The sequence below is a fragment of the Ischnura elegans genome, chromosome 5 (genome assembly GCF_921293095.1).
Source record: "Ischnura elegans chromosome 5, ioIscEleg1.1, whole genome shotgun sequence".
NCBI classification, from domain to species: domain Eukaryota; kingdom Metazoa; phylum Arthropoda; class Insecta; order Odonata; family Coenagrionidae; genus Ischnura; species Ischnura elegans.
The window spans coordinates 41826117-42114474 of NC_060250.1; the positions used below are offsets into that span (position 1 = coordinate 41826117).

Below are 288358 nucleotides of genomic sequence, written 5' to 3' on the forward strand. Positions count from 1 at the left end.
TTAAATTTACAACCGCATATAGAACTCCTTCATTCAATAAAAGAGAATTTTAAAACTAAACACAAGACAACACTGAGCAAGGGATCAGGGGATTTCAAACTAATGGAGTTTTGAGAGTACAGCACTAACACATTTGCTGCAGACTAGCCTGCTGATAGGTTAAACTGACCTCTGCCATGAGCAATGGCAAAACTATTATTCCTCACTTTGAAATTTCAGTATGCAGTAAAATGAGACTTAAAACTCTGCGTGTTCATTCTACAGATTGTTGCCCTTGTTGGGAAGAATCATTTTGCTGAAGAGCAGAGTGTGGCCCTGCAGCTAAGTCACACTCACTCTGATTGGATGGCATCTGACAAAATGGTAGATCATTCATCATTCACCCCACCCCTATTGATTGGAGCACATAATAGTATGCTATTATTTAAACTAAGCTAACATTCAGTATACCAAATAATGCCACTTGCTCAGACACTTAAAAATGGAGCTTGACAGATAAACATGAAAATAAATAGGATTATCACCACCTGACACATCCCAGGTGGCTCCTGGCATTGATTTCTGTCTGATGTCAAGGGGGTGACGAATCTGAGACAACTCTGTATTCCTTAGCTTCCCCTCTAACCACAACTTTTGATAGAAGGCTACAGGGCATGCATCTGCCTCTAGGAAGTGGTGAAAGGATAAGCCAAGAGATGACCCAACAGGGAATCACACAATGTAAGAAGTTAGCCTGTAATCCCAAGGGTGTACCCAGGATCATAACTAGGAGGGGGGGGGGGGCAAGCCATGGTTTAGGGGGAAAGGCAAGCCATTGTCTGGGGAGGTAAGCCGTGAGATTTATGAGATTATTTCATTGAAAAAATAGTTTAATTTAGTTACATATCTTATACTAATATATATCATTTTTCGTTGGTTAAAAGAAAATTTGTTGAATACTTTCGTTTCAATTCAGTACATATTTTCCTTAAAGAGTTTTGCAATTTTTGCTTCTAGGGGGGGCAGCTGCTCCCCACTGCCCCTCGCTGGGTATGCCCATGTGTAGCCCACCACTGGGTCCCATTACAGTGGAAATGAGACACTAGGGCAGGCTTGCGGGGTTACACTCCTGCAGCAGGGTTTGTAAGCTCTCGTTTTTCACCTCTGCACCACGGAAGGGGGAGAACAAGGAAGGAGAAAGGAAGGAGGCGATAGGAGCCCGATGGCACCTCCTAGGAGTGGATAGGAATGGAAGGGATTAGGAATTCTGCACCATCACAAAGGCGGGCAGGTCCTACTCCTAGCAAAACCATGATCTAATGTTTCTACAGAAAGGAAAAAATTCCCTATGAGGAAGGAAATTTCTATGATTTTCCACAGATTGTGTCCCATTACGGTGTGAATCAGGGAAAGCAGTTTCAGCTCCACAGAAAATGCAACAGATTAACCTCACCATTTCATGACAATTTCTATAGTAGTGGCCTTACTGGACTCAAACTTTTTGTCAGCAAGTAAGTAGTCGGTAGACTGACCAGGAGGAGGCATGTAGCTAGAAATTTGCTTTAAGGGATGCTTGGGTGGTAAGAGGGCTGCATAAATTTGTAATTTACTGTCAAATGTGAGGAGGATTAGGTTATTTCCACAACACAAACGCAGTATTTGGAAAACAATAAGAGTGTAAGAAAACCAAACATTGGAAAGAGTTGACAACAAACTCCTGGTGGCCTATAGTCAATTTGATAGAGTTACTCCAATAAAAGGTGCCTAACAGGATCTGAAATAGCTGCTTCATAAAAAGTAAAGAAAGTGATGAATTCCTATCAAGCTCTGCGCTGAATAAAGGAGTTGAAGAGGACCGTTGTTACAACAACACAGTAGTTCATCATCTTGAAGTCGTGCCTTGATCACCCTGCACAGGGACACGCCAAATGGGTCAGTTAAGTAAATCTCAGCTAGGTATCTATCTATATGACATGGCCATCAAAAATATTGATGACTTACCACAGGAATAATACCACTTCAAATGGATGATTGGTGCTTATGACCAGGGGCGGATGCAGGATTTCTTCCTGGGAGGGCACAAGCAAGGCTGTATCCAGGATTTTGCTCTAGGGGGGCACAACAATACCTCAATCGCAAAAATGCTCAACAATCGCCCACTGAATCAAATCCGCTCATCTCCTATACTCTAAGCTTGGAGGTGAGCATTTATGCTCCGGACACTGCCAGCTGAGCGGATTCGTATTGTTGGGCTACTAGTTGAGCGGGCGTTTGTTGAGCATTTTTGCAGTGGAGATATCGACAAGGATACCTCATAATACAAAACGAACGCAATGATAATGGGACCATATTAAAAATCTTGCATATTTTTCAAGGGCCTAGGGGGGGAACGTGCCCCCGTGCCCCCCCCCCCCTAGATCTGCCTATGCTTATGACTTTAACATAATTGACCCACAGATGTCCTCAATTTGGTAAGAGGGGGCACGAAGCTAGCGAGTCTTGTCATATTTACCTGCATTCCTCCATTCAAAAAATAAATATAATTATGTACATGACGGAAGCCATTGTTATTCACAACACAAAAAATGTCTCTGAACCAAAATTACGACAGAAATAATTTGCATTCACAAGTGAAGTGAAACTATTTCCAGCATGTAAAAATGAATTGTTCAAGGCTTTGGAGGACAAATCTTGGATTATCGCCAGTCCTCAACGTCAACCGTGAGACAAAACCGAGACACTTCAACATCTGATTGTCTCACCCAGGAGATAGATGCTAGAGATAGTCTAACAGGCTAAATGGTGGACAGAACTGAACACTTCTTATTGTGTCACTTTAGTGAAGGGACCAAAAATTATAATAAGACAGTAGTGTGAGTAGCAATAGTGTACAAACACTGCAGCCGAACGAACGCTTCATTACTGAATTATTAATGTAGTATATATTACGAAAACCTAAATTACATAGCATAACTGGTCATCGGTGTCACTAAGAACAATTCTGCTGGGTCTGTATAGGTACCCAATCCTCCCTGAACTCGCTTGATGCGGCAAATCTATCCAGAGCATATACTACATCTCACCCACTGAACATATATCAGGGCAATTTATGGATGAAACTTTTTAAATTTACTTACAGATGCTGCAAGGGGAACTGAAGCTCTAAAAACAATCTACACCCGACATCCCGGCGAGTTGTCCTACTCCTTCGCGTTCTGCTGTTGCTCCTTCGTAATGTCACTGGTGTTCTTGGGAAACAATGGCTACCTACCAAACAGTCCAAAAATTCGTTTCGAGGAAATAAGCAGTTCATACGGTACGATATTTTATAATAAACACAATCAAAAGCCTACGCACACGTAAATCGCTCCGTATCTCCCGTGTGAACAAACGTTTCGATACATTGACGAATGGTGGCGCTACCTTCGTAAACCCAGCAGTCCGTGGGAGGATTTATAAGCTCCAAAAGTTTTCATCCAAGCGAACAGCCCGGGATTAGAAGTGATTAATTATCCCGAACACATTTAAAATGTAAATAAAAAGGTTATTTTTAAACATTCATCCCGATGACAATTCACTCCAGGCGACACTAGCGCTCCCATCACAAAACCAAGGGGACTGTAAAGAGAACGGCCAATTCAATCCCATTAAATGCTGATTTCTGTTCCCACTTCGGTCGCATTTTAATCGGTTTTCAAAAATGTCCGCAACGCGATGATGAGTGCAATGTGATCCACTTTTTTCCAATATTTTGCAGAATGTTTTTATGTTTTAAATTGCCAGGAACAGCATTGAAAAGGTATGAATTGAATTTATCACATCATTGTGCATGTAAATATCGGATAGCAACCTTAATTATACCTTATTTCTCCGTGAAACTCGGATCATTTTGTCCGTCAGCGACGCGAGTCGTGACTTTTGTAAACCCATTTAAATGCGCGGTGGATGACAGCTCGTTTAGAGGCCGACTAGAGGATACTCCTTTGTAACTCCTCAAAACAGTGCGCAAAGAATTACTACATAAATTCCACATTTACGATAGGGCATTGCGAGGAGATGACAGTACTGAGGAATTGAATGGAAATGTGAGGTGGCCTATTTGACTCTGCGGGGGAAAGTCATGACGTTGAGACTTTTTAAAGTCACCATCAGGTCAGTTACTATTATCAAGAAATTTATTTAATTTTATTGTACTAGGGATCGTGACGTGAACTTATAAATTAAATAGAATTTCATACAAGTTTTCATACTCATACAACTCATAGAGAAGCATGCAGAGTAACGCAAATAGAAAATAAGACATTTTAGCTCGCAGGAGAAAATCGATACAAAAAACTTCAACGGACTAAAATTAATTAATAAGTATCTTCAAGTTATCCATTGATGTCTCGTTTAAAATTCAGATTTAAAAATTTAATTCTACAAACCCATATTTTGTGTATTCCCCTGGTCGTGGATGAATTCTCAGGCCACTTCATATAGGATTCATTAATCCGACCACAGTCCTTTGTTTTATGGGATATAAACGGATACCATAAACTATTTACAATTCGCCAGACAAAAATAAAAGCAAGGTTGGCTCCAACGTGAACTATATCACAACTCTCGGGCCCGCATTTTCATGCACTGTTGTCAACCGCAGAATATTTCCTCGTCACGATCGATATGGGAGCTGTGACGATGATTCGATAGCCGTGAATTTCCGATCCTTTTCCGATGCTCTTTCATTCTTTTTTCCAGATTCTCTTTTATTTATTTACATTGATGTTTCCAGGAAACCGAAGGAGAGAGGATGTTAAACGCCATTTCAACTCTTACAAAGTTTTCGAAATTCATTGCTTCCAGCGATCATGTGGCACAGAATAAATGCGATTCAAATAAAATGAGCTGTCTTGTTACCACAAAATCAAAATTTATTTACATTTCCTGCATCCATTTGTAGAATTTTTATATGTTTATTCAAGTAAGACCGAGTACAATTTACCACTTAATTTATTTTATCCAAATATCAGCAAATTTAGTACTACATAATGCAGCCTCAAATGTAATTTTAAGGACGCCAACTGAAATACAAGCCTTCTAGAGAAGCATTAAAAGTAACGCAAATAGAAAATTAAACATTTTAGCTCGCAGGATAAAATCGATAGAAAAAACTTCAATGGACTAAAATTAATTAATATCTTTATGTTATCTATTGATGTCTCGTGTAAAATTCACATAAAAATTCACTAAATCTTAAATTCACCCTATATCCGCCTATGCTTATGACTTTAACATAATTGACCCACAGATGTCCTCAATTTGGTAAGAGGGGCACGGATAGCGAGTATTGTCAAATTTACCTGCATTCCTCCATTTAAAAAATAAATCAAAATATAATTATGTCCATGACGGAGGCCATTGCTCTTTTATTTATTTTGCCAGATGCTCTTTTATTAATTTACATTGATATTGATAAAATTATGATATATTTAATCCAGGAAAACTTAAAATTCACATCTTCGGATCAAATGTAGCACATTTAGTATTATAATTTATAGATTCAGTAAGATTGATGAAATACAAGTTAACATTATCACAATAGGAGCTAGACTTATTTTTCTGCACCTTACATGCAAATTCAGCGCATTCGATACGCTGTAGCACCTGGATTAGCGTCACAGTCAGAAAAAAGAAGTTTCAAATGAGTTCACTGTTCATCAATCTCAGGTAATCATGTGAATTGCAAGAGAATGGATAGGTAGGACACAACTGTGGCACATATCTGAAAAAAATAGAACGATATTTATTTATTTTAGGTTCTCCCAGTATATTACGGGAAAAGATTTTTATACAATATATATATAAATTATAATTGGCCAGATAACACAAGTAACAAATCTGTTACGGTCCACTTATTCATTTTGGTAGTAAATTAACTTAACAGAATGGCATGAATCGCGAAGTTTACAGTTGACTTACAACTCACTTAACAGTTCCATAAAAATATACAACTTGCACATAATTCGCTTATTTTCTTTCACATTTACTTTGGTAAGATATTTTTATGAGTTCTTACATTCACATTTGCTGTAAGACTACATTTAATTATTTAAAAATCCAAATGCTCACACGAATCAGACTTATTTTTTTATACATTCGAGGTGTAGGGAAAATTGCGGCAGTATTATTTCTTTATAAACGTATGGAAGAAGGCTTTTGTGCGTCTTTTGTTTATTATAACTGTTTATATTAACTGTATCTTACTAAATTATTTTTTTAAGTGTGATAAAAATTTAAAATAACGTTTTCTTACCGTGGTGAAGATAGAGTACTCGAGATCAAAAAATCCTTTGGCAGAGAAGAAGAATGTTGGTTGGTCAATTTGACTCACGATTACCCGAAACTGGAAATGAAAACGGATACAATTATGCGAATTTATTTGGAATCAATGGTCGAGTTAATGTTTTCACTTACCTCTTTTCGAAGTCCATAATCACTAAGCTCAGATATGATCAATTGAAATGAGTCATAAGCCGATTCTGCCTGAAATAAACAGTATTCGATTTAAAAAACAAAAAAGTATTGCTCTTGTTTCAACGCCGTTTTCGCCTGAAATAAATATTACAGGATTAAAACGAAAATACCACAGCTGTGCACTTGTTTCCATAGGGAAAGATTCCATAAAACAATATCATCTTCATACAAACAGCACAGAAGTGTAGCATCCGTTATTATGACCTCACCAACGATTAGTTGTGATTAATGGGCAACTTTAAAACAAATATGCTGTTTAAATATGAAGTGCAGTCTATGATCTATGACAGAAAGTGACCTACATATTTAAAGCTCCACTCTAGAAGTATTTTATCAGCTCAAGTCCATAATCATCCAATAGTGTCCATAGCACCACTGGTCGAATTCAAATATGAGGTGAATCAATACTCTGTCCCCCGAGGTGTACTAAAATTCATCATTGGCATGGCCGCAACCGGAAGTATTTTTCGGGGGGTTTTGGAGGGGGAATGAATTTCGGGGCATTGTACGGAGTTGGGAAACCTTTATTAAAAAGATTATGATATTCCCAAAATTTCGGGGGGGGGGAGGTTGGAACCCTTTGACCTCCCCCCCGGCCCACTCGATACGACCTTTATCTATACAAACTTCCTGTACAATATTTTATGAAAATTGAAGTTGATTGCCGTCATTCAAGTTTAATGAATAAATTGACCATTATTCTGATGGAATATGCCCACTCAGATATTTGAACGATGCACAACTTAAGGAAAAAACAAAACGTTTTGCATACATTTACGTGACAACAAGACTAATTCTTAAGGATATTTTACTCCAGGGATTGTCAGGTACACTTAAGCTTAAGTGCCAAGCAGGAATAAAAATAGAGCCAACGAAATTGGCAAACTTTGAGAAACAATGCACCGATGTATGTGAACATAAATTAGCCGCAGCCCTCAGCCACGCAGGAAGTGCCAAGGCTAGATACGCCTGAGTAAATATTTAACTCGCAAGAGTAAAACACCTTTGAGGTACACAGAAATTCAACAGGACCCGAAAGCGCAATTCATGGAAAGAATTCGTAAGATGGAATGGAACGGTAAGTCACGACGCCAAAAAATCACTATCGCGATCACTTTTCCCGTCGCGAAAAGTGATCGCTCTAGTGTTCATTTATCTGAATAACACGATCCCTCCCGCCGTCGCTTATCGCATCATTTCCGATATCACAGCTCGTTGTCATGGGACCCGCATCACGAAAATATGTAGCGTGTTTGTTTCTCTATGTCCTTCCCACAATTGTCAAACGCTGCGCAGCAATCACACCATACGGGAATGCCTTCTGATTGGCTGATATGGAGTTTTAGGGACGGTTTTAGCGACGGAAATAGCGACGAGTGATGAAAAATAGCGATGGGAATCCTCATCGCGATCGTGAACGCGAAAAACAATTGCCGGCGACGATCATTTTGCGAGTGATCACTCTAGTGATCGCGATAATGATCACTTTCGCGACAAAAAAAATGATCGTGTGATCCAGGCTTTAGATTTTTTTAAAGCGTCTAGGGTAAATCGCTCATTGAGGAAAGGAATCACTCGTGAAAATTTAAACAGCAAGGAACAACGCGTGGACGACGTACGAGGTGGATGAATAGCGGGCGAGCGATTACCTGCTCTTAAGTATTTCGCGACGTCATCAACTTATCTCAGCAAGGGTCGTGGCCGTTGAATTTTTTCCGCGAAAATTTCGAGAAGTAGGCGGCGGATCGCATAACAGATGATACGGGTGAATTTATTTCTCAAACTATCATCACAATCATCGGTATAAGGGTTTTGAGAACGATCCCATTACAGAATATTATCACGATTCTACGGAAACAAGTTTAAAGTCACGATGCTGATTACGGTGATATAACTCACCATAGTTTTTGTATCCACGCAGGCTTTGACTGTCAGAATCATTGTCACCACGGCGGGAAAAACCCACAGAACGTATGAACCCCAATGGCGGTAAATATCCCCCCAACCTCCATTGTAGGAAAAAGTAGCAGCTATCATATAGGCGTGGACTGCTATCTCAGCGGTACCTCCGGCAAACAAAGATAAGATGATGTAGCCATACAATTCGTTCATTTCCCTGCAAATATCTGTAGCTGCAGTGTAACACAGGGCCATGCGGCGGAACTGATATAGCATAGACAACGTAGATACCGTCGAGTGACCGAAGCCTCTACGAGAAAAGTTTCCTCGTCTCATTCTCAACTTGCAATGCAGTCTTTTTTTAAAAGCGCGGTCTCCAGGCCCGGGTGACAGGAATTCTCTCATCTTTATGTCGATCCAGGAAATCCTGGAGCGAAGGACGTACAACAAGTCGATGAATTGTAGCACTGCCGTGATTTTTGCGACCGACGCAAAACCTGATAGGAGAAAATCGTGGAGGTCCGTGATCTGGCTCAGTGAGAGGATTGAGTACACCAATAAGATACCACCCAGGCAACCGAATATCCAGACAGTCTGCACAACACACATCTTCCAGACCGGACTGAAGATCACAGTAGTTTTGAAGCCTAGGGCTTCGTCCAATCTGTATACCCTGAGAACTGTCTCCTCCAGTTCCAACCGGCCGATGACGATGACAACGTACGTCAGCACGAAAGTCGCGTCGTCGAAGAGATTCACGTGACAGTGCACTATCAAGGATAGATCCCTCGTCGAGTATCTTTCCAGGAGGTATTGCGGCAATCTTAAGACGATCAGCGTCAGCCCAATGACTAGGATTGTGAGGGTGTACACTATCAGTCCGCGCTGGCTCCTGTCTCCTCGTTGAAGGTTTGAGATGTTGTAAGGGGCCAAACCTAGTATTCTACTAGCCCACAGTAGGGGTCTCATTTCTCTCAGGATGCCGCCCGTCATTTCATCGGAAATGGTCTCAGAGCCACCTGATTACAATTAGTGATAGCCTTACGAGTTACATTTTCACAGAAGTGCACGGGACAGCGCGTTATCACAGATATATCCTTGGTCAAGTATTTTTTTAATCCTCTAATTTTGAAGTTTTCCGTCTTGAATACTCGTTCTAGATATGAAATTATTCATTTTGAAAGCATTTCCAAACATACGAACTACGACAAAAATCCGACCCTCACGAAAGGAAAGCCTTTAACACTTGAGTAAAAAAAATATTTCACTTTTGAAGCAAAGTAAGTGTTTCAAATCTTGCCGTCAGGCGTATGATTAATACGTTTTCCTCCGGTGAAGTGACTGAAGGTTATGGGTTTCTCGACGAAATGTTCCCATTCATTGTTTTCGCGCTTCGGATTATATTTTCGAAGGCATGTACATTTTTTCGGAAATCGTTGGGGACTAGTTATAAGTGATGGAGTACATAACAAAATCTATAGTACCTTGCCATCTAACTATTCTAAATAGAGTTATTTCTCAAAAACCAGCCAACTTTATCAGTTTACGACAATGACGAGCTACATACGACAAAAAAAGTACACGAATTTACTGTGCAGATCACAAGGTTATTCATTTGTCTGTTTAAATCTCATTTTTTCAATGCGAGCACAAATTATAAAATACAAAACCTTTCTATTACCAATATAATAGTAATATCCCATCACTATCTACCCCATTTTTCACCCTACGCATTGGAAATAGTCCGAGGAAGGAAGAAATAACTGACAGCATCATGCACGAATGAGTTTACACAAATAACAATTCTATGGAAACGCGACATGTCACTCGAATTGACTCCATGAATGAAAATCTAAATTACTACTTCAAATAAGAAATGAATAAACTTTCAGTCGATTTTCAGTAAAGTAATTAGCCGTGGTATGAGTTGTATATAATTTTTACGTAATTTTACGTAACTCTAACACCTAGAATATGAACTCCAGTTTTTCTCCACGGAAATAGACGATCGCGTGGCGAAACCTGTACATCCAAATCCGAACTCACAACTGTGAAGACAAGCCCACAAGGAACGCTTACGAGAGAATCGAGCTCTTTATAAATACCTAATAAAATTGCAAGGCGGAGAAATATTTAATACATCTCGATTTTTTTTCTGAAGCGAGTTATAATGGAACACTAGAGCTTCGCCTGACGCATTTACTTTTTCCTAAATGATTGGCCGAAATTCGTCAATACCATTGAATTCCTCTGTAGAATTCAGAAGAGGAAATATTTTTTCCATCGAAAAGCCGCTGCCCTTTCCTACGGATGAGATAGGAGATTTTCGTTTATCATAGGGTAACAAAACGTTTCACTGAAAAGTCTCCAGTTTTTCAATGAAGCATAGTTTATGAAGATATACAAACGTGTATCATTATACCGGTTTTTTTAGGAGGAATCTACCACCAGTAGGTGGTTGGATAGACAGTTTTTAGGATTTTTTTGTCCATAAACATGGGGTCGCAACTTCTTAGTTACTAAGCTATGACAACGCAAACATTTTTTTGGATGCACTTTGCAGTTACCATGAAAGCAGTTTTAGTCTCAAGCCTTTCCGACATTTTATCCAATACACTGGATTTTTAAGGACAGTAAATAATTAAGGTTGGACGAAAATTCGCGAATATACTGGTCACAAACAATTTACCTTTGAGCTTAATTAAACGAGAACTTTGAGAGAGAATCATCATTGAATATTTCTTGATTAAATAAAGAGCCGGCATCGGTGGCGGTGGGGTAAAGTCCTCACCTGCCAAACCGTAGGTCGCGGGTTCGAATCCCGCCTGGGTAGGTGGTCCCTATCCAGGGCATGGATGTTTGTATCTTGTGTTGTAAATTCCGCCTTTGGAAAGGCCTCGATGTGCTGTTTACGGAGAAGTTGAAAATAAATAAAATAAAAGCGTTCGCGGCTCATGGTGATTAAAGAGAAACATATGGGTGTGCCGTGTTATCAATCGGATATTGCCCCGACGTTTCGCAACCGACTGCTGGCCACTTCTTCAAGGGAATAGTAATCAAACTCCAGCTCCTCTTTAACCCTTTCTAACCCAGAGCTGCTTCTGGGAGAAATTAAGTTTCAAGACTTCATTTTAAAAAGGTGAAAATTTTCTTCTCAATCATAAATATTTTGACAGCTACGTATTTCGTCATTAAACTCTACAGCACAAAAGAACGCGTAGTTTGAATATTTCATCAATTGAACTGAAAATGTATGCATGTTTGATGTTACTTAGAAGCAACATCGGGTTATAATGGGTTAATAACCATCAACACGATTGCGCAATCTCACTCATTTTGAGATCGATTGTTTCAGACAATATTATAATCGCAAATTTTCGTTCAACCTAAATTATTTAAAGTCCTTAAGAATTCAGAGTATTTAATAAGATTTAGCAATCGCTGGATACTCAAGAAAAACCGTTTTCATGGCACTGCTGAGTTCACAAATAAATTTTTGCGTTGCCTAATCTCAGTAAATAAGGAGTTGCGAACTCATGTTTATGGCCAAAAAAGTCTCAAAATTGTCTCTCTCGCCAACTTCTTAAGTAGTGTAGATTCCTCACGAAACACCCGGTATAATGAGGTAAATGGTTCATTCATTTGAGTTGGTTGTGTCGGAGGAAATTGCCCATTGGGCTAGTTCATATCTTTCATTTTAATCTCCATCACTTAGTGCCGTTCATTTTAATCTTCATCACAAGTATAGAAAAATAAAGAGATCCACCGTCTACTTCTTGATATATTTCCGACGAAAAAGGCCTTTGTCCTATTGCAAATATTTCCATGACTTCATGAGCTCATGCCGAGCGGGTTGTCGCTTCTCCACTACTTCTCTGCTTTGTGCATGGACCTCGCAACGGTTGTCGTTTACACTCTCGTGAGTGATTCTTTCTCTCAGTGACAGGTTCTCCGCGATCAAGTGTATTGAAAAAATTTCAAATTACGTCACTAACTCGTAAAAAGTGGGCGACAACTTTAGCGTTTCTTTTTTTCTAAATTTAGGAGATAATGGCTCAATGGCGAAGATTTTTTTCAAAGTGACTTAAGACTTACGTTTTTCGGATATGAGTGAACGATCTTATTGGGTTGGATCATAATTTTAGAAACATGTAACATCTCCCCAGTAATAAAACAAATTATCAAAACAGCCATAAAATGCCGGTTAGTTAGCCTAATTATTCACCAAAAATACCTATAAGTAAGAAAAAACCTAAAGGAAAAAAAACTGAAATATATATATACACTTCACAATAGAATTAAAATGACTTCTTCAATAATTTTTTTGCTTAAGAGCAAATCAATCCCTAAAATGCGGGCCCATTACCTTTATAATTAATTAAATGAAAAAATTATATCGATGTAATATTTACTTACTCTCCACAAAATAAAAATCAGTTAAGAGAGCTTTAAGCACTAGGGCCTCCTTCAAAGTAGGCATGTGTGAAGTGAATTTCTTCCAGTAAATGAATATAAAAAGGAGCCAAAAATTCACCTGATATTACACAAGTGACATTTCTTTATATTTTTCAGCACAAGTATTCGAAAACGAATACAAACAGTTTCGAAAATCTTGACACGAAAAAAGTTGACACCAATAACTTATGAAAATAGAACAAATTTGGAGGTAATACCTACTTCTTAATGATGACATTATTTCACTTAAAACTATAAATTAGACTTATACCAATTCCGTGCGCATATTAAATATTGCGGCATATTAGCAAATTTTTATTTTAAGTACCTACCCATTTAAATTGCTTCGGCCATTTATCCGTCATGGATTCACCAGCCTAATATGCTACAATTTCTGTCTCTTCGTAGATATTTCAGAAACTGGGAGAGCAAAACTGTAGATATGTGACCGAGAATCGATTTTTTCGTCAATATCCTCATAGGTATCCCATATGCGAAGGCAAAATACAAAATGTCTCGGAAAACGTTGCATCCCGGTCGAGGGTAATTCTTTCCTGAAAATATTTTCCCTGGCGTTTTGCCCCCTTGTCACCTCTTCAATGCGACCCATGAATGATTAATCTGAGCTCAAAAGCAAAACCAGCTGTCCTCTCTCGTTCTCTCGAACGATTTTCGAGGGTGAACGTTTGAAAGTTGTCCAAAGCCATTCGCAAATTCACGTATTGAGAACCGGAATTATTGAGCCTTTGACCCTGAGGATTCAAAAACACGAAGGGGTTTCGTACGTTTTCTATGCTCGACTCCTGCTGGCAGCCAAAATAAAACCTCACAAGAGAAATTTATACACAATCAATCCGTAGCATTTACATAAATGCCTAATTTTCAACATATTCTGCTTCATAATAGACTCGTTTATTAACGTTTTATTATAAATTAGGCTGGTGGAGTTAGAAAAAATTAATGGACCCTTATTTTTCCGTTTCTCGATCCATCGCCTGCTTCTCGACGATAAATCGACCGCCTTGACCCTCTCGTAATTAATTTGATGACGTCACGAGTTTATGACAAGCGGTTCTCCGATTCCCACCTACTATTTTCCATCTCATAATGGCCTCGCGTAGTTTGCTGTTGTTTAAACAATTATGAGCAAGTCTCTCAATAAAAGATTCATCCTTAGAAATTAAATAAGTCCAAACTCAGTCGACATCAGGGGCGCAGCTAGGAATTGAGGCTGGGGGGGGGGGGGGTTTGTGCAGGGTGTGTGGGGGCATGAATACCCGCCAGGATAAGCGGTAGGTGCGAGGTTAATAAATTGCGGAATTTTAAGATAAACGGTTCAAATGGTGAGTTTTACGACTTTCTCAGGGATGTTTTATTAACCCTTACACTTTTTTATTAGTAATATCAATCCATTTAAGTAAAATGGATTAAACTTAAAAATTTCTCTGAGCTCTTAGGGGGGGGGGGGTTTATCCCTCAAAACCCCTCCTCCTCGCTGCGCCACTGGTTGACATCACCAACTATTTAAAAATGGGGTGCTTATTTTAAACTTAAAATGGGAGAGAATTGCTGAATGAGGAGACTTGCTTTGTTTTTTTAGAAACTTAACTATCCCATCCATCTTACGAATTCTTCTAGCAGACGTAGGAAAACTTTAGATTCTTGTAAATTCTTTCAACGAACAGCGATTTTTTGGCCTGAGTGAAAGGTCTCATTAACTTAAATTGACGCACATGCTGCTTTATGAGTGAACGATGTGTTACGTTGGTATGTACCGTGCCGAAGCCACGGAATTGCTTCAACTTCGAACCCCTTAAATTATAAAGTAGACCACATGGTTCTTGAAGGAGCTCTGGAAGTCAGGAGAGAGAAGTATAGCGTAGATCGTAACAGGATAACATCTTCAAATAAAAGTTACCGTTACTTCTGTGACGGATTACTTGAAAAAAATGTAATCATCAACTTACTCATCATTCAAATTCAACATTAATTGAATTTGGAATAAATTCAATTTATTTAACAATAATTGCCTTAAATAAAGTCTAGGCTTTGAAACGTGACCAGAATCTGGAATAAACGGCTGTTGGGTGGAGAGAAACATGGAATATAAGGAACGTAATTTTGGCAAAATATGCATAGGTCGCACAATTATTTTATCACAAAAAAAAAAGGTTTTGGCATGTTTTTCTCGAGGTGAACATCGCTACGCTCATTGGGAAATATTTATGAAAATCTGAAAACCCAAGGGAAAAAGTTCGTTCCATTGAACCCGGAAAGCCCATACATCATTAAGTTATTTATTTAAAAAAATTTCTCGCCTTGGCCAATGAATCATTATGAACCATTATATCTCTAATTTAAATCTAAATAAACAATTAAGACAACAAAGAGTTAGCACCCCAAAGGTGTGATTTATTGCTATACCGGTGAACACAAAACTCACGCCAAACAGCCAATTGACAATAGAACTTTGTTAAATTTTGTGCAAGTGTTTCTCTGTGTTAGTAAAATGTTTCCCTGAAAAAAAGAATCCGTTAAAACATTCATATTTGAATTTAAATATTTAACTATCGATCTAACAAGTTAACTATGTTATCCTGTCTTGCCTTTGGATTTCTGTTACTTTTTAAAAACACTGATTTATCACGAATACCCAAACATGTTGCTCTTTTTAATGTTTGCAATATACAAACGTGTTCTACAATCATTCATTGCCTTTTCAAGTAAAATCAACATCATTGGCCAAGCTTCGTTCAGTCACACTCTTTAAATGAAGGACCTGCGGGAGTAACCCACCATTGATTATCGGTTATACATAAACCTCGGCGTTCAAAGCAATGTTATTGAAGACATCCACGTACCGTAAAAACCTTTAATGCAATGCTTTCCTCGAAAAGATCAATGTGTTTAAACGAGCAGGGTTTTATTTCCCAAACGAATATTTGAGCTCTCTCTCCGAGAGATATAGCCAGGTGTAAAAACGAATTATACTTCTTAAACATATATTGATCAAAGTTTCAAAAAATAAAATCCCCTTCATAAATCGACCAAAGCATTTCACAAATCCAACTTAGGAGACAGTACACTGTGAGATTGACAGCCAAAAACACCGTTCTAAATAACCCGTACTCAGTGAAATTTTAAATTGTTTCGTTCAATTGGGTACAGATTATAAATTATAATTTTTTAGGAGTGCTTGAAGAAATTTATACGCAAAAAATAGACTTGTTATCGGAAATGTAATTATTTACACCTAATTATTGACATTTTGTCACTATTCGCAACATTCCTGAGCCACATTTTGTTTTCAGAAAGACCTCGGCACAAATTTACGTTCTCTACGATAATATTGTCCTCAGTCGTCAATTTTCACCGGTGGGAGATTTTAATTTAGAACCGGAATCCACTACAAAGGACTGTGCGTTAAAATCTTGCTCATCACAACTCCAGACTAATTGTTAAAATATCCTTGATATATGCCTCAGATCCAAATAGTTTGGTATAATTATCTGATATTTCAACCTTAAAATATCAAGAATTTGGAAGACATCTTTGGAAGACAAGAAAAAAATCTTTACTTTCATTTCGCTCATCTATGTGAGATACCTCAGCTAGAAATAACCGGTTACTACCATCAAAATAGAGATCCACTAATATAATTTTCATCTTTAAGAATATATTGCAAGAGATCCTGGAACTACCGAGGAACAGTACGGCGTGATATGATCCAGTCGATATCGTTCATGTACCACTAATGACTCTGAATACTAAAAAGATTCAACTTTTCAGCCGCTTCGTCCGTTTACCAGAGACTTAAGGGTAGAAAGGTGAGGAAGCTATTTTACTAAGTCAGCACTCCTATAGGTTACCAAGGTTCCAATGCCCACACAAATGTTAATTTGATTCTCTGTCAGTGAAATTTTCAAATCTCTCGATGAAGGACCGAGAACCTTTAAACCACCATTCCATACGTATGTGCTGGAGTAAGTACTGAACTGAGGCACACAGCGATCCTTCCTAACATAAGGAATCAGCCAATACCTATCTCTTTAAACCATTCCGTTTGCAAAATTACCCGCACTGGCGTATTAGGCTGCCGAGTACGTGTAGCATATCATTTACTCCAATCGTCACCTATACCGCTGCCAAGTAAAATAACTTTCGACGCCTTTGATAAAAAGTATCTATTCATGATCCAAAGAGCCTACTTTACAATCAAGTCTGGAGAGAGTCATCGCATTGTCAGTTTTTCTGTCGTTGTCCCTTATTTTGTACACATGAGGTTAACCACTCCCTCTCATGCCAAGTAATTGTCATAGTTACATTCTTCATTGGAGTAATGAACCGTGAGTCCTCTTTTGGATATTTATTCATTAATATAGAATAGCATTACTGACAGGCGGTTCCTTGGTTCACATCCGGTTTAGTCGTATACAATCACTTAATCGAAAAAGTTTCAAGGCAGAATTTAAAAATGGAAAATTATTTAGACCATAAAGGTAGCTCGCGGAAAGGGAAAGGCAAAGGTAATTGAAATTTTTGACTTTTATCGCTCCATTTAATGCTATTGTAACCCCAAGATTGTCTTTTATTTCATTCAGCTTACTTTACACCAAACCAATGCCTAGATTTATGAGTTTCGTGTGCGTCGTCGTTAAGTTTAAATTTTAGATTATCACACACAGAGATTATCATAAAGAGATACAACAAGAAGATTCTCATCCATCTAATTTGAACGATACGCAAATTGGTAAAACCTAGCTAATCGTTGAGTGCCGCTAACGTCACTCCGATATCCGTGAATTTAACGGTAGTTAAGCTAAAAATATTAGTTTCTCGCTAATGTAATTTTCACTACATCGACAGAATCAATCGAGTAATTGGAAACCGAGGGGAGATGTTGCAGTGAAATAGATTAGATTTCTAGGCATGCCGGCCAATCCGAAAAGCTTCCTGTGGGCCATTTCACCCATCCTGTTCCTGGGCAGGTTGCTAGGACTGACCCCGACCCCAATGCTGAACAAGAAGAAGGAAGCGAGGGACGCCATGCTCAAGTGCTTCATCGCCCACAGTGGCCTCACGCTGCTACTCTTCAGCGTATTATTCATCTCGGTCGCCTCTCCAAACTTCAAGGTACACAGAAAACTGTTTTCCCCAAGATTTTCTTTTACTTAGCTTACTTTACTCCAAGCCAATGCCTAGATTTATGTGATTCGTATGCGTCGTCGTCAAGGAATAGTAGCAAATGGCAATGCATCTCACGGATACTAACGAGGAGAGTAGATCTACATTAATTTACTTCGAGAACTAGCTGCAAAAACTAACTTTAAAAATTAGCTTTTCCCTGTCGCAGAAGAATAGAAAAATAATAAAGACGTAACTAAAGGTGAACCAACGCTCTTTTGCCATGATATGATCAGTCTGAGACTCCTAAAAAGTAACCCAATACCCGTGGGAAGCAGAAAGATTGACCTCTCCCGAGCTCTCGCAAATATTTTTTTTAATTTAGGCGAAGTCAATGTAGAGGTTTTTCTTTTGCGATGTTGGTATAATGCGATCTTGCCACTTTCAGGAAGTTTTCCGCAAGTATCTTACTTATTTTATCATGAACTTATATTTTCCCGGACATATTTAGATTTATCACAAATGTTTCCTTCTAATGAGCGCCATCTTAACAGCGTCTTGTTACAAACAGGTTCGCTATCTGTAAAATATCTTATTTTTCCATAAGAGCCCCTGTTAAATTATCCCATTTTTTCCGTCAAATATCTCAAAAACGGCATATGGGAAACCCTCTTTCTTCACTTCATTCTGAAACGTACTTTGAGGCCCAGGGGCATGCGGAGGAGTGTAAAGCAGAAACAAAAAGGCACGGTTGAACACGAGTATCAACATTTAATAACAAAAGAAACGGTCGATTTACAAAAAAAAACACCTTTCTGATCTGTGGTGGCCAGGAAACGAACTAAAAAAACTCGGAGAAAAGGCGAGGTTAGAAACAGGGATGGAGGATTGTTACCTTGGCTGTAGGAGGTAGCAGTGGTCGAAAAAAGTGCCTTTGGTCGCCTCCCGTGAGCAGCTCTTCTCACGCCCAAACACTCGAAAAGAGCTTTAGCAAAACAATGCACACCGCTCGCGAACAAACATTCCGTTATATATATTTGGGCCCATTTGCGATCACCAATGTTAGGCCCCCACTGACCGGAGGCCATTTCCTTTGGCGGAGAATTTCACCACCCGCCAAGCTACTCGACCGATAGCGTAGAGTGAGGCACGGCTCAATTCAAAGTGGGTCTTTCAAAGAATATATGACCAAAGTTTCATCAAATATTGCTACTTTTACCGAGGCGCACTAACTACCATTACATAGCTCGCTCCTCTTAACCGTTCTCAGGTGGCCGTCGACGAGGATTCGAAACAGAGGAAGGTGATAACCATCTCTTGGATCGTGGCGGACACGCTCATCTTCACCGCCTTCTTCCCTAGCATCGCTTTCCGCCAGAGGGCGATCCACGACATCCTCCATCGCTTCGACTCGGAGGCCCTGGCCTACCACCTGCTGCCCAACGCCCACTACGGTCGTCTCCGGAGACAGTGCTTCGCGGCCGTCTCGCTTCTAGTCCTCTTCGTCATATCCTACATCATTTCGCAAGAAATCATCGACGACAACGTCAGCTTGCTGATGAAGTCCTCGATGCTCTACCGAAACATCACGATGATGGTCGGCGAGCTGTTTTACGCGGTAGTGCTGGTGTCGATTCGAATGAGGCTCGCAGAGTTGAATGGCGTGGTCCAGGAGTTTGCAAATGAGTCCGGTACGATTTCCAACCAATCTCAAGAGTAAAAAAAAATTCTCCGCTGGATTTTGATATAACCTAGTAGGTTCTAGCGATTTGATCGACGGATTTTTCTTCCTATTAGGAAAATCCTCTAAAATCGCTGGCACATTAATGGCTTCGCCTGCTTTCGCTATTTAGTTGGGCCCTCTTCGCTTCTATAGCGTTGAGGTGTTTTTGCCGGTCCCACCCCTTCCGAGCCTGTCCTACCCCAAAGGCGTCGACGGGCTCCTATGGCGGCGGCGCCTCTTTCCTTTTTCCTTCCTCTCCAGCCCCTCCCCGGGTGATCGGGCGTATAAGTCTCTGACTTGGTTTCCGGCCCCGGTGTGTTGTATCATCGAAGGGCTCCCCTGAGCCCTTAATCCATGGGTAAATGTAGTGCATTACCTACTGATAAAAAATAACTGGGCCAAATTAAAGTTACTTCCTACATAAAGTAATCAATTGCAAGAACAAATTACTGATTTTAAAAAGTAATCAGTAAGAAATGTAGTAACAATTACAATCACTTCATGAATGATCAGTGGCGTAGCGAGGAGGTTGACCAGGGGGTCCAGAACCCCCGAAATATAAAAATACATTTACTTTCCTTAATACAAGAATACAAGATATTGGAACATCATGATGATGGAATAATTTCTTAGAAAAATGAAGTTTTTTCGATTATGAAAAGTAGTAAAATTAGTTTAAAACCCTCTACTTAGTACCCGGTTTTTTTTTTAATCCCCCTGTTTTATGAAATTCCTGGCTACGCCACTATGTATGATTGTCCTTTTTAGAGACCACCGAGCAAATTTCGATCATTGCAGAAAAAGTGAGTAATAATGGAGTCATAAAAATTGCTAATTGCAATTTCACAAGCGACACATAGAATTATAACTGGCGTAACAACACAACGGGTATCGTATTTTGTACCCATCATAAGTAGGTTAGAACATGCGAGTGGCTAAATCAGTAAAGTAATCGTCGATTACGAGCAACAAACGATTTTCGTCGAAAGCAACGATTCCTCTTTCACCTTGAGGAGTAAATTACGAATAAAAATTACATTTTGTAAAAATAAATCGTTACGAGTAATCAGATTACTTTTACTCGATTACTCAGCAACACTGCTTGTGAGCTAGGGTGCTCATCCAAGTGTTCCGGGTTCAAACTCACGGTAGGAGCCTTCGATTACACCCACAATCGAAATTAGAGACCGGATAAGTCGTTCTTTTCCAAGATTCAATCTTTATGGATCAAGTCACTTGAGTGGTTCAATAAATCGAGTCAATTACTTCCTTCCTGTGATTCTCAATCAAATGAACGAATCGGAGACTCATCTATCCACGAGAACGACTTACTCAGCCGATAAAGGAATAAGCTCTTTTAGCAGCATGTGAGTTCCCCAAAAAATAAATGCCAGAAGAAATCTGAGGATGAAGTGATGCAAAATAAACCATTTCTAAAGTATCAAATGAAACGATAGGAAACAACCTCCTGATCATGTATGTACCCACGTAAATTTTATTGATCCATATCTACTTCCAAAAAAATCACTAAATAATCCTTATCATTTCGAGTGTTATTTAAATAAATTTTTTCCCCGATAATTTTCCTGTGATATGCATTTGTTTACTCTATTGCTCATTTTCATTGTTAAATTGCCAATTTATTTATTACCAGGGGCGGATGCAGGATTTTTCTGTGGGGGGTACAAGGGCCTGACAGGCAAACGATCTCCTCATCACTGAGATTAAAAACAAGATATAACAATTACTGGACGAAATATTGTCTTAATTTTAATATCAAAGTTATTGGTAAGGAATCAAATGATTGAGACTCCGTAATAGGCAAAACAAAGCGATCGTAATGATAACCGTACTAAAAAATTTGCCTATTATTTAAGCAACTGGGGAAGTACGTGCCCCCGTGTCCCCCACTAAATCAGCCTATGTTTATTACCATTTATATATTTGGTCATTGCAAATTAGTGCCTTCGTGATATGTGGCTATTCTTCATAAAATATAAACACAAAATGTGATTTAATTAAATTCTGAAATTTTCAGAAGCTTCGAACAGCAGACCTTTGAAGAATATGAGCTCATGCTACGACGAGGGTGATACACTAAACCGCAGCTTGATCAAGTCAAACAAGTGGAACTTTCCTGGAGGCATGCAGGAACAGAGGCATGGTTGCGAGCAAGTCTTCAGAGGACGTCGAGAGAAGGAGCACGTGCTCGTGAGGAAGCTGGCCTGGCACTACCTTTCCATTTGTCGGACTGCGCGACGCATGGACGCCATCTTTGGCCTCCCTTCCTTCCTGTACGCCGTCGGGGCCTTCGTGGGCGCCGCCTTCCAGAGCTTCTTCGTTATAATCTACTTGCTCGAAGTGTACGCGAACGTTAAAGCCGGCGTCGTGGTCCTCTTCCCGATCCCTTGGAAAGTGGCCGTCATGATCGTCTTGGCCATCTTGGTGTACTGCAGTCAGTCTGCGCAGGACGAAGTGAGTTTATCGCAAATGAGGGAGGGGTTTAAAGCATGGGCATTGCGTAGTTCGGCCCTTATTTTTCATAATTTGTAAAAGCCATGTTTTCCTAGTCTTAAAATTATCAAAATGAAGTTTATATTCGCATGCTAAAAGTTGGTTACTTTAAAATATGGGGAAACCGCGCTTCAAGGGCCCCAAGAACTTAAGATCCAAAATTAGTAACCTGGGGCGAAAAATTCTACCTCACAAGTGAAAGTAAAGTTCAATAGGGACAAATTTTTGTACGTTTTGACGATCAGTTTGACAATCAGTCTGCGCAGGACGAAGTGTTTTCCCCTTTATTTAACCCAGGTCAAGCGAGGGAGGGGATTACAACAAGGGCAATGTGTAATTAGGCCTTTTTTTTCAGAATTCGGAAACGTTATGTTTTCTTGGTCTTGAACTGATCAAGGTGAAGTTAATATTCATGTTGTAAAAGTTGGTAATTGAAAACTTTCGGGAACCCGCGTCCCAAGGGCTCCGAGCACTAAGGTCTCAAAACTGTTTTTTTTTTCGAAAAAAAAACTATCTAAAAGTGAAAGCACTGCTAATTGGGGAAAATTTTTCGTTTATTTTGACTATTAGTTGACAGTCAGTCTGCGCAGGACGAAGTGAGTTTTCACATCTATTAGACCCACGTCAAGCGATGGAGGAGGCTATAGGAAGGGCAATGCCTGAGAAAAATAAGTTATTTTTCAGAATTTGAAAAGTTCTGTTTTGCTAGCTTAAAAATAACCAAAGTGAAGTTTATAGTCAGGTGCTAAAAGTAGGTAACTTTAAAATAGCGGGAGACCCAAGTACCTACTTTTTAACAAAAACGAAAAAATCTCCATCTCAAGGAAAAAAGGGGATATGATATCTTTAGGGGCCAAATTTCTTTTAATTTGACGATGACAGGTTTTTTTATCAGTCCCAAAATCGCAATTCATGAAATAATTTGATGAATGGAATATAAATATTAATTTTGACGAAAAAACTATCTTCCTCATTCAGCCAGCTACTCGTATTATTAGAAATAAAAATGTTTTCATTCCAAAGTAGAAATTTCAGGAGAACATAATTAAAAAGTAACATTACCTATAAATTGACCACGTTCACCGTACTGCATAGTCTCAATAATGTCCATTAGCTTGACCGAGTTCCATATTTCAAACACTAATTCAAAATAAATGAATCAGGAGCACCTATTCTGGTGATATTTCAGGTTTTACAGTGCTATGATCCTCGTTACTGGAACTGTATTGAGGGTTGAATTTCCCTTCCCGAATCCAAAGTTTTTGCCATTATGTTACTATTTTGTCCTTGCCACTATTCGTATGCATTGATTTTGCCTTATGAGTAAATTATACCAATAGTCCTTTAATCTCTACATTCTATGGCTTTCTACCGTTTCGGTTGTGGAAGCAGAACTGTATTCATGAATTCATTTATCATTTATTCTATGGACGAAAGTGTCTCCTCTCAACTTTCCCATAGTTCTTCAAAAGCTCAAATGAGTTGCGGGGATCGGGTTGGTGTTGTGGCTAGAGTGTTGGCTTCCCATGTTGTGGGCTCGGGTTCAACTCCCAGCAGTGGCAGAGAGTTTTCAGAGACTGCCCGATCCTTGAATGTTGTGTGGAGGACATTTCAAGGCCAACACTCCGTGCGCCGTGGTCCCCGTTCCGTTAAGAGCAGGCTAATGCCGACGCCGAGTTTCTCTCCACCCTTACTTACCTACCCTTCCCTCACGGCACAAATGACCTCAGCTGTCGATCGCCTCATTCAAATACCATACCATCAAATGGGTTGCTGTCTGTGTCCACTCTTTCAGTGTAGACTGGACTCGTACCACCCATCATTGAGAATAAAACGAAATTTTTCATTAGTTGGAATTTTTAAGGCATGGTTTAAATTAAAATTATTATTTCTGTTGCATGTCCGGCTGATATGAAGTACCAGAGGACCCGAGAAAAAGTATCACACTATCTCCTGATGACGAGAAGACGACGAGTCAAACAAGAAGTAGGTGCCAATTGACCTACCATTAAAGCACTTTGAGCTCTTTCTTCTAATTCACATATTTTAACGAGCCCACCCGTTTTGTCACTGATCATTCTGAATTAATTACAGCTCCAGATCTTTGCTATGCAACTGGCCCATAGTAGAATTAAATTTTCCGCTTTCGGATTTTTTGATTTGAAAACAAGTCTGTTCACCTCGGTAAGTAAGTAAAATTAGGATACCAGAGTGGAATACGGCATATAGTAGACCCTGTCTTCGCGAGATATTTATAATAATAAACATATTGTACGAACTGTATTTTTCAAAAGATAACCGTCGATTTTTTCGATTACTCGATATTTCAATTCAAATGTCCATTTTTTGTGAAATGTCGAGCTTTTCAATTCGGTTTAAAACCGCTTATGACCGATATTTTTCCATTACTTGATGCCAGAAAGCTTAGGAAAATGCTGCAATGGGATTCCAGTTCTTCTTTGAAAATTAAGACTTAGAATTGGTTAATTAATAACATTCCGCGATCTGAAAGAAAATCGGGGCATCTTGAAAGTTAAAATAGTGTGTGCAAAACCAGCTCAGATCGTACGGCGAATCTATCGTTACTCGATCCCATTGTAAACATGGGGTCTACTCTCTAGGCTTAATTCTTTTCGATACTTCATTGGTTTCCCAACATAAATTTTCAATCCACTCAAAATGTATGTTTAACTTTCAACCCCTCTCTTTTCTGCAGATATCTTCAGCACTACTGATGAATCTGGTGATTTTGGTTCAGTTTCATCTCTCCAACTTTTAAATCACTACTGCATTCTGTTTTCTATCAAAAAAGACTAATGGGATATTAAACAAGCAATACATTAAATAGGTTTCGTGTTCATCTTTTCCCTCAACTGGTTCCAATTCCTATTTCTAATCTTTCCACCGTCGAAAGATTTATAAATATAACATCCCACATATCAAATTCAAAACCTATTTAATAAAACACCAAAAGTTTCTCAAATGGTAAGCCAAAGGATCACAAAATTTATTGCCGAAAAGATAATGGATAAAAGGTTACACAATTCAGAATAGCTTTCATAACAGCATCTCATACTCACACTATGTGATGAAGAACTGCATGCATATAAAAATGTGTTTTTTTTGTGAACGGCGATAAGGATCTCATGCCGATACTTATAGGAGGTAAGTCCTTGGTAATTGACGCTGTTACACCCATTAGATTGATTATTACACTGCCACAAACCAATCATCTTTTTCATCATACACATTGTTAATTTCTTATTTTGGTCTTAAAGTCGTGCCATAATAAATTATATTTGATCCTATGCAAAGTATTTATAATTGGTGTCCCTTCAATCCCATTAAATATTTATGACTCGATGCCGAATTAAAGTAGCTTGAAAAAATACCAAATAGATCTTTATTATGTGATGGCTGTTAGAGGTACAGACATCTCAGTATGACAGAGTAGTAGGTATTCTGCCTGGATAGGCAATAAATACAGAGACAAGTGTACTTGTACCTACTCAATAATTCATCTGTATACTTGACAAAAGAGGAAAAACACATAAAGCTTCTCAAATGGTGAGCCGAAAGAGCACAAAATTTATTTCAAAAAGCTAATGAGTAAAAGGTAAGTTCAGAATACTCTCACTCTGTGATGAAGAACTCCATGCATTTGAGGCTACGATTTATTTTGTGAACGACGATAAGGATACTGGAGAAAATAGGAAAACGGATCGTTAAGTAACGATATTCACCATTGGACCTCTAACGATCGTTGAGCTAATGAAACGAGTATGTAAGCAAACAAGAATTTGGTTCAGGAAGAAACGTATCTGTTTACTTGTCTGGATATTCACGTATTCGTCTGGCTACCCCAGTACTCAGGCAAATAACTGGGTACTCAAGTGTCATCTGGGAACACGAATGCATGTAAAATGGAATACGCCTGGCCTACCCCTATAGTGACGCCACTTTCTGGGATGAAACACGACAGAACCTTAATATTATGTACCGAGTATTTTTTAATTGGTAATAGCCCTAAATTGAAAAAAACAACTTTGTCGACACATCTTGAATCTTAACAAATTCCCGCACTTCAACGCCTCCCCTAGAACAGATATGCTGGATCATACTGCGCAATATTCATTCATAGAAATAAACAGAACCTATATATTACCCCTAAAGAAAATAAAAAAGCTCAGTCCAAATTCCTCCCAAGTGGAACATTTTAACTACAACTATTTTTCCAACAAAAATTTGAAAAACTTCACTACTCACCACCACTAACTGCAATTTCCTCGTCCGCGTGTTTGAAGCCACTGTGACGATTGTCTCCAACTATGCTGCTATTGACAGTACCTTGTTTGATACGCGAGAAACATCGTGAATATATTGACGACGAAGACTAATTTTGGACAAGGACCCTCTTCATGTGATGATAATCTACCTTGAATTCGAGAGCTCAACAGCTTTACGTCGCAGCGCACAATGGACAACTAAGGTTACTTCATTCGCAAGCCTCCGACTTCCTCCACTACATGAATAGGGATAACCACATTGAGTCACCACGAAAATCTAGCCAAGAATTTTCCTGCTCGTGTCTTCGTGTCAAATGGGCGCGATGAAATTAATATTTGACCTTTACGGGATCACAACAGGATGTAAACTTAACACTTTTTAGCGTCTTACGGCTGTTTAATTCGCCCGACTGGTTCAACATATATGCACCATTATCCCCTCATCATGTCGCATTGCGAATTAGAACATGCAGCAAAGCTGTCATCTAAATGTACAGAATGGAGATGAAATGACTAGGAGGCGTCAGGGAAAAGAATGGATGGGAAATTGAGCAAACGTAAAGCAGTGAGATCAAATTATTGTTTGAGTTACGAATTACGTAGGTATCGTATTGGACAATATTCGTATTGGAATCGTACTGGAACTCCTAGTGAAGAATAGAGCAGATACTTGGCCGAAGTTTTACCGCCTCCCCTCCGATAGATCTATCATAGAAGGGACAATCCAGCCTACACAACTTACCGCCGTGATTATACGAGTATCTGAGGGGCATTCGTATCAATTGAATTAAGAGACGTAACAAAGTGTGTACAAATTTGACTCACAACTTACCTTAAAAAACGGAATTAACGACAGTGGGGTCAGACGGGGTCAGCTTACCATGTCAATGCATCAGAAGGAGACTAAGCTGCTAGTACACTATTGTACCATTAGGGAGGGTCATTTCCGCAGTGTAACCCTGTTTGATTTGCACTTGAGTTTATTGGAACTTTCCCTGACTCAGTTATGTGATATAGTGATATTTTCCGGTTATCAGTCAACCGAATATTTTTAGGTGACTTAACATTGCATCTATTTACCCAAGCCATGAATTTCCTAGTGATTTTCTCTAATTTTTCATCACATGACCAACGATAAGCCCATTCCCCAGGTCAACAGTGGAAAATCAATGCTATAGACGTTACCTCGTTCCGATAATAACGCTTTCAATTCTAAACCGGAATAAGCTACTAAAATATCTAATGATATTACCGTATTAAGCAAGTCGTAATATCAACTATGACGAAGAATAATTATTCATTTGTGTAAAAAAATTGACTCGATTGGAAACGATATTTCATATTTTTGTAAAAAAATACTGATAAACCACGAGTGTTCATTAAAAAAAAACACACCTGATGGTTCCAATGTGAACCCCGGATCAGTCATACGGTCTAGGAAATAAATTATTAGGCAAGAGAAAGGAAAAACACTTCACCAAAACCACACTCAAGAATTGCTAATCAATTACAGTTCATGGAAAGAATGGTAAGCGACGATTTATTCTCACAGTTCTCACAGTCCTACATTCCTTTGCAGAGCAAGTAAAAATAGTTATAGATAATTACCCTTCTTCTGCGAGTAGGCCTCTTGACTAGAACTCGCGACATCATATCAGGTTCTTGAAAACAATAATTCACAATAGATGAAAGTATAATGAGCACAAGAGATTAAGCACGGGGTAGCTGCACGTGATGTCAAGTCATACTTTACACAAAATGTTCTTCACTCCCCTTCGACGTTTTGCGAAAGATGAAACTGGACGAGTATGACCAAATTAGTCATGACAGCAGAAATTATCTGAAAGAGATTTAATATCATTTTGACTACTGTGAATGAAGAAAAGGGAAATAATTAGTCATGCTCAGGTTAAAATCTTTGATAAAATGGATAAAAAGGGGACTTGATACCTAAGTTAAAGTTAACCAACAATTTACATTCGTACGTTCATCAATTTGTAAAGCTGCGAAATTACGAGGCCAAATGAACAACCCCTACAAGCTCTTTATTTTAGCCTTTTTAGGTCATTAGCCTCAATTCGGTCATCGATGAAAAATCTAAAAAAAATCACCAAATATCAGACCATGAGGACTATGTTATTGAAAGACATTGTTTTAGCAAATGATTTACAAAAAAACTTTATTTCAGCAACTACCTTATTTTAAATCCTCCAATTTTTTGTCGGAAATGTAATTATTAATCAACAAAACTCAATCTGAAATTAAAACAATTTTTAATCAAGCCTCCGTAATAATTTTTAATCGTTTTTCATCAGTTCGATTTGAAATATTCTGAAAGCTGTTAAATCTCACTTGAATAAATAGTCAGAGGCTGCTCATGTAGGAGAAACTTACCGAAAGTAATAGCCTAAAGTCAATGGAAAAGAAGCTGCTCGCAGAAAATTCAAGTTGCATGTGTCTCAATTGATCCGAGAAAGTGGACAACTGCAAGAAGGAAGGAATCATTATGCGTAAAGATATTTATAGCACATATACGACAGCAATACCAAAAAAAGTAGACATGAAAGTCTCCCTCACCCATTTCCTAACGGCATTATTCTCGGATAAGTAATAAAACTCCGTCACCAAACTGAGAGCCAAGTTCGCCTGAAAAATGAAAGAAATGGGAAAATCAAGAGTCAATTTTAAAACAGAACATAAACGTCAGAAGAAAACAGGAAGCAAAATAAATTTTTTTAATTGAAATTTAATTATAGCATAAACTTATTCTTGTGTACCCTATTAAAGGTAAACCTTCAAGAGTACAAGTACAATTTTTGGAAATAGGTGTAGATAGAAATTCCATTAGTGGAGGCGAGGTTTCTTAAAACATTGAATGGCGGCAAAAAATACCTGGAACAGTATCAATTTGATTATGTCATAAGAATGGTAAACTTTGGTACCAAAAAATGTTCAATATTTATTGGAAAATACAGCCCTTTTTGCGAGTTACAGCTGCTTTTTAATAGAAAATACATTAATTCCAAAAATTTATACCCAAGTTCTTTGAAGACCTTTTTACACAATACACGATCTTTCGCAACAGGGGCATACATTTCCCTTAAAATCGATGTCTCCACTGCCACCTGGCCTTATATTTTTAATGAGAAAAAAGAATTTTTTTAAGATCGATTTTTTAGAATAAACCATCAGCTAATTCTGAAAAAGTTGGCCCCCACATCCCCGAACGAGAAAGATTGGTGTACCAGGTTTCCGAGTCTGTCTACATATCGAAACCCAAGTCTTATTGCCTCTCATGTTATCTTTACCCTCGAACCAATTGGTGTCAAGATCGAGTTTCCTATGTGCCCTAAAGAATAATTTAAAAGATCTATTTTGGCCATTAGTGACTCACCCCGCCTTTTGATACGATATAGGTTCATACAAGGTTTGCGAGCTACTGAAAATAATAAAATCCATTGGTTCTATTAACACTCTCAAATGATTGATATCGAAACCAGGTTATCGACTTTGAAGGTGGTGGTCACGCGGAAAATGAACGGTGTTCATACCAGATTTCCGAGGCATAGTAAATAACAACCAACCGTTTCGCCAACGCCAAACTAAAAGCAATAAAAATATAGAAATCAATAATTAACCTTTTTTGAGTCTGTATTATTGCTAATTCATGAAAATATTTTGAAATTTTAAGTTATTAACATGCTAGGAATTTAATGGGTTAAAGTGCCAGGTAATTATCACCAGTAACAGTAAAACCAAGTTATTGACCTCGAAGCTGGTGGTCTCCTAAAAAAACTTATAGTACCTATGCCATGTTTCCGAGCCACTGTGCATGGCTACAAAACGAGCTAGTTTTGCCTCACTTGGCTCCATTGACACGTTCAAGGTATGACTGATGAAACCAGGTTTCCAACCTCGTGGCTGGTGGCCTCGCAGGTTGCCAGGACGGCCACGAAGACGGCAACGTACGGCAGGGTCCAGGAGACGCCGGTGACGGCACGGAGCCAGAGGTCGGCCCCTCGGTGGATACCGACGATGAAGTTGAACAGCTGGAAGGCCAACTCGACGAGCGTCATGGCGGAGTGGACGACGAGCGAGGGTCCGTAGATTCGACTCAGCTCGACGGCCACGTTGTGGATGCGAAAGTGCATTTCGGCCATCATTCGGACGCGCTCCGTCGTCGGCACGTCCCGGGGATCGAACAGGCTATGACTGCTGCCTGGGCTGACTCCGTACCCCACGGTGCAGGTCCAGTGGGAGCGAACCCCTTCGAAACTGGGAGACTGGGACATCATGAGGGCTAGCAAACGGGAAAGACAGGGTAATAGGGTAGTTTCCTTCATCAAAGAAAACGAAATGCATTGATTTCTATTCGTTACCCACTATTAGGGTTTTCATAACATACAAATTATTTGGTTTTAGAAATCCCAGTTTAGACGAATGGCAATGGTCAATTTTAACCTCATTTGAAAAAGGACAGATTGGCGCCCATGCGATTCCACTCCACGTGACGTCACAGGGACCTAGTTTCTATACGAGTAGATAGGAGTTTTACATTGTCTGAGATTACCAATGCATGCATGAGGAACAGAGCTCAGGGAAACATGCCTTAATAATCACCCATTAAAATTGCCTAAGTTCGGAAAGTTTCCTTCGTTTGAAAGGGTATTAATAATCCTTATTTAAGCCAAGCGCTACCTGCTAGCATGGTACTCAGCTACATGCTAGCAGCCTGCGTCGTATCAGCGCTCAAGCCTCGCCTCAAGGTCACCTCACAGGGCGGCAGCGGGAACCAGAAATGCGTCACACGGACTTTTCCCATCATTCCTACTTACAGTTAGCCGTCGCGTTTTCGCGCGCTTGAAATTTTTCACTTTTCGTTTAATCGCGAAAAATAGATATCGTCATTCGAAAATCTAAGAGCGTGAAATGCGAACTCCAGGAGTAATAATCTTTCCATTTAGGCAATAAAAAAATAATAGAAAACCACCCTATTATCACGATGAAACTTTTTGTTATGCCACAACGGGCTCTTCCACTTACAAGTAAATTCCCTCAAGTACCACCATCAGATCTCGTTTTAATTTTGCTAGGTGATAGAAAATGGATACTCGTGAGGTGCAGTTTTAGTTTTAGCCGCCAACGCTCAATCGTTTCCCTGATATTAACGCAGGAAAGAACCAAGAAAACCCCTATTTATGCAACCAATGGCCTCTATACTTCGTTGCTAGGACAACGAGCACTGACAGTGTATATCAGTGCTGTGTGTTGCATAGATTTAGGCGTTTCCCTGATATTTTTCCGTCGTTAATATCTCGAAAACTATCGAGCGTTGGCGGCTGAGACAAAAATTACACCTCGTGAGTATTAATTTCCTATCACCTAGCGAAATGTGAACGAGATCTGTCGGTGACACTTGAGGTACAACCAGAACCGAAAATCGAAATTCAGAAAAACAGGAATGTAAAATAATTCGGTACATGTAAGGGAACATAATACAACATTTTCCTTTCAGTCATCCGCTCGTACGTGTAAAAAACGGAAAACGCGAAAGTTGCCGCCCTCTTTTTGTGAGTTGATATCGTCATTAAAGGGTAGCTCCTACACCCATTTATAGAGAACCTTCCTTCATTGAGAAAAGGAAAAGTCCACTAAAGTTTAAAATGGATACCCGTTAGGTCTAGTTTTTGTTTTAGCCGCCGACGGCCCATGCACAAGGCAGAAAAGAAGCGGCAAAGTAGCTACACGATGTGAAGGAGTTCGTGACGCCATCAACTCACCCACGAGAGGGTCAATGCCGTCGATTTTTCGTCAAAAATACCTCCAGAAGCAGGTAACGGATCTAAAAACGGAAAAATACCGGCCTCTTTCTTTTACAGACAGTCAAAATCGATGATAAAATAAAATTGACGCATTCTCCGATTTTATTTTTAAAGCACTAAAACTGTTTGAGCCTCCGTAGGCTAAGCCTAAGATTAAAGTTATGCTCATGGAAATGTTCTGAAGGGATAGATACTGAATCATTTAAGAATAGAACTCAGAAGTCAGACCATGCATTTGAACGAAGCTGAAATTCCAAAATACAACAAAAAGAGGCTGCATTAAGCACGAAAAATCAATTTGAAAAAATTTTCACCCCCCCCTGACCAATCCGAAAAACTTGATTAGGCGGAGTACTTGGGGACGAAACCTACAAGAGGACTCACACGTTAGTTTCTATATATATATATATATACATATAAATGGTACTCCATGAATCCACATGACTTTACTTTTTAAAATATCAGTGACTTATTTTCCCAAATCAGTTAATAAGAAAAATAATATGTGAGGTTTTCGAGAAAATGACGGGAATTTTAATTATTTTACGAATTCGAAGTGTCCGATTGCCACTTTTTTATTATATTGGTATACATGCCCCTGTATTATTATAAAATTTTCAACTGCATGCATCGCTAACTTTCTCTGTGGCAGCGGCTAAGGTTAGACGCGTTTTTATGAGGTCGGCGATTTTCGGCTCACACGAATTTTTGGCCAAAAACCCCAGCCTCCGTATTTGCCAGACTCCGTGTACCTTTTTCCTATTTCCAAAAATAAAGGGGACCTTAAAAGGTTTAACAAGCATAGGTGCAGTGATGTCATGGCAAAATTAGCAGAGTCCTTATTTTTTTTAGAATTGAAATATTACTCTGTGTGCTTTTATTAGAAGTTATTATTTACATTCTATTACAAAATGTTTAAGTTACGATGGTTAAGATATTAGAAATTTTGTGCCAACAAAATTGAAAAAATGTTATTTGACTATTATGTCTTTTATTAACCAGTGCCTGAACAGCATTCCGGCGCGTTCTAGCACCATTGCACCACTGCATAGATGGAATTGAAAGAAATCGCTGACATAACTAAAGACTGTCCCAAAAAAACGAGTTTGAGAAGTTTTTCGACGATTGGAAGAAGCTCAGGTACAAGTGCGTAATATCTAATGGCGACCGCATATTTGGCAACATAAATATAGACGAATAAATTTATTTCGGAAAAATATAATTCCCGTTTTTTCCGAACATACCTCGTACACTTAGAACATAGTTTTACTCACCTAGAGAGCGATTGATCATCACCAATTTCCGGCGCAACACCAGAAGCAAATTGATGAACTGCACGTCCAGCAGAATAGTTACGAAGAAAGCATAGAGCGGGAGGGAGAGGTCAAACACTGCCCGGTCGAAGTCGTAGCCGTACATCTCAAAGTGTGAGTAAGTGGCTCCGATCATCACCCCAAACACGAGTATAACCTACATGAGGAAAAGGTTTCGTCAGCCAAATTCATAGATCACAGTTGACGATCACGGCTGAATTTGAGGAAATGAAATATGTTTATTTATGCTCTTTTAGATGGAATTGGCTATGAATGCAGTCACTGAGAAGAACAATGATCGCTGTACCATGAGTACAATTCAACTCTTAACAAAGGAATACCTTCTCCCCGAATGAAGCATGAAATTGTGCATCTGACCATCTTGAGAATGACCGACTATTGCACTCCTCACTTGGAAAATGTCGCAACTTTGAAATGCATTCCTCAGCTCACATAATTCAGATAAAACTGTTACAATTAAAAAATATTATACAAATACCGAGGTCCCGTACAATAGTTGTAGCAATCAAAAGGCAATAACCTCACATGGTTATTGTACACTTTGTATTATTGCCTGAAATTATTAATTAAGGCCAACACACTCCCATTAGAAGATATAAGTTAGTTCACTTAATGTCAGATAAAAGTTATGACTTAGTTTTTATTGTTTCATTCCTCTTTTTCGCGAACGTCTATCACTACTTAGTCACCACCGATGAGTTGATTTCATCCAACTCTTTTAGTTTGCTCTTCCAAAGGGATTGTACGGTAGCACAGCCTAGTCTATACAGAATTCAAGCATTTGTGCAGCCAAGATCCTAAAAATTTACTTCCTCCCTGGACATAATTTGGGAAGATACTTTATTGAGATATGGATTCTCCACCACTCGTATTTTGAGTACTTATATCATTAAATGCCAGGCATCTCTCGAAAATCAATATATGTCAAGCCGAATAATCATAGCTTAAAACAATAATTTCCCTTACTCTACACAACGTTTTTTCCCATTTTTTTACAACTCAGATTTCTTTGGCATTTAAAAATCATTGCATCGAAGTTAGTGATGAGTCATTCAACTTCTTATTAAAAACAAAGGTTTATTATTCTAGGTATTGTTTCATCAGTCCTAAGGCGCCCATGTGTATTTTGCCACCGCACTAAATATCTTTCATGCAACACATAAAACTATAGCAAACAAGTACAAGATTCTAATACTTGCTTCTCGGAATACTTTTACGTCGAATTTCATTTAACCTCTTCCTTTACCAACCGATCTCAGATGGGACTAGCTAACTCGGTCTGGGATGGTAAATCGATACTTCCACTGTACAAACGCTCAACAATCGCCAACCGAATCAAGTCCGCTCATCTGGTACTACTAGAAATATACTACTATCTAACTACTATCTACTAATATGTACTATGGAAATAGAGCGGTCTGACTAGACCGGTTTTCGATCGGGCCGAGTGATCTTTCTTCGAAATCAGACTGAAGCCTCGGATCGGGTTGAGCGGGGCCGATATTGAATGTTGACCACATCAAGCTGATTCAGCTCAGCTGCGCATATCAATTTAGGACCCTATAAGCCGATGGGTACAAGTGCAATTTAATAATTTTGGAGATAAGTGAAGGGGTGCACAATATAGCTGTGGCAAAGGAGTGCAAGTGAATCACTGATAAGTATATAGTTATAATTATATGAGCAGATTCAGGGATTCACTTGTGTCCCTTTACCACAACAATATTGTGTACCCCACCAACCATTATCTGCACTCACTCTCCAAAATTGTACAATTACATCTAAGCTTCTTGGTGTCTGAAGTCCTCATATCTTATTTGCCGTTCGGCGAACAAATAGGCACTGCTATTTTGTGCTAAATCGTCCATGGCACACATTTTTGCTCTAAAATGAGGCAGATACGTTGAAAGGTGGCTTTGATCATTCGAAACTTATTAATCCAAACATTTTCATTGAAATGGCGAAGTTCAATTGGTACCGCTCGGTGACAGTGGGGTAGCGAGGGGGGAAGTTAGGGGGATCCAAATCCCCCCCACCTCCGAAGTAGAAAAACACAATTACTCTGCTTCATAAAAGAAAACAAAATATTGAAAAATCATTAATTTACAAAAGATTACTTTGAAATATGAAGTTTATTCGATTGTGAAAAGGGTCAGTGGCGCAGCGAGGGGGGGTTTTGGGGGTTAAACCCCCCCCCCCCAGACTCATAGAAATAAGTTTAATCCATATTACTCAATAAGATTGATTTTACTAATAGGAAAGTGTAAGGATTAATAAAATATCCCTCAGAAAGCAGTAAAACTCTCCATTTTGAACCATTTATCTTAAAATTCCGCAATTTATTAATCTCGAACCTAACTCTTATCCTGGTGGGTATTCCATATCTCCACACACCCCGGTGTTTGTTACACCTAAACCCCCCCCCCAAGCCTTAATTCCTAGCTGCAACCCTAACTAGGGCCACAACTTACTTTAAAACCCTCTACTTAGTACCCTGTTTGTTTTAAACCCCCCCCCCCCGGGTTGCCGACATAAGGCCCAGCGCAGAATCCCCGGCGACCAAACCCCCTCCGGCATAAGGCCCGACGACAAAACCCCTTGACGACATAAGGCCCGGTGACAAAATCGCCACAAAATCTGCGACATAATCGCCACTGGGATTTAGTCTCGGGCGTTTTGTCGCCGCGGGGATTTTGTTCCGGGCGTTTTGTATCGGGCCTTTTGTCGCCGGGGATTTTAGGAGCGGGCCTTTTGACTACGACCCTTCCTCCCCGGGTTTTGAAGCCCCCCCCCCCCAGAACAAAATTCCTGGCTACCCCACTGTTCGGCAAAATCGATTAATACATTGACTATTATTTAAGAAATTTCCAATGACTCTTACCTGTAGGAAAAAGGAATACCAAGGTGTCTTAAAGACTCTGTCGCGCTTCCACGGTTGCGGCATCGCGTGGATGTCATCCAGCTCGACGAGGGCGTCTCTCAGCCGGCCGCGACGGGACACGTACGTCACCATGACGACGGCGGCGAACAAACAAGGCACGAAGGTCCAGAGCAGCGAGATGAGCACGTTCATCCGCTCGGAGGCGGAGAAGGCCGAGGACATGCGATGAACGCTGAAGAATGGAAAGCCGACGACCAGAGGGCCCGCGAAGACCACGACCACCGCGATGCTGTAGACCAAAGCGAGGGTCCCGAGTGGGCCGCGGAGGGCCCGGCGGGACCAGAAGGGAAATGGGGCCAGGCCCATGACCCTGCTTACCGCGAAGATGGGTCTGAGTTCTTCCAAAGGGCCTTGGCGATCCATCGGCGAACGTGAGTCCTCCAAGTCCTCACAGTGGTTCCATGGTGATGCAATCGTGTTATACCGATGGCGCGGAACGAAGTTAGAAAAGAATGATAGATACCACGTTTTGCTCATATTTTCGGGAGCTCAATTTGGAGGGGAAAAAAAGTATCCATTTACACCGAAAATTCAACGCATGCACTCATTCGTTCGATGTCGAATAAATAGTAGAAAGGTCCATCTCTAAAAGGCGCTCCACACGTTCCGACCAAACCACCCAACTGTTGGGACCAACTACGATGGCGTCGACGGTTGGATGGTGTGTAGTCCTGTCGCCGGACGAAAACAGTCGGACATGACGGTCGGGCGGTTGATCCTGTCAGACCATCCAACCGCCGACCGCCCTACCCCGATTTCTGTGGCGTCGCTACGCCTGTACCGTTATCGACTATTTTTTTCTATAAATTTGAGTTTTTGATCTTGCCAAGCAAATCCATGAAACACACTTCGTCCATCCTCAAATAATTTCGGATATCATTTCCATCCTATTATCGAAGTAAATTCACGTGGGTGAAACATCAAGCGCAAAACGGAGCGTATGTAGCGCCTTTTAAGCAGCAAAGCGACAAATTGGTCACTACAGCTTTTACTACGGAGGAATAAGAATCGCTTTGAAGGAAAAAAACATCTATTTACACCGAAAATTCAACGTATTCACACATTCGTTGGGTGCCGAATGTATATAGTAGAAGTGGACGATTTAGCGACGACTAGGCAACACACCTTTTACAACGGAGGAAGCAATTCCTTTACGAAGCAGCATTTCTCCTCGTATAATTCGTGAAGTAATTCTGCGTACAGAAGCCAAATCCCATCACCATCTACTTGGAATAATTAAGATTTTAAGGAATAATACGCATAATAAAGTTAATTGCTTTCCTGTCGGTGAAGAAGTATGACGCGGAACAAAATAAAAAGACTTGCGTTTGCACAATGAAGCGGATTTTTTGTATAAAATCTCAAATCAACATTATGGTAATAGGTAAACAGACGAAAAGCCAATATTGTGCTTGAATTTGAGAGTCATGACAACACGGAGGAGGTATCATTGTAGTTACAACGATGAATAAACTTAAAATGACTTGCAGAAATTTCCTGAGATCCTTCCACCAACTTCTTGGTGTCCCAAGTGAAAGAAAAAGAACTAGATTTACCGATGGCAATCTTTTGCTAGGCGAGAATGGGCAAGAAATGATTAATGACTGCGACCATCGAGCAGCAAGGGACATAGGCAATATCAGGCGCGTTGGTTTTCACATTTGTCCCGCATTCTTCGATTGGAAGGCATTTTGATTCCCACGGTCCCCATATTCGTAAATAACCTACTTTTAGAAGAAACGGGTCCAGTGGTATCACATATTGTACGTTCAAAAGAGCTGAGCCGTTCGCCGGAGGCGAAACCGCGAGGAATTTTCAGATTCCCACCCAGCCGAAAGGACTTTCGGACTAAATACTCCGATTAATTAATGCATTCAACTCCAAAGTATATATTTAACGCCATCTAGCTTGGAATAAAGAAAAAAAGAAGCAGAAAAATAAATCGAAATATTGTATCCATTCACTACAATCCCCACAGATTAGTTGCATTTCATACTCTGGAATATTCTCCAACGATGTCTTGAAGAATAAGTTTGCTATCCTACCAAATTTTCAATTTTTTACCCAAATGTTAAAATTCAATGATAACTTATAGCCTTTTTACGAAGAAACTACATCGTTACATGAACGTGTAAATAACCAAATATCAGTTACTTCTACGAGCAACTCCAATACTAACCAAAAACCACGTCATGACATATGACATATCATAACGAAATTTCTTGAATTATAAGAGGAATAAAAGCAAGTTTTACGTAACCATATTACCCAGTTAAAAATAACATGACAATCCTGACTACCAACTAAACTACCACAGACCTCAGAAAAATTCTCCCGAAAGCAATAAAATTCCAATAATGGATTAAATATCCATTCTGGTTATTTTAAATAGATAAGAGATTAAACTTCAATTTTGTACGATCCATTAACATAAGGCAAATAATTATTCGGTTTTCCGGTTTGGGGTAGGAGAAATCAATGTAAATGGATTTTTTTATGGGAAAGGATACCTTTATATGGATATTAACACAAAGATTACCTCTTCCTAAGCTTCTTAAGTCCACTGGAAAGTAAAGCGCACTTTCTCCTACCCGGAATATCACAGAATGCCCCCCTTAGCAGTTCATCAACAGGAAAACAACAGCCATTTTCGGTCGATTTCCAATACTTGAATAGCTTCACATGGTAACAACATCTTGATCCAATCCGTTCTATGAGAAAAAAAAAACTTAGTCATCAAAAGGAGAAATAAACTTTTAGAGAACAGCCGTTGTCCCATGGACGGACAAGGTTAAAATAATCATCGAAAATTTCTACGAAGTTTTCTTCTCCTACCAGCAGCGAAGTTTCCTCAGCCATTCGCTATTTAGCAGGGTTCTTGAAGGCTCAGGAATAAGTTGAATCCCTAAGTTTTGAAGTGGGCGTTACACCTTTCCAACGCACGTCATTAATAAAACGTTAGGTGCGAACTTTACCATTTTCTCGATAGCCAAAATTACGACATCCGGCACAAGTTCACGCGAGAAAATAAAAGTCGCAAATTTGACGATAAATCACTGGAAAAGGATCGATGTGAAACAATTTGCAATATAAAATTCATCCATCCTAATGAGACGCGTTACCTAATTTCTGTCTCACATAATCGTTGAAGTGCATGCATCTGTTTACATCGTAAAAAAATCTTCGTCACCAGTATTATCATTGCTTACACCCATTCCATTTTTTTCAAATTCTATTGAACCACCTAATTATCCTTAAAAAAAATTTCTGAGAAGTAAATAGAATAATGCAGAAAGAGAAGGTGGAAAAACAATAGAGGCTCTTTCTTAAATGTTTATATAGACCTTTACTCTTTCATACGTATTTTTTTCAATTTGTAATTCAATAAAGCTAATTTTTCCACGAATAACCAAACGATAGTGATTTTTACGTCTAATTTGCTAATTTTTCACTAATAAAAATTTAATGCTATACAGAATAATTTTTAGCAGCTAGACGAGCAAAGAAACAATCTTTTAGGACAGAGACTACTTTTGAGGTCTTAAATTCAGTTGCCAGCATTTCCCTAGTCCACCATCCACTAGCGGATCCTACACTCTTCCCGCACTCGCCAGTTCCGCATTACATTAACAAAAATATACCAATGCATACTTAAAGATTCCCCGGCTATTGGTGCAATATCTTCACACACAACTTTAAAGTTGTATCCGAGAAACAATATATGTTTTTCGAAGTACTCAAATTTACACCACGGTAACTAAGTAGAAAAATCGAAATTCTAGAATCCCAACCCCGAGGTCGATAAGCTTTGAAAACAGTACCTAACAATGAGATCAGTGACCCATCAAATTATTTCCGAGATTTACAGTTCGCATTCTTAAAGATGAGTCGCTAGCCACGCTAACGAGTTCTTCACAACGCTTCCTAGGTTTCCAGGAGCTAAGCGATGAGCACGTCTTTATTACGGAAAAATAACACTTAATCCTTAGCCATGTCAGCACCTGCAAAAATATTGGGATTAGAAACCCTCATCATAAATTTTCAGGCCAGAGCGAGTGACACTTTCTGAGAAAACTATTTCGAAGGTTCCTCGATTTTTAATGGGAGGGTTATAATAAGAAGGGGTGAGGGTCCGTAACAGATGTTTTGACCACTAAAGCTCCAGTTCTATTCATGGAGAGAGGGGGAAGTATACGACAACATAGAGAACAATACGACGTACGAGATGGGATGAGATATCACGATTCATGAGACGGAATAAGATACCACGATATAGAAGCCGAGCCTTAGCAAAAGCTTCCGATGGGCAAAATGGAGAACCAATGCTATATCCTACGAGCGCGTAATTACTAATAGGTCATATCAGTGGCGCCAACTCCATGGGGCCTGAGGAGGCCAGAGCCCCCTCAAAAATTCGTTATAGGGGTGAGGAAAAAATGTGTCTTGTCGATTAACCCCGGAGTATCCAGTTATGGAGAGTCGGGTTTTAGCGATCTAATGTTGATCTAATGAATCTTCTTAACTTTAAAACTCACTATTTATAAAATTTCCCGGGGCAAGACCATCGGTATGGGCCCCCCAATATTTTTTATAACTCGGCATCCCTGGGTCATATCATTCATGAAAAAACTTATGACCTGGATTTCTAAATCCATCATTACTGGATTCAACCGGCAAAATTCATTCACGTTTTCCTTCGGAGAGCGATACCACACCAAGTGTTACATGGATAACTAGAGCCCTCATCGTTAAATTCCGAATAAACTTCATTTGTACTTTTCAAACCTCATGATAACCAGGGATCGATTGCAACACCGAGCAGAGTCAAGTTTTACTATTCAAGACTAATACCGTCTCTCAGTAAGTAGTATTTCCCGACTAGGAGGCCACGATGATCACACTGTGCTAAGATCCCTTCTTTGATCTACGATGGTCTTTTTTTTAGCACGAAGCGCTGGTTTTGCAATAGGAGCTGCAAACCTGTCGGAAACTTAACTGAAATGCCACTGGGTTTCACTGGTTTCCAACCAATTCAAAATCTCTATCCGCTCTGAGGCTGATTGTAAATTAGGCGCCAGTTTGAAAGAAGCAGTAGCACGATTGAATTCGGCCGATAGAATTCAATTTCTCGATACAAAATTGGCTGCATCTTACCCCGCAATAATTCAAATTCGTGCGATATTCGCACATTTCAGGGTAGAAGGCCAGTCCCTTTCCCCGGGCGAAGACGGACTGCGATGATTTTACCTTCGGGTTGTCGTACTGCTTCATCAACAATCGAACCCGGGACGCATACTAGCATCTAGTTCAACGCTCTAACCACTAAGTCTCCATGCTCCCTTTGCTTTTAATGCCGACGCACAGAAATTATTCCAATGTACTGACTAAGTCAGAGCTTGAAAATGTCTTTATTCCCATGCAATATGTGATTGAAGCAGTTTTGTAACCTGCTAACCCAGTTGCACGCAAACAGTTTCAAACAGATTTCAAATCGATTTTGTTTCAGTCCATCCATATGCATATACCCGTTTATACGAGCACTATTATGCTCGAATATCCACAAGTTAAGTGAAAAAAAATTACAAACTCGAATGATTTTCAACTCAAATTCCAAAAAAAAATTCACGACGTGTTTTATGAGGGGCTATTTTTTTATTACATCATTAGAGCCTTTTTTGGCGACAACAGGAGCTTTATTAATCATCTCGCTCGGCTCTCGAATACCCAGTAGTTCAGCAGAGCAGCAGCAGACTAGGATTTCAATAAACGAGGGGTCTCCGGTTCGTGCGCGGAGGTGGACCTCTGGCTACCATCTGTTGCGCCATAAAGGGACTCAGCGCTCTCTCACGTTGCCTCTTCAAACGCTTCCCCAGTTTCCTGGCTCTCCTCCTGGGCTCAGCTGCCGCTTTATCTCCGTCAGAGCTTCCCTTCCCGCGACCAGAGAACCACATCTTCCAGGCGAAGTAGTAGACGAGCTCTACGGCGCTCAGGAGGCTCGCGCCGACGAATAGGCTGCACGTTCCGCCGAGGGCCACTGAGGACCAGAGATGGGTAATTTACCAAAAAAAAATAGTTGTGCTTATGATCTTTTTCAAATACCTTTGCGACTGGTCCATTCGTGCAAGCTCGGAATTCTTCGGGCGGCGTCGCGGCAGGAGATGGGAACTGCGACACAATTATAGGGATGTAGGATGGGAAGAGATAGAGAGGCAGGCGTTGCCATGTTTTCTCCAAAGACTTAGAAGGCAAGTCCTTTAAGTGTCACCATCAGATCTCGTTCAAATTTTGTTTGGTGATAGGGAATGGATATACATAAGGGGCAGTTTTTGTTTAAACCGCCAACGCTAAATATTTTTCGAGATATTTACGGCTTAAGTAACAGTAAACGCCTAAATATATGCAACTCATAGCACAACAATAGCCCCCAAGGCCGTTTTACACGGGGCATGTCATTGTGCAGGTTAGCGCTGAAAACATTTTACGCCATGTTACGCCAACCACCATCGCATTTATCATGAGCGCCAGCAACGCTGTAAAGGCAAGCATTTATGATAGTTGTAATTGCCAGATGATGATACGCTGTATCGAAACCGGTCGAAAATATATTTTATTTTGTGAAACAGCTAAGTCTTTTCTTAACCTTTGTGCATCATGAAGGAGTTTCACCATGTTACGCCAACCACCATCGCATTTATCATGAGCGCCAGCAACGCTGTAAAGGCAAGCATTTATGATACTTGTAATTGCCAGATGATGATACGCTGTATCGAAACCGGTCGCAAATATATTTTATTTTGTGAAACAGCTAAGTCTTTTCTTAACCTTTGTGCAACACTGGCGGTGTATTGTTGTGATGTGGGTAGCATAAATCTGGTTGTTTTTCTGGTACTTTACGTCGCAAATATCTCGAAAAATATGAGCGTCAGCGGCTGAAACGAAAACTGAACCTCATGGTTATCCATTTCCTACCACCAGGCAAAATTTGAACGAGATCTGGCGGTGACACTTGAGGGAATGACCTTGTTAGACATCGAATGGAAACGAAGGACTAGGATCCTAGGAGGCTAGGATCCGCCTATCGCATTTTGATTAGTTTTTCAGGAAGTCAGTTTCAGTTTTTAAAAGTAATAATAATAATAAATAATAATTTTATTACTCCACACACAAATTACATGACAATAGCAAAATTGAGTAATTTTAGGTAGCCGCGAAGGATAACCTGTTTGAGGCTACCATCCAAAATAATAATAAATGATGCTTTACAAATAGTGTTGCTCATTTTGTGTTACCTTGATAATCTATAATATCAAAGCTTAAGTGCGTACATGAAAAAAACAACTAAAGTAGTATTTATAATTCATTTACATCAATATTTTATTACAATATTTGTTCTACACTTTTAAAAAAGTGCCCCCTAGCCTTCAAGAAATTTAAAAAAAACTTGGCCCTGCCTCAAAGTCGCAAAGATATTTGAAATAAACCCTGGTATGGAAAAATTAGGTTGAGGTACTTATTGGGCAAAGAGAATAAGTCCGAAGATAGAAAATCCAGTCCTTCAGACCAGTCAAGTCCAGTAGCTTTAAGTGGAGAGAAGTTAGTCTATCTTGCGTATAAATTGAGTAGATATTTAGATTTCCTAGCTTTGAACATATGCCCTTAGTATTGGTTACCTTATAACACTTGTAATTATATGCAAACCCCAGTCACAAACAAATAAGAACGATGTAGCGGGCAAAGAAAAAAATCATTTTATGAGGATGGATAGCATGATATTTGGATAGCCCATAACCTCAGAGGAAACACATACAAGTTTGAAAATCGGTTTCTGCAAGCGGAACCAAGAATAAAAATGCTAAGTCCATTACGGAACTGATTGGCTGACTACGGCGATAGCGTTTGATTTCAAGTTGCTTACCTCGATGTGAAACTTCACATGCATAAAATTCAAAGTCCACGATGAAGAAGTAATATCATAAGTTAAAAAATTAAATGTACATATAATGGAAACATGCCAAGTATTTACCTTGGTAACTGTTACCATTTTCCCTTTATAATAGAGAAGTTGAGGCTCTTTCATTGGCATCGCCTTTTGGTTACTGAAACACCGCTCTAGCATACATTTCCTCTGAGCTCAAAACTAGCTTGCTTTTATTTCTAATTCCATGACAACGATATGGTGGACATTCTTCAACATCGATACAGAGTATTGCATAGGTTTGCATTGTTACATTGGGAGCAACTTCTTTTTCCTACTGTCGGCGTCAAAATGATGTGCCGCTGTAATTTGCAAATTTATATCTAGACTTACGTGCATGCTGTAACAATGAATAATACGCCATTATAAAGGAGACTTTATTTGTAGTTCTGATTTAATTTTTGTTTTATGAAAAATCCAAAAATCAAGACACACGAGTGCAATAAATGACTCCGTGCACCATAAAATTAGCCGTTTTGTCAACTTCATGAACTTTGTAACTCAACCCAGGGAAAACTATTGTGTCTACAACATTAATATTCCATAATAAATTGCAAACATTAATTTATATTAATAGAATGCCTTTTGCGTATTTTTATAACGCATATTTTGCTGTAAAATAACGAAAATGTTTAAACACTATCTAGTCCTACAGTTTACCCCGTAAGAGAAAATCGATAGAAACATTTTTAATTTATTTGCCATTTTTCTATGATCCATAATCAATAGATATATTTATGTTTGTGAATGTTAATAATTTCTATTAATGTCATGTTGCCAAACGGGGCTGCGCAGGGCCAGTGCTGGTTAACGGGAAGCAAAGTTTTGCGCGCAAGACGTGGCAACGCAGCATTCGTTCGCTCCTGTGTATTTTTTTATTGCCCATGTATAATGTAAACTACATAACAAGCATGTATTTTCGGATCATAGAAAAATAGCAAATAAATTAGGAAGTGTTTCTATTAACTTTATTTTTTTCTTTCAGGGTAAACTGTAGGTCTATATAGTGTTTAAACATTTTCGTTATTATACTATAAAATATGCGTTCTAAAAATACACAAAAGGCATTTTATTAATCTACATTTTGCAACTTATTGTGGAAGACGAATGTTGTAGACGCAGTAGTTTTACATGGGTTGAGTTACAAATTTCATGAAGTTGACAAAACGGCTAATTTTATGGTACGCGGAGTGCACTCGCATGTCTTGAGTTTTGGATTTTTCATAAAATAAAAAATTAATTAGAATTGAGAATAAATTTCCTTTAAAATGACGTATTATATATTGTTATGGCATGCACTGAAGCCCAGATATAAATTTGCAAAGTACAGCGGCACATCATTTTGACGCCGGCAGTAGATATGGTTAGCTTTGCGTGGAATTAATGAAATTTGTGATAAATTACATAATTGGGGCAAAAAAATCGCATACATAGTAAATTGTAAAGACTTTCGATTCGTGATTATAGCCAATGCACAATTTTGGAGTTTTCACCAGAAAAAGCTACTTTTCGGATTTGTTTCTAATATAAACGTTTATAAATCCTTCATAAACATTTGCTTCCTATGTATCGACCTTCACGAAAATACTGTTACCGGTAAATCTGTGTTGCATTATTTTGAATCCAAAAACTGTCATACATTTATTTGAAAACTACCAATAAGTGTCAGTGTCGATGAAGGATTTGCAAATCCCAAATTTACGACTTCGAAAATGAACTAAGAACCTGCAGTTGCAAATATATTTACTAGTGCACCTTAATATAATAAAATCACAAAAGCACAAGAAGCTATTGCAATATTAGGCAAGTGCAAAGAAAAAACTCACCAACCAAATCCAATTTCCCACGGACAACATGCCTCAAGAATCGCTCACTGGGTAGCCGATCCATTATCATTCTTACATGGCGAGTTCTTCCAGGAGTCCTTAAAATGTAATGAGAAAACATAACTGTGAAAATTAGAACACGGCAAAACAAAGCTCAAAATTTTCTGATATCAAGGGTCAGTAATTCAAGTGGAAAATTCTCATTTACCCATTACATACACCAACTCGATTTTATGAAATAGAAAATAGATAACTGAAGCCATTAAAGCGTGCATTCATGTGCATATAATCTTTGTGCACGTCATACAATCACCAAAAAAGGAAAATTGTACTCTGATGAGAACCAGAAAAATTCCAGATTCCGCGATGAAACTTTTGCTCGAGTGCGTCATCCCATGAGCCACATAAATAAAAAATTAACTCAAAAAAATCTTAGGTACTTGAGTTTATAAGAAAAAATCCACCGCAAAAAAAATTTCTTGGTAATATAAAATTTCGGGCAAGTATTGGCACGACTTAACCCATAAAGTTTACAACTAAGCGAAACTATACCATACTGAAAGGATTTGAGAAATAATTTAAATGGCTCTTCCATTTCACCTCATGTCGGACCCCAATGCCATTTTAAAAAAACTCCCTACGGGCTTACGAGCATAGAACCAATACGATTCCGTGACATTTTGAAATTTTAAAAAAATCGATCCTATATGCAGAATTCAGCATCACTTCACTATCATTGTCAAGGCTAACTCCTTCGAATAGTGTTTCTAGTGCGTGTAGAGTTTAGTAATGCGAAAAACATTCATCAATCTCACACGATACGACCCCGCCCAAGGTCTCATTTCAGCCCTGATTGTAACAAATGGAAACACAAATGTCACTAAAGACATTCTCGAATAGAGTACACAGAGAGGCAAGAACGAAGCCTCTATCTCAATCCAAAATCTTCTAATCGAAGGTTTGACAGTTGTTTGTTTCTTGTCTGACATCGAGCAGGTACTGGGAATGTGAACTAAAGAGAGCGGTCCCAGCATTATGGAAACGAGCAGACGAGGTGTTGACTTAGCAAATTTGGTTTCAGAAAGTGATTAATGAGCGACAATTTCGCAGAAAAGTGAAGTCTTAATCAACCCGAATGTCTACAAACATAGATTACGACAAACTAGGAATATCTGAAGTGAATATCTGAAGGGACAATCAAAGCACATAATATTAGCGCGCAGAGACAACCTTCGAGCCAGATGTGTTTTTGAGCTTTAGTATGGCATTATTCATTCCTACTTAAATCCACACCATCCACTCGCTCTGACGGCCGCCCATTAGAATTCGTTCCCCACAATTCCTATACTCTCATCAATGATTTTTTTTTTAATTTAATTGCATTCCTCAGGCTCAATGTAATCAATCATGACTGCCTTTCAGAGCACCAATAAAACCAAGCAGGATCTTGAATGATCTCCTACAGTTCAATGTCACTGCGATGCTGGAGTATACGTAAGTTGGTTTCCGGGTGCACCAATGGATGCGTTCATTTTGATTTAACTAGGGTCAAAATTGATTTCAGTTAAGGCTCCATCATTCATTAGAGGGGAATGATACTTACCACTCCGTCAGGATAATTCAAATACTAAAATAAGAGACAAATTCGCCGATCTCAATAGGTGATTCATTGGAGATAGTATAAAATATTATTTTATCCCTTATTAATATGAATCATTAAATACATCAATACTAGACACTGTGTTTAAGCACGGAAGTTTATTATAAATATCAATTATTATTGTTATAATTACTTTTATGATTTACAAAGAATTGAATTTCTCTTAAAATTTTAAGTGAGAGAGTTCGGAGAATCGCCGAAGATTGTTTCTAAAGGTTTGGTTACACGGTACATTAACACCTACGAATTAATGTCTAAATGTATGGACACGTGAATGAATACGACAATGCACCGTGTAACCACCCTGTAAAAGACGAAACAAACTTTTGCGAACACATGAACGGAAAATACAACCTGTTCTAATTAGGTTCATTCAATCATACGTTTTACGTTCCGGTCCACCAAAATCGTTCATGCATTCACACATCAACTCGTACGTGTAAATGTTCCGTGTAACCAGGCCTTAAGGCTCCTTAATTAATTTTAGAGGATTGATACCAATCACACTCCGTCAGGATAAGTCGCACACTAAAATAAGAGACACATTCGTCGCATTATAGCGGTTGTTTCCCTTCCGTGAAGAGGAATGAATTGGTCAGGACAGTCCCCATTTTCAGGTTGGTGATAACGACATACGTAACGACATACGTGTTCATAAAATAACGGAAATTTTTTTTTAATATTATTTTTTTCATCTACATTAATGTTGTCCCCGTCCAAACAGTTCACATTGGATGTCATGCACTTTACCTAGAGCTTCCTACATCCCTCAAAACTCTTCTTAAATTCGATCTTTGGGATAGCCTTTAGCTCTGTCAGCGATTTATTTTCATGTCGTCTATGGTTGTAAAACTACGGTCCTTAAATATTTTTTTCATTTTTGGAAATAAAAAAGTCAGACAGAGCCATATCTAGCTATTATGGAGGCTGGGGCATCGTTACAGTATTGTTTTTGGCCAAACATTCACGAAGCATCTATGAAGTGCGAGCAGAAAATCGCCGAGCTCATAAATCGTCGCCGAGTCTTAAATGTCTTAGCGGCTGCCACAGGCAAAGCATGCAATGAAAACGGCTGAATATTTTATAATACTTCAGGGTATGTCATAAATAAATAAAATAATAACAAAATAAAAAACAATAGACAAACGGCCTCTCCAAACTCGCGATAAATATTTAAAAATTTAATTCCTGTTATTTTCTGAACACACCACGTCATGGGCGCAGCTAGGAATTAAGGCCACGGGAGGGGTTTAAGGTGCAGCTAATAGGGTTGGGGGGCATGGAGTATCCGCCAGGGTAAGTAGGTGGTGCGGGGGCCCTCCCCCAGAATTTTTTTTAAGATAAATGGTTCAAAATCATGAATTTTACGGCTTACTGAGGGATATTTTATTAATCCTTACACTATTCTATAATTAATAGCAATCCAATTATGTGAAATGGATTAAACTTAAAAATTTCTCTGAGGTCTGGGGGGGGGGTTTGATCCCCCAAAACTCTACCCCTTGCTGCGCCACTGCACCTCGTTACTATTCCTTTCGAATACTCCTGACGGATGATGGCCTTACTCAAGCCACCGATTGCACCGCCCGACGTTTGTTATCGTCTGTGCGCTCCCACTATTGTTGCAATCTGCCCATTGTTTAGATTCGATGCTGTATCCGAATGCGTTGATACACACCCCATAGTTCTATACACCATGTGAAATTTTCTCCACACCAAAAACATCTTTAAAGCTTGTGATATCCCCAGTATTTCAACTAGGCATGAATTAGGTACATAAAATTTTATAGGTTTGCGTCTTCACCATAAACACTCTCATGGACGCGGCCAATGAATATACTAAGCATGAAACGGGCCTAATATTTCCGTCGCACTCACCTGGTAGCGTATTCTTCGATTGTGTCGATTTCTATCTCATCGCAGCTGGGAAAGCAAGGACAGTAGATTCCATTCCTAGCCTCATTCCATTCAGATTTCAACACTGCCAGTTTTCCTGAAAAATGTGAGAGCCAAATTCGAACACGTCCCATTCTTGCGGAAAGCAATTCAATCTGAAGGTATTTATTCCAATGAACAATAAAATAATTTTTTTTATTAACCACTGATTATTCTCTCTCATAGTACTTCTTCGCTAGGTTAAAAAAAGAAAAAAACAGAATAACGGAGAATTTGGCGAACGATAAATGATTTACCTAATTTTAGAAGAGATTCGAAATATAAAAATGCTGTCGTGCCGGTTGGCTAAAAAAAAAGATTTTGAGGCGATGATGTACGAAGGACGAATAAAAACTCCGAACGACCAATTGGTACAGAATAGATATGAAATTAGGAGTAGGTACTTCAGAGTTCTCCGAAAATTGCCAAACACATCTTACAGAGCTGTTTATGAAATAGAATTTAGAATCCAGAGGATTGAAATAAGATGACTTATAATCATTGGTCGGCAAAAGCCATAAAATCAAATCCGCAAAAACTTTGCCATTAACAATTATCAATAAAATCATATCTCTCATCAAAGGTCCTCGTATTGTTATTTTATGATTTCCCTAATAGCTATTGACTTGGATATTCTTACCGATAACTTTGGTCAGGCAAAGAAGACCGGACATGTTGCACGTACTTTCAGGACCTATGGGAAATAAATTTCGAAAAAAAAAATATTGAGAAAAGTTAAAACTATTTTTCCGTAGATTAAATTAGTTAATTAATTAGAGAAAATGGAAATAAATTTCAAAAATCTGATAATTCAATAATGTATTGTCATCATTAGCAAGCAAGCGTGCAGAATTTCGAGCCGATCCGAGTATGGGAATTTTTCGTAAGTCGGCATCTCTGGGAAGAGACAAATAGACGAAGCAAGTTTAGGAAAAGCGTGCATAAAAAAATCCAGTCTCACCGGCTCCAGGGATGAGCGGTGGGGTGCAGTTGCACTTCTGCAGTTGGTGCCGCACCCGGCAGTGCACCACGCACCCGCCGTACGAGTAGTGGTCGTACGCGGTTTCCACGACCTCCCACGGGAAGCGGCACCTGCGCAGCTCCGCATCCACCCACTCCACGTCCTCTTCGTTGCGTACCTCGCGCACCGCGAAGCGCTTGACGACCTGCGCACCCTCCAAGGCCTGGGTGCCCTCGGGGGAATTCAGGAAGGGCACCTCCTCGGCCGAGTGAAGGTGAACCTAATGGGAGAGGCCGAACAATGTCCTTCATTTCAAGGGCGTACCCAGGATCATAACTAGGGGAGGACGGCAAGCCATGGTCTAGGGGGGACAAACCAAGTTGTGACAATAGTTTATGAGATTATTCCTTGAAAAAATACTTTTATTTAAGCTACATATCTTAAGGCCGTTTTACACGGTATACGGAATTGCGCAATCTGACGTACGTGCGAAGGCGCAATCCAAATTGCGTCGTGTAAAGCGGTGAATTGCTAGAACAAATGCGAGAATGCGTGAATGCGAGACGGCAAAATAGCCCCTGTTCTAATTTCGTTCATGCATTCACGTAATTCCACGCCATTTTAGAAATTAATGCAGCTCTAACCTGCGCAATTCCGTGTCCCGTGTAAAACGGCCTTTATACTAATGCATATAATTTTTCGCGGGTGTACCTACTTTTCACTCGGAAAGCAATCGATTATAATGGAAATTTTATTTTGCTAATCCTCCGACGGGGGAGGCAAACCCCCAAAAGTCTTCAATTCTCTAAAAGTTGGTAACATCGATTTGTTTAACGCCGACGAGGCGCCAAATAAGAGACAAGGCGTCTCATTACGCATCCTTTTTTACCTTCTACCATCTTCCGATTTATATCATCAAAGATGAACGCCCTCCTAGCAGCACACGCGGGATAAATTTAGCTGCATTCGAGGCGTGGGAGGGGGAGAAGCGAGCGGGGAGGGGACGCCTGCTGCTCTTGTATCCGCGACGCTACGTGGGCGTTGGAATATTTTCTTCGCGGGCGCGGACTCAAATTAGGCATTTTGTGGCTAAGCGGTGGCAGATACGTCAAAATGCACGAAAAGTTTGCCCTAGCAGAACACTAACTCGGCAAAATCCATAGGGATTAACCATAAACTATTATATTTTTCGAATTTTGACACTCCCCCCTAAATTGCATCTGAACGAGAGTCAGGAGTACACGTAGAGGTCTCAAAATTTTCAAGCCTTATTTTTGATCGGTCCCACAATTTTTCTGGTCCAGATGGATTTGAAAAAAATCGATTTTTCCGATCCGCCCTAACGTCCATGCTTCATTTTCTCAAGTACATACATACTACCCTGCAAGCCACTTCAAGAGGCGGCGGGGAGGTTTGCCCCGCAATCTCTAGAAAAATTTGAAGGATGGTATTTTTTTACGAGGCTCTCCAATGCTACTTTTTATTTCGACATATCAACAAAAAATTTAAAAAAATAATTGATATGAGTATCTGCGGACCCTGAAAGCCAAAACGGTAAAAGTGTATTGTTTTATATTGGTGATAAGTGGGGATGACGGCTGATGAAGTACACAATATTGTTGTAGCAATTTGAAACCTACATATATGTACTTACCTGTGATTCGCTTGTGTCCCCTAATAATTAATAACGGAGTACCAGATTAATGATTGGTGGGGTATACAATATCGTTGTAACAAAGGAATAAGAGTGCATCGATGAATCAATATTCATGTACTCATCAGTGTTTCTCTTGTATCTCTTGGTCACAACAATATAGTGTATCCTACCGACTATCATCTGCACTTATCCGCGAAATTATAAAAATTGCACTAGTAAGCCTTGGCTTCTAGGGTCCTCATCTCGAAGCCACTTGCGTACGCAATCGAACCAGGTGCTGCCTTCCACCAAGGTGAGAAATGTACCCCGGCTCCCCCAAAACAATTCTTAATTCGCCCCCCCCCCCTGATGTCCACTCTCTGGCCTCGACTTGTTTAGTGTTTCCAGAAATATTACGGTATTGTGTTTGTCGCGTCACGGGGTCGTGGCGTCCCGCCCGAAATGCAAGTCATGCAGGGCCGGAACTTGGCCTTTACGTTTACGACGAAAATAATTAGAAAGAGAAATGAGGGACTGGAAACCAAAGAATTAAATAAAGTGAACGGAAGAAATGACGGGGGTGGAAAAAAAATAAGAATCCCGCCTTACCTTGGCGTCCGTTGATCACTCGCTCCTCGCCCGAGCTTCGGTGAGATAAAAGCCGTCCCCTTCGCCTTTGACATCAGGCGAATGAAGATGCGTCCCTTTCGCCTGGACACAGATGAACGACTCCTGGTGCCAGGCCTGCACGATTCTTCCGGGGCTACTCAAACCCTCTTTAGGCAAAAAAGTACGGCACAAAACAAAAAAACCAAGGCAGGCGGGAAAAAAGAAGAAAGGAGGGAAATTCAAATGAAAGAAAAGAAGACATAAGGCTGTTCCGGCCCGAACAGTGTTGTTTTTATAGAATTAAATAAGCGATAGAGTCTCTGTATATCTTCCTTGCTAAGTTCAAGAGAACTTAATCGTCAATACATGGTTCGACATGTTGGTTGTCACGATGGCCGGACGTTTACCTCTATGACCTTTGACATCTGTATTAACCTTGGAGGTCAACTAGTGAATAATACGGGTATTTGGACCATACCAATGACTTGGGCACCCTATAAAACCCATGGAACGACACCTTTGTTGGTATGCTATTCTTTTTGCTACGCTTATGACCTTGACGGTTACTTTAATGGGTCAACGGATGAATTTTCGTAAATAAAAGTGTTATTTTCGGGTTTCTTGAGTCTGAAAACATAAGAATTGACATCTTGGTCAATGAAATTCAGACTTTTTTCTATTTCGACTTTTTTTAACATTGAAATCCCATAAGGCAAATTCAACATTTTGGTTTGGACCCACATTGTGAGGTCAAAAAGTCATAATTGTAAACTTTTGCTTGCACTCAACAAAACATAAGAAATGAATATTGCTCGATTCAAAGTTACTAAAATTAAAGGTAAAAAATGACACGACCTGTGGGACAGTCTGTATAACAGCAATTTTTATTTATTCATTAGCTTTCTATTCTGCAGTCACTTCTATTTTTGGCCTCATTATTATAACTATGGCATCCATAAATACGTAGAAAGGGATTTAAAGACTCTTCATGAGTAATTTCATTAATAACTTGGATATGTTTTGTAAGCTTTTGGCCTTAATTGATTTCAAAATAATTTTATGAGTAAATGATTTTGATCGTACGGATGAGGTTGGTTTGTGTCTCTCTTTCTTGTAGCCGCTGAATAACATCTGCATCGTGTGACAAAAGTTTGATAATGATGAGTACTCGAATTTAGGTGAACCAAGGATAAAAGTAAGGCACTTTCATTTGTTTCTGTACTGTAACCAACATATCGCTCCAGTCATCTTCCACTGGATAAGTCACAGAGCAGGGATACATATATATTCATCCTCTGTGGAATAGGTGCATAGGAAATGGCAGGCACACACTTTAAAACACTTGGCTGCATTACATCGGCTATGCACGCCTTACGCAAATCGTCACAAGTACTATAGCAAGATAATGGAAGATTACTCACCCTGGAGGGTATTTTTATTTCAAGATCCAAAACTCCGGGACCGGTACTCCTGTTGGACACCATTAAAGGATACAACTCCTTTCCCCTGGAAGAAAAATAATTCGTCACGTCATTCAACCGTGGTGAGACTCAAGGTAAAATTAGAGAAAAATTGAGCAGGTAGAGTTATTAAACTGTTTGGGTAGTACATTAGAGGAAATCAGATACCGCAGTATGGACATCAGGAAGAGAATTGCGTCACCAAGGGAGGCGTTGAACGATAAAAAAAGGTAGCTCAAGATATTTCATGCGATCCCCCCCTGTTGAGTTTTTTTGTATCCGCTACTGGCTTATGGGAGAATCGTTAGGTAAAAGTTTAATGAAGAGATTAATTAAGAGTCTGATATGGAGTGTAGCGCTTTACTGTGCGGAAACATGGGCACTTAGGATGGAGGACGAGAGAAGACTGAGGGCGTTCGAGATGTGGGTATAGAGAAGAATGAAGAAGCTGAAGTCGATTCGAAAAAAAGGAAAAATACGCATTTATTTTTCAAACTCTACTGCAATCGACGATAGTTAAAAAACAATGGTGAAAGAGCCCATTAAGCGGAGAGAAAATTCGTTCACTTCGCCTTAAGAGTCGAACTTCAACCCCTATCATTGACACTGACAATGAGTAATGTAACCAATGGCAATCTCCCAAGGCTAATGAGATCTTCTTCGACTTCGCTGTTTGTTTCTAATTTCATAAAAATCAAACTCACTCACTCAGTTACTCAACCCATCCCCGAAGGTTGTTCTGGATAGGTGAGGGTACAGATCACTCTTGAGAATACGATAGGTGTATGAATATCTCACATTCAGTAGTAAGGGGGGGGGGGACTGCTCATTTTTCTGCGCCAACTCGTACTCGAAGAACTTATTACTTGGGGCCTCACTCGGGATTTGAATCCAAGCGCCATAACCATTAGGTTACCACGCTCCTTAGGGAAATCCAAATGAAGCGCTTACACCTAACATTTTACACATAGCATACCAAAATAAGTTCTGTGCATTTCCAATGCCAAAATAATTTTTAGAAATACAGTGGCTTTCCCGCTATCTTCTTGCAACTTTCCTAATTATTACTCCTATAAGACAAAAGTGTACACGGTAATCGCGTTTCTGTATGCGTGACCGATCAGTAGAAAAAGAATCCGTCACTTCACCCATGGGGATCACAGATAGCCATCGTTAACGATGCATATTTGACAGGGTTTTTACTGAGCAACACTATTGCAGTTCTTTTTTTTGCCTAAATACCACATGCTCACCTCTTAATACGATTTCATTTGCCTGACAGCGTCACACCTAATTTACTGGGCCATATTGTAACAGTAGGTGATATAATGGGCGTTTAGACTTCGGGGTGAGGGTATCGACGTATCTACCGCTTACGGTCCTTAAAAATCGATGGGCTAATTTTTCCCCCTTAATTGTAGGGGTATCCAATAGAAGTCGTGGTTGCCGTTTACTTCAAATATACTTTCAAACGAGAAAGTAAATTTGAGGCAACTATGGTAACGAAAGTGCGGAGATTAAAGAATATAACTTAACCCTTGGAAAGGACCTGGTCAATGCCAGATTTTATATAGGCTGAGGAGGCGTGTAAAATACTCTTTCAATTTTTAAAATAATATCAAGTAATCAAAGCTGAAATGAGCAATTCATTAACCTATCATGCAGGGAGTTGATCGTGTAGCACGTGCCGACTTCGGTGTAAACGGGGATGAACCTCGAACAACAGTTGAAAGCCACCGAATTCCATCTGCAGCTCTCGAAGACGTCCTCGCATGGGCTTCTCACCTGAAAGGAGCGACTCGCGGTCAGCACGAAGTACCATCCAATATCCCCATCAGGTCACTGTACTTAATATACGTCAGACTTATTTTTACATTTTTTAACCCTCCCACTCTTTGCAATAATGGCATCAACATCTTGAGCAATTAAGAACATATTACTTTAACACACAAAGAACATCCACCTTGAAACACACAATGTTTCTATGACCGACAGATAAGAGGAAATAAGATAGATATTTTGCCGTGCGAATATGGGTAGGACATTGTTTTTCCCCCGTACAATAACGGACCTAGATAAATGCTAGTACGAAACTAGGTAGTCAAATGTCTCACAACGATCGCATATTTTTTTATTCTCATAAAGGTTGACGGCTGTTATTATCACACATATTTGCTGCAAGCCTGTTATGGCGCCTTGCAGGGTAGCATTTTTAACCCGGCTCTGTCCGCAATAGTACCGTGGGAGTGCTCCCAATATATTTGTCGGATATGGACATGTTTTTAGTTTATTGAAATATATTTCTTGCTTTCTCTTCTGAAAAAATGAATTGATTGGATTCCAAATACCTACGCTATATTTTCTTAATTTTTAATTGAAAAATCAATATGCAAAATTTATCTTTTTACAAAAATAATAACTAAAAATACAATAAGACAAAAAAATTTCAGCTTTACCAAAAGAAGTATCGTAACGATTTTCTCTAAATCAGCAGATATATTTCTCTATTCAAATTATCAGTGACATGCCTTAATGAAATATTTCTCTTCTTCTTTTCTTTTTTCTTCTCTGGGATGGACGAGGACCTCGTCTGTGTGTTTAGGAGTTCTTATCGGGCTATTCACCAGGGTATTTCAGTCGTTTGACCAACGCGACGTTTCGGAAAATAACTTATCTTCCAATCTCAAGGCCGATCGTCAAGATCCGGCTTTCATCTAAGCAATATTATACGCCGGTGATTAATTGCATAAAAACATAAAAAATCACGTAAATAACTTTATAAGAACAACAGCAAATCGAACGACACCTGGGCCTTATTGTTGTAAACGCCAAACGGTCGGTTCGGTTCAGTGTGAAATTGAACATTCAGGCAGTGACACTCCTTGAGAATGGATGACAAGTCGTTTTCCGAAACGTTGGCCAATACGACTGAATTAACCTGGTGTAGAAGCCGAGAAGAAATCCTGAATATTATTCACCTGGAAAAATTGAAACCGTTTCCTTCTCTGTGTAATCCCTTGATTCTGAACTATTGAAGATATAAATTCCTGCCTTCGCCAGTTTATTTGTAATTGCATGGGAAAGAACGCAGGGCTATTGGCGACCCTTCCACGACGTTCGATCACTGTCGAAGGAGGTCAAGGCACTCCTTTCGTAGGCAAAAGGAAGCGAAGACAGATTCGCACAATACCCTAGACGACAGTCATGCTGAAAGACGTCTCAGACTTCCGTCCTACACTCCACAGTTGAAACTACGAGAGAAAACCCTTTGGGGTTAAAAAGAAAAGACTTTCTCGCAAATGCATAAATAAGCGATCTTAGGATCACTTTTTTTCTGATGTACAGTTGTATCGAGCCAAATACAAGACTACACAGGCCCCACTGGGGAACTTCGATTCAATAGTGCCAAAGGTAACCTTGACCCAGTGGCTCAGCTAGCGAGGGTCCGGGGGGTCTGGACCCCGCCCCCCCCCGCCGAAATATAAAAACACAATTACTTTGCTTCATCATAAAATAAAACAAAATATTGAAAAATCATGAACTCATTACAGAATTCTATGAAGAATGAAGTTTTTTTCGAAATAGTGAAAACTATTAAATTTATTTATTTTTTTTTTTTTTTATTTTTTTTATTGTGTATTAAATTTAGTTTAAAACTCTATACCCTTTGTACTATGTTTTCCAAAAACTTTCCCTCGGATCCCCTTGGATTTGAATCCCCTCTCTCCCCCTCCCGAACGAAATTTCTGATTACGCTACTGCCTTGACTCATGGCGCTTAAAGCCAAAAGAAATACTGGGTGGCGCTGAAAGCAAGGAGTTCCCATATACATGAAAATCATACATCTCTGTAGCTATTGGAAAAGCAGTATTAACTTCTAAAATGTTATGTACAGGAAAGCATATTCACACATTTAACCCACACATGATTTTAAATATAAGCTACCCTTATATACCCAACCCTTAAACTTCCGATATTTTTAAACTTGTAATAAAAGTTACAATGAGGAATCATGTTTTACCAAATATAAAATAAAGATGGCATATTTAAAACTGCCGGCACAACGCCGAATTATTGTCCCTACTTTTCCCTGAGAGGTGTCGAATGCTACTCCGGGCGAAATTAAGCACAGAAAAGCTAAGGCCACATGATCATGCTTCTGCCGTCAAAATTACGACAAAAGTATTGAAAACAAGTACCTGCTCCGGGCTTCGAGAAACTTCTTAAATTCATAGCTGAATAAATTTTGTGATTTTCTCCTGCAAATTATGTAGAAAAGCAATATTTATTCAAATATGGGAGATACTCAAGTCAACTGATAAAATCTGTGTAACTGTTGAAATAATTACATTATCTTCCAAAACGAAATCCGAAATTTAATCTTTATTCGTCATTCTCAATGCCTGCAGCTAATGCACAGCCTCGCTTGATTCACTGATGCACACACTCTTGTGAGCGATTCCTTTCCTCGATGAGTGGTTCTCCCTGAACGAGTCAATGAACCGAAACTCTGACGACGTCACCAATTCATGAAAATTGGTCGGTGCCTTTCGCATTTTTATGAGAGAATGGCAGAATTAGGAAGATTTTTTTTCGTCGTAACTTAAACCCCCTTCCATCTGCCTAGTTATTTCAACGAATTGTGATTTCGGGACTGACAAAAGGGTGGTTTCCTATTATATTTTTATTGCCTAAATCGAAAGATTATTACACCTGGAGTACGTATTTCACGCTTTTACATTTTTTAATGACGATATCTATTTTTCGCGATTAAATGAAAAGTAAAATATTTCAAGCGCGTGAAAACGCGACGGCTAAGTATGAATGCTGGGAAAAGCCAGTGTGAAGTCATTCTGGTTCTAGCTGCCGCCGTGCGAGGCCACCTTGGTGCGAGGCTTTGAGTGCCGCTATGATGTAGGCTACCGACGCCTGCTAGTAGGTAGCAGAGTACCCTGCTAGCATGTAGCGCTTGGCTTAAATAAGGATTATTAATACCTTATCAAACGAAGAAAACTTTGCGACCTTAGGCAGTTTTAATAGGTGATTATTAAGACATGTTTCCCTGAGCTCTGTGCCTCATGCATGCATTGGTAGTCTCAGACGATGTAAAACTCCTATCTACTCGTATAGAAACTAGGTCCCTGTGACGTCACGTGGAGTGGCATCGCTTGGGCGCCAATCTGGCCTTTTTCAAATGAGGATAAAATTGACCGTTGCCATTCGTCTAAACCGGTACTTCTAAAATCAAATAATTTGTGTATTATGAATACAATAATGGTGGGTAACGAATCGCAATCAATGCCTTTCCTTTTCTTTGATGAAGGAAACAACCCTATTGTGAGTGAATGACCCCAAACCAAATAGATGTAACTTCGCTAGACTATGAGAAATGACGCTTACATGAATCACTTCCTTATTATCACGAGGAATCATAAGATTGTGAGTTCGGCAACCGCCTACAATCGCTGCAACATAATCGTCGATGCATGCTTATGAGGTTGAGCACAATATATGCCAAACTCGCAGCAGGATTTTCACACACAGAGTTCCAATATAGGCGCGGTATTTGATTGAAAGAGTGACCCAAATTCAAATATGGTGTCAAAATCAACATTCAGAACTCCCCGGCATTCTTGAGTACAGCAGCGCCTTGGTGAGGTATTCCCTTATTTTCGTTTTACAAAGGCTTTCCTCACGCGAAAAAAATTATTCTTCTTGATCCGTCATTTCTCCGACTGAAAAGAGAACAGCTGAGATGACAAAGCAGTGTTTAGATGGTAGCAGCGTGAACGTTGGGGCGGAAGCGACTAGGAAATGCGAGGACATGGAAGTTAAAAATGGTCGAGTCAAATTCATCGCAACGCTTCCAGATTACTGCATTATAATTCAACGTTTTTTATATTTCAATCACTGCAATGTTTTCAACGCAGTGCAATACCTGTGTCTACTTGTATTGAATTCTTGTAAGTTTCATGGAAAATATATATTCCCCTTCATTCCTTCCGTGCACATTTGGGCGGATCGCAAAAATCGATTTTTTTCAAATCCATCTGGCCCAATGAAAAAAAGTTGTGGGACCGATCAAAAATAAGGCCTGAAAATTTTGAGACCTGTACGTGAACCCCTGACCCTCGCTTAAATGCAATTTAGGGGGGGAGGATCAAAATTCGAAAAATATAATACTTAATGGTCATTCCCTATAGATTTTGCCGAGTTACTGTTCTTCCAGGGAAATATTTCGTGCTTTTTGACGTATCTGCCACCGTTTAGCCACAAAATGCCTAATTTGAGTCCGCGTCCGCGAAGAAAATATTCCAACGCCCACGCAGCGTCGCGGATACCAGAGCCGCAGGCCGATCCCTTCCCCTCCACGATCGCTTCTCCCCCTCCCACGCCTCGAATACTGCAAAATTCATCCCGCGCATGCTGCTAGGAGGTCGTTTATCTTTGATAATAAAAATCAGAAGATGGTAGAAGGTAAAAAACGATGCGTAGTGAGACGACTTGTCCCTTATTTTAGTAACTTTGTTAACTTATAATGCTAATTGTTGATTGAAAATGGAACTTCTACTTATTTTTATGTAATTTCTCTGCATTTAATTTCATGAGCAACTAAACAATGTATTTAACTGCATATATTTACTGTTTGACGAGGGGTTAGATGGAAGATGAGACTTTCTAGTCCCAATCTCGCCCAATAAAGACGTATTATTATTATTATTATTTGGCGCCTCGTCGGCGTTAAACAAATCGATGTTACCAACTTTTGGAGAATTGATGAAATATTTTTAGACCTGCGCACGCAGGAAAGGGAGACTACGGTCTATGAAGATGCCTCTCAAGTGGCTATGAAGGTGTGCGAACTATGGTGACCTCGTGTTTTCTGGATAATCACGTTTAGTATCATAAATATTACGAAAGATTAAATATTCGTCAGATTCATTGATGAGAACAAAAGTGATATTTTTGCTTCTCTCTCCAAAATAACCTGAATTCAATGTATTTAGACAGTTGGAATATTTGTCCACAAACGATATGAGATACTTTTTCCAAAAGATACCAAACAGAATGGAGGAAAAAATCACAATACTTTACTATGAAATAGTTTACTGTTACCATGACTGCTATTTTCTGTAACCCAGTTTGAGGACATGCCATGTTGTCAACGCAGTAATGGTTGATGTAGAAGGTAGTTTCTCGAAAGTAACTGATTTCTTTGATGACATCGTCAAGGTTGTAATCATGCACCTTGCCCAAGAGCCTGAAAATTTGCACACATATAATTTCAATCGGAATTTCATCTGCAAAAAAGATTTTAAACGTATTAATACATCAGGAAAAAGTAATTCATTACTGATCAGCAACCTCGAAGACTCTGCCGTCATTGTTTTCCTCGCAGACAGACACCGCGGGGAATGAAGTATTCCAGCGAAGGTAGTCCGTTTCGATAACGAAACTGATTGGGTTATTTTCATAAACGTTCCATGTTTCAACCAAGAAGAGAGAGCAGAAGTACCAAGACACGCCGCACACCAACAACCAGAACAACCTGAAAACGCCATGATAATGAGAAAAAGCATTGCGTCCTTTTCAATATATTCTAATTATGTCATCTGAATCGTATTTAATAGTATACCAGAGTAGGTAACTCGAGCTTTTAAAAGAAAACTGCGTAATGTACACAAAAACGATCCTATTTCTCCTGTAAACCTATCTTACATTTTTCCCTTTCACGGTGCGTTCGAAATTACTTTCAAGGGATATCCCTCAAGTGCAACCACAAGATCTCGTTCAAATTTTGCTAGGTGATAGAAAATAGATACCCATGAGATGTAGTTTTGTTTTCAGCCGCCAATATTCGATACTTCTCAATATATTGGCGACGGAATGTACCAAGGAAACTCCTAAATGTATACAACCCGTGACTCAAAAAAATAGACTACGTTACTGGGACGAAGAGCACAAACGGTGCGTCGTTATGCAGTGAATTTCATAGATTTAGCGGCATTTCTGGTACTTTCCGTCACTAATATCTTGAAGAATATTCAGCGTTGGTAGCTGAAACAAAAACTGCGCCTAATGGATGTCCACTTCCTATCACCCAGCCATATTTGAACGAGATCTGGTGCACACTCTGGAGGGACTTCCCTTATGAGGCCAAAAAGACTGAGATGCATAACTTACCAAGGCCATAAGCTGTGAATGGTTAGCCCCAAACAAGGCGCTAAAGTGGCACTTCCTACACATTACGTATTTAACATGAGAAGAAGTAGTAAAATTTTATTTCACTTAGAATACTTGACAACTAGCCAGGAATTTCGAACGGTCCAAAACCAGGGGTAAATTTTTTTAACAACAGGATACTAAGTAATGGGTTTTTAACTGATTTTAACAGTTTTCACGATCGAAAAAATTTTATTTCTTAAAGAAATATTTTGTAAATTCATGATTTTTCAATATTTTTATGAAGAAAAATTATAGTTTTATATTTCTGGGGGGTTCCGGACACCCCTTGACTCCTCCCTGGTTACGCCACTGCTTGAGAACGTTACTCAACTACTGCCTGAGATTTTTTTTAATGGACCAATGCGTATGTTTATGCAGCCTGAAGTTTAAGTAACGATGTACTCCGAAACTTCTTTTTTTAAACTCAGCTAGGATCAATATTGTCTTACCTTCAGATGTTAGGTTATGTGATAATAATGAAATGAGCAGCAAACGCTATAATACTGCCAGGTTGACCCACCTTTCCGTCCAATGAAGGTTGTCCCTCACGAAGTACTTAAGACCATGGATCGAAGAGTTAGAAAGATATTCTTTCAATATCATCCAAAATGTCGATACCCGTAATCGACCACGTTTTTTCATCTCGATTTTTCCAGCTTTCACACCTGCACGTCCCTGTTCACTGCACCGAACACCGAGAATTATTCCTAGTCGCCCTTCATAGAACGCGAAGACTCGTGCAAGAAATCATGCTAGACCAGCGGGCTCATCAATTATTTGATTCATTTTATCGTTTTCAAGCACATAGTGATGATCGTACCAACGATTTCATTCGTCAGAAGAAAGGAAAATATGCGAGTGACATCCAGAAAATTGGGCCATTCAGAGGTTTAAATAATGAAGCAGGAAGTTCATCGTTGAGGGACTCTAATCGTCACGCTAGTCCTTGCACGTATGTGAATTAACGATGCATGTTTCACGCTATCCCGGCAAACTCTCTCATTAAGTCCTTCCACAGGGAAATTTGTAACGCTCTAATTGCAACCGAAAACTACTGGGGACTAAACTGCGATGAAAGTGAACCAAGAAATATTTTGGGAAGGACATTGGTTTTTTCTTCAATTATTGAAATAATTTCCCCCATTATTTCTTCGAAAATTGACCTTTACTTTCTTTAAAAAAATGGAAAAAAATTTCTTTCCGAAAGACCTTTCCGCTCAAAAACAATTAAATTGCTTAAAAACAAAATAATTATGAGATAACAAAGACGAATTACAGGAAATGTATTTTTTAATTACCAACCCCGCACCAAGTACTTGATCCAAAGAAATGATTTTCAACAAGGAGAAAGAAGAAAATAGAGAAAAAACACCAAACAGCAAAAATTCAACGTAAAACTCAAGTAGAAACTAATTCCTCGAACGCGTACAAGATTTAATTCTCCTTGTGCTCGACTTAAGACATCAACCTTGTAGTGCTTCCTTCGTCTCGGGGGTCACAACTCGGGGAGGACAACTCAGAAACACAGAAATATTCTTCTCATTCACAAGAAACGAAGGTTTGTTTAAAAAAATAAATTTCCAAGTTCAGTGGCTAAACTTTTATTGCGTAAAAGTACTGATGCCACATACATACAAATATGAATGTATTATTAGCTAGCAGAAAATGTATTTTAACAATTGTAGAATTAATATCACATAACAGTCCACCACCAAGTTCATGACTGATACTTGGTACAATGTGAACCAATATCTCCTTTACATTCCATAGTTTGGCAGGAGATCATCACTACAGCCCTTTTCCCCCGTTGTTTAGCCGGAAGAGGTTACAAGACACTTAAGGAGGAGTAGACTTATTGCTTCCCAGCATTTCTGCGTGTAACGGTTTCCAAACCTCGAATTCCAGACGATTTTCAATAAAACTTAGTCTTGGACCACTGCCCAGCAGCGATAAAGACCGAAACTTAATGAAAGTTGAGCTAATTAATCCTTATTGCCAAATCTAGGGCCGATAAACACGTAGGTGATAACCTTTAATAATTAGCCATGTGATACAGGGCAAATATTGCCTATTATTAACTACGGGCATCAACATGATGCAAATCACTTTGAATATCGAGACGCCATATAGGAATGTGAAAAGTAAATCAATTTGGCGGGGTGTGCCATCAAATATTATGGCCGCATTGGTTATGAATGCAGAGTTATTGGTTACGAGTTTAACTGCTCGTCATTTCATCTTGAAATTCGAGCGATATTTAAAATTACTTATGATACATAACAGGTCACGGTATATCGCCGTAATAGTAATTGATTCCACTCCCTATTACTGAGTGATATATGACAAGTATTCTACAAAAATGAAAATATTACCCTATTCTCGAGCAAAAGTAATATATTCGTAACGTAACGCATATTTTAAATCATTTGAATCCTTTAAACAGTCTGATAGGTGTTGAAGTACTCGTACAGATTTCCAAATGATGATTCAGCCTAACTGAGAAGGGCCTCGGACCATATAAATGGTATAAGAAAAGCTATGAATGCAATCTAACGAGATTTCTCAGTCTGATGGGTGTGGAAACATTCGTATAGTTTCTAATGATGATTAGGCCAAATTGAGAAGAACTTCCCACCATATATTTGGATTGAGAAAAAATAAAAATCGATATTGACGTGAATTTCGGGTTGCAGTCAAAAGACCCGCTCCTAAAATCCCCGGCGACAAAAGGCCCGAGACAAAACGCCTGGGACAAAATCCCTGCGGCGACAAAACGCCCGGGACAAAGTCCCTGCGGCGACAAAACGCGCGAGACAAAATCCCCGCGGCGACAAAACGGCCGAGACTAAATCCCCGTGGCGATTATGTCGCAGATTTTGTGGCGATTTTGTCGAGGGGATTTTGTCGCCGGGCGTTATATCCTAAGGGGATTTTGTCCCCGGGCCTTATGTCCTCATGGGGTTTCGTTGTCGGGCCTTTTGTCGGCGGGGGTTTGGTCGCCGGGGATTCTGAGCCGGGCCTTACGTCGGTAACCCGTGAAAAAATTCTAGGAGGCCAGACAGGAGGTAATCGCAGTCTAGAAACTATCGTGGGAGCAGCACCTAGGGAAAGCAGAACCTAAGCGTCACACCTATGGGTATTCATCCCAGTCAACGGAAAATTTTATACGTAGGTATTAAACGCGATAATCATAGCGCATAATGGAATAAATATTTAGAGGTAACAGCGACAGAAACCCTGCGAGTTGCATTCGTGAGGAGTTTTCAGAGGCTCGAATGTCACCCATGAATATCGTTTTTATTTGAATAAAAGTAAAGACCCTTTGCGGACCAGTGCATAGTCTGATTAACGCAAACACTGAATGGACACGGTACTCATGAATGGGCGAATACCGATTCATAAATAGCGTACTCGAGGGATACCCGATTCATATCGTCTTCCTTTTATCAAAACTTTGTAAATTGCAACAAAATAAAATCTACGAGTCATGACGTAAAAATGGTTTTTTTTTAAATTTTACGAAGAGGTGAATACGCTAGGAAACAAGAAAGCAAATATCTAGTTCCAAAAAGTATCTATTGATCAAAGGTATCGGGATTTAATCGGTAGCAGCTAATGAAAATATGCTTAGCGGGATCCATTACGACCATGCTGCGTGTTTGAGTGAATTGAATTGTCATCTGTGATCGCCACGCGTTGGAGGTGACGTGACATTATAAAATTCTACGAATAATGATTACAATTTTTTATCTTCAAGAGCATGACGAACACATATTTATCTCCGATGAGCATGTTCATTCCAGCTGAAGCTCGTGGTTGCGTCCGGGCTCTTTCGAAGCTTATCGTCATGTCGGATGTTAGATATGCGATACAAAATGAAGTCACGAAAACGTGGTAACGTACATTGAAGAGGAGCGAACTCACATCTGGCGAAGTTTTCCGCATGATGAATAGTCCTAAAAGAACTTTCATTGAATAATATTAGCTAATAAATTGGAAATAAAAATTTCGAATGTATTCTTAGTAACTATTTACCGAATGGAGGAATAGAAGAACGTACAAATTGTGCAGGTGTCAATAACTCGCGACCCATAGCATACACCCAAGCTATACACCCAAGGGGTAACGAATCTAAATTCAACGTATAAAAATATATACTTAATACGATTAATGTCTGATAATTTTTGTTGCTCCAAGTATGTCCACTATTTACTTGGGAATACATTATGTGGAGATTCAAGTGCCTAAGCGGCTATAGAAATTGGGCACGCTGTCCTCATACATGAAAAGGTAACCGACCCCTAACCTACTCATAGCGGAATATGAAAACATAGCCTAGAACACTGCTATTATGATATGAATCACCGAAAAAATTTTCTGTGCCAAAAGCAGAAAAACGTCAACCGCGACAAAGTAATGTCATTATGTTAGGAAGTTCGAGAGACATATAAATAACCATAATGGTGCAGGAAGGCGTAAAATACGAAATTATTACACACGGAAGGAGTACTATAGCGTTTGTAGTGGTGTTTTTTTTAACAACAACACATTTTAATATAAATTTCAACCGAATATTTTCTTCTTTCCACAAATCATTTACGGTATAACAGTGTTTTCTTTGTGGGATTTCGGGAAATATCTCATTAGAACAACAAATTATAATGAGATTTTATTTAATTAATCCATAGGCATGGTAAGGATACATGCCATATCCTTGAAAGTATTTCCTGCATTATTATTGTACGATTATTATTTCATGATAAAAGTCGGTGGTTTCCATGGATACTTTGTGGTATTTGCTGAAAATTTAGAATGAATAACTGAAACTTTGTTTTTCCACGGAATTTTTTACTAAATCACGAAACACAAAATTTTTGAAAAAACAAAGTGTAAATTATTCATTTAAAATGTTCATGGTACTATAAAACGGCCGGGATGGAAGTTTTAAACACAATTTCATCGAAATTTAGGGATTTTCTTTCTTTGGATGATATTATGGATGTTCCACCCCAAAACTAAGAAAGCAAATAAATTTATTCATATAAGGAATGAACGTTAAGAAAACCTCGGGTCGGTGTCCTATTGTCCGAAGTTTTTACCTACCCATCTCATTTTTTCACAAGAAACTTTAAGATGTATGGTCTCAACAGGGAGAACGAATGAATAACGGAATTACTATCGCCGAATCCTAGTATCAATGTTGTTTGCATAGAAAAACTAACTTTAATAAATTTAGTTTTCCACGGAATATGATGGTGGCAAGTTCTAGGGACTTGACCGCCACTGCTTTATCGTGATCTAAATGCGTTAGTTCCATATTTATGGCTCTGAATTAAATTTATCGGGATGAGTCCTCATTAACATTGTGATGGTCCAAAAATCCTTTTATTTTGGACATTTCTTCGATCTCTAGGCATCAAGACATGCAATAACCGAGAACATTAACGGATATTTGAATGAAATATAACTGACTTTAGTAATCGAATGGATACTCAATCTGAAAAGGAAATATCTCAATATTTTACATGCTCTTCGAGTAAAAATAACTAAAAACTAAAGTTACAAGGATCCGAAACATATATTTGTATTTCACAACAGGCATTCTTCATCTTCATCGTCCTGTTTAATGCCAATACGTCTTTCGCTAAAATTATTAGAGCGAAGTTGGAGGGCCAGCTTAAAATTCCATTAGGACACAAAAAAAGAATACCAGTACACTCGATAAAAATTTAATTCCAACCAAATTGAGAAATTCGTTTTTACTGGATAGTAAATTCATGGCTAAGCAAATGGTGGTATTATCCAACGCTTTCAAAAAGAAAACCGGAGATCCATAATGCTGGTTGATTCAAACCATTTTTTTGCGGCAAATTACCAATCGCGCGTCACATTTTTTGGCAAAGCATTGGAGTGAACGAATGATTCGTGTCGCTTGTCAGGAGGCCGTTTAATTTTATTCATGCCCCATTTCATAATAAGGACTGAGGGTGGCTAGTTGTATTCCACCCATTGAAAAACGCTGGAGATTCGGATGCTGCGCGCAAGGCTGAGCGACACGGAGAACATAATATTAGAGCCCCACTTTATTTCCAGGTCCGACAGAAGCGATAAATTAAGAGAGATATTTAGCTGAACGGATGTATGGGAATTCGTTTTTCCCCCGAACCATAAAGGACTTTAATATATGTCAATCGTAATTTCCTTAGACCACTTCCTTCTTATGAGTGAACGGGTGGTGTCCAAACACTCCCTGCCACACGCCTTTTAGGTGGCTTGCGGGGTATTATACAGAAATAGATAATCAAATAATTATAGAAAAAATATTTTTTTCAAATCATTAGTGTGACCGAATTATTCATGTCAATTACTAGGAAACCACTTAATTTGAGCTACTATTCGTGTGCCATTTCGTAATAAGGACTGAAGACGGGTAGTTGTCTTCAACCCACTAAAAAACGCTATAAGTGACCGCTAGGCGACCTTATACTGACCGCTACCCCGACCTCTCCATGACAAGCAAGAGCTGATTACATTGACTGTGCGACTATTGCTCGATGCTCAATTGTTTGATTGCTGCTCCGACTGTCGACTTGTAGCGGCGATTTAATTTATTTTGATTCGGCTCAAAATAATCAAATTTAAAATATACGCATGCGAAAATAGGTAACCTAGAAAATGAAAAGAAGAAAAGTCTGGAAATATTTTTTTCTTTTTTCGCACAAGCGACTGGAACAAAAAAAAACAACAGAAAATGTGCGAAAAATAAATTCATATAAATTCTCATCTTTCTCATCATCATTCTCAATCAAAGACTCTTCAGTGTGGGTGAAATCGCAGCTATCAATGAGATGATATTTAAAATCTAATTCAGAATATAATTACCCATTCTCTCTCGCTCTACCTTGGACTGATATCCACATGATTCACTCGCCGAAAGTTTCAATGAAATGAACAAAGAAATTTCAATGAAAGAAACAATGAAATGCAATATGCCAGACCACAGCTGATAAGTACTTGATGATGAATGCAAGAAGGTCGAAACACTTGTAGTAGAGTTTGTGAAATTAAAATTAAGTAGAGAGTACGATATCGTTGTGAGTCATTGCCAGAGCGAAAAAGAAGCCAGGAGCCGTAGAGTAAAAATCCTCAATTCACAAGGAAGTAGTTTAAAAGAACTTTGTCGGGTAAAATCGTGCTGCACATGATACAAAAGCTCATTAAACTATAGAGGGGGTAGACCATGCTTCGCGCTTTCTGCGGGAGAGACCTGAAATTCTCAATCACTTAAAATTAGGTGATGCTCAACTCTCCCTCTACTGAAATATCTCTGTCGTACTCCTTCGTTCACATTACCACTGCGATGGATTGGTATAGGCGAAAAAATTGAAGCGAAGACGATTAAAAATATTAAAAAATCCTGTGATTCGTGACAAAGGCTTTCCAAACGATTTTGTGATTCGGTAGATTACCGGGTGAGGCCCGAGTCTTATCTCAGCACTGAGGACGACTCTAGGCTTGAGGGTCGACAGCAAGTTCAACAACAATTAGCAACTTAAATCGGCGAAAAAACTGAAACAATTCTTAACTTTAAAATTCATTGGCATCATGAATGCCCAGTGTTTCGAGTTTTTACCGATTGACTAGCAATAGATATCTTGTTCCTGTCATATGGATCCTTAACAAGTTTAGAGCAGAATCAATACAACAGTAAATGCTTAACTCCGATTCTACTAGGAATAATAATTCTAATCTCAACATTAATGTATTCAAATATAAACTTTCGGCGACAAATTCACCGATTTAAGCGCGAAAATAATAAATAATAATAATTAAGTATAACGTGGAAAGTTATGAGGGTGGGTAGGTTGGTAGTTATTTGATGAGTTAAACGTTACACTCGGAAATTAAATTACACGCTCAAATACTGGTGCCAAGAAATAAGATATTCAAAGGCTAATCCACATTAATACTAGAATGATTACGGTATAGCTTAAGCGTACATGGTTCAATTTATACAAACGCTTGGTTTCTCATGATACAAAATGAGGAAATGAGTACAATTTTTTAAAGAAACAATTTTGGAGTGTTACTTCACAAATAAATATTGATTTGCCCTCTAGAACTGTTCTATTACGCGATAAAAACGTCATTAGTGAAAATAATAGAGTTGCTCCTCGATTATCACTTAGAATAATTATACTCACTTATCAGTTCAGGTTCTTAGACCAATTATTTGAGACTTATGAAAATAGCATCCATTTAAGCCTATTAGAGTCACTAAAGGCATGCTAGGTCTTAAAGGGATTTAAAATCCCACACCTATAAAAAAGATTGCTTGCATAACAACCGTATTTCACTGAATCAATATAATAATATCGATCAAAATCAAACACTTCAGCTATGCCTTTCATTTTATGATATGCATCGTGGTTCCACTGTTTCACTGCGATTTTACTGCTGCTTTGCAAGAACAATTTCCAAAATCGGCGCCTCGTAAGTGCACAGTGCGGCAATTTGTTGAATCTAACAGACTCAAAACAAGGCTTGACAGGTGGCGCGCTCTAAGCGGGAAATTCCAGAACAACAACCCGCGGCACGTTTCTGGAGGGGTACACAAAATCCATATTCGCCAGCAAGGGCGGAGCTGGCGATTCGCAGAAATGGTCTACCGAAGATGAGTTGATGAAAAAAAAATGTCCACACGAGGAAAACACGTGATATCTACGTTTAGACACTAACGATGTCGGACACCTGTTTCCACAAAAAAGTAGTAAATAAATGCGCTCAACAATTAATCATCATCGTATACGATGTCAAGTATTGCGATTTTAATTCATTTCCATCAAAGACATCCTCAACGAATGCACATTCCTTTGCACACCGTAACCTTCCTCCCTTGAAATCTATCAAAAACTACAGCGGTAACCATAATAATTCAGATGGGAAAATATAATTACATTTAATCACTTTCATGGCAACCGTCCCTTTATTTAAAACTTAGTTTTGATTCACAATTTACAATCAATTTTTACGGTGACTTCCGGTGATATCCACCGATTACGTTCGAACAAATAGATTCGATAAGAATTTTAAAAGTGAAAAAGCAGTGCATATAATTCATATAATTACTACGTTATGGCAATAACCTAAGATATGATTGAAAAAATAAGAGTCCGATCCCAACCACCATGCCAATCCGTCGAAATCCCTGATACGGATTTATCGACTGCATATTCACCTATCGAAATTCTAACAATAATTAGCACCATATATGAATGAATTATACCTTGTCTCCAAAACTTCATTTTTGTGCAAAAAAAGACAGTAGTAAATACGATGTGCCACTCATAAATAATAAAACCAGGCATGTAACCACAATTATGCTTATCGAGTTAATTGAAGGGGGTAAGAATTCTACGGAGCATAAAATACTGCGGAATTTATGATTCATTTACCCAGACTTATCAATTAACCTCGATCATTTACAATTACGAGTGCTAGGATCTTAGACCAGGGTTCAAATTACATTCGCAAATTAACAACTGGTGTCCAGCCACGAAATTACATCGGATAAGAAAAATAAACCTTCTGCCATTACTGTAAAGCGTCGTATTCTTGAATCAACCTCATTTAATACACTCGCTAATCTTTTATGACGGCATTAGTTTTGTGTTTCTGAACTTAAAATATATGAAACGCCTGCCGAATTCACCTTAATATCACTAACCATAACAGATAAGGGGCACTTCCAGTTCCTCCTTGCTCATGTGTCTCGATTATTGCCACGATAAATAATTAATTTTAAATAGATTTTTAAACGCAAAAAATTTCCTCTGAGGTGATTACATTATGCTCTGGGGGGGGGGGGTTTATCCCCCAAACCCCCCCCCCTCGCTGCGCCACTGCTCCTTGCGACTTTTGTAAATGAATTAGAAAGCGTACACTTTTCTGCATTCAGACTCATGTTTTTATGACACTCTTCAAAAAATAGAGAATTTATTCTCGAATATCAAGCGAATATCACAATCCTAGTCGACCTCAGTTTGAGTATTATACGACAGGGCATTCACCAAAAGGGATGAATGTCAAATATTGCCATCCACCAATCACAACCACGACGCCATTGGCACGATGACTGGCAAATCTAGTCGCATTATTTTCCTGCTAAGAGTGCTCTGCTGACTTCAGCGTATCACGCGACACGTACATGAAATAGTCAACGAAATCAAAGGACGCAAGAGTTAAAGAATAAATATCAAAGGAAGCAACCCCATTCCTTAAAACTTTCATTTTTCAAGATTTTAGGACTGCTATCCTAAGCGGAGGGGTTTTAATCTCGTTAGGTCGTAATTCCACACCTCATTTGACCACGATTTGATATTCTGAACGGAGCTAGGTAATAAAGAACTCGGAAAAATAACCGGGTAATTAATAATGCGCGCTACTTGGAAGCTTCGCCTGATCAGGAATGAAAACCTTTCGGAAGTTTTTGCAGCCAACGAGAAGTTAGGTGAAAGGTACTATCTTTATTCAATGAAATATTTTTTCCCACGAAAGCAACGTATGATTATCTTTTAAAATATTATTAGCACCATTTACACTTTTATATACGATATGTAATAATATAATGGCATCAACCACATTCTATAATCAGATATTCCACAGCAGCCAATGGCAAGCAGTTTTTACTTTTCCTGCTATAACTGTTGACATGGCGAAGGACTTGTACGTGTCATGATAAAAGACTAGTTGTCTATTGTGTATTTTCTAAGGAATTCCGTTGAGTTCCCGTTGTTTATTAAGCGAAATATACATATTCATTCGTTGAAAATTACAAAAGTTGCAACTGCGTAGAGTACATCTTATGAAAGAGTATCGCTATCTCAAATAATGTTTACATGCAACTTGTGTCGCGTACTATGTCAAAATTGCTGTTATCTTTCAACTATGCAGACATAGTTATGAACATCTGAATCCAACAAAAGTGATTCAGGTGAAAGGTACTATCGTTTTAAGTCTTGATTAGTGTATTAATACAACATGAGTACAATATGGTCGCTGTAAATTGTATGACTTTCAACTGTGCCTATAAATTGAATCTTAATTGTGCGAACAATAATTTGCTTGGAGGCATCAATTTTTATTGTCGTCTAAATGATTGATATTGCATTTAGCTGGTGTACATAATGCATAAGTGAGGAAAATTTATAATTATTCGGAGTAATCCTTTGTTTTCAGGAAAGTAAACAATACGACCAGTGCTCATGAAATATTTCTATTAAATTTCAGTTTCGTAAAAAGTAGCGAATCTTGCGAGAAGAATTTTGGGTCTAAGTATGTATTTGTATATAGGTACAGTCGACTTGTGCAGATTAACAGCTGATTATATGAATGTTACTGTTTCTTTTCATTTTAGATAATTACAATTGTTTCATTTGGCGAGATCCTTAGTCTCTCAAGCTTGGAAAAATCCGAACATTGCACTTTGAGGATCGTTTCGTCCCACGTTGAATATTGGAATTAACTTATAAGTGGTAATATAAATGCGTTATGGAAACTTGTCATTATTCGTAGAAATCTATTGCAGTAATCATTTACGTAATTTTAATAAATCCTTAAGTTTGTGGTCCACACATTACGTTCACATGTAAATTTCTACACGATCGCCTATCTTAAAACATTCAGAACGAAAGCTACGAATCTGTGACTGTTAACGCACTGATTTCATTTCATTTTTCAAGAATTTCATTTGATTTGTACCAACTTTGAAAGGCAATTGACCGTCGCTGTGCTTCCGCTTTTACTTGTCTCAACACAGATTTTCCAGTTCTGAGATCGGACAATTAGTTGCAACCCAGCCGGCCGCAATGTATTGCCCGCTGGCCGTTCAGAATATCGAATTTTGACGGCCCTACAAAAATCTTGAGAATTACGGCTTCCGATGGAATTTCATCCAAGATTACTGAGTTCAGAATACCGAATTGGGACTGGGTCGTAATAGTCATGAATATTAAGACTTTTCCCGCGATCTGGGCTAATGATATGGTCGTAATCCCAGAATAACAGCCCAGGTATTGATTATAGGCCTTTCCTCCTTACATGGTATTGGGAATCTATTTTTTCAAGTCAAAATAAATACACATATGTCTGTCCAACGAATTCAACATAAGCGGGATTTGTTGCATATGCGATCATAAAAGAAGTTAGCGTCTTCTAATCCTTTCAACGTTCATATTTTAAACAACAAGTGCAACACGAACGTGAATATGAACAAAGCACACATGAGCCAATTCGTGAATTTCATTGAATAAAACATTTTCGGGAAAGTATCTAGCCAATTCCCATCTGGTGATGGAAAAATAGATTTCGATTAAAATCGGGTTTTAAATGCCAAAGATCGAGGGAAACAAGATCGAGCCATTATCTTCGAGTTTCGAATCAAACTCGATTTCTCAACTTCGATATCAACCACTCGTTTAATCCCAGCAGCGCCTCAATCGGTCTATGATAACGTCATCCGTTCCATGTAAAAAACTTTTCTCTGAGTCCGGTAAAATTGGTAAGCACACCCTCCATCATGAAGTAAACATTGCAATCACGTTATCTTTCTTAAAATTTTTAGTAAAGCAAAATTGTTTCCAGCGGTGATCCCAAAACTTTAATGTATGTGCATTTGTAAACTTTTACCACTAATATTCACGCATGTATCCAAAGTAAATTTTTGGTATTATTTTCTACATCTCAAATTTGTATTTTGAGTGTTTTCCGAATGTGTAATAACCTTGTTTTTGTACAAACAGTATTTTTTAAAGAATCGTCGATTTTTTTCTCTTAATTGATATTACGGTACTTTCGATTTTCGTTGAAATGTCACGCTTTTCGTTTCGATTAAAAATCGATTTCCAAAAAAATCGATTTTGACCGACATTGTTCCATCACTATTTCCAACGTCATTTTGCTTTATGCAGTACTGGATGACCATGCTGATCGGAAAAAATCTGCACGGAAAAAATTACATGGCGAAAGAAACTTATAATGATGGATGAAACCGAAGAAGAATATCTTATGCGGCAAACGAAGAATTATTTACGGAGAAAATTTTTGATGTTTTACTTGAATTCATGTGCGCACTGCAATAGAGGAAAACATAAAAATGTGAATTTTTCGATCAAGCAACAGCAATTGTCACCTGCATTTATAAGGCATTTTCCCCAGAAGTCACACACAGACGTGGTATTGTGTTATGTGCGCATGTTCTTAGATCAGTAACGGCCTGACAGAATCATTCATTTAAAGTGGTAATATGAATGAAATTCTAGATCATGGACAAAGTTATAACATTCTTGGGGGGCGATCCTTTTTAACACTATAAATCGTGTAATTCTCCCATATCAGTTCCAGAGCCTATTACGATATCTGTAGAACATGAAATTGTCATCACACTTTTCAATAATCAATCGGAATAAATATCTAAGTATCACAGGCAAAACCGTTCAAAGTTCATAATCATGACTTTAAATGTATACACGGCAATTTCATTCACTCCTTCGTCAGGTTAGCTCAATGCATGACGACACCCATACCGATGGCCAAGTTCTAACAACACGTAACTCCAAAATAGCAACTTTTCAGGAGAGCAAAAGAAAGGATTTATATTTTTAATTTTACACTTAAATCAAGAACAAAAAATTCACAAAACTGAAAAAGAAGCATAAATTTGCAAACAAAGATTTGTTTTTGCTTGAATTTTATTTTTTAATGTCATTGAAGTTTAAGATACCTGTCTCAAACCGGCCAAATTTTGAGATACGTGTTGTTAGAACTTAGCCATCGATATATTTGATTGAAACAGCAACAGTCGATAGGCGAGTGACAAAGGGAAAGACTTGTTATTGCTGTGATTTTACTATCTCGTGATATAAATAGTAAACAAAACGAGAGAGCAAGGTAAATATTAAGCGCCCATTACCAAGCGTTATCTTGGGCTAAATAAAAATCAATGACGATTTGCGGATGGTGGAGACGTCTCCGGCCCTTGAATAACTTTCAAGACACGGCAGGAGAGCAGTGAATAGCTAGCAGGTGCCATGCCTTAAGAGGACAAAACCCCCCTCCCTTCCCGACCGCTCTTTCTCGGTGACGAATTAGTCACGTAAAACTTACGCTAACGTTTTGAAACTTTCAAGAAAGGTACAATAGACCCTGTTCCACATTTATATTTTCCTGTATCTCAAATGTTAAAAAAAATTACTTTTGAGAAAGTGATTAAAAGTTTAAAGGTTACATTTCCTAATTTTAGACACAGGCTGATGTTGACAACAGTCAAACTTAAAAGCTCTGGAGATCTTTAAATTATACCGTCATTTTTAAGCGAGTAATCCGTCGCCAAAAAAAGACCCATCGAGCATGAAGTATGCGTCCTCTCAAACCCATTACCTAAAAATGTAACTTAAAGAGTCGACGCGAAATTTTTAGGAGAGATAGCTACAATCATTAAATAATGCTGTCGCTACGCACGACAACTCTCCATGAAATACTTACTAAAAGGCTATAATTTGCCCACATAAATTTTAACTGCTCATCCACCCTTTTTAGCTAACCTGGACATGGTCACGAATAGGATCGGCTATTCGAAAACCACGCGACATTTATTCCAGCTAATGCAAAATCAATTACTCTCCATATCTTGAACAAAGTCTTCTACATCGCCTCAGAGAACGTGCGAGATTCACAGAGAACGGCAGTCACGATGCCTACCACTATGCAGAAGTAAAATCTTTCACATAAGATTCAGAAACTCTCCTGTCCTCAACTGAGAAGTAGTAATAATTCATCTTGACCTGGATCCTCGTATAGCTGCTAGGCAAGGTATGACATAAAACTGAGCATTGTGGAGACATGAATGAAATCAATGACTATATAGTGTCCTTATTCCTACCATCGACAATATGAAAGTCTTGATCAATAATTTAGGGTAAAGCTATAAAAATCGATTGAATCATGGATGAAAACGCTATAACTAAAGTTCATCGTTGTCACATCAGCGCACACATTGTAAATTTAAGTAAAAATTCAAACACCTATTCTCAAAACAGAAAAATGTGTGTTAAATAGTGTGATGATAAAATATTTTAATTCAGAGTCGGTACTCACCCCACAGATGATAACAGAAGGCGTGAATAATGATACGAGACGCGGAAATCAACAGTTGACAATCTCTTGCCGCCGTCTCTCCTCAGAAGCCGGCGGAAAATCCTTTTGTTTGAAGATCCACAGTATTCCTGTCAGAAACAACTCAATCTTCCGGACCATTTCAAATTGGACGAATATTTAAATCCGCTGCTCTCTCTCTCACTTCAAACCATATCGTAACTGACTCCGAATCAAGCATAAAGTGTTCACATAAGCCGAAGAAAATGTTCACTTCAGTAAGATGATTTAAATCCTCTGTCACTTCCACTTCCATTCAGGGTAATAATCAATGAAAATTTATTCTTGAAAACCGCCTATTTTATGACTTCATATTATTTGACAAACGGATAGGCAATCAAGACGTAATGAGTGGACATATTACTCCTCATCGACCGGTCTTTCTTCGTGAGAATTATTTACTTCAAAATTAAGCTATCAATCACCTTGGAATTTTCAGGGTTTACAGTGTAGACTATTGTCAAAATTTTCCCGTATCTAAAGAAAATGTCACCTCGTTATTGTTCTCAGGTGTATTTTTTTAAAGCTCTTCATCTACACTTGAAATGCAGGAAAATGTTGACAATTTTCTACTCTGAATACCGTAGGAATTTCAACTGAATGACGTAACTTTTAAAATAGTAATAATCGCGAAAAAGGACAAAATACGACCGGTCGAGAGGATGTGATGTTTACTATTACGTTATGATACCTACAATGATAGGGATTTTCCTGGACTTATAACACATAATCAGTAGAGATATTTCTGGACTTCCAGATGGTTATGAGCGATCCCTATCACTGCGATGAATTTTCCAAATCACAATCAAAGGAAAAAAATAACATTCAAGTAATTGACGAGCCTCAAATTCAGCCCCATTGCGATTCTAGTAGGTGTATCTAGATTTAATAATTCCAAATGCATAAGCAATCGAGATGAGCTTATCAAGAATATTGCAACCAATATCCCTAATAAGAATAAAAGCCCACCCAGTGCACCAAGATTCATACAGTTTTCCCGGATCATGGATGACATATCTATGCACAGTTAGCCATAACTGATACCTTTTGGCCTCAATGCACGTCGTATCTCACTTGCATAAGTTCGATTATACATACCACTTCATGGGTATGACTAAATTCCTTCCAGAACAGTATGGTAACTATCTACCATTTCAAAGCGCTTGAAATTGGAAATACATGACTGCTATTAGATAATGAACAAAGGACCAAAACTATTAAGATTAATAGCATTAATTAATCATAAACAGGCCCAAACAAATTCATAAACAAGTCCAGCAAAATATTCGAGCTGTCTGATTGAGTTTTAGGCCGACCAAAGTCAGTGCTTGTTGTCGCCATCTGTTGCTTAATTGAACAGGCGTGAAACTGTCTAAAATTATACCGATGAAAAATTCCATCCCGTTTAATGCTTTTATGGTGAATAAAGATTTTATTCCTGCAACCCGTCCTCAACTAGACAACTAATGAGCATAAAAATGAATACATGACAAAAGTTGCAATATAAAACTCTGAATTCCTGCGTAACATAATATTGTTCAGACACGAGCCTCTTTCTAAATCACGGAATAAGGTAAAAATTACAATAACTCTATTCATAGACTCGACTACCAATACTAAAGGAGTACTTACACGATGCATTTAGCCGCGCGGGTAGATGCGTTAACACATTCACCATCAAAATTGCACCGCGTGAACACTCAAAATTGCGCCAATTCACGAATACATGTCCAGGGTATGGCTCCTGTTCAATCTCCGTGCATCCGTCCGAGCATTTTTCTATATACATACTTGCACGGTAAAATGCATTGTGTAAACACGGCCTTACACAGGATGGTTTAACTCCTTACACACGAGCAAAATCGCCCTCGCAAACATGCTTCTCTTAGCCACTCGATGATGTGAAGAACCTGACACGAAAACAACTGAACCTTATTCTACGTTAGGAGACTCAAGTCACCGTAAAATTAAAGCGAATCTTACTGGAAAGACAAAGTGAAATTGAAAATTCAATCGGCAGAAAAAAGGTTTAATTTAAATGCTTTATTTAGAGTAACTCTTTGACTTCATATAGAGTTATTGATTTCTATGATGATATACGCTTAACCATTGAGAATAAAACATGAGCATTCTAAGGCATTTTGTGAAACTTGTGTTCATTTTTATCAAAGTCATTTTAAATTTCCTGTCGTAACGATATTAATGAGCGATTTCGTGAAATCTGGGATACGAAACAAGGCCACAAATTGACCTTTGCACGAACCATATTTACTTGGAATTACCTGATAAAAAATAAGTCACCCTTTCCTCTCATCACTCGTCATCCTTGAGAACTTAAGATTACTCGGTGCAAAAAGCAATAACCGATAGAGATGTAAAGAATACACACACTTATCAAAATGCTAGTCTATCATTAAATATCTTTCTCGAGTAAAATATTCAAATAGGTAGCAAAACAATGACCACGTCCACATGTAATCAGCTCGAAATAAGGAATGGATAGGGTTTTCTAGATACCTGACCACCAACAGATGTCCCCTCCAATCAAACTTTCCAAGGCCAATCGACGAACAACTTTTAATTTTATAAATAGTCTTTGATCCTTTAAAGCGTTTTAATTCGTATGTATAAACGCCATTTACAAAAAGGAAATTCATTCTATCGCAACAACAGCCAAAATAAAAAAACATGGACGTCAGTAAATGTGGGGTACTTCAGCAACAATGAAGATCGCTCTCTTTTCCCATGAAAATTTCATTTCTAGTCATGAGAATCCACACCTACAGACTGAAAAACCCATCCACAAGTTCCTCAATATGTGCCACCCGCCATGTGCAAACAATCTTTCTTCCAACTGACAAAAAAAACAAAAACAACTTATATTCAACCTGTCATCCACTCAGACACATGCACACACGTGAAATTTTCGTACCACTCACATCCTACGGGATAATAGTTCAAATCATCAACGCTTGAGAGAAAAAAACGGAACATTATAATTTAAACGGAATGGGGAGGAATGGCAGCGCCATATATTTGGGCGACACCAGCGCCACTATCTGCACGGACGCAAGGAGACGAGAACAATCAACATCTCCCAAAGCTTCTCATCACAAAAATCAGCACCAATGATGGCCATAAACACAATCAATCGAACCTTTTAATTATTTTCCTTCAAACAAGGTATATCTCTCTTCTCGTCTTCCTGATTCTGGTTGGATTCTTCAAAAAGTCGAGTCGTGAATTCGAGGTCCTCAAGGGGTTGATATGCCTTTCGTAGAAATCTTCATTCATTCTTTATTGCCATTCGGATTCGTCTTATTCGTACATTCTGTCTTCGTGAGAGCAGAGGTCGGAGACGGTTCCATGTCGGTGGTCAAACGTCGAGGTGGAGTCTACGGCAGGAGCAACAGGCCCGGACGGTCGCCGGTCTTCAACGCCTCCTGGCGGCGAATCCTTCGTCCGGTTCCCGGGCCTCGACCGCGTCTCCGCCTCTTCCTCCGATGCTATCCTGTTGGGACATCGGACAAGGGTTCAAGTGCGGAGGGAGGAGTTAAATAGGGTGAGGGGAAAGGTTGGGAAGACAAAAAATAGACAATGCGATTAGATCCTTCTAGTATAATGATGACAACCAATTTATAAGATACCAACATTATCACTAACAATGATTGTGCCAATTTCATTGCCGCAAAAAGCAAACACTTAAAGCAAAATTTTGAACAGTGATTCAAATTCATAAAGACTTGCCGAGAGAAAAATTCTCCCGTGTAAGGCTTTAAGGGACAACGATTATAGTGATAGGTACGCTTAGGGATACGAGGAACTCTACATTCAGCTCTTGAGAAACATCAAGTTGGGCAAAGCAAAGCACTGAAGTCAGAAAGAATGAGACACTGCTTGGCTATTGAAGTGACATTTCCAGCTTTTTACAGACCATTACGGTCGATCAAATGTGGTATTTAATATCAGTAAAGTAAACGGAAAAATGAATGGCACTGCAATAGAAACAAGAAAATGTATTTACAACCGTCAACCTTATATCGGTTTATAAAATAACTTTATTTGAGGAATAAATTCGAATATTAACAAATCTTTTAGAACAATTTCACCGAGAATAACAGCGGCTTGTATAAACTCAAAAACGATTGCGTAATTTCATCGAAAATAGCTTCTGATTCAAAGCCATTCAATGAAATATTAAATTAAAGATTGATGCGCATTAACAATATCTCACGGAGATAACATTTTATCATAGACAAATCGAAAAAAATATACAACAAGGATAAAATTCTAGATGAATAAATCATTTTGCTTAGATCTGGGATACGAACCAGGATCACCCAATTGCCGGCCAGGTATGCTACCAGTGTAACTGGTTCGAATCCCGGCTACACCAAATGATTTTTTCATCCTTAGTGTATATAACTTTGCACCCGTGCCCATGACTGCGTACAAAGTTACTTGTTCAATGTGGTACATTGAAAAAAAAGTTCGTTTCACCCGGCTATATCTCACCGAGTGGAAAGATTTACCTACACGGCAAGACTAGCTCATACAATCCCTGCGCGTAACTTCATGTACTCAAGAAACAAGCCCTTTTACGCCAACCACCCAATGACCAGTTCCTTTTTAATTCAAGCCTCGTAAGGTAACGCCAAACCAGGTTTCTAAAAAAGAACGAGGCTAAATGACGGGGCATTTAGCCTCGTTAAATGAACGCGTGAAGTCAGGAAAAGAGTTCATAGAAACTCTTTGGTACTTCTTAAGAGACATTTGGATATCCACATTTCCCAAAAACTTATTAATCACAATTGAAACGTCACTACAGAGGGTTAATTCTCTTGAAATATCATGACGTCAACGTTTTTAAATCTTCTACGATGATGGATCCCTAATCGTAAAAGAAAATCGCTTAAAATAACTCAATGATGCCTTGTTTTGTGATGTCTAATTGTTAAAAGACATATTCTTAATAATCTATACTAAAAATATGCAAGAATCATTAGAATATGATGGAACCGAAACCAGAAATATCGGTCGCACAATTCAATAAGCACTTCGAAGAGTTTTAACAAATTAATTGCAGTAGTCCATTCCATCTCAAAAGAATCTATTCTACTCCTCACCGAATCATTAAGCTAACTAGAACAAAATGTTGCGCGTACTATTTACCAAGCACCTATTAGTCTTTTAAAAATAAATAGATTGACTTCAATCTATCTACTCTATGACGATCACATCACATTTACTGGCACTTAAATCCCTGAGTAGGACTTCAAACGTGAAAGTATACCAGTAATGATCATTTGCATAAATACTTATGTCGGGAAAAACAGACTCGAATTGTACTAAAGAAAAAACGCAAAATATTTAGAATAAATGAAGAGTGAAAGATTGAAGAAATAAATTGCTTCCCTCCCTGACCGACAAGTGAGCTTGAGACGCTTCGGGAATCGTGGACCACACGTGGAGTTACGCGACATGTAAGGAATAACCAGAAAAGGTTGGCAGGCTTTAAAAACTTTATGATAACATAGGATCGTTATCATCTTATTGAAACTGAAGTAGAAACCGTGGCGAAAAGTTCAACGTCTAAATGAGTTCCGCAAAAAAGTTCGCGGAAAATGTCATCAGTATCTAAACGAATTGTTAAATTTCGAATTTATTCGAGAACGGACTAGAGAGGTTATTAAACTCATCTGCAACGAATTTTAACAGTGACACACAAGGCCTTCTATAACGTCTTTATTAGGTCAAGTTGGCATCATATTTTACATTACGACAGAAGCTATAGAAATTGATCGCATTCTTGTTATAGGCATAACGCCACGATTTAACTAACAATAGGTAAACTAGCCGACATTGGATTTTATTTTATATTTGAGTTGGCGATTTTACATCACTGATGACGCTAATACCGGAACTTTAACGTATATGCGCGAACTAAAAGACATCACGGGCGTGGAAACAATCGCTTCTCAGTGTCCGCATATAAGTCTAAAAAGATACGGCTAAATAAAACAAGAACGCGATTTTCTTCAACTGATTTCGGAAGAAACTGCAGATAAGCCAAAGCACCATCAAAAGCTACATTCAGGGTGAACCTGGGCGACGCTTTGCCTTTATCCCGAAATTATCTCAACTGCGTTGTGTTTCAACAATTTCTAGTTAATTTACTTATTTTTCTGGCACAATCGACATTGTCTCAGTCGAAAAATATGAGGCTAAACGCTGAATAAGTTTTAAGTACAGGAAAGTTTCATCGGACAAAATTTGCTAAAATCTCAATAGTCGTCGTAATAATTCCTGGATAGTCTGCAGTCTGTAAGGTAAAATTTTTAGGAAATAATCCCGTTAATTAATATATTATAATAAGGAATTATATTCACATGGTCTTGATTTCATGTTCGCATTTCAAGTTTGACATGACTACAAAAAATACAGTTCATAACATTCCTGACAAATTCATTAAAAAAAACTCGAAAGGCTTGGAGCTAAAAGAATATTGCCGAGAAAAAAGATATTGATACAAACGTTTGCTTCAAAACATTCCTAGCTGGTTTTGACGTTCAGAGATCCAGGGGCGCAGCTAGGAATTAAGGATGGGAGGGTTTAGGTGCAACTAATACCGGGTTGTGTGAAGGTATGGTATACCCTCCAGGATAAACGGTAGGTGCGAGATTAATAAATTGCGGAATTTTAAGATGAACGGTTCAAAATGGTGAGTTTTACGGCTTTCTGAGGGATATTTTATTGATCCTTACACTATTCTATTAGTAATATCAATCCAATTAAGTACAATGGATTAAACTTAAAAATTTCTCTCAGCTCTGGGGGGGGGGGGGGGGTTTAACCCCCAAACCCTCCCGCCCTCGCTGCGCCACTGCAGATGTCACACTAAAAGTATTAGTAAGGGCTACAATGACTTGATAATAAGCCTGAAAGACTGAAGTGGGTGTGGGTTTTTTGATCAATAGTTGCTGAATAAAATAAAGTGTACTTAAAAAAAAAAACTTATAAAAGTGAATGATTACACGGCGATTTCGAAGTTTCACTCGATAATGACCATTACCATTTACTGGTAAAATATTTTCGTATCCTTTCTAATAGGTTCTGTATCAATTACAGAGGTTTCAGCAGCCAAGGACCTGATTGCTAAAAAATTGCAGTCAATTGTGTAATTCTGATAAATATTTGATGACACAGTGAGAAGTATAACTTACTTTAAACGAAGGATATTGGTAATGTTATTTAAAGTAAGTTATAAAATCCTCGTTTAAATAATACAATATACGAACAGGTGTCACAACATATTGTTTTCGTTACCGGTGCATAAGTTGAAAATTTCATTGAACATCTATACAAGCGTAATGCATCTATTGCACCTAATTTTGTTGAATAAAAACGACTGATCAAGACAGTCTTCAAAATATTCCAAGCTGATTTTGACGTTCTCAGGTAACTAAAAATATTAGCACCGGCTGAAATGATTGATAATAAGCCAAAAAAGGCCAAAACGGGTTAATCGCTATCATATTAATTGATTAAACATAATTAATTAAGCTATTTTAATGAAGATTGGATAAATTAAGTATTTAGAAAAGAGGAAAGAATCAAAAAGAAAATTTGAGGCATGAACTATACTTCGCTGGCCAATATGACAACAAAAATTCTTAAATCCTAACTTTGGCAAGATTTCAACTTACTGAAATACTAAATAAGAAAGTTACCGAGGGGTAAATTGTATTTTCGAAGATGATATTTGTTTCATACGCCAAGAGTTTCAAGAACATAAGGGTTCCAAATCGTTCGGATTTTTTTATCTAGGCGTTCCAAGAATACAAAACTTTTGACACTAACGGGTTTCACAGTTTCGCACAATATTTCGATTGTATACAAGGGGCGTTACCCACGCGGACATGTGCCAGTGTGCCAGAGCTACTTCTATTGATCGCGTCTTTCCCCTTAAATTGCTCCCGAGAGAAGTTCATGATTTGCTGCCGAACATTTTTGGAATTCTTCCCATCGCATGGAGAAACAGCCTCTGGCTGGTGATTCTAAAATAATGAAGTAAACCGAATTTTACGTTCCGATTTCATAAAAATTTATGCCGGAGGGGAAATTCTCTCCGAAATAGCAACATTTTCATTAAAAAAAGGCTTGTTCGACAGCCAACGGGTCAAGTGCAATCAACTTAAAGTTATTTTTCAAGTAAAACTTCTTGAAAATTTTGGACCACACAATAATTAATTGGTTATGGACGATACTATTCCATGCCAATCAACACATCACGGAAAACGAAAAAAACATCCATTTAAATCATAATAAATTGTGTTACGTAGTATTTTCAATCGAACAAAATTGGACTTATGCGATTAAATCCTGGCCCTGGATATTAATGGCTTAAGTTTCAATAGACCTGTTCACACGATGCCATGGGCGTACCCCAAGCAGGGGGCATCTGCCCCCCCCCCCTTGAAGCAAAAGTAAATTCAGTTCAAAACGAAATTTTCGAACAAGTTTTTTTTTAATCCTATAAAAGTGAAAATTAATGTAAAAATGTAATTAAGATAAAAATATTTTCTCTGAGAAAATAATTTAAAAACTAATAAAACGCTTTTATAACTTTCTTGAAGCTTTTGTTTCCTAACCTTTTCTGTGTTACAACTTGAACGATCACGTCTTTTTAGGTTGCGACTTTCCACCCTTTTTAGAGTGGCATAGTGATACTCAAAACTACTAATGACTTCACTTTAGGGTAAGTTATGGTCACAATAGAACAGTTCGTAAAAGAGAAGCGCAGAAAACCACGGTATTCAACAGAAGTTATGATACGGAAGAGACGTTATGAAAATTTTTAGAGGTTTTAGCATTATGACACCCTGTTGTATCATGTCCCTGATCTATCATAGCTTCATTACTACCGCAATCTCTTCACTCATTTTTGATTTCCTCCATAAACATAGCTTTTCCTAACTTCAAATAGCTAACAAAATCCCCTGCCGCAAATGGTAGGATGGTAAAAGGAGCATGTAGGTAAGCCTCCAAGTTCTTCGCCTTAATGGAGGATTAATATTAATTATTAGTTTTTTTCTATCCTTGTTATCCGCTCATTTACTTAATTTGAACGCTATACCCACCACTATACCACACTACATCACCCACATAAACCCATCACTCAGTATAGTTGCCCAGAGGAAGGAGTACGGGACATAAGGAAACACATACAAAATTTGCTGGATATCCCCCTTTATCAGGGCCCCCTAAAACTTTCTCAGGGTCGTGTAAGTTAAGGGGACGGATCCTTACGGCTAACATTGCTTCAAGCTCCCTTATGTTTCAGCCGGCCCTACCGCACATATAGTGACAACCGAATCTCAAGGAAGCCGTTAAGACAAAAAGAATGAACATTTTCTGCATCATTAGTCAGCATTGGGTACCAAAAGACCACTCCGATGGGGCGGATCACGCATAAACACCAATTTCGCACGTCATCGACGCGGATGACGACCTGAGCCAACTTGTACGCGCCCACTCTGTAATCGTGTCAATTTCAGTGAAATGATACTGAAGGTGAGACGTCAATCCTCGCTAATTAACCTTAAAATATCAAGACCTACTGATAAAACGAACTCATTTTGTCAACGATGGGCCGAATAATATTAATGCGATTAATGCAATATTACGAATGAAAATAAGGACGCAATGATGATAAATTAAAAAATCTGTACGCTGAAGCAACGGAGATAGAAATTCCATTCAGAAAAGAAGAAATGTTTTTCTCTCCCAAAGAACTGGTGATGCCATAGAATTAATTAACAAACATTATTTATTGAGGAACACCATTCTGCGAAACCCGATTATTAGACAGCCTCTTGCACTAAGTGGGCTATATGTTGGAGACTTAGATGTCATTCAGTCGAGAAAAATTAATTTCACTTTCATGCAGCCCTATATCTCCTCTCTCATCGATACAGCCGTCTGCTCCTTCTTCACCTTGAAAAAAAACTGGGTTCTTGCACCACTCCGTGCAGTTCCAAAGATATCTTGACGTTATATATATATATTTATTTATTTCGCGTTATTATTATACTCCGCGAGGGAAACGCGATAATTACTCAAGCCTAATTTTCTCTCGTAATTTTGGAAGCCCACGTTCACATAATGAGAGACATTTTCACGGACTTTTTTTCAATAAATCATAAAAATACGTCACACATTATGAAAATAATCACGAACCAAAATAGTTAACGAAGGCCGGAGAGTGAAATTATTGCATGTATACCCGATAAAAGAGACATGAATTCCTAACGAAACTGAAAATGGATATTTAAAATTTCTAAATATGCTGCAGACAAAACAATTGGTAGTAGAGATTTAGGGCTTGACTGAGGTTGATTCTCCTCTTTTATCCTGCGTTGTTTCATTTTCCGGACAATATTTTACCATGTTGAATAAAAACCTTTGGGCTACCCAACGTTGGGTCCACCCAAAAATTTACGCGGCGACATATCCCAAAATATTTTATTCAACAATATTTTACCAGTCATTCTTCCGTTTTCTCGAGAAAGCTTTGATTGGAGGAGGCTTACCGAACGGCTGACGAAATATTGCCACAAAGATAGACGGACGCGACAATAAACTGATGAACCTCCAAACAATCATTCTTGTTTCAAAACCATTCGAAATAGCTACATGCCATTATTTGAATCTCGTTATTTACACGATTTCGGTACAACCGATTGCACTCGCTTCGCAGAGCAAAACTGAACTATACTTCGATTGTCAAAAACATGAGTACCTGCGATAAGTTTCACATTATATAACGTGCCTAAAATGAACTGAAACACTTATCATACTCCAGATAAAAAAAAGCCGCTAGCAATTTTTACCCTATTTCAAACGCTATCAAAATAACTTTATCAAATTGTCTTTTCTCCTCTTCACACTTATCAATTTCCAGGGACGCCGACTTACAAAAAATATTGGGGGGGCCCAAACTTGGGGATCTTGCCCCGGGAAATTTTATAAGTAGTGAGCTTTAAGTTTTTTAAGCATTTTAAAAGAGTCATATGATCAACATTATAACTCCGATAACTCGAATCTCGATATCTGGACACTCCGGGGAAAATCGACAAGCCTGGCACATTTTTTCCTCACATCCATAACGAATTTTTGAGGGGGCTCGGGCCCCCTCAGGCCCCATGGAGTCGGCGCCACTGTCAATTTCATAATAATATGACGTAGTTGCTGGAATATAGGCCATTGATTTCATAGCCATTCCGTTCAATATTCGTGGGACGACGATGCCCGAAAACATAACTCTTTCGTAAGTATTTTTGAATGTATACATCAACACATTTTAAAATTCCATAGCTTACGAACCGATATGATGGACTTAACCCCAATGTCATCAACGATTTTGGGTTTATATCACATATCTGAACTAGTCTGACTTTAAGAAACAAATAATACCATGTTACTTTCAGAGGTGATCGTTTCCGATAACTGTCATTCGTTTTATGTCCTTCCCTTACATCACCTTATGACCACTAAGAAACATATAATTACGCTGATTTAGACTTGAGTGATTTCGTAGGGCATAGCTCGGTCAGTAGGCGTACGAAAATACTTGCGTTACTGCCATAAAGGCGCGTTAACTCAACCTTTGCCTATGCAGCACAATGTTTCACTCAGTTTGCCACGATTTAGAGTACATGGAAATGCGATTGAGTTGGCAATTCATTCGTTCTACCAATTTCACAAATAGTAATTAAAATACACGTCGCAGAATGTCAGTTTTTTATTCATTTCGTCGGATTTTTGCTTTCAGTGTTATAATTTGATTTATTAAGTTCAACAGATTCAGGCTTCAATTGGTGGAAGTTAGCCATATTTAAATAAATAAAAGATCGTAGCACTTTTCCACAAGAATTTTTAATGCGTGCAACGCGTTTCGGCTCACGGAGCCACGTAGATACCAGATGACGCGCCACCACATTCGGTCAAATATGGTAGCAATAGATTTCAATGGATTCGTTTACATAATAATAAAAATAAATAATTAGGGAATAAAAACTACACGGTGACACACTAAAAATCGGGTATCAAGAATGCTGAAAAAAATTATATACCAAAAAAATACCAGAGCAATGGGCGGTGGTTCAAGTGATTGTGATGGCCACCGTGGCTGACAACATAGGCTTATCATGTTAAACTAAGAGCCGTGAGTGGTGCATTTGCGCACCTAAAGACTACAAGGAGAAATAACGAGACCCATATCGGGGAATAATAGAGACAAAATTTGAAGCATTACCACCTCAGTGGTGGAACAGTAGGGTGGGTCAAGGGGCAGTTGATTCCCAGCAGAAAGAAAGACGCATATTAAAGGATATCACTCATAACAGCAATACATTGTATTAACATGCGTTCTTACCCTTCGAGATTAGTGTGGTAAACTATCCGCTGCAACAAATATATATTTAATTGCAAATACTACATAACCATTGAGAGGGCGCCAAAATACAAACGAAATTTATCTCGGCACCATCAGATTCTCTCGATGGTGCGCCACGACTGAAGCCATGGTTTTGCCTACAATCTTTCCTCTCGTATTGAAGCGATTCCGTATCCCTTATTTTTAACCCAACTATATATTTTTTCCTTAAGTGTGCCACCTACACGAGCTCGATACTAGGAAAAAAATTACCGCTGACTTGTAATTAGCCAGCACACTTCGGCACGAGTGGGTCTTACAGCAAATTTTCCGAGGACAAATTAGGAATTCCTCCAATATCAAACCATTCAAGAGCTATCAGCTGCATTATTGGTGTCTTTCTCGGCCTTATTCAAGCTTCTCAGGGACCCTCAAACGGTGATATATTGATTATCATTTCCGACACAAGCAATAGGGTAGTTTCCTTCATCAAAGAAAACGAAAGGCATTGATTGCGATTCGTTACCCACCAATAGTGTATTCATAATACACAAATTATTTGGTTTTTGAAATACCGGTTTAGACGAATGGCAAGGGTCAAAATTTATCCTCATTTGAAAAAGGCCAGATTGGCGCCCATGCGATTGCATTCCAGGTGACGTCACAGGGACCTAGTTTCTACACGAGAGGATAGGAGCTATACATCGTCTGAGGTTACCAATGCATGCATGAGGCACAGAGCTCAGGGAAACATGTCTTAATAATCACCTATTAAAACTGGCTTAGGTCGGAAAGTTTTCTTCGTTTGATAAGGTATTAATAAACCTTTTTTAAGCCAAGCGCTACCAGCCAGCAAGGTACTCAGCTACCCGCTAGCAGCCTGCGTCCTATCAGCGCTCAGAGCCTCGATCAAGGTCACTTCAAAAGGCGGGAGGGGGAACCAGAAATGCGTCGCACGGACTTTTTTCCCATCATTCCTACTTACGCGTCGCGTTTTCGCGCACTTAAAAATTTTCACTTTTCATTTAATCGCGAAAAATAGATATCGTCATTTAAAAATCTAAAAGCGTGAAATACGTACTCCAGGAGTAATAATCTTTCGATTTAGGCAATAAAAAAATAATAGGAAACCACCCTATTCTTCATGAATAATAGTTCCCAATTTCCCTCGTCTCCTTCCTAACGACTACTTTCAAATTACCAACCTCCATCAAGAAAAAGATTTAATTCCCCATACAGAAACCATATTCCCACTTCTCATAGTACGGATAGGGGTAACACTAGAGAACTAATTTGGGAAATCTCGCGAAAGAAACGCTGAATGACATGGAAGGGTCCGCAGAATTAAAATGAAACATCCTCACATAAATTCAGAAAATGTTCCACATGGTGCACATCGAAAAAAACTACACCCGCCGTGGCGTGATAATTCAGAACAACCTTAATTTTAATCCCGAAATTTGATTAAAAGTGAGAGAGACAGCCCACAAAATTTTCTTCCAATGTCAATTTTAAACCTTAAAACTTTTTTTACGCCCTGCGGGATATAGTCTCGACACGAACAAAGCTAATGTATTGTGCGAGGAAATATTTACAAATTACCTATTAAGAGAAACGTACATCCTGTTTGTTAACAACCACCATACACAAAGACGACGGAATGAAATTCCCCTCATGTACTTCAAATCAGTTAAATCAAACTTTTTACCTTTAATTATATCACGGACACAAATACTGAAGGAGGAAACGCGTTTTCCGCATCACGACATCCATAAAAACGCACACGATACTCCCCCACCAGTACCCTCTTCCGAGCTATCTGCACGTAGTAGCTGTGACTTTTCAACAGATGGCGCAAGTGATGCCCTACTTCACGTGCGCACCGGCATCCCGGCAACACGTTCTCGTTCATCTGCCCTCAAGTTTCCTTGGAAGAATACGACAAGACTAGAAAGATTGGGTCAAGGTGAAATACTATGGGTCTCACGAAGGCAAATTTCCCCCCTTTTAGTTCAAGTGCTAATGCCACCGAGTTTGTTATGATAGAAGCTGAGTACGAGCAGGAATAGTGCATCTCTTTCCACGTAACATTAACAAAACATAAGAGAACTGAGCACATCTCAAATACGATCCACGGGAAGTACTCGTTTTAGCAGATCACAAATTCTCAAGAGAGGGCGGAAGGAAAAGAATCATACGTATAGTATGACATCGAGAGCCAGCCTTTTTTCTTACGCCTCCCAAAACATTCTGCGGAATCGTTCACATGTTTCGCCGTTTCATAGATAGCGATTTCATACGATAAATTACGATAGTTTCGAATTGATGATCGCATTCTCCCGATTTTCCACCTAAGCGCGATATAATCCCGCGCACTTCCACGCGCGAATTTTAATTCTTAACAAATCTCCATCGTAGGCGAGCCCCATAATAATTACACCCAAGTAGAGGTCACTCTACTCACGATTAACTTCAAAATATATTTGTTCCCATTTTTCATCTTTCAACTACTAATACTACAACTTAACCTCGCGAGGCTAATTTCAGTTTCTTTAATTTTTACATTTATCGTCAAAATTTACATCCCAAACTTCAACACAAAATTCAACAGCACATAATTCAGCTTCACAAATTGAAACCAGCATAAAATATTTTACTTTGATTGCAAATTTTTGAACACCATAAATTCCCCATTTTGCCCCTAATCACTTTGAAATAGCATGCCAAGCATGGAATGAGTCATGAAGCTCCTATTAAAAGAATATCCCCTAATTACACACAAATGACGCTAGTTGGACACTAAATGGCAAAAGTTAAGAGCACATTGATGAACATGCTCCACCACTGGCCACCTAGACCATGTCAACAAGCACACCCTGCAGTCAACTTGTTAAATTCTTTCAGCAACAGCGTTATCCACTCTTAAAATGCAACCGTTGCATTGACCTTACTTCACTGCAGCCCCAGTGAATCCACAAATGATCACCAGGTGTATTTTACTGAGTCACTACTACATACTACTGTTTCTGCTTAATCTAGCAAAGGTAGAAGAAAGGTGGAAAAATGACTGGCATAATGTTGCAATGGTTCACATGAAGTGTGAATACTTTAGGCTATGCATATCATTATTAATAATTATTATCACAAGTTCACAAATAAAAAACACCTGGAAAGGGAAGAAATGGAAGGTGCAATCCCGAGATACATACAAAAAACAAGATTCAACATGGAATACATGCAAGAGCAGAGATAAAAATATTACATACATAGGAAAACTTTTATTTCAATTTTTTTATTTACAACAAAAAATTCAAGGCATAGTATTGAGCCCTGTACCAACATTCCACAAGGACAAGAATTTCTAATGAAATGATGGTCATCCATACCAACAAAATAACCTCATAGTTTTTTCTGTGGCACAAGGCTGAATTTACTAAAGAAGAGTAAACAATAATTAATTATTCTTTTTACAAAGAAAATAACTAGCTAATTATATCCAAAAAGGTCTGAAAATAACCTGAAATTTTCAGGGGCAACTAAACTGAAAAATTATAAAAAATTAAATTGGCAATACTTTCTCAAGTCCAGTTTTAGAAACAAAAAAAGAGTGATTCCAAGCAATATTCCACTCACATTCAAAATACAAGAGGTATTTTTGACTCAGAACTTGCACAACTCATAAGATTTAAAAAAGCTAACTAGTATGGTGGGCCATCAATCTGTATTTTAAACAGATAACAATATAAATTCATTTAAATGCACATTCTACTATGTGCACCAGTGAGACAGTTTGATTTCGGTACCAAATGGGTCAACAGCTACGAATCCTCCTCCTTAATGCTTTTTCTTCCTTCCACACCTCAAGAGCCTCTGGTCAAGACAACTTCTCTAATGTACAAAATTATCAAGGATTTAATGAGAAGACTATTTAACCACTTTCTTGTCCGCCTCTCCCACTTTGTCATATAATTAAGGGATATATTTATTGCACCTCTACCTTGTGGAATGTTGAGGGAAGTTCCAAACATCTTCAGAAGGTGTCGTATACAATGGAACATGATGATGTGCTACATGAAGTGGCTGCTCCATGACGTTCTCCATTGGTGGGCGAGCCAACCTGTGAACTCGTTCCCCTACACCTCTTCCACCTGCTGAAAGCATCATCGAGGAGGCTGGTGCAGCCATCGGAACTGGGCTCCCTGCACTACCCAAACTTGGAAACGAGCCACTATCTTCAGAGATACAATCCAATCCACTACTTACTGGAGCTGCTGCACCAGCCCCCTGATTTTGCGGCAGATCCATTCTCGACAGCACCTCTTCTGATCTTCCCAGGCTGTAACCCTGACTCGCATGAAGAGGATCCATACCACCCGCGACGACGACTTCAGGCCTCAAGCCTTGTCCTGGCCAAGTCTTTTGCCTGCTGCGAGGGGGAGGAGGAAGTGGGGTTCGAGAAAGAGACTTCAATGGCGTACCTGGTTCCAAGCCTGTGGAGGGAAGGCCGTGTCGTGACATCAGGAGGGCCAGGGCACTTTTCACGCCCTCTGTGGCGAGTGGGTTCGGCGCTACCCTCCCCACACCAGGGCCCACACCCTGGCGAGCTGAGCCCAAATCCCCACCAACCCCAGCCAGTGATCCTTGTCCCCCGACTCTTCCCGGTGCTGGATCCCGCATGCGCTCCGTGTTGGTTGCATTGTCACCTGCGTAGACGGCATGAGCATCAAAGCCTTCAGGTCGATTGCTGCACCAACCGCCACTCCCTACTCCAATTAGCAAAAATAAAATTGGAAAGGAAATAGTTTCCAAGCCTTGCGACAGACACCCACAGTCACATCCAACAACCTACCAACAAAGGGGATGGAGCAACATTTGCGAAACACTTAAATTTGTATCTTAGATTTCAATCTGCTCAGAGAGATAGCTGCATTATCAATGTAAAATTTGGTCAAGTTCTTGAACGATAAAGAAAAGAGTCCACAGAAATATAAACTTTAAAATTTAACTTCATAAACTGTCACTAAATGGAAAGAGACCAACAGCTTTCAGATTTTCCTAATCTAAAAAAAATAAAAACTAGTAGATACAAAAAATTATATGAATTATTAATCCCAAGATATACTGACTATCATGAAAAAATTTTTAAGTAGCACCTTTGGTGTTTCTTCTAAGGGCAAATTAAGATACTTCAAACTAGAATTAAGATCTAGTTAATTTTTGTAACTGCTCAGTACGTACTTCATTTCTCCTAATTCCTTCTTCAAGAATTCCTATGAAAATATCTTCATTTATTATTGAATAATCATTACAGGTTTCTCTCAAAACTCATCGACTATGTCATAGCTAGGTGTTGGTCCATCACAGTTAATTGGTCGGTTAGTGGATGTGAATATTTAACACACAGCAGGGAATGCTGGCTAAGCTAACAAACAATTACCCATAACTTAATAGCAAGACTACTAATTATCAACAAAGAGACCTTTGAACTTTTGAGATAGAAAAGCTGGTCACTTATACTAAAATGACTAATTAGGCCACAACAAAGCCTCAGAACATCAAAATGAATCATTTCCATAATTATTGTAGTATTAACAGATTATATGTCACTGAAATTATGAATGAAGTTAAGTGCAGAACTTCATTTTTCACCATGTGAAAAGGATATAAGAAATAATAACAGAGCTGAGAATTATGATTTAAATTAATGACATTTTCAGTGAAGTATAATCGTTCAATATGAGGAAGTATAGTATTTCACTACTAAAGTGAAACATACCTTGGGTGCTAAAAACAGCTTGGTTCATATCCAAAGGAATATTTCCAGTGAGACCAGCAGCCAAATTCATAGCAGCTGCTGCTTTGAGAATCTCTTTGGAAAGATTTTCCACCATCTGGCCGGTCTGCTGATCAATCTGGTAAGAGATAACTCAGCGTAAGTTACTCAATCTTATGCAGTTTCCTCGTAAGTCTTAAGCAGAACATAACAATATTCATCAAATTTGTCTCCACACCCCCTTTCACAGCAACATTCCTTAAAATGGTAGAACATAATAAGAAAAGATTAAAATATCAGAAATGAACTCCTTTAGAATGAGATGATTAAAGCTAAGCATAGAAGAGTAATTCCAGAGAAAAAGTTAGGGGTATTTCTGATGTGATCACGATTGATGCACGGAATAATTCTAAAAATGCATTCATCATTTACCAGATGACTTTTTTTTTTTAAGGTTTCTAACTAGATCTCAAAATATTCCACTCCCCAGCACCAAAATATAACCTTTACTTCAACAAACAGAACCAAACATACTACAACATGCAGAACCAAAACCTGCACAATAGACATTTTACCTTTTTAGTACACCTTAAGAACTATAACTTAATGAATACATCTCATGCATATTTTGATGCTTTAACTGAGAATAAAATGGACAATAAAGTAAATGCAGATGTTTATTTACTAACAAGGAACTCCCTTAATTTAAAGCTTTGTTAGGATCTTCCCAATCTTTCAAAAATGAATGATAGTCAATTGAAAAGCTACATTAAAAGGTTTTATGTTTTAACACATGGCTTCAATAAATCACACAACGTTTCAGTATTCATGAAATTAACTTTGAGACAAACAATTTTAATTTCTCCTGGTGAATAATATTGAGATATTCTTCTCGGGTTCTCAACCAGGTTACTTCAGTCGTTTAGGCTGACGTTTCGGAAGAATTACTCAATGCTTATTTTCCGAAGTATCAATTACGATCAGAGCAACCAAAAACTTAAAAATATTAGTTTCTTATGATTTAGGCAAAAATGAATGTAGCAAAAAACGAATTCCTGAGAAACACTACCTATTTCAAGGTACATTCTGACCTGGATCTTATAATTAGATCTGGCTCATCCAACTTAAAAATAAGATTCCCAAAACAGATACTTTTACTTTGTTAATGCAATACATGCTTTTACTTTGGTAATGCAAGTAGTAAGTTCATCCACCGCATTCATGTTTATAATTTTCCTATTAAATTACGGAAAAATATTATTCAATTTTGTGTTCAAAATACATACACTCGTACATTGAGGGGAAAGTTACCGATGGTATACAGTACCACAGCATTCAAAAAGTAGAATTTGATAGCTAAATTGGCCAAACAAGAGGTAATAGTGGCAGAAGCATACAAATCTGAAAATTACATGAGATAGTATTGGATGGTTTAAATTATGTATTAGATATTATCAGCCCATCCCTAACATTAAAAAAAAGAAGAAAAAAAGGACTATCTTCCACTGGGGAGCTATAAAATATTTTCACATAGGAGCGATTACATCAAGATAGGAGACAATGGGGGTTCAAAAGCCTCCTCCCAAAAATTCCCGGATCATCACTCTGGAGCTCCTCTCACTTCCCTCTCAATATATTTTCTGACAATGACTAGCATTAACGCATTCAATTATCAATTTTCGTTCAAGTCGTCAAAATCGGCCGTAAAAATAAGAAAGAAAAATAGATGGAGGTATCCGTGCCATAATTTCCATTCAAATACTGCTTTTTACAAACGGCGCACACGGTTGAAAAGAGGGAAGCTTGCCTAAGGCCATACACACGATCAGAAGACTCGGAAGTAGACTCACGTACAGAGGGGGAGAAAGGGCTCCTGGCCCGACCAGCAAAGCACGTCAATTGACGTGCTCCATATCACAGCTTAGACGGGACCACATCAATTAATGTGCTCCGCACTGAATGTGTTAAACAGCAAAATCATTCTTTAAGGGCTGATTTCAAAGTGGTAATTAAAAATGAGGTGATTAGCTATTCATTTCCATATGTACTTAGTAGTTGCCACTAGATCCAAATATGTTTTACCCCTTCCATTTACTTCATCCCCCATCCATACATGATACATTTAAACTTGAAGTGTTTATTAATCTATTTTTTTCAACCTTCTATCCTTCCACAATTACCAGCTTCAATGAAACTGATAACACTGACTTCATTGTCACTGAAACGGTTGTTTACTCAAATATGAAGGACCATTGAAGGATAACTTCAATACCGGGTCTTTCAGAAAGGAATTCTATTCCATAAAACCACCCACTAGCTATAATTAACAAGTACACGGTGGGAACCAAAAATTATTTCTCCAATTAGTCATAACCTTTCAACGTGGTAGTCCGTAAAAACAAGATGATTAGCTGCAAGTCAAGAATCACCCTATGTCATGATAACAAGCTATCGCATAGATATCCTAGAGAAATTGATTAGCAAGAAAAGAAAAATTATCCTTTCAAAAATGAAAAACAGCTGATTATCTAAGGTGGTTTAGTTCATTTACTAAGAAAACCACACTAGAATACCTCAAGTTTGAAGATTCAGAGGCAATAGAAGAATAAATGGTACAATTTTGATCATCTAATAAGTGCTGACAAGTGACTCAATTCCCTCATTTCTATCTCATATATACGAATAAAAATATCCTCCTTACCTTAATCACTTGTGATACCAACTCAAGAAAACACAATGATTCCAGAGAAGAGAAGCTTCTCCAAAATAAAAATAAATCTCACTAATAAAGAAGTTAACCTATCTTCAATGACCATAACACAAAAAGGAACTTTTATCCTCAATTATGATTTCTTTGTTATACGAAAAATTCAAAAATTAAGACACGAGAGTGCAATAAATGACTCCACGCACCATAAAATTAGCCATATTGTCAACTTAATGAACTTTGTAACTCAACCTAGAGAAAACTACTACGTCCACAACATTCATCTTCTACATAAGTTGCAAAAATTAATTTATATTAATAAAATGGCTTTTACGTGTTTTAAGAAAAAATACTATCTTGTAAAATGATGAAAATGTTTTAACACTATCTTGTCCTACCGTACAGCTCGAAAGAAAAAATAAAATTAATAGAAACACTCCTTAATTTATTTGCAATTTTTCTATGATCCAAAAATACATGATTTTTATTTAGAACGTACTGAATGGCATAGGCATCCCTGAATGAAAATAGAAGTTCAAAAGACAAAATGGGTATTAAAAAAATCCGCCAGAGCGAATAAATGCTGCGTTGCCACGGCTTACGCGTGAAACTTTGCTACCTTGTAATCTGCAGTGGCCCCGTGCGACCCTGTTTGGCAACATGACATTAATAGAAGTTATAAACATTCACAAATATCAATATTTTTATAGATTATGGATCATAGAAAAATTAAAATTAAATTAGGAAGTTTTTTATCAATTTAATTTTTTCTTTCAGGGTAAACTGTAGGACTAGAGAGTGTTTAAACAAATTTTGTTAATTTACAACAAAATATTCGTTCTAAAAATACGCAAAAGCCATGTTACTAATCTAAATTAATGTTTGTAACTTATTGTCGAAGATGAATGTTGTAGACATAGTAGTTTTTCCTATGTTGAGTTACAATCGGTGGCGGCGGGGTAACGTTCTCGCCTGCCAAACAAGAGGTCGCGGGTTCGAGTCCCGCCTGGGTAGGTTTTCCCCGGTCCAGGGCATGGTCGTTTGTGTACGTTTACTTGTTACATTTGTTGAACACCCCGGTGTAAAATGGCCAATAAGAGCTGTATCCGGTGGTTTGAGAATAAAATAAAATAAAAAAAATAAAAGTTCATGAAGTTGACAAAACAGCTAATTTTATGGTGCACGGAGTCATTCATTGCGCTCTCGTGTCTTGATTTTTGACTTTTTCATAAAACAAAAAATAAATCATAATTGAGAACAAAATTTTCTTTAAAATGATGTATTATTCATCATTATGGCATGCACTGAAGTCCAGATATAAATTTGCAAAGTACAGCAGCACATCTTTTTGACACCGACAATAGGTACTGTTCCACAAAATTTTTTAATGCAGTCAACAACTACAGTTACAACAGCTATAGCATTATTAACGAGACAATGTTTATAGAGAAACCAAGTTTGTCTCAATAATGACACTAAAGCAATAGAAACCAGTCAAAACCACTAAAAAAGTTTTTGGGAAGAGTACTTTGGCTTTTATTCTACCATAGCTAATTCAGGCAATTAACTTTAAAATTCCATGATTAACCAAACGTACCCAATTTAACATCTGCTCTAAATGTAAGTTTATGAAGGCATATTATTCCAGGATTGTATTAAGTTGTCATATTATTTGACAGAAAGTTTTGTTTCAGATAGAATAATCTTGCACTTTGTTTAAAATGTTGAGTGTTGAAATTACACATGGCTTCTCAAAGTTAAAAGGACAGATGATAGTCTACATCATCACTGAACAATACTTTAAGGTTGGCAGGGAAATAAATCATGGCGGAAAAGAGGAACTCCAGCGTCCTGCATTCAAAATTGGATAAACTCGAATCCAGCACCCATAAGCAGAAGTCACATATAGAATTACCATTAACTTTCCATTTTTCATCATGTGATAAAATATTAAGAGAAAAAGGCCTTAAGGTTGCTGGGATATTAATTGACTGAACAGAATTATTTTAAGGTCACATATGCTCATGAGCAATTTAAAGCGCCAATGGCCCCAAAGGACAAAGTAGCCCTTGGATCTGTCGGCTACCCTTATTCTCTCACGAGAGGATCCAAAAATAGAAGAAGTTATTCACATTAAAGTTCCATCAGGCATCCCTGAATGAAAAAAGAAGTTCACAAACTTGAACACAAAGACCACTAGCCCAGTAAGTACTGCAAAGCAAAGTAAGCAACTCTTAAGGTTTTTCAGGGATTACACGTTTTGCTAACCAGATGTATGTAAAGAACCTAATGTAACATGGCTCAGTTAAGCTACATAATAAAATTTGTTTTCAAATACATAGTTACATTACTTTTCGGAATATTTGTTTTCATACCAGAGGCCCTTGCACCACATTTGTCTAAGTTGAGTTTGAACTACTATGATGCTTTTGCAGAAAAGAAGAGAACTAACAAACTTGCTGCCATACAAGTATTCTCCGATTGCCTGGTGAATCACTATAGATACTAGTACTATGAGAGTCAGAATGTTAATATAGACAAGTTTTTACCCAAATTTTGGGGAAGATGTACCTTTCACAAACAATGAAAAAGAACAAAAGAGAGATTCCTTCAAAGTTCATGTCTGAAAAATACTGTGAGGTGTGCAGTACACTCGTTTGCACAGTACAGGCTTTTTGAACTACGAGCCCTAGCAGGGTTCATGCTGAAAAGTGACCATGGCTTTCAGAAATCAATGAGTACATAACAAATGATAGTTCTAAAAACATGTAACGGAAACAATAAAATTAAATGTAATTGCTACTGATACCTCAGTTACTTTAACATAGTTACCCCGTAACTATGCTACTAATTTATAATGAATTTTGTAGGCTTTCAATGGCTAGCGATTAACAGGATAAGTATTTTAAGGGCATACAAACAGCCAAAAATGGAATCTATCATTAAACAAATTAGTGCACTAATAAGTTTTCAGTGGATGACTTCGATTCAAGTACAGATAGCTTGGATGTATATTATCAAAGTAAGACATCTTTAGTTTAAACTAAATAATTGGCATTCTACACCATTGAGATGCAATTTTATTCAGCACATTACTCATCACCTGAATCTTAATTTGCCATTACGTAAAAGATTTTAGACATAATTTAGTGGCCAACTGCAAGATATCTGGTAATGTATTACTAGTAACCATAGTATATTTAACAGATATATACTTTTAAAAAGTGTGACTTTACCCACATCCAATACTGCAACCAGATTGTTTGCCATCAGTCACCAAGGAGTAGAAGACTATGAATTCAAGGACATACACACAAAATAAAGAGAATCTTATGCAAAAACTCCTTTTATTATTTTTTCTCAATAACTCTTAATAATTTCAAATGTACAGGTAATAAATAACATCGCTGTCTCATGGTCTTCACCAGCAATCAAAACGATAGTTCCTCACACCAACTGGAGTATGAGTATACCAAGATCCCCTACTAATTCATACAGAAAAAGTTGCAGCAAAATATTTGCATGCAAAATATATATGTTCAATGCTTAGTAACAAGAGAAATGCCAAATATGTATAAAACACAATGAAAAACTACGCCCCTAGCCCATACCAGAGCCACACGAGCAGCTACAGCGACTAGTTGAAGGTGATATTTAAGCCATACCTTGATTCAATTTTAGCATTTCCAGAGCTATACTTACCTATGCAATATTTTGCATGAGCAAGGCAATTCAGTCAGTGAAATGATTGTAATCATAGGTACAATCCTACCACTCTACTGCAGCAAAAATGACATCACCTACTCCAATTAGAAATTGTTACGAAGTAAATATCCATGAAAATTAAGTAATGAACTGGTAAAAGTCAATACACCTCACTTCAACCATGTTGCATTACTTACTATATTATCAGTACATAGATTACGGCAAATTAACCTGAACTGATTCAATGTATATTTACAGAAAAATAATTAAAGAAGGCTATCATACGGACAACCTAATTTGAAGATATTTAATTGATAATCCTAAGAGAACTCAGATAACTAAGACAAAACATAACTTGGATCTCACAGACTTTCTCAACTTCTCACAAACTTTCTTGAAATGCTAGCAGCAGCGAAACTTAAAATAATTCTCAGAATAGCGCCACACATTCCCCTTACTGATGACCTGATGAAAACTGGCATTTATATTTAAACAGCACCTTAGCATAGCTAATTTGTAAGTAATCCCCCCTATTTTAAGTTGGAGAAGTGTGGAAGTGAGTCAAGGACTACTTGTCATCATTTTAATGCTAGGCATTAAATCTGGAATGATTGATTTGAATATGCACAACCTATTGAGCACAGCAAGTAGAGACTAAGGCATTTGCTGTTTCCCATATTTCCAGAGGCCCAAGGACGACAGGCCAAAAACCCTCCAAAAAACTAACCATGGTAAGCAAAGAAAGAATCAAACTTGGGCAGAAAAACTACAGAGGTGGTAATGATCTAAAATTCATTCAAGGCAAAAATTGAATTAAAGCCCAAGAACTTGAATTGGGCTTGGATCATTTGTATTTCATCATTTTTCACATGATTAATTTCATTGGGTAAATTACTGTGACAGACAAGAGGGCATTGATGCATTATGATATTTTCCTTAAAGGGAATTGTCAGTGTAGTTGTAGCCATCCTAACATGAAAATTTTTCATTAAAATACTTCGTTCAATATCTACAGTCAATGTGAATTATTTCACAAAAAATAAGGCCAAAGTCTTTCCTCAAAAAAGTTATTAACTATCAAATAAAAATGCCCAACAAATGAAGAACGATGAATAGAAATATAAACAAATTTGCATACTTCCAATTAAAAGGAGGCTAAGAGGTTTAAAAATCGCCAGGTAATCATCCCTAAGTAACAAAGCATTTACAATTTATATCCATTTTATTCAAACAGACTGGGATATCCTCTTTGATTTGATCATTTTCATTTTTTCTGACTTCATTCATACCAAGGGGTATAACCCTCTGAAAGTGTGAGATAAATGGCTTATTCCTGTAAAAAATTCCTTTTCATCAACACTATAAAACCTATTTTCTGCCCATTGAAGATAAGCATATCACATGAACAGCTTATACTCTCAACAAAAACTGCCCAATTCTATCCTCTAAATAAATATGAAGTTCAATAAACTTCACAGCAACTGCATTTTCTTCAATGCCTAAAACAAAAATTGGATCACAAAATTCCACAAATGTCAATCACTTATTAGGCACTTGTTTTATTTTGTGTCTAACTTGCACTATTTACGATAGAGAATTTCATGCATTCAAATTTCTTAGCATGTACAAAATAAATAAATCAGTGGAACTCCATAGGCATTATTGATGGTGGAGTTAATAGCAACGATGATAATTAAAGAGCTAGGTTAATGAGGATAACTACTGTTTAATAATTCAACCACAACAGCATAAGGAAAACAATACCTTATTGCCAATACCGTCCCCATAAACTGCAAAAAGCCATTATGAAAACAAGAAAAATCAATACGTCAACACAACCTTGGGAGGTAAAATACACAAACTATATATCCTTTAATAAATAACCTGACCAAGGATGACTCACTCAACAAGTCACTTCATATACATACATACAGTACAATCCAGGTGATTCACGAATTTTATTTTTAGCCAATCCAGAAGGATGTTATGCAAATGAAATTAACGCATTAGGGCAACTCAACCGACCTCCTTCCCGGACTGCTGCAGGGCAAGTAGCTGCTCAACCCTCACTGTCTTGTTATTAGCCAGCAAACGAGAGATGGTAGAAAGCTGGCTCAGCACGCTCCCATCCAGAGAGGATGAGGACGAAGGCGGCGTTGCACTTCCATCCGAGAGGGTCACATTTTGACTGCGGCTCGGATAAGGCTGCTGAATCATGCCTCGTGGTGCTGAAGGTGGGGGAGGCGTGAGGGAATCACCCCCCATCATGTCGACCGATGGACCCGCACGAGAATTCATGCGCCCAGAAGGCTGAGTGATCCCACGATGCATCAGCATTTGATTGGACCGCATAGGAGACAGATTGGGAGAGTTGGAAGAACTAGCCGGTGGGTGCAAACCGTGAAATGGAGCATTGCCACCACTGTAAACATCCTCCCGAGAAAACCCAGCTTCCTTCTTCAAGGCTTTGGAGGAACTGTGAGTGGTGGAGAAAATGAGCAAAAAATTGGTTACAGACGTATTGTCCCAGGGAAGATGATGAAATGAAAGTGAACAGATCATCAATTAAGTTCACACTTCAATAACAATGAAATTTAAAATTTACAGATCAATGATGGTAAACTTTATCACCAAACTACCTGATATATGGATTTAATATATCTTTTAGTTTTTGATATTTCCCTTCACCTCACAGTCCTACGTATGCTTTTAAGTATTCGCACTCTTAATTTCAGCAAGTATATTTCAATGCACATCTCCGGCAACGTATTTGTGCATTTAAATTACAGAAAAATATTATTAATTGGACATAGTACGAGGTTCTCAACTCTTCTCAATACACTCGCAGAGCTAATTTTACAATGAGCAAAAAAGTTTAATTCATTCCTAGGAAATTAGCCCTGGAGTACAGAGCAATCTGAATAACAACTTTATCTAGTGAACATAATTTCCAAACACACAGTTAAAACTCGATTTAGTGAGCATGGTGTAAGTACTAATACTTAAAATAGTAACTCTGAAAAGAAGTGCATGACACTTATTTTGCCAACCAATAAACATCAAAGCTTCATGAATACAATTCATGCAACCACACCAAAATTGCTAGGGACAACTCAATTGAATGATTACTCTACTTGAGGGCACTGAGTCGACAAATGATCCATAGCATTAAGGTGAGCATAACTGAGTATTTGATGACTAAGCCAATGAACTTGTACGTCTCTCAATTGTTACAAATCAATACATAATTTACACAGATACATATTATTCTAGTCTTTCACTCTCTCACAGGCTTCAAATCCCTGGATCTACCCACCTGGGGAAAAACATTTGATGATTGGTCTATAAAGAGCACACGAAAAATCATCTTTCAACATTTACAACTGAAATAATATTTACACGCATATAGCTTTGAGTTGTTTATCTTCAAGGAGGCTCCATTACAAGTTGTAACAATGCCCACTCATTCCCCTACATGTCAATGAAAAATTAAAACAACATAGCCTAAAATGTTGGCATTTCCTAGAAAAATTAAAGAAGTAGATGGAATAAGATAAAAAGATAAAGAATATTTTTGTATTCCTCAAAGGTAGAGTGATTAATATGTTTACCATCAAAGATCTCTGGTTATGGGTGTACAATGGAATTACAACACCTTTAAACAAAAACTACAACCCGCATTCAAGGTGGGCTACTATTTTAAATTCAAACACAGGCATCTAGTGAAAAGAATATATTCACAACTAGAGTATACCAGCAAACCAAGGACGTCAACAACACCATAAACTTGTACACAACAATAGGTAGTCAAATTGCATCAATATTTTTTATCCAATATATTTTATCTTGCATAATTAAAAAAAAACATGCAGACTAAAAATTTGTATTGCATTGTACGTATTACGATGCATATGAAATTTTAAACTTAAGCATGCTTCCTAAATAAACAAAGAACTGATAATGCAGCACATCCATACAGAAAAGTCTTCAAGAGAATATTGACTTGAAAATGTATGAAATTCACTTATGTAAAACACCATAAACTATAAATAAAATTCTAGGGACAGTATCAAAATGAAAGTTGCAAATAAGAAAAGACACAGAAAATACTTTGTTCATGCACAAGAAGTCACAGATGAAACTAGTTCAATAAATTGCATTGTAACACACCAAAAATGTGTACTTTGGATCTGTTGATTAATGCTTCTCACATTTGGAAAGATGTGAAAAATTAAGATCCCAAGTTAACCTGGTTCCCTTATGATAATCTTAAAGTATACACGCTACCACTCGTTAAACCACATATCCTACCGACAAAGATATGTATTATAACATTAATGTAAGTAGCTGTATTCACTGAATTTCATTTTTTTTTAATTCAACCTAATTCACATGGGATATCATATGTCTAATGCATTAATGAATAAGGACTAGTTTTATACTATCTAGAAACTGTAATGGTCACAACCTCTGAGATGACTCAATTAACACACACTTATGATGCATAGCATAGAATATCATTTAATTACCCTTTTAATCACTTTAAATTTTTTATGGAACTTCAGGCCCAGATTCAAAGTTGTCATTATGGGGGTTGATTACGTTTCACATGGCTGGAGGTCGGCTAAGGGTCCCCTTTGATGCACAATTCATTAACTACGGTAGTTACTCACAGCCTTTAGGGAGCAAACTGGTTAATTTGCGGCTTGAAATTCCTCGCATCCTTTCATCTTGCTTGTTGACAGCAACGACTGCTAAACTTTTACGGCCCAATATATTTGGAAATTGACGATTGTTTGATCTGAACCTTGTTGACAATATTGATAAATATTGCATCCTTCATACTAGTTCATGTTTAATGAAATGCACTGACATATTACAACATCCTCATTATCAGCACCTGAGTCATTATAATCCATTAATCATTTTATCACTATTAAATGGAGAAATATGTGCATTACATCAATAGTAAACATACATCTCCAAATGATGGGTAAGTTTTTCAATGAAAACATTATATTTACTTGAAAGTTATCTCTCATTATTTGTGATCCAATACTTTACATAGATGTACACGCAGTCATAGCTCAACTTTTAATTCAATGCATGGACAAATTTCTTTAAAATTCACTGTGATAGAAGTACTATTTGGGGAAGTTTTGGAGGCAATTTCAGTGATTTCAGTAACAAAGAACATTTACGCAAACATTTTTAACAATTACCATCCACTCATTAAAAACTTCACATTCAGAAAATAGAATTTTCTACGCGAAGTCCATAAATGAGATATTATACATTAATAATTCCAAATGTTATAGTGGCGGCCATCTAGAAATTCTGTTAGGGCACCCCTGCCTAACCTTGAAGCCTCGCCCACGAATCCAGTGGCCAGGTGGAGAGTTGGAGGTCAACTGTACCCTTCAACTCAGCTATGAACACAGTATATGAGCATTGGGGGTCATCCAGAGAATGGGGACACCCACATAACGACCATGAACGAATAATCATACAAAATCTAGCCAAACATTGGAACAAAATTGTAACTGTTAATCCTAAGGTATGAATGATATTCTAGTGATAGATGATGGAGATGTTAGATGATGTTTGCAGCAGAGTTTCTCAGGGTACTTACAATAATGAACAACATTCCCAGAGCTGAAGTAAATAAACTTCTGAGGCACCCTGACGATGAAGGTATCTGGAGCAATTTTGATGTTGATGATGCATTTCCTGAATTGCTTGAGCAATGGTTTCTCTCAAGGATGCTTAACTTGTTGGACCAACTGTGACATTTTTTTCCAAGTCCCACTGTCTCCCTTTTAGGAGCCTCAATGCTAGCATTGAAATTTAATCACATGATGTGTATACCAGTGCACAACTCCCGATCATACGAATGGAGCCACATTCTAATAAGGCAAACAGAACTTCACTCATAAAATTAAAAAAAACTCAAATAGGCAGCTAACTGAGCTCAATAATTAACTCGTATGAACTTGAAGATGATAATAAAAGATCCGACTTCACTAAGGCACTCGGTCCCAATCGATTCTTGAGCATGATGGAAGCAACAGAGTATCGATGAAATTTTCACATACACCTCTAAGTTCAATCAAAAGAGACTTGTGAACACAGGCAGATGGACAATGAGGCACTAAGATGGTATCTGGTATGACCTTTGGATGATACAAAATTGACCATTTAAGATGCAGCAGACTGCAATTGCATCTACCATCTATTTCCTTCCACTGACGTCAACTTGATACATTTAAGATGTATGAAGACTCAAAACTTGGCATGTTACAATGTTCTTGAAGAATAAGTGAACAGTATTCTCTGAGGCACTTTTAATGTCACAAGAGCAGATCTCAATGCCAAAATCAGTAACTTCGTAGATAAATGAGAGCTCCACAAGGATAGATTTCTCTTACAATCCAAGACCTATAGTTTATCATTCCATTAATACTAAACGAAAGTCAACAAGAAAACTTTGGCATGACAACTTCAATAGTTACTAAAACATAATATAACAGGACCAGATTAACTTGGGATTCATTCCCCATAGTCGTTAATAATAAATCAGTGCAAGTGTTAGTGAGTTAAAGTTGCTTCCACCGAAATGGTGCAAGGAAGCAATGCAAGATCACTGAACAATACATAAGCATTCTTTACAGAGACAGCTCAGAGTAATTCTCTCGGGTTATTTCAGCAAACAAAGTTTTTCAAGGTAAAAATTCATTAAATTTAAACTTGTTACTTAAATTTGACAGTGAACAACATTTACGTTTCAACAAGCACAATTAACAACAACTTCATGGAAAATAACACTACAGTTTGCCCAATAATATTTTCATGCTTTATGCTTGTGATTACATTGGCAGGAAAGAAGTCAGCTTTTGAAAGTCACAAAACATACTTAAACTCAAGCAGTTAATTCTAAGGTTAGTAGTTAGTTAATGATAGCTGCACCTTTCGGCAGCAAAAGAAATCATGTCATTACCTGTCATATAATGACCTCTTCAATGGGGAGCGGTTAGGGGATCTGGAAGCAATTAGCCAACAGATTCTTATTTCATTACAGTTTACAATGTTATTTAAACAATGAATGTGCAGAATACTAAAAGATGAACTCTTTTAAAAATATTTATATGAACAGAAGCAGACAGTTAAAATGCTCATTTCAATCTCAACTTCAACTTGTGCATCATTCAAAATATAAATGTTTACATTATTACAAATGAACTACATAAAACCTTTTAAATAAAAACGTAGCATTCATTTATAAAAATATATAAATATTGAACATAGACATATCAGTCACATTAACTCTAAAACTTAAAAGCTCATGCAAAATGTAATGAATTTAATAATGAATTTCCATTGATAAACTGCATATAAGAGAAGAAAAAGTTAAAACCTCATTTAATCACATAATTCATTACTTACCCCCCCATTTCCATGCTATCTTCAAAGGGTTTACCAGAGTCCTTTGATGAAGATGGCTTTCCTGGAGGCAAATTCTGCACAGCCTCTTGTTGCTCCCTCATTTGTCTTCTCCGTTTCTTGCTCCAAAGTTCATGGCAATCTTGCCATGTAGGCAATTCAGGTGGTGGCATCCTGCAATGAGAACAGTGATTCCCTTGTTACTGACAGACACTCAATAAATTTCCATTCATAAGAACAAGGAGACTATATAAGAGGGTGACCAGGTCAGTCTCATTGAGGTTTGACTTTTGTTGCCTCTTCATGGACATTTTGATCTGTTAACAAAAATGTCCACACGGCAGTTGCAGAGCAATTCATTTCTTCTATATATTTATAATATAATACTTTGCAATCATGAGGAATACCATAGAAAAATTATGCATTTGATAGACCACATCATCATGAATGTAAATTTTGGTCATTAGCCCAATGTTGTAGCTTATTTTCCAGTGAAATTTGAATTCCTTTCCCTTCCAGGAACATGAGAGGCGACTTTAGTACACCCATTAGAATGCAGGATAGGGACATCACATTCTGAGGTCCATTACAGTATTCTCTGCTGCAATATTTGTGCATTAGAGAAAATAGAAACTCCTTTTCCATTTATTAGATTAAAGTTTAGCCGAGTGACTATGATTCCTATATTCAGATTTCTACAAATATGTAGTAGGACCTTGATTACATGTTCTTCAATTGACCATTCCCTGGATTTTCCTTCGTTTTGCAAAACTGAAATTTGCAAGGCTTGCTTGAATCAAATAGGACATATTGCATAGCATACTTCCCCAATTAAAATTACTATGATGCAAGCAGTGGCGTATCCCAAGAGTGGGGTTTTCTGGGTTACCACCCCCCCAATTTAGCCTTTAAAAGAGGTGCAAAAAACAAGGAAGATGGCCTCAATAAATAAAAAAATTCTTAATTTTTATAAAAGCTCATATAAAATAGGGTGGTTTCCTATTAATTTTTTATTGCTTTAATCGAAAGATTATTACTCCTGGAGTACGTATTTCACGCTTTTAGATTTTTAAATGACAACATCTATTTTTCGCGATTAAATGAAAAGTGAAAAATTTCAAGCGCGCGAAAACGCGACGCTTAAGTATGAATGCCGGGAAATATCTCCGTACGTCGTATTTCTGGTTCCCCCTCCTGCCCGGTGAGGTGACCTTGAGGCGAGGCTTAGCGCTGATACGTCGCAGGATGCTAGCGGATAGCTGAGTACCTTGCTGGATGGTAGCGCTTGGCTTAAAAAAGGTTTATTAATACCTTATCAAACGAAGAAAACTTTCCGACCTTAGCCAGTTTTAATACGTGATTATTAAGACATGTTTCCCTGAGCTCTGTGCCTCATGCATGCATTGGTAACCTCATACGATGTATAACTCCTATCCTCTCGTGTAGAAACTAGGTCCCTGTGACGTCATGCGGAGTGGAATCACATGGGCGCCAATCTGGCCTTTTTCAAATGAGGATAAAATTTGACCCTTGCCATTCGTCTAAACCGGTATTTCAAAAACCAAATAATTTGTGTATTATGAATACACTAATGGTGGGTAACGAATCGCAATCAATGCCTTTCGTTTTCTTTGATGAAGGAAACTACCCTATTGCTGTTTTGAGTCCTAAAAATCACATACCATATTTCTCCGAATATAGTCCCCCACTGAATATAGTCCCCCCCCCCCTAATTTTGAGGCTGCAGTTTCGGGAAAAGTTAAAAAATTGTGTTTGAATATTGTCCCCCGCTTTACTTTTACCTTGGGCATTTTTGGAAAAAAAGGGGGGACTATATTCAGACATATACAGTATTCAATATCAAAAATCCCCAGACCTCCTTTTGCTCTTGGGTGTTTTCCATGCACCCCAGAAGGGGGCCGAAATTCTGGGAAAACCCCTCAATTTCAAAATCCTTGCTACGCCACTGGACGCAAAGGAATACGACATTCCTAGCTACAACTCAAACATGTTAAAAATTGAATTTAATTTACTTATGTGCAGCCATTGTTCTTCCACTGTTGTTTCTTTTCCAATACCTAATTGGAATGGATAATTAAGAGTTTTTTGGGATCGCTGCTAAAAATGGTTAATAAGAAAAATTTAGGGTTTGGGATTTTGTACTACCATAGATGAAAATATATCAAAGTATTTTATTACTGTTGCCCTCAAAAACTCACGCAATTGAGTAATTTAGAGGTGTTACTTGATCTACTCTACTCATACTACAAAGGCATATAGAGCACCTAAAAACCCATGGGAGGTTGACACCAAAGAAATGATGCTACATTTAAAATAATTCAAAGGAGCCTCTACTTATTGAAGATAATTGAGAAACGGACAATTTCTTAGAATTAGAGTAATAGAAATCAATTCATTTGATTATCTTGAATAGGAATATGAGCCACTGGGAGACAACATAGGTTCCTCGCACATTCATTACATCAAATTAACCTTTTCCTTACTGAAGATGAAAATATGCGTCTGGATGTTTCTTGACCCGGGAAACTAAAGCAACAAATTTTCATCACAGGTGAGATTTTCCTACACAGGTGAACGAATGCCAAATATATACATTTCCTAGCCCTCCCCCTTTTATGACAGTCGCGGGTATGCAATGTCTTTGTTTAGGACCCAGACCCCTCGTCTTATATTACCCCGCTTAGCGGTAAAGGACCGCGGTTGTTTATCCAGTCATTTTGCAAAATAAATATTTGTCCCTTTCTCAAAAAATATAAACTGCAAATTGAATTATTTGTCTTTTGAGCAGCAATTACAATTTTCAAACAAAATTCTACCATAAATATAAACTTATATCTCGATTTCAGTATAAACATCAACAAGGAAATTGTTGCTGCATTAAATGCGTTAATATTGACAGTAGAGCTTCATTCAAAATAAGACAGTTCTCAGAATAAAATGAGGAATTCAATTCGAAGTCTACAATTTACGTTCAAGCAACAATTATCCATATAGCTAATTAATACACACAAAAACATGATTGACCTCAAACCTATGCCGCTGCTATGGTTATAAACCCTGAAAGGAGGGAGCCCAACTACCCTCGGAGTCAGAGATAATGCATAGTTCCCACTAGGAAGGGTCAAAAAAGGTTTGTTGCTGAGATTGAGCGATTATCCGAGACACCCTTCTTCATGAATGCCCTGCAAAAATGCTCCGCACGGAGGGGACGGAAGAATCTCTTGGGGCTCAATACAGAGGTCACTCTGGCGAGAACTTCACCTTCTCGAAAGGGTTAAGGATGAGGGAAGTCCCATTTCTTAGTTTTTGTAAGAAAGAAGCATGACGAGTCACTGATCATGATAAAAACAGTGAAAGCATACTCCATTCTATTGATTTTCCTGTGTGCATCAAGAAGTTCTCCATTGAAAAGAAGAATCTCTCAAATATCACAGGGCATGTGAGGGCCATTGTGAAAGTAAGTTGTTTTCCGTTTTTAAATTGAGTTTTCAATGCAAAAAAATTACAGATAATATTCTGGAATAAGAGTACATGTTTTATTTTTCCACATTATCTTCAGTGGCTACCATGTAATTCGTAAACCAAAAAGCAAGCTTTGAAATCCCCTTCCGTAGAAGCATGCTGCCACTCCTAAGTCCATCTGGTGACTCCTTTTTTTACTTCTTTGTCACTTTTGCAAAGTCATGGTTCCCACATTAACTAAATTATAAAATTCACATTTTTTCCAGGTTTACACAGTATTAATGTCATTAAATTCACTATCTGTTGACAAGCCATTTTAGGCAGAAATATTGATCACCTAACAACCACCAGCCGAATATTAACTAAAAATTTTCCAAACGCTGCAGAGGCCGGGAGTGCAAATGCAGCAATGAAAGTATCTGATATGACTAAAGAAGTATCTCTTATGACGTCACCAATGGTTAGCAAAATTCATGGCTGGATAAAGGTTGTGAGCGAGTTAATGGAGGGAGCATGGTGGAAGGGAAGTTAAGAAGTGTATAAATTTTGGGTTAATGAACACTTTGGTTACTGGTCTTCCAGCATTGGTACAAGGTTAAGGTCAATGGGTCATCATGGCACATGGACCAATAATTGCACTTCGAATATTCATGTGCAGATAAATGCGTGGACAGTGTCTATGCGTGATTGGCCTAAAATATGACTGACATATCGATTTTTCTTTTGACCTGTCTATCATAGTTCTACCATCAAGTTTTCAAGGTTTTATGGAGAAATTCACCACTTTTTCTAGGTTTCTTCACAGTAGACGAAATTCATTGCTTATTCATGGTTTTAAGGATTTCACGGTTGAGAGGGATCCTCAAATGTTCTCCGGCTATTCACTCCAACATTTTGGTGGACAGATGAAAGTCTGAAGAAAGCCAAGTCCGGAGAGTTAGGTGGATCAGTCAGACCAGCTCAACAGAACTGATCCAGAATTTCCTTAATGGAAATAGGAACTAGAGGCGTGAGGCCATGCATTGTTGTGGAGAAGGCACTCACCAGAGGTCAATATTCCTTTTCTCTTGTTCTTAATGGCCGAACAAAGATTCTTCAGCGTCTCACAACACCAGGAAGTCATTAAAGGTTTCTCCACAAGGCAAAAATTCAATCAGAAGAATTCCTTTTTGAGTTCCCCATCCTGCCACTGCAAAACTGTCTCTTCCCTAGAAGTCCTCCCACTCTCATCCTCATTAAATGTCTAACTGCTTTGAATTCATGAACCCATCTCCTCACCATTGATTCACTCATTACACCCTCTCCATACAAGGTACACGCTGTTAATGAATTCTAACTAATTTGAAACACGCACGAAGAAACTAAATCAATTTTCGCACAACAACTCAAGATGGAACAGGCATTTAGGTTGCGGGACACTATGTCGTGGCCTCCATTAAGATGACTTTCTGCGGCTGTTATCAACAATACTGAAACCTTTCAAATCAATGTGGAATGCTCCCCTCTTTCATACCATGCAACCACATTCAGCAAAAAGTTATCTCAGACCAAAGACCAAACTGGAGCTTATTTTCTGGATAACTCTCGTAGTATTCAATATCATAGGGACATGCAAAAGGTGGGGTTATTTTATAGTCAAAAGTGGTGATTTTTTTTTACAAAAGTGGCATTATTTTTCCCTGAAAGTGGTGTTATTTTAACGGCAAAATAATTGATGTTGATTGAGTGCCATGCTTTCAGTGGCCCACCTATCCCTAAATTTTGGAAGGTTGCCGTAGTAAGCCGGCTGGCTTTACCCCGGCCACCATCAACAGCACATCGCTGTGCTTTCAAATTGGTCTCTATGGATGTCTTCAAACGAGTCAAATTGCGCCGTTGACGGTCACCACGGCACCCATTTCAATCCAGCATGGTGGTGCGCCGTCTACGACATGATATACATGCAGTGCTGCATTGAGGCTACTTTCAGATGTAACGACTTATTGCTGCCCACAGTTCACGGCACGGCACCATAAAAATTCAGCCTGCTTTCTAACGCGATGACTCTCTGGATTTCATGGTGCCGTGCCGTGAACAGAGGCCGGAGAAAAGTCGCTTCATTAGAAAGAGGCCTTTGATGTTACCTTTCCACAAGAAATGTAGTTTTCAAAAACTCTTCCGCATATTATTTTCGAATGAGTATATTTACGTTCATTATGATTATATTAGATGAGTTACTAGTTTTATATCCTTACTAATGGTTAATACTCCCCAGAAATATTTTAATGCAATGAATTAGAGCCGCATAAAAATTTTATACTAATGGTGAAAACATAACTCCATGATTTCTCATTGATGCCTTATTCACGATCATTGATTCCTTTGGTGCAGTACTGTTATTCAACCACATACAGTAAACTCTTGATTTTACGAAGTCAGTGGGACCGGAAAATTGGCACTTCGTAAAATCGAGTTTCGTAAATTCAAACCTTTTTCATAAGTCATGAAAAAAATGTTCGCTTTTGTTTCTTCCGCTGTTTTTTGTCTTTAGTGGTCTTATTTAAACGTTTTCGGTGGTTATTCTCGGTATAATTCATAGAAAAGGCTTTTTGCTATCGATTTATGATGTGAAAAATCGTTAAATAATTATACCACCATAAAATTCCCATTTCTTGTTCATACTTCAACATCAACGATCGCTTAAGAAATTCCCGACCAGTTTAGAAAACGTAATCAAATAATGAATTGCAATGTTTATTATAAGAATTAACAGTAATAAATTTGTGGTTAGGAGCCAATAGCTACTATTAAGTATGCAAAAGATAGATATTTGTTTCTGACACCCACGGAATTTTAGCGGCAGCCGGCCTAACCGCCATTTATGTCGCCATCTATCGCTCAGTGACGAGAAAAAAAGAAAAACAAGGGTCTTAGCCCGTTTCCAAAATAACCTTCGTAAGTTAAGACCCTTCGAAGTGCTTCGGCGAAAAGTAGTCAAGTAGTCTTCGAAGTATGTTCACAGCAGTGCAAAGGGTTAATTAGGGGTGTACGAAATACTCCGCGCGACCTTCCTGACATGTTAAACTACGAATTATTGTCGATGCTATGTTTACGAACAGGCACGTAAATAGGGGCATAATGTCAGCCGCCATATTTTAACTTAACTCCTACTCCCCCTAAATTCCCACAGTGAGGTTTTTGGCGACCCATTTCTCTCCAAAGTTGCATTATCATTTACAATTTCGCACTTTTGATGGACCACAGTTGGAAGCGCTGATTTTTTAGCTACTTACGCCGGCGTAACTAGTTTTGTTGACAAATTTTTCGCCGTAGTTCGTATAAACGAATGCCATTTGCTCCTAGGGACCGAGCCGAGGTTCGTAAATTCAAAAAATTTCGTATAATCGAAACTTCGTATAATCGAATAGCGCCATGTATTTAGCATAGGCTTTTCACCGGGACCGCAATATCACTTCGTATAATCGAAAACTTCGTAAAATCCTGCTTCGTAAAATCAAGAGTTTACTGTATTATAGAAAATTAGCTAAAAAAGCCATCAAAATCCTCGGTTTATCAGAAAAGTGTAGCATAAATATACGCCTCGAAACTCTTTTGAGGGAGAAGCATGAACAGAAGAAAAAAATGATGAAAATCGCGTTTCAATTCGAGAAAATCGCACTTGAATTGGTGAAAATCACGATTAACACTAAATTCACGTACTTGCAGGAAAACACCAGTATTTGCATAAAAATTTGTGTTATCGCATTAGCGACATTTGCATGTCCCTATCAATCTTCAATATTATTTCTACTGTATAGATACCTTTTTCTCAACTAATACGCAACCAAACTCTACAAATGAGGTACCAAAATGCACCGAATTTATCAGAGAACATGCGACGGCATATCTTACTTCCTAAATATTGCTACTGTTTCCTAAAATTGGTTTTTAAATAATTAAAAAAAAAAACAAAACGGTAAATATTCCTGACGTTAACGGCACACAAACTGATACATTAGTTTATTTGCAACAATATCTCGCATTCTTTAAATAACTTTTATCAAAATGCAGCTGATTCCACATTCAAGTATCCTGTTGATACATCATACGTATGTGTGAGTCATACGTATGAGTCATCATGTGCGTTTAACGGAGGATAGTGTAATTACTTCCAATGTTGTGTTGAAAGAGGTCCTCTGACCTCAATTTGTACATGAACATTACAATTACATTTGTACATAAGACCCTGCCTTTAATTCTACATTTTAAAATTAGAAACGCGCCTATCCCTCTGTGGACCTGCATTGAAAAGAGCGGGGGAAGCCTGCTGGGTGCGGGCGCCGCACGCTCGTATACAATAAATTCAGAAATAATGGCATAAATAAGGCAAAGGTTTTCGAATTTCAGTGTTTCCTCTGAAATTTTCGGAATGATATGTTCCACCACATACAACCCAACACTGTTCAATCTAATACATCACTATTGCTATCATTGCAGCCAAATTACAAATTCCGAAAGGAGTACAACCACATTCATAAATTCCTAAGCATGACAATGGCACTTGTGAGCATAAAACAAACTAAAAAAATCCGGGTTACTATGACAAACTACAACTGATATGGATAAAAAAGATATAAGAAGAGCCCAAATGAGAAGAAGAGATAGAGAGGAAGATAAAAATCCAGACTAGGCCCTTTAAAACAATCTCAACATGGGAAACAATTTATCTTGCATAGAGCTGCTCTTGACATTGTTGTGCAAGGGATATGAAGCTACTTCCTTCGTACCTACATCTCCCTAGTGATATATTTTTTCCATACAGAGGAAAGAACAGGAATACTTACTTTTCTGGATTCACATTTTTCAACCATGAGCTCTTCAATGCATCTTCAGCAGTAATTCGCTTGCTGGGGTCCAGCTCCAGCATTTTATCGAGCAAATCTAATGCTGTGGAAGGCATAAATATGAAATCCTCTCTTATCCTACGCCTGTACGTTTTCTTTGGCTTGACTGTGTGCCACAATGGCAGTTTGATAACACTGGGCCACACAGCAGGAGTAGGGGTGCCACACAGTCTTGAAATCATTTCTAACTGCATTAATTCCACATTTGCCTGTGAAATAAGAATTGTAATTCAGTAATTACATATTATGGACAAATATTATGCAAACTAATGCAGTACATATTTCTAACTAAAGCTAGGTGTGCTGATTAAACTACAAATAAAGTCTATATAAACTATACACAGAGAAAATGTTATGCTCTTTATAGTCTCACACTTACATAATAGGGCAGAAAATTTTAAACAATTATATTCCTATTAGTCACAAGCATTTTACACAGTTTAGAGTTATCACAATAAATTCATTTAAATAACTTGAATGGGGTTACAGGCAACAGGGAAACAACTTAGCACATTCATTGAATTATGTACAGAATGAGATATATGTTCCATCGTTAAGTTTTTGTTAGATTGAAGCATTATGATTCACTGCTCGTAATTAAAACAGTGAAATCATACTCCATTCTATTGATTTTCCTGTGTGCATCAAGAAGTTCTCCATTGAAAAAAGAATCTCTCAAATATCACAGGGTACTTTCATTTTGAGGCAAGTTTACTTAGCTAGAAATGTAAATCAAGCCAAGATTAGAATTTTTCCATTGAACTATCATTAAATAACTTCAAAGGAGAGTTTCCGGATGCCAGCCCCCTCTATGGGTATTAAAAATGTCATTCAATTGCATTCAAATAGGCTAAAACTAAAGGTATCAGGATTGATTGCATGGAAACCAAGGATAACCATACTGGACACACCTACTTAGCAGGAGTTCAAATCCACAAAGTTGGTTAGCTTAATATGCCTAAAACTTTCATCATTTTCATCATTATCTATGTAAATGCAGGAAAATAGATATTGGGTATATACTTATGCATTGCTAGCTACAGTTAATTTAACACTTGGTGGACAAAGCAAAGCTCCAAAACTGCTATTCTCATTAATACGTTCAGGGTGGTAATGGAAAAATTTCTGCTGTCTGGCTTCCATTTAAATTCTATGGTGAAATTACACTACAATCATCATAAGAAAATTTACTAATACTACAATCATCATAAGAATACCACAGGCTTCTACCCTATGCAATTAAAAAAAAACAATTCAAAAATAACCATTACTCCAATGACATGACTACAAGACTTGAGGATTTATAAATGGAAAGCTTACCTGAAACAATGGCTTCTTGCAAAATAATTCACCCAAGATACATCCACAACTCCATACATCAATAGCTGGCCCATATCTTTCTTCTCCAAGCAGAAGCTCAGGTGGGCGATACCAGAGGGTAATCACTTTATTGGTATAAGGCCTTTGTCTATCCTCAGCATTATAAAGTCGAGCCAATCCAAAGTCAGCAAGTTTGACTTCACCCCTACGACAAGCAAGAAGATTTGACCTTTATTACCTTTCCTGTTAAACATGGTAGCTCTCACAAACCAAATGCAATTCAAATTGAGAATTAATACCAGGCTTTGTTTTTGAACAATATATTAGTTCTTATAGATATAGCTTCTTGATCATAGCTCATGAGAAAGAAAGAGTAGCACTTGTGCTGTTAGCATGTGCATGGAGCTACCTTCTTTGCATCAGAGGCCAAAGATTTAATTAAACCTGAAAGACATTTGACAAGGAAACATACAAATTCTGAGAAATGACTTTAGATCCATGTCACTTTTGATAGTAAAAATGTGTGGCACATAAAAAATAAAAATATCTGTCAGTCATGGGTATGATTATAAACAAATACCATCAATCAATCAACAATATACCAACCTATTATTCATAAGTATGTTGCTACACTTGATGTCCCGATGAAGAAAGTTTTTTTTGTGGCAGTAGTTCAGTCCATCTAATAGTTGCTTCATAATGCTTGCATTATGGTGCTCATTGAAATCAACCATACCAGACTCCAACAAACCCATTAAATCGTGGTCCATATATTCAAACACCAGATAGAAAGAGCCCTTGTCCTATGAAAATTAAATTAGAACACATTTAAAACAATGACCATAGCTTGAAGGGTACATTATTAATGAAGGTAATGTATTTACTAATAGCTTACCTTTCGGAAATCCAAAGCATCCTGCTTGTCTGTCACAATTTCCCGTAAATTTACAATATTTTTGTGATTCAACTGCCGTAAAATCTTAATTTCACGGACTGCTGTGATGGGGAAGCCTTCTTTTTCATTCTCCAGTCTTACTTTTTTCAAGGCCACCATATCACCTAATAACGAAAAACCTGATTAATTCAAAACCCAAAATATTTCAAATTAGTTATAAATTTTTAAAGGAGGACCAGTGATTCAATTTTGAACTAATTTCATCTAACTTGAATGACAAATGGGCACTACACAGTGTAGAAAACATAAAATTATCATCATCTCTTAAAATGAGTTTTCTAAATTGCTAATCAGTACCTTACCACCACGTACAGTGAAACCTCGATTTTACATTCCCCCATTTAACATTTTCCCTGATTTTGCACACTTTTTATCATGTCCCAAACAATACAGTCTGTAAACGATGATACTCTATTTTACAATTTCCTCAATTTTGCACTTTTTGTAAGTGGCCCATTCAAAAGTGTAAAATAGAGGTTTCACTGTAGATAAATAATGACCAGAATACCTGAAAATTACTCTGTTCTTCACTCGCAAAAATTTAATTACACCCACACTAATTTAAAATACACCCAAGTACAGGTATGCCATAGCAAGTAATGGTGCCACAATTAGGGTTTTCATTTCATTGTTTAACTCTTCAAAACATAGTTCGAAATAATGAATGAGAGCTTTTTGGCAAGGAAATGAATAAGACAAAGTTTTGAAGATTAACTTCCATTGGAGTATTGCATTGTTATCTGAGCAACAGTTTATGAAGTGGGATTTATGACTGCAAATACATTGGATAGACAGAAGAAAATTAAAAATCAGAATGAAGGAGGATAAAAGAGATTTTGTGAATGGCGACGATAAAGATGGAAGCTGAAACATTTGTGTGACAAAAATTACAAGTGTAATGGTGAAGCAAGAAATTTACATCTTAATAGAGCAAAAATTTGACTTTAAATTTAAACTTGAAGCATGTACGTGGTGGAAGGGCTCCATTTTAATAATGAAAGACACTTTGTTTCTTCTAGAATTTAATAAAAATTTCTATTTTATTACCGGTTTCGGCTATTACACCATTATCAAATTTTTAACACCAGTATTTGATAATGGTGTAATTGCCGAAACCGGTAATAAAATAGAATTTTTTATAAACTTGCGGAAGAAGCAAAGTATCTTTCATTATTTACAAAAACTTAACTTTACCGCACAATTCTAAATCATAATGGCCCCTGTTGATTCTTAACAATGTATGTACTGACGAAATATTCCTCTTTGCTCACCCATCCTTTGAATTAACCAACCACCATGACGGCCATACAATTGCCAAGCCCTCTGATATTTATCCGCCAAGCTACTCCAAATTTTGTGACAAGTAAAAAAATCATACTCCCCAATTCCCCACCTTACATTTTGCTGCATATAATGGAAACAAAACCTTAAAAATGTAGCCGAGGAAGAGACACAGGGTCAAAACCATTGTCGACAGTTTATTTAATTATGTGGAATAGAACCAATTATTATCATTAGTATGAATGATTCTTAATCAATACCTCTTTCACAATATGGGTACTCCAGTGCATATTTCGATAATTGGGCAACAATTTATCATGATTACATCGTAGTACATGAAAACCTATACATCTAGTCTGAAAGCCTAGCACTGAATGGGTGTTTAAGGAGCAAATGAATGCATTACACAGGTGCCACAGCTAGTGGCATAGCCAGGAATTTCATTCAGTGAGGGGGGATATGGGGGGGGGGGCCAAAACCAGGGGTGGAAATTTTTTAATAACAGGGTACTTAGTAGAGAGGGTTTTAAACTAATTTCAACACTTTTCATAATCGAAAAAACTACAAAGAAATCTTTTTCATTTCAATATTTTGTTTTCTTTTATGAAGCAAAGTAATTGCATTCAAACACTCTGGGGGAGGGAAAGGGAGGGGGTTCGGGACCCCCTCACTATGCCACTGGCCACAGCTGCATCAGCCAATCAAGTTAGTTATTGGGGAGTGGTCATGGCCAAGGCAACCATATAGCCTGCCAGCATAGGAATGAACAGCACAACAGCATTGTACAATTGCCTATGTGTAAGTTTTAATTGAATTGCCTCAGCTTTAAAGGCCATAATAGCAAGGGAAATTTCACTCTATTTATTTACATAGTGAGGAAAACACATGTGATAAGCTGCTTGGAATCTGGGATTAGCAGATACACTGGCTAACCAAAAAAACTATTGCTCAACTGAATCACACTACAACTAAGTAAAATCAAGACTGTGGATAAATTGTTCATCCACTATGGTAGCATGGTAGCCAGTTTTTATTTGAGGTGCAGTGTGAGTGCAGGTTAAAATTAATACTATAACAAGGTTCCCATTCAAACTAAATTATAAAATTCACGGTTTTTCCAGGTTTTCACAGTCTAAATGTCACCAAATCCATGGTCTGTAGATAAGACATTTAAGACAGAAATATTGATCACGTAACAATCATCGGCCGCACGTTAATTAAAAATGTAACAAACACAATATAAGCCATAATTTCAAATGCAGAAATGAAAGTACTACCAATTATGACGTCACCTATCGATAGGAAAATTCAGGTGCCAAATGTTATGACAGGGAAAATGGAAGGAACCGGGTGGCAGGGAAGTGAAGAAGTGTCTGATTTTTCGCCAGGGTTAATGAAAACTTTATTGGTTACCGGTCCTCCAATCACAGACTTAAGGTCAATGTGTCGTCATGGCACACGGACCAATAATATCGCTTCGAATACATGTGAGCAGATAAATGCGAGGACAGTATCTGCAAATGACTCGGCCTTGAAACATGATCAAAACATAGACTTTGCTTTTGATCTGTCCATCGTAAATCTACAATCAACTTTGAGAGATTATTAAGGTTATATAATGAAATTCACGGCTATTTCCAAGTTTTTTTTTATGGTAGAAGAAATTCACGGCTTATTCACGGTTTTAAGGTTTTTACGGCTGAGGGGGACACCTGTATGGGGAGTATAATCTACAATGGGAAATTTAGAGATGTGCTATCTATACGTTTTCATGGCAAGTGAATAAATATGATGGTTGGTCTACACTTTTTTATACATAAGATAGTAGCTATTCTCAGAGAATTACAAGATACTACTAAAGAAACTGTGAGAAGCCAAGTTTCTATCCTCCAGCTCGGCAACAGACTATCATCTGCCCAGTATGTTCACACTTGGTAGTTTGCCATGGGCTCTTGAGTCAGACTCAGTTCACTATGAACATGAAAGTAGGTATCTGATTTAGCCAGTAGCCAAATGCAAGTGGGTGAGTATGGACAGTGGCGCAGCCAGGATTTTGAAATGGGAGAGATTACTGGAGATTTCAAGACCCTTCCGGGGTGTATGAATAATACCCCAGTACAAGAGGGGGTCCGGGGATTTTGATGTTGAAAATGTGATTTTTAGGACACAAAAACAATAATTTTTTTGAGCATTCATTAAAATATAGTATTTTTTATTTGTTGAGGCCACCTTTCTCATTTTTGGCACATCTTTTAAAGGCTCAAGGTGGGAGTTGTAATCCGAACACCCCTCCCCCTCTCGTGGCTACGCCACAAAGTATGGAAGCCATTTTGCAGGCTCTAATCCAGACCAAAAAGCTTCTACATGCCAATACGATCTAAGGATGTTAATAATGAAAAAAAAAGATTGCAGAACAGCACCCTACAGATTATTTAACACTTGTTTTGATAGAGAATGACTCCTATACTCAAAAAGCTTAAAATTATGAAGATGCTTATTTCATATTCAAAAGTAATCTGTAAAAATAAAATCACTTAAGCCATTGAGTCAGTAGATTTTGACAATCACTCACCTGATTGTTTATCCCTGGCTTTGTATACCTGACCATATGTGCCTTCACCAATTTGTACAATAACTTCGAACACATCCACACATCTTTCTCCCCAGTCCTTCCCGACAGGACTCACACGATGACTTCGCTTTCGGTTCACTATTTTTGGTCTTTTCACCTTTAACTTAGTTGGTGTTTTCACTTTCTTCTCAATCGCTGGTGGAGGAGTGGTAGCCAAATCTTCATCTGGACTAAGTTCTTCAGTACCAGGCACAACTGTAAAAAATTAAAAATATTATTTCAGAGTTTTAACCTAATACATGTAAAAATATTACATTAATTAGCACAATGGCTTGGACAACTTAAACATGTCAAGAGAGGCAACCTTGAACTTTGACTTTAGTAATTAGAAGTTAGAGAATGACCTGTCACATCTAGATTTGACCTGATACTGATGGTGTGTATTGGCCACTTATCCAATATTTTAAAAGGAAGTATCTACTTAGTCAATATAAAATAATAATTCAAGCATGAGCACCAAAGTACAGTAGACTCTCTTCATTACGAAGTTCACGGGACCGAAAAACCGGAGGTTCGTAATAACGAAGTTCGTATGAACGTTTCTTTTAGGAATCATCGAAAAAAACCGGATGTGATAAACACGATTAAATTACGTGGAAATATATATAAACAGGAAAATTCGTAAGAGTAATCGAGGGTTGATATCCTCCCGAGTACAGTAAGTCCAATTTACAAACTAGATGCATTCCAAGACCTTGTTCCTAAGTTGATAAACCTACGGTCTGGCTGCCGAGAGTCGTCCCATGACAGGCAGAATAGTCTGGGTCGGGGCAGCGTTGCCAGGTAAGAAAGTGAAATGCCTATAAAGGGCTCCGCGAAGAAAGGAGACGGAAAGGACGACGAGCGTGAAGGACCCAGTGGAAGAATCACTTGTTTTGGTGATTCGAAGAAAGGGCACGTTTTAGTGAATCAGGCTTATTTCGCTGCTCTTTATGCATTTGACAACGTTGTATGATTAGGCGATGGTGTGAGGTGCGTTTGGGGGACAGCGATTGGCTGCAAACCGTGCTGGTGAAGGGTTATCCGCACCTCTTATTGTGCCGTCATCAGACAACTCTCGCTGGCCGGACTGTATGCAAGGCATCGAGGAGTACGGTTATCCTGCAGAATGCAACACTTCATAACAATTGTGCGCTAACTCATGATTGTGACGAACTGATCTAGCTGGGCGTGCCATGCAGACGGAGCCGAAAAAAATCGCTCTCCGCTGCAAGGAACAACGGGCAAAATGCTGAATAGTTCCTAGCTTCTCACCGGATTCAATGTTACTTTGTTCAGATTATGCCCACAGTACGATTTCCTCTACGCCGCACCATGTAGCATGGGCCAAATCAAAAGGCACCAAATTCGAAATTTGAAATTTTTGAATGCCGGCATCTCTGAAAGTTCGTAAATCGAATGTGCATATGAAGAGAACTAACTGTGCATCAAATTTACGAGCTGTAACGAGTCTGTCACCATGATTCCCCAGGAATGAAGCTTATTATATGACGTTGCGCGTATGGTGAAGAAAGATCCATAAATGACACAGTACACGAGGAGAACTTAAACGTGGCATGATTATTAAAACTTAGCATAGTGAATATACATCTAAATGCCATTGCTTATGCGTGGAACTTCATAATAAAGTTCACTTTGTAACCGCCGGGACCGGGACGTAAAAACGAAAATTTCGTAATAACGTTTCTTTTCCTATGGCTTGGATAGGCCTTTTCGTCGGGACCAACGATTTGCTTCATAAAAACGAGAACTGTAATAACATTGTTCGTATTAACGAGAGTCTACTATATACAATGCATGCAAGCATACACAAAGAATTTATGTAGTAATCAGGATTTTAATTCTGAAGACTATGACAGATGTATGGAATATCCAGCATGTGGTTTCAACCCTCAATGTGTGCAAGACTTTTTTCGTCAAATTATTCTGAAGAATCGTGTGTATATTAAGAGCTAAGAATTGAATCTTCAGGCTATCTACTACACCTTTGACAACACCTTGCACAACATATTGCAGCAAGAATGAAGAAGAGAATGCTTCAAGCTAAAACAAGAGAGTCCATCTGCTTGTATGTTTCGAATTGTGCTTTGAGTTAAGTTTATCCCAGATGTGAATTTGAACTGAGTATGAACCACACAATACTTTACCTTGAACTAATCACTGATCTAATGGGCAAAAGATTGCAATTACTAAGTGATTCTGAGCAAGAATGCTGGAAAACTTGGATCATCACTAATATCAAGACTGGTGAAAAAGATGTGCTAGGGTGCCCATTATGGACGCAGAACTAGCTAGACTATTGCTCACATTACCTGAAGCGGTCAACTAATCAAGTCATAATATTTATAAAATTTCACAGTAATGAACAATTTTTTCGTTGGAATTTGGTTAGAAGTAACAAGCACTAGTATACCATTCAAACGAGTAGAGGCTCAAGTCACACATGCCAGGCGTTTATTTATACAAAAAAAATTTGCACCGCTTCCTTGCAGCCTTATGGTTCAAACCACAACCTAGTTCAATAATCTGGCCACTATAGTCGATCATATGGCCTTTACCATATATCATAAGGCCATTAACAAGTCAGTCAGTGTCTACATTAGTACGAGCTGAGGGAAGAGAGGTCAGGTCACGGAACTACTTGTTAAAGATGGCAGCTTTTGTTTACATCATGTGATAGTGTCACCATGATTTAGCATTAAGATATTTATTGGGAAAATAAGAAGATTTCATTGATAAGTAGAAGTTAATAGTATTTAATAGTAGTGGACAGCAACTTTGGATCCTTCTGCAACCTTCAAATCACTGCTGTTACATTTTGATCTCATGTTGCCCCTATAATTTATTCAATAAGCTGTAGTTATACCATCAACTAACACAATTTCAGACAAGAATAATCCCAGTGAAGCATATCTCGTGAAACTTCTCTTTGATTTAATTACAATCTTTTTCGTTGTTATCATCACCCAGATTGGGATGCTAAAATTTTCACAAGAAATAGTTTACTAAACAATGGAAGCATTTATCATCTCCATCAAAGGCTAAATTAACTTGGGCTCCAATACAACATTTAACAAAAACATACCCAGAAAAAAAATTAACGTTGAGGTACAGAGCAATGCATGAAGATTTCATGAGACATTGGATGATATCACCTTCCAAGAAAGGTATTCATCAGTGATTTCTACTGCCATTGAAATCAAGACTTCTTTGGTGAAAGTTAATTTCCAGCTAAAGGTATTGCCATTATCCACATAAAATACAGATTGAATCTAAAGGTGTAGATTAAGCTAAGCTTATTAAATAGCCAAGAATCCATATAATTTAACTGATGATCCATTAGGCTTCATTACCTCTATGAGTTGCTTTTTTTGATAGGATAAACTCTCAAGGAAGTGTTTAGATCATCGATTAATATGTCCATCGGCACAATAACTATGACAAGGAAACAAGTTCTCAAAGCTGATCCAAACTAGTTGCCTTTGTAGACAATTTCTAATAACCCAATGAAACAAGCCATTGGCGTGACTTCGAATCATGACAACAATAAACATACATATTTCAAATTATCTTTACCAAAAGTGTATATTGGTCAGTTATCAGGGGCTGCTTAAAACTTAACATGAAGTAATATTTTGAATTCAGGGGGTATGAATAAACTTGGTTTAACTGCAGTCTATAATGTGATAATCAACTCCTAATCATTCATATAAAGCTTGTTTTCTGCATCAAAGCATAAAATTGAGAGAGCTGCAGAATTACATTGTATTATTACAGTAAAACTTCTATCTAGTGAACCTCTTTACATCATAAACCTCCATACATCATACCACCCCAACGGTCCGGTCTGATTTACATGTAAATTTAAAGGCAAACCTCTTTGTAGTGAACCTCTTTATATCATAAAACCTCCACTTATCATACCAAGGAGATACCCCCGAGATGGCCTAACTACCTCCACAAATAGTACCGAGACAACAAGAGGTCATTAATGCAGCCGCGATAACGTTCATGCAATGACATTTTCAGCAATAAATGTTTCATTTTTTTTTTCTTATATACGCTTAAAATGCTGTAATTTTCATGCTGTAATCATTAGTTGTGGCCATTTTGTTCAATATGAGGGCATACCTTACAGTAAATAAGAAAAAAAAATATCCAACAATCCGATTCATTTTAAGAGACTATTTAATTGAGAGAGATCACATCATTTTCTCTCGAATTATGGTAAAAATCATGCAATAGCGCTCGCTTTCTGAAATTATTAAATAATTAATATATGTTCAATGATGCATGCATGTTTGTTAAAACACATAAATATAATGGTTTAAAATACAGTGGTGCCTTTCGTTTCCAAAGAATATGAAAAAATGGTACCTATCACTAAAACCTCTCTATAGTGAACCTCCATACATCAAATTCCCCAAATTTTGGTCCCCTCCATTACGATGTAAAGAGGTTTTACTGTATAACTAAAATACCTGTATAAGCAGAAAGTTGTCCGTCTCAGTACCAACTAATGCAGATAGATAACAAATATTCTGCTTAAGAGGAAGCTATGACTAACTTTATGTTAAATGACAGACATTATGTGCATTCAGGTAATAACTAGTAAGAGGTCCAATAATGCAAGCATAAATAAATTTACTGTACATAGTTGTATGGTTAATAGACCAAGCAAATGGCCAAGAGCAGGACTCATTCCAAGATTGCTAAAACCACAGTTTAATTTCCCTGTGTGCATCAAGAAGTCTTCCATTGAAAGGAAGATCTCTCAAATATCACAGGGTTTTTAATCTTTATTTCAAATAGAATAATAATATGCACTTTATCACAAAATACATTAATTTGTTGGCAAAAAACCTCACATATGAAACAACAAGGAAAGAAGAGGCTATCAGTAAAAGCCAAGGAAGGACTGGAATCACAAAATACACATACAAAATCTTTCTATATTAAATGCACCACGGCATGCAACCCATAGGCTCAGATTTTCATGAAATTTGGTACACATGGTTGGTTTAGATATAAAGAATTACTAGCTTAAATTTCAGCCTTCTATCTTAAGCCGTTCCAAAGCAAGAAAGAGAAACTAGACTGAGATGGGCTGTATTGTTAAAATACATTGCCATTGCGTTTAATTTACCATTGCCACCATTCTAACATTAGCACGTTGATGTAAGTTAACACTTGACACCACAAAGTGAGCAGAGGAGAGGAGTAACCGAGAAGTAGTTGCCCCCCTAGCAAGAGTGCATGAGGTCATTAACTTATCTACTAAATGGTTGAGACCATCCATTTTACACTGAAAATTGCTAGAGAAGTAGGCATTTAATAAAAAAATTAAAGGAAAGGCTCCTGTCATCTTTAGCCTTCCTTCTACGCTGCCGAGACACAAGCACCATACCCAACTGTGTGTGCATAAAACACCATCTGAAGACGCACGCCGCCAAGAAGATTTTTCGCCGAGCCAGCGAAGCCCTTCTGAGAGAGCGGATCCATCACGCACGGCGGAACCTACATCAATGTTCCGTGGAACTTTACAGCACTCACTTGAGGTTGGGTGCCACTCTGTCGGCTGATGGATCAAAGAGAGAGCCAACCAGAGAGAAGCACCCAGTCAGACAGCCAATCACAGTGCAGCTCCCATCCAGCCTACAGTATATAAGCGAGGCAGAAACCAACAGCCGACACCTTCGACCTGAAGACGCTGGCAGGATAGCCAGCGAAACTGTTGTCAACCAACAATCTGACGCGGAAGAAAACCCTGGAGAAATGCAGAGATCAAACCATCGCCGCGGAAACCTACGCTCTAACATTATTCGCCTCTACGGGGAGGAGATTCACAGGGAGATAAGGAAGTTTGAGAAGCTTCGCAAGAAGAAGGAAAGGCTCCTGTCATCTTTAGCCTTCCTTCTACGCTGCCGAGACACAAGCACCATACCCAACTGTGTGTGCATAAAACACCATCTGAAGACGCACGCCGCCAAGAAGATTTTTCGCCGAGCCAGCGAAGCCCTTCTGAGAGAGCGGATCCATCACGCACGGCGGAACCTACATCAATGTTCCGTGGAACTTTACAGCACTCACTTGAGGTTGGGTGCCACTCTGTCGGCTGATGGATCAAAGAGAGAGCCAACCAGAGAGAAGCACCCAGTCAGACAGCCAATCACAGTGCAGCTCCCATCCAGCCTACAGTATATAAGCGAGGCAGAAACCAACAGCCGACACCTTCGACCTGAAGACGCTGGCAGGATAGCCAGCGAAACTGTTGTCAACCAACAATCTGACGCGGAAGAAAACCCTGGAGAAATGCAGAGATCAAACCATCGCCGCGGAAACCTACGCTCTAAAAAAATTAAAATTCATTCTCAATAATAATCAGCAATTTAAAACCATGGGTAAATAAGCCCACTGCTGTACGGACTGCCATACTCTGATACTTAATTATGGATCAACTATTGATGTCTTAAAGGTATTTGGTGGTTAATTAATTGCCTTTAAAATTTATCTTCTCACATAAATGCATTAAAAAGCTAAGGTAAGTCAAAAAGAGGAAGGGAGAGGCAAGCCACATAGCTGAAGCTAAATGCAATCCTCTGTACACCATGTTACCCACAAAGTAACAAATTAAGAGTTTAAAATGACTCCCTTCTTGACCACTAACGTCTTCAATGTCTATTTCAAAATACCTAGTCCATACTGACCCACTAGCAGAGGTCCAATTTTTAGCTTGAGAAAGACAAACGACAAGCGTTTTTAAAGCAGCTAACCATCGCTTTAGTCACCAATGTAGTGATTTCCATTCAGTAAATCACATTCAGGGAATTTTCTATACTGAATTAATCAAAAAATGCACAAAAACGTGAAGCAGAATATCCACAATATGGACATTTAGTGCAAATGTGATGGCAAAATATTCCTTGCGATACTTTGCTTGCAATATTGTCAGCGGTAATGGAGGACAGCTACACAAAACACATTTTGAGTGATAAAAAAATCAAATGTTGGCAAAAATTCTGCCAGTGAAAGTGGAACTTCACAGCTAGCATTTACTCAAAGCTGCTTCAAAAAACCAGGAATAAACATGCCTCTTATGCATTTTCAAAATACAAATCAGAGGTCTTCATCAATGCAAACATTTCACTTCGCATGGGGAATGATCCACAAGTTAAATAATGTTTGAATAAATAGTTGAAGGTTTGTTTTAATAAGGATACATACATTCCCTTTTTTTTATATCAATTAAACACAAGACCTTGTGACTTAAAAAATATACACGGTGCATTCATCCCATACTGCAAGTTTTTTTTGCATAAATTTACCCCAGTTAATGGTATGCAAAACAACACAAGAGCTAGTAGGCCAGTAATTGCATCAAGCTGAAAAATTGCATAGTGTAAAGCTGCTATCTGCAAGGGGTATTCTAGTCCATTGGTTGAAAACATTATATACACATGAGGATTGTGAAATAATTACATAGCACATCATCATAATGATAGTATATCTACTTCTGGGCAGCGGCAAATAGGCATTTGCGCATTCATTCATTCATATCTACTGGAGCCAGACTCTTCAGCCTCCATACATTCAAAGCAAAGTGTAGCATGGAGATTTTTAAGGAAAAATATCATTCCCTGCTCTCTTGGAAACATGAAATTGATTATTTATCTTATTTGTATGCAAAGTTTTTACTGTAATCATTTGGTACACTCAGTTTCTCAGATTACCATGAAGCTTCACTGTTTTTCACAGTTGGAGAGGTTCAGTGGCATTGCTAAACATTCATAAGGGTTATTATTATGCAAGCTTTAACAATTACCAAGCCTGGATATAAGAGTGCCATGAGTGAATTCCTCTCTGGTTTTCCACTGTTTGAGAGTCACAATTACTGAGGATGCTTCAGATATCGATATGATTTCTGAAACCTTGTCAGCATAAATGAGAATCTCAGGTGGGCATTTGAGAAGAATGCACTCAATGCCGACTCACTGAATTGAACAATATATCATCGTGCTACTGTAATAATAACACAGGGAAGAAGTTACTTTCCAAGAGTTCCTAAATTCTATTCTGATTGAATTGCTTGAAATAACTTCGATGTCATTCAAAATATCAAATAGCAGTGAGGAAGGTAGTTCTCTTACATTCTTAAACCCCCGACCCAACATTCATTATTCACTATTTGTTGAGGAGAAAAACAAAAAGCCATTGTAACAATTTCTGCAGCTTATTATAATAGTGGATATTATTTATACACAGCTTGAATAGGGGCTAAATAAATGCATGAAAAATAGAAATATGCTCAGTATTCGTTAATTGTAGCGATGTTAAACTAGAAAGTCTTGGAGATGAATCTTAACAGTCACTTTTAAAAATAAGTGTATCAATGTATCGAAAAATCAATCTAGCACACATTGAAAAGGAAATAAACTCCATAGAAGCGGGCTCCCTCGAGAAGAATTAAGTTTTCTGGCAATCCAATTACCAATGAGGAATCTTGAGGTCGTTGGTAGCTTGACATACTTCAACATCTCATTTTTGCTCAAGCAAATTGGGAATTAGCATTGATTAAGAAACCTAATCCTTGAGAAATAATGCATTAGTAAGTTACTTCCTCTTTTCACTCCTAAATTACTTCCTTCCCGTAAGGCCCTTTTCTGCCTCCAGGGCATATATGTAGTCATGAAACCTCGATGGGCTTAACAACTCTTTTTGACCAGTATGGGAAGAGGACCCTTGCTTGATGCTTGGGAGTGTTTGTTGTTAGCTGTGAAGTCGTGACTCAGCTGCATTGCTAAATTGAAATCAATTCAGGAGTTGAAAAATTTTCACCTCTTAGATTGAAAGATTTTTCTGTTTAGTACTATACAATTGAGATAGTTGATCAGACACAGATATTAATTATCGACTTGATAAAGTACTATGCTATATTTACAATCCTTATCACTGTTCTCATGAAGTATGCACTGAGCATTATTCGTTAATTCAATTAAGCAGAAATTCTTGATAATGAAATGGAGAGTCATTTGAAATCTGAAGTCACTGTCAACCAATACATAGATTTTTCGAAGAAATATAAGAAATGCTGTCTTTGCCAGGGGATATTGTAAAAGCTTCACCAACAAAAAGAGAAAGCCATAGGCTATGGCAGAGGTTCCCAAACTCTTTCTTTCTGAGACCCATTTTAGCCCATATGTTTTGGCCGCGACCCCCTAGAAATAACAATGTGTACATCAAATGATACTTTTTTTTTTTAAAGTACATAAATACAATCTTCACTCGCCCGTTTTGAATAGAGAAACACCTGTACATTCCCAGACCGTATTTTTACCATCAATTCCAGAATTTTGTTGGCTATACAAGGCAAGGCTGAATGGCAAGGTGCAGGTCGGAACTTGCAGTGTGGTGAACAGCGAGGGGTTGAAAGAGCACAGCTGGCTGTATTGCCGATGTTGTTGTCCAAAACTGAGGCGTAGGGGTGGGGAACATCCAGTTTGAGTTGAGCAGTGGCTCGTGCACTTCTTGTTTTTGTTCTCACTCAATCTTGTGTTTTGTTCGCTCACGCATTGTTTGATTTTGTTTTAACTATGGGTAAGTTTTTTAAGTGTGCAGGGCCTTCGACTTCTCAGGATGATCATGAATAGAAGAGGGGAAAGGTGAGAAATTATAGTGAGTTATATTCAGTATGGATTTACGGTGCTCAGAAATCAGCCATAGCACTTTTATTTGCAGCGAGTTGTCATTGGCCGAGAGTATGAGACCTTCCAAGATAATTTGCCATTTAGAAAATAAACCTTCCAGTTTTAAAGATAAGCCAGCAGATTTTTTTGAACGCAAGTTAACTGCTTTAGATTACCAGAAAAAAAGTGGAGCAAAATTGCTTTGCTAGCATCGTATCAAATGGCTTTACAAATAGCAAAGAAAGGAAAATCACACACAATTGCTGAAGAGCTCACTCTACCTGCAGCTCAGGATGGTTTCAAATATGATTAGCCTAGATTCAGCTAAGAAGTTTTCCACCATCCCTCTGTCAAATAATTCAGTGGGAAGGCACATTATCGAGATGGCTCAAGACTTAAAGGATAAGTTGAAAACGAAGTTGCAGGAAAGTGAGTACTTTTCCATTTAAGTTGAAGAGCTTACAGACGTGTCAAGTTTGGTGCAGTTTATGGGCTTTGTTTGCTTTGAGAGTGACGGTAGAGTAGGAGAACACAGTTTATTTTGCAAACCTTTGCCTGACCACGCAACAGGTGAGGAAATGTTTAAAATGTTCACGTCTGCAACCGAATCGCTTCAAATTGACTTGCAAAAGTGTATTTCAATCTGTAGTGCTAGCGCCAAAGAAATGACTGGAGAAGACAGCAGTTTCATGAGACAAATGAAAAATGTCATGCCAAATGCCACCTGGGTTTACTGTTTTCTGCATCGCTAGGCATTAGCTACCAAGGTCATGTCCACTGAGCTAAAAACAGTGTTGAATGAATCTGTAAGTTGGTTAATTTGTAAAAAACTGGCCATTATACTGTCGACTGTTATCACAGTTATGCGAAGAAATGGAGGCGCAGTACAAATGTCCCTTGCTTCACATAGAGGCAAGGTGGCTGTCACATGGGAAGGAGTTTTCTCAAGAGTTCACTTTGAGCTTAAGACATTTCTTCAAGTTGCAAACAAAGACCTCGCTGGTTTTTATAAGTGACAATGAATGCCTGTCAAAACTTGCTTATTTAGAGGACTTATATCATCATCTGAACGATCTCAAAATTTCCTTGCAGGGGAGAGACAAAACCATACTTTATGCACAAGACAAAGTCAATTCGTTTTTACAGAAATTAGCCACTTGGTCAACCAGGTATGAGAGGAATATATTTGAAAACTTTCACCTGACAAATGAGCTCATCATATCCCTTCATCGAAGCGATGAAGATTATCCTGACATTGACAACCTGTCCAAACTGGTTACTACTGACTTGCAAGGTCTACAAGAGCAGGTACTTAGAACATTCCCAAGGATCGACACACCAGTTGGAACTGGGTACTTAGCCCCTTCAACGAGCAAGCTGTGAATAAGGCAGACTTAAACCCACTGATTCATGACAAACTCATTGAGATACCCTGTGACAACACTTTACAACTGTCTTTTAGCTCCTAAGATGTTGACCAGTTCTGGCTACAAAGAAGAGCTGAACATCCAAGCTTAACATCAACAGCTTTGACAATCATCATGCCCTTTGCAACATCATACTTCTGCAAAATTGGATTTTTCACATTGGTCAATATTTAAACCAAGGCAAGAAATCGACTGGACATTGAAGACGATCTCACTGTAGGTGTATCTAAAACTAAGCCAAATTTTAAGAAATTTGTGGATAAAAAACAGGCCCATGTTTCTTGAAGAAGTCTTTTTTCCTCAAAAATGTACAAACCATTAGATATCAAAATTATTAATGATTCAGTTCTCTTTTGTCAAAATCTGTTAAATATAATGGCATTTTGTAAATGTACAAATTTATTCGATTTAAAAATCCTCATGGCCAACTTTCAGTACATAGTTCACTAAATTATTTGTATACATGCATCTAGCGACCCCTCTCCGAACAGCCCACGACCACCCTGGAGGTCATAACCCCCAATCTGGGAACCGCTGGATTATTGCGATGAAGAACAATTAACTTAATATCTCATGCAGCATAAGTATTACTGAGGATTACAAAGTACACTCTCTCGCTATTACAAATTTCACAGGATTGAAAAACCTGAGGTTCATAAAAATGAACTTCGTAAGAACGTTTCTTTGAGGAATCATCACAAAAATACCTTGCCAAAATTTCTCCTCTCCTCTATCTACTGTACTTTAAGTCGCACATCTGAATAGCAGAGTCATGTGTATGATTTATACCATTGAATTGCATACAAATATATAAAAAGAATAAGCATATTTGCTTGATTTTATCAATATAAGGATGCAGCTGATGCTACACGTGGTTGTCATTTCCAAGTGATGAATATGGTGAAGTACAATTAGGAGAAGTTGCGGAACGACGGACACGTATGTAAATAACATCTGAATGGAAGTTGATACGAGAAAATTAAACGGCGAATGGTATAAACATCCTTGAAAGACTGATATGCCACTCTATTGACCTACAATGTAAGTCCATCAGCCTACGATGACCCTGATTGTCATTAATTTCGCCACTTCCTCAACCATTACAAATCATTTGTAAAAAAATTAAATACCATGAAACTTTAACTTAACTGCAGAACAATTGCATCCACCGGGGATAACTCAATGGGAATCAAACTGACAAAGGATGGATATGAAATGACAATAGCTTCTTATCATTTAAACTGAAGTAGGCATTAATGGTGTCTTCTAGATTTTTTTAAACTTTAGACGTAGCACAATGACTATAACTTAGCGTAGTGTGTGCCCACGTCAATACTGTTGCATATCAGTTGAACTTGGTAGTAAAGGTCTTACTTAAACACTGGGTCCAAGACCCATATTCGTAATAACAAAAGTTCGTAATAATGATTCTTTTGAATGACTTTTTTGCCACTGTCTTTTCAGGTCATTTCATCACATATCATGAATTATTGAAGTGTATCATAGACACAAAAGAATAAATAAAAAGTTACTGTTGCATGTCTAAACCAATGGGATGATAGGGTGTACCATGAAGGCTTAGAGAAACACATTGGCACCAACAAATAAATGCATTATGGTACACATATTTATGTTTCTTCCAAAAATTGCTCGATCCCATGAAATAGTTATGCAGAAGGCTCAGCTTGTTTCTGCCATATTTGTACTCTCTCAACACCCTGCTAAGTATAAATGGGTGTAAACTATGACACCTTTCCCAAGAGAGAAGGAATCCAAAATTTTTGCAGCAACTACCACAGAATATTTAACATGAATACTATCAAAGAAGAAAACAGAAAAATATATACCACTAAATAAAATTAGAAAAACAAGATGAAATATGAGGAAGGGAAATGGGAGCAGACTCTTACCAACACATGACATGGAATAGAATACCCACAAAGCAATTTTGAAATTGAAAGAGGTGGACCTTGGAATCAAGAAGACCAAGTAGCTATGTATTTACAAAATAATAGAAGGAAAACAACAAGACTACATTCTTGAAACTGGACTACACATACAAAAATGCAAAGAAAAAAAGAAACAACTCCGTCAGATGGGAGACAATTAGAGATGTGCGAATAGTATCCGCGAATACTCCAATACCTCGAATACTAGAAAGTATTCAATATTCAAGATCTCGAATAATTATGCTTAAAGTACGATCTCAAATACTTTGAATTTCGTGCCATACACTGTCGCATGCACATTGTTCGTAGTTGACTAGAAATAACATCGAGGACTCTAGTTGTTTAGTGCATGCAGCACTATTATAGGCAAGTTGACGAACTATGTACATCAAATTTGCGTATAAGGCCCGTTTCACAAGGACGCAGACAGTCCGCATTCTGTGCTATGCGCGCGGGGGGCGGAGAGCAGTCGCTGTTGCTCACATAGGCACGGATGAACAGATGCAGATGTTGTTCACACAGGCACAATGTCAGCTGTGTGTAGCTTGCCAAGGTAGAAGAACATCACTTAGCCAAGTGCAATTCAAGAAATTGCTGTATACCAGGTTAGAAAAAAAACGGAAGAATTCTGCCCATCAACGTCTCCGTCTTGGGTGCACCCTATTGTGGCGCATAGAACATTAAACCTGCTTTAATGACCATATTTACTGAACTTGTGCTGATGAATATAATTTTTTCAATTATTTTCCCAGTGTCAATTACAATATCCATTGCGAGAATAAGCACTGTTATCTCCAAGCTCGCTCTAATTCCACTGACAAATCTACTGGGTCCACATCAGCCGTCCGCACAAACCTGTGTCAGTGGCCCGTACCTGTGTGGATGATCTGTGGGGCGGAGGGGCCACGTGGATGGCTCCTACACGTGCGGACGGTCCGCACTCATGTGTAAGCTTCCATTAATGTCAGTAGATCCCTATCCAGGCACAAAGTACAGACCGTCCGCGTCCATGTGAGACGGGCCTAGAGTGGTGAATAGATAGATATCGTTCGACGTGGGGGACCTAAAATGATCGGGGAAAACCCCCGAGAAGATACGTTATCTAAACTTGACCAGCCTTTACTCTAAGGAGAATTAGACATTAACTTGTAGCAGTATCTTCTTTGAAGAAATGATACTTTTTAACTTTAAAGTGGAGCTGAGAAAAATATAAGATTAGATTGAAATAATACAACCACATCTTTTAGACCTGAACAGGGTCCATTGAACAGAAAGTGAAAATGAACTAAATAAGCCCAGCCACTTTAACTATTTATTCTAAGTAGTTTACTCCCAGGAGGTAGATATTGTATGCCCTTCGTCTACCACAGTTGCCCTACAACTTTTGCAGTGTGAACATTGTCTTTTTCCAATAAGCTTTGTGGCTAATATTTGTGTCCATCTCTAGAAACCAGGTATGTAAACCTCAAGGAAAATATTTTGACACAATTTGTTTATTCTGTCTCAGTTAAAAATCATTTGTCATTGTCATATTTTGATTCATCATTAGGCTGATGACTTTATGCCAGGTATAAAGAGCTTGGTAACTGTAGTCTAGGAAAACATGAAGTGGTACAGAATGCCATGAAACTAGCTACACACAGTTAGTGAATCTCCTAAAATTTGAAGAATATGTGAATAAGTGTGGGGTGCATAAGTGAATAAGTGCATCAGAAAGACAAATGATTGAACTCAGGAGTGGCTAAAGTTCTGGACTACTATTGAGCATTTGAGAGCACCATAAAACCTTCCTCTTAAAAAAGTATAAGGCATATCAAATCACTTGCTGTGATCCATTTAGATGTCATCGGAGAAAAATTATTATATCACTACGAACAGTAACACCAGCATTTTCATTCAAGATAAAATAGCATACCAGAAATTGTTAAAACAATCCTGAGACAAAAAATATGCAATTCATGTCGAAAAAAGTGGATAAATATGCATACCATATCAAAGAAAACTGTGGCAGTGAAGAGCTTATCCCACTTGTCGGCAGTGATGATAGAATTGTAGATTTGAACAAAGATAAATTGAAAGAAATTCACTGGAGGAAATAAATTCATCATGCACGGAAATGGGCATGTCTCCTTTAAAACTCATGCAGTTGCATCCCACAGCAAATCAATGCATGCTAAAGGGAAAATGAAAGTTGAAACTTCTACTTTGAACAAAAAGGTTTGCAAAGTAATGGATAAATATTTCCTTCCAGAGCATGATTCAGAAGTTCTTGATAAAGTGAGTGATATGGATGTGCTAGTTGGGTTACTAAAAGAAAACCTGGTTACAGCAGGCAATCGGCGACAGATTATTCGGCTATAACACTAATTCCGACTTAGTGGAGTAGGAAAAAAGTAGCCACCCACTTAAATGTCAGTGAATATGCAATTTGACAAGCTAGGAAACTTCTGAGATTGAAAGGCATCATAGCCATACCAGAACCAACGAGGGGAAAAAACTTAGAAAAAACTACAGTGGACTTATTTCAGTCATTTTACCAAAATGATGAGAATAGGGTAGTTTCCTTCATCAAAGAAAACAAAAGGCATTGATGGCGATTCGTTACCCACCATTAGTGTATTCATAATACACAAATTATTTGGTTTTTGAAATACCGGTTTAGACGAATGGCAAGGGTCAAATTCTATCCTCATTTGAAAAAGGCCAGATTGGCGCCCATGCGATTCCACTCCACGTGACGTCACAGGGACCTAGTTTCTACACGAGAGGATAGGAGTTATGCATCGTCAGAGGCTACCAATGCATGCATGAGGCACAGAGCTCAGGGAAACATGTCTTAATAACCACCTATTAAAACTGGCTAAGGTCGGAAAGTTTTCTTCGCTTGATAAGGTATTAATAAACCTTTTTTAAGCCATGCGCTACCAGACAGGAAGGTACTCAGCTACCCGTTAGCATCCTGCGTCCTATCAGCGGTCAGAGCCTCGATCAAGGTCACCTACCAGGCGGGAGGGGGAACCAGAAATGCGTCGCACGGACTTTTTCCCTTCATTCCTACTTACGCGTCGCGTTTTCGCGCGCTTGAAATTTTTCACTTTTCATTTGATCGCGAAAAATAGATATCGTCATTTAAAAATCTAAAAACGTGAAATATGTACTCCAGGAGTAATAATCTTTCGATTTAGGTAATAAAAAAATAATAGGAAACCACCCTATTCCCGCCTCATGCCAGGAATGAAAGATAAGGTGAGTGTGTCCAAAAATGTCCACAAGCAAAAGAGGTTACTTCTGAGTGACCTAAATGAGCTGTATGCAGCTTTTAAATTTGAATACCTACATGTAAAAATTGGGTTTTCAAAATTCTGTCTGTTGCGACCTATATGGAGTGTGTTGGCAGGCTCCTCTGGAACCCATTATGTATGTCTCTGTGCTATCCATGTATAGAGGAGACCTACAACGGCGTAAGATATGAACCATTTTTCTGTAAAGAATGTCATTTGTAACGTGGAAACTCCAACCACACAAGGATCAGGAGGAATGTATTACTTCTCAGAGAAAGACATTAAATGTATTAACCGACCCCTGTTGGTTTTAAAAGGAAAACTTGGAATTAGCACTACTGGAAAGAAATGAAGCTCCAATGTCGCCTGAAATATTAGCTTTCTCAGAGAGTGGCCTCAGTGAAGACTTGGGTACTGTGCTATTTAACCACTAACTGATGGACAGACCAAAGTGACTATATTGTTGTTGTTGATCTATAAGTTGTGCAATATCAATCAAGTAAAACACATTAGTGAAGTTTTTGTCAATACAAAGTGGAGAAAATTAACTAGTATTGAAATGCATCCTCTATTTTGATAAACGAAGCACGCAAAAAGCCATTAATTTTACTTTTTACAGGCGGTGGGTCATACCTTGAGGAATATTATAAAAAATAATTTAGCTTGATTCACATATTGCCTCAGGTCAAAACTTGATCTTTTATAGAATCATGTTTTTGACTCAAAATTTTCTATAATCTTATGAAACATATGAGTTTAGAGAATTTTCAATATCCTTTAGGATCTTTTTCAGTAAGTATTTGGAATCCTCATGACTTCTATAGTAATCCTGCAAATGTTTATAAGAATACGATGAAAAGTATGGCTGAGACAAATTATTTCCCTCTGGAGGTATAAGTGCCTCCAGAGACCGCATTCATTGAAAAATTGCTGTTTCACCCAAAATTCAAATGGTTGTGAAAATAAAACTAGCAGAGATAGCCAAGAAATATTTAACACTTTCATTCCTACATGGAAGGATGAAAATTGCCAAGTTTCATCAAAATCTGAGTCGGAGGGTGTCATACCTGGATGAACTGACATGGAATGATCCCATTGGGACAGTAAGACCATATCCATGTGATGGAAATGAAAAGGCTTTCTGTACAAAATCTCAAAAAAGTTATAAGGGAAAAAAATGAAGAAGGCCAGGGCAGGAGACACGATAAGCCTTATATGGGAGGGGCCACAAGGAGAAAAAATGAAACAAACATGAATAAAAGAAATCAAACAAAATTTTCCCTGACAAAAATCGAGAAAAGTTTGAGGAAAAACCATATAAAGAAAGGAGCATCATAGGCTTTCAAGCAAGATAAATGGCAGAAAGATGAAAAAATTTCCTCAAGAAAGACTCAAATCCTCTGCCAGAGTATCAGGGACCTCAATCACTTGACCACCAACCACTATGGTGATAGGAATTTTAGAAGGGTATTCATTAGAGAAGGAATACCTAGTTAAAATGCCTTTCACGTTTATACTATTGGTTGTATAACACCACAATGGTAATTCATGGACACTATCTGATGGACTGCAGGTCTACCATGTTTAGAAATATTCAGAGACCTGGATTTTGGACACTAGCCGGCATGTTAATTTTAGTGTTGCCACTTTTTCACAACACAGATGGATTTCTAAAACATATGCATTTTATTCACGATTGAATATGTAAACCTTGTAATTTCCACAGATGGAAATCCTTGCTAATTACAAAGTATACTTAATCAATCACAAATCTAATATTTATTCTAATATTTCTACCTAATATTTCCACCATGCTACACCATAAGCTACAAATTAAGTATGCAATGTGAGGTATTGGAGTGGATCTAAAACTTTCAAAAATATAATACTGGCATATATTTTTCCTTTACTAACACAAAGGGATAGCCACAAGCTCAAAGAGTAAGGTTCAAATTCTTGACATATTTCCTTAGAAATTGTAGATTTGCTGGCTGAACATAACAGAAGTTAACACATGTTTCTATTATTATGTAATCGATTATCATAAGGAGGCATAGGGAAAGATTAGCATATACGTAATAATAAAAATCCTACAATACAATTATACTTTGAAAGGTGTGTTTAGGTAGCCTAGATGGCACCTTAGTGCAAATATGGTCTGCTGGTCAAAATAGAACCCCTGATACTTCAATATATGAGTGGGTTGTAAGCCAAGGGGTACAAGTGATTTCTTTTTCTATACAGAGTTAGGTACAGAAATTAGGTATAGAAAACAAATGAGATCAATTAAATACTAAGTAGTGCATTAGATTTTCGACTCGATGTCAGCACAGAACAGAGACTTACTCGTTTCCCTTGGCAACCAGGTTTTTGTGTATTTATTCTAACAATTGACTTTACCTAACTCTGTTGAGAAAAAAATCACTTATACCCCTTGGCTTCCAACCCAATCATTTATAATTGCAATGTTTGTTCTTATACCAAATGTATACACAATGCTGCAAGTTGGTGCAGCATTCATCAGCTGAGATAACAATCAAGTTCAATATTTCAGAATAGTCCATGAGATTAATGATTATCCTCACATAAAGGGATATTACAACAAAATAGAATAGTAAATTTTAATCTTACCTGGTGGCATTGGCAGATCCCTAATTCCTCGTCTCGGCGGAGTTCTAATTAATTCAGGTTCAGGGCTGGCTGACAAACTAGGAGGCGAGTCTATACTTTCAAAATCACTTTGATTAATTCCAGGGGGCATTGGCAATTTTGTGAGGCTCTTCGGTTTTGACATGTTGTCCAACTGGCTTTGAGTAGGAATTTTAGTATCAGCCTTCATCTCTGCTCTTAATTTCTGTTCTAAAGCATTCTTTTTCTCCATCATAATTCGGATGTCCTGCTTTAACCCTGCAATAATACTAGGGTCCATGCCCACTTTGGGAAACACAGAAGTTAATGGATGAATATGCTGAGAACTAATATTTGGTTGAGTAATGGGAAGAGCACCTGAAATCACTGTTGTATTATCAACTGCACCAACAGGAACAGTTGCAGCGTCCACTGCAGCCCTCACTGGTGTGGTAGACTGAACAACAGGAATGGGAAGGGTGACAGGGACTGAAAGAAGTGGGGGAATTACAGGCACCTGAGGAGGAAGTTCTGCTTGACCAGGTATAACAGCAACCGGAGTTGAATACGATGCTACAGGGGTGGTCACTGCAGTTGTGGAAGGTGTTGATGGTCCTGCAGATGGGAATTTTGCTGAAGAGGTTTCACAAGGGATAGGGATACTGTTCACATCCATGACCTGAGAAACTGGAGGATTTGATTGGGGCATTGGTTCTAATGAGGGTTGAGCTGACGCTGGCAAGGATTCTTCAGAAGGTTCTTTGTCCAAGTCAACTATTTCAATTGAATTCTCCTCTTTGGCCTTCTCTTTCTCTTTGAAAGCAGCCAGTCTCTTCATGGCCAATTCACGCATGTTCTTGTCCTTGACAAGTTCCGCAAAGAGGCTAGTCTCACTCATTTTGGCCTGCTCACGCAAGACCTTGGCACTGGGGGTGGCATGCGAATGTCGATGGTGACGATGGTGGTGATGATGGGATGGAGATCTGGGCGATGGACTAGAGGGGGACCTTCGCTTCGAAGAACTACGGGCCGCACTTCCAGAGCTAGTACCCGACCTACGATTCCTAGTGGGAGTACGACTGCGGCTTCGAGACCGTGCTCGCGATCGGCCCCAGCTGGGCGACCGCGACCACCTACGGGACCTGGGTGACCTCGGGCTACGGGGCCGTGGGGATCGAGGGCTCCTTGGCCTGGGAGAACGCGGACTCCTGGGTCGTGGCGACCTTGGACTCCGCGGTCTGGGTGAGCGTGGGCTTCTTGGCCGAGGCGATCTGGGGCTCCTAGGTCTAGGGGACCTTGGGCTCCTTGGCCGAGGAGTACGAGGACCCCCACTTCTCGGAGATCTCGGGCTTCTAGGTCGAGGGGACCGGGGACTTCTGGGCCGGGGCGATCTAGGGCTGCGCGGTCGAGGAGACCTTGGACTCCGGGGTCGAGGAGATCGTGGGCTTCGTGGCCTGGGGGATCTGGGGCTCCGTGGACGTGGGGCTCGAGGACTGCGGGGTCTGGGCGATCGTGGGCTACGTGGCCTTGGACTGCGAGGACTTCTTGGTCGTGGAGATCTGGGGCTGCGAGGACGTGGAGATCTTGGTCTGGGAGAGCGACTTCTTGATCTTGAACGCCTCCATCTTGGCAGGCTGCGGCTTCTGGATCGAGTGATTGACCTACTGAATGCTCTCCTTAGCCTTTAGTAAGAAAAAAAAGAACGATGTCACAACCAGCATAGATGTTAGATAGACAGGACATACAAACCGACAAATTTTCCAGAAGAGTTTTAATAAATGTTTGACAACATTCACAAGGTCATATTTGAACTAAAACGACAGTTTCAAATTTTATTTTAAATAATAAAGTAATTTGAGAGGTGTAAATTAGCCAAGGAAAAATTAATAGCATACGTTTTCACTGATTTTAGGTGTCATAATGTCCAAGGTGAAAGTACAACATTCCAGGACAGGCAGCGAAATGCTGACCAACTGCTGGTAAATGGAAAGTTCCTGATCAAGTGATTTTTCATTGAGGGCATGTTTCATGTTCTTCTGCAGAATCATTAATGACAGTCACCGATTCTCAGTCTACAAGAAATGTATTTTTTACACATTTTACATACAAAACATTTTTTGGCTTAATAGTTTGAAAATGATTGCATTATTTTACAGAATGCTTATTATGTACGCATTATTGAGAGCATTTATCCAGCAATTTCGCCCCAGCATGCAGTTTCATGCAATTAATATTCACCCAGGGGAAAAAGGCTAATCTTTATTGAGGTATTTGAGAACCTTACTCCAAGATTAAACATTCGACATAATCGTTCTTACATTCACAAATGCATTGTGTAGGAAAGTTGAGGGAAAGTTACTAATTGGACTTATTATTGGCATTATTTAAATACCCAAAATATGAGCCATGTGTTGTCTTGTGGAAAAGTGGCCCTAAAGTGTATTCTAGATTGTACAATTCAGTCACAATAAAGTTAAATCAACAAGTACATAAGTGTGTAGTTCAAAGGGGGCAAGTTCTCCAAAGGGGAATCGGGTTGGTGTGGTGGCCAGTGCGTTCACTTCACACATCCTGGCAGTAGCAGAGAATTTTCAGAGGTCAATCAATCCCTGCTTGAGTGTTATGAAGAGTAAACGTCTAGCACTACTCAATCTGTTGACAGAACAGGTAGGGTGAGTTCAACAGCCTCAACACTGAAGCAGAAAAGTAGTCTCTTATGGCCATAATGTTAGGGATCTCATCACAGGTACAAAACCAATTATTGTGTTGGTTTACGGGAATGGGAAGATTTGCAGCAGTGACCAACCCCAGACTTTCAACTGAAAACCCTTCACAAGATTTCACTCAACTCCAAGGAAACTTTGCAAGTGTTGAAGGGGCTATGTTAAATTCGTCTTGGTTGAGATAAGCCACTTATCACATTCACACATGCAAATGTATACAACACTCACTCCTTGGACTCAACTCTGGGAGAAAATCCTTGGATTCAAGAGATGGTATAGGTTACATGGTCAGGATAAGTTGTCCGGTTTTAAAATCTAAGATTTCCATTTCACAGTTGAAGGTTGGTTCTTCACATCAACACAACATAAGTGACGTTTGTTGATCTGATGAATCGACCCTGAACTGTGTAGAGGAGGAAATCTTTAATAGCAAAGCTGGTCCACTTATTTAGACCAGGATGCCCATACCACTGAGTCTTTTACCTTGAGTACCTTTGAGTCCAAGTATTTTCTCCCCAAGTACAGCTCAAAGAGTGAGTGTTGTATGTACGTGTGTCAGTGAGTAGTATCTCAACCAAGGCAACCTTTGCAAGAACCCTTCAACCCTTGCAAGGTTTCCTTCAAGATGAGTGAGTGCTTCTGAAGGATTTCCGGTTGAGAGGCTGGGGATTTAATGCAGTATTTTGTTTTGCACCAGTGATGTGACCTTACAGCCACTGGGGACTACTTTTCTGTTTCACTAGTATGCCATTTGGGACGTTGTGCCCTTGTCATCATCCCCTTTCGACAAGAGAAGGCTAATGCTGATCCAGGTTTATCTCCACACTGCCTTTATAACCCAACCCACATGAAAAAAAATGACCTTGGCTTTTGGTCGCCTCTTCCAAATACAATATCAGTTCTCCAAAGGATGATATACTTAAGGATTATATACTTCAGGGTTAATTTTGTACAGAAAAAATTTATTTGAAACTGCTGAATGATGATAAATAAAGATTGTTTGGGCTGGCAATCCATGTCCCATAACTAACCGGAATTAAAACATGACTTTGAAGGTATTTTAATCCCCAAAGCAAGCAACTAATACAGAGAAATAATAATAAGAGTTCATTAAATTAGGGTCTGCACTATCATTTCACAAGATCAAGGACACAACATTGTTCCCCAGGCAAATAAATCACTAAAAATACAATAATACCAATAGTTCAAAATTGACTTGACTAGATTATCAAAAGTTGAAAACAGCATTATGAGAAATGCAATATGATATCACATGCTGTCTAAAGTTGAGATTGAAATGTTTTCAGAAATTTGCAGTTTGATTCAGCAAAACATTTTCAGGTGACACCACAAAACAGCAATGCCAATGTCATTTGAAGATGCTTCACAACAGCAACTACTATGGTGTTAAGTACCAAAATATTTTACATAACAGCAATTCTGTTCTTCCCCATTTTCCCAGTAAGATGATTCTAGCAATGAAAGCCACAACCTGCCTCATTGTATATGAAACATCAAAATTAGAACATTTCAGCTTCTAAGCTAGAGGACAATCTGTTCTGTATTCTTAACACACATGTAATTACATAGCATTTTAGAATGCAAATTTAGTTGCATTTAAGGATCCAGAACAAAAGTAAAATTAACATAAAATGATTAAGACTACAAGTTCTAATGTCAGTATTTACCTTAAGACTTAAAATACAATAGTTTTCAACTCACATAACCAATCAAATAAAAAAATGCATCTTTCAAAGGAGTTTTCAAATCCAAAATAAAAATACCACACTGAGGTTACTCCAGTAAACTGCAATTTCTTCCAGTATGCAAAAATCTAAGACACTACATACCAAAATATTTCAACTCGGGATTGGGTGTGCAGGAAATTTTCAATAATATTGAACAATTTTGACAGTCGTACAATCCATTTGCTATGAAAACGGTTTGAAAATTTCAATCATACCAAATCTTCGGGGAAAGGAAGTTGTTGTGTTGTTTATAAGTACTTGGAATTACCCCATTCCAAATAAATTCACGCAATCCCTACCCCATTAGGGATGACAAGTAAAAACAATGACACATTAATAAAATGACCAAATACATCACATTAAATGAAAGTTAAAAGAAGCGGAGGATATAGATGTGTACCAGTTAAATAACAAAAAAGAGAGTTAATATTTATGTTCTAAATAAAAGCTATATGTACTTAATGCTGAACAATATTTTTGCTAATTTAAGATAGTAGTTTTAATGCCCATAACAGGAATTACATCTCTTTAAAAAAAAAAAAAAAAAAAAAAGGCTATCCATGAATGACGTCTGACACAATGAAAAGCCCTAAGTACTTGGACAAACCATTTTTCTTTACCCATCACCACTACAATCACAGTTTGATCAGAATCGAGTATGATAACCATACTTAGTTCATAGAGATAAATATGATGGTATTGCAGAATACAAAACTAAATAAGCACCCATACTGATTTCATGAAGTTGTAAGTACTGTACACAAGTATTTCACATCTTCAGTGATAAAATATGTCGACACATGACATTCAGGTCTTATCTTACAATTATAAGAAAGAATGGTTTAATATGTTGGGGCTAAAACAAGATTGGCAAATTCAAATTCCATGACTTTTATTGGGCAAAAATTTTCATTTCCCTGATATTTTCATCACCCTCTCAATCCAATCACCACTGGCCTGTAATTCATGTTTGCTCATGTAATACATACCACTCTCCTTACATTATTCTGAGTGGCTTGAATTGTTGACAGAAATATTCAGAGGATAATTAACCAATTTTTTCAATGTCAAAGAAACAAGCTCTTTGTCAGCTGAGAGCAATCCAGTTTTCTTTTTTTGCTATTTTTCTTTTTTTGCTATGATAAATTTTCCCAGATGCCACGGACGAGATTCCTCATTTCCCCCACCCATCAAATCCCTGCCAAAGCAGCATGCGCGAACAAATTGAATAACCTCATAAAATTACATGCAAAAATAATGCAAGTACCAATTTATAGCCTCATGTTTAACTAATTATAAAATGATCAAAAGGAACAACATAAAAAACAACTTTTCCAATGAAATCCCTGGTGTAATGCAAAAACATCTATCAGATTAAATTATACAGATCTCTTTTCCCAAAAATGTTGTTCAGTCCTTCCAGTCCCAAAATTGATTTACTTTAACTTACAAAGACTAGGTTTCCACATGGTCCACCGATATATATATCAAGGACCAATTTCAAGAAGACAGAATTGAATGAAAATGGAGACTTTTCGATGGTACACATACAAGTTGCCTCTACTACAGCCACTAAGGTATTTATGAACCGTTGTGCAATTGACACAAAACAAAGAGTTATAATTGAACTCAATTGAGGATTGCTGAAATTGCACCATTTATCTACCTGTGTGCATCAAGAAGACCTCCACTGATTGTGAGAGGAGGGTCTCTCAAATATCACAGGGTGTTGACTATTAAAAATGAAATTTCAATGCTATAGACAAAAGAAAATTTGTATATGCCACGTAGCTGAGAACTCATTTTTTCTTTAATCACATTTTCTAATCAACAAGGCTTTTTGAAGCTCTAAAATGGGAAGAAAATAAATTTTTTTTTAATGTGGGCCCAAATAATCTAAGGTGAAATTCCTTGTATTTTAGCACACATCCAAGAAAACTTAGTCAATCCATAGACAGTAGGTATTTTCTAAAACCACATTTCACTGAATATTGTACATCATCAGGCCATGAAGCTGATTTTTTCTTACAAGGGATTTACCCCTCTATAAGTAAAAGGATCTCACGTATTCAATAAAACTGGGTCATGAAGTAATCATCAGCCCGAAAAAGTTTTTTCAGTACCTTGCATTCATAGAAAAATTGCATAGGTAATAGACATAACTACATAAAATCAACTGATTATTATGGCATTGCTGATTCGAAATGCAGATTAAAATGAAAACAAACAAATTAAGTATAGAAGAAATACATCATGTATCTATATATACATCTACACACGAGGATTTCTTTTAAATGCTATATCACTGAAATAAATAAATAATTAACATCATATATATATTACTTTTTTGAGAATACGGGACTCCCATAAATAATAAAAAATAACAAACTAATAAATGCAATGAAATGTTATCAAACCAGGTTCTTGTAATTAATTGCATGAGATAAATAGCAAGCAGAATGGTATGCAACCTTTACAGTCGAATTCTCAGAACTGAAGAGCTCTCCCAACATGAGATTAACAGAAAACTGATGTACTGAACCTGTTAAACATGAAGTAGCAAGTTAGAGAGGGCTGGGTTTTCAGCCATCTTGGGTTCGTTCTTTGAAACTTTACAGTCAAGTTATTCATCCCCGGAATATTTCCTATAATAATACATAAGATCTTAATCTAATTATGGTTTATTCCCTCGAAAAGAAATACAATTCTACTCATGCACCACCTTTAATGGTATGGATTAAATTCGCATTGGGACAAAAAAAATGAAGTGGAAATTATTACTCCATGATATTTCAGTGCAGTGATCTGACTATCTTTTCCTTTATTACATTTCTTACGTGGACTATCTATACACGTTATATGATAACATGTAAGCAAAACATTATTTATACCCCTTACTTACTGCATATCATTTTCGATAAGTTATCTTCCGTCATTTCATCTACTGCTTTATATACCCAGAGGATGATTACAAGTTCAACTTGACAGGGCCTAAGATTAACAAAACACGTTGAAAACAGGACCAACACTATACTTCCAAAAAATCATTTATAAATCTAATGACCGTTTTAAAATTGGGCTTCACAATTTCAATAATACTTATTATTACAATTTAAGGAATATATACATGTAAAAAACAAAACGTTACGTAGGCAGTCTGGACCACGCACAGATAATTTAACCAATACTTGTAGTAGCCAATTTAGATTAGGGGAAAGTAAAAACTGAAGCCATTTAACTTGCTATCGTTTACCGATGTAAAATTCAGTTTGTTCATTTATTTAAAAGTGATTAATTACAAACCTTCATCGTTAATTTTATTTGAGAGTAGAAAAACATAGGCACAAAGGATATTATCATGGATGCTACAATTATGGGGGCGAAAGTGTAATATCACCAAGGAATATGGAAGCTGGTACTTCACTTTTTAGTGGGTAAACTGCTTCCTTTCCAGCTATTCAAACCTTCGGATTGCCTTTTACTCTATACCAAAGGATTTCAAAACTTTCTAACCGAACAATTACAAACCTTTTGGAGTTAAATGGACCAACCTCTATGACATCTAACATAATGAATTGAGTGCCTTGCACAATATTCAAATGGTGCTATACTACTACTAAATAGACATGGGAACAACACATCAAATGATGAGAAATCCGAGCCTTTACACAACCACCACCAAAATTTTTAGCGGGTACTCACCTTATTGGCGACCTAGACCGGGTCCGACTCTTCCTTGGCTTGTCCCTCCTACTTCGATGGTTCCGACTGGAGGTTTTCCTACGTTTCGCAGGAGATGAGGTCTTGGGTGCTGACTGTGGTAAAGGTGCTGGGGACACACTTCTGTAGGGCATATGTCCTTCAGTGCTTGCAGATCGCCGAGATGATGAAGACAAGGTGCACGATCGACTCAACAACAACGGTTGCATTTGCCCAACAAGTTTTTCGTACGCTTTTGGAGGCAGTGGCGGAGTGTGTGGAGAAGCAGGACTGGGGGGACCTCGTCTCATGTGAGGGGAACTGGAAGGTATTGGGGGGCTATAACCACCAGGGGCTTCACCACCCCTTCTAGGGGTCGCACCACCCGAAGTGGGAAACGAATCCGAATCCCTAGGGCTGGCGCTTCCTAACCGCCGTCTCTTATCTTGAAAGCCATGAATGGAAACGTCATCGATACCGCCGCTGGATTTCCAGCTATCGGTTTGAGCAGTTCTTGCCTCAGCAGAAGAAACGGCACCATCAGCCTCAGCGATATTGTTACTAGCTGGACTGAGACTGCGAGACTGTCGAAATTTCCGTTTTTTCCGCCTATTAGGGGAAGACTTCAGCTTTTTCCTTTCCTTCTCATGCCTGTGCTTCTTGTCTTTCCTGTCCTTACGGTCTCGTTTGCGGTCCAAGGGCTCAGTGTTGATACCATCTTTAGATTTCCTAAAATCGGGCACCCTAGGTGACGTGCTTGGTTCCAAGCCTTTTTCATTACCAGGGGCATAGGGCGAACCACTTCGGGAGATTTGCTTGTCCGGATTAACTGATGCAGCTGGGGATAGCAAACGATCCCTCAAGTCTCCTTTGGGGTGCTCTAACGGAGTTAGACTCCTATCACGCTGATGCTTATCACTTCTCCTGCCAGGCGAAAGAGAGATATTCTTTGATCGATGCCGTTCACTCTTACAGTCTTCCCTAGGAGATATTACTTTGTCCTTAGTCTTAATACTTTTAGTCATGAGCGAATCACTTCGAACAGGCGAGGGTGTGAGATTCCTATCGCGTTTTTCAACTCGCACTGGCGCAGGAGAAAGGTCCCTGCCATGACGCCTACCAATGTCATCGGAATATTTCATTTTGGACTTTCTACGGCGCTTTTTTGGCACAGGGCTCACTTCACCTTCACTCAAACTTGCACGCATACTATCATCACTTTGTATCTCTCCAGCCTCCGGCTCTGAGAGATCTTCTGAACTAACGTCAGAGTACTCAACCAGAGGCTTGAGAGGAACACCAGGGCACTCAAAACCATCACTCTTGGAATGTCTTTTTTTCTTGTTTCTCTTGGCTAATTTTTTGTGTTTACGTTTCTTGTCCTTGTACGATGCACTCGAATCATAATTACCTACACCTTGCTTGTCTAAGTCACTCCCACGAGTTGAAACTTCTGATTTGGGACTAGCATAATTAGAACGTCTGCGATCCAAAGATGTTCTTCCATTCCTTTCTGTATCTTTACCACTAGGCATGACAACTGCAATAAAACCAAGGAATTATTAGACCGTGTACAATGAAAAAAACACATAGGATGTAATCAATTGAACTCACAGTATCTATATAAGATGCACAATGATACTCTCTAAACCAAATTAATCACTCCAAGTACTCGTCTACAACTTGCACATAGTAATAACCCTACAAAATCCACACGCAGTTATGCACTACCTGCACATCACATTTCGGTCCGCCATCTTAACTTCAGTGACGAGGTTAATAATCACGTTAAATATATTTCATACAGATAACATCAGCAACATAAACTCAATGTTGGCTTATTCTTTACAATTATTTTCATATACTTACTTGAATTGCAGCTTTTATATCCGAATCTCCTTCACGTATACACGGAAGGTTATTCCTTCATCGAGCAACGTTCAATGGCAACCGAAGGAGGAAACATTACTTCAAATTGCAAGACCCAATAAAGGAAATTTAGTTCGATTTATGTTATCCATAGATATATTAAATACTATAATTTTTATATTTAATTTCAATTTTTATAGATTGTCAAAATTGCATCTGATTTCTTTGGATTTCGTCGCTGACGAATACAAGAACGTGATAGACGCCGTCCTACCTGCTCATACATTAGTGACGTCAAACAACTAGTGCGCAATGCAGGAGACAACTGACAGCTGAAACACGAAATTATACTCCGAGTAGCCATTTTTCATCCAAATTTACGCTCCCTTTTCAATTTCGTTTTAACCTTTGTAACCTTTAACCTTTAGTCCTTGTTGATTACTATTAAAATCTTAAGAAAAGCATAAAAAGATCAGAAAAAAGCTAGCAATTTTTTATTTTTTTTACCAAGTGACAATTTTTCTGGATCCAATAGATCCAATCTTCCTCAATAAAACAAAAATACTATTGCTATTACTCAGAGATTGCTATGGAATCATCAATAGAAATTAATTTAAAACTCCATTGCCTGTAATAGACAGGAAGAATTAAAATAAATGTTATCTCCATGTTCAAAAATAAGAAAAAATATTGGAGCACACATATATTGAGATTTTAAAGTTTTTCCTTAGCATTTATTTGTATTCCACTTTTTAGCTGCATACAGCTCATGAGGCTATTGCCTCACCTGCTCCTGATAACCCCTTTAGCTGCGGGAGTAGATGATTTTAGCTGCCAGTCTGTATGGGGGAGAACCAAGAAATATTTTTCCCTCTAGCCTGGCCAAATGTCTCGCAAGGATTGAACCCTTATAATCCGGGTAAACCCTTCATGGGCATACTCAGCTAGGAGCAGGAGGGGGCAGCCACAGCAGCCCCCCCCCCTGGAAGCAAAAATCGCAAATGTCTTTCAGGAAAATAATATTTTTTAAGAAAATAATTTTAAAAACTAATAAAGAGCAGTTTCCTTAAAATGTTGGTTTCATTCACCTTTTCCATTCTTAAATCTTACCTATAACTAGAAAACCCCCCCCCCCTTAGTTTTGATCCTATGTACGCCCTTGAAACCCTTCTTTCTTTCTTACTTTTGGATGGGCCTATATTTGGGCACTCGTCATTGGCATATTAGCAGCGTGGAGTGGAGAAGAAACAATAAAAAATGGGCAGTATGATAGGAAATGCCACCCCCTGCTGTGAAGGATGGCCATAGAGAGTTAAGCAGCATAAGCAATCGCCACAGCGGGGGAATGTGGACTTGGGCTCCACCCAGGTAACAGTAAAATTTTGGGAAACTGCTGTAGATAATCGAGCAATGGTGAAACATTTTTCCTGCTGCCAGCACACAAAATGTTTCCGCAGTCTAAGGATTAATCACACCTGTCAAAACCTGTACACCAGCAAAATTTTCCTCAAATTCACAGCTAAGTAACTGTGGGTGATTCTTTAATAACTATTTATTATTCAGATAGATGATAATCACGCTTACTTTTCAACAGTTCATTCTCCCCACTTAATTTTCTTTAACATGAATTAAAATCATTACATACTCCCATCATTTACAAATAAAGTACGAGTAATATCAAAGAACCATACCTGATTTAAGACAACTGAAGTTTCCTCTAGGCAGATGACAGTGAAGCATCAATGGTTAAACTATACTTCTTCAAACAGGAATACCACAAGGATCGATCAAAGAGAGAATTTCAATGTTTATCGATGTATTTCCTGCAAATGGGGAGATTTAAAGTAATCAAGTGCATACCTACATAATCCTTTCTAAAACTCCCAAGATAATACACCCACCAGATCAAAGAAAGTAAAGTTCTGTCAGCTCTTATACCTTTTATACTTTACTTGCCAGTGGTGCCGACTACATGGGGCCTGAGGGGTCTCGAGCCCCCTCAAAAATTTGTTATCGGTGTGAGGAAAAAATGTGTCAGGCTTGTCGATCTTCCCCAGAGTGTCCAGATATCGAGATTCGAGTTATCAGGGTTCTGATGTTGATCATATGACTCTTCTAAAATGCTTAAAAAACTTAAAACTCACTACTTATAAAATTTACCGGGCCAAGATCCCCGGTTTGGGCCCCCCCAATGTTTTTTGTAAGCTGACATCCCTGTCACTTGCTCACAATGTCTGTGTCATCTTGCCATCAACAAGAGTTATTTCCATAAACAAAAAAATCGTAGGAATCACAAAGTATAAATTCAACTTAATCAATGAATACAACAGATTAAGGTATTCATGGCCACAATAGGGTGGTTTCCTAATAATTTTTAATTGCCTAAATCGAGTACGTATTTCATGCTTTTAGATTGTTAAATGACGATACATATATATTTTTCGGGATTAAATGAAAAGTGAAAATTTTTAAGAGCATGAAAATGAATTGGCTAAGTATGAATGCTGGGAAAAGCCCGGGTGACGTCATTCTGGTTTTGGCTGCCACCGTGTGAGACCACCTTGGTGCGAGGCTATGAGCACCGATACGATGCAGGCTGCTAGCAGGTAGCAGAGTACCCAGCCAGCACTGTAGTACTTGGTTTAAATAAGGATTATTAATACCCTATCAATTGAAGGAAACTTTTCGACCATAAGCAATTTAAATAGGTGATTATTAAGAGATGTTTCCCTGAGCTCTTTGCATCATGTTAATTGCAAGCTCTTTGCAATTGTTAATCTCAGACGATGTAAAACTACTGACTACTCGTGTAGCATCTAGACTCCTGTGACATCACCTAGAGTGGCATCACATGGTTGCCAATCTGGCCTTTTACAAATAAGGTTAAAACTGACCATTATTACCATTCGTCTAAACTGGGATTTCTAAAACCAAATAATTTGTAAATTATAAACACACTATTAGTGGGTAACAAATTGCAATCAATGCCTTTCGCTTTCTTTGATGAAGGAAACTACCCTATTGGGAATCACTAACAAGTTCATTGCCTCTGAGGTCATAATGACCTAAATGGGCACTTCATTTTCACACCGCTTCGGTCATAATAACTGAAGACTGTGTTACTTTTTTGGCCTCTCATAGCATGCTGTTGGTCACAGGGAGGCACTTCTATGCCGATGTGACCGATACAGTGCACATAGCCGTATACCCATGAAAACACAGATGGAAAGGACCCAAATATTACTGTGAAAGGAATAAGAAAAACTTTTTGGTGTAATGGGTGAATTCATATAAAAATCCGTAGCAGGGAACATGTTAAAGATAAACGAAGTAATTGCTCGGCATTAGCTTGGTGATTGCATCATTGTTAGTTGTCCTTCAAATGGATACCATCATAAAAGAAAATATTTAGGTGACCTATACATTCTGATGTATGATGCGCAGCCTATTTTTGACCTCCCTAAAACTGAAAAATTTATGTAATACATATACAGCAGACTCCCGATTATCCGGTTGCTGTTTATCCGGGTTGCGGGTTATCCGTGCATGATTTTCACTTTTGCTAAATTTTTCCGCGATCTTTTTAAAATAAAAAAATCCGACGTAAAATTGTCGGAATTACTGCATTAATGCTAGGATACACCGGACTTATAATTTCCGTTAGAATTCCCTTTGTAAAACGGATGCGATCGCGCGCTAGCAGCATTCAAGGGAGCACCGTGTTCCTGTTTCCCAAGCCTCGCTGTGCGCGACCGCACTCCGTGATCGCGGATACACGTCCCGCAGCAATTGCAACCCGGGCAACTTGTGCGAGACGCGACTACGTGGCGTGGTGCCTGACAGTGTAGTTTCTGACATCGAGCATTGGTTTTGAAGCATCCTTGCAAACCACTTTTCTGTATCCGTGATCACACAGCCACGGATGTGTAGTTTTCGAAACCAGGCCTTATATGGAGCATTAATAAGACGAGTACAACCATGTTACCGCCGATAAAAATATCGCGAACTGGCGAAGAAAGCTCTCATTAAGTCCGGGAAGCACTCTAAAATAAAATAACAATACATTGTTTGTTTTAGGTAAATTATGAACACGGCAAAAAATTACGTGAAAATTTGGGTTATCCGTGTTTTCCGATTATTCGTGCCGTCTCTCCCCATCATTAGCCCGGATAATCGAGAGTATACTGTATATGAGAAAATACGGTCCAACGCACAAACCCATATTTTTACAGTATTACAATGCAACATAACGTAAAAAGACAAAAAATATCTAAATGAAATATGTATATTTTCCCTGAATGAAATACAACAGTAAATACAAATTGAAATCATTCAGCTGATGGTTCATGACTAAGAGGTGAATTCCATTTTGAAATGGATGAACAAAATGACACTAAAAATGCACAGATGAATTTTTCTGGGCGTAATTCGTAATATAAGGCCAATCTTTGTGAGCACAGACTTAGCCTATCATAATATAAATAATTATTTAAAAAGTGGTATATTATTCCCAAGGGCTAAACATCCAAAAATTGAGCTATCAAAGAACCAGCTGCAGATGGTTCATTCAAGTGGAAATGATGAGTTCCATCAACTTCATGAAATTCAAATTTCTTAGCTGATTTCCGGATGAATTGAAGAGCATTATGATAATCTTTTTCAGATATAAAATTAACACCAGACTTCCCTTTCAAGTTTAGCACTTCACACTTAATGTTTTCTGCCATACTGTAAATAAGAGAAAGGGGAAATGCAGACAAGTCACTGGTTGTACTGTTAAGCCGAGGATCTCGTGAAAAGGAATACTTTCCACACGGCATCTTCACAGCTCCCCTTTTGAGAAGCACTCGGCATGATTCTTCAGTTAGGGAACCTCTGTAGCCCTTGAACAGACGTGACACTAGCTCATCATATGTAAACCGTGGGCCAGTCTCTAAGCTCATGTGATTGTTTTTTAAACACCGCTGAATAATATCCTGAGCATCTAGCACCAACTGATTAGGAGAAATTGCCATTGGCCTGGCCATATCTAACATGATCAGTTTATCAACATCATCAGGAAAAACTGCAGCATAAAGAAAGCCATACGCCCCTCCCATTGAATGTCCCAAGATAGATATTTTGTCCCACTCAAAGTATTTGACCACTTGACGGAGCACTAGTAAACCTTGAGATGAATTATAGCAAGTGTTATATGGATACCATGAAGAGAAACCATGACCTGGCAAGTCCAAAGCAAGCAGGCTAACATTTTTTGGAAGGAGAGGAGCGATTCCATCAAAGGTAGCAGCATTATCCTGCCAGCCATGAAGACCAAGTAGAGGTTTTGAGTCTGGGTCTCCCCACCATTTTCCTGAAAACAAATTTATGTTACTGTTAAAACAATAATCAATAATTATTTCCAATACAAGCTGGATTCACCTGAAGTCATGATTACACAATACATTAATCCGTACAAGCTACCGCCAAAATGCTTGAATAAAGTTGGTGGACTGAAATAAAAAATGTACCATTGCATGAACCAAATTAGAAAAGGTTCTATTTTCTTTACAAGCATTCGCACAAGTAAGGTAGTTACTCAGTGCATTTTTCAATTCATTTACACATTCATACGTATAGTTAGGCGTCAACTCATATGAGTTAATGAGCAATATAACCAGCCCTTCGGCAATGGTATAAAATTTGGAACAAATTTGATGGGTATGGGTCTGGTTGGCTCTTCTCTTCAATGTCACATACCCAGACATTCACTCAGGGGTATGCTTGGGAAACATATGGCTTGTCTCTTTTGATATTTTGTTATCAATTTTATCACATCAGAAAGCCAGAAATATTCAGTAATTTATAAATGTATATATGTAACTTCCATTACACCAAAAGTTTAAGTCATTGTTGGTTATTAACTGAAATTATGAAACATAAGTACATCAAAAAGTAATGAAATGCCACAGGATTGATACCCCTGGGCCAGTGGTCTTCTCAACAGAGGTAGTCACCATGAGAATAAATATTTCATGAGGGCAGAAGCCGCCAAAAATCCAACACAGCTGCAATCTTGCAATAGTGGTCAACAAGATCACTTCCCACATATACCTTGCGATCTTGATCATCTATCGCTGATCCTTTAGTGGTTATCTACAGAAAACTCTGTGGAATACTTTTATAGAATATTTTTCAATTTCTGTAGGAACAGCAAATCATGGTTTCGTTAATAGTGGCCCACGCTATCCTAATGACAGCGTGGGATTCCCTATCCCATTCCTTGCTTCCCTATCCTTGGAGGCGTCGTTGGGCTCTCATTGTGGCGACGCCTCCAACCCTTTTTCCTTCCTCTGTCCTTCCCCACCTGAGGTGAGTGAGTGAAAAGTCTCGGACAGAGACCTCAGGAAAGACACCCCGTGAGCCTACCCTGTGTATTTGTTTTCGCTATCCACAAATGCCTTGCGATCTTCTTGACCTGTCACTGATCCTATTGTGGAAATGGCCAACAAATAACAGAAGACCTGTATGGAATCTATTAGCAGATTTTTATACAAATTCCAATCATGTAATGAGTTTCAACCAAATATGTAGTAAATAAGATTCAGGAACATTACAAGATCATATATGGAGCTCATCAAGCAGGAAGTTCACGAGATGCTATATAAGGTGGAACATGGCAGTCATTGCAGAGACACAGTGTGATTAGAAGACTTAAAAAGATTTGAAATGGAAAAAAATGGGTATTCATTAAAGGTATTCTATGCTCCCTGATTATAACAAGAAGGGTTAATTATTGAAATGTTCAATTGAAGTTTACTTTTTATGGAGAAGTACAAGGTAAAATCGTGGAGATATAAGATGAAATTTTGTAGAATTGATATCTTAAACAAGAACTTCCATGAAGGATTTGAGTTAGGTTTTATAGCACCTATGCCTTACTAGAAGCATAATGAATAGGCATTAGATAGTAGATAATGAATGGGCATTATTTTCAGTTGACGAATCAGTTTTAAGAACATCAGCACATGTAAATATTGCTATGCTATAGAACGTACTTCGTTAAAAAATAAGTCATAGAATTACATGGTTGATGACATATTGTACGAGTGATAGGTAAATCTGCAAATTTTAAAATTCAAAAAAGCACGCTCAAATTGTTCAGATCATATTGTGGAACACATTTTAGCACAGGGGTCTACTGTAGCCCGGTTTCAACACAAAACCACTGGATGGATAGGTACCTAAGATATTAGTACTCTGTAGGAGAGAGGAGGCCAAGACTAAGATCTAACTAAGAAAAGAAAAACTTGAGGAAGTGAAAGATTGCTGTAACCTAGGATGCTTAGTAATAAGCGGATGAGAGATGGAAGCCATGGAAGTTTGAGAGAAATAACCCAGAATAACCCAGGCTTTATTGGATTTCTACGAGAAGAATATGCAATACTGTTAAAGCAATAAAAATATGCATTTAGCACGGAAATGATTCATCACAAGTTAAATTTGGAGAATATTATACATACATGTACTGTATATAGAATTTAAGGATGTGAGTATTTGAAGAATAGAGCGAAGTAACAAAGAAGACCAACTAAAACAACAAAGTAATGATGGAGTCAAGAAAAGGTAAGGAAAAAAGAAAAGTTCAATGAAAGCACATGACTTGCTTTCCAATGGAGGCCAGTGTGAGTATAGCTCTGCAGTCAATAAGATCATCAAGCAACAACAAGAATCTATAAAACAAGCAGCTTCCAGCACCTGGGATTGCACTTGGCAGGAAAAATATTGCCCAGTGCCTGTCCAGTTTGTAATTAGTCAATGCGCAAAAGCAAAGTATACAATTGCCAGCCTTGGCAGGGTTAAGTCCTCGCCTGCCAAACCATAGGTGGCAGGATCGAGTCCCGCCTGGGTAAATTGCATTTTTCCAGGGCATGGGCATTGGTGAATACGTCCTTCTTTGTAGATTCCCTGTTGTAAAGGCCATAAATGTGCTGTTTTTGGGGAAACGAAATAAATAAATCATATTCATAACAAAGACTGGAAGAAGTTCAAAACTAATTACAGCAGACCTTTGGTTCTCTGTCCTAATGAAGGAAGTAGACCAAGCTGATTATTGACAGAGAAGGATCATCGATTCATGACAATTTTCTCAACAATTTACACTTAAATTTCAGTCCCATAGCCTTCATGTTCCTTTGGTGACCATTCTATTTAAATAATTGCTATTCTAAGGAGGTGGTTAATAAAAGAGGCTGGGAAAAAGAGAGAGAGCTGTAGTGTTTGAGGAGACTGGCTGAGGAAGTGGTAGGAAAACAACACCAGAAACAGTTAATCAAATAATAGATTATCATTGGACCATTGTACTAAAACGGTGGATAGAGAGGGCATAGCTCATCTTGATAGAATCAAAACTACATGTGCATATCTAATTTATGATAACGCTTCAAAATTCAATGTATGATTTAAGAAAAAATATTTTTGAAACCATATTTACATCAGCAAAATTTTCTTGGAGTGTACGAAATTGAACTAAATTCATATCCCAGGTATTCACCATTCATAACCTCCTTCTGATGCTCGTATCATAAATATATATTTACTTCTTAAGAACAATCAGACGAAGAAAATGGAAGGCCTAACTAATAGGCCAATTTTTCATCTGATGAAGAATTTAATTAAGGCACTTCTGGACCGAAGGAATGGCAAAGGGTGACCTTGAATAATAAATATTTAAGAGGTGATATTTGGTGAAAAGAAGAGAAATATGTTAACAAGAAAAGATTGGCTGAAAGGAGAATTGAGAGGAGAGCCAAGTCAAATCCAGTGACTAAATTATGTTTTCTAGTAAGTTCACCACCTATTCAAAACACAACTAATTCTTTAGCATTCAACGAATTTCAATTTTCTGGTAGCAGGTACATGCTCCTGAACCTGTAAGGTCTCTACATAAGACACCTACAATAAAATATACTTGAACTTCCCGCTTCTCACAGATTTTCATGGTTTCAAAGTGCCCAACCGACGTTGAATAATGAAATAGTTTAGTCAGAGCCTAACAACTGATTGTCAAGCTATTTAGCAATGGACGACTCTTTCAAGGCGGCTAACAAAGCTACTTTGTTTTAGAAATTAAAAAAGTTCAGATTAACCGTTAAACGCACTGAAATGTTCTAAAATATGGTAGATGTTTAGGAGTTTGATACCTGAACTTCCAGATAAGCGTCCAACACATCTGACATGGTACATTTTTCAATTTAAGTGTATTGCCTACATTAGGAAAATATTTGCTAACCCGCTTGAAATCCACTAAACGTTAACCATTCCCTAAAGTAATATTTGCACATGACCGATAAAACCAACCCGACTGATGCAACACGGTCTTCATGTTACCAAGGGCACAGAATATAGGAGGATAACACCCGTTTCCATACACCTGTGTACTAAATAAATAGATAGAGGAGATAGATAGAGATAAATAAACATATTCAACCTGCAACGTGTCCCCATGGTACCGGAATATTTATTTCGAAGGCGTTCCCAGACGATTTCCATTTTCGGCAGTTTCCCAAGAAAACAGATACAGGGAAACGAAATCTCTGAAGATTTTGCATACTACCCTCAGTCAAGCAAAATAAGACATGTACATAGCAAAATTCGACTTTTGAAACGTACGAAAAAGTAGAAATTGAACTGCTTATCAGCTTCCACGTCAAGTCATATTTGCACGGATAGTGTGACCCGGTTCCAGTAACCAAGATAAGAATCAGATCGCCAGAACGTTCTTATAAACCTTCGGTACATACGCTTCCGACCAAAAATACAAAATAAACTTGAACTAGCCTTCAAGGATTAAAGAAAATTTAATCTTTAACTTGACAGGGTGCTCTCATCGCATGAACTGTCAAACGGGTATGAATGAATCAGACTGGATTCTTATGTTCTACACGGGTTCTACATGGGCTCTTAATGTTTCTTGGGGTTCTTGGGTTCAGACTGAACGACTCGTTTTGTTCTTCGTGTTCATTCGTGTTCTTCCAACTCCGGCTCTTGAAATGAATCGAAAACTATCGCATGTATCGAATATGATCGATTCGATCGACTTCGTGTGTGAAGGGAGGGGGAAGTGTACAATCGCGGGGAATTAGTGGACCTTTGATAGAAATTCGTCTTTAGACGCCAGTGTTCTGACTTAACAACATTTCAGGTTGTAGTTTACGGAAGACAATTATTGCACCCTTAATTATTTCCAATTGTTAATATCGGAAAGGCTTAAACGCTGCTAATTATTCATTGAGATCCTTCTTATAACCCTACCTCGGGGATCATTGAAGATTCCCTTCGATTCTCCCGACAACTTGACGGACGAGTTTGCACGAAGCCTGACTCTGCTCATCTTAAGGTTTACCTCTACTTTCGTCAGCTGCAGTGATAGCAAGAACCTATGGCCAATGAAGTCTGTTGTAAAGTGAGTCCTTCGATCAAGAACGCAACAAGTAGTGTCCTCGTCATCAGTCTCTAAAGACAGTACCATAAAGAAGTCTCTTGAGCTTGAGATGACGTGTATTATATAGCTATGAATTGGCTCAGTTTTCGTTACCTCTAAGACCGCCGTCAAGTTTGTGTGGATTATTGTGCTTGCTGTTGTTTCTCGCATGAATAATAGCTGTTAATAGCTATGCGGTTGTTAACGCGGTTACATTCGTTGAGAGCCGTGTGGTTAGCTCCTAGACTCTTGAACTCTCGTAAAAGGTTATTTTCCCAAGGATATGGTGGAAGCAATATCACTGTTACAGATATTACTGTACCGGTCCCTTGGGGGAGTGTTGCAGGTAAGGGCTTTGCTCTGACCAGTCAATGATTCATTATTCGGCTCTTTCTTCTTGTCTTGCCAGTACATCATTTTTCTTCTTCACCTTTAGGGAAATGGTGGGGTGCAACTGATGTACAACCAATCATTGCCGTCCATGGATATGAGGATAATGCTGGAAGTTTTGACGGGTTAGCTCCTCTGTTAGTTTCTGAAAGTACAAGTGTTCTAGCTATTGACCTACCTGGGCATGGTCTTTCTTCGCATTACCCTTTAGGAATGGCTTACAATTTTATGGATGGAGTTATACTCTTACAGATATTATCAAAATATTTTAAGTGGGATAAAGTAAGCATCATCGCGCATTCATTTGGTAGTAAAGTAGCATTTACATACGCTGCCTTTTTTCCTGAGAAAGTGGAGAACTTGGTCGGAATTGATTGCGTTAGAGCCCACATAACTCAGAAAGAAGAAGATGTTGTCTATCATTTAAAGACAACTATTGAACACGTACTGAATTTGGAAGAAAAAATGTCCAAGAACAAACCTCCTGCATATAGCATGGATGGAATGATCAGTTTGGTGCAGCGTGGCAGTAGAGGACCAATGTCGAAGAAGTGCATCGAAACAATTTTGAAGCGTGGGGCTAAAAAATCAGATATAAACGGTAAATTTTGTTTTTCTCGAGATCCCAGGCTAAGAACTTTGCCGTTTGGTAGACTATCTGAAGAAATGCTATTTGCATGTGCCTCTCGGGTATCTTGTAACGTTCTTCAGATAATTGCCAATCCTGGTTGGAAATTAGGTGATTCTGAAGCCCGCAGGAAAACTGATGAGCTGATGAAGAAGGGGGCTAAAAGGTTTGAAGAGCATGTCGTGGAGGGATCTCATCACATTCACGTGGACGCACCGGAGAGAGTTGCTCCGATAGTGAAAAATTTTATCGCGATGCAATGTTAAAGAATGAATTTGCCATTTTCATTGAGGAGTCGCGACCTTCTAGGATAGCCCTATTTTGAGCAGAGGCCTTAGTAATCATTGCATTCCTATGTCATCATGCCGCTAATGTCAAAGATACGGCAACGCTGTTGAACTAGCCGGAGATTGCGAAAGGGTTGATGAGGCTGTTGGGGCTGGCATTATTATTTCACCTCAGTCGTCACCAGAGTTTATCTTCCGCGGAAATAGTGTTGGTTGGACTTTGGTCTAGTGAGAGAGAATGGAGTAAATCCTTATTTTGTAATCATGTGAGAAATGACAGTGCAATAACGAAAATATCGATCCAACGAGCGTCTGCCTTCAATTTTTTAAAAAATATTTCTTTGATTGGAGAAATGAAGCTGTTGGTCCATAAATGCATAATACGGCAATTAACTATTAGTTCCGTTCGAAAATTCTCTAAAGACGTTAAGGAAGTGAAAATCCCTGTACCATGGGGTCACATTTCAGGTATGCTTGATTTCGTTTGAAGATTTTTGGTGGAAAATTTAGTGTTGTCGTTTTCCTCAGAATGGATTCTATTTTGTTGTCTTCTACATCTTGGGTATTCGTCGAGTGCTTTTAAATTCTCATCCGTTAATTACTAGGAAAATGGTGGGGGCGAACTGATATCCAGCCATTACTCGGTCTTCATGGTTGGCAGGATAATGCGGGTACTTTTGATGGAGTGGCACCATTTTTACCAGACCACATCAGCCTTTTTGCCATCGACTTTCCGGGCCACGGTTTATCATCCTGGTACCCTTCAAGTATTTGCTACAATACGATGCAGGAGCTATTAACTATTCGACGGATTGTTAAGCATATGGGATGGGAACGTGTGTCACTTCTTGGACATTCTATGGGAAGTGAAATAGCGTTCCTGTATGCGTCTGTATACCCGGAAGAAACGGAGACTTTGATAGGTCTTGATTTGGCTAAGCCTGTAACAGCAAAGCCTCAACGTGTCCTTCAGAAAGCAGGTTCAATTGTGGAGAAGGTTTTACAAATGCACGATATCAACCGAGAGAAATCTCCTAGGTACACTTACTCGGAGTTGGTCGAAAGACTTCATAAGGGCTATAAAGGATCACTCTCCAAAGATTGCTGTGAAATTTTGTTGAAACGTGGAAAGGTACAACTTCCTTGTGGTAACTATTATTATTCCAGGGATCCACGACTTAACGCAAGTCCGGCCTTACTGTCGGAATATCCTCTTAGTCTTCTCATGAAATTGGCTAGTAACATAAAATGTGAGGTACTAAATCTTAAGGGTAAACCTGGGAAGGATTTTGAGAACCCAAAATATTACCATGAAACTATTGATATTTTAAGAAAATCGGCTAAAAGACTTGAGTTTCATGAAGTTGAAGGTACTCATCATTTTCACCTGAGTAATCCTAGACCAACAGCAGACCATATTATTAATTTTTTGAGTGTAAAGTAATGTGATATTAGTAATGAATAATTTCTCCTTGTTTTGCAACCAATCATACTCTAACCGTGCTCACTGGATGACCACCCTCTTTACTTAGGGTTGTATTTTCAATGTTAGTCATTGCTTAAGAAATCTACCTGTTTCACTCATTGTTGTGCGCACAAGGCTTTTGTCTGCAAAGTATCCTTTTTGTGTACTGGAGATATGGAATTTATGCAGTGAAGTGGCAACGTAAAGGTCCTAATTTGCATATTTTCAAATTTCCATGAGTATTTTATGAAGGAGTTACCAGTATTACTTCCATCGAATTTTATAAGGTAAAGATAGTGAGAAGATGACTTTCTGTTGGTTTTTGATCACACTAATCACTTGTTACCAAAATGTGTCACAGCATACTGGAAGGGTACTTTTGGCTGTGGATGATCAGATATATTTATATATTTGTAGTTGTCTTTTTTGAGAGCCGTCAATGATTGTTATTTTCGTATATGAAAATGATTTTTGCTCATGAAGTATTTGTTACCATGTTCATAGTATATCACTGAGACCATTCAGAATATGATTGTTATTTTACAAAATGTTTGTTTCACTACTACTGTTATTAAATTATTTTACATACTGGAGTTTAGTGTATAATAATTTCTTTCTCAATGGGGGTGATCTGTGACAATTAAAATAAGCGAGATAATTTAGTATGACATCAAATGTATGGCATCAAAACTATTGAGGAAGTATAAATTGCTTTAAATTTTTCATCTCATGAATGATAGTTTAAGTGATGCTTGGTTCTTTTAATGAATCAAATAATTAACCTAATTCCATATTACCTTAGTCACTGTTAATTGGAAAGCCCTCTTTCAAGTCTTCAAGGTTACTGAGCACCCTCTTTTATATTCACCATCATAAATGCTGGTTTTCTCGCATAGTGATGTATTATTATAGATGACTGCGAATGGTGCATTAATGCTGTTTTTTTTTTTAATAATTATGAGAAGTGGGTCCTAAGATGGAAAGGATTTGATGGTGAAGTTGGACAAGGGGAATGCATAGTTGAAGTGGGCTAGTGTGATCAGGGGCGGTCTGGCCAGATTAGTTGGTTGGCAATCGCTGAGGGCCCCAACAATACTCATGTCTATCGTGAAGTGTATTTGAAAAGTGTTATAAGAAAGATTCAGATTAAGTACTGGAACCAATTTTTTTTGAAATTACAAAATTATACGTTTTCGATATTTGGTTTATTTCCAATGTCGTCAGCAGAAAAGATAATACAAAAAAATAAGGCAAAGGTGTCAGAGGACAAAGCTTTTCTGAAAGTCTTGCTTGAAAAGTCTATTAGACTTTTTTTTTTAGATTTCAAAGCAGTTTCAAGGAACAAATTCAGTTAATAGTTAATGGGATCATAATGGATAATTAAATTTTATAAGCTATGAAATTCTCACTTTTAACATAATTTTTTTACAAAATTGATATTTTAATCACTTTTATCTAGTTTTTTAAGAGCCAGAGTAGCATCAAAATCCATTTCCGGGGGTGTGCAATATCCTAAAATTTTCCGGGGGAGGGCCCCCGATTCCCTTGGTAAGGAGGGCCCCCAATTACCCCAGACTGCCCCTGAGTGTGATAGGACAAGAATTACTTGAGTAATATAGATCTTAAGCTGAGTGGTGAGCTAGAGGAGGAAGGCTGGATATTAACCTTGATAAAGGAGGAGTGAAAGGTATCCTGGACGAAAAAAGTGATTCAACCGTTATTGATCAAGAGAATAGAACTTCATTAAAAGATTTTACATGAAACATTTCATGTGGCCCAAACCAATACTCTATCATTGCTTACAAAATCAGGTGTGGATATCTAATTTTTTACTATTAAATGTCACTTCTCAGTAGTTGAACTCAAAAGTTGGTTTGGACATAGAGATTATATTACTACAGGAGGCTCCACTGCAGGGCAGTTGCCGTGTTAATGTGAAACCGCTCCCCACGCATTAATTCACACTCCAACTTTTGTCACCAGTGGTGCAAGAATCAGTAGTCTTCAGTATTTTTCTCTTTGAATTCCCTTCATAAATCTGCATGTTTGCACTTTCTGCATAACTGTCATGGACCAGTGGCTATAGTGTTCGACTACCATGCTGAGGTTCTAAAGGCCGTTTTACACGGTACACGGAATTGCGCAGGCTAGAGCTGCATTAATTTCTAAAATGGCGTGGAATTGCGCGAATGCATGAACGAAATTAGAACAGGGGCTATTTTGCCGTCTCGCATCCACGCATTCTCGCATGTGTTCTAGCAATTCACCGCTTTACACGACGCAATTTTGATTGCGCCTTCACACGTACGTCAGACTGCGCAATTCCGTGTACCGTGTAAAACGGCCTTAAGATCAAGAATTGTCAGTGATACTTTGTTTCAATATTACTTTCTACTTTTTATTTTAAATAAGCCTACTTTTCGCTATGATGTATATGATTTTCAATGAAATTTTCACTTTTTCTGGTGAGGATTTTTTTTTGTGCTCATATGGCATGTTATGTTTTTCCAAATTTTCTCTTTGAATTATTTAATTTCCTTGTCGCAACACGATGCATTTTTAACGTACACATGTACTTGATTTCTTGCATATTGAACTACGGGCTTGTGGACTCTTACAATCCAAGCCTAGTTTTCAAATCGTTGGAAAAGAACCGTTGAGAACCAGATAGAGCGAGCCAGGCAGGGAATAGGTTCTTCCTCCAGAGTTGGGTACGGTCAGTCGGATGGATGGGGATCTTTTCACTCAGTGAGCTATCATTCATCTAACAAGAGGCTATAGAGAAACCTCTTGATGGTAAATTTTCTTTTTCCATCAGAGAATTATAAATTTTAATCATCTAAGAATATACATAGCTTTTCCTGTTATGTTTTTTTCCTACTTGGCAGGGTGTTAAAAATTCTACGATATCCGATTCGAAAACTAGCCATAAATGGTAAGAATGAGTTGACAATATCATTTTGCAACATAAAAGGAACCCAAATACATGTGTATCTTAATAATGCATCGTGTTGCGACACGAAGATGTAACAATTCAAAGGAAGCTTCCGTGTGAAAAAATGGGAAAACATCAGATGTCGAAAGTGTACAAAAACGTTTCCTTGCGCAAAATTAAAATTGTCAGTGAAAATGACTACAAATTGTTTCAGTGGCATCTTCATCATGTTTCTACACTCTGCCCTTCTTGTATTTAAGAGACAGCACACAAACAGACATGATTATCCTTCTGACAATATTTGCTGGACTTCGGTGGTCTTTGCATGAAAAAGTGGCAATAGCAAGGCTTATTTGTGAATCCTAAAATTTTATAGGAGACTTTCCCACTCATTTTTTCCTTAAGACGTGAATAAGAAGTATTTATGAAGTGCATTATGCCATTTTCAGTAAACTAGGGTTACTGAAATTCCATCAAACAATTTGATATATTGGGTATGCAACCCACACTACAGTTATCATGTGCACCCACTCATCCATCCATCAGGAGCTTTCACAGAGCTCTGCTAATGGCTTTCGGCATTCTGTGAATTATTATGATGTTAAACTGACAAGCAGATTATGATCGTGTACTACTGTTAACCCTTATATGTGGGTAAATAAAACGGTAGCAATCTTCTCCATCATATGCAATATTTTTTAATGCATCAAAATCATAAAATGAAGTCACATGAATGAAATAGTCCAGGATTATGAGAAAATCATTATTCCTACTCCATGCATAAATAGAATGAATCTCACTTTAGCCAAAGTTACTGTTCATTGTGTTGTACCAAATGAGGTAATTCCATCGATATTTTTGAGCTTATCAAAATCGAGGATATTTATTTATTTATCAAATTGTCCACCTGCAGCATAATTGCCTGTTTACAGTGGCACAATATAACAAACATAAAGAGTACAAACACTATTAAACATAATAAATTTAAATAAATTACATCGCATTGAATCCAATCATATTGACCTTAAGAATTTCTATTAACCCCTTAACTGGGGAGAGCGACTATAGTCGCAAGCGGACTCCGCTCCTCATGTGGGGAGTGCGACTATAGTCGTGCGTGATGTCGCATCGCAATGTTATGCGGAGAAGGCGTGAATATTCATTCTTTATGCATCATTGCATGTTTTTTGCTTTGTCAGAGGTTCTATACCAATATATTTTAAGTATATTGCCATTTTTGTACAATAGCTTTACTATACATTTTTTTTCGAAAACAGCATCTCCGAAAATCGGTGGATTTGCTCCCCACCAGATGAAAGATAAGGAAATTTCTGCCCCCAACCAAGGGGTTAAGGAAGGAAACAGTGCGGTTTGTAAAAGTGTGGTTAGGAATAGAGAACGAGTTTATACGGTCTGGAAGAGAATTTATGAGGGAAGAGAGGCGGAAGAGGATATAATGTTTGGTTGGTGACAATCTGGGAATGGGCATATGGTGGGGCAAAAGCATTCGAGGGGGTCTACATGGAACTTAAAAGTTAGATTGGAGACAAGATCGGGACAGTCTATGGCAGAGTCAATGTATTAGTTTTAAATCGGATTCTAGAATTAAATTTGGAGTATTTGATATAGAGAGGGTAGGCAAATCAGCATCAGCGGGCATATTACGAAGATGAGGGACTCTGTACATAACTATATTAGTGAAAAAATTGTCACACTTTTTAGAGCAAAAATATTGGATGGAGTTGAGATGGTCCTGATGGGGTGCAATACATATAAAAGGAACGACAATAGTTGAAAAATATGTGTGCAATGCAATTGGGTTTGCAATTTCTGAGAAGCAGTAGAGGAGGTCAAGGAGAGACAGCTTTGTTTTTAATTTTTGTAATATGCTGACAGTAATTTAATTTTTGATCCATTAAAACACCTAAGTCTCTGATGGTGAAGGAAAGATAAGAAGGGGAATGGCATAAACACAAATAGTTGGTTATCTGGAGGATTTTATAAAATTGTTACTAAGTTTGCTCATTCTCCCTAAGTAAAAGAAGTTCTGCTTCTGGTGCATGATAACTAAACACTGTCAAACTAATTTCTGTAAAGTTGCATTTGTTCCAAGTGACCTTGGTTTACAGTACCTGCGTGTGAACTACTTTCCTTGCACCAAATAAAATTGTTTGCTATGGCCATTTTTTATCATAATGTGAGATATAAGTGGAGCCTATAATAGGTAGCTAAATTAAGTTTTAAATGGAAAACTATGAAAGAGAGCAGTATGCATAGAAAAAGTGAACAATTGGATTCTGGTAGAAAATACATATATGAAATAATGAAATAGGGAAGTATAGGAAATATTAAGGCAGGTATCACCAGTGGTGCAGCAAGGGGGTGTTTTGGGGGATAAAACCCCCTCCAGAGCTCAAGAGAATTTTTTAATAAAAATATTTCAAAGTGATACATTTTGTAACTATGTAATAGATATTAGGGAGATGGGTGACTCACAAACAAAATAAAACTGGACACAGGCCTAAAACTCACCATTTTGAACCATTTATCTTAAAAATTTTATGGGGGAGGGCCCTCGTACCTCCCACTTACCCTGGTGGGTAACCCATACAACCTCAGACCCCCACAGTATTAGTTGTGCCTAAAACCCTTCCCCCAGCCTTAATTCCTAGCTGTGTTCCTGCATATCACAAACCTTGCTGTGGTTCTGGTGTACATGCCAACTAGCCAATGTAGAGAGGAGGAAGTAGATGTGTTATATGGAGAGCTTGAGGAAATAATTAAATCCCAGCTAGGAAAAATGTAGTCGTGATGAGGGACTGGAACGCTTCAGTAGGGGAAGGCAGAGATGGAAATTAAGTATGGGGGCTTGGCTTGGGAATAACAAGCAACCTGGATCAGAGAGAAATTTGCAGGAGGAACATATAATGAATAACAAACGAATGGATGGTTCAAACATAATTATGGCAAGAGGTACAATTATGTAGAAATGTCCTTGGGATACGGGATGGTATCAGAAAGATTGCATCGATACACAGTAAAGGAAATTTTGAAATACATAGTGTGAAGACTTGTGCTGCTTCCCTGTGTTGGATACATATGCAGAACAATCTAGTCCTAAGGGGATGTAGTGTTTGGTTAAAAATACTCATGAAATTAAGAAGGGTGGGAGCAAGGAACTTAGCAGCTCTAAAGGAGACTAAATTAAAAGGACTTTGTACCAAGAACTGGTGGATAATAGAATGGGGAGATTGAGAATATGCAGATGGTTGAGGAAAGAGAAAAAAAAGGGCTGAAATGGTAATAATGAAAGAAGTGGAAAAGTTAATAGATATGCAAAGAGTGGAAGGATCGAGACTCCATGGATCTTGAAGGAAACCAAAAGGTATGCAATGGTGTTTTGAGAAGGTGACTGGTAGCAAAGGTAATTTGAGCCATAGAGAAGAAAGGGTGAAGAGGAAACTGGCATTGGCATTAGCCTGTTCTTAACAAAAGGTGCCAAGAGGATGAAAGCTTAATGTCTCATCCGATGGACAGCTTGTTGTACGTACTTGAAGTGCTCACCACATAGCACTCAAGTAGGTATCGGACAGTCTCTGGAAAATCACTCCCAGGATTTGAACTCAGGTCCACTGGATGGGAATCCAACACTCCAGCCCAAAGCCCTAAGGAAATCTTAAGGATAATGAGTTAGGAAATGGTTAAACATGGACACAGAATTTCTTGATTGAAGCTTTCGTGGCTCATGATGATTAAAAATAACTCACTTTCGGGTGTATGCCGCGTGTCATATGCCCCTGGGGCAATCTCCACTACGACACGCGGCATACACCCGAATGTGAGTTATTTTTAATCATGAACACAGAGTAAGGCAAAAGGATGTTTAAGGAAGTAAGAAATGGATAACATTAGGAAACCAAGAGGGCAAGAGAGGCTTTCTGGAAAAAGTAATGTGAAGAAAACGGAAAAGTTTAAAAATATGGAGAAGTAGGCATGCTGTACCCCAAGGTAGTCATTGGATGGCAAAAGAGGGCAGGTTATGCCAAAAATTAAGTCTATGAGTGGAAGAATGTTAATTAAATAAGAATTTATGGAGAGAATATGTGGAGCATTTGTCTTGAGCATAGGGTAAGAAAGATTGGTGGTTGAATATAGAGCAAGAAAGATTGGTGGATGAGGATACTCTCCAATCTCTGCATGCCTTTTGAAGATTGTTCGTAGTGCCTTCTACTGATAACTCTTGATAAGAGCGATTATGAGGACAGGTTGTACGGATGATTGTTAAAAGTTTTAGCAAAGATTCTTGGTGAAGTTGACAGTCGTTATCAATACAGGTAATGTTGAGAGCTGAGAACAGAATTCTTCCCAAGGGATTTTAAATTTGGAAATTAAAAGGGCCCTTTAGCATATTAAGGCAAGAAAGGAGGTAAGTATGGAGGATTTCCACATGACTTCTGAAGACTTTAGGGAAGGCAGGGAAGAAAAGATTTTTGAGTTATTACTTTTGATATGAGAGGGGAGACCCAAAAGTAGCAGGAATAGTGCTGTGGGGGGCAGCTGAGTGAGGGATCAGTTTTTCGCATAAAGGGTTCTAAGCCTTGACATTTCCTGAGTCATTGTGCAAATCCTGGTTGCTCTGAGTGCATCCTTTTGTCTATCGGATTTTTTTGGTTTACCAACTTGTTCCGATTTTGCGAAAACATCTAATGGCTGACTGCCGGGAGCAACGCGTGGCTGTGAAGTTTTGTTTTTTGTTGGGGAAAACTCCAGCAGAAAATCTAGTGATGCCTAAAACTGCTTATGGGGATAGTGCTCTGAGTAAAACAGATGTCTACGACTGGTTTTCGCATTTCAAGAATGGATAGATGACGATTGATGACCTTCCTCTTTCAGGGCACCTGTTAACATGAAGAACGAACGAAAATGTTGCAAAAATCCACTCCCTCGTTCAAGAAGATCGTTGCCAAACCATTAACAAACTTTGTAGATATTTTGTAGAGGTTGAGGGAAAATATCCGGAAGAAAAGGGCAGATCTTTGGTGCACAGGTGATTGGTTCTTCCACCACGTCAAGGTACCCGCCCACACTGCGCTGTCCACAAAGCGGTTTTTGACAAAAAATGGCATGACACCAATTGTTTACCCCACCTATTCACCAGAAATTGCCACCTGTGACTCTTTTTACTTCCTCGACTGAAAAGGGATGTGAAAGGAAAACGTTTTGGGACTGTAGATCAGGTAAAAGAAAAATCGCTAAAAAGCCTAAAGAACATAGACTTAAATGAATTAAAAAATTGTTTTGAACCGTCAAAGAAACGATTGGATAAATGTGTTGCAGCCAATGTGGATAATTTTGAAGGTGGTAAAAATTTGGTGGGAAAATATTAATTAATAAAAAAATTATCGTGAAATTCCCGTTATTTTTGGGTCCCCCCTCGTACGATGACATTACTTTCCCTGGGCACGTAGCCCAAATTTTGCATTGGGGAGCGTTTGGTGGTAAGTAGATTGCCGAGTCATGGTAATTTTTATGTTAATTCTCACGCACTGGGAAATCATATATTTCATTAAATAAGCTTTAAATTTTGTTTACCTTTATTTATCATTTGTTTTTGTCAAAATGGCCGCAATTATTATGGCGTGGTCTCTGTAGGTGCTATTTTCTGAAATGCACATGCTTTTTTTGAAAAATTTTAAACTTGAGGGCTCTGGTACAGCTGTTAATATCATCTGACTTTTAACTTCAAATCTGAGACACTGATATCAGTTCTCAACTTTAAGTGGATGATAGAAAGTCATAGGATAAGTGCTCCTGGGCTATTTATCTCCTAAGGGGATGTATCACAGGCAGTCACCACAAAAGAAAAAATTTTTGGGCCCTCCCCTTTGCCTACGTGCTTGATCTGACCAAAGGATTTTATGATTACAGTAATTTTGCGGCTAGAAATGAAGGAAGCTGTAAAATATGGACACTTTATTTGCATGTGGAAATAGTGGTACGGGGGATTATAAACAGACAAATGGGAGGCGAGGGCAAACAAATGTATGTAGGTACTTGGTCAACATAAGTTTGTTTTTTGGAAAGTACCTGCGGTGGGATAGCAGTAATGAAGGCAAAAATTAAGTTGAATCCAGGATATAATCAGGAAATGTAAGCTTGCTTCATGGACTTTGATGAAGCATTTTATAATACAAGAGATTCCATTCTTATACAAATGTATATCCTTCTGCAGGGGAAATAAATACTCTCATAAAGTCTGAGATGTAAACATTTATTTCACGAAATATATTTCAATCAGTGAGATTCACAGATGATCAGGCATTGATTAGCCAGTTGGTGAGAGGGTTGCAGATTCTGGGCGATGAGTTAGATAAATGGTGCAAGGAACAAAGGATGAAAATTATTCACAAGAAATCAAAGAAATGTAGTTTTTTTAGGCTTGGGAATGAGGAATGTGAGACCTAATGTTAAAAGTGGATGGGCAATAGTTAATTGTGTAAGAATAAAAGGCTAATGGAGGGTCTAATCTTTATGTAGCGCTTTATAGTGCAGAAACATGAATGCTGATTAAGGAGGGTGAGAAAAGAATGGAGGCAAGCACATTGCCCGAAATTGACCTCAGGGGGTGCTTTGATCATATGTATATATGAATAATCTATAAGTTTTTTTTGCATAATGATGAAATTTATAGCCATCATTACTAGCCACTGCAATGGTGTCTATTAGACATCCATTAGGTGTCCTGCCTGATATCTATGGACATCCATTTGTTGTCCTCTGGACTTCCTATGGCTGTTCTAATGTCCCACTTGTGGACATCCATTGTATGTCTTACTCCAGACTTCATATGGATTTCCAAATGTTCCTCTTGTGAACATTTGGGAAAAGTCTATGATCTATGGTGTATGAGAGCATGTGAAGTGCTTCAGATTAATTGTAATGGGGAATGAAGCCCTTTGACTGGGAATCGAACCACGGATGGTCGGCAGTGGCGTAGCCACGGTGGGTCTGGAGGGTACGGACCCCCCAGAAATATAAAAACACAATTATTTTCCTTCATAAAAGAAAAAAATATTTAAAAATCGTGAATTTACAAAATATTTATTTAACAAATGAGGTTTTTTCGATTATGAATAGTGTTAAAATTAGTTTAAAACCCATTACTCAGTACCCTGGTTTTGAACCCCCCCAAACAAAATTCCTGGCTACGGCACTGCCTACATAGGCGAATGGATGCCATAAATATCTGCTCTTCCCCTTTTATGATGGTTGTAGGAATGCAATATGTGTCCAGGCTATATTCTAGGTTCCTCTCCACAAGGGTGCTCATTACCTCTATCACATCACTTGTTGATTTTCTTGTCCTGAAAGAAACATCCTCGCCTAAATAATCCTTTGCCCTTGCCTCCATTCTCAGTATTCCTTTTGCTGCATGCAATATGAGGCTAATATTCATGCAGTTTCTGCAATCTATTACTTTCTTCTTTTTTGAAACTGGAATTAGAACTGTGTTCATAAAATCCTCTGGCCAAACCCTTTTTCATAGATTCTAAGTAATATTTCAAAAATTTTACTTAGAATCTATTATTATTATATATTATTTCCTGCATATTATCTTCCTTTCCTAGATTCTTCAAAAGTTTGCACAGGATATTGTCAACCCCCACTGATTTCGAAGCCTTCATATTCCGAAAGTCTCTCAATTTCCACATTTAATCCCTGGTCCAAGATCATTCTCCTCCACCTAATTTTCCATCACCACATATGTAACCGTATTCCCATCACTCCAGTAGCCCCCAGAGGTCTTTCAACTCACTTCAGATAGTGCCAAGATATCTATCCTCTCTTTCTCGATTTCCGTTTTTATATTTTCTAGTTCACCTGCCCTCATCATTTTCCCCACATTTCATCTTCCTGCATTCATTGATGCCTTATTCATCTCCATCTTTTTGGCTTTCTTTTCTTTTTTATTGGGTGTTGCTGTTGCTTATAATGATGAGTCTTTTCTAGGATTTTGCATGATACGGACCTTGCTGTCACCTACAACACCTGCCCTTAAGGGCCCCCGCGCACTGGCAACTTTTACAAAGCAACTATTTAGTTGCTTTGAGGAAGTCCCTATGAAACACGCGGCAGTTGTGGCAACTAAAAAGTCGCCCGTGCGCGGGGCCACAGTCAATGCCGTGTGTCTCATTTGAACTTCCACAAAGCAACTAAAAAGTTGCTTTGCAAAAGTTGCCAGTGCGCGGGGGCCCTAAGGGTCAGGTCCTGTGATTCCATCTGAGGCTCATTTGATCAAGCTCCATGTTTTCAGCGGAGAGATAGTTGGTAGAGTTTCCCACTTCTATTCCATTAACCATGTTTTTTGTGTGACCCCATCATGAGAACTACCTTTTGTCTGGTTCATACTCCTCAACCTACCTGGCATTAGTGCCACTTCTGGTAGTAATTGGGAATAACTCCCATCAGTGCCGCTCCAGGGGTCATAAGAACACGAAAACCTTTTCACTTCCATGAGGTTGTAATCCAAGGGAAGGTTTCCTCTAATATGCTGCCTAAATAGTTGAACTGCTTCACCCACTCAAGTTAATGCCCATCTGCTTTTATATTAAGCCTCACCTTCATGACTTGCAATGCTTAATGGAAATGCATGTTTTTTATGCTCTTGTATTAAATTCTCATGCCATTTTCCTAAATCATCAACCATTTGCTGCAATCCTTTCACCAACTTTCAAGTCAATGCTTGATATTCAATGCACTTCAATACTTTAAGCATCAATCACCCTGTTTAAACTCCAGCACCCAACTCATACAATGCCCCCCTGATCATGTCTTTGGCATATGTAATAAATTTAACAGGAGACAGAGAGCCCAGTCTCAGCCTTGTCTAACCATAAGATTATGAGAGGGTGAGAGGTTTCTGCTAAGATTTTTCAAGATTCAACATATGTTTTTTGTATTTGGCAGCTATTTTGTCTATCTATATGTGCTGCCCCCTTTTTTGGAAATGTCTGTAAGCTGTGTTTGGCATCTCCATGTGATGGCATCAGTGCATTAAATTTCACTTTCTGGTGTGAATTCTGACATGTGCAGTTGTAATTTCAAGTGTACCTTAAGATTCCCTGCGATCAACGTAGAATTCAAGAAGTTTTTTGGTTAAGATCTATTAAATCCAACAGTTTCTTGTTTGGGAACATGGTTAGGCTTTAAGGTGTGGTGACAATAGTAGGGAAGGTGACAGATTTAAATTTCAGTTGCATATTATGGAGAGTTTTTGGAAATGATATGGGCCCTATCAGACAATTAAAACTGACTAATTTATATTTTTAAGTGAAAAATATATTTTAAAATCTTATAAAAATAATTTTTTTTTCTCTTGTACATCGGGCATGAGGGGAACAGAGTATAAAAACCTTCACTATGGTTGTAGCCATTGAAAAATATTTGGAAAATTTTGATTTTGAGTCATATATTTATGTCCAAAATTCACTAACTCTTGGTTAACATTGTGGTATTCCTTTATAAGTTTTCCTGGATATCACACAATTACTTATACCACTTATTTCTGAAAAAAAGTGGAAAAATAAGTGATATAAGCAATTGCGTGATATCCAGGAAAACTCATATTTATGTCAGTACTGCACAAGTGCTATGCTTCCAACATACTATCATGTAAATTACAATAAAATTCACATTAATTGCCCTGAGAAAATTATCTTGTGCTGATCACTGGATTATTTACATTCCTTAATTATTCTGGCAGTTACATCAAGGTTTAAGATTGAACCTCAGCGAAATTACCGTGGGCATTGAGGAAACAAGATAGGGTATTGGTCTACATGGTGAACAAAGTGACCAAAAGTCAGAGATACATATTGGACTGGTATAGTGGATAGTGCTGGCTTCCCATCCAGTGGGTCTGGATTCTAATGCAGGTGGTGGTGGAGGTGTTTCATATGTTGGCCCATCCTGGCTTGAGCGCTTTGTGGAGGGCACTTCAATTTCAGCACTCTATCTTTTGGCAGGGCTGGATGTACCCAAGGTTACCCAAGTCATGCTATAGGCACCTCTCCATTGACCGCCCCTCCTCACTTGAGCCCCCCCCATCCCCGATTTTTATGATAAGGCATAGCCACTCACATGAGGTAAGGATCAGAAAAAAGGAATAAACAGATATATGGCTGACAGCATAAGTTTATGTTTGAATTTTTACGCAGGGAAAACATAGACAGTTGAATTCAAGAAAAACAGCTTGGAGTAAAACTACATGAAACAGTTTAACTTTTATGCAACTAAAATACTCTATGAATCCCCTTTCCAAAAATAATGTCAAGCCTTAATTCATGCAACAAAAAAGAAGAATAACTTCAAAAATAAAAACATTACGTACTGCTATAACTGAATGAACTGCCGCCCTTGAAGGCGCCCCTTGGACTGCGACTGCCCCAAGGCACGTGCCTATTTTGCCTTACGGTGAATCCGGCCCTGACTGTTGGGCGGGCAGATAACCTTATTTGGACACCTCTGTATCTTTAAATAAGAGCAAGCTAATCCAAAACAGGCGTTTCTTTGCATAGTTCTCCTGGTGTAAACGACTTTATCTTTCAATAAAATAGCAAAACGACAAACCTTAGTGCCTTAGCCCCTTTAAGGTAGGCTTTAGGAATCTCTCGAGAGATCCCTAAAGTCTACCCTTAGAGGGGCTAAAGGATCCTACCACTAGATTTGATCTGAGATCCGCTTCTCCCTGGAGAACATACATCCGTCCTGAGTGCTTTGAGAAACTGAGATTCATCTTCACATTGTCCTTGTGCCGACTTTCGTCAAAAGTAGGTCAATATTGGCAGCGAGATATTCTCTTCTCTTATTTGAGCCTAACCGTGCTTACCCTTAGGCCTGCGCGGAAAGTTTTTGTTTCCGAATGAAAGTCCCCAAAAGATTCGCAAGAAGAAACATCGGACCTTTTGACCCCCTTTACTTTTTTCAATTGTGATGTTGTTTTAAAACATCCCGTGTTTTTCTGCCTACTTTTTAGTTATTTGTGGCGAAAATTTACAGCCTCAACCCATTAGTAGAAAAGTTGATGAAGTCACGAACTCATGGCGAGCGTGTCGCCGTTTCTTTGCTACTCCTCTGCCTGCCCCGTGTTGTTCCATGATATTTACACTTTTGTGATGGATTCCTTCACTCAATAAAAGGTTCTCCCTCAACAAGACACATCTCCAATGGCATCATAGGCATGGGGACACTCCCCCCCCCTAGACCCTTAAAAATATGCAAGATTTTTAATACGGTTCCATTATCATTGTGTTCATTTTGTATTACGAGGTATCCTGGTGCCCCCTCGAGTACAAAATCCTGGATACGCCCCTGAATGGCATCATCAACACATGAACAGTGGGCATGCTTTTTTATTTTGAAGAATGACTGCATGAGGAAGATTTTTTTCGTCCTAAATTATTTTCCCCTTTCACCTACCGAATCATTTTATTAAATTGCGATTTTGGGGCTAAATTTCATCCATGAGAATTGTTTGAACTGATAGAAATCAAGTTGAAGAGGTAAGTTCAAGGATTGTTTATTCAAACGTAAACCACGAAGGATAGCGGCGAGAGATGGGATACTGATCGAAGGATCCTGAGTTAAACTTCCATGTGAAACATTCAGAAATCCCAAAAATAGATCTTTGAAGTGCGAGGTAGCCCGGAGAAAGGAGCAGGCCCTCTATCGTGAATGAGTGAAATTCACACGCCTGTGGCTTAGCTTAGGGTGATCTCTACCCTCACCGATGAAAATCAACCCTCGGGTTGAATCAGTAAGTAAGTGAAACAACAAATATATCCTACCCAGGCGTACCCAGCGAGGGGTAGCTGCCTCCCCCCCCCTCCCTTAGAAGCAAAAATCGCAAATATCTTTAAGGAAAATAATAGTTTTTCAAGCAAATAATTTTAAAAACTATTAAAGAGCTGTCACACTGACAGTGTCACAGTTTCCTTAAAATGTTAGTTTCATTCACCTTTTCCGTACTTAAATCTCACCTATAAATTGAACAACCATGGCTTGCCCCCTCCCCCCTAGTTTTGATCCTGGGTACGCCCTTGCCTAGAGGTCTCGAATGAGAGTTACTAATATTTTTGCAACAGTTCTCGAGTAGTAAACCTTCTCGCATGGGTCACTACCACTAGTAATCATGAATAGAAATTCGAATGGCGGATTTTATGATTCAAAATGAATCTTTCTGAAATGCATATTTTGATTCTTTCGTATTCAAATCATTCCAATCGCTTGGTGAATTGCATTGAATCGTTGACTCTTTCAAGACGGTCCAATTCGTCTTAGATTAATTTGTAAGTACGGAACCTATCCTTCGGATCTATGGCACCGATTCAAATGAGAGGGATTAGAAGCAAGGGCGCACAGTGGTCCCAAATCGAAAAAAGCTGGCCAAAATTAATTACGCCGTTGTTATTATGTATATATTTAACCCAAAGGTCTAATCTTATTGTTTTTGACCCGCTTATTCTGAATTTATAACTATTTTTTATGTATTTGCAATAATTTTATTGCTATTTCACATTTTTTGTTTAAACAATTAATTTTTTAACATTGGAATTTGAGATTATACTGGTGATAGTAAATTAAAATTATACATATCATAAAACTGAATTAGTTATTTAAAACATACATAAATGCATATAAAATGACTGCATTGTTTATTTTTGGCCAAATTTTGAACAACTTATTTTGAATGAACCAAGAGAACATTTCTCATATGTTTGATCGTATTTGATACGAAAAATAAGTTAATATTAATTGGAAATTTATATTATAAGTATATTATTAATATTATTGTACTGCATTAATTGTTTAAAAATTATAATATCTAATTCTAATTAAGTAGACAATTTTATAGTTCCTTGTAACGTGCCAATGGATTTGGAAGCAATTTTAAACGGGGTTCCGTATTTCACAAGTTTCAACGGAGGCATTATTACAATCATTGAAATGTTATAAACAATATTTCATAACTCCTATAACTCAATTTAAACGCCAAATTTATTGATACGCTTGCAATAAGCTCTTTACGAAGTGAGGCATCAATTTAACGAGCACATGATTTGGTACGAAAAATTAAATGAGATTTTCCATTAATTTGGGCTTTTTTAACTATCAAAAAAATAAGTTAACATTTCTCCTTATCTTTCTCAGTCATTGTTACTAAAAAACTTTAAATACATCCATGATCACTATCCGACAAATCCTCATCACAGTCGTCATCCACTCAATTCTTCCAGGATTAATAAACTCTTTACCTCGACTGGTAATTGAAGTAATTTCCTTCTTTGAGCCTTAGAAATACTTGATATCATTGCATCTGAAGTTAGGAGTAATCTTTTAAACAGGTCTTCATTCGTTGCTATCCAGGAAAATTTCCTTGCATGTTGCTCCCTGAATCTTCTTATGTCCTTATTCCTCGCCTCCATTGCCTCGTCGGACAAGTGGACAATAGGAAGGGCAGCTTCTTTAGATGTCCGTCGGAGGAGCAAGTACTGATGTTTCGTGAAATTACCAGAAACGATTTTTTGTCCTACAAATGGATAAACGCGGAAGAATACCCGAAAAAACCAGCAGAATTTACCAGAAACGATCATGGAAAGGGCTTCTTCGTGGGAGATTTTACTTTGCCTCACATCCTTGGCTCTCCATTTTGATAACACTCGCCGCGCTCTTGAGAGAGTGGTTGTTGTCACCTCATTTATTATTTTCGCCACGAACTCATCACCTTTGCTTCGATAACTCATGGATGCTCTACTGGCGATGTGCTAGCTCTAAGATCCTCCGTTTTCCATCTCTAGGCCCTTTCACTGGACTTCTCAAATTGTTTAAAAAAAGGCGGAGGAAATTTCAACTTCTAATTTAGGCAGTCAGCGAACTTTCTTCTAAAAAACCTGTCATTTCTTTTTCTTTCCTTCCACCGGCGAAGATAATTTGAGAGAAAAAACACTTCTCCGCAATTTTTTTAGGATAACTTTTGAATTAACGTCCTCATCTAACTCTAACTTGTTGCTTCAGCAATCCAATAAGTATTGTTTTTTAAACGATACGGACCCTTTTCCACTTTCAAGAAATTTTTCATGCATCTCAAGACGCGTGAAAATTTTCAGAGTTATCGAACTAAAACACTATGGGTACTCTTCTTCAACCCCACAAGTCTTCTTTAAAAAGTTCGAGGATACTCGACTTTTTCAAGACTCGATCTTCACGCTGGAGGAAACTAACTTTCACGTCTTTCGTTTGGCAAAATCTGAGTAAAACTGAGTTTTGGCGAGAAAATTTCGGGCAAGCGATGTCTAGAAGTAATTTGGGGGTTCCACAGTGTGAGGTTCGCGATGCTATTATCTCAATTTTCTAGGAAATATCACATTTGAAAGGTGAAAAGGCTTACTCCGTTCATCCCCGGTGGCCAAAATGCAATTCATAACAAGTGTTCAGAGAGCGGTGGTTGTGTTTTCCCAATGGGCGCAATCAATAGCCTAGGCCTTTTCGGCCGTCGTTTGCCCTGCATGTGGTTGAGGAGGCCGCTAAGGAGGCGACAGAGGGACAATGTGCCGCGTGAGGGCGAAAACTAACCCGTCTAACGGAAGGAAAGGGTGGAGTAGCATTTTAGGGATTCTTTTTTGTTTTGAATACATTCATGTTTTTGAGGATTACTATAAGCACAGCTGCGAGCTTTCGTTCCATAAATATATCCTTCCGCTCGAGTCCTTAAGCAATTTTTATGAGAGCATGGGCACGCGTAAATAAAAGGTAAGGTCAAGTGGAAACTATTAATGATAAAACGTTCTACGTATGACAAGAGATGTTTATTCATAGGGTAAATATTTTGTGTAGAAATAAAATATCCAACAATGTTGAATAACACCCATAAATACTGGATTTCTTCGAGCCCTACCACGCGCCAGCCAGGCCGCCGCCCGCGTCAGCGCATTGCATCATTATAGTTAAATCAATGCTGAGGTCGGAGTAGCAACTAGTAGCAAAAATTTTCTTCACTACTGCGTTGCATATACTTTTCCCTTTGTATTGGTGCAAAAGACACCGTGCATTCACGTGCCTCTCTAAACGATATTGTACATTTCATTTGAAAATTCGGGTAAAAAACACTAAAAGTTACAAAATATATATAAAATAGTAAACATAGTAAAATCCGAATAAAATTTATGTCCCACTATGTAATAATGTTTATATTTGTAGTTAAAAATATTTTTGGCCAAATATATCGCGTAAAGGTTGTCCTGCATGACGCTGAACTTCCTCAAAATCGACCGATTTCACGCAACTGTGATTTTTACGGTGAATGCTCCATGTTTGACGGATCACTGCAGCCGCTCTGATGAACAAAAATACTAACTTAGTAGTGTATTTTGTAGACCATATCCTGTAGAATCCGAAAATAAGGTTCAAAAATTCCTTGAAAATTTTCGAAAAAACGACTTTTGGCCAGCTTTTTTCGATTTGGGACCACTGTGGGGCGTGCCCAGGATCAAAAATAGGGGGCAAGCCATGAATTTTGAAGTTGTAAAATTTTAGCACGGAAAAGATGAATGAAACAAACATTTTACGGAAATTATAACGGCGTTTTATTCATTTTTAAAACTATTTACTTGTAAAAAATATTTTTATTTTAGTTACATGTCCTATGCTTACATCATTTTTCGTGGGTTTAGAAAAAAATTGTTCAAAACTTTCGTGTCAATCCAGTCCTGATTTTCCTGAAAGAATTTTGCGATTTTTGTTTCAAGAGGGGGGCAGCTGCCCCCTCCGGCCCCCCGCTGGGTACGCCCATGATTAGAAGTACCTACTGAAGAGGTTAAATCCCTCCTGCTCTACCGGTCTTTTTTTTGGCGTCTTATTGCTGACTTTTAAAATTTGAAAGTACATGGAGTAGTAAAAGATTTAATTTGCTGGAATTTACAGGCTGACTGCCCAAATGCTCAACGAATGTACATAAAATATTTCATTTGTGGCATTGAAAATTTTATGGATATTTATAGACCCATAAATTAGCTTCATCAAGAAGACGAATGGAATAATTTCAAATTATACACTAATACAGATACTAATACACTTAACTCAAGAACTCAAGGATGAAGTAAAAAATATTTTCACGCGAAAATATCGAAATGTGACGTTAATATAAAAAAAATGCATCTGAGAAAGTACCGAGGCAAATTTTTCATATTTGAAACAAATGAAAATGTAAAAAAAAACACTTTTACATACCCTGGATTTAAAAAAATGATAACTTAAGTTTTACTTGAAACGTAGGCTCCCGTGGTGAGATTCATTTGTATCGCAGGCTTTCGGGAGCAGCTGCGTATTGCGCTTTGTCAAGCGAGCTTACGCGGCCATTGCAAATTGCGTCATCAGGCGATGAATGATCATTTCTTTTCATGAATGATCATTCCCGATGATGCGTCCTGCAACGGCCGCGAGAGCTCGCATTACAAAGCGCAATACGCAGCTGCTCCCGAAAGCCTCCGATGCTAACGTAAGTATACATAAACTACGACGGAAAAAATTCTTCTTGACCGGGAATTGAACCTAGGACTGTGCAGTGTGCAGACTACTACATTATCCACATCAGTGGCGCAGCGAGGGGGGGAGGGTTTGGGGGATAAACCCCCCCCCCCCCAGAGCTCAGAGAAATTTTTAAGTTTAACCCATTTTACTTATTTGGATTGATATTAATAATAGAATAGTGAAAGGATTAATAAAATATCCCTCACAAAGCCGTAAAACTCACCATTTTGAACCTTTTATCTTAAAATTCCGCAATTTATTAATCTCGCACCTACCGCTTATCCTGGTGGGTATTCCATACCCCACACACCCCTGTATTAGTTGCACCTTAACCCCCCCGCCCTAGCCTTAATTTCTAGCTGCGCCCATGATCCACATTCACTAAAACAATTAAATAGGGAAACGTGGTGTTAGGTGTTCGTGGTTATGGCTTCTTGCAACTCTATTATACCTCTCGTTCCAATCGACCCTAGGCGAGGGCCTAACGCCTAATACGAGATAAAAAAGATATTTGATATAGTTAGGTACCAGAACTATGACACTCGATAAAATTGCGGCGGGAAATAAAAAACTCAGATGACGTAGCGATCTGCGCGGTGGCTCGGTATGGCAAAGGCCCGTGTTTTGATTTACCGTCCAGGAATATTTTATTCCATGTTTTATATGAATTTCATCGCCGTCTATGCCGCAGAATATAAATACACCACATTTACCGCAAAGGTCGGCTCATAAGGACTGTTATGTGGTTCACCGCTTGGTAGAGGCTTCTTCAATCTCCCTTGGATTCTCCAATTCTTGATGGAATATAAAGGGTCTAACACCAAGCACTACTGTCGGTAGTAGCGGGTACAAAAAAATCTCAAGGGGGGTCGCCCTAAAATATCTTGGGCTAGTTGTACTTTTATCGTAATGAAAAATAATCAAGTCTTATACAAAAATAGAGAAAGTTTTCTTTAAACTGATTATACACGTATTCAGGGCAATAACGTATTATGATGTAAAAAGTTACAATGGGGTAGTTTCCTTCATCGAAGAAAACGAAAGGCATTGATTACGATTCGTTACCCACCATTAGTGTATTCATAATATACAAATTATTTGGTTTTACAAATCCCAGCTTAGACGAATGGCAAATCAATTTTAACCGCATTTGAAAAAGGCCAGATTGGCTCCCATGCGATAACACTCCACTTGACGTCACAGGGACCTAGTTTCTATATGAGTAGATAGGAGTTTCACATCGTCTGACATTACCAATGCATGCAGGAGGCACAGAGCTCAGGGAAACATCTCTTAATAATCACCTATTATAACTGCCTATGATCGGAAAGTTTCCTTCGTTTGATAAGGTATTAATAATCCTGATTTAAGCCAAGCGCTACCTGCTAGCAGGGTACTCTGCTACCTACTATATCCTGCGTCGTATCAGCGCTCAAGGCTCGCGCCAAGGTCACCTCACTTGCGGCAGCGGGAACCAGAACGACGTCACACGGAGTTTTCCCAGCATTCATACTTAGGCGTCGCGTTTTCGCGCGCTTGAAAATTTTCACTTTTCATTCAATCGCAAAAAATAGATATCGTCATTTAAAAATCTAAAAGCGTACTTCGTACTCCAGGAGTAATACTCTTTCGATTTGGCAATAAAAAAATAAAAGGTCCAGCAATGTTAGACAATACGGACGGATCCGCAAGGGGGGGCGGGCGCCCCCCATATGTATTCGCCACTGCCCAGCACTGTGTACCTCGGTAGATTTATTACCTTGTAGAATCAAGGAACCTGGGTGGTGCTGTAGTCCGGAGAGCTAACGGCCTGTGGTTCGATTCGAGGGCAGAAGAATTTTTCCAATGGCAATTAATCCTAACCTAAAGATTATTTATCTCTACCCTTCTTTGTCTACCCTCTACACATGATACAATAGTCCTTAGCTGTCTGTCGCATTCCATAGAGCAGCATAAATACTATGCAATGAATTTTACGACAGCTACCAAGGTTTACAAAAATAACAACTCTAATAAAATTGCAGTTTAAAGTGGACCTTTTTGGAGGTATTTATTCAAAACACTTCAATAGGGTATTTTCCTATTATTTTTTTATTGCCAAATCGAAAGATTATTACTCCTGGAGTACGCATTGCACGCTCTTAGATTTTTAAATAACGATACCTATCTATTTTTCGCGATTAAATGAAAAGTGAAAATTTTCAAGCGCGCGAAAATGCGACGGCTAAGTATGAATGATGGGAAAAGCCTGTGTGACGTCAGTCTGGTTCCCGCTGCCGCTAAGTGAGGTGGCCTTGGGGAGAGGCTTTGAGCGCAGATACGATGCAGGCTGCTAACAGGTAGCAGAGTACCCTGCTAGCAGGTAGCGCTTGGCTTAAATAAGAATTATTAAAACCTTATGAAGCGCAGCAGTTTTACTAGGTGAATATTAAGAGATGTTTCCCTGAAGTCTGTGCCTCATGCATGCATTGGTAATCTCAGACGATGTAAAACTCCTATCTACTCGTATAGAAACTAGGTCCCTGTGGCGTCACATGGAGTGGCATCGCATGGGCGCCAATCTGGCCTTTTTCAAATGAGGATAAAATTGACCATTGCCATTCGTCTAAACTGCGATTTATAAAACCAAATAATTTGTATATTATGAATACACTAATGGTGGGTAACGAATCGCAATCAATGTTTTTCGTTTTCTTTGATGAAGGAAAATATCCTATTCTCTCAAACATATGCGGCTTCTACAACTCTGAATCAATTTTTTACGAATGGCGTGTTTCTCTAAGCCAACCACACCACTGTCTTCACTAGGATGAAGCCTGCCTTTCGGGATGTCATCCGCGTTGCTAAATCCTATAGGATATTTTAGCTGGCGTCTCAAGATATTCAATTCCAATTTGGCAATAGAAGACGAAAGAAAAACCTGCTGCAGCACTTCTCATTTAAAAACGCTGTCTGACACTATCTTCGACGAATCGATGCGGCAGCAATCCCGGAGGACTAGCTGCAGTCCTTACTCCACTCTGCACAGGCCTTCGCCTAATTGCAGACACACTTTATTCAATATCTTATCAAAAACTTTTTTTCCGAGCTTCGATTCCTGGCCAAGAGGAATTTTTCCATTGCCAATTAATCCTGACCTAAAGATTATTCCTACCTCACTTCTTCTACTCTTCCCACATGATTTAATAGTTCTTAGATGTCTGTCGGATCCCATAAATGAAATGGGATCGGGTTGGTGTGGTGGCTAGAGTGTTGGCTTCCCATCCAGTGGGCTCGGGTTCAAATCCCGGCGGAGGCAGAGAATTTTCAAAGACTGCCCGATCCTGTTATGTTGGCAGCCTGCGCGCTGTGAGTAGTGTTATGTTGGCAGCCTGCGCGCTGTGAGTCATGTGGGCAGCCTGCGCGCTGCCGAGTGTTACGTCCGGGCAGAGTGCTGTTCGGGCGGTTGACGAGTTGAGAGAGGTCGCAGTCTTTCGTTACTCATGTCTGTGAGACCCAAAGTGAAATAAAGTCTAAAAGCCAAAGAGTAAGATTGTTCTTCTTGTAGACAGCTTCCTTCGACATAATATCTGGCGACGAGGAAAACTGGCGAACGTGTGCTATCTTTCAACAGTAATATCCATGTTAAGAGAGCGTGATTGTAATTGAGGTTTTTTAGTCATGTCGAAACCTCCTATATTTGAACCCGGAATCGAGGACTTTGATTCCTTCGTGGAAAGACTTGAGTTATTCTTTCTCATAAATGGCACCGAAGACAGACTCAAGAAAGGTCATTTCTGTGTGAATCTGATTCCGGGCGTTTATGCGGAGTTAAAAATTTTATTAGCTCCAGTAGATTTCGCTAAGGCTACATATGATCAGTGTGTGCAGGCTTTGAGTACTAGGTATAAAAAGATAAGTAAGGTTATACCTGAGCGTTACAAGTTCAATTCTCGTAAGCAACAATCAGGGGAATCCTTACAAGACTACGTTTCTGAGATCAAGCGTTTATCAACGAAGTGCAACTATGGCTCGTTCCTGGATCAAGCATTGCGTGACAGGCTGGTGTCGGGTCTACGGAACACGTCTATGGTGAGTCGTCTATTATCAGAGAAGGACACAATGTCATTCGACGAGGCTTGCAGTATTATTTTCGAGATGGAAGCGGTAGAGCAGTCAACATTGGTGATGGCCGGTTCGAGTTCTGACTCTTTTATGGTTTCCTCCAAGTCTGAGGGTTCGCCTTCATTTGAACGTGTAGCCGCGAGGAAGAGTTTTCGTTCTCCCGTGAGGTCGACGTCATACCAGTCGAGGAGGGGGTCATCGCCGAGGCGAGGGTCTCCATTCCGGGGGCGTTCGCCATCACCTAGTCTACGCTCGGAAGGAGGTCAGAAGAAGAGGTGCCGGTATTGCTATTCCAGACATACTCCAGATAAGTGTCCAGCTAATAAGTGGTTGTGTTACAATTGTGAATGTCAAGGTCATACAGCTGAATTCTGTGGCAAGCAACAAGTGAATTTTGTTGTTAACATATGAGCCAAATGTTCCTTTGTCGGGTCTCAAAAAAAAAGTTACATTTAAGAGTGGTTTAATAGATGAAAAGGTCACAGAACACAGGAAATCATTCAAAATATTTGAGGTAGGCCAAGTAGTATGGGTTAACCCTAATAAAAAGCAAGAATTTGGTGTCAAATTCGAATTGGGAAAGGTTATAGAGAAGGTTAGCAATTTTGTTTATATAGTAAAATTGTCCAATGATGTTGTGGTTAAAGTACATGTAAATCAGCTCAGAGAATTTTATGATAATGCCCAGCTACGCAATTCTCTGGCGGCTAAAGTTCGCAATTTGCAAACTAGTAGTGGTGAGAGTGAGCAATGTGAGGTGAATGATTATAAGGAGACACAAAACGAATTGCGGAGGTCTGGACGAGTCATAAGGAAACCGAATAGGTATTCCGACTCGAACTTTGCTTAAATTTGTATTAGCTTGAATCTGGGATATGCCCATTATTATTGTAGTAATGTCTTTTGTTAAGTATTCGGTGTTAAGTCATTTCTTATCTAGTCAGTCTGTTAAAATATAAACCAATCTTGTCATTTTGCTATTGTTTTATTATTTGTCAACTAAGAGGGGAGAGTAGTGTTATGTTGGCAGCCTGCGCGCTGTGAGTAGTGTTATGTTGGCAGCCTGCGCGCTGTGAGTCATGTGGGCAGCCTGCGCGCTGCCGAGTGTTACGTCCGGGCAGAGTGCTGTTCGGGCGGTTGACGAGTTGAGAGAGGTCGCAGTCTTTCGTTACTCATGTCTGTGAGACCCAAAGTGAAATAAAGTCTAAAAGCCAAAGAGTAAGATTGTTCTTCTTGTAGACAGCTTCCTTCGACATAATAGATCCCTGCTTGAATGTTGTGTGGAGAACATTTCAAGTGCAACACTCCGTCCGTCGGATGGGACGTTAAACCGTGGTCCCCTTTGCGCCTTTCGTTAAGAGCAGGCTAATGCCGACGCCGGGTTTCTCTCCACCCTTCCTTACCTACCCCATCCCTCATGGCGCAAATGTCCTCAGCTGTCGGTCGCCTCCTCCAAATACAATACCATACCATACCATAAATGAAAGCAGCATGAAATCTATACGACGAATTTTACGAGAGCTGCCAAGATTAACAAAAAATTCGTTTAACTTTTAACTAAAATTTTAACTGAAATTTAATTTAAATATAAATTAATTAATTTCAAATCTTGATTAGAAATCATTTAACTTTTTTCAAGTTGGGCAAATCGATGACTTATCAACCTCCAAATCATGTAATATAAAGATGAGTTTCGAATGTAGGTCAAATGAAAACCCGAATAGAATGCAGAAATCATATAAGTCTCGAATTTCGGTTATAAGTACGTTATTGTGAAAGGAACATTCTGTTGCGGAAAATTTCAAACCGACCTGAGGGAAATATTTTTCAAAAAATCGTTCTTTTGGTTTTTAGTGAAAGGATAAAAATTTAACTCTCTCTGGAAAAACAAAAGCGTAAATTCATACATGGAATTAACATGCCGGAATGGATATAGGTTCCTCAGCAAAAGACGACGCTTAAAGGTTACGACACTTCTGATTCTGTTGGCAATGCTTGATGCACACAGCATTTTAGGACTGCTGGTGTGTGTATTTGGGATGAATTTGAGCGAAAATCCAGTTCGGAGTCAAAATAACCATTTGAATAACATCATGTTTCTCCTTTTCAAGAAGCCTTGTGGAATATGCAAATGTATAAATGAATAAGACAAAAAGAGTAAGGAAAATAGTGTCCCATAAAAGTTATGACTTGAGGGGAGGCTTAAAAAACTCATAAAATATGACCCAGAGAATCAAGTTTGATGACTCAAGGGAGGTTTTAAGGCGCCTTTTCCACGAACGCGGCGCAGTAAATTGCTTTTGGCTCCTCTAACCTTGTCTCACTGCTTTTACCATTTACTCATGGCACAAAAATATCTTTGAATTAGAATAAATGTATCTGATCTCGGTGGAATTTCTTGTATCACGATTGTTTGCCGCTGAGGATGAGTTTATCCCGTCTTCGACTCATCTAAATCATAATTTCATTCTATGGCATGTTCCCCCACTGTAAATATATCCCTTTGAATCGAAGTTTACCCCATTGCAGGTTTTGAGAACACTAGTGTACAGGAAAGATTAAATAATATTCTCAGATCAATGATAGAACAGCCGATGCTTAACTGATCAAAAAATGATGTAACACGATTTACTGAGAGTAATGGATCATTGAAATATATTCGACGCATCTAATTATCAAGCATGCTGAATTGAACTATGGAAGCGATGTGGCACTGTCATTGAGTTGTGTGTTATATTATAACCAACTTGTCAAGATGGGTCGCAGGTTAGTAGACAAGGTTGGTGAACATGGAAATTTGATGACGAACCATTGGATCCTGGATTATAATTAGAGATTATTAAAGTACCAAAAATCAATAACAATTTTAAGCGCCTCTCAGGAAAATTCAGTTAGAAATTTTTTTAGACGAAATTATATAAGTTTTTCCTCCTTATCTCAAGCGCGTGCCCAGCCTAATAGCATTTGGTAATAACCTCAGGTGATGGATCGACAATAGTATAAAATGGGCAAGCGATGAAATTTCATATTATAACTAAACAAATAATAATACATTGGACGGAGTGCCACTGCGGTCACACCTATCGTATTTGTCATTTCACGACATTTCAGACACTCATGCCACTGTAATTTCTTTTTCTACATTCTCCTTCTTTCGGTGGGGTGCACCCCGTTATGCATTACTTTCACTGAAAATTCGTTGAAAAAATTGGAACAAATAATGTCAAGTACCTACTCATATGACTTCCATAATAGTATCAGTTTAATTAAAGTTGAAGCTCCTGCTATCTATACGTGCCGATATGACATAGAAATTATGACTTTTAAATTACAATTTAGAGAGCCATTCACTTCAATTTATTTTCTTTAACGACTCATCGCTTCATGGTGTAACACTATTGACTGTGACTCAAGAGCTCAAATTCGTCGAAATGGCTTTGACGAACGAAAATCATTCGAATGAAATTCTCGGCAATGTCTATCTTCTTTCGAATCGATGACGCAGTAATTATTGCCATTAATAGCCCAAGTGATGTCCCTGAACTCATATGGTCAAAAGAGGCGTTGACAGAAGGATGATTGCAGTAATTAGAAATTCATCTATTGCAACATCCATTGAGAGCATTTAATCGAAACCTTGGGCACACAAGAAATGTAGAATGTCACTCATTTGAAACCAATCGTGACGTCCCTACTTGGATGTACCATTTAATTTCCGTTAGAAATATATGTGTACGTACGAGAAAAAGGGAACAATTTTTGCGCATGCCATTAAGCGCTCTTCAACTGTCACCCAATTGGAATAAAGTTGCGCACACACGATGTCATTTTTCTTCCCTTTTCAATTTCCCCGATCGAGACGCGATGAATAGTCGAATCTCTTAAAACAGCGACGTGGAGTTAAAAAAAAATATACACGCTCCCTTAATTTTACGACTGTTTCTCAGAGGAGATAACGGACGAACATTTTTCCCATCTCTCTCCCGAGTGCTTTTTTCTACCTTTCTGTATGTATATATATATATATATGTATATTTTTTTTTTTGCGCGCACTGTTTTCATTCAGGGGGCCAGTCCTCCATTAGGTCCGATTTTTCCGAGGCGAACCAATGAAACCTGCGGTGGATGAGTACACATTCCCCTCTCCGTAATGTAAAATTTCCTTTTTTATTGAACTCTTCCCATCCTCGCTTCATATCCCTCCCGCTCTCTTCAGCGACAAAGTCAAATGGTTCGGAATCAATCGCAGAGTTATTTCATATTGGCAGCGCACTACTTCATCCGTCAACCGTTTCTCCGTCGTTGGAGTGGACCATAATTAATGGAAAGGAAAATAAGAAATAAAAATAAAACGAAAAAAAAAGTCAGGAATGAAAACGGGAAAGAGAGTGCCTCGGGAATCAAGGAAATTATTCGCCGGGAACTCCGAGGGGTAGTTCCGCGGCGGTGCTCTTGGCGTTAAAAGGGCCTCGGGTCAATTTTGCTTTTCATTTCGAAAAAATGTCATGTCCACGTTAAATGCCGGAGTTTTTAAAAAAGGTTCCGCTTTTCCCAGTGGGTACATTAAGGAAGATCACCAGAGCTGCAGACCAAAAATAGCTGATAATCATTACGGATCCCAGGATACTCATTAGCTTGGTCATGGATATTAGAAAAAATTAGAAGTGGTGCGCTTACCTCGCTGCCATCATCATCATTAGTCAACAATCCTAAAATTGGTTTGACGCAGATCTCTATTCCTCTCTCCTATCCGATAGAATTTTCATAGTGACGTTTTTTCTTCTCTTTTACATCCTTTATAATCAGTCCTACGTAAGTCTCTCATGGCTAAATCATGTCCATGACATTTCTAACAAAGTCAGTAAAATTGTGTATCAATTGAAACTAAGCAAAGAACTGTTACCTGTTCAAACCAGGAAAATGTTAATATCCTTCATTGTTTTTCCGCATTTCGATTACTGCTGTTTAGTTTATAATGATATCCCAGATGAACTTGGTTTAAGGCTTCAACGCCAATTTAATTCCTGCGTAAGATTTGTGTTCGATTTTCGAAGAGATGTGTACATATATCGCTATACCTCAATGAAATTGGATGGCTTTCCACTAAAAAACGACGAAAATACTATGTCCTCGCTGCTTTACTTTACGTATTGTTTCTTCATAAAAATCAAGAATATTTACATAATCTTTTTAAAACTAAGCCTAAAAATACTTACTTCTATGGCCATAAGATCAGATGCTAACTTCATCTATTATCCTGCTCATCGCACAACTTCTTTCCAGAAGTCATTCCAGTCAGTTGTAGCATCCAATCTCTGGAATAATTTACCAAATGATGTTAAAAATACTCGGTTTTTGGAATCGTTCAAGGCAAAAGCTTATAGCTTATTTCTTACTGCCCCATAATAACTTATTGTTAATTGAAGAAAAATGTTTATCTCTTATATTTCTTTGGTTGTTTGTTCTTTTCATCATGTTACTTATTGCTATTCATAAAACTTCTTCTTCGTTGGTTCTGTAATTGTCGCTGGAACGTTGTGTATCATATATTTTTCTTTGTATAATGTTGTTGCTGTTGTAGTGTCGTGATGACATGATTTCTTTGTAAAATGGAACTCTTTTGTTATACTTTCCTGTTAGTTTATCTCTCACAAGGAGTAAGTTGATTTGATTTCATGATTTTATGTTTAATTTATTCTTTTAAATCTACTCTATGAATTTGCATTAGTAAATTGTATTTTTTGTTCTTAGAGGACAAGAGTCCGAGAACAATAAATCTATTTTCTAAATCTAAATCATTCGGGGCCGTCCCTTACTCTTCTTCCCTTCCACCTATCCTTCAATTGTTTTCATCAGGCCATCACGCCTAATTATATGGTTTGGAAAAGTTGTACCGTCTTCTTCTTAAGGTTTTTAGATGATTTCACTTTTCTCCCACTCTTCTTAGCACTTCCTCATTACTCACGGTCGATCCATTTTATCTTCATCGTTCTTCGGTAGCACCACATTTTCCATAATTCCACTCTTGACTTTTCTGCTGCTTTCAACGTCCAAGCCTCGCTTTTATAGAGAAATTTGCTCCACATGTAGCATCTGATGAATTGTTTCCTTACTTCTATGCTTGTACTCTCAGCTGTGAGAAGATTCTCCTATCTGTAGAAAACCCTCTTCGCCTTCGCTATTTTACTGGCTATTTCTTTCTTGCCGTTTCATCAGTATTCAGTTTTTTAGAGCACTGGGATGAATATACTTTGCCCAAGAAAAGTTTCGGGTACATCTATCGAAAGAATATTATAAATGAATGGCGAAACCTCGAAATAAAAGTAAGAAGGTAAATTTTTCCAAATTTTAGAATTAATTTGACGGATGATCAATTTACAGACAAGTGGAGCCTTGCTGTTGCGGAGTGAATTCCGCCAATTTCACTCTCACTTCTGTCATTGTCAATGATTCAACTCTCAGATTGGTTTGGTCAGGTAATGGTTGAGCTCAAGTTGATCATCAACTTGGTCATGGATATTAGAAAAAGTTAGAAGTGGTGCGCTTACTATTCCTCGCTGTCATAACAGCAGTGTTAAGTGTTTGTAGAGCACTGGGCTGATTCTGTCCCGCCTAAGAAAAATTTAGTAGTATATCTATGAAAATAATTTTCAAAATTATAAAAAAACTAAAAAAAGGAAGAAGTTGAGTTTTAGAAATTTTAGGATTACTTAGACACTTGATCACAAACGCAGCCTTACTGACATAGGCGTACCCAGCGAGGGGCAGGAGGGGGCAGCTGCCCCCTCCCCGCTAGAAGCAAAAATCGCAAATGTCTCTAAGGAAGATAATATTTTTTCAAGCAAACAATTTTAAAAACTAATAAAGAGCTGCTACAATGTCCTTAAAAAGGTTAATTTGATTCCCCTTTCCCATGCTCAAATCTTACCTACAACTTGAACAACCATGGTTTGCCCCCTCCCTAGTTTTGATCCTTGGTACGCCCTTGGTCGCTTATTGAATTCTGCCAAATTCACACTCACTCATTTTTAGTTCAGCCCTCAATTGGTTTGGTTAGGTAATGGTTGAGCTCAACATGGAATAAGCCATGAAGGTAAGGAAAAATGTAGGGTGGATTGTGATACAACTGTGGAATCATTGACCTATCTTGAAGGTACCATTTCCTGGGATGTAACAAGGGGTGGCAAGTGATGCGAAGCGAAAATGTTACGTTTAGACCCGGAGGGAAACGAAAATACGAGGCCTAGGTTTAGTTTCGTTCCCGCACGAAATTAAAATCACCAAGGAGTTTAGTTTCGAGCCGGGGAGAAGCTTTACTCCCGGGAGCGAAACTAAATTAATCGAAACTCCGCTGCTCATAGTTAAGTTTCGATCCCAGAAGTTGAGCGGAGGGGGATAAGAGGGAATAGTTTCGACCCATGACGTTTGAGATACGTGTTGAGAGGTTATTACACCGAGCTTAAAATGGAATGGGCAGTTTGTGTTAACCGTTCTCCTATAAGTGGTAAAAATATGAGTGACCCATGCATAAAATGGCGGTGGGCCAAACCTCTGCTTCATTCAACCATACTTCCTACTCGGTGTGTGAGTCGAAACTAAACCGTACGAAGGTGAAGCACGCTGTCCCTCCGGTGCGAAACATTATCTGCGTTTCGTTTCGTCCCAGAGTTTTAAGGTCTGTTTACACGGTACATTAACACGTACGGGTTAATGTCTAAATGTATGAACACGAGAATGAACGCCAAAATGCACCGTGTAACCACCCAACTTGTGCGAATGCATGCACAGAAAATAGAACCTATTCTAATTTGGTTTATGCATTCGTGCATGCTCCGTTCCGGTCCACCAAAATCATTCACTCAAACAGAAATTAGCTCATACGAGTTAATGTATCGTGTAAACAGGCCTTAAGTTCAGTTTCGACCCGAAGTAATTTTGACTCCGATTTCGTTTCGAGCCTCAGTATAGCTTCCCAGGCTTAAATGCATTTTGTTTCGTTTCTACAGTTCGCTCCCGGGAACAAAACTGTAAAAATTGTACTGTTTTTTTTTACTCTCGTTTAGTTTCTATTGCCATCCCCAAAGGTTCAGCAAGCAAAGACAACAAAGAAAATTGCGCGGAGGGGAATATTCGAAGTTTCAATATGTAAAATAAATAAGCTTGGACGGTCTGGCCGGATCGGCTGGTCGGCAATCACCGAGCGCCCCGAGCTCAGGGGGCACCCCACAACGCACTGGTCTATGGTCAAGCGTAGGCGAAAGGTGTTATAAAAGACTTAGATTTCTTGGATCTACGTATTTTTGCAATAATAAAATTCTACATTGTAATAAATTGCTTTATTAAAACACATATAGTGTCAAAAGATAAAAAAATATGAAAATAAAGGCATCAAAAAATAAAAAATAACATGATGCTTATTTGAAAGGGTTATATGAAAAGGCTATTTTTGAGATTTTTTTTATATTTCACCGCAGTTTCTAGGAACGAATTCACTAAATAATCGATAATAGAACCATAATATATTATTAAATTTTATAAGCTGTAAAATTCTTACTTTTCGTAGCATGTATTTTATTACGAAATTGATGTTTTTCATTAACTTTTATCTGGTTTTTCAAGAGCCAGAATAGCGTCAAAATCCACTTTCGGGCATGCAATTTACCAAAATTTCCGGGGGAGGACCCCCAAATCCCCCAGGGTTAGGGGGGCCTCGTCATGAGTCCTAGCCGAGGGCCCCCAATCACCCCAAACCGCCCCTGTAAATAAGGAAAGTGAAACATGAAGAGTATTAAAGGGAAATCATGTTCGTTGCCTGCGTTTTAATGGGAGAAGGGCTACAGGTGACTTCACGTGGATTGAGGTAGAGATTCCAGACGGGAATTGCTTTAAAGCCCCTGTCCTATCAGGAAAATCCTGAGATTTCCTCTGATTCGCATTTGATCCGTACGTCTCTTCCCATCACCCTAGGAGCGTCCTGACAGGCATAAACCCTTCTCTTGAGCGGGATTGAATCATAGATGGGGGCTCCCTTCATACGGTTCACTTCTGACAACGTAAATTTTTGATATATTGTCATTGGTTTATCCTTTCAAGATATTATACTCGTTTCAATCAGCACTATAGTCAGTAACAGTACTTGGATACAAGTAAGGGTACTGATCATATTAGTTTCATGGAGTTTTGGCACACTTTTTAATTATAAAATAATACCTTCGAAAAGGTACAGTTCAGAGTCTTTCACAGACCGTCTCAAGAAATAGTTTGTATTTAGATTTCACGGATTTTCCGCATAGTAAAATAGATGTCGGTCAATTTAAAAAAAACTAATAATCGCAAATAACTTATTATATATACTCGAAACGAATAAAAAAATAATGCGGCTGCTTCACTAAATTTCTGCTCCAGGATTATCAACCCAAATTTTTCTTCCTATTTCTTTTAAATTGAACCATGTAACAACCATGTCCTCTGCAAGACTTATTTCTCGTACACATGTCCGAATTGCCCCAAAAGTCGCCTCAATAGGATAACGGCGAAAGATTTTAGAATGCAAGCCTCTAAAATTTTAAGAGAATACATGACAGGTGTGAGTTGTGAGAGATTTTTGACTTCCGGAGTTCAACCAAGCATTTAGTTAAGTCAGTTATAGTTTGTGGGGAAAACGGATTTCTATAACTATCTGTCTGGAAAAAAATGTATCACATATTTTATCTTTCCTATCAGACCTGTAATTACAGTGCGGTTCTATGATCTTCTCCGTTTCCCTGTGGAAGATATCTATTCTCAATTGGTATAATAGCATAAGCCTTCTTCATCATCAACACTGGTCAATAATCTTGAGATTGGTTTGACGCAGCTTTCCACTCAATTCTCCTATCAGCTAAGCTTTTCTCACCAACGTATTTTTTCTCTATCACACAATTCTTTACCTGTTTCAATCATTTTATTCGAAGTCTTCCTTTCCGGTCTTGCCATCTGGTTGTCCCTCGACGATTGTCTTCAACGTCATTGGTCAAAAATCGGTTTGACGCAGTTCTCCACTCGATTCTCCCCTCAGCTTATATTTTCTCACCGATGTATTTCTTCTCTATCACATCATTTTTTACCTGATCCATATATTTTATTCAAGGCATTCTTTTTCCATTCTTGCCATCTATTTGTTCCTGAACGATTACCTTACTATGGTCATCACGCCTCAAAATCTCGGAAATAAGGTTGTTCCGTCTTTTTATCAAGGTTTTCACGAGGCTTCTCTTTACAATACAATTTAATACTTTTATGTAAACGAAACTATTTTTTGACACGAAATTATAATCCTTAAATCATTTCCATAAAATCAAAGGCCGCACGGTAAAAGACCTCTTGCCTCGATGAAGCCTTGAAACAGAATTGGGTCGAGGGGGCATCTTGCAACAATGGCTGGGGATTAGGGAGGACTTCACGGTTCACCTCAAGCACTAAAGTCAACCGGAATGTCATTCGCATAGGGGTTAATCCCCAAGGCCGGGCCCTTGCTTCGCAAACATGAACCTCCGGAATTTCGCCCTCAGGAATAATACCATAGATCTTCTCGGAAATCCCGGGCGATTTCCCTTTCAATGCATTCAAACTCCTCTCAATGCCAGCGTCTCACCTCGGTGAAAAAAAGACACATAATTCAGTCAGCGGAAAAATACGATCCATGGCATTGCTCATATTAGATGCGCGCTGGATGCCTGAGTGAATGAGAAACGGAGAGAATGTGGAAAATTATCATTCGCGTACATAATGCAACGCTGACACTGAAACGAGAAATATGAACCGTGGCACTGCTCATATTAGATCTGCACTGGATGCAGGAGTGAATGTGCTACGGAGTGAATGCGAAAATAAATCTTTCGTCAACACAATGTATCGCTGACACACGTAAGTACATGTAAATTCTTCTGCAGGTATGTATTCAAATGTATTCAGTTCTTTGCAGCATATATTGAAGCTTCAAAGGCTGGCCACTGAAACACCGTACATTTCAGCGCGCCAAATATGGAAAATGTTTACATGTACCTACTTATGAAAACATGTTTTTATAACCATATCCTTATAGGTAAAATCCTCAAAAGTGAGACTCGAACTCACGACCTCATTGCTGGATTATAGGCATGTTACCACGGAGGCAATCATATACTCAATTGATGATGAAATGATAGTAGGTACGACTGACATCATTGATGGTCAAAATTTCAGAGTGGGATCACGTGTGGAAGAAAGATGTGTGGAGGCATTATTTTCGGCAAGCAGATGAGCCAAATGATAAACCCGTATTTGTTTCGCTTCTTTCAAAGTCACCTAGTGGGATTCATTACCGAGGCCGCACTGCTATTACGCAATGAATTCTAAATACAAGAAAATTAACGATCTATACTTTTTAATAGTCCGCTGCAGAAAGTCGACATGCCTCGACTCAAGATTACTTATGGAGAAGTAATTCGGCAAAATGTGAGGACTCTAAATTTTGCAGTTGAATAGATATATAGAGTCAGCAATACTATAAGAAATTAACATCAAAGTCCAGCTCATTCTATTACGTTAAATTTTACCGGTTTCTGCCATGAAGACATAACCGGATGCATAATTGCACCTGTATATGATGATCATGGTCACGGTTCAACGATCAAGAACAGCTGAAACGGGAAAGAAAAATATTGAACTCACCTAATAAATATTGGATCATTTAATCTAACTTTAATCGCATACACATCAACTCATCCTTCACGCCCAAGAACACGCATAAGCCAATTTCATGGTTGGAATCCAGAAACCCCACTCATAAAATTACCTTGCGGTGTCCCAGAGTGTGCTATTGAGCCGCTTAACTTAGGTTGAAGCGAACATGGAAATCCCTGATTGGCAACCGCTGATGTCAATTTGTGCAACAAAGAGACCGAAATAATTTCGAATAAAGAATAGGATGAAGTACGACATAATAGACGAAACATAGTTACACAGCTAAATAAACGATAGACTTAGTTCGGAGTATAATGGCAAAATAAATATGATATTAATCACAAAGAGAATAGAAAACTGAATAATCTTACATTTTTTTCATATTCATGACAAGAAATTTCATTTCTCGCCCCGTGATAAAAATCAACATAATTTAAACAAAATATATACTCGAAAAATAGTCTACGTGTAGGGAAGCTCGTGAGGACTTAATAAATTAATTATTACTAAAGAGTACCTCTAAGTCTATCCAATTCTTTTTCCTGTAAATTTACTAAATATGGTAATGATACTTTGAAAAATTCAATTGCAGAAAAATGAATTATCTAGTCTATTTACTATTCCACCGACGATACTTGTTCACCTAGTCGACACGTATTGACTTAAGATTACTGGTGATGATGCAGTTCAGCGAAATTTGAGGACTTTACTCGTAAAATCCTTGCATGAAGTAGCTAGAAGTAGAGACCACTTTCTCCAAAAATTCTACCATTTTTCTTCTAAGACATACTCCCAAAACTTCTGCGCCACTGCTTGAGAATACAAGAAGAATTTTCTTACAGCTGAGAATACAAGCATAGAAGTAAGGAAAAATGCATCACATGCTATATATGAACGAGCTATATATCTTGTATATAATCTATCTAGTAATATAATGATATATATCTCGTAGCATGTTTTTGCATGGGAGCGAGGCTTGGGCATTGACGGCAGCAGAGAAGCCAAGAGTGGAAGCATTAGAAATGTGGTGCTACCGAAGAATAATGGAGATAAAATGAGGAAAAACTAAGAAGAGTGAGGGAAAAGAGAAGTACTTTTAAAAACTGAATGAAAATATGGGAAAATTTAGTTGGCCACTTGATGAGGCATAGTGGCCTGTTGAAAACAAACGTAGAATGACATGTGGATGGTAGGAAGGGCAAGGGACGGCCCCGAATGAGTTTTGAACGAATGAATTGGTCAGGTTGTGGAGGATATAAAAGAGAATAAATACGCCACTGTAAAAAGGATAGCGGATAGGAGAGAGGAATGGAGTGCTTCGTCAAACCAATCATAGGATTTTTGACTCATAATGATAATGATAGTTATTACACCAGTACCTACATGATGGTTAAGAACGGCTAAACCAGGAGAGCAAAATGTCTAAGTCACCAAAAGTATTTTTGCTCGTTTAGTCTAATTTGAACTGCATACACCTCACCTCGACCTTCTCGCCCGAATAAACACACCCTCCAATTTCATGCCCGGAATCCTGACACCCCGCACACACCTGAAATTCCCTTGCGGTGGGCCACACTGTATTATTGAGCCACTTATCTGTGGGTTGCAGCGGACACGGGAAGTCTCCTGATTGGTGACCGCCGATGTGGATTCATTTGCGCGGCAAAGTGACCGAAACGAAGCCCCGGCAAACGGAGATAAATAAGGCAGGAGTGGGAATGGGATGAAGGAAATATACGAGAAGCGACCGTATTCGGATGAACTCTCGGCGAGTTATCCCGCCTCCGAAAGGTTTCATGATTGCGGAACACACTTTCCTTTTATTTTTTTTTAAACCCTTCCCAAAATTGCAGGGCAGATCCCGAAATGCATACAGCACACACTGCTTGCATTCCATTTCCCCGAATCGGGTTCGCGACTTTGCTCCCCCACTTTGCGGACTAATTCCGCGGGCTTAATTGCCTCTTCACATCTCCCGATATGTGCTGCCACCGCCATGCCGTGTCGACCTTTCCCTTCACGTCCATGTCCCTTCGTTCCGCTTTTATTTTGATACTCGTTTTCTTTGGGATTGATATATTGGGAGTATAATAATGATAGAAACATAAAGTCAACTTTTTGTGGAGAGATGTCGTGGTAAATATATAGAATGATAAACAAATATATCATATTTCCACTAATTAAATTACAATAGCTTACCATACGTGTTTCGATTCCTACACATGCATCATCATCTGAGTACCTGATCATGATTGTGTAGCAATCAAAACTCATGGATATTATACTAACATTAGTGGGAAATACGATATCTTTGTTTATCAATGATAGAAACATATCGATAATATGGTTTCTAAGTTAAAAAATCTTATAATTGAAGTACAAGGGTCGTTCAATAAGTCCTTAGAATCTCCAAGAAATTACTCTCCTAGTATAAAAAATTAATATTGACTAGAAAGCAGCACTCGTGACTAGTCAGCTGTTAAAGTTTCAGCTGTATACATCTCATCGTTTCATTGTTGTTGCCGATTATAGTGAACCATTCTCATTTGTTGTTAAAAATGGATAAAATTGAGTTTCGTGCGGTGATCAAACGGTCGATTTTGAAAGGATTGATGCCGAAAGATATCAAAGCTAACTTGAAAGAAGCGTATGGTAGATCTGATCCTGTGTTTGAAACTCCTGAAAATTGAGTAAATAAGTGAAAACGTGGCCGTACCTCCAAAAAATTGAACATTGTTCCGGACGCTCTGTGGAAGTGCCTACCCCTAAAATAATTGACAAAATCCAAGACTTGGTTTTAAGTGCTAGACGAATCAAAGTGCGCGATATAGGTTAGGCCACAGGTATATCGAAATGCATAATGGCTTTAATTTTGCGCGAAAATTTGGGTCATCATCATAACTGGTCAACAATCCTAGGATTGGTTTGACGCAGCTCTCCACTCAGTTCTCCTATCAGCTAATCTTTTCACTCCTACGTATTTCTTCTCTTTCACATCTCTCTTTACTTGTTCCATATATTTTGTTCGAGGTCTTCCTTTTCCATTCTTGCCTTCCACCTGTCCTTCGACGATTGTCTTCATCAGGCCATCATGTCTCAAGATGTGGCCTATAAGGTTGTTCCGTCTTCTTATTAAGGTTTTCATGAGGCTTCTCTTCTCTCCTACCCTTCTTAGGACTTCCTCGTTACTAACTCGGTCGATCCATTTGATTTTCATCATTCTTCTGTAGCACCACATTTCAAAATTTGGGTGTGAAAAAAATATCGGCAAGATTAGTGCCGCGTTTTCTCACATTGGAGAATAAACCCAATCGTGTGGTCAACAAAATGGCTGTTTTGGCGCTTTTCCTTCGCACTACTGGGGATTTTCAGAATCAATTTATAAATTTTGATGAAATATGGATTCATCACTACAATACAGAGACAAAATAACAGGTAAACAATGGAGTTTTGAAGATGAACGGGCTCTTAAGCAGGCGAGAGAACTACGAGAAACTTAAACGAGATATATCCTAAGCTAATAAACTAAAAACTCTGAGCGAAGTTTAATCAGAGAAAGTTAGAGAAGTACATAACAATATATATTGTATGTGTGTATGGCAAAACCAAAGACGGAAATCGCGAAAAAATAAAAATGAAAGTAAAATAAAAGAAAAATGTTTCCCAAAAATACACAAATCAAGGAAAAATTGAACCTTCAGTGATAAAGAATGGAACGCTAGCAAACCCATGTGCTTATCACTTATGTTGGATTCTCTGATGGATAAAATTCTGAGTTCGACCTTTCAGTTTATGGATGCAAGGAGTTCGCCATTTGAATGAAGGTGAAGTTAGACTTAATCAATTACGTGATTTTGAAGTAAAACAATGCCTACATAATAAAATAGAAAACGATGCGTACACAACTACGAGGGTTTTATTTTTACGCACACAGATGCATTCTATACCAAACATGCCGAAATGCTGAGAGAATGAAGCAATATTAGTTTAAAAGTAATTAATTAATTGAACCCAACTGGTCGAAACGGTGTTGCGCCATCATCTTAAAAAACTCCTGAAAAAGTTGGGATAGCATTTGATGAATTAGTAAATAAAATTTTGTAAGCTTATATAGCCAGTATAAAAAGTGATTCATGTAATTAAGTAATAACGAAGCAAAATTTAAACAAAGCCAAAAGCAACTATACTTTCGTAACTTAGTTGTAACAACGGAATACTTATGAGATTTCTGTAGGTAATATTAATCAAATATTAGTCATCTTATTTGAACATTCGTATCAGTTTGCACAGACAACTCCTTTTCTTCTTAGAATATTTATAATACATCCTAAGCTTTCAATAAGATATGATGCTAGTTTATTGTATTGTATGCACTTCGGGGCATTCCTGCAAAAATAAAATGTGACGCAAAATATCACTTTAAAAAAGTTGCGAGAAATTCAATTATTGTCATAGTAGCTTTCATTTGGTCAAATAAACTCAAATCGCTTATGACACCTCCCATATTTATTATCTTTTTGATGATTAATTACTCAACTTCATGCCTAATAAAACATCAAAAAGGATTTTAAAAGTTAAATTATAATTTGAACACCCATTAAAATTTTGGAGTTCTAATTAAATATACATGTCTCGAAGATATAAAAATAGCCAGAGTGATAGGCCTAAATTAAAATAAAAAAATATGAGCTACATACATTTTCTCGAGGTACATCAAACACATCAAAATATGAGTGGATTTAGCATAGGTTAATTATCCACAAATGCATATTATAGCAGAAAATTGATTTAATTACCCCTATGGTAATGTAAAAAATATGTTCATACATAATAATGTGGATAAATAATTTAATCCATGTAAAATTAATTTAAATATATAAAATTAGTAATTTTAAAATTGTATAAAAATTACACAACGTGTGGAGATACTTCACCAGGAGTTGTAAAATGTTGATTTATTGTGAACCAATGCCCCCAGAAACCATTTTAACTTTTCTGATGGATGAAAATTCTAAGTCGCATTGTTTAAAATCGAATCCACATCCTTTTGAGGTCAATGCCAATACGAATAACTTTGTTAGGATTTTGCTAACTTTTTGGACCGATTCTAAAGGTACAAAATTAACAAAAATGCCTTTGCCTTCTACTTATTTTATTTTCATGCTACACGTTTCTCTCTGCTCGGTCGCCTAGATTTTTTTCCAGTAATTCCATTTAGGGAATAGGAAGAGAGCTGATTGATTAATTAATTAAATCTATGTCGTTCCATTTGCTACGCCAGAAAAGCTCTGTCCATCGCTGCGAATACTTATATCCCATTGGACCGCTTGGGATTGTTTGTGACGGTATGCCAAAAGAGCTAGTGGCGTCGCGGTTGTTCCCGATGGTCAAGATTGCCTGTTTTTTGAGGTGAAGCGTTGAACTCCCATATTATCCTTCCATTACATCCTCATTCTCTCAGCGCCTTGTTTCGGTGTTCAGAGCTCGTTTTAGCACTAATAGGAAGTTAGTCTTGGGTCAAAGAAAATAAAATTCAGCAACGATGAAAATAATTGCGTACACTAGCGCCTGAAGTTCGTCTTTATTCAGTGAATGTTCAAATTCAGTAGTAATATCGATAAAAAGATGTGATGCAGATGATTAAATTGAAAACTTCAACTGTTAATATTGATTCATGCTTTCAATTAAAAATGTAACGTGATCATATCTTTACAGTTTTTTGAATCGGGATCAAGTAAACTTTTTAAAACCTAGCTTTGGTTAATTTTAAGCAAATGATTTGATTCTTGATTTAATTTGAGGCGGATTATATCATGGGGCTGCAACGCCTTTAAATACATCGTATCAAATCGTTTAGTCAAGATTCGTTGAAAAAATTTGGACCAATATTGTTAATGTTAAGTACACATATGGCTTCCATAGTAGTTTCAATTTCATTTGAGTAAAATTTCTGGACCAAGATATGACACAGAAATTACGATTTTAAATATTTTATAGAGTCATTCACATCAAAGTTTTTTTCTCTGACGAATCGTCGCTTGATGATGCAACTAGTGACTATGACTCATGAGCTCAAATTTGTCGAAATGGGTTTGACGAACGAACATTATTCGAACGAATTTCTCTGAACTTGTAACTTTTTACGGATCAATGACGCAGAAATTATTGTCATTAATAGCTCAAGTGATGTCCTTGAACTCGTATGATCAAAAGAGCCATTGACAAAAGGATGATTGCACTAATTAGAAATTCATCTATTGCAACATCCATTGAGAGCATTTAATCGAAACCTTGGGCACACAAGAAATGTAGAATGTCACTCATTTGAAACCAATCGCGACGTAATACTTGGATGTAACATTTCCGTTAGAAATATATGTGTACGTACGAGAAAAAGAGAACAATTTTTTAGCATGCCATTAAGCGCTCTTCAACTGTATCCCGAATGGAATAAAGTTGCGCACGCATGGCGTCCTCTTTCTTTCCTTTTCAATATCCCCGATCGAGACGCGATGAATAGTCGAATCTCTTAAAACAGCGAAGTGGACTTAAAAAAATAGATGCCCTTGATATACAATTTTAGATGCAAGATAAGTTTTAAATGAGAGCCAATCCAACGTAAAATCTTTAAATCTCCAAATAGGTTGCGGTAAGAGTAAGCGCATGTAGTTATTTATGGAGACGTAAATTGTAGGTATTCGAGGTAGATTATCTTAGCTCCTTAGCTGTTCAGTCCTTAAATATTTACAATATACGACCGAAAAATTAATTGGATAAATTTATATTGGCAATTTGCGGCATCAGGTTACTAATAACTGATCCACTTATAATGATTTGAGTTAAAGTTTTAGAATGAATATTTTGCTAGTTTATTCAGAATTGAAATTTAATTGATTTCATACGACTTCAAAGGTTCTGGATTATGATTCTGCCAGTACATTGGACAGCAAGTACTCAACAACAGTTGTCGGCTAAGTTTTATGCTAATAAAAAATATTGTGCTTAGTATTACGATCAGTATCTCATCATAAGTACTCACTCAAGGCAAATGTAACCTCTCCAACAAAAAGTAACTGGGTCAACAATCACTTATATATATAAAAAAGCGAGCCTTATTGCTCAAATTGATTAGGTTGCTGAGTAAAAGCATGCAATTTGGAGTGACTGAATAAAAGGATAAAACAGAGGGTAATAAAGAAATTCCAACAAGTAACCCCTTTAATAATGAGCAGAGCTTTCCACCATCCTACGAGCACCAATAAAATAAAACAGACTGCATTGAGAGCAATACTCTGAAATTGCCGAGATGTAATCTATATTGGCCTGTGTTTTAGTTCAACCCATCCCCGGGAATATAAATTCCAACTGACTTCTCCGAACCGAGGGAACTTTATAGTGGATTACACCAAGAAGAGAGATAATAAAAACGGTAAGATTATCAGATGACCAATCGTTGGTAAGCCAGTCTGCCGGAGTGGTTGCCGTCCCTGTTTGACGCTAGATATCATAGAAAGGACAAGAAGGTAAAATTAAGTTTCTCCGTATTCAAGGGTTGCCGTAGGTGAAATTGAATGTAGTTAGAATCAGAGTATCAGAAAGTATTGGCCTTAACCATATTAGGTGGTGATTTTTAATAAAAAGTTTCATCAATATTCCCACCGAAACCTCGTATAAAAACCTTTCTGACAACTATTAATGGAGAATTATTGACGTTATCTATTAGGAGCGAAATCCTGATAAGAAAATGATATTATAATAGGTAAATATACGACTTGAATGAGATATTTTGAAAATTATCTTAGGAAATATGAAATAGAAGACCATATTCGTTTATTGATGGCTAAAAATAGCCTAGAGAATGAACGATAGCAAAAGGAATAATTATTAATAGCAATAAATTTAATGATGATAGAGTGGTCCAAGACTTTAGATAGGGATCGGCCTCAATGTCATAGAAATTGGGAAATAATAACAGGGTTAATCGGACAACTAGTGTCGAACGTAAAATCTTTAAAGCTCCAAATATTTTTCGTTAAATGTTAGCGTATGAGCAATTTATGGAGACGTAAATTGTAGGTATTTGAGGTAGATTATCTCAGCTCCGTAATTGTCAATTATTTAAGTATTTACAATATACGACCGAAATATTAATTGGATAAATGCAGCGATAATTAAAAATATCGGTTAATACCTATATGGTGGTGCTCCTTGGTGGTGGGCATTCTTTAACTCCAATACCATCAAATTGATTTCCATAACTATATACGCATGATACTAGATATTGGTCTAAGTTGAGCCACCAGCTTAAAGGAATCACAAAACAGAACTAAGAATACATCTTTACAGGACGAAATCAAAGAATAATACAGCAAATATAGACCTCCATGTTCACAAGTAATGGGAACTATTGGGGAGCTCTTTAAAGATTAAAACGTTGAAAATAAACTGACCTTAGAATTAGAAAATACGTAATAATGAGTACGTAACTTTGCAAAAAAATAATCTGGGAAAATGAGACAGACAAGACAATATCCACATATAAGAGTCAAGAAAAGATTCTATGACGCATACGAATAGAAAAATAATCATCAAACCCCAAGGTCAATTTACTAATGATAGCGCTGAAAGTAAGGATCGATCAAGGCCAATGATAGAGATCGACCGTTATGGTTGCAGTGTGGCAAGGTATCGTGGGATTATTGGGACAATTAACGTTTGGCATGGCAGCCAAAATTTGTTGTATAAATTACGATGTGGGTGAATACGTGGCATCGTCTCAAAGATGAAATAAATAGAAAGATGGGTTAGGATCATTGGCCTTGGAAAAAAAGTTCTCCTGGACCGGAAATTGAACGTAAGACCTTGGGCTTTCTGGGCCACAGCGCGATTCATATTCCGAAGTTCCCATGGTGATTACATCGAGACTCATCGTAATATATGCAGGGTTCGAATCCCGGTAAAGGAGATATTTTACCCAAGATAAAGGAGATATTTTGGCAATGTATGTAAATATCACCACCGTTCGCGCGGTAGGCCTAAAAGAAGAGTGTCGCAATAATGTAGGGATATGGAACAAATATAATTTTTCCGGGCAGAGGCTGGGGGGGAAATCGTAGCTGATATTGGAAAATAATGAAATGCGGAAGCAGAAATCGGAGATATTGCCTTGGTGCTGGAAAGAAACCATTCTCAATCATAAGTATTGGATCGAACGTCATCACCATCAATTTCCTGGAGATAAAGGCTTTATCCTCTAAAGATTCATTTATCCTTTCAGTAAAGAAGTATACCACGCTAATCAATGTCTTTTCCACATATTTCCTTTACGTTAAATCATATTATGGTATAATATTTTTTCGAAAGGGATCATTTTTTTCATTAATTTCAAAAATACACAAAACACGTGATATTATTACCTAACACTATAGAAACTATTCTCTTACAACCATCTCTCAAGTAATTTCATTAATTTCAATTATCATTTGAAGCTTCATTTGCCATTCATTTTTATTTGGTGAACTGAGTAATTTTTGCAAAAGGTTCCAAATTCACCATCTTTTCAACAAATTGCGTAATAAAGTTGATGGATTCAATAGGTGATGATGGTAATAATGTTAGATGAAAATACCCTCAATTGGTACTTTTCCATAAAAAAATAACCGAGAATTCGAAATTACATCGTATAATTTCTTGCAATGTGAAATGATGCGTAATTTTAAACGGACATATACGTAATCAAGCATAGAAAAGTACGAATTGATTTTATTTTCACAGAAAACAATAGGCAAATCAGGTAATAAATTTATTCTAATGCCAATCAAAATCTATATCTTATTGCTGATTTATAACAGCAGATTTCACTTGCCCATGAAACAATTCTTAGGAATTTAGCAAATGACAAGAAATATATGGAAATACCACTGAGAAATATGTTTTTCATCACCATTGGCCAACCACGAACCTTGAGATTGGTTTGACGCAGCTCTTTACTTAACTCTCCAATCAGCTTTTTCATGTTTTCTTATGGGTTTTATTTAAAAATCGCTGATAAATTGTTCTTTCATCTTATTCAAAGCCTTCAATTCCCAGTCTGCTTCTCCTTCCACGAATTTCATCATCATGCATTATTCCAAATGAAGTGGCCGTTATGATTTAGCGATCTTCCTCTCAGAGATTAGATAAATATTCGCCTGAATTTAGTTTTTAATTTTTCAACTATCCAACATTTAATTTTTCTTGAATTTGATCTTCAATATTTTTTCATAATTATACTTCAATCATGCTAAGAATATGGGAAAAGAGGATGAGAATTTTGCGAATGAGAATTGGTCATTGGTAAATATAGTGGCAGAGCGGTGGAATTATCATCTGCAGGGCTAAATGAATCGTTAAAGGAGAAAATCTCTCTACCCAGGCAATTAATGGTAATAAACTTCCATTCAATGCTTCCGATTAAGAGTGGCCAAGATAAAATCACCGATATCTGCTCACTTGTTAATGTATTTTCCAATGTCATTAGTATTTTCCACTCTGTTCCGCTGTAAATTCATTTTCTATTAATAATTACACGGAATATCATAGAAATTTTCTTTAAATACCAATAAAACATCTTAGAATAGACGAATTAGACGACAAATAAAGCCTCTGATCATTGATCAACCCTGTCACAACCACAACGAGCTCGAACGGACGCAGATGTTGGTCCAAGGGAATGGTGTAAGAGGAGGAGAGTGGGTAGTCGATAGAATTGAGGCATGGAGGGGTACGATTTGATTTTATTGGAATGATAATCCCTTTTCCCTTTTGCGACGACATACATCTCTGAGGACCGCCCAGCGATAACGTCTAATAGGGCTTCCGAGACCCTACCAGCAAGGTGGCTTCTGGGCTGGTTTAAGCGGTAAGCAAAGTACGCGGCCGCGTAGGGCGCCAAGCAAAAGCGCTGATTTTAATCCCTAAAAAATCGCTTTTAATTTATAATAACCATTAATATATAATGTAAGTTCACGCCGATATTTAAGTCTCAACCCTTATTCCTAAAGTATTTGTTATTTTTTAAAAATGTATTAAATTATTCGTTATAACTATTCCTATTATTGGGTCCTTATTCATAAAGTATTTGTTATTATTTTAAAATTTATCCAGAGAGAATTCCCACCACCACCCAGGTTGTTTTTGAGTAGGGGAGGTGGAGTGTTGTTTGTTTACACTAGAAAAATGTCTAGAACCGGCCCTGGGTGGTGTCCTTTGCTGGCGCCAGAAGCCAGAGGTAAACTTGTTTCTTCCTCTGGTAGTTATTGGGAGCCACGTTCCACTGATTCTTTGTCCTTTATCTCTGTTCAGAATAACACATGGAATCCAGCAATTAGGAGAAGAAAAAAAACTATTCGGATATATTCCAAATCCGTACCCATAATCAGGCAGGTGCATTGGTCCAAAAAAAGGGGGAATTATTAGTCTTGACGAGGTCTCCGGCAAAGGAGAAGAAACGTGGATTATTCTTACGCATTCTGCAAAATTCTAGAGGAATGCGGAGGAAACAGCGTTTGGATGGAGTGAGCCGTGGGTAGAGAGTGGAAGATAAAAACCGTGTTAAGGCCGTTTTACACAGGGCATGTAACATTGTACTTGCACAATATGACGTGCGAATGAAGGCGCAGTCAAAATGGCGTCATGTAAAGCGTAGAATTGCTAGAACACAAGCAAACATGCGTGAATGTGATATGGAAAAATAGCCCCTGTTCTAATTTCGTTCATGCATTCGCTCAATTCCACGCCATAAAGAGAAATTAATGCATTTCTAACCTGCGCAATTCCGTGCCCCGTTTAAAACGGCCTTTAAAGGTTGTGAAATGATAACGGAAGTCTATTTTGGGATGGCAGAGCGACCAGATAAATTTGCAAAATGCTCCATGCAAGCCTATCTTAACTGGTAGAATACACTAGGCATTTTCGTAATTCGTAATCGGTGGCTTATGTCATTTGAACCTTTGGTGAACAAGAAGAATGACGAGATAGGTTGTAGGCCTCTGACACTTCATTCGCGAAAACCGATACACTTCGCTAGTTTTAAAATATGGCGTCGAAGTCTCTCTAGTTTGTTTATTTTTCCGTCTTGGTGACGCATGGCTAGGTGGCGCCGATCACCACAAACCACTGCTCATTTTGGTATTTATTTAAAAACGATTTTGCAAGTATTTTTAATCATCCTACTGAGGCTATGTATTACTTGGGCTAATGGTTCCTCAAAATCTTATTTGACTGCACGAGTTGAGGCAAGTAATCCACATTACTCAGAGTTAGAGAATTGCTTTCCTCTTTTTCCCAAACGAATCTTCTTTTTTGTATTTATTAAATTTACCGAAATTTTGGTAAAAAATAGAGAGCAATTTAGAAATATTGAATGCAGCAACTTTTTTGGAATATAGGAAATTAATGGATGTTTCCAAATCAATTTACGGTAACTGAATACAAAAAGAATGCTAAGAGAGGATAAAATTTCGTTGGAGGCACTCTCAAGTTTTGCGTTAGTTGATTTTCGTGAAAGCTCAACGCCGAGAGAACTCGAATACTCGAAAAAAATAGCAAATAAAAGCAAGTGAAAGAAAATAGGGGTCGTTTTGACCCCTGATGGTGTATTAGTGTTAAAAATATCAGCGGTTGATAATATTTGATATTGATATTCAGCCACAGAAAGACGGTAGCAATAAGTCCCTCATCGGACAAGACAAATCTCAAGTCCCTACCGCTCTCCGCGTCTCAAAGAAGATTTTTATTATACCCGTCCTTTTAACGTCCCAAGGGCAAAGTTCAAAGGGGGAGATTCGTTTGCTTCATGACCTATGGTTACGCGAGTATCATCCACAGCAAACTCGCCACAGGAGCCTCTTCCTAAGGACAAAGGGATTCCTTAGAGGTTGGCATCAAAAGACGTCTGGTGCGTCGCGACGAAACATTAATAAGTCAACATTCTGATGACCTACTTATTGCTACAAAAAGAGAACTTTCGTGGAACACGAGCTGATATAAGTATAGAGAAGGAACTCCAGCTGATATAAGTGCAGGATTCTAGGAACTCCATCTTTTATATCATCTCTGTCTTGCTCATTCCTCAAAGTGCTGGTATTAAAAACGCCGTAAACGGTTGATTGTGACGTCGGGATGATAGCATCATTAAAATGCTTGATTCGCTCTCGGTTAAAGTGTTGGGAAACCAGAGAGGCAAGCACTTGAGAGAATACAGGAAAATCGTATAGAAGGAAAAAAAATAGGAAAATCATTATTCATCTTAAAAAAAGTGATTACTGGATATTACGGCCCTCAGGAGAAAAACTAGGAAAACACATAGATGAAAATTTGGATACGCACAAAAATAAATATGAGTGGTTTATGTGTAAATGATGACAAGACTTGCCTCTGAAAATTGTAATAAAAACATACATCCTTCTCTGTAGCAAGTCATCGATGTAGCAATTTTTAGGACAATATTGCATGGGTTGTTAGCGTGTAGATTTAACAAGTTTTGAGACCATCATAGCCAAATGAAAGTGAGTTTTTAACTAAATCTGAATTAATTTGAGAATTATCATTAAGATGTACTGGTTTTTACGGCTTCAAAGTAATTTTTAAAAGTATTTGGTCGTTCACCATTTGGAAATACGGAAAAATATACCTGATCATATAGCAATGAAAGGAGGATTTTATATAATTACTTAGGCAATGAATATTGTTGCTCTTTACTTTTTTTGAAACTAACAACTCATGAAGGGTTAATGATAAGCAAAAATTCAATGGATAGCTTGAGGCGTGACTTCGTAAAATTGCTTCATGATGACTCGAAGAAGCATAGTAGTTTTCACATAGATTACTTTAATCTCGACCAGTTTCGTCGCTGTGCGGCACCGTGAGGTAAAAATACAGGAAAAGCACTACTAAATACAGAAACAAAAGCAAACTGGTCCAGGTCAAAGTTATTTAAATGTGGAATCTACAAAGTTTTTTCGATTCAACAGCAAAAAATCAATTAAATTTTAATCTCAAAGAGAAGATGCAAGTATTTATCTCTCGCCACCGCCACTCCTTTTGTTTTTTTTATCTCTACCATCACAAAGCGCATTGGTAGGTACCCTTGGCACACTTTTGCGTCGATAATAGTAAAAAGATATCGTTTTTAAGCTAAGCAGTCTAATTCGACGAGTGCATCAGGCTTAAAGCAGACTTTATCAAAACTTTCACTGAGGGTGGTATCAAATTTCCATGGTGAGAGAGATAATTTGAAAGAGAGAAAGAGAGAGATCATGAAAGAGAGAGGAAATAGTGGAGAGAGGGAGTATAGAGGGGAATCGCAGACTTCGTCGACGCCGGGAACCCCGGCCGGTATCAGCCGCGGTCGTCGTGAGCTTGTACTCCCGTGAATTATTACGCGAGGGGCGGCGAGGCTCTTCCCATCGAATGCTGCCGCGAGTGAAAGGGGGCGGGGTCCTCGGTGGGTGGAGGTACGTGCGGCCTTGCGAATTGCAGTCGATTTTTCTTTTTTATTTCACTCGTCCCACCCGCAACAACGCCTCCACGCCTGAAGATAACGGCCTGTGGATGGGCATGGCATGCGCTCTATTGGTGGTGGTGTCCAGCGTGCAGCCACCTTTTTCCATCGTCGATTTTCTATCGTCGAAGTCACAGATACAACGCGTCACCATCTGTAATAGCCTTACGGGACTCCAGTTGCCATGATCAACTAACCACTGTGATGTCACTAGGATGCCTTTTGTGCTAGTATCTCACATGGGAGAAACATAGAGGTCTAGTTTATAAATTATTTGACTAATGATCTAAGAGTCCTCGGTGCAGATCTAGGTGATGATTTTGGGCAACTCCATCAAAAATTCCTCGTAACGAACGTAATGACTCCATGTATCTCAGGGAAATTAAATTTTTGTAAACTAGCGGTTTCCATCCAAAGTGTTCCTATTCAAATGAGGGATTTGAAATAAAAATTAACAAGAGTCTTTTCCAAAAACGCTTGTGTGTGTAAATAGGTTAAATTGTGCCTTTTTTGACGAATTAAATGCAAAGAGAAGTACCAAATAAATAAAAGAAGATGCTTGCAAAGGGAGGAGATTCACATTCAATTCAACGAAAGAAGAAGTAACTTTCACGTAGCATTTCCTACTTGGTTTATATAGGTTTCACTCATTCATAGTTCCTGAAATAACTCGTGATATATTGAAATGAACGAAAGATCCGACATTAGAAGGATTGATTTTGAATCAGAAGGTAATTGAAGCCAGAAAATGGTGTTCCATAGATCATTTCCAATGACACCCTTAGTAATCCCAATCAGTTAAAGTCTATTATGTTAGATCACGAAACGTAAACCCGAACGATTGTGAAAATATTTACATAGTCCTGCGTTAAGCGGTGGTTAGCGTTAGAAATCAGAATAATTTTGGAAACAGAGTTTTATGCTACAGTATTAAAGATTTCAACGTGACGTGTCTTTCGCATCATAAGTATCCTAACAGTACGCAACATTAATACGTGAACGAGATGAGGGAGTTGGAATACAGGCGTCGGTCTTTTCATAGCCGAGACCGTGGTCGAAATCACAGAAACATAGGAAAACACAATATTATTTCATGTATTCGAGACTTCCGTGGAAAATATCTGAAATTTCATACATTTTTATCAATCAGGATGTAATTTTAAGGGGAGAAGTAATTACTAAAGGCAAAGTAACCGTATTTATATTACGCAGGTATAAAACTGAATATTGGCACGAGTGAATACGAAAATCTTATGAATACCTGCGTATTCACGACTAAAATTACAAAATAAACCTTAAGTGCACTACCACTTTAGGAATAGGAATGCCAAATATTTAGGGTTTGGGAGCCGATTCCTGTCCCTGGGTCACCTCGGACTTGGAGTGATTTTGTTCGGGGACGTCGAAAGGCCTTTACATGGAATTTTTAGGCACAAAACTATTCAATGAGCAACCCAATCCTCTACCAAGTAAGCCACTATGCTCCCTTTTGTATGAGAAATAAAATAATATTTCTTCGTGTTCTTCTACCCAGACTCTCAGGTACCGATGATTGTTGGAGCAATATCATACCCTCTGAGTGGAACCTTTTCAGAATCTCCACAATGGGAGAATCGAGGATGAAAGACTTAGAGAATGCTTGATTTTCCTCGTATTCTCAGAAAAGTATTCTATCAAATGTCAAAGGAGAGAACAGCCTTAGCAGCAGTTTTTCGTTGAAGCCACGTTTCCTAGAAGCATATTTATAAAACTGAAAAAATAGACAACGAAGGAATGTCAACCACGCAGAAATTACTTTAAAATTAGAACAATTTTGGTTTATTTGTCACTCCTATGAAACTCCAAACGCCTATTTTGATCTGTGAGAAAATCGAATGTTCGGTCACTTTCAAATAAAAATGTTCATTGGTAGTTAGGTACCTTGAACGTATTTCCTGCCGTACGCCACCATAAACCACTTTGCACTATCAACGGAACATATGCTTGACACACATTTAAAGGAAACTTCATTTGGACAGAGCTATACTATTGCTGTATTAAGTTATAATATTGATAGGGATTCAATTAAATTAATATGCTCACCCTATAATTTAAACAATTAAAATTTTTATTTAAATTGTTTAAATTATGTTTATTATATACTGAATACAATTTAAATAAAAAATGTGGAAATTATCATAAGGACCTTGCATCCACGAATCTTACTGTCCATATTATATGTGGTTTAATTTTTGTGGATCTACATTTGCATTAGCTTTCTGAAAAGTTTATTTCCATAAAGATTTAAAAAATCTTCTTCGAGGTAACTTTGAATATGCCTACAAATACATGGAGGTGCGAATAAAGTATGTGGGAGTGTATTATTTTTACTTTTACTGCATTTATACGATTTATATTGATATAACGTAAGTCGTCAATTTGGATTTATTTATTTGCATTAAACCCAAAAACAGTACAGAAGGCCTTTTACATTGGATAATCGCTTTGTATATTTATTTGTTTATGTTATGTACCTGAGTGTAACTATGTTCTTTTGCGTTTCATAAAAAAGGTAACTAAGAAAGGTCTTTTTCTTACGCTCTACTTCACGAGAAATTAGTTGAAAAGGAAGAATTGAATAAAGAATTACGATATAGTTTGCCTCCATGGGCTGAGAGCTTGCGACCATCAGTTTTGAAGGGGATGAGATTACCGCGATATACCATCAATATTGTTACAATTCTCCGATGCTTAATAATACTGATCGATTTAATGCAGTACATCAAGGAACAGGATGCTTCTCAAGCTCTCTTCGACAAGTTCAAGCTTCCTTTGAGGAAATAGCAACCTCATCGACCTTTACAGAAATGGATCCTTTCGGAAGGACAATGTGTGAGACGAGCGTAACGCGAAAGAAATGAAAGATAAAACACTGCCGAGGCCGCGTGATTTTCGAGAGTATCTTGTCCTCCATAATTGCGAGACCACCTTATCGATATGATTACATTTCTTAGACGCTCAACCATGGCCTCCTATAATACAGGCCGTAACATGGAAAATTGGCAACGCTGTGTCGGGGTCCTATCGTGTTTGTTTAAGAGCATGGCGACTTATGCGTGAAGCGTATCCGTGTGACCAAAATCTCATGTTAAAAAGGCTGAACTGGACTCATTTTGGTGATATCATATTGGCTAAAGGTACGTATAATAGTTTTAAGATAACTTTTGGGAGCTGAAGGAGGAAAATCACGATTATTTCTTTAAGTGTTGTGATCACATGCCGGCCGGCCATTAATGGAGGGGAATTGAGAGTACAACAATACTGATTTAAAAGGGGGAGTAAGAATTATTTTTCTGTATTTGTTTTGCCTTACGATAAGTAAAATAGTTTAAAGATATTCCCAGTGAATTTGAGTGGATATTCAAGAGTATTTCATCCAAAGCATTGCGTCTCTTGCCGGCCGGCCACGAAGGAACATTGAGAGTACACAAATGAAACGAAGAGTATTAGTCGGGTATTTAAATGCTGTATTGTTTTTGATAATATTATTAATCTTGGATTAACAGCGATTGCTATATTTGGTGGTCCTTATGAATAACCATTTGTAGTTTTGTTTATAATAACGTCGTGTATTATTGAAGGAGGAATGGCTACTCATTAACTCTAATAATGTTTCTTGGTACTGATGTAATTCATATTTTCCAAACTAATCATGAATGACTTACTTTTTTCTGTGATCAGCGATACTATTTTTATTCATGCAACTTTCCACTGTTTTCATTTAAGGAGCCCAAGTGTTGTTGTGTGCCATATTGCAGAAGCAGCTACCTATCCACCAAGAACAAGGTGTACTGTGTGCCAGTTCACCAAAGATGAACGCAGTAGACAGAATTGGCAGAAGAATATCCCTCGGAAGGATTAGAATCCTTCTTCAAGCGCAGTAGTTTGCGTCAAGCATTTTGCTGAGCGGGATATCTTACACCGTGTAACTATTACACGGATAAAAACGGTGAAGTGAAAAGTTACGAGTTAGATCGCCCAAAATTGTCTCATAGTGCTACTCCCACAGTGTTTCAGGCCCTCCCTTCTTCTTAAAACTTCTTATTGTGATCAGTGAACCATGGAAATCTGTGAACATAAGTAGATGAGTTGTACTCCTAAAACACGAGATCAGGAAATATTGAATGAATCAGTGGAACATGAAAGGATCGCTGATGAAATGACAATATATGTCTTTATTTTCGAAAGACATGCTAATTTGACATCTGGCCGCCTTCCAATACTGAAGATACATTGGAAAATCCATTGCTACTAAGTGATATGGAATACATAAGGGGTATTTTGAACTAATTTATCTATTCCTTGCAGGTAAAACTTCTTATTGTGATCAGTGAAGCATGAAAATCTGTGGAAATAATTAAAGATGAAGTATTTTTTGGAAATGAAAAGAACTAATATTGTATGAATTAGTGGAACATGAAAGAACTACCGAGGAAATGACGAAATAAGTTCTCATATTGAAAATACTTAGTAAATTTACGTCTAGCCGCCTTCCAATACAGTAGGTATATTGGAAAATCTATGATTGCTGAGTGAAATAATATCTATATGTGATATTTAGAACAATATAATAATTTTCTCTGCAGCTAAAACTTCATTTTAGGTGAACTTTTGTTAGTGAACCTTGAAAATTTGGTCATATAATTAATTATGAAGTACCTGTTGTTGCTACCATTATCGAGATCAATTCAAAAATTTCCTCTCGTTTTGATTTTTTTAAATTAGTCTTGAGTTATTGAATGATGTTATTTGTTGAGACATTTCTCTAATTCGGAAGTAATTATTATTTCATTATGCTTATTTTGGTGTTTAAAAATATTAGAATGATAATATACTTATCTTCCTTATGGCTTCATATTTTTTATACGTTGTTGTCTAATTTATTGAATGTTAAGACTATTTTTTGTAATATTTCATAAAGTTTTCTTATTAGCCCTTACATTTGTACTGATCATGTTTTTTTTCAACAAATTTTTCCATCAGATAATGTGGTGCCTGTGAAACTGATAGCTGTTGCTGGTGACGGTTCATCGGTGAACTTCAAATGGCAAGATCTATGGAGATTCTTTCCGGCTGAAATTGAATTAAGAACCTGTGGCAGTTTTAATGTATGTATTCCATTTTCTGGAGCAATATTTATGCTTTGATGGCCATGTATTGTGACATTGTGAAGTTGTTTGATATTCTGTGTGGAATTTGACCTCTTCAATATGAAATGTTTACCGGAAAATGTTTATATCTGATTTTTATTTAAATAAATGTTGTTAAACTTCATAAATGTTTTTCTCTCCTGAAATACCGCGGGGAAAGGTGCTAGAAGATAACGCAATACTTTTTAACATGTTAATTTTTTAGGGTTTTCACAGAAGTGCATTCAGGGAGGTGAAATGATGTTTATTTTAAAGCCGCTCTTTATATCAAAGTCAATAAATTTTATAGGGTGCTCTTCTACATAAACAACTAATGGGTTAAGTAGTAAACTAAACGGTATTTCCTTCTTGGTCTGAACTTCTGGGTCACCGATCGAAATACTTAAAATATATTTCCGTGCATAATCTCTCGTATCCCTTGCATTGTTATTAGTTCTCACAATTACTTTTAATAAATAGCTATTATAATACGAAATATAACCACTCGAATAACTCTACCGTAGTTTTTAGCTTAAATTTAGGGAAGGTGAACGGAGGTCCATCCGTCTACATCACGCAACGTCAACAGCTGAGAGGCAGATCCACCGGACCCCGGGCTGCACAGGCGATTGTAGTAGGACCCGTGACGTCACGTAAAGCGCTGTCGCCAAATTGCATGTTCCGGCCTGTATTAAAGGTGGCGATGACTCAACCCATTATAATCTAATGTTGCTTATAAGTAACATCAAAAATGCATACATTTTTACCTCTATTCAGGAAAGATTTAAACTACGTGCTATTTTTTGCTGTTAAGTATAATAGCGACGTATGTAGCAGCTACAATAATTATGATTGTGTAGAAAAAATTACGATTTCTCTTGAGTAAGAAGTCTCGAAATTTAACTTCTTCCAGAATTAGCTCTGGGTTCGAAAGGATAAATAATACTGATCAATTAAATTCAGTACAACCAGGAACAGGATCCTCCTTAAGCTCACTCCGAAAAGTTCAAGGATCCTTTTTAGGAATTCCACCGACCTTTACAGAAATGTATTTAGGTATATTGCTAATAAGAATTTAATTATACTTATATTCTTACCCTATAATATAAATATTTGTCCATAACATATTTTAGGAAAATATTGAAATAATCTTAAGTGCCTTGCATCTACAAATTGTACATCATACTATCTATAGTGTACGTTTCTGAATAGTTTATTTCCACGACGATTTTATAAATCTTCTTCGAGGTTGCAATATTTATTAAGCCTATATACTCATAAATACTCACATTCGTGAAGAATGTAAGTGGATACATAGTTTGCCTCCACGGGCTGAGGACTTGCGACCTTCAGTTTTGAAGGTGATATTACCGTGACATACCATCGAAATTATTGCATTTCTCCGTCGCTAAATAACACTGATCAATTAAATGCAGTATATGAAGGAACCTGAATCCTCCTTTAGTCCTCTTCGGCAAGCAAAAGACTCCTTTTGAGGAATTAGGAGCTCCATCGACCTTTACAGAAATGTATTCAGGTATACTACTAATAAGAATTTAATTGAACTGATATTCTTACCCTAAAATATAAAAAGATGTCCATACATATTACCGCAATATGCCATCGAAATTATTACATTTCTCCGACGCTTAATAACACTCATCAATTAAATACAGTACATCAAAGAACAGGAATCCTCCTCATGCTCTCTTCGATAAGTTCAAGCTTCCTTTGAAGAATTAGGAACCTCATCGACCTTTACAGAAACGGATCATTTCGGAAGGATATTCTGTGAGGTGAGCGAAACGCGAAAGCAAGGAAAGATAAAAGACTGCCGGGGCCGCGTGATTTTCGAGCATATCGCGTCCTCTATAATTGCGGGACCACCTTATCCTTCCTCGTCCCTTTAAATCCCAATTCCCTTTGCCGAGCACGCTCAGATTCTCTCCTTACTTCCGAACCGCACCCGACCGAAACGGGGAAATGAATGAACAGAATGGTGGAATGGGGAGGAGTAGCTCGTAAAAAAGTCCCGAAAACGCCCGCACCTCCACCCGGGGGCTATTCTTGGGGAGCCACCGTCTCTCTCCATCCAACGGGAGTGGGCCCATTATGGAACCCTGAGGGATGTTATCCCCGCGGTCTCTCTTTCTCACTTGAACCACTCCTCCTCCTCCTCACTATTTTTTCTCCTTCTTCTCTTGTTCCACCTTGATTTTCTGTTCCCTTTTTTTATTATTTTCCACCTCGAATTCTTGAATTCGTTCCCTATTTCTCTCTGATTTAATTCTCATCGCGAAATTGAGACGTGAACATTTAAATATAGAAAAAATGTCCGTGAAGGAAAAGGAAACAATAAAACTACTAATACTTTAAGAATATCATTATATATTTCGTCATTTCACCTCATATCGATGTTATATCCTTTTTTATGTCCGCAACATTCCTTCATTCGATCATTTAATATTCCTCAAATTTTTACCGCTATACCTAGATGCGATACCCTCTCCTCCTCCTCACTATTTTGTCTCGATCTTCTCTTGTTCTATCTTGATTTTCTATTCTTTTTTTATTTTTTCCCCTCTAATTCCTGAGCTCGCTCCTTATTTCTCTCAGATTTAATTCTTATCACAGAATTAAGACGTGAACATTTAAATATTGAGAAAATCTCTGTTAAAGAAAAGGAAATAATGGAGCAACAGATACTTAAAAAATATAATTACATTTTTCGTTATTTCACCTCATTTCGATATTTTATCCTTTTCTCTCTCTCACTACCTTTCATTCCATCGAAAATTCCATGTTTGTTAAAACTTTTGCCACTATATGTAGATTAGATACACCTACTTTTCACTATTTCCTCTTTCTTCTTTTGTTCCAGCTTGATTTTCTGTTCCCTTTTTATCTTTTGCCCTCATATTTCTGAGTTCGCTCCTTATTTCGCTTTGATTTAATGCTAATCGCGAAATTGAGACGTGAAAATTGAGAAAATTGCCGAGAAGGAAAAGGAAATAATAGAATAACTTGTAATTTAAAAATAATATTAAATTTTTTGTTTTACCTTATTTCGATATTTTATCCATTTTTTTCTCTCCCTACGTCTCCTTTCATCGATCATTTCATGTACCTTACATTTTTGGCGTTACAAGTAGATGACGTAACCCCCCTCCTTCTCCCTTTTTTAACGTTCTTCTCTTAAAACGGAACAAAATGAAACAACTAATACTGATTTGTATCATGGAAGTATAGGTCTTGAAGAATTGAAATGAAAATTTTTGCCAACGTTTCAGTATATTTATGCATGGCTTCATCTGGCCAATTTTTGCAACGGATATGAATAGTTAATTATTAACATTCTCGAATTATAAAACACATAAAATTCATTTAAAAAAATACTTAATCAACGTGCATAATTATACTGAAACGTTGACAAAAATGTGCATAAAAATTCTTCCAGACCTATGCTCCAAGACAATGATCAATGCTAAACATAGAGGCAAAGAAAGAGAAAAAAGTAAAAAACAACTTAAACTTAATTAATATGATTCCATTCTTCGTTATTTCATCTCAATTTTTTAATCATGCATTTTTTTTCGCTACTTTTCCTTCCATCGATCACATCATGTTCCTCAAAATATTATCACCATATCTAGAATAGATACGGAGGAGGCAGAAGGTATGGATGGAGCGAGTACTGATAGGGAAGGGGATGTTGAAAACAGTTTTGGAGCGTAGAATTTTGGGTAAATGAGGGAGGAAGGGAATAGGATTTTTAAAAAATGGGTTGTATGGGAGTTGGCCTTATTGTTAGTGGAAGAGGGAAGTCCATGAAGGGAGGGCAGACTGCAAGAGTACCTCTTTAAATACTCCATGAAAACCTACCGAAATGGGTAGAATAATTTAATAGTAATAATATTGAGATGTGAAAATTTTAATCATTAAGCTAAAAATTTACTTAAGAAAACTGATATTTAAAATTATTCTCTATTTTTATACTGTGAAATCTCTCTTAAAACTATTCTTCTCTCTTTCTTCTTAAACTTTTATCGTCCTCTTGTTCCACCTTGCTCCCATTGCCCACTTTATCACTTTCCACTCGCATTAACTATGTATTTCGCTCCTTATTCCTCTCATTGAATCCTTGACGCTGTATGGAGATGTGAAATAAAAAAAATACGGAATATACCCGTGATGGAAAAAGAAATGTTGGTATAAAAAAAACCATTACGAACAAATTTCTCCAATTTTTACTTCATTTCGATACATCCCTTTTTACTTTCCTTCCTTTCCGGACATCGACCATTGCATACTTCTATCATTGAATGTTTACCTCTGTATTGAGATATTACCCCATAAAAATATGAAATTGAACGAAGTAAACGAAAGGATTCAAAAGAACTAGTGTTAAAAAACAATCTACATTTTGTATCTAACTTAATTTACATTTTCAGTCCAATCATACTTACTCATTCCATCGGTCATTCCATGTTTCTCTCATTAAATTTTTATCGATGAATTAAGATTTAAGAATAGTAAATTCAGCTGTAATATGAAGGTATAAAAATCTAACCAAAAACTTGACCACAAACAAGTACCTTGGAATTCCAATTTAAATTGAATTCATGTATTCAAGTTCCGCTGACAAATAGTCATCTGAGTTCTGAAAATGCTCATAAAAATTTCCATTGATATGAAATCTATTATTGTAAGGTCTATGCAACATAAAACGATTTAAATGCACAGAAATAAAATTTTATAGGAGTACCGAGGTGCTTACATGTTGAATGCAATACATATATTATGGAGTAAACGACTTTCATCAAAATAAGCCTTAATAAATAAGTAGAAAAGCAAACAAATAAAATGATACGCATATGTATAGTAAAATGATATGTTAAAATGTTAGATAATTTTTGAAAATCTATTGAAAAGGTTTTCTAATTTAACTATCGTTCCAAAAATAACCTTGAAGTTTCAACTGCGTTATATCATAAGCTTTATGTGATAAAAATTTAGCAGTGTCGTATAGCATGAGTGTTGTAGGCTATGCAACAAAAGATTTGACGTAAGATCCTATTTCATAAAAAATATATTTAAGTATAAAAACTTACAGGAGCCTAGGAGATACGGTCTTACCGTTCGAATGAAAGGCCCTTTTCATTAATTGGTTCAGGAAGCTTAATGAAGGGGAAATAAGAGGATACCACATCTAGAGACTCAAAATTCTATCCTTTTTATTGCCTCATGTGCAATAACGAGAGCGCGCCGCTCCGACCTTCAACTTTTCCTCTCTGGTGTTGTGTGTGGATCGCAGTTGTAGCTCAGGTTCCTTCGGTGACACTTGATACTTCATGACTGTCACCGTGATTCACAGAAGCGTTCGCAGCCCTTTGGCCTAACCACATCGGATATAACCCGGAAGCTAAGCGACCGAAATGAGCTGAAACTCTATCAATATCCAAAAGGTAGAAAATAGTGGCATAATCCCGAAGGCCGAACCCAGTCTTGAATAGTCTACCGCGGCCTCCGGAAGTGATTGAAGGGTGTTGGGCTTTATTTAATTAAGGGCTTTAATCAGCGATTAATCTAAAACAAACTAAGCATAAGTATCCTGTTAGAATATTCTGCATAAAATCAGTATTTATAGCCACTGCCATTAAAAAAATGCGTCTACTTAAATTAAGGCGGACTAATCTCTCTCCAGTGCTAAAAGTGAACTAAACACCCTGTGATCATTCCTAACCGCCCCTACTCAATTCAGGCAGTTTACCTATTACGTGCTTATTTTCATTCATAGGTCCTCCTAATCCTTGTCTTTATGGACATAAGTATTTAGAATTGGAATCATAATTAGAGATAGAATCAGAGCTTCCGATATTCACTTAGAAAAGTTGCCGTAGAATTATATTATAGTAAATTTAAGTAAGGACTCCCTGCATAACATCACGTATATAATCCTCTGCAATATTAGTTTAACATTCATAATTTCATTACCAAGTTACTTTTTAAGAAGTAAATGTAGAAAGTAATGCTTTGAAAAGACTAACGTATAACACACTTGGCCATATCACCAGATTTTTTTCTACATTAATATCTCTCCGCAATGGCGTTGAGCATTAGACAGGAGACTACGACCACCGTAACTTATGCATTGGCTAGTGCCATCGAAATTCATGTTCCAATCCTTCCGCAATTTTTCCATCTCGGGCAATTCCCGGAAAAGAAGAGCAAGATAAAAACAAGGTCCCTTTTACTTGCGGGGATATTTTTTCCTGCTCTACCTTGCTCTCCCGGTAAACCGCATCGTATTATTTCTCGAAAACCCGCGGGAGAGAGAGATAGGAAAGAGGAAAGAGTCTTCGGAAGGCGAGCTGGCGAGGCCGAGCGGGTGGGTGGGAGGCCACTGAAACCGCCCATTCGCACACCTTTAACTGCCCGCAAGGGGTGATCTCCGAAGCTCGCGAGGGGTCGTGTATAAAGGTATAAATAAGAAGAAAAGACCTCGTTAGCCATCCCCCGGGAGGCTGGGGGAACACGCAAGAGTGGAGGAACAGAAAAGGCTCCCACATCGCAAGGTTATCGAAATATTTTCGCTTGCAGTACCTAACCCACACAACGCTTCGCGGGGGAACGATCCACGACAGGCAATGTGATGTGAAACCAGGAGGGGCTTCTAAAGACACAGTGGAATTTATAAAAGAGCAAAAAAAAAAAGCTCTGTGAAATACCAATTTACACTCTTTCCTCTTTATAGTTTCAGAGAAAAGATGTTTAGACAGACAGCCACGAGTTTAGGTAGTAGTGCGGGTAAACTAATGGTGAAGATGAGGAACATTCTTTATGAATACTATCCCTATACTCAGAAGATTCAAAAGCAGATGCGTCAAATAGCCTTAAAACAAGCGAAAAAGGATAAAATTGTCAAATACTTTTGCGTGTTTAAAAAGTAATTTTATGATAGCTTTGGTACCGACTTCCTAAAAAATCATCCCAGTGACATATTTCCGAATCTGATTTTGATATCAAAGATAAGAAATAGATACTTTGTGTAAATTTTGCCTTAAAAATGGACAAAATTGCTCATTTTTTCTCCTATAAGAACGACGCATGCCAATATTCAGGTATAATAAGAAGCATTTTCAACAACCTCCGTGAAAGCTTTCATACGGTAGATACAGTTATATAAATGAAGGGTGTATAAAATAATGAGGATAAGCTAGATTGATTTGATAAAAGAATATTTCCATGGCAACTTATACCTTCTCTTTTTTTTTACCCGCAGAAAAAAAGGATATGAACAATCAATAATAATTTGAGTTAAAGCACCGCTTGACTATTCGGGAAAATTAAAAACGTCTTTGGCGAACGAGTCCCTCCGACGCCAAGAAGATGGCAGAAACGGAAACGATGATTGCTTTTTCAAAGGAAATACATACAGGATAATTGGGTGCAATTTATTTTCATTTTTCTATTCCTTTTACACCTGCCATTGGTATTTTCTGTGGTGAAAGACCTGCAAGTAAGTTGGTGTTCACTAAAACGTTTCTCTGATCTGCTGAGCGAATAATACTCTTTAGAAATAGACACAGTTCCTTGATTAAGATTTCCCACAAGTAAACAGCAAAAAACCAAAGTAGCCAGAGGAATCTGAAGGCAAGAGGAACGATATTGTGGGTACGACAGGTTAATTTGCGAGAAAGACTGCGCTGTGAAAAAAGTAAAAAATAGGAAATGTAGCAGGTGTTCAAAAAGGACTGCTCTTCGCGGACTACATTTTCTTTCTTTTAATGCTCCACACCAGGAAAAAAACCCTCTGTAGATGGACGGCTATGCGTTTGAGTAAGCAAACTATGGGTGTAAATGAGAAACGCCACTTACAATTACCGTATCCTTTCAACTAGGAAATAACAGACAGGAAACGTCGAGTACCTTTGCTAAAATGTGTAGCGCGATCTTAAAGCGAAATGCAAACACAATATGCCGGAGCTTTCATGCATGCCATTTGATAATCCTTACGGTGAAGTCTGCGAGTGAGAATAAAATAGCGAAAAATGTGACTTTGATCTATGGAGTAAATGTTTCCACCTAGAAATTGGAAACAGTAGTCTTCCCACATAGGAAAGGCAAAAAAGTAGAGCAAACGCAAGATTTCCTACGCAGGCCGATGATAATGTTTGTATTACTGCATGATTTATGTTGAAGATCAAGCATAATAAATACTAGAAATTCTTATAGAGGAGTAACTTCTGCAAAAAGAATAATCTCCGTCGATTTATATTTTTTTTTGGATTCATATTGCTCAATTAATGCAGGAATTATTTGAAAATACTCTTTTTCAAACAATAGCTTCGTGAGTAGCCTAGATGGAGACAATTTTATAACCCAATTGAGGTATTTTAATTTAACCATCTTAGTGCCGCGGACCGATAAATTCGGCGTTTACTTCTCGGCCGAAAAGTGCCACGAACCGAAATATCAGCTTTGTTCATACCAATAACTATGCGGCAAATGAAAACTTGAATTAAAAAATCAAGATTGATGATACAGTCAACATTAATACAATGAGAGTAAAATTAAAAGCAGCATGTGGATGTGACAAAAAATGACACTACAGAATTTTTTTCTCGAAGATGTTACATTTCATTCAAATATCTTCATTTCTCTCCAAAGCCACTCCAAGGAGGTGACCATTAAGAGGGTTAAATCACATAATTATATCGGTAATGGCTAAGTGATAAGGTTCATGACGAATTACTAAACGAGAGGTCTTTGTTCAAATAGCTTTGTAGAACAGGCAGAGGCACTAACTGGCCTTATGAAAATCATTTTACCACATTTAATTCGATTTTAATTTCCCTTCCTAATTGTAATATCAAATCGCGAAAAAAATGATTTGTGAAGGATTTATAAATTGTGCGCATACTGTCAAACTGGATGTGCTTGTTATAAGAGAGACAACTATACGAATGCAGTTAGATTATATCGAGTAATTTTAACATCGATTTACGATAAGTTGCATGAAGGAGAAAGTCATATATAATCAATACAAATATTAATTTTCTATTGATAAAAATAAATACTTCAAAGAATTAACGGTTTATAACTTAAGTTTGGTCACATCCTAGTATTTTCAAAGAAGTCAGCATAAGAAGAAGCCCTCATATATAAATATACTCTGATTCCTTATCAAAAATGCCATTTCGAAAAATTCGTGTTCGCACAAACCTGGAATTTTGAAAATAGCCGTTATTCGCTATTTGAGCTTCAATTTCACTTTTTTGTTTAAAAAGGCAAATATGTAAACCAATTGTCATTGAAATCTGATAGATCAAAGATTAACGCCGGAAGCGTGTAAGTTAGTTTGCGAGGCATGATGTATGAGTAATTACGAGCTAAATAGATAATAGTTCGTGGACTTCCAGTTCCTTTTTGTGATATCCTTCTCAGTGGAAGATGCTCAAGTGAGTCTAAGCGTTTGGGTAGAAATGGCAGTAACCATTCGTAGTGAACTACAATCATCAGACACAGTCGTTGTAGCACTTCCCCAACTACCCATGAGGGGGTCGAGAAAAACCATCAATTTTAACGAAAGCATTGCATCGCATTGTATTTATTTGTAATATTCCCACAGCCACAAAAAAAGTTAGCATACCTCAAAAGTGTTGATCACCTTGATGGGGAACCTTAACACTAGAGGGCATGTTGGCTCGAGACTCCGGTACTTTGACTCCTGCTAGAGAAGAAAGAAACCGTTTTGTGAAGCACGAACAGATAATTAAGAAAATAATAGTAGGTTTAGTGACCGGTATTTTCATCCACATTACTGATTGAAGCGTGTGATTGAAGAATCTTTGGGAAGTTACTTGGTAACTTCATTTGTAACAGCTTGATAATAATAGCAATGAAGAGAATTTAAAAATATATAAATGCAGTAAGGTTGTAAAATATATATAATTAACCGGAGAAATATTGAAATTTTTTGGTATTAAAAATAAAAGTATAACGGTATTCACATGGAGTTCCATACAGGGATAACTTACGCGGAAGTTCTATTTTTTATTGCTTAGACTGACACACTTTTCATATTGGTAAAAGTCATAACAAATTTGTTGCTTACCTTCGAAGAATCGATGAAAAAATGAATTAGTTAAAATCGCGGTCTTGTGGAAAGATGTCAGATGTGATTCATACTCACCCAGAAGACGGGCATGAAAAAGTATAATAAAGTTTGAAAATGCCATTTTTTTGAAAAAATATCAATATTTAAAAAAAATGTATGGAAGCCCGAAATTGGATGTCTACAAAAAAATTGGTATTTTAGATTCATTGTACCCATTTAAGGTACAAAGTAGTGCCAAAACAATTTAATAACCATTAAAATGAGAATCGCGTATTTTAGTTATGTGACTTCCATTAATAAGTCTTTGTTGACAGAAGCATTCAAGCTCTCCTTTTTCTGAAGATAATCTTACGAGAAGACAGGAAAGATGGATGAATTTCTTCTGATAGGGATGGCAAACCCTTGAATCGAGAGGGATGCTTTAATTGAATGGGTGTAGGAGAATGGAATCTCATCATGGCGTCGGCGCGCTGCGCTGGTCCCAGAGCTTGGAGAAGCAGGGCACCGTCCAGCCTTCTGAAGGCCGTTCTCTATTGATTCTATCCGCGCGGTCTCTCTCTGGAGGATATGGCCATGCTTCATCTCAAGGGTGCAACACGTGGAATACGAGGAGAATACCTGAGAACTGACTATTTGCCATAAACCAGGGATAGTCGACCGATATACAGGGAATTCCCTATCTAGAGATGCCGGCAATCATCTATCGACATTATCTATCCGTTGCATTTAACGAAAACTGTCAGCCTTGTCTGTGGAGATAAGCTAACAAAATGGATGCATTAATAATGTTTAAATCTTCCAGTTTCAATTATTTAACGTTTCTTAAAAGAAAAAGAGAAAATAATGATAATAAATAAAAGGAAAACAATTAATTTCCAAAATTAAATCCTTAGAATAAAATACAGCTAAAAAGGGCATTCCACATTAAGCAAGATCAGAAACACAAAAACAAGTGAAATAATACAGAATACGTCACAACAATTATATATTAGCAGCGTGAAGAAGTGTTCTGGGGAGGTAAAACCAGTTAGAAAGTGCAGAGAGAAATAACGGTTGAAAGTAGCTAGCAAAAGAAGTAACAGGATCAGCGTCTATTGTATCTTTCAACTTTAAGTATGTTTACAACTTTGCAACAAGGACATTACGCGTGAGTTAATGATGCGTATCACTGAAAGTGACGTGTCCACATCAAGAACTACTCTCTGTTCAATCGAAGCATTTTAATTATAAAAAACAGTAAAAAATTGTCAAGAAAAAAAGCTCATGAAATTAGTGCTCCAATTTTTCATTATTCAGAGCTTATAGATCAGCTAAACTTTGAAGACGAAATACATCTGTTTAGTAGCGTGACAAAACCTTTCATTCAGAGGACGATGAATTAAGAGAGATAATTTGCGAACGGTTAGGCATGGGATTTCGTTTTTTCTTCGAAGAAAAAAGTACTTTAATAAATTCTTGGTGTAATTTCCTTTGAGAATATGCTTTTTACATATAAACGGCTGGTGTTCCAACATTCTAAAAAGTTCATTTCTTTATTTTGGGCCATAAATGTTTAAATATTTACCTGGTTAAATTAAACAGATAAATAGTATAAATACTTTTTGTAAAAAGGTTAAAGATTGGTTGTTATCCCATCATGATATTGATATTACTTTTTGATGTGTATGTGCTAATTTGCTATTACATTTTTGTGTTTAATATTCTTTGTCCAAAAAGTTATACGTCCATATTTTCTTGTATGCTCTTTTATCTTCCTTTTGTAATTACATTATTTTCACATGATATGCTCTTCTTGCCACGTGTTATACATAATTAAGTATTTATAATGTATAAAAAAACTATTAATCTTTTTTGATTAGCAATGTATTTAAATTTAAGGATGGTAGCTTCCAAGCTGGTGTTGACCACTGAATCTACCTAAAGGTCTTTCATATTTTTGTTACCGAAGCTGTAAATTTGATATATTTTGGAGAATTAAATTTATTACTATTATATTTCTATAATTATCATCTCAATACATCAAAATAAGTGACAACCACTTTAAAATAAATTTAAAACTATAGGGAATTATCTGAATGATATGGGACTAAGAAATTATGAGAAATACAATACCCAAGTACTACAATGTTCATGTTAAGAGAACTCTTGAACATACCGTTCCAAAACTGTTATTACAACAATTTTTCCAAAGTAGTTTGTTGGCATTAAAAGTTTCATTATTATAATTTAAAAAAAATATATAACAGTTGTACGCAATAAAAAATTAACACCTTCAAAAACGCCTTTTTATCTTCCAGAGTAGCATGTAGATGTAGATGAAGGCTTGATTCATAAATTAAAACAATAAGCGTAAATAAAAAGGGCAATTCTACCACGAGTTGTTGATTTCGAGATGTGAGTGAGTAGATGAAGGTAGCTTAGGAGGCTATGATGGATGAGAGGGCGGACTGCTGGAGGTGGTTAATTAGTGGAGAGGCGTAATCTGCGCCCTAATGAGATTCATCGTAGCGCACCAAAGGAGAGGAGGCCAGAGTCCTCTGGGAGACGATATCAAGTCACCCTCGACCAATCCACTCCTCTCTTCTCTTCGCTCTCCTTCCCAGAATCCCCTTCTCTCTCGTGTAAAACCTTCTGTCCTATCTCATAAAAGCGCTTTTGTGATCACGAGTGAAAAGGTTAGCCTCAATCAATCGCACATAATTAGATGTGTTTTCGTAAATCGACAGGGTAAAAATTAAACGAAGGTGTTTTATTGGCTAGGGGAATTCTTCACGGGTTCTCAGCCAGGTTAATTCAATCGTATATGCCGACGTTTCGGAAGACGACTTGTGTTCCATTTTCAAGGCGTGTTACTCAAGGAATATCCAATTTCGCATTGAACCGAATCGACTGTTTGGCAAGCAAAACAATAAAGCAGGCATCGTCCGATTGGCTGATGGTCTTTTGAAATTCTTTACGCGCTTCTCGTATGTTTTTAATGCAACTGATTGCAAGTATCCATGCTTTGCTAAGATGAAAGGCAGGTGCTCGTCTTCCGAAATGTCGGCCTATAGGCCTGAATTAACCTGGTTGAGAACCTGAAAATAATTCCTCAATATTATTAACTGGAAAAATAAAATCGTTTATTGTTTTATTGTCATTTTAAAACCTTACAAACCAATGTTGCTTCTAAGTAACATCAAAAATGTATACATTTTCAGCTCTGTTCATGAAACATTTAGGCTAACTACGTGATCTTTTGTGCTGTAAAGTTTAATGGCGAAATATGTAGCCGCCACAATTAAAATGATTGAGTAGAATATTTTCACATTTTTAAACGGCAGTCTTGAAATTTAATTATTTTCTCAGAAACAGCTCTGTGTTACAATGGGTTAAAACACTAGAATCAAATTTCCAAATTTTGAATGTTTTTAAAACATCAGCTTTTATCCCTTGCAGCATCTGGACTTGTGATCCCGAATAATATCTCTGTTATAGTTAATTGTTATCCAATACTCAGTGCAGCTGTCTCGTCAAAGAGGTAAGTTAGTGACATGATTAGGTTGTAAAAAATGTGAGTGAAAAAATTATAAGTACACCAGGATATATGCGGTAGCTATTTAAAAATTCTGAAACTGTGAAAAATTAAAAGCTTCTGCTTTAATCTCGATATATTGGTCTCGGGGGGTGACGAATTTATTTCTGAAAAGTATTTAATATGGTGGGTACACGGTTTAGAATAAAATTTTATCCATCAAATTCCACAATGTACCTTCTATCTGTGTGTACAATGTACTAGTTCTTATTTGACTGGCAAATTTAATTGATAAAATTAAACGATAATGTCTCACATAGACAAAAATTTCAAAAATTATATTTATGCCTAAAATACAGTATTTACTTTAACAATGGAAATAAGTCATTCTATGCAATCTATATAAAAAAGTAAAAAAAATAATATTGTTAGGTTGAGGTTCGATAAAGGCCGCATGTTCGCTAGAAATATAGCTCTATGTTGAAATATTGCATGTTCCATGCAAGGTTGCGTCTTATATCCTCAAAAATTTCTTTTTCAATGGAAGTAGATGTGATGTTATACACCATTCCTTGCATCCTTTTCCTTGAATTTACCGAGAAAAAACATTTTAAGCACAGCATTTATGCATGCAGTAAAGTGTCTCCTAAAGTTCATTTATAACTATCATTGAATAGCTTTACTTCATGCAACCTTAGTAATTATATAACCATATTGATGAACGGAATTACTATATATCTTATTCAAAGTAAAATTATGGTTTACCATCCGAAATGATACGATTTTATTGTAATCTAAGAAACAAGAATAGAAAAGGAGACGAAAATTTTATTGATTTTTGTACTCTTCAATATATAAATCCTTAAGACGCCAATATCATAGTACCTCAAACTTCGGCAGAAGATGTCAAATAATATCTGCCATTCACCGAATATAAGACGGAAATTGAGAACACCAGAAGTAACTGCTATAATACATACGGCAGTGACGTTAAATCGCCTAAAAAAGCAATCAAAGTCGTAGAACTGATGCTAAAAAAATGTTGAGTAAACATGCTGAAGTACCTGACCTCACAAGGACGGATCCAACTCCGACTAAGACGGAAGTGGAGTTGAGTTCATATGCTCAATGACCTACATCTTGGCTCGGTTCCCTATCATCTTAAAGCCTTCCTCCGTCGGCTAGGAACATACACGGAATTCATTCCTGGTTGACATAAATTACCTATTTAAGTTGAAGTCTGCTTTCACGATATAATGTTTCATTTCTAGATAAATGAAACTTAGTCGGCAGGTTGATTGAAATGAGAATTGAGGCAAAATATTCTACGAAGAAATCGTTGAATATAACAATCTAAATGTGCATCTCTGGAGATGAAATATAGGGGCATCTATTCTTTAAATGTTATAAAGTCTTAATGATGTTAATTGACCAGAAGTAGCTGATTTAATACTTGCTACACGGAACTTGGGAGCCTTTCAATGTTTATATGAAATATTTTACCAAGTTTAGTGTTGAAACGGTGCCATGGATTGAGGATGGTATTCTACATCTGAAATATCGAACGAGACTGGGTACGACATATTGAATTAATTATTCAACCATTGTACTAGCATTAATCTATGTCAATTTAGAATAAAATGGCTTTAAATGGCTACGCAGTAACAATTGTAAGACTTTTTAGAATAAGAAATATAAAATTCGAACAAAGCAAATTTTAACGAAAGGGTAAAATTTATAAAGGGTAATAACAAAAGGCATTCATAAAAAATATCATGCATTTTTGCATGATATTTTTTGCATTGCATTTGCATTTTGCATTTTTATGCATTATTAGTTTGCATTTGAATAAAATTTCTCATACGATGGTATGATTGAGCTAGTCATCCTAATGAAACGCAAATTCTTGTGCCACGTAACCTATGATGGTGCTTGCTGATGTTACCAAATAACCGAATTAAACTCAAAATAAAAGCGGCAGAGAAGCACAGAGTAGACTGTAATTTTACCCGCACTTTGTAAAATCACAGAGAAATGTGGCCTTTTTCACAAATTAACATATAAAATCAAGTCTTAGCATAGAGGTTGCTCTTAACGCTGGACTTGTATTAAAATGCATTCATTTCCGTAAAGTGAGATATTTTAATATGAGTTATTACATATTTTAATTAATTTATGCATCGTTTGAAATGCTAATTTCTAGCCATTTTCACAAAAATGCACAAATGAAGCAAAGTTTTCCACTGAATCGCACAAAATAATATTCTGACACCTGTCAGTGATACTCTTTGAGTTATTTTCAAACGAATGCCGTAATTGATCTCGAAAAAGCTAATTTGATTAAAATGGTACAGCAGCCGGATAAAACAAAAAATGCGCTAATTTCGAATTATACCCATTCATTGACTAATATACACATAATATTGTCTATTTTTTCTCTATTTTTGCTTAATGATATGAAAGGATGTAATTTTTGAAAGAATTACTTTAAAAAACGTGACACGCAAAGTTAGAATGAAGTACATATCTATTATGATTACCAAGTTAGCAGCGGGAAGTTCTTTCAAAAGTGTTTATGATTCAATCTGTGCCCGATTTTAACTTTAGACCGGGCCCATTAGTGATTAGCGAAATTCTCTATAAATGATCATTCGTGTTCCTGAAAAACATTTGCATAGCATATATTTGACTTCAAATTGGACACTTTTTTGTATTAGAATCACCAGGCTGTAGCAATGGACTCAAATGGTTAGATAAAATTTCATGTTTTTGTTGGTGGAATTATTTTTTAAATCATCAACGGACCAGGGACTCTACAGAACTTATTTATAAAGATTTAAACTATTCATGATGAAGGATTGAATGAAAAAAATGAAAATTCAATGAGTGATCAATAGTTTCAGTTTTTAAAAATAAGAATCAATTTCTCAAACCCTCACAAATTTCGATCACTAGTTTCAGACGTTGGTTTGTGAAATTACTTCTTATTTAATAGAACTGAAACTATTGAACATTGCTTGGGGTTCATCTGATCATATGCTTGTTCAGATTGTTGATCGCTTTTGTCACAGTGCGACATCGTCTGATCACCAGAAGGGAAATTTTGTAATATGAAAAATAAATTAAATTATTTCATTTAATACTCAATGAATAAAGTTTGTAGTAATCAGCGCGTAAATATTTACTATTTCGGAAATAAAGAAATAAAACTTAGTTAAGGTTAACTATAATTTCAATATGGGCACGACCCGGGTTTCGTAACGTGGTTACATCTTCAGGTGACTGATCTTACATGTATTTTATATTTATACATACATACATATATATATGACAGTAAGAACATCTATCGGAAAGGGAAAGGACTGGTTGAGAGGGCGGGGGAGGGTGTTAAGCACGGAATGGAAGGAGGGGAAGGGGCAGCCTTGATTTGGGACGAGGGTTTTTCCTGTGAGGGTAGTTTTCTGACCAGCGAGGGGAGGCGGGTTAAAGTGGGCGAGGAGACGAGAGCTAAGGAAGGTAGCGGTGTTGGGAAGAGAGAGAGAGGATTAGCGGGGTACATTGAGTTATCCACATCACAATAGTGCATGGTAGGTCATTGAGTCCGGCTGTGGATGGTGAGGGCATGGGTTGATAAAAATAATAGTGAACCCTGCAAAGTTTTATTTCTTCATTTCCAATATGGAGAGGTTTCACAAAATAAAGCCTGAAGTAATCAGTTATATTCACCGTTTCGTTGAGATTATCAACGGACTTCATCAAAGGAAGCATGGGACTATTATGAGATCAATTGTGCGATTTTATTACTATCTCATTCGACCAAGGTGTTCATTCAGTGCAAAAAATAACATTTTCCTTTAATTTTGAATCTACCTTCGCATCATCATCAGGAGGGTACAGAAAACCTAAGCCTTTCTCTTCACCACTTCCGTTCTGATTACGTCAATAACGAAACAATTGTTTGCTCATTATTTTATTCAGGGTACCTGAGGAAAAAATTTGCAATAGTACATGAGCAATTTAACCAGGTGCTAAGTGAGCGAAGAAGTTTATTGGTTCAAGGCAGAGAATTCAATTATTTCAAGAAATTGGGTGCCGTAAAAGCAAAATAGTTATGAGAAAAGTGGAAATGTTGGAGAAAATTGTCTTAAAATAGAATTAAAGATACAAAAACTAATTCCTGAAAGTTTTTCTTTATCCTCTTCTTTCGAAAATAAACTTTAATATTTTTTTTTAAATCCCTTGAGTAGTGAGGTAGCCAGAAATTTCATTCGAGGGGGGGGGGTCCAAAACCAGAGGTAAAGAAAAAAACAGGGTACCAAGTAGAGGGTTTTTAACTAATTTTAACACTTTCCGTGGCTTCATTTGTCAAATAAATTCATGCAAATTTATGATTTTTCAATATTTTATTTTATGAAGGAAAGCAATTGTGTTTTTATATTCCGGGGGGGGGGGGTCCGGACCCCCCGGAACTCCACCCTCGCTACGCCACTGCCCTTGAGAGTTCACGTACTGAATTCTCATTTAAAGAGGTAGGGCTGGGAAGAAGAAGAGCTTTCATTTCCGAAGACGTTCCCTAATGAATAGAATTCTCAGAGATTCTCATCCCACACATGTAGAGAAATTAATACTTCCGTTTTCACAATTTTTTTTGTCCTACCCCTTCTATTCCTCGTTTCTCACCAAATTGTTGACCCCTATTTTTTAAACCAAATGTCATCACCGTTTTAATTCAGGGATATTACGAAGGAGCAATTATAGCGGTGAGGAAATTTTGAAGTAAGAAATACTTCCAATCCCGTCGTCTCTTGAAGTGTATTCCGACATTCTTGCGTCTATTCTGAACGCAACTGCAGGCAATCATACTAAATTCATGTCCAAAGGAATTTTGGATGACTAATTTCAGAATGACAGATGTCATTTAACTCAGAAATTATCTTATATTTATCAGCTGAATTTACCCATGTCCGTGACAAAACCAAAGTTCTAAAACGAATATCTTAGAAGAAACTTTTATTTTCCCGCGACAAGGGAATGTTAACAGAACATATTGAGCACCGTAGCGGCATCCTAGGGAGAACTTAACGATATGATGATGATCCTTAATAAGTTATGGCTCCATACTAATTATACCTACCAATAAATTGAGACTCGGGGTTGCAAAATTAATACCGGCTGGAAATTTGAAGGTTGTTAGCAATTTTAACTAGTATATTTAAGAATGAATTAATTGCAGGAAACATCTTTTTTATTTCATGTCCCCCCTCTTGGACATTGTTAGCTCTGTTTTCTCCCGTGAAGATTTCCAAAATAACCATGCCTATAGCTTCCCTCTTATTTCATTCCGCAAAAGAGAATCACTGTTGAAATTAATGCACCCTCAGAAACTTACTGGTATCCTTCATTCTTTCCCCAAGCTTCCAAACTCCGATCTTGTGTGTAATGCAACTATAAATGCCCTGATTTATAATTACTAGTTCCGCTAAAATGTAGAGGTTTTAGATGAAATTTAACTACATCGCGTGAAGAGAAGTGTATCTCTTTTTTGGAGCACACATTATTCTCGCAATCTACCTACGATATGTAGAAAAAATATGCGATAGTGTAGATTTTTAATATTTCCTCAATACCTCAAATAGGGATGTTCGAAGGAAATACGGGAATATGATTGCAAAGTTAGTGTTCCGAGAATGCATGACACTTATTTCGTGCAAGTAATTCATGGCCATTGGTATTAGTATGGCAAATTATTTCACTATTTCTACACAATACTGAAATTAGAATCTTTGACAATAAGTAAGGATATATATAACTATCGAAGGTATTACAATACCTACAGCTGGAAAAATATGGTACTTAATCTAGAATACCTATATTTAAGAAGAAAAAATGCGTAAGTTAAAAATCAGGAGAGTTAATTCATGCAGAATCCACGGAAATTGATGAGAATAAAAATACCTAAGTAAAAATAAGGAAATTCGCTGAAGAATCTCCTCATTTAACCAAATGAAGTAGGTACGTAGTGGACATATCGGAAAATATCAGCGAAAACCAACTTTATAGGGACATAAGTTTAGCAGGTAAAAAATACAGTAGACCCTGGCTTAACGATATTAATCTATTCCGGAAGAATTATTGTAAAGTGAACTCCATCGTTAGTTGAATAGGTCTTATTAATGGACGAGTAATAGAGTTATTCATCCTACATCAGCACCAATCCATTCAGGGTACGTGACAGAGTCAATGCGTATAAAATATTACGGATAATAATTATTAAAATACTATTAAACCAATATACAACAATTAAATGAGCATTAATTATTCAGTTAATTGTTACAATGTAAAATCAGATAATATCCCATTTCAAATCCATCGTAAGTCGAACCGATCGTAAAGAGAGTTTGTGGTGCACAAATGTATTTTCTAAATTTTTCAATATCGAATATTATATGGAGATATATTAGTATATATATATATATCAGTTATTGTGGTTAAAAATATCACGACCAAATACTCAATAACTCATTCTTTTCCGTGTGACGTAAGCTGAGTGAAAGGAGGCAGTTCCAATGAAAGAGTAATGGCCACAGTCTTAACATATCGGCCCCGTTCCATTTGCAATCCTTCCTTTTTAATCCGAAAAGTCAACATCTGAAGTAAATCCAAAGGAAGATTTGTCGGCTGGCGATTATTTTCTGGATATAAATCTCCCTGACAATAAGGAAAGTGAATGAAATAAAGTCCTACGCTTCCATTCTGATCGGCTAGACAAATATTCTCCAGGAGAAAGTGTGGATTCGTTCTCCCCCTTGAGTAAATATTTTCCCCTTGAAATGCGTTAGTTTCAGGTTCGATGGAGATATTTCGTCACTGAGTTCATTTCTCAACTTAGTTTGAGGGGTTCATGAAAGCCCTTCTATTTTAGGGTTTCATTTTACATACGAAAATGACAAAAGAAAGAAAAACTTTGCAAACTCAGTATAAGCCCTTAATGCGCAGTTGAAGATAAAATTTTGCATGAAAGATAATATCCTGAGGAGGATATATCTGAACTCTTGGCCCATTGTGCTAAAGGTCCTTTTACTAGAAAAAAGCCAGCCCATTCATGTAACATACAGGTTGCATGAAATCTACTCGAAATGAAGAAAACCTGAATAGCTATAAAATATACCAGGATCCCTAAACAGTAAAAAGACAGTGCTTCACTTGAAATATTTAAAAGGAATACCATCAATTACTTTCCGTATAATCCAAAAATTCTGTCTAATTTAATTGTAACTTAAATTGAGTTAATTGATTTATTTGTTCATCGATACGTTTTATGCTCGTTTAGTGCCAGAAGAAGAAATATAATTTTTTCATTTTTATGTATGAATTTTTGTTACCCCAGAGTTTATTGTCAACTAAATCTATTGATTTATTTATTTATGAATAAGTTTAATATTCATTAAGAGCTGGAAGAAGAAATTTAGTTTTTTTTTCATTTTGCTGCGTGATTCGTTTGTTATCCTTATGTCTAATATCAACGCACGCCTTGTTTTTCCATTCTATGTCCTAAAGAAGTTTTTACTCCTAGACTTAAAAATGAATTAATTTATTATTATCATTTATTTATCTGAAGCTCCTTTTTCTTTGCCTCATAGGGATCATGCAGTATTCATACAGACCGTTCCAGAGGGCGTGCGTCATTTTTGACCTCTAACTATAGTAACTTTGCCTCGAGCAATGTTCATTAAAATTGGAATTCTTATGGGAAAAGATCCTATGCTTTGTTGACAGCATGTAAAATTTTAAAATTTTGCCGAAGTTTCGGAAACCGAACCAGTTCTCAACTTCAGAGGTAATCAAGTCAAAACTGACGCGGTGGGAAACCCGAATACCTTTTCAATAAGCTATACGACGGAAAATCATATAATAATTCATGTTACATCACGTACAGCGGATTTATTTGCAACCTTTTACTTAAAATCTGTCGTTAAAATGTTACACAAAAGTGAAACCATGCTTTCAGTAATTTATTTATTCCCATACCATCGAAAACATCACATATTTACCTTTTATTATTTTTTTAAACAAGATAACAGCTATACGTGCACGAAATCCATGCCCTGGATAGAGGCAACCTACCTGGGTGGGTCTTGAACCGAGGCCCGTGCTGGACTCCTTGTGAGGGCGGTGGACTGCCATGGCCAGAGGGCGCCAGCACTATGCAGATTGAGGACCACCGGGAGATCTGGGGGTATGGAATGTAATAAATACATTTTGAAATTTTAATCCTTATCCACATGAGAATGAATTGAATCTTACGAGATTGAAATATGTTAATTTAAATTATTATTTTGTTTACTGAAGGCGGTGTTAACTATTCTGATAGATGAGACATAATTTAAATCAAGCTCAATGTGTGCATTCTGACAGTAAAATTTGTCAGTTTCGTAACAGGAGGGCGCCAAAGATTTCCAGGCTGGAGGGCGCACCGGGATACGTCCTAGTGTCCCGGCGGCCCAGCACGGGCCTGCTCGAACCCGCGACCTCTTATTTGTCACGTGAGAACTTTACCCCGCCGCCACCGAGGCCGGCTATGCTCCCTGTGTTATACAACTATTCTGAAAATTTCCATGAAAAGTCCACGTTTTTTTAAATAGGTTGTTATTACAATGCTTGTCTCAGCATACAAAAAATGCTTATTTATGAGAACTCACTGATCATCGTTAGGGCTAAGACTGACTAGTCTATGAGGGTTTTCAACCCGAGAGGATTTTTATCAACGGCAATTTTATTGTTTTATTCAACTAGAAGCCTGAAATTAAATTGGATGTGCTTACTTACAATTAGTCATATCGAGTGAAATCGACACGAGTAAAATCTAAAGGAACTACCCAAATTCAGAGATCTTCAGTCTCTTTGTCCTTATTGCCCTTTAAGACAGCTGGATCAGTGAGACCAGAGATGGTAAAAAGGTACCTGAAACTTAATGTGTTGTAGTGAAGCAATCAATGGTTAGCGAGTTTACTTAGTGGAATCTTGACCCGAGAGATTAAAGAATAAACTTTTCTCTATTCCACATAGTATTTATTAAAAGACTCGACCGGTTTCAAGCATAATCAAATTGATATCGACTATGAAATCGGTCGAGTCTTTTTAAAAATACTTTGTGGAATTGAAGAAAGTTCACTCTTTAATGTATCGGGCTGTACTTAATTATATCAAATGAAGTCGACATGAGTAAAATCTAAAGAATGTCAGAGTTCTTCAATCTCTTTGTCCTTATTGCCCTTTAAGGCATCTGCACCAATGATACCAGCAAAGGCACACAGGTACCCCCTCAATTTCCCATCTCCATCGAAACACAATTCCCCATCACAACCAACGCCACCACTACAGTCCCGCACCCATTTCCAACCAAACGCTCTCATTCAGTCCGCGTCCGACCTTCCGACGAATTTGATCCAATTAAGCCCCACGCAAGTGCGGCCGGCTAAAACCTCTCCACCCACCACCTCTTCCTCCACCATCCCTCCACCTCCACAAACCAAAGCGTTCGAAACCCTACTCACTCACGCTCGTCCAAACCCACAATTTCCCATTCAGTATCCGAAACCTCCACTCCCAACCGAAGAGGAGGTTGTATTCAAATCTCTCGACCCGTCCCAATACTCACTGGTTTCGACCCGTTACCTGACACCGGAACCCAATTATTTGCTCCTTTTCTTCCTTCCTTTTCCACGCCAAAAAAAAGAAGGGACCCGGGGATATTCCGCCTGCTCGCGAGGATCGTGAAATGGTTTCCTGAACCGTTCGGTGGCGACACGTTGAGAAAAAAAAAGAAGTTCCACCTCTGCCGCGCCGCCGCCGGAGATATTCGCTCTTCGAGGTTTGCGGATTTTCGCGCGTCCGAACTGTCGATTGATATGGGCGGATGGCCGCGGTTTGTTTGGACGACGATACGGTCGCCGCAGCCGTGATATTTCCTCCTTACTCGTTTTGCGGAATCAATCGCACTGGGCGGATGCACTATATTTTGTAGGGCATTTCGCGAGAAGGCGACATCGGTATGTGCAGCGGCAGATTTCGATTTCCCGAGAGAAATCTGAGTCCCGCATCTGTTTATCCGTCTCGTCGAAGTCCGATCTGCATACGCGATTCGAAGCGTGACGGACCGGTCAATACAACAGGATTAAACTTAACGAAAGAATAATATTATAGCCACTCCCGATCGGTTGGATGTTTTGACTGGCTGATTCATTTCCCTCGTTTTCCGTTTTGAAAGCGCCTGTTTCCTCACACTATTTGTAGACAAATGTTCGGCAAATATGATGGATTGAACGCTATGGCAACATGAAAATTCTAATAAAAAATTATGACGATATAACGCAACGTCTCTTTTAGATTGCATTGGAATATTTTGGCGTACTGGTTCCTTTTTACCATTTTCGAATTATTGCTTGCCTTTTACCATACTGTTTCCCTTTGTGGGCCAGCAAACGTGATATATTCATCGCCTTGGAGATGAGAATTATCATAAGATTCTTATTATAAACTAATTAATTAGCAAGGACAATTTAAATAAACCTGTTCTCATTCCCCGTTTCCCATCCTAAGGCATGAATTTCCTAACAACATTTTTATTTCTCCATTAGTATTCTTCCAGACTTTTCACACTGGTAGTCTTTGAGCAGTGGCAAAAGTGTACATAATAATCTTTTCTTGGCAACTAATGTTCGTACAGAATTTTTTTAAAAGGTTTAATTTTACATCAAGTAAATAACATAACGGATATAACCTTGCCTTATAATATACCAAACGCATTCAAAAGTCACACTAGTCGCAATGCTATTAAATTAGTTAGTAACGAATTATTGGATCTATAATGTATAGCTTCAAAATAACTCCTCGCCGAAAAACTGATAAAGGTAGAAGTTAACAAATATAAATATTTTACTCGCTCACATAAATCTACATATCTTAAAAATATCTCAATTCGAATACAAGAGTGGCCATTTCCAAAAGTTAAATATCCTCCTCAATAAGGATTTCACAGGCAATCATGTCTTACAATGTCGCTTTTAGATATGCAGGAAACTAATATACCCATAATTGTCAACCAGGGTTACTGACGTGTTTTATCCGATTTTATATTCCTGTAAAACATGGTTTTCTATGCGTAACTATGCTTGAAAATCTTATTTTAATACATATTGGGTATAAAATTTCCCTTGGTTACGAAATATTACCCAATGGTGGGGGACCCTATAAAATGAATCAAAAGCTACACTTCCAAATTTATTTCAAATTGTATCTCATAATATACCAAAATTGAATTTGTTCGGTTTGAACTTTAAAAATCCCTATTTTACCGCAGTATAATTAAAGAAAGGTTTGCGTATAAATTAATATTCTGTAGGCTAGTATTATACGAAAAATTTAATGCTTACCTTGAATTTTCTTGGTGACTTAAACTTTGTCATTAGAATTATCGCAATCTTAAAAGTGATTTATGTACTACATTTATGAATAGAAGTTTTTATTAGTCACCGTAATCGCATTTAAGGATAGGCGACCAGGGAAGAGCACCTCCGTTGTATTCAGGTTCATGATCTTCATGACTGATGACCTTGAATTATATTCTAGAATATGACAGGGGAAGAATCAACGTCCACTCTGTCTGCATTTGGCAGCTGTGTCTATTTGAGGATTCGCAGAATATCATTAAGAATAGACATAAGTAACCCCTTGTTTCTTCGTGGAGCGCTGCTGCGATTAAAATACATATTTAGATGCCTTCTTCTCTGCTGATAACGATGTTCCCATTTGTATCCCTTACTGCCAATAGAAACATTCTTGAAATTACGCTTCCCGAACGTACACTTTCATAATCAATTTTATTCTCAAATCCTAATGGTAGTAGTTATGAAGACTATCCTAACGACTCATTTTCTTCCACATCCAATTAATGAATAAAAAACAAAGTAAATTACAAAATGAAGCATTTGATATATAAGACAAGTGGAAGTGAAGATTAAGGTTGATGGATAAAGTGTTGATTGAAAAACCTCTCGAATCCACGCAATTGAGGATTTGAAATTGAAGTCAAGTGGGTGAGAAGATATCGGTTGATGAAAAAAGTGTGGAAAACTCTGTCAAACCAAACTTAGGGTTTATGAATTTAGTACGTGATTGACCAACATGTCAGGATTCTTGTGGGTGTGAAAGAACGCTTTGAAAACAGTGTGAAATGGTAAGTAGGAATACTTTTCTTATTCTTTTCTGTGATCATCACGTGAATCTTCAGAATTTGGTCTATGCTTTGATATTATGCAGAAAACTATTTAAACATATTTTCAGCTCATATACGATGAGTTTCTCTTTGACTACCTCATCCGTGGAGACTGCGAGGCGTGAACAGATCCGGGACAAAGATGTCAGGACGGCGGCCGACGGATAATTGCGCATACCCGAGAAGAGATGAGTATAGAATGGGCGGAAAAGCAGCGAGGCGTCCATCCCAGAGCTTTTTGTCGGCGGCTGAGGGTAGAAGAAAACGCGGAAAGGTCTGCCACCACAATCTTCTCCACACCAAAAGAGAAGGAGGAAGAGAGACGGTAATTATAACCGCGGCCGTAATAATTATGATTATCGCCCTGGAAAAAGGGAAGCGGGTTGGCTTTTAAGCGGGCAAAGGACTGGCGTTAAATGGAGAGGAATGCTAGACAAGCGAGGAGGGGTTAAATGGAGTCGAAACGTGGAAGTGGGCGGGGACGTCAAATGGGGCCGAGCTTACTATCCGCGAGTTGGGCTTGACTGAGGAAGTTGAAAGTAGGGAGAGACACACAGCGGAGATAAACGGAAGGGAGCCCAGAATGATGCCGTGCGGTTGGCAGGCCTGGTGTCTCTCTCTCTCTCACTTTATGCCCGTCTCCCATTGTCATGGAGGGCTTTTTGTTTCCGAATCAATTATTTAAACTGGACAGAGTAATGCCCCCTCCATTTAACCGTGCTTTTTCTCTCTTTCTCAACCCATCTCTCTTCCCGGCAGAGAAACAAAAGGAGAAGCTAAATTTCGGTCTCACGCGAAGAGCGTCATGTTTCTTCCAGCTGTTGAGCAGGACCCAAGGTCGATTTTGCTGAAGCTGCTTTCGTCCACCCGCAGACCATATGGGAGCATCTATTTAAATAATTAGCTGGAAGCGGCGGAAAGATTCCGAGGCCATTTATTGCTTGATATTCATGATATTTCGATAAAAAAGTGAGTTGTTATTAATATCGAACAATTAAATATGAATGTCGGATGAAGACTGTCGTGGAATCACAAATGGCAGGGGAGAACGGTAAAGAAATACCTCAATTTATGTGTATTTATCTGGTGATGAAGGATGTAACGATAGAATAATTTAAGCGTAAAAAGACTATCTGATGCGAGAGCTAATTGGCAAGGTGTGACGAACGAATAGTAGGATTGCTGATTAATGATATGCTAATAATGGTGAAGTTATGTATGTTTAATGAACGAGGGTCGTTCAATTAGTCTTTAGGAAAAGGTATAAAAACAAACATAGGGCCAATTTGTTTATGTTTTTCATTATAACCTCATTGCAGCTCTATAAATTTCTGTAAGTATTTTTCAAAGCATTTTAAGCCGTCCAAAAAGTAGAATTTCAGGACATCCTCAAATTTGGCATTAGTTTGTGAGATTTCCACCGGCTTAGACGTACACCATTGTCTGTCAAGCCATTTGTTCAGGCGTTGAGGTTATAAAAAGTCACTTGAGGTGACCAAATATGGTGAATATGGTGAATTCTGTAATAATTTAAGTTTAAATTCCGTAATTTTGGCTATTGCAACTGTACTGGCGTGCGACCGTGCATTGTCTTGTTGAAGAAAGAACGTTTTCTGTTTCAAATAAGGACGCTTTTCTTGATTTCTACCATCAACCGGTTCAATAACGATGCATAGTACTCTCCTGTTATCGTTCTTCCCTCTTTCCAAGTAATAGATTCAGACTGTTCTATATCCATCTCAATATATCGTTGCCATGACCAGACCGGCCCATTTCATCATCTTTGACAGCTTTGGAGGCCGTTCATTCTAAATATGCCATTGTTTTACCTGTTATTTTGCCTCTATAGGGTAGTTATGAATCCATATTTCATCAAAAGTTATGTATCGACGTGGAAAATTACCAGGATGTCGAAGGAAAAGCGACATAACTGTCTCTGAATTGACCATACGATTGCGTTTATTATCCACTGTGAGAAAACGTGACAGTGATCTTTCCGAGATTTTTTTCACACCCAAATTTTCCTGCAAAATTAAAGCAATTGCGCATTGCGGTATACCTGTGGCCTTACCTATATCACACACTTTTATTCGTCTATCATATAAAACTGTATCGTGGATTTTGAAAATCATTTCGGGGGTAGACATTTCCCCAAGGCATCCGAAACGATGTTATTTTTTTTAATGTAAGTCCTTCTTTAAATTAATTAACCCAATCGTTAATAGTTGAAAACACAAAATCAGATGTGGTATGAACTCTATGCAACTCAGTTTTGATTTTCTTTGGCATTAACGCTCTCTAAAACCCGTTTTTCATCACCACACGAAACCCCCTTTAATGCATTTTTAAAAACAAGTGAAAGTTGTTCACTGCAATCGGTAACTACAATGAAAGCATGGCATCGATAGTATCCATTGGATGCATCGGAAAATTTAACGACTGTCTAGTCACGAGTGCTGTTTTCTGGTTAGCATAATAATTTTTGATATCAAGAGAGCAATTTATCGGAGATTCTAAGGACTTACTGATTGACCCTCGTAATATGTAGAAAATATCGAGGGCGCTGCCAAACGCATAATTTCAAAAGATTTTTAAAAAAATTCTGTGCCCTAATGAATAATCGAATGTAAACCAAAACGTTGACCAGACGACTTATTTTCTTTCCATAGCCTCCATAACACAAAGTTTACAATTTCTTTCAAAGTTTACAATTAACAAGAAGTGTGGTAAATTCGGTAAAATCCATGGTACAAATTGACCTTATATTTTTAAAGAAGCTGAATTAGCTTATTATCATACGTTGCTTGTTTTATAGAGAAAAGGAAAAATATGGTAGAATTTAATGGAGAAATATGGCTGCCTTTGCTCACAATCAATTTGCTTCCCATTTGTGTCATCACACGACAACAGAAAGTATTCTTGTTAATTTAAAAGTAGTTGATATTTATGAATATCACCATCATTTTTCGCTAAATAAAGCAAAAATTTGTTTCGGTAATGTATACTAATTCCATAAAACTGCATCGTGAGTTGATTTCGAAGAATATAATCTATTAATTAGTACTTGTGCTTTGGAAAGATTTTTAATACGTAATAAAGTCATTGTGGTGCAATTTTCATGAAGTGCAAAGTTTCATTCTGAATTACTACTTGAGAGTAAATTTTAAAAGGGAAGTTTGCTGCAGAAAAAAGTTCATGGTGTATTAATTAAGCGCAATCAGGGCCTAAGTTGAAGAGTATCAAGTTTTAGAGAGCAAAAATATCTCAAAATGGTTTTTACCCCATGATGCAAACAACTGGAGAAAATGTTACCACTTTTTCTAGTTCGCCAATATACTTGAATAGAAGTCCATCTGGCTGGTGTTACATTTTCACAAGCGCGGCTGGGGATAGAGCCTTTGTTCCACATACCCCATAGAGGTTATCAATGAAATCCTAACAAAAGCTTATCGTCACGCTGCCTCCATTAATTTCTTTCCATTGAAATCCCCGTAGAACGAGCAGCTTAACTTATCCCGTGGAAATAAAGAGGTCGTGATTTTTCCCCCGACCCGACTCAGAATTTTATTTTTTATTAATTTGAATGCCTTTGGTGTAAAACTGCGGCATTAAAACTTGCTCCTTCAATGAAGGTGGGAAGAATTTTCTTTTCTTTGTCTCGCTTGTGTGACTCGTTATGTTCCTTTGATACGCCGACAAACTGCACTTTTTGCTATTTTATATAACTCCAATGAGATTCATAATTGTAAGAGGGTGAGTTTGCTAGTGTTAATTGTTAATCTCGAGTGATGAACAAGAAAGTTTAAAATAAAAAAAACTACGAGAGCTAATTCTATTAATTTTACGAGGAGTATACCTGTATATCATTAAACCAACATTTGAGTATTTTACCCAGAAATCATATTTAATAATTGGTAATACAAGGATTTAATGCACAAAAAGTTAACTGTTGATTTACTTCTGTAGTATTTTACTCTAGCAGACACATTAAACAGATATTATAAATTATTTTTTTTGGCTGGATATCATATTATAAAAATCTTTTTTGTTCATTGATTGCACTTGATTGAATGTTCCACGCAGTTCTTTATTTAGGCAATTGTGATTGTCAAATTACCCCTTCGCATAAATGAGACAAAATGCAAAGCAATATAAAACCCAGATTAAATCTAAAATATGCTTTACTGCATCCAATTTATAGAAAGCATTTAAACATGAGAATTAGGGGAGTTAAACCAATGAGTAATTTAAATTTTGGTAGCCTACTGACACGGGAATTAAACCACGTTGGAAATTGGGAGCTTGGGGATTGAATTCTGGACAATTATAATTATTATATGAGACGTTTTATTATATAGCTTACCACTTTTGAGCTAGACGTAACGAGGAGCTTTTAATAATTTGCTTATATAAAAAAAAGTACTATAAATCAATAGAACGAGCTCCTTTGGGCATCATGTACGACACTTTTGACTGTGCCGCTAGCTTATCAATAGAATCTAGTGTGTTATTCACATACATCCTATTCTATAGTTGCATTAATGGAAAATGTATGTAAGATAAAGGAAATATATAGGACGCAGAGGACAGTGAATGTGTCGGTTACTCATCTCTTCCGGAAGAATTCACCGGGATTAAAACCCGAATATCGCCAAACGTCAATTCGCTTTGAATTTTGGTTGCTTTCTGAAACAGGAAGTAAACCACACAGAAAATCGAGAGTTGCGGGATTGCATACTGATTGCATACCGATTGCCTACTGATCAATTATAGTATTATCATTGTACAGAAACTTCTTTATTATTAACGAGTTGGCACTGTTGGGCGTAAGTGATTGCGAGACCACTCCATTTAGCGTTGCATGAGTCTTATAATTGATTTTTTACCCCATCTGTGGAATCGACTAGAAAATTTTCACCCTCGCTTCCTTATGGTGACAGTAAAATATTCAAAATCTTTCATTTGAAGATTTGTTCCACTGTGCTCTAATAAAATCACCTAAATTACTACATGGAATAATATTTTTTTAATAATATATCGGCGTTGGTTATGATTTTTTGCTGAAATTTCTTTAACAGCAGCTCGATTCTGTAAATGTGATATGGCCGTCACAAGCGGATTTCGTCAATGTATTCACGGCTTTGACGCTGGAGCGATTCTGAAACTTTATAGTGACGTCACTCTCACAGCCGCGTCCGTGAAAGTATTCACGCCCAAGAGGGCCCGTGGTAGCAGTGGTAGCTTCGTCGCGGCAATGCGCTCTAATTTTTCATTATGAATTTACGCTGTGATTGATAATTAATAGCACATTATTCATTAATTGCGATGGTGGCTATTTCATATTGTCACTTCCCATAAGTAATATGTATTAAAAACAAATAAAATAAATGCGTAAAGTTAAATTTACATTCGCGTCCTATTTAAATTGATTGGCCTTCATTGCGATTGAAGTTGGTGGGAAGTTAAACCTTGCGCTGAGGGTTTGACAATTATCTTATATTTGTGCATCTTCTAGAATGTACAAGTAAAATACTCACAACTTAATGTTCATAATAATTTGGAGTAAAACCAACGGTAAAAGTATTGTGCGATATTGAATGTTAACAGATTTATTTAATATTTGTTTCGTAAGTTCAAGCCTTCGATTTGTTTTTATTAACGAGAATGGAGGCTCTTTACATACCTCCGCTACTGTTGCATGAGCACCAATGTCGACGGAGGCAATAGATGCACATACTTCGGCGGCAGATACGCGATATCAACAATCCCTTCGAGACGTGAGATTGGCGATGGATCACTGAGTTCACACCACGATTAATTCGTAAACGTTTAGATGGCTTGCCGGGGCATACTTTAGTACGTTAAGATAAACATTGATCATCTATTCCATCTCTTCCATGCATTATTGCTGCCGTTCAGTAACACGACCAACATGATTCGTTTTTCTGTTGACATTATAGAAATACTAAGACATGTCAACATCTCGTCCTCTAGCAGAAACTGTTGATAATCTACTCGTATTCGCGCCAGAAACATTTTCATCAGTATAAATCATGAATAGTGGCATGTGCTTGCATAATCAGACATATATGTATACGCACCACAGCGCATTTAAAATTATGTACTGAAATGATGAGAACAGCTCAAACGCATACGAGAATGAACCATTATTAAATTATAAAATAACACTTGTTCTCATTCCGCGTAAGCATTAGCTCCATATTATGAGGAAATTAGAGCTAATTGTGCAATTACGAGCCCGCTACGTGATAACTGACTTTGATACGCAGCACTTGACAACATATAAAAGAGGTAATGTACAGTTTATAGCTATAAACTAATTAAACAACCGTAACTTATCATTAATAGGTACTTTTAAAAGAAAAGACCTCACTCAAAATTGAGTAAAGAAGTATTATTTACTTTGGGAGTGAATATTCCACGGCATTGTATATGTTTCTCTATGGTAACTGAAGTTGCAGTTGGCCGCTGAAGAAAGTTTGTATCGGAGATTCTGATTCGTTCCTCGCGTCCGCACAGCTACCAACATAAGAAACTGAAGTGATCGTTCGCAATCCGTCAAACATCTCACGACACAGGCTTACAGGATCGCTTGAACGTCTTTCACGGTGAGAGGCGTGAGAACTCCACTGTGGTTCGAACCACGCGAAGCACAGGTATGACATTTACAGAATCGAGCTGCAGCTCTTCTACAATTGATTACATGGTTCGACGCTAAAAAGTAAGACATAAAAATAAAATAATTAAATAAAATATCGCATGCATACGTGATTCAGGCTCACTAAATTTAAAATAAAAGTAAAATAGAGAAGATTAAAAAACGCGATATTTCCATAAAAAGTAAATATTAAATGCAATAAACAGTAAAAAATAAGCTTTTCGTCACCCAAACTCTTTCTATGTCATGCGTGGGTGATGATAAGGTCTAGGTATTAATATTACGTGTCAATAGTCACACCACTATCAAGCTATAATTTATTTATTTATATTAAACTTAATCAGCACCCATTCTTTATACTCCAAGTGGCGAGAAGCTTATTTTTTATTTTTAAGTGCATTTTACACTATTTTTGGAAAAATTGAGGTCTTTTTAAAATATGTTTTATTTTACATTTATTTGAAACGTAGAGAGCCTAAATCACGCATGAATATGATATCCGGGTCACTTTTGTGCGTCACGTTCCTTTACGGTGCCTATGAAATTCACATTGCGACGTACCACCCTCATCGGCGCAATTGGTCAAAGCCCTCCGAGCACGAATGGCGGATTGATGCTGGGCGACTCCTATCCCATTCCAGGTGATTGATTTTTCTCCGGATATTTTCCCGCATTGATGCTCGCCAAAGTGAGACCCGATAGGAGTCGAAATCTCGAACTGTTCCTCAGCACCATATAGGCACCGTCAATCCTACAGTACCGCTGGTTTCATCAGGTTCCGATCCAAGCTCCATAGCCATTAGCAGTTTGACTCGATGGATCGGTCGAAAATCTCTCTCTATTCCGAATCTCCCAATCAGGCATTGAAAGCCGCGCGTCTCATTACCGCACAGGACCCTTCCCATTGCGAGGCCTATTTTGTCGTCCCATTTGCGACGACTCCACGGGCACTAGTGCCAGAGGGATACTGCACTTTATACCTGGATCGTTCCGGGAAAAGCCTTTCGCGTTCCCGATCGCTCTATGATTTTTTTTTTAAATCTCCCTTCGGCTTACGTTTGGTGGGATAAATGAACTTTTTACGCTATTTTCACGAAAAACTTTCAAAATATGGTATGCACATAATTCATCGACTGGCGGCCGCAAAAAAATAGACTTAAAGCATTTCGCATATCTACCTAGACTCATCTATATCTACATACTATACCGTAAGACTCCGGAAAAGGCGTGTGGCAGGGGGTGTTCGCACACCAGCCATTTACACATACAAAGCAAAAGCTCAAACTAAATTACGAGTAGCATTTATTTAAGTCCTCTATGATCCGAGGGAGAAAAGAATTCTAATATTTATCCGTTCGGAAAAATATCTCTCTTAATTTATCGGTTCCGTCCGACCTCTAAATATATTCGGGATGATGACTCTCACGTCAATGCTTGTGTAAGCTTATGAAGATGTTGAATATTATTAGAAATTAGCGTCAGTTCCACAAAGAAATAAATTATTCGCAATTTAAATTGAAATTGTCATAATTTTGTTCCCTAAGTAAGTATATAAATAGAAATATAAAAAGTATAATAAATTAATCAGCAATTTTTGATAAACTGCTATGAATACGGTTCCCTATTTATGCTTTCCTCCTAACGCATTCAGTTCGAACTGCAAAAAGTTAATAATAAGAATGAGTCGAACACGCTGGTAACTTGGCATAATAACACGTACGATATATAACCAATTCAGGAAGTATTTGTAAAGTTAGGGGAACAATAAAGAGAAGGGAGTTTCGCGAGAAACCCGGCTCAAAAGTAATCCAGATCAATCAACCACGAGACGCAAAGAACAAGGAAGAAGGATGTTTCCCGGCTTAGCTTTCCCTAAGATTTATGCCCTAAAGCTTGCACCACATGTTTTCTCTCCTAGAGTTAAGGACGGAGCAGTTTCCAGGAAGTTCCCGACAGCATTTCCTCACTTGACGTTGATCGAACCGCAATTCACAGAATCACACATGCTCCGATCAACAGAGCCTAATACCGCGGAAAACTCTTCGGACGCTCAAGTTCTGCGACAGCTGGCGGAAAGTCAAGCGAATAAAGAATAGGATGCCATAAGCAGACGAAATATTGGATTGGATCTGGATATGATGAAAGTTATTGTCGGTGAATTTACTCACAAGGAACCTGCGAATATCGTTGATTTCATTCCTACTTTGTAGGAGTATTGTCCATTATAGAAAACTAAAGCTTCAAGGCAAACTTCTCAGCGCATGTTGTTGAAGTTATTTCGGGTTTCCCATCGGATAAGGTTCTCCATCTCTGCCGACGTTTCGATGGTCGTGTCGTCCATCGTCATCAGGGCTTGATCTTTCTGATATCTTTCTTCTCAGCGCATGCTTACATACAGTCTAGCTAAAAAGCAGGAGACGGCCGCAACCAAGGAGACTCCGTAGCCATTCCGCCTGGGTTAAAATTTGATGTACAGGTTGCCTACCATTAATTTTTTGAATTACAATAACTTGGCTCTTAGGCCATGAGAGGACGGAAAATTTCACACGTTCAGGTTTTAATTAAGGATATTCCACCAAAAACTATGAATTTTATTGATGATTAGCACTTAACGAATGTTTTTACAGCAATAATGATAAATACCAATGATAACACGTTGCGGTATACCAAATTATATTGCAAGTAGCAGCGTTCTCTGTATGGTATGGTGTATTGAGGAGGCGACCGATACCTTAGGTCATTTAGGTCATGAGGGAAGGGTATGGAAGGAAGAGTAGAGAGTAACCTATGTCGGTACTAGCCTGCTATTAACGAAAGGCTTAACGTACCATCCGACGGACGGAGTGTTAATCTTGTAATTTCCTCGACACGACATTCAAGCAGGGATCGTGCTGTCTCTAAAAAATATCTGCCGCCGCTGGGATTTGAACCCAAGCCTATGAGGTAGGAAACTAAAATTCTAACCACCACACTACATGATCCCCCGTGTTCTACGTTCTCTTTGACTTATCATCTTCCATAACTACAACTACTGATATCATCCTTCCACCTCTTGCTTCCTTGGTAAAGCCAGTGTTTCCGTTGACTGCGGAGCTGCCGAGTTAGGAGGATGGATGCGGTCAAGATATCATGTGAGATAGGTACCTAAAGGTTCGGTACCAAGAATGTATGTCGGGATGTTGGAGGTAGATGAATTTGAAGCGGTGAAGACGACGTTTAAAATCGTTCCAGGCTTGACATGGTGGAAATGCGATATACAAGGACTGACATGAAAGTAACAGACGTTTTGAAATAAAAAAACAAAGAGAAATTAAAATTTAACATATAAATTTTAAAGTAAAACCTTTTGGATATTTTAATTCTCAATCGCCATTTAAATTAAGGCATTTATCTTGACGCGGTACCGTCTTATCAGTGCCCTCTCTGTAGAAATCTGCCGCCTGCGAGTTCAACCACTGGTTTAGATACACCGGCATGCAACTCGGCGTCAGTGTCAAATCGCGGCGTAGTGAGCCGCGTCTTCATCTATGGCAGGGGTTCCCAAACTTTTTTGTACCACGCCCCCCCCCCCCCCCCCCCGCTACACATATCAGCTTTCCATTTTGCAATACCCTATTTCCACGGTGCCGTGCATACCAACTCCTACTTGTACTCGTACAAGTTGTGTGTTTTGTAGTTTTAAAAACTGTAATCTTCTTTGATAAAGTTTACAACTTTATTGAAATTTTACAAAAACAATTATGAAAACTTAGAAAGACTTTATTTCAAAGATCTGAGGAAATTACTTTTGTAATTTTTTCATTTATTTTATTTGGGTGTCACGCCCCCCCTGGACTTTCTCCACGCCCCCCCTGGACTTTCTCCACGCCCCCCCCAGTTTGGGAACCCCTGATCTATGGGAACAGTTGGTATTCCCGGCAGTCCCTTAGCGCCGAATCCGGGCTGTTCGGCGGGTTATTAAAAACTTCCATTCTAAGAACTCTTGGGTTCGAATTGTCATGTGCGGACGAACGCTGTCGTGGAGAAACAAAACTTTATCCCTGAGTTTCCCCGATGCTTGTTTTGTGTCCTGGGTGTCGATTGTCTGAGCGATTACTCCTTGATGGTACATATAGCAAATCTGGTGATAAATTTCAATTGGTTTGTGATTTTTCACCGAACAAAAATCTTATCACAGCTCGCACTTGAGAACTGGCGGGATATTCAATAGCAGCGCTCGTTTGAACACTCCGCTGCATACAAAGTAAGGTAGGCACGATGCGTAAGATCACCCGGCTGGTTGCCTACAGTGTAGAAACACCCTGACGCCATGACTGCGGCGCTTGTCCCGCCCAGTACTGAGCCATGACAAAACGTCTGTTACTTTCTGGTCAGCCCTTGTATCCATAAAAAAATTAAAAACACCAACGGTAGTTTTCACAATTTTATATACAGACTCTCCCTCAGGTCGTGCATCATTTTTGACCTCTAATTTTAGTAACTCCGTTTCGAGCAATATTCATTAAAGTTACCTTACTTATGGCGAAAGGTCCTAGGTTTTGTTGAGTGTCAGCAAAATGTAAAAATTTTGACCTTTTGACCTCACAATGTGGGTCCAAACCAAATATTTTAATTTGCCTAAAGGGGTTTCATTGTTAAAAAAAATCGAGATAGAAAAAAGTCTGAATTTCATTGAACAAGATTTCAATTCTTAGGTTTTCGGACACGAAAATAACACTTTTATTTACGAAAATTCAACGGTTGACCCAGTAGGGTCACAATCAAGGTCATAGGAGGGGCATAAAGAATGACATACGAACAAAGGTGTCGATCAATAGGATTTAAATGGTGCTCAAGTCATTGGTATTGCCCAAATACCCAATGTACAACTCCAACACCGACCATGGTTTTGACAATGTTATGCAATTCTCAAGGAAGTGATACTTCGATAGTGTCATCTTGAGAATGACGCAAGAGTGTAGAAATCATGATAAGTAATAGAGTTGTTTATTAAAGTCTGAAAATTACTACAGGCGTTTTAAATTTTATCACGGTGGAGACGACGCGGTACATCATAAATTGATTGATTGATTGATTGGCAACGAATTGATAAGGCATCTCAACACGTTCAATGGCTTCTGGCTCAACTTTGTGGAAGTTGAAGTTCACAAATGTCAAAACGACTTCATTTTCTTCCACGGATTTATTTTCTTGGTACAACATGTTTCAATCTCAAAAAAAATATTGCTCTCTTCGTGCCACCTCTAAAAATTATCAGAAAGTAAACTCCCTACTTTCACGTGACATGCATGCAGTTGCCCCAAGCATCATCCTCTCTTCCGACCACTTGCAAATTGACCCGCACAAAGTTTGATAAATAATGAGTCCTGCGAGTTGGCTACTTGGCATGATGACACGAATTTGAACAGCAATAAGTGTTGAAACTGAAATACGGGAAGGTGCGCGGATGACGGCGAGCCGCGAGAGAAAGCGCGTCAGGAGTCTGACTGAGTTTTGTGTTGAGTACTAGCTGACCCGGTGTACTTCGTACCGCCTAAGAACCAATAATCACTTTAGCTACACCACTTAATGAAGAGCGGCAGCAATGGTTTGAATAATTTTCGAATTATTATAATAAAATAAAAAAATCAATTTAACTACAAAAATAAGTAATACTTGTAATAAGTAATAAAAGTAACGCTTGTTAGAAAGGTATTTTCTCTATTCAATCAATACGGGGCAAGTAAATAACTTAGGAAACATCTCAAGGAAGTGAGTACCGAGATAAAGTAATTCTATCCCACATCAATTTTGAATGTAGATTAGTATTCCCTGAAATATTTCCGGTTTGAAGCTGGCTTTAAAATGATACTTACATGTGGAATCGTACAACTTGGCTCAATAATCTTGGGGAAGCCCCCAAAGGAATGAGGTGAAAAATGGCGTAGATGGGGTAACCACACCATTGTAATATTTAATGTCTGTATATCGATTGCTGAAATGAAAGGGTGGCTGAGCCTCCAAGCTTCAATATTCATGCATGAAAGGAATCTCTTGGCAGTGAAGCGCGGCAAAGTGAATCGAAGACAGACACGTGATACGGCGACCGAGTGGTATCGTTATAGGGCTCTTGTCTTTTCTTCCTTCAAATCACAAGCAATCTCCCTTATCTCTCAGGGGAATATTTTCTTAATCTGACAAGGAACCTTCGCGGAGTGTTACTCACCGTGGTCATTCATACTTTTCAGGTGACGGAACTGCCGTATGACATCTGTCGTGTCCTCTTGGGCTTAGAGCCGAGTTCATGCAATTTGAAAATTAATGATAGACAACTTGAATTGCACATTAACACACACAGCCGCTAAAGCCAGGATCTGGCCGCGACCAAAAACATTAAAAACTCACCCGGCGCGACCGTAGTCGGCGCTCGATAAACTTTTCGAAAAAATGTGTAAAATTACTGCAAAAATACAATTTAAATACATAATTTTATTTGTACTTAAACCAAAAAGAAATAATTAATATGAAATTTGTAATTTGAATGAAAAAACAATTTTTTGACTTCGATTTTAAACGATGAAACCTTTCATACACCAATCTAACACATACTTTTGACCGTATACAGGCAACAATGCGAAATATCCGCTAGAATATTTCACCTCTTTCAAAAAAAATTAATCCAAATTCTTCTTATAATCCACAAATTTAATCGAAATCATGCTCGAACGTTTTATAAATGGGTCACTTCGATAATAAATCCGGGATTTGTTGATGCACAAAGGTTAAGAAAAGACTTAGCTGCTTCACAAAATAAGTCTTTTCTTAACCTTTGTGCATCATGAAGGAGTTTCACCATGTTACGCCAACCACCATCGCATTTACCGGGATTTGTTGACACAAAATGAAGTAACCCGCCAATTGGCGAATAACGGTTTCCAACTCCGGTTCACCCAACTCACCCTTAAGGCTACGAGGAAACGAGATTTCACACGGTTCAGTTTTCCATCAAGGACAATCTAACTACAAAGTATGAGTGACCTTGGTGGGCAGGGCTTCGCGAAAGTTCTTCGTGAGCCATTGAAAATCGTTTAACCGACAATGAGCACACGGAGAATACTCGAAATCACATTCAAGTAAAAAAATAATAGGGAATTGAAAATTAATTAGGCATATGTATATGAATATAATGTCCTACATCAATTATTAAAATTAAAACTGCGTTACAATGCTTCACATTAATTCTTTTGGCTGATGAAAAATCGACGATAACCCACGCTAACTTTCGCGCTATTCTCTTCAGTGTACGCACAATTTTTTTCTCTGAACACTGACATTGACGTATAGGTTCTGAAATTTCATGCTAAATGCTCCTTATGGAGGATTCATTATTAGTATATTTTCTATTATCCGTCCTTTTTGTAAACCTCCTTTTAGGGTTACCTATAGCTAAAGTTAGCTACTCATGAGAAGATAAAACAACCATCGTGAATGATTCATTCGCTACCTCAAGTTAGCGTAGAAATTAGCAAATATTGCGACCGTTAACGCACTGTCCCATACAAGCTAACACTACTTAGCTGCAGACCTTAATTCCTTCTCCGGGAAAGCTTATTGTATTTATTATAAATTTCCCATTTGGTTTGAACACCGATATTTCGATACCATTTACCTGAATTCGGGTCCTTGAGAGAAATATTTCACATTTTCCGGACAACTTATCACGGCAAAATATTGGAATAGATCGTTTTCAATATAAATAATTTTGGATGTAGTTAAAGTTTCGTAGTTGAAAACCTTCATTCCCTATCCAGGGAAGCCTATGTTATGCATCATAAATTTCCATTTTGTTTAGATACACATATATAGAAACTGTTTACCTGAACACAGTTCCACGAGAGAAACATTTCACATTTACTGGTCAACTTTTCAAGGCACAATACTGGAATAAATCGCTTATAAGAACTTCCCGGATACTGAAGAAGCGGTGAAATTCTTGGATGGGATCAAGAATGGAATACTTCTGACCCATAGGGAAGATGTCGCAACTTTTCGCGTCTCCAGCGGGCCGCACATCTCACCAGAATGACGTCTCGACAGAGTGGAGCCCATGTCTTATTCATGAAGGCGAACGCCCAGATCCGTTATTTATACGCCGTGGATATCATCGAAGGCGCCCTAGTCGGCCGCGGTGGTGGATATCATTGACTTAGACGCAGACCACCCGCCCGACGTGATGCGTTGGATTATCCAGGATCGATGCGTGGATCAGATTTTCGGGAATTTCTGCGGTATCAAGGCGGATATTCGGTAAAATGTGCCGGTAGATGGAGAATCTTCCACGTTCCTATTTATTCTGACTGACTCACTCAGTGGTTCATTCGGTAGGTTGGTTTCGAAAGCAGGAAAGATTTCCCGGGTTTCGCACCGTGTGAGGTCCTCCGTTTCTCTTTCCGACGTTTCGATGTGCAACTCGCCCATTTTCCTCAGGGATTTATGGATCCAATGCCATTCCGCGCGCGCCTCGTTGTTTATATGCAAGTTGCCGTGGTTAAGAGCGGTTGACCTCTCATCCTTTCCTGATTGGCCACCAGTCCTCTTGGATTTTCATAAGGTATGTATATAGCAGAAACTTAAATACTAAATGGTAACATAGGCTATAAAAAATTCATACGTAGAGTTAGTGCATTTTTGCAATTTATCTATTAGCTATCAATTTTGCTCTTTTCAAGTAAACTACACTAAATTAAACTATCCCATTTATTGCTGATGTTTTATCCGCAGCTGAGGCTACCCTGTCTTTTCATCTATTTCTTCTACTATTTATAAATTTCAGTTGTTTTATTATTGCTGTTGAAAAGTGTTCAAAAATGCAAAATATAAAAAAGTAGAGAAAAGAAAAGAGGAAAAATGATATTAAGAAATTTGTTTATTGCAACAGAAAAAAATTAAAAATTACTTGAAAAGAAAAAAAAAAATTGATAAAAACATGAAAATTGCAAAAATTAATTTACTCTACGTAAAAATGTATTATAGCCTATGTGACCATTTAAACATCAAGTTTCTGCTAACAAAAAAAAACACTGCCCGTACAAAACAAACAGATGCGCAATTATTTTATTGTTAACAGGATGGTCGCGGTAAACATGGTTTGCCGGTACTGCGGTAACGAGCCTGCGCTGCGGCGCGATAAATAATTTGAGTCCGCAGTCTCTGTTCTTGTTGTCATGGCATTGGATCTGAATCGATTTGAATTGGTAAAGGTGCTTCGTTTCTTCCCTGTGAATTATATGATTTTCATCGTTACAGTTCTGGGTCAATGCTGATTTTTCGGGTTGGTTTGGAAAGGTGGAGGTAGAGCTCACCCCTAACAACCACAAGGGCACAAAATTTCCATATTCGGTGAATGGGGCCTGTTCCTTTCCATAGGTCTCCTCTTCCTTCGAGGATTTTTGAATTGTCCGATTTGAAACTGGAATAACCTGAGATTTGAAACCGGGGCCCTTCGTTAAAAAGCAAAGCGCTCCACCTACTGGGCTATATGGCTCTCGTATTTTCTCTATTTACACGATATTTCTTCATAATTTAGGAAGGATACAAAAGGTACGGAGAGAGAGTCATGGTTAATGGATTGGCTTTTCATCTCTGGGTTCCTGAAGATTTTTATTGTATCGCGATCCTTGATCGTGAGCAACACTTTTAAACCATACCCTAGGGTCTCGAGTCGCCTATTTATAAATCCTGCAAGTCTTCCATGAACATGTCAATTGAACTAACTGAATTCTGCATTTCAAAACCGCTATCTCAAAGTAAAAAAAATCAACCGTTTCAGGTATGCATTCACCATTCCACCCGATGCTAAAGGACAATATACTCGTAACTCTAAATATAAAATTTTAATAAGATTGAAATGTAACAAACAAATTTTCTATAGAATTCCGATATAAGAAAATCTGAAAACCTATTGAAATGTCGTGAGGAGCTAATCTCACCATGCTTGCTTACTTTATGTCACTCAAAGCGCGATATTTTTGTTTACTTTTTGCTCAGACGTGGTCCTTGCTTGTTGCCATCAATGTTAATGTTAAAATAATTACAAAGTAGTACTTATCCCCATGGCAACAGGAAAAATAAAATCAAAATTTTTTAATAAATTTTTTAAGAGACAAATTTTATTCGTCTACCTCAATACTTTTCTTAAAAAAAACATTTAAATAATGTGGCTCTAAAAGCTTTTCTGCCGTGTCATTTCATCAAGGAATGGTCCTATTTGAGTACGAAAACTTACACACTTATCCCTTATGATTTGCGCTTCATATTGAAATGGTTTCCATTGATTCCCTCAAAGTTTCACGATACCCTTTGGTCTTAAATGGACATGCAATGAAATAGTCTCATTTCAACCTACTTAAGAACTTAAACTCAGTGAAAATAACTCAGAGAAGATGACATAAAAAGTACTGAGATGATTTTCGTTTCAAATAATATTTAGAACTTTTGAATGACGGTCATCATTGCCACTTGCAAATAATTGATCTCGCCAGCGAAGATATCACAAATCCACCGCAGCTCCCATTACAAAAAAACCTCACAAGCCATGCTTGCGAGAATCCAAATGCCGGATTGTGACTTTTTACCTTTGATGAAAAAGACCCAGGTTTTGGGGCCTAGTAGCCTCTACTGTAGTCAAAGTCCAGGGCTGTTATAATGAGTGGGGTAAAAATGTCTGGAATGATAGCCAAGAAGAGCCAGCGGAGGTTCAAGAGGGTAATACCCCGCCCTAGAGTAATTAAGAGGCACTGTCGTAAGTACACTCATAAAAATAAATCCCATAGAAAAATTAATACGACTAAAACTTTGGCCAGGAAGGGTAGTAAATTGACAAGTTTGATGACGGTCGATAAGGCGTGACGCAATTAAGGAAGGAAGCAAAATATGCCTCCTTTCTCCAATTTATCAATAAAAATAGACGAACAATGCATACATTTTTACTGTCAATGAAAAGGGAATTAAAAATACAATGCGCTGCCTTGACACTTGGAATGACGAATGAAGCATACTATTCAAGCATAACAATTCCAAAACAAATTTCATTTGCACTAGGAGGGTGATTTAATTAGCTAACAGTCTATATTCTCTTTCTCGAAAAATCCGCGTAAAATTTAAACAAAGACGATGGGTGGCGACATAGGCTCAATGCGATATTTATGAGGAGAAAAAGAAGCAGGTGAAAAATGAATAGGCATATTGTCATGAAAAACTTTTGAATAAACTGGGACCGGTTTAGTAATTACGAGACTAAAATATCTCAGTGTAAACCAAGAGAGTGTGAAATAGGTTATCTATTTGTAGTTGTGCGTCAATTTCCTTCAGGCCCGTCAAATTTGCGTGTTTCCGCAGGGCCGAAATGGATTGCCTCGCATCTCATCCTATTCGTTTCAACTCGTTGACACTGTCGCTCGCAAGGTTGACATAACTAGTCCTTGAAAATCCTTTTGAAGGCCTCGCCCTTTCACCATTCTGTCTATTAAGGCCTTCAATACAATTTACATCGCGTGGCAGTTCCAATTAATTTGCACCGACCCGTCTTCACGCATCAGGTCTCATTTTCGGAGCGAATAGCTTATCCATTAATATATTTATCTGGGAAACTCAAATCCATCATCCTTACTAAAAAATCGCTCCTTCATAATTCTGTCGCTCAAAATTTGTTCCGCCCGATTTGAAAAATACAAGGGCGATCATAGCATTAGCGCACAATGATTCAGTGATGTGAATTCAGTTGAAAAGAACAACGGAAATTCATGACAATCGAGTATATCCAAAAGGACCTCATGGAATATAATACTATAATAATAGTGTAAAACATTATCAAAAGGAGGGTTATATCCTCTCACTAATCTGTAAAGACATGACGTGACTTGAAAAAATGAACGCTTTTCTGAATATCTGGAAGCGGAGTAAGGGATTTCATGAAAAAAACTGTTTCATTACATGTTAAAATATGATTCATCATGCATTTGGAACCGAAGAACGCAACTTTTGAGAATGATATACCGCTCCTTTAGTAGTCCTGCAAAAGGTAAGTCCCCAATTTTCTAAATTAATGTGAGGAATATTTTAGAAAAGCAATAACAAATTCTATTTTTGTTAGTCTTGGATATCCATGTTATTTTTGAATGGCGTCTCAAAATCTCATCACAGCTATTTTGTGAAATAACCTTAAAGAGTACATCAGTTTTTCCGAGTGAAAATACCTTAATATTCTAGTAAGCAAGCAAGTAAGTCCAACTAAAAAGTTCTTAAAAATGCAGGAATTGCCAATGTAATTAAGATCTTGCCAAGCACTGGAAGAGTCCATTAAAATTTAAGTTTCAGCCAAAAAAGAGTGTTGTCATAACCTATCCTTGTGCGGTTTTTTGTTCTCGGTGATCCAATAGTTTTGAAGCGCGAGCAGGATCTCAAATGGAACAAAACGTTCCGGAAAATGAAGAATGCAAACATGCTACCGAACTTTTTCTTGACACATGAAGCAAGAAGTTACATTTCATCGTCTTCCGAGAGAAGTTCAAAGTTAACAGGCGAGGTTAAAGTTAGCATATTACGTCATAGACTTTGTCCAACGTCTTTAGCCTGGTTTTCTTCAATGTCGAATATGTCGAAGAAATAAAAAAAGAGATAATCATTATACACATTAAATTAGAAAATAGGAGACGCCCAGTTTAAGCTCTATAGAATGAAAAGTTTTTAGCGAAAGGCTGAGTGTATAATATACAAATTGGGAATGATTAGAATTAAATACATGTGACAAGGGAGACGAGGCAGTCAGTGAGAATAATTCTAAGAATGGATGACCACCAAAAATGGTATTGATTTGTCCTGTTAAAATATAATTTTAATCTTAGATCACGTTACTTTTAATGAATGGATGAAAAAAATCGTCACATTCGTAAACTACATTCATAATATTATTGAGATGGCACCAATTGTTAAACAAAATATTTCGAGTGAACTAATGCTGTTTGTGTGAAAATATTTTAGGCTTGACGTGGTGGAAATATGATATATCAATGGAATACTTATTGAGAGCACTATATACAATACGAAAACCGGCAAGAAAACATTCTGAAGTTTAATCAATTAATAATCTGCTAATGAAATCTGCCTATAAAGCATAAAACATCCAGTGTGAGAGGCAGACGAAAAAAGAAATATGTTTTGTGCTGACTTCCACCCCAATAGGAACTCTAGATATTGTAAACTATACGTAATTATATTAAATATGTAAAATTATACGTAAATACCTTAACAGGGTGCCGGAAGTATTCATGCATAATAAACAGTTAACTTTCTTATTTTGTGCTATCTGGGTTAGGCTAAAAGGGAAAATACTAACCCGTAAGTGTCACTGGAGTGACTTTTGGACTCATCGTGTACATCTACGAAAAAGGTGAAAAACAAAGAGAATGGTGTATCGTTCAACCACGGAAAACGGCTAATGAATAAACAATAATGTAAAACAATACTAAATATAGCATATTGGATAGTTTCACGCAATAAAGAAAACATGGCATAATATATTTTAGAAATATGATTGGAACTTACCAACGTGCCCCCCGCTGTTCAACTGTTTCGGACTGCGGAGGCAAAGTGTGTTGATCGCTGAAATTATCTCACAATCTTTCACCAAGAGAACGAAGTTACCAGAACTGAAGCGGTACCCGGGGCAAAAAGAACGAGAATAATCGCGGAGAAAATTTTCGCTTCGCTTCGAGTTGCCTTAGCGAAGCGAAGACGAAAGGATTGCGAGAATGAACATCATGGCCTAATGACCTGGATCAATGACGTAAATGTGTTGAAATCATGATCGATAGTGAATTTGTGTAGATAACACTATGGCCGTTTCATATTTTATCATGAATAGTTCTTTTTGTATAATGGTTTTAGAAATTATGCTTGTATGCTGTAAAAAAGCTTATCGAGAACACGATCCATTTCCAAGAAGATCGAGAAAGAGGTTGATCTACCAAGATCACCAATGAGAAAAAAAATAATGTTGATTTTTAATCAATTAAACTGTTGTTGCAATCTGCCGATGAAGCACGAAACGTCTAGTGTGAAAGAAATGACCGACGGAAAAAGACATGTGATGACTTCCACCAGCATTGGGACTCTAGGTATATGCAAATACGAGACTGGGAGCCAGATCAAAGTCCTCTAAATGAATTTTATATACACCTCTTCACCTCTATAAAACGCCATCTTTTACAAGATTGTGGCCAGACAGTTTCCGCGACGGTTCCATAGGAGGTGAAAATGTATTTTTAGGGGATACCTTTTAAGTAATTGCCAAAAAATTTCATTTTGAGGTTTGAACCTATAGCATCCACTACATAATTTTATATTCGTGAATAGCTTCCCTATAACATGCAATATTGGTACCAAAATACCAAGAGAAAGACATGGGAGTTTCTCGCAATGGCGAAGGAGAAATCAAACTATGCTAAATTAAAAATAAAGCTTAGCGGATTTCCACAATATCCTTCCGCTGTCAATACTTCACCACCTCCGGTTCCTTTCAATCAAAAAGTTACGAACCATGGCGGGTGTCTCAATCGAAAAAAACATCGATTCTCTCAGGATATATAGGAGACAGGAACCTATTTTCCATCAGGAAGGGTTTCCGACCGTCTGGCTTCCTTCATTAACGTGGCAGCGACACCGAGTCCGCCGCACCGTTGCTCTCCACGATAAAAAAAAAACAAAAACGGAACGAAATATGATTCGAAACGGGGTCAAACTGTTTAAAAGCGGATTAATGATCAGAACGCCTAACAGGCGGAAATGAGAAAGAAAGAAAGATACGATTGAGTACTCATCCACGGTTTGATGCGCTCGAGAAATAAGGACTTTAGTATCATTACGGCCGGTATCAGAGGAAAAAAAGGAATGGGAGAGAGAAAGAGGTATGGGCTGCCATTAAGTGTCTAACTGAGGATCCACGCGCGCATATCAGAAAGAATGAACTCAATTCTTCGAGTAATGAATGTTGAAAGTCGAGACTCCAACACTCAAAAGAGACGAAGGCAACAAACTTTTCATTTCGTTCGCGGAAAAAGGGTGCAGAACAATTGACTACCGCGTTTCGTAGTCGTTTTACCTACGGGCGATTTATTGTCGGTCCACGACTGTTTCTTCCGCTGAGGAAAAGCGCCGAGGATTTGATCGAATCCAGGTTCCACTTCAAAGAATCTGCTCTGCTGCCTAAGCCAATATTGTTTACCCTAATTATTTTATAATACTGTACTGGAATACGAAATAGTTCACCTTCACTGACAATTTTGGTATATCGAAAAGAAACTTCACAGCACATAGATCAGATTTTCTCATCTCTCTTCCAGAATTAATTGCTATTGTACATTACGGCTGAAGAAAATCAAAGCGAGAAATTCAAATATCCAAATATATGGATACTCAAACAATGGAATTCAAATGGAATGGAATTTCAAATTCAATGAATTCCCAATTTTCCATTGTTTTCGGGTTTATCTATTTTGTATCTAAAAAATTCAAAGCAGTGAATAGAACAAGTAACTTAGTATGCAATCATGTGCGAGAGTGCAGTTATGTACACCAAGCTAGAAAATCGCCACTAAAAAAAATCATTTGGCAGAGATTCGACTTTAAAGATGGGTTAGTGGTGTAACTGGAACCATACCAGCAATGAGTAGATCCGGGCCAATGAATACCAACTTTGCCAAATGATTTTTTCTTCTTGGAAAATTTTATCCTTGGTGAGTAAAAGCAATAAAATAGCTATTCATACTCGTTATGAATAAAATTTGCTTACGAAAAACAATTTTATATGTAAATAATTTCAAATTGTTTGACTCTAAAAAAATGGAAAAAATATAAATGACTATGATAAAAATGTCTCTGTTACGCGATAGAGGGGTTAAAAAACAGCCTCCATGATATACCTTTATCTCTCGTTCAATAAATTTTACCTAATCCTAATGGAAAGTGTGAAAATTCTTGTATGGATAACAGACTGTCATCGGAAAAAGCATTAATACCTAAGGTGACACTAGGGAGAACCCAAGGAAAATTACATGATACGCCAGGGCCTGAATTCACATACATCGCCATCATTTCCGTTCTAGCTACGCCAAATTCTTAGAGTCAACGCTATACATAATAAGGTCCTCAAATTTAATTCAACCATGCTTTTTAGCTTAGTGATTCAAAGTGTTTACCAGCCTTTAATCATAAAAAAATGCTGCAATAGTTATTTTTGAAATATTAGTCATTTTTTGCCTTTAAAGACTTTTTTCCATTGACACGCGAAAATCAATGCGTTAATTTTCCTAACAGCTCCTTTTTTTTGCTCACCATTAAAATTGCATGAATTAATTTTCAAATTACCTCATCCGTTATGTATCTAATCTTGCGAGAAGAAAAAGGCTTTATTTATTTGTACGAAGAGTTTATTAAATGCGTGGTCATTTGCAGCAAGCTGCAAACAACTGCGTATATTATGCCTACATTCCTCATATTTGGTTTGTACGCATGGCACATTATTTGAATTATGTTACGTTAACCGGAAGTTTTGTGTGCGATGTTTCTGCGGATAATATGAACTTATTTCAAATATACCTACGAAAAAGGTAATTCTCCATATTAAAATAACATCCTAATAGTGGAATTAATTGTTGCTTACTCATTTTATTTTAAATCTATACCTTTCCTCCTACCAAATCATCCTCATTTTTGGTAGGGAACAATTGATATTTATTTATGCGCCGAGATATGCGAAAATCATCAATATTCACCATTAAATAATGCATGAGTAAATAATGAATAATTTTTGATTAACACGATGAATGCAACCTGATATTTTGGGAAATTATAAATATTTGTAATTCTCACTCCCACCTAAATTAAACATTAATAATCTTTCATACTTGTTTGTGGCTACTCAAAAACTCCGGAAAAAAATTGGATGATATTTCTTTATATTATAACTTATTTAAGGTTTTGCAAACATTCTTTCCGTCTCCGCGTTCTCCATAAAATATTTTTCATTCGAAATTGTGCGGAGTAGTTAACAGTAGCGATACTTTGGAGGGAATAACGCCAACGCCCAGACTCTTTTTCACTCTCCCTTTGAGCTCTGAGAGTAACTTCAAACACCCTATTCAGAAAGAAAGTACTAGTCTCCGGCGTGACTTGATGGAATTTGCTAATCATTGTAAACGAAGTGGTATGACTTCGTTATTACACATAATTTATTTGACCGAATATGGTTTCGTCGTGGCAAGGGATTAAATCTCGCATTTCAACTGCACGTTTTGGAATCCAAGAAAACCGCCAAGGGGACCACGGATTTACGTCCGATCCGACGGAAGCAGTGCTGAACTTGAGGTGCCGTCAACAAAACACTCAAATCAGCATCTAGCGACCGCTGAAATTTTTTTTTTCCGGAACCCTTGCCCAAGAAATGTGAATTCAACACGTTAGCCACCACGCCATCCCCGTATCCTGTATTAACAAGTAGATATCGTTTTGAAAAACCACTTTTTACTTGGTGTAGCTTTGGCTAGGAGGTAAAATGCTCCTGCAGTTGCCGTCATTACCCAATTCTAAGTGCGCAGTTTTTTAAAGCACTGCAGGAACAAATGACTTTGTACGCAGTCACGCGCACGGGTGCAAAGTTAAATACACCAAAGGATGAAGTTCACGTTGAAAAAATATTTGCCTTAGCCGGTATTTGAAACTGGATCTTCCGACTGCCAGTCAGGCGTGTTAACCAGTTCCACTACAAAGCCATTTTCTTAGAGCGAACTTCGAGATGGGTTTTACCGAACAAGATGTTGACGTCACTAGTCCACACTGTGGCACATGTGGTGAGGGTCGTGCTTACTAAGCCATTGTCGGGGTGAAAAAAATTGCGGCTCGCAGTGGTGGAACTGGTTAACACGCCTGACCGGCAATCGGGAGATCCGGGTTCGAATCCCGGCTAAGGCAAATATTTTTTCATGGCGAACTTCATCCTTCGGTGTATTTAATGGAGCAGTTTTTTCGTCAACCTCAAATGGGTCATGGGTAGAAATGATACACAAAGATATCGTACTGTCCACTTAATCCTAATTTCACTAACTATACTTCACGTGTTTAGATTCAATTTTAATCGTCAACAGACCTCATCAGACCGAGTTTATGAAATTAAAGTACGACGGACACTGCGATGTCTTCGTGTATCATTTTATGTGCTGTTCCACGATATCTCTCCGGAAAAAGTTGACTTTATTTTTAAAAGACAAATTTATTGATGAAAAATTATTCCATCGCTAAAAATTAAACACATTAGTGTTTACTTTTCGACTTAATCTGCCGGCCTCGGTGGCGGTTGGTTTAAGTCCTCGCCTGCCAAACCGTAGGCCGCGGGTTCGAATCCCGCCTGTGTAGGTGGTCCCAATCCAGGGCATGGATGTTTGAGTCGTGATTCGTTAATCCTCCGTTGCCAAGGCCTATATGTGCTGTTTACGGGGAAGTTGGAAAAAATAAAAAAATAAAAAAAACGCTTCGGCGTTTGAGGCATTGATCGTGCCTACGGACAAGCTTCCCAATATCTTCTTCAGAGAATTTTGTAGCTAATGACTTACAATGAATTTTACTGTTGTCCTATTTTTATCCTCCTGGTAGTCCCGTTGAAAACGCTTCCCTCCCGGCTATATCGTCATTAAGCGAAGAGATTGAAGTCGATCGGTGGTATGCCGTCGGGTGATCGAAAATGCCAGATCAAAATTGCTCAAGGAGCAGTTGGGCTGCACTACTGAGAGAACGGGCGTTATCGTGGATCAAAACAGTTCCAGAGGTCAGCGTAATTCTTCTTTTGTTTTTAAATGGCCAGAAAATCGGCGCAGTGCTTCATATTGAGAAGCTGCATTTATCGCTATCCCATACTGCATGAAATCACAAGCACCCCAAATATTTTTGATCCCAAAACAGGGTAGCATAATCTCACCTTTGTTGAAGGGCTGCCTGATTTTCTTGATTTTCTGGGTGGATTGGATTCTTGGTGCATCCATTGCTGTGAATATATTGCTTTGTTTCAAGTATGTCGTACTGAATCCGTCTCATATCTAGCCGCAGTAGATTACACACTTTTTCTCCTACTATATCGACGGAAATGTCTATGGCATGTCAATACTGAAGCTGTTTGGCGAGTTATGTAATTGTCGCTCCGAATTTCACATTTGGCGGGAGAATCAATTGAAGCGACCTAATTAATGGGACTGCTACTAAACTTTAACAGGCTTGCAAATGGCAGCTTATACTATGGAGGGCGCCAAGTTTCCCTATGCGCGCTAATTGATTGTATGAGGTTTTTGCTGAGTAAAAGGATGCTGAAAAATAACAGTTCTCTTATTGATCAAGCTACCTGAAAAGTTATAAAAAAAAATTATGTCAACACTTGAGATGATTTCGATGGATGCATAGCGGTCTTAGTAAGGACTAGCACAATCTGGCAAAAATATTGAAACCCTTGCTGCCCAAATAAAACACACTTGTACCATCATCACAATATTACTCTGGCCGGACAAATTTCCATTCAAATTTTCACCAAGGTCCCCGCTTGAGTATCAATGTGCAACACACAGCAAAGATATCCAAGCGATTGGTCGGAATTGGTTCGCAAATGACTTCTCTAGTGATCGAATCAAACGAGCTCCGTCGAAGAATTTTGTGCAGAGAGAGATACCGAACGGACGAAAACAGTCAAAACAAGTACAAAGACTTCGCGGATGTTCGAAACGATTTGCAAAGTGAATATGGCCTACTCGACACTATCGTCACACAGCGAATTTGTCCAGCCAACTCGCTAATGCATGCCGAGGATTTCTGCGAACCGGATCGGTAATCAGAATATTGACGAAGCCACGGGGCAGAGAGAGAGAGTGCTAACGAGATTTCGCGTTTAACGCGCCGGTGTTGCGGAGACTCTACGTTAATTTCAAATGGGCACACCCGAAGCTGAATAACAATGGACTTCAGCGGAATGTGCGATTAGGAGCGATAATGGTTCGGAAATTTTTCGAAGTCGCCACTGCATTGTGAGAGATTCACTTCGGTCGAGCCGAAAGGACCCGTTTGCAGAGCTGTTTTGTTATTTGCGTAACGGAGTTGGAGGAGTGATGAATGCGACCTCATCTCTCGGCTGCCGAATAAACCAAGGGACCTCTGGTGATTTTCTGTTTATACGTAATACCCTGTGATAGCCACACGGTCGAAGCGAGGGAAATCAGCCATTGTAGAGTTTAAAACAAGGGAGAGGGAAAACTGTCCAATTAATGCATTCATTCAACATCCTACCAATCCTGCAAGTGCCTATTCTAGGAATTTCACCGTCGAATTTCCCCAATTTGAATGAATCACGACGACTAAAGCTGCCGAATGGAACATTCTGGAACAAGCCTGATTAAAACTTAAGACCAGGACAGGAAATTGGCAGTTCTCATCTTATCTCACGAAATAAGACCGGAATAAACTTTTTTATTCCAATCATACAATATTACTTCACCACACACACCGTAACCAGATTTGATATTGTTTTTTTTCCTGTATATTATGCATTACAACTAAAAAATCATCTCAAATTCGAATAGCTTACTGAACTTGCTTCGACTATTCTTACTTACAATGATCATCACTGATAATTCTGAATAAGAAAAAGATCAACTTTTAAAACTAATAACACAATATCACTTCAATACACACACCGTAACTAGATTTAAAAATGTTTCTTGCAGATTTTTTTGTATTACACCCTCAATAAATCATTCCAAATTCGAAAAGCTTATTTAATTTATGATTATCACCGATATTAAGATTTAAACTTCACACTTTGTCTTTCTCGTCTCCCATTCCGCTTTCTCGCAACTTATTCTTCTTTTTCGACTCCCACTCTGTCGGCCACGCCCGCACACTTTCTTCAAGGAACTCATTCTCCCTTTCTCTTTTCCCTTTCTCTATTGCTCCAATAAACACTAAATTCATTGATTGAATTAATCTCAACGAACACATTCTGGTTCAAATCAGTCGAGACTATATCCAGCTCTAATCACGCCTGAAGTGGATCGAATCAGACCTTCTATACGCACATTAGGCTCGATCTAATTCCATCACTCCCATCCGGTTGGATCAAGAATTTCAATAAGGGCTGAAATGTAATCAATGAGTCTTGGAAGCTTTAATTTCCTACACCTACAACGTCTATTCCCAATTTTTCACCCAATCTGATATAGCACCAAGAGTCATGTACCAGGTATGTTATATGATGAAAATACAACGCGAACAGCAATTACTTTTCGCAACAGCAATTACTTTTTATTTATGTCCACCTAGGGCTACAAGCATTCCAAGAAAATTATGGCTCATTTCAAGCTTCCATGAAATTCCATCTTGCTAGGAATGACATATAAGCTCATTATTGCACCTACTTTCTTCGAAGATTTTTTTTTTCATCTTTGTTTCCTTCCTTCGAGTAATCCTTTTTAGTTCAGCCCTGAGGACGATGACCGAGTCGGACATCGAAACGTTGGCAGATATGGAGTTCCTGACCCGGTGGCGATCCCGAGAACTCTCTACCAAGTCCATTCGCCGGGAAAGCACGAAATCTTTCTATTCAAACTTACATTCACTCGCTGTCACTTGAAAAGGAAAAAAGTCGGGGATCACGTTTTTGTGTCGGCTAGGATACTGGCTTCCCACCCTGTGGTTACGAGTTCAAATTCCGGCGGTGGATATTGTTTCAGGGACCCCTGCTTGAATATTATGTGGAGGTTACTTCCATGTAATGCGCTTTATCCGTGATTTGGGACGTTAAGCCGCGGTCGCCTTGGCGCTTTCCGTTACGAGCTGGCTAATACCCATGCCGAGTTTTTCTCCATCCCTCCTTCCCAACCCTTCCCTTATGACTTGACCTGTCTTGAGATCATGAGATCAAAAGAACACTTAGCATAAATGAAAATGGACAGGATCATGGAATTGGGCAAGGAATAAACCAAATATGAATATTTTTCATAGCATTAAAGATATTGGTTAGGACACCGAATCAGATTGACCATCAAATGGACACTAAGTGAACATTACAAACATATTTTACGTGTTTACTTAAATGAAAATGATTTAAACTTCAGAGGAGGGGAATAAGAACATTTTGGAGCTTAAATGAAACGAACAGTGAGTGTTTGTAGCAAAGTTCTTTTACCTTTTCAATGAAATGAAAAAGATTCAAACTTGCGAATAGAATATTATGCTGGTGTTTTCTTACTGAGCTAACCAGAATGAACATCAGGAGACCGCTAAATAAGCATAGGCGTAACGCAATTTCTATTTGTTCACAATTCAAACGTGTCCCAATTTTTTATATCCTATTTCATAAATATGGATTTCATAATATAATAAAAATATTGTGAGCAATAAAGGACGTAAAATAAAAAATATAATGAGCATAGTAACACAAAATGAACTTGCCATGAACATTGATTTGACAATATCCTTTCTGTTAGGGAAGCCAAGTACATGAAAACGGCCAACTAAAGCCAGTTACCTGACCCTAATATATAGTGAGAGATGAAGGGAAAGGTAGAGCTCAGAATAACGAGGGTGCTGACAGAAGCTCGATCATCGGTATGCAAACAACACGCTCTCCGGCGAGACTGCGAGGTCATGGGGTCATGGAGGACGGCTCACCGGGAGGTCACGGCGAATCGAAGGGCAGTGAGTGGGATGGGCGGAGCAGAGATAATCTTGCATATGAGACTTCGCATAAGGACCGAGGACAGCCCATGTCCCAGAACGGTGAGCGATGAGGCTAGCCGCAGACGTAGGCGCACAGACCGTATTCTGAGCGGTTGGGATTCGACCATTCACGGTTTCAATACTGCAAGCGATATTAGTCGAAGACGTCATCATCTGCGGTGACGTTGATTGGTGGTCAGTTTGACCGCGAATATTACAAATGAAGATCCTCAAGAAGGCCGCTAAAAGTATTGTCACCAACCGCGCATTTAAATGGGTTTACAAAAGTCGCCACTCGCGTCGCTGACGGACAAATTGATCCGAGTTTGACGGGGAGATAAGGTATAATTACGGGTATAATCGGAAAAATACATTCATCATGATTATATTCATCACATTCATAACACTTCAATGCTATTCCTCGCATTTGAAAAGGCGATTCTGGAAAATATTGGAAAAAAATGGATCGCATTGCACTCATCACCGCGACGCGGACATTTTTGAAAGTCGATTAAAATGCGACCGAAGTGGCAACAGATATCAGCCGTCCATGGGATGGAATTGAGCCTACTCTATGCAGTCCCCTAAGTTTCAATACTGCAAGCGATAGAAGTCGAATGTGTCCTATTCGGTAGGATTGGTGACCATTTGGGCAACCGATATTCGGCCCCATGAACTCACCCCGAGCCAGTTAGAACTACTCCACGCTCCTTGAGGAACTTAATGACTCTTCTCCCCTACTTCTTTCCTAGAGGTTTCGATTTCGGTTATTGTTATGACTGATGGGCCGTCAGTAAGAAGATCGCATCGCAGTCTCGCATCGATCACCATTTTGATACTATTGAATATCTTAAAGAAGAAGAACAACAACAATGCTTATCTTCATGTAAATATAGAAATGTAAACATCCGTAACATAAAAATTACGATAAAAATTTAATCACATTAGTTATAAAAGAGCATCATTCACCCCGTGGTACCCTACGCATGCGAGATCCACGCCAAAAATGGAACTACCTGACAAAAAAATGAAGCCTTTCAGAATGAATCAACCTCCTCCATCTTATATGGGAAGTCCCTCAAGTGTAACCACCATATCTCGTTCATACGCTGCTGAGCGATGGGAAATGTATATTCATGAGGCGTTGTTTTTGATTCAGCCGGCACGCTAAATACTTTTCGAGATATTAGCGACGAAAATAAGCTGGGAAACGCCTACAAATATGAACCAGCAACACAACAATGGACCCTTATACTCCGTTGCTAGGACGAAAAGCACTGATGGTGTTTAAATGTTCTGGGGGTTGCATAAATGAAGGCGTTCCCCTGTTACTTTCCGTCGCTAATGTCTCGAAAAGTATTGAGGGTTGGCGGCTGAAACAAAAATTACAGCTCATAGTTATCCATTTCCCATCACATAGCAAAATTGGAAGATCTGTTGGTGACACTCGAGGGACTTTCCTTGTTTGCCGCTTAATCAGAATACCCTTATATGAACTCCACCGTGAATTTATTGACTTGATCTCCCATCTGGAAGACAACTTTAAGTCCAAGCTGAAGGGCACGAATAATACACTAATTACAGACATCTGGGATTTCGATCGAAGTATTACAACTAAATATACACTCTCTCTCCCAATTATGAATCTTACCTATAATTTAACGTCCTTCTGATCATAGGTTATAAATTAGAAATTTCATAATTTTAAATAAAAAATGTGCAAGAAAAAATAAATAACTCGAAAAGAATATAAAATCAATGACATTTGCTCTGCACTTTCAGATGAAAATTGGAAAAAAATGAATCTAAAAGAATGTTAACAGATTGGTTACGATAAAAAATAATAAAAATAGAGTAATTTTAAAAATAAATTGATCCAATTCTTAATTCAAAACGTTTGCTCTGATTATGATCAATTGTTTCTGAATTTTGAAAAAAATATTAGATTTAAGCTTCCACACAAACATCACTTTACACCCACAACGACACGCATGCGCCATTGTAATTCATGGGCCTTTGTAAACTAGCTGGTTGGGGTGAGTTTTTATTTAACTGAAACAGCATCCTGAAAAGCGCCTTCGGCGCGGGCAATGGTCGTGAACGGATGTTGGCATAAAATGGATGATTTACCTTGCTATCATAATGTGATTTAAGTAGTTTTTTTCAGCCAATTATGGACCATTCATGTCTGAAATTGCCGTGGCAAGCCTCAAAGATCGAATAGTTACGTTTTTTTTATACCTTAACCGATCGTAAAATGTAAAGAAATGTAAAAAACTTTGAAAATTTCTTAATTATTGGTATACAGTTTAATTTGCTGTTTTCGCATGTGCATGATCGCACTTATATGATCATGAGACTTAGTATGATGTGAGCTCTATCCTCACGTATCCTCACTAGCCTTTGGGTTGAATCATTGAGTGAGTATGTAAGCAACAAATGATATAGGCGCATCATTTTGGAGGTGGTCTTCGATAGCAATGCAATAACGGATCAAGTGTACTCCTTCTTCCTTTCGCTGCTTCCTTTCATCTAGGATAATTGGTTCACTGTTTATTTGCAAAAAAGTATTAACTTTCGTTTTTGAATTCAAATTTGCTTCCAATTATTGGATATCGGAATCACGATATGCTTCAGTTGGATAATTAAAATTTCTTAACATCGAATATCGGGGTCAAAGACTTTTGGGATTGCAGTGAAATTTTTTAACCAAATAATGCAGAAGCAGATTGAATTACTTAACCTAACTTACCAGAACAATGGGACCAATTTGCTACTTTTTCCTGAGTTTGTGTGGCTGGCGTTGTGGTGGAGTTTGATTTCCCCACCATGAAACATAAAGCGCGATGTCAAACAATATCTATCTCCACCGTGAAAGAATATCTTAAAAGTCAAGGCCTAAAAAGGGTGCATTTAAAGACAATATATTCGGAAAATATATTTCTCCATGCGGAAAAATAAGTATAATGGACATTTGTTTTTCAATTTCCATGTGATTCAGCGAGAAAATGTCATAAAAAGTAGGTTAATTTTTTGCAAATAAGTGTCTTGCATTTCTGGGTTTTCCTAAGCAGTATTTCCACTATTGTGGCGTCTCCTAAGACTGTCCGCTATATTTGATTCACCCACTCCTACAAGCTATTATTGGATCAGCAGTAGATTAATTATTTAAGCTGCAAAAACTACCTTCCTTTTTCCACCAGAATTATGCTTGTTCGTTTTATCATCTTCCCTATCATTTATTATTGTACAACGATGAGAGTTTTACATTGATCCGAACTGGCTTCCTCTTCGTTGCCGTTGGAACTACTTCCTGGAGTGATTTATTTTCTCCATATAACAAGACCAGACTCCTACATATCTATGCGAACTGTTATTTTAAGACCCATTTCTTATTTTCTTTCACCATTTTTATTTTTAGTGTTGTCAAAACATTCTATTCTTATGACTGTTCGTTATGACCTATTTAAAACCTTGTATTACTCATGTTGAATATTTTGTTTTTTATAATATTTAATTGTTTATGAGCAGATAATGATACGCAATTTCTTTTCTAAGGTGTTATAAGTTACCCCAGACCATTAATTTAAAATCGATTGCTTCTGGCTTTACTTTGTGAAAATCCATTCTTAATAATAAAACGTTATTGTACTTTTTCAAACGATTTAATTAATACGACCGGTTTCGCCGCAGAGGCGACATCATCAGGTACAGAAACCGTTATAATAACGGTTATTATAACGGTTTATGTACCTCATGATGTCGCCTCTGCGGCGAAACCGGTCGTATTAATTAAATCGTGTGGAAAAGTACAATAACGTTTAATTGTTAAAAACATTCATTTATTCATTCAGACTATGCAACATTAGGCTACATGAGGGAGAAATAGTTAAGCATAGTAAAATCGGAATATTCTCTCCAAACCTATGTGCAATGAAACAGAAAAAGAATGGCAAATATATCCCTCAGCAAGCATTTGGAATAAATTATAAATGGGTTTCCAAGAATCCAGATTAGTTCGAGTCAAAATGATCTCTGAATCTAAGGCATATATCACTCCCTGAGAAAACGAGGAGAAATGAGGAGAATGAATACGAGGAATGGAATTTAAAGATTGCAAAGTGGCACATTAAAGTTTCATACAGCCAAAACAGGATGCCTTTCAAAAGGAAAAGTAATGGAAGGTAATTTATCTTCATTATTTATTTTTAATCCAAAGATTCCCACCCATTTCGAAATTGCTCATGGAAGGTAAATTCATTAATTAAAAGCAAAAATGTTAAGTAAAGAAGGGATTTAGTGAAATATAACCAACTGGAGATATAATAAATAGAGTAATTAATGCAGGATACTTAATGATTTGATAGATTTAAACGCCTATTAATTATTATATTTGAATTTGACTCAAGTTACAAACGTATTTTAAAAAGATTTCTACCAGCAAACTCATCAAGATAATGCGTAACCCTATCAAAATAACTAACCGTAGGCAATCGATTATAATTACTTATTTAAAAATATATTTTAACGTTAGGGAAAAGAAACGATGAGTAAACTTAATGCTATATAATTTCATATCACTTCACTTGTCTTTTAGTTTGAGAAGAAAAAAAAATGAATTTCAAGACAAGAAAATGAAGGAGAGGAGCGTAATTGCGCGTACAATGGCAACGTAAATAAACAAGAATAAAACCGATAAATTTCAATAAATGGATTAAGTCTTCATCAAAAATTCTGCAAAGAAATGAAGGCTGTAAAGTGGTTTTCATACTCTGTAGAATATTGATTAGGGTTAAGAGATTTTGAAAGCTTGATGGCAACCTTTCAGTTTCCTTTCCGCCGGCTGATGTAAGAGAATTGAATGACTCGCGTAGCCTGTGGTTGGGAAATATGGCAATTTAAAAATATTAGATTGGTTATTTGTATCATACTTATTCTCAGAACTAAAGAGCAAAGAATTTTCTGTTTTATTGCAATTACTTGCGTTTCTTGGCATTTTCGAATAAAACATATTCGAAATGAAAGAAATATGAACTCCATTTCCATAACAGAAATTCAATAAGATGTTTAATATTTTAAATGGAATTTTTCTCCATAAAATCTCCATTAAAAATGTTATTTAATGGTCGGATGGAAAAATTATCCCAGAGGAAAAATCGCGCCATTTCCTTTGAAATTTGTTGTCCACCATCGAAACAGTTTTTACCTTCTAGCAAAAACGATAACTTGGGCCGCTTCTCACGCGTGCCGAATTTATGCATTTACGCCATCGCAAATGGCTTCTAAACATGGGTGGGTATGAATGTGGTGCGTAAGTAGAGCAAAACCTGTCTTAGACGACCAACGTACGGTTTAAAGAACAGCGGCCAGTTGAACAGGTGAGCGCTGAATAGGGGTAAAACATGTGAGGTTATCAACATGGAGAAGCAATGCATACTCAGCCGTTGACTAATTTTCTTCTATAAACTGGGATTTTTTCTTGCTTGAGTCTTTAAAACTTCAACTCCACGCATAAATGCCATTGCCAAGGATAGGAACGGTGCAATATCGTGGGTTGACAGCACATTTACATTAGTGATATCGTGCTACTTGCTCAGCAAGCGATTCCCAACTTTCTTGGACAAACCATAACTATCCCTTTCAACAGTTAATGGGACCAGTGTTGAATACAACATTAAATTGGGACCACTGTTAAAACTAACAGTAACTGTTAAAACTAACAGTTACTGTTAGTTTTAACAGTAACTGTTAGTTTTTGTTAGTAAAAGTAATTGTTAAAAATAAAAGGAACTGTTAAAACCAATAGTAACTGTTAAAACTAACAATAACTGCTAACTCTAACAGTAAGTAATAAATCCAAAAGTTATTGATGAATTCAGCAGTTACTGTTGGATTCAACAGTGGTCTTAATTAACCGTTGAAATTTCAACTTTTTCGCTAAGGGTAGGGTCGCTTCGCGTACGTGCCGTAATTTCCTCATTCACGCCATCGCCAATGGCCTCAAAGCAGTGGGCGTGAGTGTGAAGCACACGTAGAGCGAAACCTGTTTAAGGCGACTAACATACAGTTTGAAGTGAAGTGACCGCTCAAAGAGGTCAGCGTTGAAGAGAAGTAAGACGTGTGAGGTTATTAGCAATGAGAAGTAATATGAAAATGAGCCGTTTTCTAATAGTCTTTATAAAACGGGACAACATAATATCTTATGATTTAAGAAAAGTTGAAAGACACTACAGCCGGTTAATTTACTTCCCTCATATGTTATTTGACCATCTGCTAGAAATGACTCTCAATTGGTAAGTTCACACTATGTACACCCACATCACCATGGTATTTACTTAAACTCAACTCATAAAGGAAAGTTGCTGATATTACTGATGGGACAAAAATATATTTCGTAATTTTCCATTGTAACTATTTGCTGATTCGTACAAATAAATGACTGTTTCCGTATCAAATATGTGGTTTTGGGAAAGCACAAAGTATATTTTATCTTGCTATGGTAGAATTATCTTGCTCAAGTTTTTACAACTTCAACTTCATTCATAATTTCCATTGCCAAGGATATAAACGGATCGATGCCGTGGTATCGCAACATATTTCAAGTTGAATAAAAATCGCGCCATTTGCTTGAAAAGCAGGTCTATATTTTCTAGCGTAAACCGTAACTAGGGTCGCTTCACACACGTGCCCGAATTTCCTCATTCACACCATTGCAAACGGCTTCAAGGTGTGACTCTGAGAGGCGTGTGTGCGGTGCGCTTAGAATGATGCCATCGGCGATGCATTCGCCGAGGCAGAGACAGGCATTTGTTTGGAGTGCATTGTGGGTTATGGAGGGAGGGGGGGAAAGGGTGAGCTTCAACGCCTCAGGAGACGGCAAGGAGAGGGGCGGCCTCCTCACAAGAGACGCCTTCACGCGTAATCCACTTAAGCAATGTACTACCCCGAGCAGAGCTGTCTCCTCGCCTTTGGCCTTGCTCCGGCAGATCCTGGAGCAAGCTACAAGCCACGGCTTGGAAGCAGCAGGCAAATCCCTTTTGAAGTTCCCCTAAATCCAGCTCCGGATGATGATGCAGCTGAGACAAACAAACGCTAACTCTCTCCCTAGGGAGGAGAACATAGGTAGAGATTATTGGGAAAAATGACTGTTGAAACGTTTGAGCGCAACTAGGTCTCGAACACCTTAATGAAATCGATCGGTCGCCCGAAACTAAGCACGTGGACCTTCCAGAGTTTGGTTAACTTGCAGCGTTGTAGTCGAATTTCTACGTGAGGAAAATTCAATCCAACCAATTTCCCAAACCTAAGCTTTGCTTCGCTCTGCGGAAAGGTAATTGGGTAGGTACCCTGTCCTCTAGTTAGTGCGAATCCACAATTAAATAATGGTATGTAAATTGAAATATCGACTCGTACGAATATATGAGAGATATTAATAGATTCTTGACTGTGAAACTGATGGCGATTACATTTTCAAGGATTAGAGGGGGAGTCAAAAGACTTATCTAGACGGGCAAGTGGAAACATAAACCGCAACAAAGATGTAAAACTACTTCAATTTAATCGATCTGGCAGAAATTTGGGACTGAAAGGTCTCAAAATACATATTATATCGGTCTCTAGGCGGATAAATTCTTTTGGCTTTCATTAGTAGTTACTCCACGGAAAGGAGCCGAGAACGCCGTAGAAAATAATATCTTATCGTTTAAGGTAAGTCGAAAGAGACTATAGCTAGTTACTTACTACTCTCCTATGCTATTTGACCGTCTACTAGCAAAGACTCTTAGTTCGGAAACGATCTGATAAAGGAGGTTATTTATGATTCCCAAGAAAAAAATATATTTTCTACTTTTCCATAGGGTAGTAATTATTTGTTTATTTCCACAAATATATGTCTGTTTCCACTGCCTTTATTTTGGAAAAGTACCAAGTATATTTTTTCTTAGCAAGAGGTACATCCATTAAGTAACGCATGAAGATGTCCCTCTGTTTATTTATGACTCACAAAATTTTCGAATGTTACCCATTGAATGAAAGGAATTCATAAAAAAAAACCATGCGAAAACCCTTAGTTTACAATGTTCTATATCGGTAAGATATCATGTGTACATTTTTAATTAATTCTTATCCATTTTTTGTTTCAGTGAACTCTGAGACAGAGAGATTTTAAAAATTTATTATTATTTGTCATTAGTCAAATAGTTCAGTTGGTATTAGCAAAGCTAATAGAATACCTCAGGAAAAGAATGTACAGGTCGGCAAATAAAGTAAACTAAGCACTCAAAATATATGCTCTATTTATTGTTTTTAGTGATGAATCACCTATTTGGGCATGATGATGCTGCCGTGGAATGATCACAATTAATTCAGTCTTAAGCCCCAAGTTCGGTCTATATCATACAAACAAGTTCGTCCAAACTGATTTAAAGCTCTTTAACCCGCGCAGAATATTCAAAATGCTCCAGGTATTGGCCCTTATATACTCATAAACTAAATTTCCAGGAATAAAAGTCGCTTTATGGAGCTGAAATAAATAATTTAAGAAAGACAATGATTCGAAGCTTTACGTCATTTTACGTGAGTTAAATGATATTAAGAGTTCAAGTCAAAGGTTAAATGTTAAATACATAATCAGTTTCGATACACAGCCATTCTTTTCAGCCTAAAACCATTATCTAAACCATTCTCAGGCTCTAAAACCATTACAAATTATAATTTCAAAATAAGCAACACATTCCATCTCAAGGTTTGGCTGGATCAGAAATATATTTTGCCGATGATAACGCTATGGTTGAATTAGACTTGAGATTCATTCATCAGGTCGATGGAACGCTTATATCTACGTAGCGTAGGTGCCGTTATCTTGAATTATACATGGAACAAATTCCCTCTGAGAGATGCTGCCGTGAAGAGTGAACTGGAGTGAGATGTAATTGAACAGTGACACAGCGTCCCCCTTTGAGTATCGCTGAAAGAACAAAAAACAAACAATTGAAGGGCTGGAAAAAAAACTGTCGGCCACGTTGTCGTGGATGGTATCTAGATCGCTGTCAATGACAAAGCATTGCACGCTTCGGATAATTCCCTTTCATCCTGTCACCTCACGCTGATTGTCCGTCCCAGAAGCACCAAATCACTGATTTCGCCAGTGGAATCGATAACTTTGAAATTATTACCGCATATAGCGTGCTTGATCCCTCAGTTTTCAGGCTAAAGGTTGGTTTGGATAAATGAGGGTAGAGGATACCCTAGACTTAGCCTTTGAAGTGTAAAAATCACGTATATTGCCTAAACCTCCTCTGAATGCGTTGATATAGGATATTTTTAAAGATTTTCTCTATGCATATGTTTGAGTCGTATAGGTTCCCTTGAAAACTTACTAGTCTAAGTAAGTCAATTAATTTGTGGAATTCGTCATTGCGTTAATTAAGAAAATCCTTCAGTCCTGGTGGAACAATTCTTGAAAAATTCTACATCTCACTATGCCAGCAGATTTATATCTATAAAATCGGCTATGGGAAACAGTTCCTTTCCCTGGTCCTGCTCGCACGCATTTTAAATTCAAAATTTTATCCGAAGGCATCACCCGGGATTTGAACCTAGGACACGTCGATTATCAGCAAAGAGCGCTATCCACTAGGTTTCCAAGCCTCGCCTAATGTTACAAAAAATGTGTCAGAAACATCTAAAATGTCATCGGAAATATTTAGAAAGCCTCTGGATAAGACGTTTTGGCTTTTTCAAGATAATTTCAGACAACGGAATGGCTTACATTTTTATGTGCAATAAATGTCTTAAAAATCATTATAAACGTGTAATATGTATACACATATTTATTTCTAAACTAAGCTCTCAAGGTACTCCATTTGTTTACTTGCAATAAAAAAAATAAAAAAAATAAAAACTTGCGATGCAATAAGTTTTATTGCATTATAACTTCAATAACGATATTCCACATGATGGCACCTTTTTTTCTTGTTTTTTTCATAAACTGTTAGTCAATTTACTGTAACTACAATAGTAAAATATAAAAGATTCCTGCCATTTCGCACAAAATCAATGTAAAAATCTAAATGTAGGCTACAATGTATTAATAAATTATACAAAACAAGATATTATATCATTAAGAAAAGAGCCATGGTGCTGAATTACTGGAGAGACTAAAATACAACATATAATTTATCAATGATAAATGGGGTACATGAGATGCCCCCACACAGTCGTGCGTGTAAGTTTTCTAGGCACAGTCACGGAAGGGTTAATGAAACTAGGTTTCGAAAAAGGCAATGTATATTTCTGCAAAAAAAATCAGCCTAAGTTTATATCAAGTTTTAAATTATATTTTATACCTTAAAATAGAAGATGTAAATGCTAATGAATTTTCTTTAAGATACATATTCGTGCGGTAAATAAACGAGAATAGTATTAACAAAATTTCGGGTTGGGCTACCTATTTCTAGTTTTTTTATTGTTGACTCTCATTAAATTTTATAAATACCTAGCAAACATTGAGATAATCTAAGAATTGATAACAAGGCCGGGATCTCTATTTAGTATAATATGCTATGCATTAGCCGATAGTATAGACAGTGAGCGAATGTAGAAGAATTAAAATTGAAGGATAGCTCTGCAATTTGTTATTGAGCGGAATTTAAATGTAGTACAGTTGTGTCCGGAGGATTTTAAGAACAACTTTAAACAAACATGAACATACCTATTCGCCCCGCATAAGGCTATGGGTGATAATAAATGGTAAAGCCTTATGCAAGCCAACACAAGGGGCATATTAAATAATTTTGAAGTAGGTACATGCAATGTTTTCAAATGGAACGTGTTATGCTGATCACATTTTATATGGACAAAAACATATCGACACTTCAAGCGCACATTATTACGATTTAATATGATGAAATTTTGAAAGCTTCATGAACCCGTGTGCATTGTCTGAAAAATATTTTTTTAGGAATAACTGATGATAAAAAATTCGCATCAAAAAGAGAATGCATTTTTA

The 288358-nt window shown here is 37.9% G+C and overlaps 6 protein-coding genes and 1 long non-coding RNA gene across 19 annotated transcripts; 2 read left to right on the forward strand and 5 right to left on the reverse strand.

Moving 5' to 3' along the window:
- Positions 1-4879: 4879 nt before the first annotated feature.
- On the reverse strand, positions 4880-6621 carry LOC124159857. Its single transcript, XR_006865032.1, has 3 exons — positions 6436-6621; positions 6275-6364; positions 4880-5743 (listed from the first exon to the last, which is right to left on the reverse strand). It is a non-coding gene; the product is annotated as an uncharacterized LOC124159857 (long non-coding RNA).
- Positions 6622-27904: 21283 nt separating this feature from the next.
- Positions 27905-37866, reverse strand: LOC124158760 (putative gustatory receptor 2a). 3 transcript variants are annotated; one of them, XM_046534057.1, is made up of 6 exons: positions 36534-37866; positions 33593-33788; positions 30411-30796; positions 29074-29142; positions 28891-28980; positions 27905-28336 (listed from the first exon to the last, which is right to left on the reverse strand). In XM_046534057.1, the coding sequence occupies exons 1-6, from the start codon at positions 37068-37070 to the stop codon at positions 28262-28264; spliced, it is 1353 nt and encodes a 450-aa protein (XP_046390013.1). In that variant the 5' UTR covers positions 37071-37866; the 3' UTR covers positions 27905-28261. The 3 variants fall into 3 exon arrangements, with proteins under 3 accessions (XP_046390013.1, XP_046390015.1, XP_046390014.1); XM_046534059.1 differs by lacking the exon at positions 27905-28336 and having other exon boundaries at positions 30466-30796; XM_046534058.1 differs by lacking the exons at positions 27905-28336; positions 28891-28980 and having other exon boundaries at positions 29071-29142; positions 30360-30796.
- A 79-nt stretch (positions 37867-37945) lies between these two features.
- Positions 37946-77489, reverse strand: LOC124159679 (acid-sensing ion channel 4-B-like). The gene is made up of 10 exons (XM_046535589.1): positions 77482-77489; positions 62010-62204; positions 61772-61916; positions 56310-56440; positions 54617-54701; positions 50951-51230; positions 50630-50683; positions 49933-50047; positions 46395-46492; positions 37946-42627 (listed from the first exon to the last, which is right to left on the reverse strand). The coding sequence occupies exons 1-10, from the start codon at positions 77487-77489 to the stop codon at positions 42353-42355; spliced, it is 1386 nt and encodes a 461-aa protein (XP_046391545.1). The 3' UTR covers positions 37946-42352.
- On the reverse strand, positions 56378-154023 carry LOC124158759 (cyclin-dependent kinase 12). 7 transcript variants are annotated; one of them, XR_006864867.1, is made up of 15 exons: positions 153714-154023; positions 151848-153384; positions 143678-145356; positions 124647-124901; positions 120734-120897; positions 120445-120641; positions 119839-120043; positions 118459-118727; positions 110156-110326; positions 109710-109751; positions 104738-105188; positions 96304-96439; positions 95006-95293; positions 81249-81602; positions 56378-56440 (listed from the first exon to the last, which is right to left on the reverse strand). XR_006864867.1 is itself a non-coding variant. In XM_046534056.1 (14 exons), exons 2-14 carry the CDS (start codon positions 153377-153379, stop codon positions 81598-81600), a joined length of 5394 nt encoding a protein of 1797 aa, XP_046390012.1. In that variant the 5' UTR covers positions 153380-153384; positions 153714-154023; the 3' UTR covers positions 80692-81597. The 7 variants fall into 7 exon arrangements, 6 of the variants coding, with proteins under 6 accessions (XP_046390012.1, XP_046390011.1, XP_046390009.1 ...); XM_046534056.1 differs by lacking the exon at positions 56378-56440 and having other exon boundaries at positions 80692-81602; XM_046534055.1 differs by lacking the exons at positions 56378-56440; positions 81249-81602 and having other exon boundaries at positions 93791-95230.
- Positions 154024-157982: 3959 nt separating this feature from the next.
- On the reverse strand, positions 157983-163717 carry LOC124158764 (probable serine hydrolase). Of its 5 annotated transcripts, none has more exons than XM_046534064.1 (2): positions 163183-163647; positions 157983-159066 (listed from the first exon to the last, which is right to left on the reverse strand). In XM_046534064.1, exons 1-2 carry the CDS (start codon positions 163301-163303, stop codon positions 158231-158233), a joined length of 957 nt encoding a protein of 318 aa, XP_046390020.1. In that variant the 5' UTR covers positions 163304-163647; the 3' UTR covers positions 157983-158230. The 5 variants fall into 5 exon arrangements, 4 of the variants coding, with proteins under 4 accessions (XP_046390020.1, XP_046390022.1, XP_046390021.1 ...); XM_046534066.1 differs by lacking the exon at positions 163183-163647 and adding an exon at positions 163053-163113; XM_046534065.1 differs by lacking the exon at positions 163183-163647 and adding an exon at positions 162896-163045.
- Positions 163718-163823: 106 nt separating this feature from the next.
- Positions 163824-165949, forward strand: LOC124158763 (probable serine hydrolase). Its single transcript, XM_046534061.1, has 2 exons — positions 163824-164521; positions 164612-165949. The coding sequence occupies exons 1-2, from the start codon at positions 164368-164370 to the stop codon at positions 165457-165459; spliced, it is 1002 nt and encodes a 333-aa protein (XP_046390017.1). The 5' UTR covers positions 163824-164367; the 3' UTR covers positions 165460-165949.
- Positions 165487-167538, forward strand: LOC124158762 (probable serine hydrolase). Its single transcript, XM_046534060.1, has 2 exons — positions 165487-165948; positions 166086-167538. Exons 1-2 carry the CDS (start codon positions 165618-165620, stop codon positions 166922-166924), a joined length of 1170 nt encoding a protein of 389 aa, XP_046390016.1. The 5' UTR covers positions 165487-165617; the 3' UTR covers positions 166925-167538.
- The last annotated feature ends 120820 nt before the right edge of the window (positions 167539-288358 follow it).

Bases quoted from the DNA above. Each gene is read 5' to 3' on its own strand.
- LOC124158760 (XM_046534057.1), bottom strand. From the start codon at position 37,070: ATGAGCAAAACGTGGTATCTATCATTCTTTTCTAACTTCGTTCCGCGC. The intron at 33,789-36,533 runs GTAAGAGTCATT...TTCCTCATGTAG, and splicing joins GGTATTCCTTTTTCCTACAG to GTTATACTCGTGTTTGGGGT. The intron at 30,797-33,592 runs GTGAGTAAAACT...CCCGTTTGCTAG, and splicing joins GATGATCAATCGCTCTCTAG to CCCTCATGATGTCCCAGTCT.
- LOC124159679 (XM_046535589.1), bottom strand. The intron at 56,441-61,771 runs GTAACAGTAAAC...CGCTCCTTTCAG, and splicing joins TACAGAAAATAGCAGTCATG to GTGAGAAGCCCATGCGAGGA. The intron at 50,048-50,629 runs GTAAGAATATCC...CACATTTTTCAG, and splicing joins TTGCCTGACCAAAGTTATCG to GAAAACTGGCAGTGTTGAAA.
- LOC124158759 (XM_046534051.1), bottom strand. From the start codon at position 153,379: ATGCCTAGTGGTAAAGATACAGAAAGGAATGGAAGAACATCTTTGGAT. The intron at 118,728-119,838 runs GTAAGCTTTCCA...CTTATTTCACAG, and splicing joins GCAAGAAGCCATTGTTTCAG to GCAAATGTGGAATTAATGCA. The intron at 95,294-96,303 runs GTATGTTTCACT...TGCTAATTGGAG, and splicing joins AGCTGTTTTTAGCACCCAAG to TAGGGAGTGGCGGTTGGTGC.
- LOC124158764 (XM_046534063.1), bottom strand. From the start codon at position 159,270: ATGCTTGTAAAGAAAATAGAACCTTTTCTAATTTGGTTCATGCAATGG. The intron at 159,067-159,134 runs GTGAATCCAGCT...ATTTGTTTTCAG, and splicing joins TTGTGTAATCATGACTTCAG to GAAAATGGTGGGGAGACCCA.
- LOC124158763 (XM_046534061.1), top strand. From the start codon at position 164,368: ATGCGGTTGTTAACGCGGTTACATTCGTTGAGAGCCGTGTGGTTAGCT. The intron at 164,522-164,611 runs GTAAGGGCTTTG...CTTCACCTTTAG, and splicing joins CCCTTGGGGGAGTGTTGCAG to GGAAATGGTGGGGTGCAACT.
- LOC124158762 (XM_046534060.1), top strand. From the start codon at position 165,618: ATGAGGCTGTTGGGGCTGGCATTATTATTTCACCTCAGTCGTCACCAG. The intron at 165,949-166,085 runs GTATGCTTGATT...GTTAATTACTAG, and splicing joins ACCATGGGGTCACATTTCAG to GAAAATGGTGGGGGCGAACT.